This window comes from Scyliorhinus canicula, chromosome 7 (genome assembly GCF_902713615.1).
Source record: "Scyliorhinus canicula chromosome 7, sScyCan1.1, whole genome shotgun sequence".
NCBI lineage: Eukaryota > Metazoa > Chordata > Chondrichthyes > Carcharhiniformes > Scyliorhinidae > Scyliorhinus > Scyliorhinus canicula.
The window spans coordinates 99,020,687-99,305,888 of NC_052152.1; the positions used below are offsets into that span (position 1 = coordinate 99,020,687).

The 285,202-nt window shown below is 47.5% G+C and overlaps 2 protein-coding genes across 3 annotated transcripts; both read left to right on the top strand.

The window, feature by feature from the left end:
* Positions 1–7,368: 7,368 nt before the first annotated feature.
* LOC119969217 (BEN domain-containing protein 2-like) lies at positions 7,369–182,153 on the top strand. Of its 2 annotated transcripts, XM_038802528.1 has the most exons (12): positions 7,369–7,536; positions 37,098–37,259; positions 57,453–57,694; positions 81,710–81,796; positions 86,708–86,782; positions 93,669–93,770; positions 95,298–95,844; positions 107,632–107,835; positions 112,808–112,917; positions 120,845–120,995; positions 171,354–171,557; positions 181,805–182,153. In XM_038802528.1, exons 1-12 carry the CDS (start codon positions 7,383–7,385, stop codon positions 181,987–181,989), a joined length of 2,223 nt encoding a protein of 740 aa, XP_038658456.1. In that variant the 5' UTR covers positions 7,369–7,382; the 3' UTR covers positions 181,990–182,153. The 2 variants fall into 2 exon arrangements, with proteins under 2 accessions (XP_038658456.1, XP_038658457.1); XM_038802529.1 differs by lacking the exons at positions 7,369–7,536; positions 37,098–37,259 and adding an exon at positions 56,714–56,864.
* A 99,729-nt stretch (positions 182,154–281,882) lies between these two features.
* On the top strand, positions 281,883–282,701 carry LOC119969219 (deoxyuridine 5'-triphosphate nucleotidohydrolase-like). The gene has a single exon (XM_038802536.1). The coding sequence runs from the start codon at positions 281,891–281,893 to the stop codon at positions 282,380–282,382; it is 492 nt and encodes a 163-aa protein (XP_038658464.1). The 5' UTR covers positions 281,883–281,890; the 3' UTR covers positions 282,383–282,701.
* Positions 282,702–285,202: the final 2,501 nt, after the last annotated feature.

The window sequence follows — 285,202 nt, forward strand, 5'->3', positions numbered from 1 at the left end:
AGAGAATTCTGAAGATTCACAATTTTTGAGTGAAGAAATTCCTCCTTAACTCAGTGCTAAATGATCACTCGTAATCCTGAGACTGTGCCTCCATGTATTAGGTTGCTTCTGTCTATGCTGCCAATCCCCTTCAGAATCTTGTATCTTGCAGTGGACCTTCTGCCTCCACTGCAAATATATCCTTCCTTATCTAAACTCCACACAATATTCCAGGTGTGGTCTTACCAAAGCCCTGTACAATTCTAGCACAAATTCTTTATTTATGTACTCAAATCCCTTGCAAAAGCTTGCTGTGCCCTTTTGTTAATTTAGCGTGTTCCTTATACAAGTGCACTTAGATCCATCTGAACAAAATGAAAAATGAAATGAAAATCGCTTATTGTCACAAGTAGGCTTCAAATGAAGTTACTGTGAAAAGCCCCTAGTCGCCACATTCCGGCGCCTGTTCGGGGAGGCTGGTACGGGAATTGAACCGTGCGGCTGGCCTGCCTTAGTCTGCTTTAAAAACCAGCTATTTAGCCCAGTGTGCTAAATCAGCCCCGAACAGCAACATTTACAAGATTCATGCTTTTAAAAAAATATTCTACTTTGCTATACTTACTTCTAAAGTGATGTGGAGATGCCGTACAGAAACTCAGCACCCATGGACCAGTTGAACCAGGAACATTCCTCGTCACAATGGATGTCTTGGCACTCTACACCAGCATCCCCCATGACGACGACATTGCTGCAACAGCCTCAGTCCTCAACACCGACAACTGCCAATCTCCAGACGCAATTCTGCAACTCATCCGCTTCATTCTAGATCACAACGTCTTCACCTTTGACAACAAATTCTTCACCCAGATGCATGGAACAGCCACGGGAACCAAATTTGCACCTCAATATGCCAACATCTTCATGCACAAGTTTGAACAAGACTTCCTCACCACACAGGACCTGCAACCGATGTTATACACCAGATACATCGATTACATTTTTTTCCTTTGGACCCACAGCGAAGAATCACTGAAACGACTACACGATGAGATCAATAAATTCCATCCCACCATCAAACTCACCATGGACTATTCGCCAAATTCTGTTGCATTCTTGGACACACTCGTCTCCATCAAGGACGGTCACCTTAGCACTTCGCTTTACCGCAAGCCCACAGACAACCTCACGATGCTCCACTTCTCCAGCTTTCACCCGAAACACATTAAAGAAGCCATCCCCTATGGACAAGCCCTCCGTATACACAGGATCTGCTCAGACGAGGAGGAGCGTAACAGACACCTACAGATGCTGAAAGATGCTCTCGTACGAACGGGATATGGCGCTCGACTCATCGATCGACAGTTCCAACGCGCCACAGCAAAAAAAACGCACCGACCTCCTCAGAAGACACACACGGGACACCACTGACAGAGTACCCTTCGTCGTCCAGTACTTTCCTGGGGCGGAGAAACTACGACAGCTTCTTCGCAGCCTTCAACACATCATCAGTGAAGATGAACATCTTGCCAAGGTCATCCCCACACCCCCACTACTGGCCTTCAAACAACCGTGCAACCTCAAACAAACCATTGTTTGCAGCAAATTACCCAGCCTTCAGAACAGCGACCACGACACCACACAACCCTGCCAGGGCAATCTCTGCAAGACATGCCAGATCATCGACTCGGATACCACCATTACACGTGGTAACACCACCCACCAGGTACGCGGCACATACTCGTGCGACTCAACCAATGTAGTCTACCTCTTACGCTGCAGGAAAGGATGTCCCGAAGCGTGGTACATTGGCGAGACCATGCAGACACTGCGACAACGAATGAACGGGCATCGTGCAACAATCACCAGGCAGGAATGTTCCCTTCCAGTCGGGGAACACTTCAGCAGTCAAGGGCATTCAGCCTCTGATCTCCGGGTAAGCGTTCTCCAAGGCGGCCTTCAGGACACGCGACAACGCAGAATTGCCGAGCAAAAACTTATAGCTAAGTTCCGCATGCATGAGTGCGGCCTCAACAGGGATCTTGGATTCATGTCACATTACATCCACCCCCCACCATCAGGCCTGGACTTGCAAAATCCTACCAACTGTTCGGGCTTGAGACAATTTACACCTCTTTAACCTGTGATTATCCCTCTCCCTGGATCTGTAATGATTTGATTACCTGCTGATGCCTGCATTCCAAGCATTGTCCAGCATCTCTGACTTTGTCTATATAAATGTTTCTGGAACATACCTCGCCATTCACCTGAGGAAGGAGCTGCGCTCCGAAAGCTCGTGTTTGAATCAAACCTGTTGGACTTTAACCTGGTGTTGTAAGGCTTCTTACTGTACTTCTAAAGTGAATAAGATCATGCTTCCTCACATTATGCTGCATCTGTAACCTTGTTGCTCACTCAAAAAACCTTTACCTGTTTGTAGCATCCCTGTGTCCTCCTCACAGCTTATATTCCCACCTAGTTTAGTATCATCAGTAAACGTAGCTTCGTTACTCTCGGTCTCTTTGTGTAAGTTATTGCAATAGATCACCGGGCAGCAGGTGGCACAGAGGTTAGCACTGCTGCCGCACAGCCACAAGGACTCAGGTTCCATACCGGCCTTGCATGACTGTTTGTGTGAGTTTGCCCATTCCTCCTGTATCTGCGTGATTTCCTCTGGGTGCTCCGGTTTCATCCCGCAGTCCAAAGATGTGAAGGTTAGGTGGATTGGCGATGCTAAAATTGCCCCTTAGTGTCCAAAGATGTGCTGGTTAGTTGGGGTTCATAAGTTCATAAGATATGAGAGCAGAATTAGGCCATTTGGCCCATCGAGTCAGCTCTGCCATTCGATCATGGCTGATCTCATCCTGGCCTTAACTTCATCGTCCTGCCCATTCTCTATAACCCTTCAACCCATTACCAATTAAAGATCTGTCTAACTCCTCCTTAAATTTACTCACTGTCCCAGCATCCACCACACTCTAGGGTAGCGAATTCCAGAGATTCACAACCCTTTGGGAGAAGTAGTTTCTCTTCAACTCCGTTTTAAATTTGTTACCTATTATCCTAACGCTATGACCTCTCGTTCTAGAATGCCCCACAAGAGGAAGCATCCCCTCCACGTCCACTTTTTCCATACCATTTATCATTGCCATCTCGTCTAATTTATCCATACCTTTTATCATCTTGTATACCTCAATTTGATCTCCCCTCATTCCTCTAAACTCTAGAGAGTATCGGCCTAAACTGTTCAATCTCTTCTCTTACGACAAACCTCTCATCACTGGAATCAATCTAGTGAGCCTCCTCTGAACTGCCTCCAATGCCACTACATCTTTCTTCAAATAAGGGGACCAAAACTGTGCACATTGCTCCAGGTGTAGCCTTTAATAGTTGCAACAACACTTCCTTACCTTTATACTCTGTTCCTTTAGCTATAAATGTTACGGATAGGGCGGGGGAGGGGCCCAGGTAGGGTGCACTTTCAGACGGTCGGTGCAGAGCTGATGAGCCAAATGGCCCCTTCTGCGCTGTAGGGATTCTATCATAAACAACTGTGGCCCTCGCACTGACCCTTGCAGCACCCTGTAGTATAAGGAGTTCATTCTAACTGTGTGATTTGCAAATGAGAATAAACATCATCACTGGAAATGATATAACATCTCATGAACTTGAAATCCCTTGTATAATCTTGTGGTAAGATGTAGCTTACAGTAAGAGATGTTCCAGTAAAGTTAATGTTTTCCTTAGCTCAGCAGACTCTGTACATTATCTGTATTAACAGGAGACTAAGAATGTTATACACTCCACTAATCATGACCCGCCAACTTGAAAATGCCCTGTTCATCCCTACTCTCTGCTTTCTCTCCATTAACTAATTCTCTTTTAGAATACCCACATCTCTATGAGCCTTATTTTGTCTAATAAGCTTTCGTGTGGCAGCTTATCAAATGCCTTTTGGAAATCAAAATATATTACCTCTATTAGTTCCCCTTTATCTACCCTCCTAATTACATCCTCAAAAAAGTAATATATTTGTCAAACATGATTTTCCATTTGTAAAACCGTATTGACTCTGTACAATCATACTAAGATTTACTAAGTGTATTTTAAAACTTATTTACTAAGAGATTCAAGCATTTTCCCAATAATTGATATCAGTGTCTATTTTTTTGCTTGTTTTCTCCCTCCGTTCTTGAATTGCGCAGTTACAAACTTCCAATCTATTGGGACCATTCTAGAAACTAGGAAATTTTGGAAAATCATAACCAACATCCATCATCTCTGCAGATACCTTTTTTAGAATTCTAGGATGTAGCCGATCAGGTCCTGGAATTTGGCATAGTTTAGACCCTTAAGTTTCCAATACATTTTTTCCACTGATATTGATTACCTTAAGTTCTTCACTCATTTTAGTCCCTTGGTTACCATCTATTTACGGTATGTAATTTGTCTTCTGCTGTGAAGACAGTCACAAAATATTTGTTCAATGTCTCTGCCATTTCCTTATTCCCCAATATAGTTTCTCCTGCCTTCACCCCAAAGCGATCAATGTTTACTTTAGCTACTCTCCTTTGCAAATACTTCTAAAAACCCTTACAATCTGTTTTGATACTCCTGACTACTTTATCAATCTATTTTTTCTCTTTTTATCAATGCTTTAATGGTCCTTTGCTGGTTTGTAAAAAGCTGTCAATCCTCAGGCTTGCAGCTATTCTTTGCTACATTATCAGCCCTTTAACATTTGCTAAAGAGTCATCGGACTCTTTTCTCTCCCTACAGATGCTGCCAGACATGCTGAGATTTTCCAGCATTTTCTCTTTCGTTATCAGCCCTTTTCTTTTAATCTAAGACTAACCTTAACTTCCTTAGTTGCCATGGATGGATCTTTCTTGCAGAGTTTTTGTTTTTCAACATCATAAATATCGTGAATAATTCATTTAAATGTTTCCTAGTGTTCATTTATTGCCAGACCTTTTGATTTATTTACCCAGTCAACCTTAGCCATCTCTCCTCTCACACCTCTGGAAGTGGCTTTCAGTTTAGGGCTATTTTTTGTCATTTTCAAATTTAGTATGGAATTCAATTGTATTATGATCATCTTTATTCCCAGCAGATCTTTTACTATGTGCTAATTTATAAATCCTGTCTCACTGCACAACAGTAGATCGAAAATAGCTTAATCCCCAATTGATCCCAAATGCATATTAATGTATTTGGAGGAACTGATATCTATTGGATACAAATGCATATTTAGAGGGCAGGTGCTTATTTGCAGGTTAGGTGTATATTTGGAGTGTAGGTGTGCATTGGGGTAGTTGTGTGTATTGAGGTAAAATGTGGAATGAGATAGATATGTATTGGGAAGATATGCATGAGGGCATTTGTGTATTGGAGTTGATGTATATTTGGGGGAGGACTGAATGTGTATTGGGGGGTAGCTCATAGATCATAGAATTTACAGTGTAGAAGGAGGCCATTCGACCCATTGAGTCTGCACTGGCTCTTGGAAAGAGCATCTTACTTAAGCCCATGCCTCCACCCTATCCCTACCTAACTATTTTGGACAGAGGGCAATTTATCATGGCCAATCCACCTAACCTGCACTCTTTGGACTTTGGGAGGAAACAAGAGCACCAGGAAGAAACCCAGTAGACACGGGGAGAACATGCAGACTCCGCACAGACAGTGACCCAAGCCAGGAATCGAACCTCGCACCCTGGAGCTGTGAAGCAACTGTGCTAACGAATGTGTACCATGCGTCCCAGCTATTCTGTACCTCCAACCATCAGTTGGCAGTGTTTTAAATCCACCACTTGACCCCGTGTCTAGGGAGTTTTTTTTTATTGCCCAGCAGTGCAGTGGGTCTGGAGTCACATTTAGGCCTGACCGGGGGCGGGACTCTCCCCTACCCGGCGTGACGGGGGGTCCCGGCGTAGGGGAGTGGCGCCAACCACTCCGGGGTCGGGCCTCCCCAAAGGTGGGGAATTCTCCGCACCTTTGGGGGCTAGCCCCGCGCCGGAGCGGTTGGCACCAGAAGCTGGCGCAAAAAACCGGCGCCCCCGGCAGCGGGACTGGCCGAAAGGCTTTCACTGGCTGGCGCATGCGCCGGCGGTGACGTCAGCGGCCAGCTGCCGCTGACGTCACCACCGGTGCATGTGTGATGTGGGTTTCTCTTCCCCTTCCGCCATGGCGGAGGCCGTGGCGGCCGCGGAAGAGAAAGAGTGCATCCAGGGCACTGGCCCGGAGTCTGAGCGGGGGGCCCCGATCGCGGGCCTGGCCACCGTGGGGGCACCCCCCGAGGTCCGATCGCCCCCCCCCCCCCCCCCCCCCCCAGGACCCCGGGGACCCGCTCGCGCCACCGATTCCGCCGCCACCAGAGGTGGTTCAAACCTTGGCGGCGGGAGAGGTCTCCCAGCGGCGGGACTTCGGCCCATCGTGGGCTGGAGAATCGCCGCAGGGGCCTCGCCGATCGGAGTGGCGTGATTCCCGCCGCCGCCACTTCCCGGATGGCGGAGAATCTCTGTCACGGCGGGGGCCGGATTTTCGGCGGCCCCAGGCGATTCTCCAACCCTGCTGGGGTCGGAGAATTTCGCCCCAGGTAAGGATGACAGATTTCCTTCCCTAAAGGACATTAGTGAATCAGATAGGTTTTTACAATCATGGTTCCTTTGGACTTTTTAATTCCAGATTTTTATTGAATTCAAATTTTACCATCTGCCATGGTGGGATTTGTAATCGTGTCCCCAGAGCATTACCCTGGGTCTCTGGATTACTAGTCCAGTGACAATACCACTAAGGCATTGTCTCAGTTGATTTGAGATGGGGTAGAAGTGTAGCTGGGGAGGTAAACGTATACAAAAGCAAAATACTAGACGCTGGAAGTCTGAAAGACAAACAGGAAATGCTAAAAATACTCAGCAGATCTGCCAACATCTGTGGAGCGAGATCTGTTAGTTAAATGTACATTTGAGAATAGATGTATTGGGTGCTGATGTATATTTAGGGCTGAATGTCTATTGGGGTAAATGTATATTTGTGGGCTAGATGCGTACTTGGAGGGGGCAGATCTCTATTTGTAGGGTAGATGCATTTATTTAGTTGTGTATTGAGGAAGAGATGTGTATTTGGGGACAGTTGAGTATTTAGGGAGATATGTGTACTGAGGTTGTTGTATATTTGTGTGAGGATAGTTGCTTATTTGGAGAGAGAAATGTATTGAGGCAGTTGTGTACTAGGGGAATTTGGAGGGAGCTGTGTATTGTTATAATTGTGTATTTGGGGCAGTTTATTTGGAGAGGAGGCTAAGTTGTGTGTTTGGGGGTTCGTAGTTTGGCTGCTCCTTTGCATGTTTCCTTCCGCCTCTGATGTTTGCAGACGGCAATGTCTCCTCGCGAGAAAGCTGATGAATGTGCTCATCTCCCTTCACAGGGATTGGGGCTGAGGAAGCCGGCGCCAGCGCCATCAGCACCAGAGAGAAGCAGCCATCGTTTGGTCGGCAACTTGCCCCCCCTCCCTTCCCCGGGGCTGACGGATGGAGTATGAGCCTCCCACAGACTGTGGGTGAGTGAGTGTGTGAGTGAAGGGTTTTTGGACAGCCGCCGTCGCTAGTTTGTAATGGTTTGTCTTGTCAATGAGATCAGACCGTCGGAAACGCTGATGCTTTTGGCCATTTGTCCAAAAGCGTCTGGATTGGAGCCCAAGGGCTCAAGACTTGAGCTCCCTGCTCTCAAACCCAGAACCGTCGCCAGTGCAGCATTCTATACTTTGCAAAATACAACGTTTCAAATGCAAACTAAAGGAGTAAACAAAAAGAAAATTTACAAGAGGTCGTGGAAAAAAAAAAATGCCTACCTCTCTCTCCCGCCCCCTATTGGAGGAAAGCTGGCTGACTTCAAAACCGTCGGGAAGAAACTTAATTGCAATTTATTATTTATTTCTGATTGACGCCGGGGACTCGGCATATTCAGCTGACGCAATTCGTGTTTCTGTTTTTGTTTACTTTCTCGGCGACCTGACGGCTCCACTTTCTCTCCCTCTGCGGCAAACGTTTACCTGAGGCCTCCTCCTCCTCGCCCACTGCACCTTCCTCCCTTCCCGCTGAACCACCTCCTCCCCACCCTGACTTCCCAATCAGCCTGGTGCTGATATGTTGTACACGGACTGCTGCACTAAAGTTGTAATCAAAGTTTTTTTTTTAAATTGCTGATGTGGGTTTTGATTTGGGAGTGGACATTGGTGAATTTCAGTGTGCTTTCTTAAACGTTGGGTTATTCCAGAAGGCAAACGTCTCAGCTACAAACTCAGTTTACAGAAGGCACTTTTTAAAAAAAGATTAAAAATCGGATTAGGTGGAGAGTTCGACTCTCCTCTGAAAAAAAGTAGCGATTAATAAAATATGGTAAATTATCAGTAGAACGTACTAAAGGACTATTTTAACAGTGGTTAGATTAGGCTAAAATAGCCAAATAGGGTGTTCATAGAACATACAGTGCAGAAGGAGGCCATTCGGCCCATCGAGTCTGCACTGACCCATTTAAGCCCTCACTTCTGTAACCCAATAACCCTTCCTAACCTTTTTGGACACTAAGGGCAATTTAGCATGGCCAATCCACCTAACCTGCACATTTTTGGACTCTGGGAGGAAACCCACACAGACACGGGGAGAACGTGCAGACTCCGCACAGACAGTGACCCAGCGGGGAGTCAAACCTGGGACCCCTGGTACTGTTCTGGTTTGTAAAGATAAATCTGGTATCGACTGTGTTTTATTTGTTTATCGTCTGCTTTCGTTTGCAAATTGAAACAAACAGGAATCCAGTCCCTATATCCCTATATGGAAAGATTTCAGTTTTAAATGCAGACCTCAATGCTTTTATTATGTTCAGACAAATGTCGCATACTCAAAGTAACTTGTTATGATTACGGGCTTTCAACATTGTACAAATAAAGTTCGCTGGGTGGGAAGGCATAGGTGGCAAAATATAGTCAAGAGAGAAAATTATTTTCTCTATTTTTCTCCTATCTCTGCTCAACTTCACTCTCGAACCCCATATTAAATGATATTGTTCACAGTTCCTGCTCATCAGGCACTGGTCCCATCCCCTTCAAATCTGCTATCATCACCTTTCTCCCTCTATCCCAGAAACTACCACATCATCTCCAACCTTCCTTTCTGCTCCAAAATCCTTGAATGGGTTGTTTCCAAATCTGTCCTAATCTTTCCTATAACTCCACATTTGAACTCCTTTAATGGGGTTTACATACAAGCTGTTTCCTTGCCACCCTGATCACCCTGAAGCTTCATCAGATTGTTGTCAACTTTGGTGTCAAACTTGACTTGAGGTAAGCCACCAACCTCATAGTCTCTGTGTCCCTAAAACCACCTACTTCCATCTCTATAGCAACAGCCATCTTCATCATTGCCTCAGCTCGTTTATTGTTGAAATTCTCTTGCATGCTTTTGTTACCTCTGGACTCAACTGATACAATGCTCTCCTCACCTGCATGCCGCCATGTCAGCCTTGGCTCAGTTGGCATAACATTTGCCTCTGAATCAGTAGGTAGGTAGAAGGTTCAAATCCCACTCCAGATAATCGACCACACAAATCTAGGCTGGCACTTCAGTGCAGTACTGAGTGCTATACTGTCAGAGGTGCTGGGCGGGATTCTCCGGTCGCCGACACCAAAATCGTATTCAGTGATCGGCCGGGGAATACCCGTTTTTGACCGAATGCAGGTGGCGGCACTTTGGCGATGCTCTGCCCCTCCAAAGTGGCATACTCTAGGTGATTGCCTGAGGCCCACCCCCCGATACTCCACCACCCCTGACCGGCCGAGTTCCCGATGGCGTCGGTCACGTGTGCTATCATCCGTCGGGAACTCGGCATGGCGGATGCGGACTCAGTCCAACACCGCCACTGTTGGGGTGGGCCGATCCACCGGCAGGGGGAACTTTGACAGGGGCTGGGGTCACTAGTGGGGGTGGAACGGGGCTCGCGAGCCAGCCAAAGGGGGCAAATATTTCGCAGGCCGGGTCCGCGAGCGATCGGCACCATGTGAAATGAAAATTATTGTCACGAGTAGGCTTCAATGAAGTTACTGTGAAAAGCCCCTAGTCGCCACATTCCGGCGCCTGTCTGGGGAGGCTGATAGGGAATCGAACCGTGCTGCTGGCCTGCTTGGTCTGCTTTAAAAGCCAGCGATTTAGCCCAGTGAGCTAAATCAACCATGTTGCACGGCGCGGCCGCTGCAGGCAGCCATGCGAATGCACGCCCACGGATATGGCAAATCTCCGGGCCATATCGGCAGCTAGAGCCAGGTGCTCTATGCTTCTCGACTGCTAGTCCCCAGCCAAACGGAGGATCGGTGGCCTTTTTGCGCAAAGTTTTCAGTCGGAAAACGGCACCGTTCACACACCGGCATGAGGACATAGCTTCAAAGTCAGAGAATCCAGCCCGCTGTCTTTCGAGTAGGATGTTAACAGGACCCTGGGCGGGATCCTCCCAGCCAGGGGCTGGGCCGGAGAATCCCTGCAACTGGCGTAAATCGCGCCACGCCGTCCCGACGGCGCCATTGCCGCCGGTGAGGTTGGCACGGCGCTGGTCGGGGGCCGCTCTATGCGGCAGGCCCGTCAGTTCTCGGCCCGGGATGGGCCGAGTGGCCGACGGGACCACGGCGGCGGGACTGCAGCGTTGAAGGTCCGGGGCCGGCCTGCGGGAGGAGAAGGATGGGTCCGACCCCGGGGGATGGCGGGGGGGGGGGGGCTCCGAGCTCCGATGTGGCCTGGCCCGCGATCGGGTCCCGCCGACTGGCGGGCCGGCCTCTCTGGCTGGTGGCCTCCTTTCCTCCATGCCAGCCCTTGTAGTCCTGCACCATGTTGAGTCGGGGCCGGCACGTTGAAGGAAGCCACTGCACATGTGTGCATTGGCGCCGGTGCCACTGCGCATGCACGGATCCCACAGCGCCCAGTTGATGCCGGGATCAGCAGCTGGCGCGGCGCGAACCGCTCCAGTGCAGTGCTGGAACCTGTAGGGGCCAGAATTGCTGATCCTGAGGCCGTGTTGACGCCGTCGAGAAACGCAACGCCGTTTCGAACGGCGTCAACACTTAGCCTCAGGATCGCAAAATCCAGCCCCCTATCTATTGCTCAGGTTGTCGGAATTCTCTTTTCCCGCCGGCACCACACCCCGACCTGTGGGTTTCCTGGCGGCGTGGGGTGTTTCAATGGGAAATCCCATTGGCAAGCATCGGGAGTAGAGAATCCCGTCCTCGGCCAACGGCATGCAGCTGGGAGATCGGAGAATCCAGCCCATATCCTATTACATTAATTTGAAGAGCAGGGGAATTATCCGCGGTGTCCAATATTTATTCAGAATCAACATCACTTCAATAATGCAATCACCTGGACATTATCACATTGGTGTTGTGGGAGCTGACTGTGTGCAGATTGGCTGTCACATTTCCTACATTGTAACAGGGATTACACTTCACTGACTGTGAAGCACTTTGGGAAGTCGAGAAAAGCTATATAAATGAAAGTTTGTCTTTTCTTTCTTTTCACCCTCCCTTAAAGGTGAAATAATCTAAAACTTTGCGAGCTTTCCAAATTCACACTAAGTTACTATCACTCCTCACCGCTGTGCCTGCTGACCAGTGTTTGCTCCTGGTCCAGCAGTACCTCACTTTTAATAGTCTCATCCTTGTTTTCAAATCCCTCCAGGGTTTCAGACCTTCCTTTCTCTGTAATCTCCTCTAACTCTGCAATATGTCGGTGCCGCTCTAGTTCTGGCCATTTGCACAATCCTTCAGTTGCCTCGGCCCTGAGCCAGTGATGGGCAACCTGCGGCCTGGGGATCACATGTGGCCCACCTGGGTCCTGAGTGCAGCCCACACGACATTTTGTTGACCGTTGTCCATGCTCCGGGTTGCCACATTCTGCTGATTTCTGTCTGCATAATTTCTTTCCAACTGGTATGACTGAAGTGATACGCACGTAAGGCAAGGACAAATGAAGTGAGGTGCATGCTAATTGTTTTTAACATTGACTGTGAGAGCTGTGCCCTCCCTCTGTGTCAAAAATGTAAATATTTATTTTGTTTTTTATCATTTGAAGTTCATGCTAATTCTAATATATAAATGATGAAGCATTTTCTATAACTTGTTATGAAATATTTAATGTGTGTTAAATGTATTCAATATTATTCATGGGGTCAGGGTAAGGGAACCAACCTGATTTCAATCTTGTGGCTCACTGAGATGAAGGAGGGCCACTCATGTATCCCACCCACCAGTCTCGGTTGCCCATCACTGCCCTAAGCTCTGGAGCTCTCCACCACCATACCTCCCTTAACCCCTAACCTCTCTGCCACTCTAATTCACTCTTATAAAATGTTTCACAAAACCTGCCTCTGATCAATATTTTGGTCACCTGTCCAAATATCCTTTTCTGGGGCTCAATGACAGATTTTGTTTAATAATGCTCCTGTGGACTTCCAGTGGCAGTCATGGAGTGAGTGGTCACTGATTTGGTAGCTCCCGCTCGTGGTGGACCTTTGGGTCCTTTCCGCCCGATTTACAGTGGATTTGACCGACACAACAGGACACTGGTGAAGTAGAGGAGAAGGATTCCACACCAGTGAATGGATTTGTGGACCAGAAGTAGTTGAAGACGGGAGTGGAGTCTGCAGCACAGGAAAATATGGCGGAGGGTCAGGGACCGAAACTGCCGGCCCAGTGGTCAATGGAGCAGTTGGTGGCCTTTCTCCAGGAGAGCTTTACTCAGCAAAGAAAGGGATACCTGGATCTCATTAAAACTGGGCTTGACCGTGTGGAGCAGAGATTGGAAGCCCAGGGCCAGGGGATCCAGAAGGTGGAAGAGGCAATTGCTGGGCACGAGGAGCAGCTAACTGCGATGGCGATGGAGGTGGGGTTGACGAAGGACCACCAGAAGAGGCTGCAGGAGAAAGTGGAGGATTTGGAGAACAGGCTGCACAGGCAGAACCTGAGGATTGTTGGCCATCTGGAGGGCAGCAAGGGATCAGACGCAGGGACATACATGGCGCATATGTTCGAGAAGCTGCTGGGGGAAGGTGCGTTTGCTCAACCCTTGGAGGTGGACAGGGCGCATAGAGCGCTTATGAGGAAGCCGCTAAGGAATGAGCCACTGAGGTATGAATGCACCAGTTCCTGGCCAAGTAACAGATCTTGAGGTGAGCCAGGCAGACGAGGAGCTGGATATGGGAAGGCAACAAGCTGCGTATTTACCAGGACTTGGGTGCGGAACTGGCCAAAAGAAGGGCAAGTAAGAAGGGAGTGAAGTTCGGCATGCTGTACACAGCACGTTTGTAAGTCACTTATGAGTACCAGGAACTTTTGATGCATGATCAATTGCACAAAGACGATAGTTGAATACAACTGAGGCTTTATTACACTAAGATGTGTGGCCTCCTCAGCAGCTGGCGAAATGGCTGCTGTACGGGGAGCACACATATTTATAGGCGGAGCCAGCAGGCAGGGACTACCTGTAGACGGGGGGTACCTGTAGTACAGGCCCTACCATACATACCCTAATATATACAGCAGTGGTTACTACCACAACTTTATTTCGGATCGCCTCATTATCAGTACCAGGAACTTTATTTTGGATTGCCAGATGAGGCTATGAACTTTGTAAAGGACAGGGGACTGGCCGATGATGGAGGACGTTGAACTTGGGGGCGAGTAGTTGTGTTCTTGATATGCTGCTAAATTAATTTTTTCTTCTGGTTTTGTATGTATTATTTCCCACTGACTTTGGGCCGTTGCCCCGTTTGATTTGCAGGTTAACGTTGTTCTTAATGGGGGAGGGTGGGTGGAATTTTCTTCTTTGTGTTTGTTGGGGATTGTGATGTTTTGTATATGTATGTTCGAGTGGGGGGGGGAGGGAGATCAGTGGGGGGTAGGATGCTTGGCACCATGGACGGGGACTACCAGGCTAACTGGGTGGGCTAGCTTACGGAAGCGCAGTGGGGGATGAGCAGGTTATCAGTTTGTTAAGGGGGTTGGCATTGTGTTTTTGTTGTGGGGGGAGGGTGATATTGAAGGGGGGAGGGAAGAGATGGGGTTATTGATCTGCTGACAGGGGAGGGACTGGTGCTTGGAGACAGATTGGGGTTCGATGACGGTGCCCACCCGAGGGTGGGCTTGAGGAGGTGTAGGATGTGGGCTGGAGGCTGCCCTAAGAAGGGTTATGGTTGATCGGCCGGGTGAGGTGGCAGGGGTGCCCCCTGACCAGGCTGATCAAATGGAACGTGAGAGGGCTGAATGGGCCGTCAAGAGGGCTCGTGTGTTTGCGCATTTGAAGTGTTTGAAGGTGGACGTGGCAATGTTACAGGAGACACACCTGAGGGTAGTAGTGGATCAGACTAGGCTGAGGAAGGGATGGGTTGGGAAGGTATTTCATTCTGGGCTAGACTCTAAAACCAAGCGGGTAGCGATCTTGACCAATAAGTGGATCTCATTTGAGGGGGTAGGTACGTTATGGTGAGTGGGAAGCTAGAGGGGATGCCGGGGATATTAGTGAATATCTGTGCGTCAAACTGGAATGGCGCGGAGTTTACGAGAAGATTCCGGACCTGGACTCACATAAGCTGATCACGGAGGGAGGGCTTCAATACAGTTATAGATCTGAGTTGGATCGGTTGAGTTCAAGGACAGAGAGGGTACCAGTCGTGGCAAAGGAACTAAAAGGGTTTATGGAACAGATGGGAGGGGTAGATCCGTGGAGTTTCGGATGACCAAGGGGGAAGTAGTTTTCTTTTTTCTCTCATGTGTATAAAGTGTACTCCCGGATGGATTTTTTTTCATTTTGAACAGGGCTTTGCTGGCGGGGGTGGTGGATGCTGCGCGTTCGGCGATTGTTGTGCCGGACCATGCCCCACACTGGGTGGGTTTACGGGTGAGCAAGGAGGGGGGTCAGTGTCTGCAATGGAGATTGGATGTATGACTATTAGCGGATGAAGAGGTGTGCGGGCGGGTGAGGGAGGCCATCCAGAACTATTTAGGGATAAATGTCACAGGGGATGTTTCGGCAGCAACGGTATGGGAGGCGTGGTCATCACGTCTGGTGTCCATTTGAGAAGACTAGCAGTGATTTGCACTGGCTTCATGTTGCGCCGGGAGGTAGGAAAATTGCAGGAGCCGGGAGAATCTGGTTCAAAACCGACCCTGCATATTCAGATCACGATTTAAGTTGGCGTGAACAAGATCATGCCACCTGGAGTGGGCAAGAAGCATCGGAAACTGGCGCCCGGTGCAAATCCCATTTTGGGTCTCCCCCGGGATTCTCCCGACATATTGGGATTTGCGTAGGGTGCAACGCGGATCGAGAATAATAATAATAATCTTCATTATTGTCACATGTAGACTGACATTAACACTGCAATGAAGTTACTGATAAAAGCCCTCAGTCGCCATATTCCACTGCCTGTTCGGGTCCACTGAGGGAGAATTCAGACTGTCCAATTCACCTAACAACACGTCTTTCGGGACTTGTGGGAGAAAACAGGAGCACCCGGAACAAACGCACGCAGACACGGGGAGAATGTGCAGACTCCACACAGACAGTGACTATGCACAGACAGTGACCCAAGCCGGGAATCGAACCTGGGACCCTGGAGCTGTGAAGCAACAGTGCCAACCACTGTGCTACCGTGCCGCCCACTCGTCCCTTTTGTCTTTTTACGGACAGTATCATTAATAACCAAGTTCTTCTGCATTCCATATCTGCAAAATCAGAGCAAACAGTCGAATATTTCATTTCACATCGGACTGTTGAGTTACTGAAAAAGGAAGTTATTGAAATACTATTCACATCAGTGAATAAAGGGAATAGTATACAGGATATTCTGTCTGAGAGGGTGTAGTGACCAATGGATATGTTGCAGTGGAACAGGCGGAGGAGACAAACCAAGAGCAGTGATAACAAAGCAATCATATCCTGGTGTTCAACTGTTATCATCCGGTCCATGGCTGATCAACAGTTGGCAGTTCAGGCAAAGTGGTAAAGCAGTGTTTGGGACAGCTCGGCTCATCAGCAATGCTATGGGCTTGTGCTTATTGGGCCACAAAAACTGGTCCTACAAGTATGATATCCTCAGTTCTTTCAATTCGACTTTCCATGCAAGAACAAAGCCTTTGACCACATTGAGGTGTATTTTCCTGTATACTAATTTTAGTGAAACTGGACACTTGGAGCATTGTGAACAGTTGTCCTCACACTATAAAAAGGACATAGCCTCTGGAAATCTTTTCAATGATACCAGAACTGAGAAGTTAAACCGATCAGTAAAGATTGAACAGACTGGGGCTCTTTTTCTTGAAAAGAGAAGGCTGAGGGGTGACCTGATAAAAGTTTTTAAAGTTTCTGAAAGAGTTTGATAGGGTAAAAAAAAAAGATGTTTGGAGTTGCAGGTGAGACCAGAACTAGGCGCTATATATTATGGTAGTTACTAAGAAACCAAATATGAAATCCAGGAGAAACGTCTTTAGTGACTAGAATGTAGAACTCGCTATTGCAAGGAGTAGTTGAGGCAAATAACAGATGTTTTTCGAAGGAAGCTGGATAGACACATGTGAGATAAAAAAAAAATAGAAAGCTAACATGATGGGGTTCGATGAAGAAGTTCAGGAGGATGTTCACGTGTAGTGCATGGACCAGGGCCGTAAATACGTCACAAAACGGCCACCGATCCTTGGTTGAGGGCTAGCAGTCGAGCAGCGTAGAACATCCAGCTCTAGCTGCCGATACGGCCCGGAACATTGCTGGGTCCGTGGCCGCACATGTGCCCGGCGGCAGCCTGCAGTGGCCGCGCTGTACAACATGCTGCCGGACGCGCTCGGACCTGGTCTGCGAAGTAGTGCCCCCCCCCCCCCCCCCTTGGCCAGCTTGCAAGCCCCGAACTGCCCCCCAACATGGCCCCCAGCCCCTGCCAGGGTACGCCCCCCCCCTGCCTGCGGATCGGCTCTGCCCCGTCTGTGGCGGCACTGGACTGAGTACGCAGCTGCCACTCTGAGCTCCCGACAGGTAAGAGCATGAGAGACCCATGCCAGTGGGAACTCAGCCGGTTGGGGGCGGAGCATCGGGGGATAGGCCTCCGGCAACGTCCTGAGGCCATCAATAGGGCCTGTGGCGTACGCCGCTTTGGAGGCGGCGGGGCATTGCAAAAGCGGCGCCGCCACCTATTTTGTCGGAAACCGGGATTCTCCAGCCGATCGGCGAACACGATTTTGGCGTCGCTGACCGGAGAATCCTGGCCATTGTCTTTCTTGGCTTTCGGGCATCTACCGCTTTGCTTTCAAAAGAATCAAGGAACAGTAATTCAAAGTACATTAACATTCCTTCTATGCTTTTCAGTTCATGGTGTACATATTGATTTTTTTTGCTCCTGTCTTACTTTCTGACATGTTGTCAACTTCACCTTGGTTCCCCTAGGTGAGGGAGTAACATGCGATAGCTGTATAGATAATTGATGAGCTGAATGCAGTACAATAGATCCATTAACTGCATCTGTGACTAATCCCGATGGATCTGGCTCAGTACCAGGCGTCCTCTGTTGAGTTTTCCTGTGTGACCAAAAAATAGTGGGCATCTACGAGCTTCAGAAATCCTTCTCTCATGGTTGCCTGGAACCGTTCACTAAGTGATTGATGCTGGCCAAGATAGTAACTTGCAATTTGAAGTCTAAAAGTCCTCAATTTTACAGAAATAGAGTGGAGCATTGACAAGAGATACTGTAGCCCATATGAACCTATAATGCTATTACTATTTTGCCCTTATGTATGGATATTTTGCTCGAACATACATAAATCACAGATTCAATGATAGATATATCATATTGCAGTCATTTGGCACCCATTTCAATGTCTTCAGTTCCAGTATTTCCAAACTTTTCAGCAATTGTTGCCCAAGGAGTTGATTCATGTCATAGTAATCAGCACTCATTTCAAGCTGTGCCCTCCTATTGGGTGTGAACTTGAGTGCAATGGGAAATGAAGCAAGATGATTTAGCCAATGGGAAATGGCTATCTTCCATACAGTATAATTTTCTACCTTGATATTTACACATGTAATCTTTGCATCTAGAATACTTTATATTAATTGAATATTAATTTTGTTTAATTGTATGCAGGTACGAACTAGAGATTCGCTTCGGCCTTTATAAATGGAGAGAGACTATAACTGTGATTGTTAGTTTAGGAGGCGCATGCTTGTCATGTGTAACTCTGTAAATGCAAAAGTGTCTAAAGATTGGCTCCACTTTTATCATTTGCCAACTGGCTTTCTAGAATAAGACACTCTAAGCATTGTGCTCCAAAGAGTAATTGCAAAGTATGTTACAACCCTGGGCAGGCGTGCAGTCAATTCCAGCCCCACTTGACCCGGAGTCGCAACACAGTTGAAATTAACTCTTAATTTTAAAAATATCCTAAGTCTTTGGCTGTGCAATAACTATAGTCACCAGGTTTGTTAATTTATATACAATTAACTTATTAACAACAATAACTATGATTAAGTGTGCAACAAATGCAACTGGTTAAAACTATTTAATTTCAAAACCCCCTTATCTCGCCTCACCCTCTATATACACAGCAGACAAACAGAGGGGAAAGAGGGATGTACAAAAAATATTAAAAGTAAAATAATAAAAGTCTCTGTTTCAGATGGGCATTTTCCAGTTAGATCTTTCTTCAGTCTAGGCCTCCAGGTGGATGTCTCTGCTTTCAGTCTGTAATGGTTTTCACTATAGATTCATCAGGATCTTGAGACTTCTCTGCAGACTCCAAAGCGGCAGGCAGGAAACATTTGGGAGAAAGAGAGAGCTAGAGAAAGACACGGTGTCCAGGAGCTTGGAAAGTGTCCAGGAGCTTTCTGCTGGGTTTTCTGAAAACACCCCACCTCGCAGGACCCAATCGCTGTCTGTTGCCGGGCAGAATACAGTCCTTGGTCAATCCATTGGCCACCAGCCAAGCAATCAAACCCAATCCCTCCAATCTTTCGGGTGCCATAAAGCCGGAGTTCTTTTGTTCAAAATCTAAATCTCCATAGCACAGTGTACTATTTTGCAACTTTTGAGTTTCTCACTTCCCCTGCTCGACTTAAAGGGATATGTCCATTAAAGATCCTTGGGCCAAAAACGATAATGACAAAGTAAAATAAATAGGAAATAAGGGAATCAACAGGAAGGGGCCTTGCAAATATTACATGCAAGTTAAAATGCAACTAGGAAAGGTAAAAAGCAGCCACTCTCTTAAAGTACCTGAAATTTACAAGCAGCTACGCGTGCTATCTATTTGACCTTGAGTTTAAAGGTAGCTACATTTACCTGGAAATTCCCCGTTAGACTATTTGCTGGCATGGAAGCACATGAATAGTTGCCTTAAAAGAGGAAGTGTCCCTTCAAGTTAATAGCTGAATGCCCCAACTTTTCTGTAAAACCCTCTGAATCCACCAACAACATTTATATAGCACCTATAATTTAGAAAATGTCCCGAGACGCTGATATGACAAAGATTGATGTCTTGCCAAAGAAGGAGATATTAGGACAGGTGACTTAAGCTTTTAAGGAATGTTTTAAAGAAGGAGAGATGGAAAGAGGTGTTTAAGGAGGAAATTCCAAAACTTGGGAGTAAGACGACTGAAGACATGCCTCCTGTGGTTGGGAGAGGAAAGGAGTGAAGAATGCACAAGATGCAAGGATTTAGGAATACCAAGGGGATGAACGAGATGGAGAGGAGTGAGGCCATGGAGGGATTTGAACACTGGGATGGAAATGTAACAATTTGGACGTGGACCAGCTGGGAGCCAATATAGATTAGCAAGCAAAAAAGGTGATGGGCGCAGGTTAGGATACAAGCTGCAGAGTTTTACATGAGGGGCAGGATTCTCCAGTTTCCCAGCCGCGTGTTTCTCGGCAGCGCGCCGTTCGCTGGTGGCGGGATTCTATCTTCATGCCGCTTGTCAATGGCATATCCCACTGAGACCACCCCACACCGCCGGGAACCTCACAGGCTGTGCTGCCGGCGGGAAAAATGAATCCCGACGACCAGAGAATTCCGGCTGAAGTTTATGGAAGGTGGAAAGTCCTGGGCTGCGGGGGGTGGTGGGTGTTTCTGCGCCCACTGATCCGCCATGCCACCTCCCGGATCATGTGTACCCGTAACAGGGACGTGTGTAACGGGGACAACTCCAGCTCCTGCCTACCTGTCCCACAGACTCCCACTGATCATGGCAGTCTTTGACCGTGTGGCTGAAAGCTATTGCTAATAGGGAATTGGCAATCGTAGTAAAGTGCACACTTCACAGCTAAGTGGATTCCCATGGGTAGGCGTGCCATGTCGCGAGTTGGTGCGAGTTATTGCTTAGCATCCCAATCAGAACGTGAGGCCTGAACACTTTGACTGAACACCAGAGCCTGAAGCACCACAGACGCAGCAGCCAACATCCAAACATCCAGGGGCTGGGTCCCAGCACTGGGGATACTCCTGCGACCAGAGGGTGGGTGTGTGTACTGGTGAGGGTACTGGCGCCTGGTCCAGGTAAAGTCAGCAGCGGGTGTCTGGGGTAAGGGTCTGGTGCCCAGGAGCCCCCGCTGCCGTCGGGGGGGGGGGGGGGGGGGGGGGGGGGGGGGCAGGATGGGCTGCATGGAACCCTGAAGAATGGCAGGGGACATGAGGCTGGGGAGCCATGGGGAGGTGGGGGAGGGGGGGGAGAGCCATGGGGGGCTGGAGGGTCCCAGGCTGGGAGCCATGGCTGGTTGTCAGTCTCACCCTCTCCAATTCCTTACAGACATTACCGGGATGGACCCTGCAGAATCGGCCCTCCCGGTGCTGCTGGCACGCTGGGCAGCCAGATGTCGGAGAAGGAACCAGCAGCAGCATCGGCAGAAGCTCGAGGTGGCAGCCCATGCAGAGCCCCACCCCACACCCTGAGGATCCGGCTCCCCATTAGGACAGGGAGGGAATCAGAGGGGGAGGCCAGCAACAGCCCAAGGTGCTGAGGCATCATTAGTCTTTTGAGCAGATGACCGACTGCGTGTTTTTAACAAGGGGACACTGCGACACCTGTGTCATGTCTTTGTGGACGTGGCACCACGTGGAGGAGGAGGATATCCGCTCTCACTGGCCATTGCGGCTGTCATGGAGCGGAGCATCGGACTGCTCAAAATGTGGTCTCGATGTCTCAATCACTCTGGTGGTGCACTGCAGTATTCTCCCCCCCCCCCCCCCCCCCCCCCCCCCCCCTCCCAGAAGGACGCCCGCTTTGTGGTGCTCTGCTATGCCCTCCACAACCGGGCACAGCAGCAGGGTAGCATGCTGGACGTGGAGGAGGGAGGGGCTTGCCGCCACCTATGAGGATGACGAGCCACCGGACCATGAAGGGCTGGAAGACTGGCAACAGCGGCGAGGGTACAGCATGCCCAGAGGGCGGGACGAAGACCCCATCCTCACCCGCTTCACATAGGATGTTGCTTCGTCCGTCACCCTCCCACCCACCGTTCCACCACATCCGTTCCTCCATTCTGGCCCAACCCACCCACCACCCAACCACCCTGTCCCACCCTCTCAGAGTCTGTGTTACATCACTTCAGGGTGATAGGCCTGTGCTGGCACTGTCAACATGTCACTGTCAAGGGCAAGAGGGTGATGATAACCTGCTGTGAGCTGAGCTCTGGTGCTCCTCAATCTATGTCATAGTCTGACTCCTGTCTCCCTGCTGAATGCTCGCTTACACCCATCACTTCCAAGTCTTGGCGGTGGGGGGAGGGAGGGGTAGCAGGCTAGAAGAATCCAAGGCCATCATGCCTGGGGAGCTGGGGCAGGGGCTTGGAGATCGGCCCGCATTGCAAAATAACGTGTCTCGGGTGCAGCATGTTTTAATGATGCACAGTTGTGACACTAACTGATCCTAGCCCCTGATGGTGCCACATTACCCCCTCGGTGCCCTCTCTCTGATCCTCGACCTGCTTAGCATTCCATGCTCTGCCGCTATGTCTAGGCGTGTCCCCAGGATGCACATCACAGATTACCGTGCCCCATGGCCTTTGGTGTCCCTGCTGGGCCTCCTCGGGGGTCCTGGGGTCGGTGGCACATGCCTCCGGGGGGGGGGGGACCTGGTGGCCACCGTTGCTGCCCCATAGGTAGGTTCTGGGTTGGCATCCAGCGCCTCCTCCTCCTGGTCGGTGCCCATAGGGCCCTGGGTGTCACCTCAGGACGGTGGGGCAGCTGAATTGAGCTCCAGGTGCTCTTGTGGATCTGGCTCTGCCAACCCTGGCAGCTCCCCAATGTCTGCACCATGGTGTCGACGCCCTCAGTGATGCTCCTCAGTGATTGGGACATGCTCTGGAGCGCTCCGTCAAAGTCCCGGGACATATCCCCCTGCAACCGGGGACATACTCTAGAGTGCTTCGGCAATGCCCACCTGAGAGTGAGACATGTTCCGCAGCTCCTCGGAAAGTCCACCTGAGGCTTGGACACCTCCCCCAGCGAGTCGGACATGCTGTCAAGGCACTCAACCATGCCGTCACTAACTGACCCATGCTACTGACGCGTGCACCAGGCTCTCCACTGCGGTCGCCACCCTCGCAATGTTGCTCTCAGTGCCAAGCATCGCTTTTAGGATTCCTCCAATTGGCTATGTACCTGCTGGAGTGTCGCTGACAACCCCCTCTGAATCCACAGCCACACCTTATTGACTGAATCAGCTCTAGGTAAACCTGGTCCAGAGGCTCCACACCTGACTGGGGCCCAGTTGAGCCCTGCTGTCTCCCGTGGATGTTACTGCCTCCACCTAATGTGCATCAGCAACTGTGTGGTGCTCACAAAAATGTGCCTCCGGAACCTGACCACTACTATCAGCCACAGAGGTGTGTGACTCTGTGCTGGTGGAGGGTGGGGATAACAGCTGTGACGCATCGATGGTGGTCTCCTTGGACGTCCCCTTCGAGGTGTTCTCAAATGGAGATCCTGCAGGAAAATGAACATTTGGTCAGTGGGAGGGAAGGATCATTCCGTTTGGCATTAACAACTCACGTGTGACAGGACATCTGGGTGGTAGGGGGAGGGGGCAGGCATGGGCACCACTGCTGGACAGTGGGCCCTGGTATGCTATGGTGCGGTGGGGGTGGGAACAGGCGGGGCCGGTGCAAACTCGCCCATGTGGCCCGGTGGAGGTTGTTGATCTTCTTGCAGCACTGGGTGCTGGTCCTCCTGGTGACCCTCCCTGAGCTGACAGCCACTGCCACTTCCTCCCAGGCGATATTGGCTGCCTTGTGGCTGACCTTCTGAACCTCGCGGGGGAACACGGCATCCCATTTGGACCATGTCCAATATTCTGGCTAGGTCAGCATCACCGAATTGTGGAGCTGGTCTGCGCGGTCGCATGGCTGCATGCTGTCTGTGGTTTGCTCTGCGGAATGGGGGTTTAAGTGCTGCTCCCCCTTGTTAGCGGGAATCGGATGGACACAAATCAACTGCCGGGACAATCCTTTGCAGCACGAAGCCCATGTGGCTTTGTTAAATGAGCCAATTAATGTTTGATACTGGTGAAGGCCTCACCTGGCCGACCGTCAGGAAATGCAGCAGTTCCCGCTTGCTACCACACTTAGAAACCCTTCCGTTAAATCGCACTCTAAGTGTAATTTGTGGCGGGTTTTTCTGAGGGTTTCTCCCTCGCTCTGTGACGAGTTCCCCACTGCTGGGCACAATTCTCTGGCTACGTTACGTTTAAGCAAGAGCACAATGCGGCCGATGAATCCCGGGAGTGCCTTCCGCCTGGCAGCTCCGTACTTCGCAGGATTCACTCAAGCCCCACAAAGCGACAGATTCGGAACAACACCTAAAAGCGGTGGGACCAAATGGCGTTCGCGGAAGTAAGTCTTAAACCTACTAAAGACCTACATACCCGGGATAGACTGGCCTCCCTCGATTCTCCGGCCTCCCCAGGGAGGCTGCAGCTGGGCGCCAACCAGTGCTGGCCCACAAGAACGTGGGGGTGTCTCGGGCCATTGGAGACCCCTGGGTGGTCAGGGTCAGTGAAGGGTGGCCACCTGACCCTCCCCCTGGAACATGAGCACCATGGCACTGCCCAGCTGGCGCCTTGGCACTGACACCTTGGCACTTCCAAGCTGACTGGAGCTATGCCTCGGTGCCAATGTAAGGGTGCCCAGGTGCCAGGATAGCATTGCCAAAGGCCAGGGCCTGAGGGGGTCCATGCCCATGAAATGAGGGTGGAGGTGAGCTTTGAAGTGTGGGGGTGTACAAGGCAGGTAAGTAGGGACTTCCGGGAGATTGGGGGTGATGGGTAGGGGTCCTGGAAAGGGGGGGGGGGGGCGGTGAGGTTCCAGAAGGTGGCTTGAGGGTGCCTGAAGAGAGGGGTCCCCATAGGGGGTGTCCTCACTTGGGGAGTTGTGGGGTAATGTCCATGTGTATTGGGGTAAAATTGCCCAAGGATGGTGGGTGTGGGGGCCTGATCTGAGTTCAGCTCCCCAGTGTTCAAAGAAATTCTAAGTGTGGGCAAAACCGGTGAGAAAGTTCCCAGGGCCCAAAAAAGTGACTAAGTGTCATTGAATAGCGGTGGGGAACTCTCTGGCAGAGCCAATGGGAAACTCCCTGAAAAACCCGCCACAAATGAACTTTTTTTGGGAGAATGAGGGGTAAACATGTTTGAGCGCATGGCTATGTCCTGTTTCACCTTCCTGCACTTCCTCAGTTGTCACTGTGCGCTGGATCTTCCACTCCTCATGTGGAGTTAACAGTGGTGGCTTTGCAGCTGTCTGCAGACAACTGTATGCACCATTCTCTTGCATGTTTGCAGAACAGGAACATTTGGTGTTATAAAGAGGGATGATGCGTTTGAACCAAGTATCCAGACCAGTATCCACTCTGCGTGATTGTATGAACATGTAACACGCAGGCATCTGGAGTGGATAGCGTGCTTACCATTTGTTAATGGGTTCATTTAATAGGGTATCTTATCTGACTAGCAATGCAGAGTGGGTTCGGATACCTGTACCTTTTGGGAAGTGCATTGGTAGTATCCCTCTGCGTTGCTCCAATCAAGAGCTGTTTAGATGAGTTGCAAGGTAGCATTTTGAAAGGAAACAAGATGGGAGCAGTGGTTGCCTTGGCAACCTGCCTGAGATAAGCACACTTTCCCCAGACTGCCCCCAGGACAGCCATTATTGCCTTCACCCTGCACCTGAGGAACAGCAGTCCTGGTGGTTTTTCAGTGGGACTGCGGTGAAGTCACAACCTTGCTGCATGAGCAGGGCTGTTTCTATCATAACAAGTCGACAGCTGGGTTTCACGGCTGCTACATTACCTTAATTTGGGGCTATTTACATTTATTTCAGTTGAGCAAGCTTAGCGAATTCTTACCCAGGAGGGTAAATTAATGACTGTCTCGAATTGAAGCATTTCCTTTTGCGGGAGGAAATAAATAGGTAGTGACCATCTGTCAGTTAAATCATTTTCCCTGCTGGGTGACCTCCCTGCTGGAGAAACATTCTTCCTGCTTCAAGTCTTGACGAGAGGAAAATGCAAGCTAATGAATTGATGAAAAGAAGGAAACGTGCCCTGATATTTTTATTTGCGTATTAGTTTCAACATGTTTGAAAACACATTTCCCTACGTGTCAGTTTTAATGCATCATAAATGTATTACAAGTAAAAGTATCATTGCAATTTTTCTAAAATATTCATACCCAGAAAGATCAAAGTCGTGTTTGGAACTCATTGTGACTGCTATCTTTGAGACAAAAAACAAAATGATCACTTACGCTTCACTTGAACATGAAATCTTGGTCTGTGGCATGAATCATTGAACAAAACAAAGGTTCTGAAGTGTAAAAAGCAGGTTCTTTCAGGTACTGTCTTTTGTGAACATTCTGCTTAGCTGCAGTCATCAATCAAAAGACATGCAAAGCATGCTGGAACTCCTCAGAAGTGGTACTTTTGCCTTTTTATTGGAAAGAATTGTTGCTAAAGTAAAATAGTCCAGCTCCAGATATGTGTGATGCTGCAGACCTTTATTCTGAGTGGTAATAACACAGGCAAAAGTATCCAAGGTTGGTGAAGACCCTTGAGTTGAATTTCCAGTCTAGAGGCAGGATTAATCCTGACATAAAGCAAATTTTCAGGTCTGAAATTTCCTGCAATTATGCATGTTTCAAAATGAGTGCAAAATTAAATTCCAAATTTTTGACCTTTCTAAAATAATGTACATTCATCGAGCCCTGTGATGAATAGTCTATTCTTTGAATGCATTTTTCATGGCATCAAAATGAAGCACATTAAAAAGTGAGATGCTTCCAATATTACACGTTCAGGAACTTGTTGTGTGTGATGTGCATGAATGATGATTAAATGACTCAATAATTTAATTTTCATACTGAATAGAAGAAATATATTGTGTGAGTTTGGTGGTTTCTTCAACTCCTGATATTTTCAGCTGACTTCCACTTGTTTATGACCAGCGAATGTTAATGAAATAGGTGGAGGTTTTGGGAATAAATACACTTCGACACAGTGGGTACACAAAAGGATGCACCTTCCCGAATGTGTTTCCCATGGGAAATCCTACCCCTACCTTTTTGATAAATGTCTGTTCCATTGAGAGAGCAGCAATATATTGTCATAGGCCAGGGTTTAGAGAACCCCAAGTGTATCAAGTTCACCTGACCCACAACTTTTAATAGATTGTGGTATGGGGAGCACATGGTCCACTCTACAGATGTGGTACAGCAGAAATGGAAAAGTACTTTTTAAAGCAAAACAATGTTTATTCCATGAACTCAAGTTAACCTTTTTAAAGCACACAGTGAACATCAAATACAACACTAAGTAATCCTTAATAAATTCACAAACAACATCCAGAAGACAAAAGAAACACCTTTTAACAGAGGCACATCAGGTTTAAATTCACTACTGAGAACATTTATAATTCTGAATTCACCAAATGATCTAGAGATAGTATTTTCATGGCAGAGAGATCAACAGTGCACCTGCTTTGTCTGGCTCAGCTCCAACACTGAAACAAAACCAAAAAACCACAGACACACCCAAGCTTTTCTCAAAGTAAAACTAAAAAGCAGAGCCAGAGCTCAGCTCCACCCACACTCTGACATCACTGCAGTAACATGAGCAGACAAACATTTCTTCAAGTGACATTCTCATGACAATATTTAAGGAACTTGGTTGCCCTTTGTGGTATCTCAACGTTGGTGCAATTAAAAATACAACCTTGATAAATATGTTAAATAAAGAAAACAAATATATTTTCTCCCGAAAGGATCCATCTTTGGTCATGTTCTGTAGTAGTCTGCAATAAGTAAAATTCATGAACATTAGGTTAGCTGAATCATTTGCTAATTAATAAATCATTGTATTTTTAAAAAATGAACGATTGTCATTGTCAATCTATGGCTTACAAAGGAAATTAGAAACAGTATCCGATCCGAGGAAGAAGCATACAGATTGGCCAAGAAAAAAAATAGGTCTGAGGATTGGGAGCAGTTTAGAATTCAGCTAATAAGGACAAAGGGATTGATTAAGAAGGGGAAAGTACAGTACGAAAGGAAGCTTGCAGGGAACATAAAGACTGACGCTAAGAGTTTCTATAGATATGTGAAGAGAGATTGGTAAAGATAAATGTAGGCCCCCTACAGACAGAAACAGGGGAATGCATAATAAGGGACAAAGAAATGGCTGAGCAATTGAATACATACTTTTGCTCTGTCTTCACAAAAGAGGACGCAAATCAGATACCAGAAATGTTGGAGAATGAAAGGGAAGAACTGAGGGAGACCAATATTAGTAGAGAAATGGTGCTGGGAAAATTGATGGGCTTGAAGGTGGATAAATCCCCAGGGCCTGAGAATCTGCATCCCAGAGTGCTTAAGGAGGTGGCTCGGAAAATAGTGGATGCATTGGTGGTCATCTTCCGGGATTCTATGGACTCTGGAACTGTCCCTGCAGATTGGAGGGTAGCTCATGTCACTTCAATATTCAAAAAGGGAGGGAGAGAGAAAGCAGGGAATTATAGACCAGCAAGTCTAACATCGGTAGTGGGGAAAATGCTTGAATCCATTTTCAAGGACTTTATAACAGAACATTTAGAAAGCAGTGGCAGGATCAGTCAGGGTCAGCATGGATTTATGAAGGGAAAACCATGCTTGACAAATCTGTTGGAATTCTCTGAAGATGTAACCAGTACAGTTGACAAGGGAGAGCCGGTCGATGTGGTATATTTGGACTTTCAGGAGGCGTTTGACAAAGTCACACATAAGAGATTATTGTGCAAAATTAAAGCGCATGAGATTGGGGGAAATGTATTGAGTGGATAGAAAACTGGTTGGCAGAGAGGAAACAAAGAGTAGGGACTAATGGGTCCTTTTCAAATTGGCAGGCAGTAACTAGAGGGGTACCACAGGGACCTGTGCTGGGACCCCAGCTATTCACAATATATATTAATGATTTGGATGAGGGAACAAAATGTAACATCTCAAAGTTTGCAGATGATGCCAAGTTAGGTGGAAGGGTGAATTGTGACGAGAATGCAGGGATCCTACAGCAAGATCTGGACATGTTGGGTGAGTGGGCAAACCAATGGCAGATGCAGTATAATTTGGATATGTGTGAGGTTATTCACTTTCGATGCAAAAACAGGAAGGCAGATTACTCCTCAATGGTTGTAAATTGGGAGAGGAGAGTGTGCAGCGGGAGCTGGGTGTCCTCGTGCACCATTCGCTGAAGGTAAGCATGCAAGTGCAGCAGCGGTAAAGAAGGCTAATGGTATGTTGGCCTTCATTGCGAGAGGTTTCGAGTATAGAAGCAGGGATGTGTTGCTGCAATTGTACAGGGTCTTGGTGAGGCCACACCTGGAGTATTGTGTGCAGTTTTGGTCTCCTTCTCGGAGGAAGGATGTCCTTGCTCTCGAGGTAATGCAGCAAAGGTTTACCAGACTGATTCCAGGGATGGCGGGACTGTCATATGAGGAGAGATTGGCTAAATTGGGATTGTACTCGCTGGAGTTCAGAAGAATGAGGGGGGATCTCTTCGAGACTTATAAAATTCTAACAGGGCTAGACAGGGTAGATGCAGGGAAGATGAGTGCGTCCAGAACCAGGGGTCACAGTCTGAGGATTCAGGGTAAACCATTTCGGACAGGGATAAGGAGACATTTCTTCACACAAAAAGTGGCGAGCCTGTGGAATTCATTGCCACAGGAAGTAGTTGATGCTCATACTTGTTACATATTCAAGAGGCGGCTGGATATAGCACTTCGGGAGAATGGGATCAAGGGCTATGGGGAGAAAGCAGGATTTGGCTATTGAGTTGGATGATCAGCCATGATCGTGATGAATGGCGAAGCAGGCTCGAAGGGCCAAAAGGCCTCGTCCTGCTCCTATCTTCTATATATCTATGTATCTAGTGTCAAATGTGACAAAATTTAAGTTGTATCAAAACTACAACTTCAAGACAATCCTTGAATGTCATGCAGCCAGCAAACACTTTTGCTTTCCGTGCAAAGAGAAAATGAACTTATGTTCACAGAACTTATATTCGAAGTCCTTATAATGTCCCAAAATACATCAGAGCCAATGAGTTACTTTTGAAGTGCAGTCACGGGATAGAATATTCCGGCTGTTTGCGCTGGTGGAATCTTCCAGTCCCACCGACAGCACACCCCCGCCATGGGTTTCCTGGCGGAGTGGGGTGTAATGAAATCCCATTCATAGAGGCAGGATCAGAAGATCCTGTGGCTGGAAAATGGCAGGCAGGCTGCCTCCCACCACTGAGGTACACGCCAAGGAAAGGCTAGAAAATCTTGGCTACTGCTATTTTATAGGCAAACTACAGTATTGGGTTTGTATATGGTAAAGTCCCACAAACACTGTTTTTAAAAGTGTTTATTGTGGGATAAATAATCACTAGAAGTTTCTGACAATTCCGCTTCTCCTCTTTGATTAGGACCAAGGGAGCTTTTAAGCCCACCTGAGTAGTCATATTCGGATTTAGTTCAACATCTCAAAGATAGCTTATAACACGAAAATACAGAAAAAGAAGGAAAATGAAAGAAAAAGTGAAAGAAAATGAAAGAATTTGCATAAATAAAGGCTTGGATTTTGCGATAGGTATAATGGTGAGACTATAAGTGCTTACATTTATTGAGAAGTAAATTGGACATGGTTTTTGGTCTACATAAGTGTGTAATTCACCGTTTGATTTGTTCTGCTCCTCCACGGATTTCACTACATCAGTGCCACACTGAGAAATGTGGCATTTAAGTACATGAAGATCATGAAGTTCTGACATTTACCCGTTAGACGCTCCTTAAACATGCCACAGGAAACAAAAATAGGGCTTATCTGTTGAAGTGTTAAGGGGATTTTCAATAGGTGAGAAGGCTTAATTACAACCAAGCACCACCCTGCACTGAAAATTAACTTTTACAACTGTGGCGTCTCAGTCCTTTATTGTTGGAGATATTTTTTAAAAATTAAACTAAAAATGTATTTCTCTTTTATCTGTTTCTCACTCAACCCCATCTACCTTTCCCTCTCTTTACTTCACTTTCTGAATTTAAATAGAATTAACTGTTTGAACTTACACTTTCTGGCTTAGCCTCTGCTTGAAACATAAGGGGCGAGATTCTCCGACCCCCCACGCCGGGCCGGAGAATCGCCGGAGGTTGGCGTGAATCCCGCCCCCGCCGGCCGCCGAATTCTCCGGCCCTCCAGAAGTCGGCGAGGCGTGAGTTGTGCCACCCGCCTCGGAGAATGGCGGGGACCGGCGCGACTCAATGGGCCCCGAGGCTGCCCGAATTCTCAGGCCCACAATGGGCCGAGGTCCCGCTGTTTATTTGCCGGTCCCGCCTGCGTGGATCAGACTAGGTCGCTTACCGGCAGGACCTTGCGGTGCGGGCCGGCTCCAGGGTCCTGGGGGGGCGCAGGGCGATCTGGCACCAGGGGGTGCCCCCACGGTGGCCTGGCCCGCAATCGGGGCCCACCGATCCGCGGGCGGGCCTGTGCAGTGGGGGCACTCTTCCTTCCCGTCAACCGTGTCAGCCTCCGCGATGGCCGGCGCGTAGGTGACCCTCCCCCGCGCATGCGCGGGGCTATGTCAACAGCCGCTGACGCTCCCGCGCATGCGCGGACTAGCACCGGCCGGCGGTGTCCCTTTGGCCCCGGCTGGCTTGGCACCAATGGCCTTCCACGCCGGCCGGCGGGGCACAAACCACTCCGGCGCCGGCCTAGCCCCTGAAGGAGCGGAGGATTCCGCACCTTTGGGGCGGGTCAACGCCGGAGTGGTTCACGCCACTCCATCCCGCCGGGACCCCCCGCCCCGCCGGGTACGGGAGAATCCCGCCCAAGGATTTTTCATTCTGTTTAGTTGAAGAAAGAGATGGTTGCTTGCTCTGTTCACTTATGTCCCAGATCCCCTCTGGAATGTGGCGTCCTGCATCAGGCTCAAGATTACAGTAGCTGCTGCACAAAAACCGGTAGATATTATATGGACACCTGTAAATATAATTAAGGTGAAGAGCTGTTTGTTCTCCACTGACCACAAAATCAGTACCATTGTGAGTTTTACAACCTTGGGGAAATAGTTACAGTTAAATTAAGTACTTTGCAGTGTATTCCCTCGTCATCGGATTCATAGAGGTTCCATTGTGCTAAGGGACAGGAAACATTGTCCCAGCTATTCTCTTGGAAGATAAAAGACTCCTCGGCAGAATTTTATCCTTCCTGAAGATGAGACGGGAAGGAGGAGTGTAAAATTGAATGGATGGACTTACCCTGGAAACTTCCCCACCTAAACCTAGCTGCAATTTCACATTTGGGCCGTCAGGGCCTTGGGTGGGAATTCCGCCATTTTACCTAGTAAGGTCCTCATGGATGGGACTTCCTTCCAAGGGCAGGCAGAAGTTTTGCCCACTGCCAATCAACTCTCCAGAGCGTTAAATGACAGTGGGAGTGCAAGAGTCAGCGGTTGTGCGTAATGCATTGACTCTTGGGATGGCGGGTGCTGATCACTCGCCATCCTTAAAATCCTGATCTGGATTCTCCCATTCTGAGGAGTGGGAACGGTGTGGCCGGCGTGGGAACGGTGGAAAAGATGCCTAAAACGGCCACCGATCCACCGTTTGGCTGGGGACTAGCATGCCGGCAGCGTAGATCACCCGGCTCTAGCTGCCGATACGGCCTGGAGAATTGCCAAGTCCGTGGCTGCGCATGCGCACGGTGGCGGCCTGTAGCGGCCGCGCTGTGCTACATGGCGAAGGCCGCTCGCGGTCCTGGCCCACAAAATAGTACACCCCCTTTGGCCGGATCGAGCGCCCCGGATGGACTGAGTCCTCAGCCACCATGCCAAGTTCACAACAGTTGAGACCACACGCGACCGAAGCGGTCAGGAACTCGGCCGGTCAGGGACAGAGCATGGGGTGGGGCAGGCCTCAGCCAATGTCATGAGGCCGTCAATACGTCGCGCTGCATACTCTCCGAGTACGCTCTTTGGAGGGGGCGGAGAATCACGAAAGCGGCACCACCCCAATTTGGTCGGGAAGTATGATTCTCCGGCTGATCGCCGAACCCGATTTCGGCATCGGCGACCGGAGAATCCAGCCCAGTATGCTTGTATTCAAACCTACAGATGTGGCCTTGTTTGCTAGGAAACACTGTGAAGCATAAGACTTAAACATTTGTGCCACAGAAGTGCCTGCCAATGACCATCTCCAACTAGAAAGAATCTAAACATCTCCCCTTGACATTGAATGGCATTGCCATTGCTGAATCGAATCATAGAATCATAGAATTTACAGTGCGGAAGGAGGCCATTCGGCCCATCGGGTCTGCACAGGCCTTTGGAAAGCAAACCTTACTTAAGCCTACGGGACCCTATCCCTGTTACCCAGTAACCCCACCTCACCTTTTTGGACACTAAGGGCAATTTAGCAGGGCCAATCTACCTAACCTGCACATCTTTGGACTGTGGGAGGAAACCGGAGCACCTGGAGGAAACCCATGCCAGACACGGGGACCACGTGCAGACTCCGCACAGTGACCCAAGCCAGAAATCGACCCTGGAGCTGTGAAGCAACTGTGCTAACCACTATGCTACCATGCTGCCCTAGAGTACCCCACTATCAACATCCTTGGGGTTACCATTGAACTGTACCAGTGATATAAATACTTTGGCTACAAGACCAGGTCAGAGGCAGGGAATTTTGTGGTGAATAAATCGCATCCTGACTCCTCAGGAAACTAAGGAGATTCGGCATGTCCACACTGACTCTTACCGACTTTCACCGATGCACCATAGAAAGCATTCTATCTGGCTGCGTAACAGCTTGGTATGACAACTGCTCAGCCCAAGGCCGCAAGAAACTTCAGAGAGTCGTGAACACAGCCCAGTCCATCACACAAATCTGCCTCCCATCCATTGACTCTGTCTGCACCTCCCGCTGCCTGGGGAAAGTGGGCAGCATAATCAAAGACCCCTCCCACCCGGCTTACTCACACTTCCAACTTCTTCCATCGGGCAGGAGACACAAAAATATGAGAACATGCACAAACAGTTTCAAAAATAGCTTCTTCCCTGCTGTTATCAGACTCTTAAACGACCCTTTTATGGACTGACCTGATTAATACTACACTCATGTATGCTTCACCCGATGCCTGTGTCTATGTATTTACATTGTGGACCTTGTGTTGCCCTACTATGTATTTTATTTTTAGTTTATTTTATTTTCATGTCCTAAATGCTCTTTGAGCTGCTCGCAGAAAAATACTTTTCACTATACCTCGTGACAATAAGCAAATCCAAATCCCAATCATTGTCCACCAACTATGAGGCTCAAATCAGGATTGTGATGGAATACTGTCCAATTGCCTGGATGAGTGCAGCTCCAACAACACTTAAGAAGCTTGGCATAATCCAAGACAAAACAGCTCGCTTGATTGGCACCCCATGCACCACCTTAAACATTCACTCCCTCTACCGCACAATGGTAGCTGTGTGCAATCTGCAAGACGCAATGCAGCATCTTAACAAGGCTGCTTCAAAGGCATCTTCCAAACCTGTGACCGTTACCACCTAGAAGGACAAAGGCAGCAGATGCACGGGAACAGCATCACCCATAAGTTCCCCTCCAAGTCGCTCACCCTTCTGACTTGGAACTACATCATGATCCCTTCACTGTTACTGGGTTAAAATCATGGAACTCCCTTCCTAGCTGCATTGCAGGTATACCAACACCAGATGAACTGCAGAGTTCAAAGAAAACAGCTCACCACCACCTTCTCACGAACAACTAGGGATGGGCAATAAATGCTGTCCTGGCAAGCAACATCCATATCTCATGAACAAATTTTTAAAAAGAAAATGAAGTCATAGCCATGATTGAACTTCACAAAGGGTCTAAACTCCTTTGTCCAAGGGTGGAAGTATCTATAGTTTCTGAGGACAGCAGCACTGAAATCAAGACAAAGCTAGAAATTGCCCGCTCGATAACTTGTCAGCTGAATGAAACATGGTGGGCATCCAACATCAGCCTATACTTGATAAAGCAACTTGCAAAATCCCAGGTGTGGAGCACTGCACTTTATAATGTGAGAGCTGGTCCCTAAACAAGGCTGGTGTGAAGAGAATTACAACTTTTGAAATGTGGGCCTGGCAAAAGATCCTTGTAAATAGCTGGACAGAGTGAAGAATCGGTTAGTCTAAAATCCAGAGTCCCGGCACCTCCCGGGCTTTTAACTGGTGAAGAATTGGAAATTGAGAAAGTACAGCCCCTGGAAAAACTGGGGTGCGAGTCTGGCATTGGTGACAAGAGAAGGTGAAACATCCAGGAAAGAACAGGCCAAGTCAGAGAAGGACTGGATAGGTGGACAATTTCAGAAGCTAAATGGAGGGAGGAATGATAGCAGCATGCAGAATTGCAGTGAAGAGAGAGATGCTCATTCCCACGATGGACTATGGCTAATTAGGGAAGGAAAAAGTTTTATTATCTTCCACTCTCGTTACAACTTGACGTAAGTACTCTCTCAAAACCCACAGGGATGACCCAATTTTGGGGCTCGTAGAATACGAGTTTCCTCGCTGAGGGACGGAGACCTAGCAGCTGGGGCCCGTGAATCTAATGCTTAAAAGCTGGCCCGGATTAGGACTGCAGAATTCATAGTCCCGGCTGGTACTTGTGTGCTCTATTCCGCGTAGCGGCTAAGCTTTGTGTAACTTTCTCGGGACTCCAGAAGATTTTATACTTGCATTAATTAAATAGCTCAGTGGGTGAATCTATAATGGTTGCCTTAAAATTTCCCTTAGTTGCTATATCCTAAGTGCCTGTTCGAGCATGACATTTGGTAATGTCATACTTCATCTTTACAGTTTCCTTTATCTGAAAACAATTATATTGCTATAGTGAGAAGAGAGTGAAGAATGGGAGGCTTGCCAGGATGGCATTGAAATAGCGAGGCCAAAGGTGGCAAAATGATTCTATATAAAACTTTTCTCATTTCTCTGAAAGCATAGCATGCTAAATGTGGGCAGTATCCTGCCACATTTCACTCGGAGGTAGCAGCACATTGCGGAGATGTTGGGGAATAAAGTTTTATTTGTGTGCTTGTGTTCAGACTTAATCCCTGAATGAATAAATGGGCTGCTGTGCAGAGTTGTAAGTTGACTATTTTTACCAGCAATTTCTACAAAGGACCAACCAAGTGTATCATTCTTTGTCTAACTGGTTATACTGATCAGGAATTAGCTTTACAGCATTGCAACACTGATGAGTTAGACAAATCAAGCAACATTTTAACAAACAAATGCCTTCCATGATTTATTGTAAGCTGCGTCTTGTGGGCTAAATATTCTCTTACTTGAGAGTCACTGACCCACTAACCACATGGACACTGTTAATCAGACACTGTGCCTTCCCATTGCTCCACCTGCTGTCATCTGCTCAACTATAAAAAAAATTATTTAATGGGATGTGGACATCAGCCACAGCATGACAGCCCATCCCTAATTACCCGCTTGAACTGTGACGCCATTTCAGAGGGCAGTTGAGAGTCAACCACATTGCTGCAGATCTGGAGTCACATGTAAGCCAGACCAGTTAAGGATGGCAGATTTCCTTCCCTTTGGGCTTTGGATAAGCTGATGTGTTTTTACCCATGATAGTTGTCATGCTCACCATTACTGAGACTAGCTTTTATGTTCCTGAGATATTAATTTAATAAAAATTCCAGAATCTGCCATTCTCAGATTTGAACCCAACCCACGTAGTGAGAGAGTTAGCCTGAACCTCTGGATTACTAGTCCAGTGACATTATGCCACCATCTCCCCACAGACGTGTGGTTAGTGTCGCATAAGTGTGAACAGTACCCCACATGCTCATCTCTGCGCTTCTCCATCTGTGATCATTTAGAAGTGCTGAACCAAATCAGATGACTCGGGCACAAATCAAATGTGAAAATTGTTGCTGATAACCTGTCCATTTGGATGCATTCATGCAGCTCTTGGTAGTTGAACCAACTTACATGGGTGGTCATTTTCTGAGATTGAGAAGTGTGATCCTGTCACAAGAGGGTCTAAAGGTCTGAAATTAAAGAAAACTCACCCTTTTTGGGGGGATATCTTTCTTCGGTGGTCATCACTGAGGAACAGCACATACATGTTCCCAGCTTAAATGTGGCATGGGCAGGTGTGTATACAGCTGACTGTATTCTGCCCCATAAATATTTCTCATATGAGCACCTCAAACACACAATGTGATTTTTTTCCCCCCTATGTCTATGCACCTGTGTGAATGTGATTAAAACCCTGAATTTCCCCTTTGCTCCATCACAGGGGCACCCGCCAGTTATTTGTGCCTCGAACCACCTCCTACTTTCAGGAGTCAAAGCTAATATAGATTCACAGAACCTGATGGTATGATTTATATTTTGATAGAAAGGCCCAGCATTAACTGTGAGGATGCGTAACATTTTATGTTTAATCTTGATGTACTTGCGGTTCATTGAACTTGTTCTGATCGATTAACAGACTATACTTGAAGTGATTTTTTTCCAAACCTTTCCTTGCAGTGAAAACAGAAGAGGAAGTAGAAACACTGATTTTTGATGGCGCCGAGGTCGTTGACATTCATAATGTGGGAATTCCACAGGGACCACTTTCACTTAATGACGTTTGCTCAACTTCACAAGTATGTGATGAGCAAAGAAGATGTTTGGCAACTCTAGTATACTGTAAGTAATCTCACAAGCTGGTCTTTACTGCTTTGAATGCCAAATCCGATTCACACATGTCAAGGTCGTTTGATAGTGCAGATTGTAAGTATTGTGGAAAAAAGAGCCATTTTTATTGTCAAAGCATTTCATGAGTCAGCAAATGGCTTTGTGGACAGAAAGAACATGTACACACATTGCGCCTATTTCAGCCAAACAAAATAAGTGATAGCCATTCACTAGCGATGCTTGGGCATTTAACTTTCATTTACCATCAACTGGTGCATTCTCCATGGCAATGCCTCTATCAATCAGAGGCCGCTTGCCAACCAATCAGCCCGATATTCTCTTACAGCATAAATTTGTTGTCACCCTTGAATTTGTATTCTTATGAAATGTCCTGGTGAGTGCAAGACAAAGAACTTTGACAAAAGAATTTCTCTTCTCAGCAATACATTTCAAGGTACAAGAAATATAACATAGTCTCGGCAAAGCTATTGCCTGAATACTTAAAATACTCTCTCACTACTAGCTTTAATTCAATTAAAATAAAAATGACCAACAATAACATCTACCCTACACTTTATGACCCAGTGTTTTCCTAAGCATTTTATATCTGTAAATATTATTGTGTGATTGATGAAAATGCATGAAACATTTTTCAACTCCACACCTTTTAGCGCTTTTCTTTCTGACACTTTAGTCTTCCAAGAATTTGGGGGGCTTTCTGCAAATATCACTCTTTTTTTGGCAGCCATCAAGTTCATGAGAATAGCATGGTGTAACTTGCTCCGTTACCTTGGTTTCAGTACCTTGGTTTCAGTACCTTGAAAACAGGAGAAATTGTAACATTACATCCCAATTCACAGCATTTGCTGAAAACCTATGTTACTTTCCAGCTTTTTCCTTTATTCTCGGATTTCAAATTTGCTAGTTTGAGAATCTTGCTTCGTCATATGGGAGGGTTTGAGTCCACTGCTTTCCATGCCCTTTATCAGAGCTACCAGGAGGGGCAGTTACAATGAGGCAAAGCAAGGAGTGTCCATTTTCCCTTTCCTTCATCGATATTATAGAACAACCTAACAGGGGCTGCAAGGACATTTGAAAGAGGCTTAAATCTACAATGACCAGCAGAAGAATAAACTGAAGGTTGGAGCTAACGAGGAAGCAAGCATAACAACTTTCCCCTTTTAATGCAGATAAATATTATAAGACATACATGGATAACATTAAATCAAGGAAGATATTAGACAGGTGATAAAAGGGTTAGGCCTGGTTTTGTAGTAGTGTTTGACAGGGGAAAGATGAGGTAGAGAGGCAGGAATTTGGGGGCATGGGGCTCCAGGTGGCTGAAGGCACAGGCAGCGGTGATGTAGCAAAGAGATTGGAAATATAGGCAGAAATTAAACCCAGTGAAGTCACAGTTTTTTTTCACTGAACGAGAAGGTAAGGGGAATGTGGGCGCATCAAAGATAGAGGCAGGTGAATCTATCTGCTTTCAGAATGAAAAGTATGAGGGCAAAGTACAAGCAGTACATAAGAAACTAAGAAAAAGTCAGGGGTGGGTGCAATCTAGTGAATTTAATGTAATAAAATAATGGTAATGGAGCAAATGATAAGGATAAGCTGTACAAATCTCCAAGCTCTGTAGTCTAAAAGAAATAGGTGAGCAAATTACTGATGCATGAGTCATAACCTGCCAAAGCTTTCTGTAGTATAAAGAGTTAACAGATGGGATATGCTACTATATGACATAAATGATGATATACTGCTCACGTCAGTCAGTCATATGTTAGATTCTCGAGAAGGAGGTGCAGGAATCCATTGTGAACTTTGATTCCATTATTCAAGCTTTTGACAATTATTTTAGCCTGAAGCAAAATGTAGTCATTGAATGAGCAGGTTTTAATCAACAAAGAACAATACAGCAAAGGAACAGGTCTCTCTAACCCTGCACCGGTCATGATGCCACCCTTGGCCAAAACTCTCAGCACTTTCTTTCTTTCAAAAACCTATTTTATTACCAACATGTATCAAAGCAGGTCACAGCAATTTATCACCCTGGGAAACATAATTCCCAACAATCAACTATACAGTCTGTACAGATTTTTCCCTCGACGAACAGCTCCTCAAACACGGTCACAAACATCCCCCACCTTTTCTCAAACTCCCCTGCTGTGCCCCTTAACTCATACATTATCTTCTTTAGTACAGGAAGTCGTACAGGTCACCCAACCATGCTGCTCCCCCCGATGACGATGCCGACCGTCACTCCAACAAATTTTGCTGCCTTGCAATCAGAGAGGCGAAGGCCACAACACGGCTTTCCTTCTCTCCATGTGCTCCGGCTTCTCTGAAACCCAAGTATCACCACCAAAGGGTCCGGGCCCACCTCCTCCTCCACTATCCTGGCTAAGACCGGGAACACTCCCGCCCAGAATCTTCCCAATTTTTCGCAATCCCAAATCATTCCCCACTCATTCTCGCCCAAGTCATATGCACCCTGTGCCCCATCTTAAACTGTATCCGGCTCATCCTTGCACAAGAGGAGGTCCCGTTTACCCTTCGCAGTGCCTCACTCCATACTCTCCAATTGATCTCCCCTCCCAACTCCACTTCCCATTTCTCCTTGATCTTCACCACCCGCTCACCTCCCTGCCTCCCAGCCACTTATTTATATCCCCAATGTTTTCCTCCACTTTCACATCTGGAAGCAGCAGTCGCTCCAGCAGGGTGTATCCCGGCAACCTAGGGAACCCCCTCCAAATCTTTAGTGCAAAGTCCCTAACCTATAGATACCTGAACTCATTACCCCTCAGCAGCTGTACCCTCTCCCTTAGCTCCTCCAGACTGGCGAATCCTTCCTCCAAATACAGATCCCTCACCTTGACCAGCCCCACTTCCCTCCACATCCAAAATACACTATCCATCCCCCCGGCTCAAACCCATGATTCTCGGACAGCGGCGTTAGCACCGGCATCCCTTCCACCCTAAAATGCCTCCTCAGCTGATTCCATATCTTCACCGTGGACTGCACCACTGGGCTCTCTGAATACCTACTCGGAGCCATTCGCAATGCTGCTGTCACCATAGCCCTCAAGCTGGACCCCTTACAAGATTCCTCCTCCATCCTAAAACTCTCAGCACTTCCTAATGCTATATCCCTCTGTACCCATCCTATCCATATATTTATCGAGATGCCTTTTGAATGCGTTAATGTATCTGCTTCTGCAACCTCCCATGGCAACGAGTTCCAGGCACTCACATAGAACATAACAGCGCAGTACAGGCCCTTCGGCCCTCGATGTTGCGCCGACCTGTGAAACCACTCTAAAGCCTATCTACGCTATTCCCTTAACATCCATATGTTTATCCAATGACCACTTGAATGCCCTTAATGTTGGCGAGTCCACTACTGTTGCAGGCAGGGCATTCTACGCCCTTAGTATTCTCTGAGTAAAGAACCTACCATGACATCTGTCCTATATCTATCTCCCCTCAATTTAAAGCTATGTCCTCTCATGTTAGACATCACCATCCGAGAAAAAAGGCTCTCACTGTCCACCCTATCTAATCCTCTGATCATCTTGTATGCCTCAATTAAGTCACCTCTTAACCTTCTTCTCTCTAACGAAAACAGCCTCAAGTCCCTCAGCCTTCCCTCATATGATCTTCCCTCCATACCAGGCAACATCCTAGTAAACCTCCTCTGCACCCTTTTCAATGCTTCCACATCCTTCCTATAATGCGGCGGCCAGAATTGCACGCAATACTCCAAATGCGGCCCCACCAGAGTTTTGTACAGCTACAACATGACCTCATGGCTCCGAAACTCGATCCCTCTACCAATAAAAGCTAACACACTGTATACCTTCTTAACAACCCTCTCAACTTGGGTGGCAACTTTCAGGGATCTATGTACATGGACACCGAGATCTCTCTGCTCATCCACACTACCAAGAATCTTACCATTAGCCCAGTACTCTGGCTTCCTGTTATTCCTTCCAAAATGAATCACCTCACACTTTTCTGCATTAAACTCCATTTGCCACCTGTCAGCCCAGCTCTGCAGCTTATCTGTGTCCATCTGTAACTTGTACCATCCTTCCGCGCTGTCCACAACTCCACCGACTTCAGTGTCATCTGCAAATGTACTCACCCATCCTTCTACACCCTCCTCCAGGTCATTTATAAAAATGACAAACAGTAGTGGCCCCAAAACAGATCCTTGTGGTACACCACTAGTAACTGGACTCCAGGCTGAAAATTTCCCATCAACCACCACCCTTTGTCTTCTTCCAGCTAGCCAATTTCTGATCCAAACTGCTAAATCACCCTGAATCCCATGCCTCTGTATTCTCTGCAATAGCCTACCGTGGGGAACCTTATCAAACGCTTTACTGAAATCCATATACACCACATCAACTGCTTTACCCTCGTCCACCTGTTTGGTCACCTTCTCAAAGAACTCAATAAGGTTTGTGAGGCACGACCTACCCTTCACAAAACCGTGTTGACTATTTCTAATCAAATTATTCCTTTCCAGATGATTATACACCCTATCTCTTATAAACCTTTCCAAGACTTTGCCCACAACAGAAGTAAGGCTCACTGGTCTATAGTTACCGGGGTTGTCTCTACTCACCTTCTTGAACAAGGGGACAACATTTGCTATCCTCCAGTCTTCTGGCACTATTCCTGTAGACAATGATGACATAAAGATCAAAGCCAAAGGCTCAGCAATCTCCTCCCTAATCTCCCAGAGAATCCTAGGATAAATCCCATCTGGCCCAGGGGACTTAACTATTTCACACTTTCCAGAATTGCTAACACCTTCACCTTATGAACCTCAAGCCCTTCTAGTCTAGTAGCCTGTATCTCAGTATTCTCCTCGACAACATTGTCTTTTTCCTGTGTGAATACTGACGAAAAATATTCATTTAGCACCTCTCTTATCTCCTCGGACTCCACGCATATCTTTCCACTACTGTCCTTGACTGGCCCTATTCTTACCCTAGTCATTCTTTTATTCCTGACGTATCTATAGAAAGCTTTAGGGTTATCCTTGATCCTACCTGCCAAAGACTTCTCATGTCCCCTCCTGGCTCTTCTTAGCTCTCTCTTTAGGTCCTTCCTAGCTAACTTGTAACTCTCGAGCGCCCTAACTGAACCTTCACGTCTCATCTTTACATAAGCCTCCTTCTTCCTCTTGACAAGTATTTCAACTACTTTAGTAAACCACGGTTCCCTCGATCGACCACTTCCTCCCTGCCTGACATATACATACTTATCAAGGACACACAGTAGCTGTTCCTTGAACAAGCTCCACATTTCAATTGTGGCCATCCCCTGCAGTTTCCCTCCCCATCCGATGCATCCTAAGTCATGCCTCATTGCATCATAATTGCCTTTCCCCCAGATATAACTCTTGCCCTGTGGTATATATCTATCCCTTTCCATCACTAAAGTCAACGTAATCGAATTTTGGTCACTATCACCAAAGTGCTCACCTACCTCCAGATCTAACACCTGTCCTGGTTCATTACCCAGTACCAAATCCAATATGGCCTCGCCTCTCGTTGGCCTATCTACATACTGTGTCAGGAAACCCTCCTGCACACATTGGACAAAAACGGGCCCATCTAAAGTACTCAATTCGCATTTCCAGTCAATATTTGGAAAGTTAAAGTCCTCCATAACAAGTATCCTGTTACTTTCGCTCCTATCCAGAACCATCTTTGCAATCCTTTCCTCTACATCTTTGGAACTTTTCGGAGGCCTATAGAAAACCCCTAACAGGGTGACCTCTCCTTTCCTGTTTCTAACCTCAGCCCATACTACCTCAGTAGACGTGTCCCCATGAAACATTCTTTCTGCCACCGTAATACTGTCCTTGACTAACAATGCCACCCCTCCCCCTCTTTTACCACCTTCCCTGAGCTTACTGAAATATCTAAACCCCGGCACCTGCAACAACCATTCCTGTCCCTGCTCTATCCATGTCTCCGAAATGGCCACAAGATTGAAGTCCCAGGTACCAACCATGCCGCACGTTCACCCACCTTATTCCGGATGCTCCTACATTGAAGTAGACACACTTTAAACCACCTTCCTGCCTGCCGGTACACTCCTGCAACTTTGAAACCTTACTCATGACCTCACTACTCTCAACCTCCTGTATACAATTCAGGTTCCCAATCCCCTGCTGAACTAGTTTAAACCCTCCCGAAGAGCATTAGCAAATTTCCCCCCCCCCCCCAGGATATTGGTACCCCTCTGGTCCAGGTGTAGACCATCACGTTTGTAGAGGTCCCACCTACCCCAGAATGAGCCCCAATTATCCAGGAATCTGAAACCTTCCGTCCTGCACCATCTCTGTAGCCACGTGTTCAACTGCACTCTCTCCCTATTCCTCATCTCGCTAGCACGTGGCACGGGTAACAACCCAGAGATAATGGGCGGAATTCTCCGCAACCAGAAAAAATCGGCAAAGCCGTCGTGAACTCGGCCGAGTTTCACGACGGCCTCGGAGGCCGCTCCTCGCCCCCTATTCTCCCCTACCGGCGGGGATAGGAGGGCTGTGCCGGGAAACTCGGCCGCCAGGCCTTGTCCCTGGCGTTAAGGCCCGGCGCGCCAAGAATGACGCCACGGCGGCGCCTAATGACATCAGCCGCGCATGCGCGGGTTGGGCAGCTCAAACCCACGCATGCGCGGTTGCCGTCTTTCCCCTCAGCCGCCCCGCAAGACGTGGCGGCTTGATCTTGCGGGGTGGCGGAGGGGAAAGAGTGCGTCTCTCGGAGACGCCGGCCCGACGATCGGTGGGCATCGATCGCGGGCCAGTCTCCTCCCGAGCACGGTCGTAGTGCTCGATCCCCGATCCACCCCACACTTACCTGGCGCGCCATGTTCACGACGGCAGCGACCAGGTGTGGTTGCCGCCGTCGTGAACGGGTCGGGAATGGCAGGCCGCTCGGCCCATCCGGGCTGGAGAATAGCGGGGGTGCTGGAGAGTCGCCGTTCTGCCTCCGTCGGGCGACTCTCCGTGGATTTCCGCCGATCATGGACATTTGGCCGGTGGGGAGAATAGCGGGAGCGCGTCGGACCGGCGTAGCGGGAAAAAACGGCGCGGCCCGCTATTCTCCCACCCATCGTGGTTGCGGAGAATCGCGCCCAATAACTCTGTTTGTCCTAGATCTAAGTTTCCACCCTCGCTCCCTGAATTCCTGCCTTACATCCCTATCCCATTTCCTACCTATGTCGTTGGTACCTATGTGGACCACGACTTGGGGCTGCTCCCCCTCTCCCTTAAAGATCCCGAAAACACGATCCGAGACATCGCGGACCCTGGCACCTGGGAGGCAACACACCAACCGCGAGTTTCTCTCGTTCCCACAGAATCTCCTATCTATCCCCCTAACTGTGGAGTCTCCAATGACTAATGCTCTACTCCTCTCCCCCCCTTCCCTTCTGAGCAACAGGGACAGACTCTGTGCCAGAGACCTGTACCCCAAAGATGAAATGTTCCTAGAGGAAGTACACAGTGTTTTCCAGAATACTGGTCAATTACAATCCAAGTTCAAGGCTTTCATACTACCTTTAAAATTGAGCTGGAGTGACTGTTAACATAATGAATAGATAGTTTCAGACAATGACCCTTCATCCATCAGACATCAAGTTAAAAGGACCAGGTGTCATCAACTTCGCATTTAAAAGCAGGATTATCACTCCTCCTAGCTACAAGGGGCAACTTATCGTTGATTCTCTTTCTATTCTTTACAATGCATTCTTACTGAGTAGTGATGTTGCCATACTTCCCGGCACCTTAGAAAACCAGATGATGCTCATCATTTGAACGACACTGTCTTTCATGCAACAATCTTCAACTTTTTATTTCAAAGTAGTGTAAATTCAGCTTTCACAAGCTGAGCAAGTTTATACATTCAGCAGTAAGTTCCTTTCTTTCACAGAGACACCATCTATTAGACCCAGGGCTGACATAGAAGTTATGAATCTCTCAATTCTTCCTAAATTAAGGCTAGAGGTGACGGATACAGAAAGCACTGCAGCAGATGGTGACCATCCCCATGAAGACCTGATTTTTCACCTCCTGGAGAATGATGAGGAAGAATCCCTTGCAGTACTGAGTGGAGGTTGATCTTCTAGAGAATGATTAATCTTTCCTGTTGATGGACACCCTTTATTAAGTCCTAGTTGTCTTTTGAGAAGAATCAGCTGTGCTTTTAGTGGCTGAGAAGCATTTGGATCTTAGTTCCACTGAATCAATTATGTGTTGCCTACTTTATCTCCTGTTGTTTATGAAGAGTTTTCGACAGAAAATGTTTTTCCCGAGTCTGGGTCAGAGTCTTTAAAAGATCACACTGCTCAAGAGCTGGTACCTTCCAAGGATGAAAGTCAATGAACTCTTCAGTCCCAGCTGACAGTCATTCCCCCCCACCCCCCCAAGAGATGGAGATCAGCACAGTAGCTGTGACAGAATCTTTAGCACATCTGAAGCCACAGAATCCTGTACAACAATCATCCCCGAATTGATTGTCTACAAGAAATTCATTTCATTACCAAAAATAAGGCTGTCTGGCTCTCCTACTACTGCTTACAGAAGGTTGACGGTCCTCCTGAAGTATCATTGGGAAATCATCTCTTCTTCTTTTCCCAACAGTCTTACAGGAAGTTGTCTATTTTCCCTTTGTGGTCCAAGTTCATTGAAATCTCAGGTCTTCAATCCCTCTTCAGTCTTTATGTAGACGTGGGTGATACGGTTCTGTCTGTCTTCCCTGGAGTTGAATATCACATGTCTCCCAGATGTTTTCCCTAAAGGCCGAGAATACTTAAGGAGATTGAATCCCCAGGTCTGTGACTTGGGGAAGAGAAGAGTAGGAGATGGAGTTGGCTAGAATCTGTAGTTGTAAAAAAGGAGTTGCAAAAATGTAGAAAAGGTTTCTCAGGGACCCCTAGCCCCAGGCTGGAATCGCTATAGCCTGTTGAAAGGGGTTTGAGGTCAAAACCGGGATTCCCACTGGGCCTCAAATCCATTGCGAGTCTCCTAGCCCGCTCCGCCAGCCCCGACAAGGCTCCCACGCAAAGCGGGTGTGAAAATGCAATCCCGATTCATCGGCCTCCTGGGAATCGCACCGGTATCAATTGGTGCAAGTCCTGACAAGTAGGGGCAGGGCACCTTGCCCTCCGAGGAGGACAAGTGGTGTGTACCCTCCCCACACTTGCATCCAGAATGATAAGGTGGGTCCATCAGGGAGGTGAGGGCCGGGTGGGCTTGGCTGGGCTGGAGCGGCTCTGGCGGGGGTCTTTCACAAGATGGGGGTTGTGTGGCAGGCCTTCCCATCTGTAGCCTTGAAAACCATTAAACTGGCTTTCAGCAGGAAAAGTTTTAGTTTAAAGTCTACAGATGGGAAGACCTGCCACACAACCCCCATCTTGTGAAAAAAATTACTGACTGGGAGGGGGTCAAGAGCCGATACTTGAGGGGAGGGGGCGAAGAGTACTGGTAATGAATGTCATGGGATGGGGGCTGTGGAATGGGAGCGAAGATTATCGGGGCTGGAGTAGAGAACCCCCTGTGATGTATGCTGGGGGCCATTAGGCTGCAGTAATGATCTGCTCTTTGAAGACAGCGCCCTGATCGCCATGGAGCCGGTTGTCTGGCTCTGAGGCCCCGCCCTGCAGTGATGGCGTAAACCACAGCCACTCTACTTTTTCTCTAAGTGGCTCAATATTTGGGGAGAAAACATGTCTGCAACTGGAGAGCTACATGCGTGTTTTCAGTCTGAGCCTGACACTTTGCCACATTCTGCTATGCCCATAATATAAGTAGTTAAACAGATAGATTTGTGTTGATGTTAAAAAGTAGGATAGTATTCTGGGGGTAGATGTAGTATAAAGGGTTAACAGATGGAATATGCTTGCATATGATGAAGATATGATGTACAACTGACATCAGTTGGTCATCTGTTGGACTTGAGAGGGAAAGACAGGAACAAAGAACAAAGAAAAATTACAGCATAGGAACAGGCCCTTCGGCCCTCCAAGCCTGCGCCGATCCAGATCCTCTATCTAAAACTGTCGCCTATTTTCTAAGGATCTGTATTCGTCTGCTCCCTGCCCATTCATGTATCAGTGTAGATACATCTTAAATGACCTTATCGTGCCCGCCTCTACCACCTCCGCCGGCAATGCGTTCCAGGCATCCACCACCCTCTGCGTAAAGAACTTTCCACGCATATCTCCCTTAAACTTTTCCCCTCTCACCTTGAACTCGTGACACCTTGTCATTGAGTCCCCCACTCTGAGGAAAAATTTCTTGCTACCCACCCTGTCTATACCTCTCATGATTTTGTAGACCTCAATGAGATCCCCCCTCAACCTCCGTCTTTCTAATGAAAATAATCCTAATCTACTCAACCACTTCATAGCTAGCGCCCTCCATACCAGTCAACATCCTGGTGAACCTCCTCTGCACCTTCTCCAAAGCATCCACATCCTTTTTGGTAATGTGGCGACCAGAACTGTACGATCACTCGGTATCTTCTCCAGCAGCTTCCCTACCACTGATGTCAGGCTCACTGGTCTATAATTATCTGAATTATCCCTGCTACCATTCTTAAACAAAACAAACCTGAATTGAGAACGTTTAGGAACTGTGCAATTGTAAAGGAATTTGGGTGTCATTATTCAGAAGTAATAATGACTTTAATGTATGCACAGAAAATATAATCAAAAAGGTGAATGGACTGTTGACCTTTATCTTAAAGGGTGCTGGAATATGAAGAGGAGGGAGTGATACTTCAATTGTATACAGCCATTATCTGAAATACTGTGTTCAGTTTCAGTTTCATACTTCAACAAGCATATAAGGGCCATGGAGGGGGTACAGTGCAGGTTCATAAGAGTAATACCAAGGCTGCGATTAAATACAGTTTTACATTTTGCATTGAGTAAAACTGTCTCTGGATGGCTCCCTCTCTGGGCTGTGTTTCCACCCAAATCTCTTGGCTTTATTTATTTATTTTGCCTGTCGGTTAAGACATCCCTCAGATTAATTGTTTTAGCTGCTTAATAATTATTACATACTGACTTTTCATTAACAGTTCATCACAGCCCGCCTTATTCCAAATCTTAAAGGAAATGTACGATACAATCCAGCATATATCCGAGTGAACCTAGCAACATTAGAGGCCTTGGGTGCCATTTAGTCAGAGTGGTGTGTGGCACTGAAAATCTGAAAAGAAAGTGAAGAATACAACGGATTTTTTTTGTGTGTGTTTTGTTCCAAGTTAATGGTTGCTATGTAGCGGTATAATTTCTCAGGCCAAGCAGTGACCTGCACCATGAAGTGATTCATGGGTTTAAATTCAAGTTTTTTCTTTGTATGTTATTACTGCTCCCTTTGCCCTTCAGTGCATCAAATTGGAGTGCTCGCTCCTTTTTTTTCCTGTGACATGCATCCCTTGAGTCTGTCATAACAACTCCTTTACTTCCTTCCCAATAGCGGTCACTATCCTTTTGAGAAACTACAGTTGGCCTAATGCCCGGGTTACCCAGAAGCTCCCTAATTGTTTGCATTACTTGTAATATACTGCATTTCATTGCAGACAGATTGTTTGTATAGCCATTGCAGTTAAAGGAGATACACACTCATCAGTTATATAGCACCATGGAGCCTAGACTCTGGTCTTGAGAAATGTCGACTGTCAGCTACAGTTCCAACATTGTTGGATGAATCCCAGGACAGCCACTTAAGGCTCCATATGATTTGCAGAACGGTGCAGTTGTTATGCAGTGCACAGTTCTACGTTCAATTAAACAGGAAAGTAACTTTTATTTTAAAAAAAGACAGCAATCAAAAATCGGTGACAAAAACTGTAGATCCATAAAATCATTGCAGCACACAAGTGGCCCATTTGACCCCTCACGTCAGTGCTATCTCCTCGAAGGAGCAATTCACGTAATGCCACTTCCGAGCCTTTTCCCTATTTCCCTGTATATTTTCATTTTCAGATAATCCAATTCCTTTTTGAAAGTCTCGATTGAATATGCGTCGCCCTGCTCCCAGGCAGTGTTTTCCAGATCCTAACCTATAGCTGCTTGAAGTGTTTTTTCATGTCACCAGTCACCTTGCAATTTATGCTGCCTGGTTCCCAATCCTTCCACCAATGGGAATAGTTTTGCCCTCTCTCCTCTGCCCAATCCCCCATAATTTTGAATATCTTTTGAAAATCTCCTCTCAACCTTCTCTTCTCCAAGGAAAATAGTCCCAAATTCTGAAATCTTTCTACATAATTGAAGTTCCTATTCCTTCATGGATTACAATATAATGGGTAAATTATAACAATTTAAGAGTCTGCAAAGTTGAATGAACCATTATTCAGCTGGTGATTTTCCAAGACCACTGCTCTATCTTCTGGACAAAGAAGAGGATGAGGACATTTTCAATGTCAAATAAAAAAACACTCGGAAGCTATTCTTTACCATTTGGGATGAGAATGTCCTCTTTTTGAAGAGTAATTACTGGGGCTGCAGATTTTCATCAAAAAAGGCAACGGACTAATTGGAATTCCATCCCCAAAGCCACTGGTAAAAATCCATGATTGCATGTTATAAAAACAGAATTCCCACTTATTCAGTCATTGCCGATTAGTGAGGGGAGGAATCCTGGGCAGTGCTGGTTTGAGTTTCAAGATGTCAGCAGTTCACATATTTGCACTGTTAAAGTGGAAATTAGTTGGGCTCTGCTATGAGTAGTGACTGGTATACATTTGGGATAGATCCCCTTTGTAAATTACCACCAGAAAATCAATGTAAGCCATCAAACAAGTTTCAGTTTGGACCTCTAGTTGTGAAACCAACTCTGGTCCATTTCAGCCTCGTGATGCAGCGTGGGCTTTGTGCCTTGCGACATGTAAAATTGCAGATAATTGGCTCATTACCTGCCTCAAGTTGTTTCCCACCACTGTCGGACCTGTTTGCTGTCGAATCTGGATGAGGGCTAGGTAAGGATTCGGGAAAGTCTGAGCGGATCATGGATTTGGGAAAAGAGTTGGAACATTTAGTCCCTCGAGCCTGTTCCTCTCTTCAGTGAGATTACGTATCATCTGTAATCTAACTTCATAGACCCAGCTTTGCCCACACTCTTAACACCTTTGATCAACAAAATCTATCAATCTCACATTTAAAATGAACAATTGCTTTTGCATCAATTCTTGTTTGCCAAATAGAATTCCAAATCGAAATCCAAACTTCTATCACCCTTTGCACATAGAAGTAATTGGTATTCCTGTATGCTTGCTTTTTTATGGTTGTTTTTGATGTATATATAGAAGTGCCTCAATAAAATGTTTTTCAAAGAAAAAGTATTTCCTAACATCAATTCTGAAAGTGACTATGCTCCCTTGTCCTAGTGTCTCCAACTGTGGAAGTCATTTCTCGCTCTACATTCTTAGTTCCGCTTAACATCTTGAAAACTGGAGACTTGTGATGGCGGCATGTAGGTGAAGTACACACGTTGGGTGGCTCCTGTTGGAGCTTTTACTTATTGGCCCTTTTCACTCAGTTTTGGGGGGAATTTTACATGAACAGAAAAGTTGTAATAATTAGGAAAGTTGTGGTAATTAGAAGATGCCAAAAACCTAAATCAAAAATACTGGGCGAAAGGGTACGAGCGTTATTCCACCTGAGAGGTTGAGTTCGGTGCAGAGTTCTGCAGGAGGAAAGATGGCAGGAGCAAGCTCACCGGTTGGTGGGGGGGGTCGGAGGGGGCATTATGGTGGACATGCTGACCGAGGTGAAGTTTGAGCGGCACTTTGCCAAGCATTTTGAGTAGCATGGAAAGGAATTGATTGGAATGCTCAAACAGATGGTGGACAATAAGTTGGCCCCAATAAAGGAGGATTTTGGAAAGACGTCAACAGCGGTGCAGGAGCAAGGAGAGTTGTTGAAGGGGGTGGAAGAGGCATTGTCATGGTACAGATACCAGCACGCCCCGGTGGGATGGGATGGGTGGGTGGAGGAGGGTAATAAAGGGTTGAGAGCCAAAGTGGAGGACCTGAAGAACACGCCGGCAGAATCTGCAAGACATAGGTCTACCTGAGGGGCTGGAGAGCTGGAAGCCGAAGGAGTACTTTTCAGAGATGTTTGCCAAGTTGTTAGGGAAGGAGAACACCTCCATCTTTGAGCTGGATAGGGTTAATCGCTCACTCCGGCCAAAGCCAAAGGCGAATGAGCCACCGAGAGCTGTGACAGTTTGTTTTCACAGCTATCAGCTGAAGGCGAAGGTGCTAAATGGGCCAAGCGGAATCGGGAGATGAGGTGGGAAGGTAGTGGTATTCAAATATACCAAGACATCATGGTGGTGCTGGCAAGAAGGTGGGCTGCCTTAAACAGGTTGAAGGCAGCACTTTACTGGAGTGATGTGCGTTTCAGGGTGGCCTACTTGGTGAAGTTGAGAGTTCAGCTTAACTCCAAGGACTATTACTTTGAGACTTTGGTTTCATATGTTGTGGTTGGGAGGGATGGTTTGGGGACATTAGGGTAATGCGTTGAGGTTCTTTTACCCTTTTGTTTGGGATTTATCATGTTTGGTTGTTTAGAAGGGCAGGGTATGGGGGCTCTCTCTGTTTTTTTTTGTACTAGGTATTGGGGGAGGGAAGGGGCTCTGGTTGGGGCCACCTCGCTAGCAAACCTGAGTTGGCTAGTGAACGGGAGCAAGGTGGGGGAGGGGCCACGACCGGCCAAGCTTGTGTGGACAGCTTTCGATGGGCCTGGAAGGTGTGAATGGAGGGAGGATGGGGAGTATGCAGAGAGAAGTGGTTTTGACAGGAAGTGGTTGGGGGTTTCTAGGAAGGATGGGTTGCTGGTTGACGGTGACTAGGGGAGGCCCTGGTCCTGCTCGCAAGGTGGGCCAAGGGCCGTCGTCCTGACTGATAGGAGGGGTCTGACTGGTAACTTGGAACGTGCAGGGGGATGAGTGGACTGGTGAAGCGGGTGCAAGTTTTCTCGTACTTGAAGAGCTTGAGAGACGCTGTGGTGCTGTTGCAAGAGACCCACTTGAGGGTGCAGGACCAGTATAGGCTTCGGAAGGGCTGGGTGAGTCAGGCGTTCCACCCAACTTTGATAGCAGGATCCGGGCGGTGGCAATACTAGTGGGTAAGAGAGTTGGGTTTCAGATGAAGAAGATGGTGGTGGATCAGGGGGCAGATACTTTATAGTAACAGGTGCGTCGACGTTGGTGTAGGTGTTGGAGTAGTTTATGAAGAAGATGGGGGGAATGGGCCCATGGCAGTTCTTGCATCCAGGGGGTAGTGAGTATTCCTTTTTTTTTGCCAGTGCATAATGTGTACTCCAGGATTTTTATTTTTTAAATTTAGAGTACCCAATTATTTTTTCCAATTAAGGGGCAATTTTAGTGTGGCCAATCCGCCTATCCTGCACCTCTTTGGATTGTGGGGGTGAAACCCACGCAGACACGGGGAGATGTGCAAACTCCACACAGACAGTAATCCAGCGTCGGGATTCGAACCCAGGTCCTCAGCGCCGTAGGCAGCAATGCTAACCACTGTGCCACCGTGCTGCCCCCGTGTACTCCAGGATTAACATCTTCATTATGGGGAGGTCGTTGTTGTTGGGGGGGTGAGGAAAGCGGAGTACTCGGGGATTGTCATTTCGAGATCATTATCCACACTTGGTGGGTGTGGTCCTGAAGAAGGGGCCGGCACAGAGGCCAGCGTGGAGATTGGACGTGGGGCTGCTGGCAGATCTGAGTTTTTGTGTGAAGATGGTAAAGGTGATTGACAATTATGTGGGGTTTAATAAGAATGGGGGTCATTCAGGTCTGGGATGGGGTGACAGTGGTGACGCCAGAGCAGGTGAACAGGGCATTTGAGGGTTTTATAAAGGGCTGTATAAATTGGAGGCACCGGAGGATGAATCAGATATGAATGACTTCTTGGAGGGGCTGGAGTGTCCTAAAGTAGGAGAGGAGGAGAGTTGAAAGAACAAGTGGAAATGGAGGAGGTTCGGACGTCGAGAGGGGAGATGCAAACGGGTAAGGCACCCGAGCCGGTTAGGTTTCTGGTGGAATTCTGTAGGATGTTTTTGGATATGTTGGATAGGCTGCTTTTGGTGGAGATGTTTAAGGATGCAGTGGTTAAGAAGGCGCTCCCGAAGACGATGGGACAGGCAAACATTTTGCTGTTATTGAAAAGAGGATAAGGACAGAGGTGGGGGGAGGGAGCGGGGGAGGAGAGAGTGACTACTCATGACAGGTACTTGTGGCTGCAGGTGGATTGAGACTGGGCCCGGCTCAGTAAATCGAATTTTACAAGCCTGATGGGTAGGGTCAAGGCAGATTTGCTGGGATGGGACAGCCTCCCCCTCTCATTGGCAGGCCGAGTGCAGATGGTAAAGATGAATACCTTGCCTCAGTTTTTATTTTTATTCCATTACTTAGCGTTTTTTTTGCCAAAGACGTTTTTTACGGGGGTGGAACGGATAATTTTGTCGTTTGTATGGGTGGGTACAGTGGTGGGATTTCGGAAGACGGTGCCTCAGAGAGGACGACAGTTGGGGGTTTGGCTGTTCCAGCATTGCTATTGAGCGGCGAAGGCCGAGAAGGTGTGGGGCTGGGGTAAGGGGACAGAGGCTATGTGGGTGAGGATAGAGACAGGCTCTTGCAGGGGGTCAGGGTTGTGGATGCTGGCAACGGCGCCGCTCCCATTTGTCCCAGGGAAATATTCTGGTAGTCTGGTGGTGGTGGCCACGCTGAAGATATGGAGGCAATTTTGGCAGCACTTGCAGCACGGTGGCCCAGTGGGTTAGCCCTGCTGCCTCACGGCGCCGAGGTCCCAGGTTCGATTCTGGCTCTGGGTCACTGTCCGTGTTCTCCCCGTGTTTGCGTGGGTTTCACCCCCACAACCCAAAAAGATGTGCAGGCTAGGTGGATTGGCTATGCTCAATTGCCCCTTAATTGGAAAAAATGAATTGGGTACTCTAAATTTTTTTTTTAAATTTAAGTTGGGGGCGGGGTTGAAGTTCATGGCAGTCCAAGAGAATCAAGTGTTTGAGTTGGTGAGGCTGGATGCTAGGTTTTGGGGGTGGGAAGGGCGATTACTGAGTTTGGAGGAGTTGATGGTGAAGTTTGGGATTCCACGAGGGGAGGCCTTGATGGAAATGCAACTGCGGGACTGCAAAAAAGGGTTTCCCCTACATTTCCGGTGCGCAGCCCTCCTCGTTGTTGAAGGGGATATTGTCGATGATTGGGTTGGGGGGGAGATTTTGGAGGAGGATATGGTATTGCTGAAGGAGGGTTTTAGGCCAAGTGGGAAGAGGAGTTAGGGGTAGCACTGGAGGAGGGATTGTGCTGTGAGGTGTTGCGGAGAGTGAATTTCTCAACCTCTGGTGTGAGGTTGGGGTTAATACAGTTAGAGGTAGTGCACAGGGCGCACCTGATGAGGTCAAGGATGATCCGGTTGTTTGAGGGGGCGGAGGACATGTGGAGGAATGGTGTGGGAGAGGTCTGGCTAGTGCATATATTCTGATCCTGCCCAAAGTTGGAGAAATTTTGGAGGTCATTTTTCAGCACCATGTCAGTGATCTTGCACGTGGATTTGGAGCCCAGTCCCCTGGGGTCTATATTTGGTGTGTCAGATTGTCGGAGTTGCACACTGGAACGGGGGCAGATGTTTTAGCCTTTGCCTCACTGATTGTTCGCAGGCAGGTCCTGTTGGGGTGGAGGGCAGCCTCTCTGCCCAACGCCTCAGTATGGCTTGGGAGGAGTTCCTGAAGGTGAAGATTAAGTTTGCTTTGAGGGGGGCGATGGAGGGGTTCCACAACAGATGAGGCTTGTTTATTCTACAGTTTAAAGAATTGGTTACCATTAACTACTAAGAGGTGGTTTGGATTCATCGGGTCTTCTACTGACTGCTTAAGATTCTCCAGCATTTCCCTCCCATGCCGCTCAAAATACTTGCTGAACTGCTTCTCAAACTCAGCCGCCATCACCTCCGCCAGCGCTTCCATTGTTACCAGAGCGGCCCCATCCGGTGAGCTCTCCTCCGCCACCTTTCCTTCCACCACACTCCTCACTGAACTTGACACTGCCGGCTGACTAGTGCTCGGGCCTTTCTTCGAAGAATTCTTTCTTTGGTTTTTCGACATCCTTTCATAACCAACATTCAATTGGGAAAGGTTTCCAATCAAATTCTCCCCAAATGTAGGTGAAGAAGGTCAAAAACCAAGGACTCTGGCAGATGCTATTCAACGTGCGATCCCTCCGACATGTCGCCACCGGATGTCATCATTTATTTTAATATTGATATATACCCACTGATCTCCAGCTCCTCCACTCATTCTTTACATAAATGTCTTTCTCAGCAATTCGCACATTTTTCTCTGTGGTGGCAGCTACACCGGCATTGGCATCTCCAGCATCCACCTCATTGATGCCCTGCCCTCACTTTCAAAGGAGTAATAATCTTTATTAGTGTCACAAGTGGACCTACATAAACACTGCAGTGAAGTTACTGTGAAAATCCCCAATGCGCACATACTGGCGCCTGTTCGGGTACACTGATGGAGAATTCAGAATGTCCAATCCACCTAGCAAGCACGTCTTTCGGGACTTGTGGGAGGAAACCGGAGCATCCAGAGGAAATTCCCGCAGAATGTGCAGACTCCCTGCAGACAGTGACCCAAGCCGGGAATCAAACCTGGGACCCTGGCGCTGTGAAGCAAAAGTGCTAACCATTGTGCCACCGTGCTGCTGAAGTCATCACCCCCATTACTCTCCCGGCTACAACAATCACCTTTTTTTCATTGCGTCATGAGACTACCAGGATGGCAGAGGTGCCATCTAACTATTCTTGCGTAAAACCTGCTGTGCAGGGCAGAGGTACCCTCTGACTGCCTGACTGTCCACTGCCTGATGGCACATTCACCTCAAGTACATAATTTTTTGGGTTAATCCCTCCTATAACTCGATGGCAAGAACAGCCCCGATGTTCTTTGTGACATCACTGACTACACCTCCAATCTCCCCTTACCAAGCCATGCTGTGCTACCTCGGCTTCTGGATCAGAGAAGCTCATTAATTTCCTTGTCCAAAGATGTGCAGGTTGGGTGGATTGGCCATGAAAAAGTGCCCTTAGTGTCCAAAATTCTATGATTAACCTAGGACAAAAGTTCGGCACAACATCGTGGGCCGAAGGGCCTGTTCTGTGCTGTATTTCTCTATCTATCACCCAGTTATAGCCTCAGTTAATGACGTACAGTATACTAGATGGTCAAGTTAATCACAGATTAACTATAGATTAACTATTAGGATGACCAGCGGCAGAGGCCACGAAAACCCAATTGTGAAACAGAGGGGAGGGCAGGGTGAATTCAGTACGTATGAGATGGCATCACCAAGTAGGAGGATGACATCACGTAAATGGTAACATCATCATGCACACGGTGGTGTTATCATGTTCGGGGATTCCGCTCCTTTAGAGAGACAACAAGGAAGATGGGAGAGTATTAAAACAAACTTGCTTTATGCATGGAAGCTGCTTGCAGACAAGGAAAGGAACGAGCACCGATTCCCGCCAGTGCTTTGCTATGGTAAGTGGACAAAGGGTCAGTGTACCAGATATGAAGCCATCCGTCAGGGACAGTGGCCAAACCAGCTAAAAAACAGGCAGTGGGCAGTCCATACAAATCCCGGTATCTGGCCACTCTATTAACTAAACTGAGTTTGGGTAAGCTGGCAGATGTCTTGTGTGTATTTAGTCACCCTTTAAATGAGGATTTCTCTAAATAGCAAGCAAACGTTTAAATCATTGTGCATTCTGCATCTTTCAATTCTAATTTCTACCAAATTGAATGATTTACTTCCATGGTTATCTTCTTTAATAAGCAGTGTTCATGCTGCAATAAATATTATGATCTAGAACTGCAATATTTTTGACAGGAATTTCTATACCTGTCAATTCAAACACAGTAAAAATATCTCCAGTTGCCTTTACTATAATTACCCTTGATAGAATTCCCAGCTCTTTTGTGTCAGTCGACAATCATATAACTTAATATTTTACTAATTGTGACCAATGATATTTTGCATATCAATGAAGCAGAAAGCTGCATGTGAGCAATGTAAAGTGTTGCAGATTTTTATAATGAAAACATTAACAAAGGCTGTTGTTATTGCAGTGAAAAATACCAGAAGCAATGACCCTGGGGAGTGCAGCACCGCAGAAATCAATCTATCTGATGTGGAAGCTGAAAGCACTGGTTACCAAGAGCAACCTTTCTCTGACAATAGGCATGCTGGGATCATTACTCAACAACTCCAATCAGGCAAAAGGAAAACATTTGCTCCATCAAACAGCCAGCTGGGCAGACCAGTCAACTACAAGGAAGTAAGATTAAAAAAGAGGAGACTGAACACTATGGTAAGTCGTCATGCAAAACCATATGAACCAAAATATGCAGACATTTTTCCTAATCTTTGTACATATTTCACATCTGGTCTTATCATAGAATTTACAGTGCAGAAGGAGGCCATTCGGCCAATCGAGTCTGCACCGGCTCCTGGAAAGAGCACCCTACCCAAGGTTAACACCTCCACCCTACCCCCATAACCCAGTAACCCCACCCAACACTAAGGGCAATTTTGGACACTAAGGGCAATTTATCATGTCCAATCCACCTAACCTGCACATCTTAGGACTGTGGGAGGAAACCGGAGCACCCGGAGGAAACCCACGCACACACGGGGAGGATGTGCAGACTCCGCACAGACAGTGACCCAAACTGGGAATCGAACCTGGGACCCTGGAGCTGTGATGCGATTGTGCTATCCACAATGCTACCGTGCTGCCCTTATAATGTATGAAACAATACGGATGCCGATTGGCTTGCTGAGGCACGACTGATTTTGGACTGCGGATAGTTTCCTGATGGGTGATGTACATGGTTTGATCATTCACTCCAACAGACTCTATTAAAAGATAAATGTGGCAGATTGTGACCTTTGACCGTACACCAGACTGTTTCCTGGTTGGCGCATGATACTGATCTTCACAAATCCAGGTAATTTTGCAACAAGACCTGTCAGATTATGCCAAGATGAAGCATACAACACAAATCGCAATAGCAATCAGCAAATCCAATGACACCACTTCCATCCGTCTTTTTTGTTGACAGAATGTGGGGAAAGGACGATGACTGTGCTGGTCAGAGGAAGGGACCTGGCTTTTCTGAGCCAGATTCAAGAGATGGGAGTGAGAAAAAGGGGGAGCTCAACTATTGTCAGTCGTGCAATTGATATATTTTCCAACAAGTGCACTAGGTGTTACATTTTGTTTATTAATTTTACGGGATGTGGGCATCGCTGGCTGGCCAGCATTTATTACACATCCCAAATTGCTCTTCAGAAGGTGGTGATGAGCTGCTTTTGCTACAGTCCCTGTGGTGTAGGTACACCCAAGATGGTTGGGCCTAGGACACTACCCTGAGGAGCTCCTGCTGTGATGTACTGGTACTGAGATGATTGACCTCCAGCAACCACAGCCATCTTCCTTTGTACTAGACATGACTCCAACCAGCAGAGTGGTAGGGAGGGTGTTCCAGGATATTGACCCAGCAACAGTGAAGGATTGGCAATATATTGGCACGTCAGGATAGCGAGTGGCTTGGAGGGGAACTTTCAGGCACTGTTGGTTCCAGAGATCTGCTCCCCTTGTCTTCGAGATGGCAGTGGTCATAGATTTGGAAGGTGCTGCCTTGGTGATTTCCTAAAGATGGTACACATGGCTGTCTCTGTTCATTGGTGGTTGAAGGAATTAATGTTTCTGGAAGGGATGCCAGTCAAGCAGGCTGCTTTGTTCTTGATGGTGTCAAGCTGATTGAGTGTTGTTCCAGGCAAGTGGAGAGTATTCTATTATACTTCTTGTAGATGGTAGACAGGCTTTGGAGAATCAGGAAGCAAGTTACCCTGGGATTCCTGGCCTCTGACCTGCTCTTGAAGCCACAGTATTAATATGGCCAGTCCAGTTCAATTTCTAGTCGATGGTAACTCGCCAGCATGTTGATTGTGGGGGATTCAGCGATGGTAATGCCATTGAATGTCATGGGGGCAATGGTTAGATTCTCTCTTGTTGGAGATGGTATTGCCTGGAACTTGTGTGGCATGGATGTTACTTGCCATTTGTCAGCCCAAGCCTGGATATTGTCCAGGTCTTGCTGTATTTGTAAATGCACTGCTCCAGTATCTGAAGAGTCACGAATGGTGCTGAATTAAGTGCAATCATAAGCAAACATCCCACCTCTGGCCTTATGATGGATGGAAGGTCATTGATGAAGCATTGATGGTTGAGCCTAGGACACTACCCTGAGGAGCTCCTGCTGTGATGTACTGGAACTGAGATGATTGACCTCCAGCAACCACAGCCATCTTCCTTTGTACTAGACATGACTCCAACCAGCAGAGTGTTTTCCCCTGATTCCCACTGACTCCAATTTTGCGAGGGCTCCATGAATCCACACTTGGTCAAATGCTGCCTTGATGTCAAGGGCAGTTAGGCTCAGGGCATCTGTCGGTCCCAGACTCAAACTCATAAACAGTGGAAGACCAATGGGCGTAGGTCCTTTTTCCTTCCTGTACCTGTAGGTGACGGATGGCACGCTGGGAAATCTTCCCTCAGTCTCCTTGAAGCACACTCAGGACAACTATCTTCCTAGTGGATCATCACTGGAGCAGGAGCCATCAGGTATTTGTTCATGCGTTATTGTTGTATTTCCCATTTTTAAGTTATTTCTTCCTCACATCTTAGATCTTTCCCACATAATGCCAGAATTCGCCTGCAGAACTGTACCTGTCTCTTTAGAAAGTGCACAAATTTGATCTGGATAAGTGGCTCCTCAAGTTTTTCATCAGGATTAGGAATTTGCGACGTGTATTCATGCCAACAGTCACCAGGTGTTAGACATTTCTCAGGCAGTGTCCAAATATACAAGCAAGAATCAGCAGAACTCCCTCAAAGTCTTCCACTTCTTGGGAATTGAGGAGCACTGGGGATGCTTGAGCAAGGCAAGAGAGGTGTAAAGATTGCCATCATGAAGAGGGAATGAAGGGTGTTAGCATGAGGAGGGAGGCGAAGGCTTTCGAAATGGGTATATGAAAGTGCCAACGTGAAGGGACAAAAGGTGATAAATTGATGAAATGAAGGGTGCTAACATGAGAGGATGAAGAGGGATGAAGGACAGCAACATGAAGAAGAAAGAGGAATCAACTTGAGGAATATAAGAGAGAATATTCAGTGCCAACATGCATTATGTCAGGAGAGGGAACTAAGGAGAGTTAAATGGTGGCAGTTTGAACTGAAGAGGAGAAAAAGTGCCAGCTTGAACAAAGGTGGTTTGCAATGATGGAATATGGTTATGAATTGATTGGATTGGGATGAACTCTGTAAACTGTAGAGGTAGAGGTAGACAAGTGGGTCCACAGACACAACGTGGGTATCTGCCCCAATCAAGGAATTACAACGATCGGAGACGATAATGTTCAAACATTCTGAAAATTGAGCATTGCTTGAAAATGGTCTATTTAAAAACAGCCACCATCACAAACAGATCCTGGTTGAATTAGGTCATCCCCTCGAGTAAATTTGTGAGACTGATTTTGGACTTGTGTCAGAGTACTGCTCCTCAGACACCTGAGTCAGGGAGAATGCTCCTCTTCTTGTTGGGCCTTCCATTTCAGCACTATTGGGGCCCCAAGAATCAAATGGGCAGCACGGTATCATAATGGTTAGCACTGTTGCTTCACAGCGCCATGGTCCCAGATTCAATTCCTGACTTGGGTCACTGTCTGTGTGGAGTCTGCATGTTCTCCCCGTGTCTGCGTGGGTTTTCTCCGGGTGCTCCGGTTTCCTCCCACAAGTCCCGAAAGATGTGCTGTTAGGTGAATTGAACATTCTGAATTCTCCCTCAGTGTACCCAAACAGGCGCCAGAATGTGGCGACTAGGGAATTTTCACAGTAACTTCATTGCAGTGTTAATGTAAACCTACTTGTGACAATAAAGATTATTATTTAAGATTATTATTATTTACATTGTGACCCAGAGAGTGACCATGTAGCTTTTGGGGAAACGATGCTGAGTTGAAAACACAAATCCCTGCCTTCCAGCAGTTGTATGGAGTGGGAGCTGTGACGGGTATATATAATTCCAACTGTGTCACCAAAAATGCTGGCGTTCCTTTAGTTACAAAGACCAGAGGTGCAAACCGTTGTGAAAAGATAATTAATTTGAACATTTTTCTCCCAGTAGTCAATTGTCTGCTGCCAGAAAAAAGCTTTAAACAGTATTGACAAGTATATAATTCCCGCTTGACAAATGGGAGAGTTGTTTTCAATAAAATGAAGCAAAAGTCCTCTTTTTACAACAGCTGCATTCATGTAATATTTTTAACTTAACAAAAAAAAATCACACAGCACTTCAGGGGTCAGCCAAGAACAGGGGGATTAGGAGGCCTGACTGACTATTCATTCAGAGTAATGGGTTTTGACAAGGTTCTTTAAAGGTGAGCAAAGTGGAGAGGTTTATGGAAGGAATTCCAATGAGTAGGATTCAGGCAGCTGACGATTCTGCAACTAAATATGTGCTCAAGAAAGGATTGCACCACAGGCCAGGATTCAAAGTGTTTGGGAGTGGTGGTGTGTAAGATAGGGGGAGATTGTGAGATGAGATTGCAGGGTCGGGGTATGGTGTGATTCAAAGATGAGCGGCATGATTTCTGAGAGCGCGACGAGGCCATTACATCATTGAATAGGCCAGAACCGCGCCGAGCGTCGATCTGTTTGCGATCTAACCAGCTCACTCCTGTTGGGAAATTAAGATCCCGCCATAGTATGGTGAGAAACCAATAATCACCACTTAACGCCAATCTCCAAACAATTAATTGTAGGCCCCCCCCTATCTAACAGCCTCCCGCGATCTAATGGCCTCCCCAACAAGTGGTCATGATGGCGTCGATTAGCACTCCTTTTTAAAAATGTGAAGCTGGCAGAAGGGCTGCTGCGGGGACTCGAGGAGGTGAGTACCCATCTGCGCTCACAGACAAAGAGCGCAGATGGCTGACGGTGACCTTGGCTGACGGTAGCTGACCATGTGCTCGGAGGGAGTGGGAGAGCCACCGGGGGAGCCGGCCTCGGTCGGAGTGGGCTGCCATCAGGAGAGAGGGGTTGCGGAGCAAGGTGGGTGGCCGCACATGGCCTGGGCTAGGCTTGGTATGGGGGTGTGGGGGGGTGGTGAAGATGAGTGTCTCAGTGCCCGTGGGTCCACCATGCCAACTCCTGGATCATGTGGTCCCGTTCTGGGGCCAGCCCCAGCCCCTGCCCACCTGTCCCACTGACCACCCATAAGTCTCTTTGACTGCGGAGGCCTCTGGTCGCACGCTGAAGGCTATAGCTAATTGGGAATTGGCAGTCGTAGTTAAATGAGCACGTCACGCATCCCAAATGCATCCCCGTGAGTAGGCATGCCATGTAGCAAGTAGGGGTTATTACCCAGCACCCTATTCAGACAGTGATGCCTGGACACTGCCTGAACACTGTGGAAGGCAACACCTCGGACGCAGCAGCCAGCATCGGAACAACCAGGGGCTGGGCCCCGGTACCAGGGACGTCTCCGCGACCAGCAGGTGGGTGTGTGAACTGGGGAGGGGACCAGTGCCCGGTCCAGACAACATTACGTGTGGATGTATGAGGTACAGGGTCTGAGGTCTGATCAGAGACCCCTGCTGCGGCCAGGGGTGCATGGGCTGAGTATGTCAGATTGGGGGCGGGGAGAAGCAACGGGGGACATGGAGCGTCCCGGGTTGGAAGGCACCGCTGGTTGTTAGTCTTATACCTTTACCAATCCCTTACCGATATTTCTAGAGATGAACGATATCTCGGATCCCGCAGAATGTGCCCACGTGGCCTGCTTGCAGGCCAGGCAGCCAGACGCCGGAGGAGGCAACGGCAGCAGCATCGACAGAGACGCGAGGCGGCGGTCCATGTACAGGGCCCGCCCCACACCCTGAAGACCTGGCTGCTCATCAGGCCAGGGAAGGACCCAGAGGGGGAGTCCTGCGATGGCCCCAGGTGTACAGGAATCATTGGTCTTTAGAATGGATGACGGACAGCGTGTGCAGCAGGAGGCTTCACCTCAACAAGGGAACGGTGTAACACCTGTGCCATGTCCTTTTGGACTTGGCTCCCTGTGGGGGAGGAGGATACCCCTTCCTAGTAGCTGTCAAGGTCACCGCAGTCCTGAACATGTATGCCTCAGGATCATTCCAGGGCTCAAGCTGGGATTTGTGTGACATCTCACAAGCCACAGCCCACATTGCATCTGTGAAGTCACAAATGTCTTGTTTGTCTGGGCAGAAAACTACATAGACTTTGACATGGACCAGGCCCAACCAGCTGCCCAGGCAGCAGGTTCTCCAACATCGACGGGTTGACCCAGGTCCAGGGGATAGCGGATAGCACGCATGTGGCCTGGCAAGCACCCGGCCCTCTGGAATTGCCCTACATCAACAGGAAGAAGGGGTTCCACTCCCTGAATGCCCAACTCGTGTGTGACCATCACCTGAAGATCATGCATGTGTGTGCACACTTCCCAGGGACGGTAGCTACATCCTGGGGCAGTCAGACGCCCTTGGCCTCATCGAGGACCACCCCAGGATAGCCAGTTGGCTCTTAGGGGAGAAGGCGTAGCTGCTGAGGACCTGGCTAATGATGCAAGTATGGAGGCTGGTGACCAATGTGGTGACCCGATACAATGAGGCCTAATTGGCCACCCAGGCAGTCATTGAGCGGTGCATCGGACTCCTCAAAATGCAGTTCCGATACCTCGACAGCTCTGGTGGAACATTGCAATACAGTTCCTGGAGGGCTGCCCGCGTTATGGTGGTCTGCTGTGTTCTCCACAACCTGGCACAGCAGCGGGACGCCGTGCTGGAGGTGAAGGGGGAGGGAATGTGTGGCCACCTCCAAGGAGGAGGTCAAGGAGGCCCTGAACAGGAGGGGCTGGAGGACGAGCCTGGGGAGGACCCACAGGACCAGCCAGAGGATGGAGGACAGATGGCACTGTTGAGGGTGCGGCAAGCCTAGAGGTCCAGGGAGGCCTTCATCCTCGCTCGCTTCACATAAGACATGGCCTCGTCCGTCATTCCCCCTCTCCCAACCCCCCTTCCATCCATCTGCCTCCCCCAACCCCCCAAATTCCCGATGTAGCCATCTGAGATGGCCACCTGCAAAGGACCATGGGAATTATGGCCAACCCAGGACTCAGACAGATACAGAGCTTCTGTGTATTTGCAACCCAGATAGCTAGACTTGATTGAAACCCCCGTTCGTTTGCATTCTAATGGCCCATTTCCCCAGAACAATAGGACTGCACTCAAGAAACCGATACAGCCACAGACTGAGCGGCGCCACTCCCTTTACTCAGAGAGCCCAACTGCCAAAGTCAATGACTGCTAAGGACCCGCCCAGCCACCAAGGCACCCGCCCCTTTATTGGCCAAAATCGAAGGGAGTGATCATAGCCCTGTCAAACTATTGGGTCCAAGGTTAAGGACCGCCCCAAAGAGCGCGAAATCCCAGAGGGATAAAAGAGAACACAGCCATGTGTTCTGTCTCTTTTGGACCCGGCCTGTGCCAGCCCAACTGCAGCATAACGACCAGACAGCCATGTTCAAGACCAACGATCTCTACCTGTCGGATGAGCCCAGCAGAGACAGAGCCACTTCTTCGAACCAGCACGTGATCAAGATAAAGGCCTTATCCACTTGCACAGTACCGGTCGCCTAAAGTCAAGTATAGGTTATTGTAGTTGATGGGTGTAGTTTAACTTGTAGTATATTGTGCTTGCATGTCGAAGTAACCTGTGTGTGTAAATAAACCATCTTTGAACTTGAACTGACTAACTGGTTGTGTGGTCATTTGACTGATAAACGGGAAAGCCTTGTGGTTCAGTGAGAGAAATAGAAACACCTACAGTATTGGCGATGCTGTTGGGACATAACATCATATCATAAAAAGAGCCTCAGTATCATATTGGCGACTCTAAAGAGCAACATTATTATAGTATTCCATTAAATTGGCAACACCACCTCTCAGGGTCTGTGTAACATAACTCCAGGGTGATGGGACTGTGTCGGCACTGTCAGTGGGTCACAGTTGAGTGCAGGGGGGTAATGATTATCCGTAGAGAGCTAATTGCTGGAGCTCCTCATTCACTGCCATAGTCTGACCTCTGCCTGTCTGCTGAGTGCTCGCTCACAACCAATACCTGCACATGGTGTACAGTTTTTTTGTGGGGGGAGGGGTTGGGGGGTGGGAAAGAGAACCAGAGGCATTATATTGGTCAAGGTTAATAGATACTAATGATTTACATCAGTGTTCTCAACTACTCCACTCTCCCCCACCCCCAGTGCCCTCACAGTGATCCTCGATGCGCAGAGACCCCTGCAAGTTAACAGATAATAATGATTTACATTAGTGTTTCCAACGAACCCACTCTCCCGCTAGTACTGCGAGACGTGCCGTTGTCAGGGGGGTGGAACTTGGTGAAGCTGGTGGACAGCTTCGCCACTCCATAGGATGGCTCCAGATTGGCACCTAGTGCCCTCTCCTCCCGGTCAGTGCCCATCGGGCCCTGGGGTTTACCTCGGGGCAGAGTGTCAGCTGAACCGAGCCCCGACTGCCCCTGCGGCATCTGGCTGTGCCAGCCCTGGCAGCTCCCCAATGTCTGCAGCATGGTGTCGAAGCCCTCGACGATGCTCCTCAGTGACTGGGATATGCTCTGGAGGGCCTCGGCAATGCCCAGCTGCGACTGGGACATGCTCCGCAGTGCCTCATCAGGGTCCACCTCTACTAAGTGATGTCCCCGAGTGAATCGGACATCCTGTCGAGGCGCTCAGCCATGGTCGTCACTGACTGGGCCACGCCTTGGATACCTCCACTCACGCTGCCAACGTCATGCACCAAGCTCTCCACTGTCACCCTAGCAGTGTTGGCCTTGGTGCCATACATTGCCGGCAGCATCTCCTGCGCCAGTAGTCTCTGGGACTCCTCCAATCAGCTATGGACCTGCTGGAGGGTCGCTGACATCCCCCTCTGGATCTCACGGCCGCACCCTATCGTCTGCATCAACTCCGGGTAAACCTGTTTCAGAGGCTCAGCATCTGATTGGCACGCAGCTGGATCTTAGGTTTCAAAAGACCTCTGACTGCTGTCTCGCCTGGATCTTCCTGCCTCCCCCTGATAGACATTAGCAACTGTGTGGTGCTCACCAAAATGTGCCCCAGAAGCCGGTCCATTACTTTCGCCCACCGCAGCGTGTGTCTCTGTGCTGGTGGAGGGTGAGGATGACAGCTATGCTGCAACCTTTATGATGGCATCCTGAGAGTGCTACTCCGAGGTGTTCTCTTCGGAGGGGGGGAGGGGGGGGGGGGGGGGGGGGGGGGGGGGGGCGGCACCCCGGATGGGCCGGCGCCATCGGCTGTAGGTCCTGCTGGAGAATGGACATGTGGTCAGTGGGAGAGATGGGTCAAACTCACATTTGCCAGGTCCTCTGGGTGGGGGCCGATGGATCCTCCCCTCTGCGCCGCGCACTAACCTCTGTGGTGCTCACTGCTCGGTCCTCGGCCATCCCTGTGACCTCAAGAGCCCTTTCTTCATAGGGGCGAGGACTCTGTCTGGCACCCTGCCGCCCATCTGGGCCCTCTCCCATCTGTTGTGGGCCAACTTCTCCTGTGGGGCAGTTCCTGCTCGCTCCCACATGTTTTGGTTGAATCCAGCTCGGTATGTTAAATTTAATGATTTGAGGGACACTGAATCAAGGTAGGCCAGGGATGATGATTGAAGTGGGATAGTATGCAGGTGGCGCCATTTTGGACAAGTTAGAGTTGTATTTGAGTTGTTGAGTCTGGAGGGGTTGTCGCACATGTAAAGGCTTTAACACAGTGACGGAGTGGGGCAATGTTGGGCAATGGAAATATTAATTTTGAAATAAGAAAGTACATCTAGAGCATCGCCTTTCGTCAACAATCATAATTCTCTGCAATTGTGTTATGCCTTCTGTAGTTCCTCCCCAAGAAAGTAAGTCTTGTGATTTTAAAACTTGTTCTTCGTCCGTCTTTTATATACTTCCTTATCTTCTTCTACGTGAGGTAACTTTAGCACTTGTCTCACTGCATTTACAGTGTAATTATTTGTTTTCTTAAGCCATAGGCCTATGTTTAAGGTCACTTTTCAGTTATCAGCTTTTTTCTTGCGGTATCAGCTTTTCTAAAGCAGTTGGTTATTTTTTTTGCTAATTTCAAGGTTGTCATAAATCAAAAACTCAGCTGCCAGTCTGTGGCACACTAGTGCATCACTGTTTAAGGTCACTTGATTTTGCTGATGTTTCAATATTTGTTTGTATTATATCATGCCATTGAATAACAAAACGTAGACATATACCTTCAAGATCAGATTGCATTAATAGAGGTATATACATATTGATAAGTGGTTTGTTCAGTCTGGAGACATTGCTAAAGATTAGTAGAGGCATTTTAGACTTCTCCCAAATGGCTATTTGTAAGTAAACTTTGCTACTATAAGGGTTAAGCTCATGCTTGCACTCCATTGAGGGAACCTGAGTAATGGCTTACTTCTGTGAAATTCATTGAAATAGCTCCACTAAATTTTGCAATGTTAGAAGTCATAAATTTGAGTGATTGAGGTTCGTGGAACAGTTGCCTGAATTCTGTATTCCTGTTTCTCAGAGTGGTCACAAAGCCAGGGGTATACAGCCCAGATCACCATGCATGCAAACTTCCAGACACTGAGTGAAAGTAAAACAATAAGCGAGAGGTGAACAATATACCCTGACAGTTCTGTCTTGTAGGAAGCATCCAAAGCAGAGACTTTTAGAACAGTGGTTAGTACTGTTGCTTCAAAGCGCCAGGGACCCGGGTTCGATCCCCGGCTTGGGTCACTGTCTTTGCGGAGGCTGCAGCTTCTCCCCGTGTCTATGTGGGTTTTCTCTGGGTGCTCCGGTTTCCTTCAACAAGTCCCAAAAGATGTGCTGGTTAGGTGAATTGGATGTTCGGAATTCTCCCTCAGTGTACCCAAACAGGCGCTGGAATGTGGCGATGAGATGATTTTTGCAGTAATCTCATTGCAGTGATAATGTAAGCCTATTTGTGACACTAATAAAGATTTTTATTATTATATCTGAGCAAGACAGTCAAAATCCCCGTAGGTAATCTGCACACAGACCCAAAACAACAGTTAATTAATAAGTATAATTGGTGGGACAATCGCTGAAAGTTGGCATGCAGGTACAGCAGGCGGTGAGGAAAGCTAATGGCATGCTGGCCTTCATAGCCAGAGGATTTGAGTATAGGAGTAGGGATGTCTTGCTGCAGTTATACAAGGCCTTGGTGAGGCCACACCTTGAATATTGTGTGCAGTTTTGGTCTCCTAGTTTGAGGAAGAACATTCTTGCTTTCGAGGGTATCCAGCAAAGGTTCATCAAACTAATTCCCGGGATGGCAGGACTGACATGTGAAGAAAGACTGGATCGACTGGGCTTGTACTCATTGAAGTTTGGAAGAATGAGAGGGAAGATGTGGTAAGAATGATCCCGATTTTGGGGAAGTCCAGAACAGGGGGTCACAGCCTAAAAATAAGGGGTAAGCCATTCAGGACTGAGATGAGGAAGACCGTTGTGAACTTGTGGAATTCTCTACCACAGAGAGGTGTTCAGGTCAGTTCGTTGGATATATTCAAGAGGAAGCTGTACGTGGCCCTTGCGGCTAAAGGGATCAAAGGATATTGTCATGGGAGTGTCCCTTTAAGAAAGGTTTTTGTCTTATCACATGGCTTCAGTGATGTCATTTTGTGGGTAGAGCTGAGCTGTGGCTGTGAGGTTTATATTACTTTCACTTTCGGTTTTGACTGCTGTGGACTCGGAGAAAGAAGTGTTTTGTTCCTGTCTTTCACTATTTTCATTTTTGTTCTAGAAAAAAAAGACATTGATTATAGCTACCTGCTTTGATAACTTAAAAGATATAGTTTGCTTTCCGGAAGGTTTTAAACCAGCTGGTGAGACGGGGTCAGAGTCTCAGGCACAGCCAGTCTTATTCAAGTGAGAATGCAGAGTGCTGGGCCACACCCTTGTAAAGGGGTTTTGATTTATGGAATTTTGTTTTTGAATTGGAACAGTTGAGGGGGAATTCATTAAGTGTTATACATAGATAACTGTAGCTGTGTGGTGTCGTTATGTTTGTAATTGATAAAAATTCTTGCTGTGTATTTATATATATATATATATGTGTGTGTTCTTTGAATAAAGCTTATTTTGATTAAAGTGTCCAGGAAGACTGTTGAATCACACCTGAAGGGAAGGCTCTTGTGCTCATCCTAGCCAAATTCAACATAAAGGTTGTAGGTCAGGTGGACTTTATAATATACTTTGGAGTTTCTAAGCCCTGGCCCATACAGTATGCAGAGAAAGCAGGAGTGGGGTACTGAATTTACATGATCAGCCATGATCATATTGAATGGTGGTGCAGGCTTGAAGGGCCGAGTGGCCTATTCCTGCACCTATTTTCTTTGTTTCTATCTGCCCTGTTGTAACACAATTTTGATTTTTTATTGGTTGACTGGTTTGTAAAATGGCGATTTAAAGAACAAACTCTTGAGACTAGCAATTCACCAAAATGGGAAAATAATCAGTAATTTCTTTTTCTTTTCAGAATCCGGGGCATTATTTCTCTTGACAAGAAATTGTCTGGGTATCTGCCCCAACTCAGATATTGCAAAAATCGCAGACAACAATGTTCAAACACTCAGAACACTGAGCATGACTTGAGAAAATGGCTGATTTAAAAACAGCCGCCATTACAAACAGATGGTGGTTGATTAGGTCATTCCCTCCAGTGAGTCTGCCAGATTGATTTCTGGCTGGTGTCAGTGCACTGCTCCTCGGACACCTGTGTCAGCGAGAAAGCAAGTCTTCCTGGCCCTTCCGTTTCAGCATTAACTGGGCTCCAAGAAGCTAACATTGCAACCCAGGGGAGACAGAGACCCAAACCATTATTACCTTAAATGGAAATGATGACTTGGAGATTGTTCAGTTATTGTCTTTATAAATCAGTTGGTTTGAGCGTGTATTTCTTATGCACTTGGCTCTGTCAGCCTATGGCTTCGACCTTCTGATAACCAGAATTCCTCAGGAGTTTCTGTTCACTGGAGTAAACAATGTGGATTAAAAAAAAAATAATCCAGCGACTGATGAGTTGATACCTTTTTCAAAATAAATCTCATTAGAAGTAAGCCAGGTCTGTGTTTTTTTTAATGCTGTGCATGAAAGTACATTGGACCGGGAACACGTTAAGGAGCTCTGAATGTCTGGGGAAAGTGCTCCAGGTTAATGGTTTATTGACAGGCACAGAATCTCTAGAGATGCAGTGACAGAAACTGAATAAGAGAATATGCGGCAGAGAAGGAAGTAGGAGAGACAGGCACAGGCCAATAATTATGTCTTGCACAACATAAACAACACAAAATATTGATGTTTTGAAGCACCTTATAGAAGCATTTCCCACCGTGAGCGAGCTGTGTGGGTGATAAAAATAGTAGGAAAACATATAATTATCACAGTGAATGGAAATATTCAACCTCATCAGTATATCTGAAATGTGTTCAAATGGTTTCTGTCTTAACTTGTGTGTATTTATTTATGTGAGCTATAAGAAAAAACACTGAGCGGTATTGTTTAAATCACATGGTTTGCAAAGGTTTAAAACCTGAGTTATGGAAATCAACATGCAACGTCAGCAGGTAATAGGGAAGTCAAATGGAATGTTGACTTATTTCAATGGGAATGAAGTATACAAATAGGGAAATCTTGCTAAAACTTGTGAACAGTTTTGGTCCTCTTATCTAAGGAAAGATACATTGCATTGGAGGCAGTCAAGAGAAGGTTCAGTGGGTTGATTGAGGGTATGAAGGGATTTTCTTATGAGGAGAGGTTGAGTAGATTGTGCCTGTACTCATTAGAGTTTAGAAGAATGAGAGGTGACCTTATTGAGACATATAGGAATCCCAAGAGGATTGACAAGGTAGATGCTGAGAGGCTGTTTCCCTTGTGGAGAGGTTTAGTACCAGATGGCATAATCTGAGAGTAAGGGGTAGCCCATTTAAAACCGTGGTGAGGAGATATTTCTTCTTCCGGGGGGTAGTGAATCTGTGGAATTCTTTACCACAGAGGGGTGTGGAGGCTGGATCTTTTAGTATGTTGAAGGCTGAGAGAGACTGATCAGTAAGAGAATCAAGGGTTATGGATATGGCTGGAAAGTGGAGTTGAGGATTATTATATCAGATCAGTCATGATCTCATTGAAAGGTGGAACAGACTTGATGGGTTAAATGCCTACTTCTGCTCCTACATCTTATGGTCTTGTGATCTGAAAAAGTAAAATAAATAGATAAATAAAGATGTTTCTGGATTTTGAGACTTTAAAAAAAATAAATTTGGAGTGCCCAATTCATTTTTTCCAATAAAGGGGCAATTTAGCGTGGCCAATCCACCTAGCCTGCACATCTTTGGGTTGTGGGGGTGAAACTCACGCAAACACAGGAAGAATGTGCAAACTCCACACTGACAGTGATCCAGAGCCGGGATCAAACCTTGGACTTCGGCGCTGTGAGACAGCAATGCTAACCACTGTGCCATCATGCTGCCCTTGGAGTTTGAGACATAATGAGAGGAAGGTACAAAATGTCCACATCTGAAAACAAAGGCAAAAGCAGCTAGGCTAATTCTGGATAGAGTTTGTGTCTTAGAAGCTTTGGACAGAAAGAGAGAGAAGCCTCACAGAGACAGAAGGGTGAAAAGAGGAATGTATTGTCATTTTGTGAACTACCAGGCAGAAGGCAGGAAGGTGGATGGTTTCTGGTCAAAGAGGCACATCCTGTGGCAGTCTTGCAACCTCTGGTAGATTTTTCCTGGCAAAGCTGGAAGGAGAAATCGTGAGCATTACTGCTGGTGATCAATTCAGGAATTCTCCAAGAACTCCAGAGAATTTCCAGACGTTCCAGAAGTGCCCGTCAATGGTCATTTGATGGTAATATTCAGCGAAATGGGGTTGTGAACCTGTTGGAAGCTGGGAGTAAATGTAACCTGTGTCGTTTACAGACTGTAATCCTGTGGAGACCATGGTGGAAGCTATATTAATAATAATCTTTATTAGTGTCACAAGTAGGCTTACATTAACACTGCAATGAAGTTACTGTGAAAATATATATATGCGGCATGGTTGATGTTATCAGTTGTAAGAACATAAGAACTAGGAGTGAGGGTAGGCCACCTGGCCCCTCAAGCCTGCCCCCACATTCAATAGGATCATGCTGATCTTTTTGTCGAATCAGCTCTACTTACCAATCCGCTCACCATAACCTTTAATTCCTTTACTGTTCAAAAATCTATCTAGCTTTGCCTTAAAAATATTCAACAAGGTAGCTTCAACTGCTTCACTGGGCAAGGAATTCCACAGATTCACAACCCTTTGGGTGATGAAGTTCCTCCTCAAATCAGTCCTAAATCTGCTCCCCCTTATTTTGAGGCTAGGCCCCCTAGTTTTAGTTTCACCCGCCAGTGGAAACAACCTCCCTGTTTCTATCTTTTCCCTTCATAATTTTATATGTTTCCATAAGAACCGCCCTCATTTTTCTAAATTCCAATGAGTATAGTCCCAGTCTACTCAGTCTCTCCTCATAAGCCAATTCTCTGAACTCCGGAATCAACCTAGTGAATCTCTTCTGCACCCCCTCCAGTGCCAGTACATCCTTTCACAAGTTAGAAGACCAAAACTGTACACAGTACTCCAGGTGTGGCCTCTCCAGCAACCTATACAGCTGCAACATAACCTCCCTGCTTTTAAACTCCATCCCTCTAGCAATGAAGGACACCATTCTATTTCCTTATTAATTGCCTGCTGGACCTGCAAACCAATTTTTTGCATTCATGTCCAAGAATACCCAGGTCCCTCTGCATAGCAGCATGCTGCAATTTTTTACCATTTAAATAATAGTCCATTTTGCTGTTATTCCTACCAAAATGGATGACCTCACATTTACCAACATTGTATTCTGTCTGCCACACCCTTGCCCACTCACTTCAACTATCTATATCCCTCTGCAGACTTTCAGTGTCCTCTGCACACATTGCTCTACCTCTCATCTGAGTGTCATCTGCCAACTTTGACACATTACACTTGGTCCCCAACTCCAATCATCTATGTAAATTGTAAACAATTGTGGTCCCAACACTGATCCCTGAGGCACACCACTGATTGCCAACTAGAAAAACACCCATTTATCCCCACTCTTTGCTTTCTGTTAGTTTTTTTTAATAAATTTAGATTACCCAATTATTTTTTCCAATTAAGGGGCAATTTAGCGTGGCCAATCCACGCTACTCTGCACATTTTTGGGTTGTGGGGGTGAAACCCACGCAGACACGGGGAGAATGTGCAAACTCCACACAGACAGTGACCCAGAGCCGGGATCGAACCTGGGACCTCAGCGCCGTGAGGCGGTTGTGCTAACCACTAGGCCACCGTGCTGCCCTTGCTTTCTGTCAGTTAATCAATCCTCTATCCATACTAATACATTACCCGTAACATTACATTACATTATCTTACGCAGCAGCTTTTTGTGTGGCACTTTGTTGAATGCCTTCTGGAAATCCAAATACATCTCATCCACCGGTTCCTCATTGTCTACCGCGCTCATAATGGCCTCAAAAAATTCCAGTAAGTTAGTTAAACATGACCTGCTTTTCATGAACCCATGCTGTGTCTGCCCAATGGGACAATATCTATCCAGATGTCTCGCTATTTCTTCCTTGATGATGGATTCAGCATTTTACCCAGTACAGAAGTTAAGCTATTGTATGAAGACAACAATAATGATTGCCTTTTCTGCAGTTTATAATGCTAGTTGCATACTAAATAATGTTTAGTGAGTGTTGCTTTTAATTTGTTTGTTATGGCAAAAGTCTAAAAACTTGAAATCTTAATTAATTTAAGTCAGTAACTGGGAATTCAATCTTGTTAAAGGTCTCTACAGGAATCGCAACATTTCCCTCTTTTGTTTCCAACTTTTTGCACTCCATTTTTACCATAATTTCCCAGCCGAGATATCGGTGCAGTACCAAGGGAGTGCTGCACTGCCTTAGTCATTCAGATGAGGCATTCAACTGAAGCCCTGCCCTCCACCTCTGCTGGAAAAGATCCCATGACATGATTGGGAGAAGTACAAGAATGTGGTTTTTCCTATCGTGCCGAACATCAGGTTTTACAAACAAAAAGAGATTATCTGGTCATTATCCCGATTGCTATTTGGGGAACATGCAGTTCAAAAATTGGCTGTCACATTTCCTACATTACAACAATGGCTTTAATTTAAAACTTCAGAGGCTGTAAAACTCTCTGGAACATCCTGTGGTCATGGAAGGCATTAAAATTATTTTTTTTTCAAACTCTTCAATCTGTGGATCATCAGCAACCAAGTTCCTATGGCGAAGATCTGAGAATCCCACTTTAATCAATCTGAGCTGGCCACCAGGATGTGCACGTAATTAATTCTAATCTTTATCAGTGTCATAAGTTTACATTATGGCTTACATTAACACTGCAATGAAGTTACTGTGAAAATCCCCTAGTCGCCACAATCAGGCGCCTGTTCAGGAACACTGAGAGAGAATTCAGAATGTCCAATTCATCTAACAAACTCGTCTTTTGGGACTTGTGGGAGGAAACGAGAGCGCCCGGAGGAAACCCACGCCGACACGGAGAGCGTGCAGACTTCGCAAAGACAGTGACCCAAGCTGGGTATTGAACCCGGGTCCCTGGCGCTGTGAAGCAATGATGTGGAGATGCCGGCGTTGGACTGGGGTGAGCACAGTAAGAAGTCTTACAACACCAGGTTAAAGTCCAACAGGTTTGTTTCAAACACCTGAGGAAGGAGCAGTGCTCCGAAAGCTAGTGTTTGAAACAAACCTGTTGGACTTTAACCTGGTGTTGTAAGACTTCTTGCTGTGAAGCAACAGTGCTAACTACTGTGCTACCGTATCAAAGCCTCTGCTTTGGATGCTTCCTACAAGACAGAACTGTCAGGTACATTGTTGACCTCTGGCCAATTGTTTTGCTTTCACTCAGTGTCTGGAAGCTTGCACGCATGGTGATCTGGGCTGTTTGCCCCTGGCTTTGTGACCACTCTGAGAAACAGGAATACAGAATTCAGGCAACTATTCCACAAACCTCAATCACTCAAATTTATGATTTCTAACATTGCAAAATTTAGTGCGGCCATTTCAATTACTATTCACAGAGGTAAGCCATTACCCGGGTTACCTCAATGGAATCCAAGTCACGCAGACATGGGAAGAACTTAGAAACACCACACAGCCAGTGACCCAAGCCGGGAATCGAACCCGGGTCCCTGGCGCTGTGAAACAACAGTGCTAACCACTGTGCTACCGTGCCGCCCGTGAATGGGCAGGGGATGGTGGGTAGCCTTTCCTCTGAATTTTTCATTCCTTTGTGGGACAAACTTTTCATCTGCTTCACATCTGTCCTTCAGCAGATGGAAAATTAGTCCATATTCCCATCTGTGTCATCAGTATTTTTAAAAAAATTATCCTGTCATGCCTTTCTATCTCCTTTGTTCCACCTTCTATCTCAAAGCCCTTGACTAGGTATGCTGGAATGTCAGTGTTGGTGGCCACCCGAAGCCTCTATACTTACTGAGGAATCCCCCCTGCTACTTGGTTAAAATTGGCTAGCAGAGCAAGGGACAGAAATCAAACCAAGGGCAATTCATTTGCTTATTTGTGGACGTACTCAAGTAAAAACAAATCGTTACTCTAGTTTCTCATGTGTCAGGAATATTCTCACTTTTATTTTTCTGCCAGAAATCGTTAAGTATCAGCTTATCTTTTACAGAATGAGGCACAGATTTGAATTCTCAGGTGCCCTCATTAAAGCCTGTAATTCAGACATGTTGTCTAAAATCAGTTTAAAACCCGGGCCTGTGGTGCAAATTGAGGAAAGGAGAACAATTTGAGATCCATCTGTCTAAATAAACCAGAGCAGTGAAAGCAATTATAACCTGTAGTACTTTGCATAAAGCTTCAGAAATCTCTCGGGTACGGTGGTTGTGGTTTCTGTGGCTTTTACTGTTACAGCAGAGAAGCAAAAATTGCAACAACTTACATTTATATAGTGCCATTAATGTTTTGAAGAGTCCCAAGGTGGAGGCACCACGTAAAAAGTACGATACTGAGCCAAGTGAGGAGGGACTAGGTCAAATGACCAAGCTTGGTCAAAAGTAGGCTTGAAGAAGAATCATAAAGAAGGAAAGGGAGATGGGGAGGAGAAGGGAATTTCAGAGCTTGGGACCTAGGCAATTGAAGGCGGCCACCAATGGTGGAGCATTTAAAATTGGGTAGAATTTGAGAAGCACAGGGCAGCACGATGGTGCAGTGGTTAGCACTGTTGCCTCATGGCGCCAAGGTCCCAGGTTCGATCACTGCTTTGGGTCACTGTCCGTGTGGAGTTTGCACATTCTCTCCATGTCTGCATGGGTTTCGCTCCCACAACCCAAAGATGTGCAGGGTACGTGGATTGGCCACGCTAAATTGCCCCTTAATTAGAAAAAATAATGGGGCACTCTAAATTATTTTAAAAAAAGAATTGGAGAAGCACAGACATCTTGGACGTTTTTGGTGTTGGAAGGAATTGAGTGGTGAGGAGAGATTTAAAAACAAGGATGATAAAAATCAAGACGTTGATCAATGTTGGTCGGCGAGCACGACTTGTTGCGAGCAAAGACACAGGCAGCAGAGATTTGGGTGACCTCACATTTGCAGAGGGTAGAATGTGGAAGATCACCAGGAGCATGGTGGAATAGTCACGTCAAGAGGTAACGAATAAATGAATGGGGGTTTCAGCATCAAATTTGCTCAGATGGACAATTCATGGAGGTAGGAAATGTTAAGGCAGTGGAAATAGGCAGTCTTGGTAATGGCACGAACATGAGATGGGAAGCTCATCTTGGAATCACACCTGACACCAAGGTTGTGAATGGACTGGCTTAGTCTCAGACTGTTTCCAGGAAGAGGATGCTATTGGTACTTTGAGGAATGAAACAAGAGAACCTTCTGGAGAATCCACCCTCCCTATTCCCTCTCTCAACCTTCCCCCACCCTTACAGACACACACAAAACACAAAATGTGTCTGATACCATGTGATCTGGAATGACCCATGGATACATTGATGAAAGTTGGCAAACCTTCACTTTTAAATGTTTTGATCAATCAGATGCATAAAATACGTGGGTCTGCTGTACCGGTGAGTTAGAGAATGGGCAGTTATGTGGCTCCACTTCCGACCTTTCTTGAGTATTTGGGGTCAGTGAAAAGTCATCTGATAAGCATGGGTTTGGCAGCTGCCGACATCACTTTGGCACCTGCTAAGGGACCATGATAATAGCCTTTAGCGTAGCACTGGCACAATTAGGTCCATTTCAGCCTAAATCAAGGGGTAGACAGCACAAACCTATGGGGCTGGATTCTCCGTTTCAGGGACTATGTCCCTGCGCCGTTGTGAAAACTGTGGCCTTTTACTCCAGAAAAGACCACACATTCACAGCCCTGCAGGGGGCTAGGAGGGAACCGTCGTGAAGCTCGCAGTTCCAGCTGCCGAGACGGTCCCCCGTACTTCTGGGTCAGAGTCCGCGCACGGTGGCAGCAGCCTCCAGCGGCCACGCCATGCTTCATGGCGGACTCAGACTGCGGAGCTGGACCGCAGAAATAGTGCCCCTGATCGACCGTGCGCCTGACCTGGACCGCCCGTTCGAAAATACCCCAGTCCTGTATGATGCCCCCCCCCCCCCACCCCGCCCACCGATTGGCCCGCCCCCGACCATGGCGGCCATGGAATGAGTCTGCAGCTGCCTCGTGGTTTTCCTGAACGGCTGGGACCATATTAGATCCGGGTCTTCGAACAACACCCGCACCATACCAATATTCGTCATCAGTAATAGCATAACAGATTGGGTAATGCCAACCCCTGACACCCTATCCCTTTGCAAAAACATCCTACGAACCAAAGGAGTCTTACCAGCCCAAACAGAAAGAGAAATCAATTTGTCAACCTGACTAAAGAAAGCCTTGGGGAGAAAGACTGGGAGACACTGGAACAAAAACAAAAACCTCAGGAGAATATTCATCTTCACCGCCTGTACCCTTCCCCGCTAGAGTCACAGGGAGGGCATCCCATGTTTTCAAATCGACCTACACCCCATCCACCAGACTAGAAAAGTTAAGTTTATTTTTTTTAATTTGAAGTACCCAATTTAGTTAAGGGGCAGTCCACCTGCCCTGCGCATCTTTGGGTTTTTTGGGTGAAATTTATGCAGGCACGGGGAGAATGTGCAAACTCCACACGGAGAGTGACCCGGGACCAGGGTCGAAAACGGGTCCTTGGTGCCAGTAAAAGTTTATGAAGTGTGGCTCAATCATGGGCCACACAAATACCCAGATACCGCAAGCTAGTTTTGGCCGGATGAAATCCCATTTTCAGCGAACGGCACGCCGCTGAGAAACACGCGGTTGAGTGACCGGAGAATCCCGTCCCAGATCTTTACCTGATATTTGCAATGTGACCATTGGTTATCCAAGAATAAGAGTTAGGTAATGCCAATATTCTAGTGAGACACCTTCATAGCCATTCTGATGTCCGCTTTGATAATGCTACCAGAATTTTTCAAATTCCTGCTGTTGCAAAAAAAGATGAAGCTTCCTATTGATGCATGTAGTTCCAGCGGTTGAATTAATCCTGAATTAAAGAGCAACTCGTGTAACGAGGAAGGCACAGCTCTGGTTTATTACTGCAAATATTTACTGTTAATCTGAGTTTTGTACTGAGCTTTTGTTAATGGTTCTAAAAAATCTCATTTGATGTCAATGTGCCAGTACATTTAGTGCTTTTAAGGTGTGGTACAGTGGTTAGCACTGCTGTCTCACAGCCCCAGGGTCCCAGGTTCAAAACCAGCCTTAGGTCACTGTCTGTGTGGAGTTTGCACTTTACCCTGTCTGTTTGGGTTTCCTCCGGCTGTTCCGGTTTCCTTCCACAATCCAAAGATGTGCAGGTTAGATGGATTGGCCATACTAAATTGCCCCTTAGTGTCCAAAAGGTTAGGTTAGGGTTACTAAGTTACGGGGATAGGGTGGAGTCATGGGTTTAAGTAGGATGCTCTTTCCAAGGGCTGGTGCAGATTCGATGGGCCAAATGGCTTCCTTCTGCACTGTAAACTCTATGATTCTTCCTTTCGGCTTTAATTTACTCCAGTTGCGTTATGTCAAAATGCTGAAAAGCCGGGAAAGAAAGTTGCCTTTGATTGGAGTTTTGACTTGGACTATCTCACAACATTTTACCTTATTGTCATGACAAAAAACAGCAGTTTCCATAAGTAGATTAATTCTCCTCTGAATTGAAACTTGCACTCTTTATGTGTGGAATGAGTGTGAAACTGCACCAATAAATTATCCATTAGCCAGAGTAATTTGCACCAGAGATCTCATGGGACGTCCATCATATTTTCCTGCCTACTTGAGTCAGCATTAATTGGCACGCTGTCAGATTATTATGTTCTGGTTAAAATTAATGGATTTATTTGTTTGGATAATTACACAGAAATAGAAATGCACAGGGTACTAAAGTAAAAATACTAAGAAACCAATAAGAGTTGATTCAATCTAAAGGGAATATCTTGCTTCGTGTCTTGCGCAGTCCTGAATTCTGCAAATCATTTGTAGAGTTCTCACTGCAAAGTTGAAATGAAATGAAAGTTAGTACGTAGGCATTGCAATTTCGAATTGCCTGCAGTCCAAGAGGGCTATTTTCAACCTCTACTCAATTGGATGCAATGCTGCCAACTGGTTTTTGGGACCATTTTCAGCTAAAAGCTTAGTTCTGTCCTGAGGAACTTCTAGACCAGGGGTGGGCAAACTTTTCCGTGCAAGGGCCACATTCAGAAATTCACAATTTTAAAGGGCCGCATAGTATATTAAGTAAAATAATTAATATTTTAAATAACCAAAATAAAAGGTCTTTAAAGAAAAAAAAGCACATTTATTTGAAAAACAAAGTAACTCAGTAAGTAACAGAACAATGTCAATGAGAATGATGCATCTGACTGCAGTCATTTACCAGTTTGTTGAAATCAAGTGTCAAATTGCTTGTGCTGATCCTTAACACTGACAGAAGCACAGCCTGGCCGAGTCAACGATAAAAACGCGCGTAGTGGGGTGGATGAGTGGGGCTGCCTTATTGGTCGGTTTAGTTGGGTGTGCGACCAATAGGAGTCCAGGTTACAAACAATAATACGGCTTATTGTTTGTAACCTGGACTCCTATTGGTCGCACACCCAACTAAACCGACCAATGAGACAGCCCCACTCATCCACCCCACTACGCACGTTTTTATGCGGCCTGCCAATGAGTTGCCCGGAATCATAACCGGCATTTTTGAAAAGCCGCCGGTGAAAAGCCGCTGAAGTAAATGCGCTTATTCAATAAGCGCATTTACTTCAGCGGCTTTTCCCCGGCGGCTTTTCAAAAATGCTGGTTATGATTCCGGGCACCTCATTGGCGGGCCGCATAAAAACCTTTGTCGGGCCGCATGCGGCCCGCGGGCCGTAGTTTGCCCACCCCTGTTCTAGACTGTTGGAAGAGGTGTGTTTCAAATGGAATTATAAACTGAGTTTACGCTCTCAGGTGGAAGGAAAAGATGGTATATTACAAAAAGGGAGTTTTGACAATATCTTGATCATCACTTAGACCACAATTAATATCACTAAAAACAGAAAATACTGGACAATCCCAGAAGGTATGACAGCATATGTGGAGAGAGAAGGGAGCTAACGTTTCGAGTCTGGATGACTCTTTGCCAAATGTTTTGTTCAGTATTTTCTGTTTCAGATTCCAGCAACTGTAGGAATTTTATCACGAAAAACAGATTTGCTTGTCATTATCCCATTGGAGTTTGTGTACTGATGTGCAACTTAGCACTTGATTTCGGCTTATGATATGAAACTAATTGTCTGTTTTACTAATATGAAATATTTTGTGTAAAGCAATACAACACAATGTGGAACCTTACAAGAAGAATCAGTAAACATCACCAAGGGCATCACAATATATTACTAGGCAAAAAGGTTCAAGGTATTTAGGTTTGCAGAAGCATTGCAGCTTAGGATTCAAAACTTTCAGTGCAGAGTAACACAAATCTCTGGCACTTCTTTAAGTGCTTGCATTATTGCAACACATTGCTCATGTTTATGTTTCTTTAAGGTAAGACCTGCTGCGGTAAAGGCACTATCTGATGATGAAGATTACGAAGAGTACTATGATGAGGAATCTGATGCAATGCCAGACTATGTAAGCATGTAATCTTGTGTGAAACAGATGCAGCGTTTCTCGTGGGTTTGCTTTAAGTCACCTCCTGACTCTTTTTCCATGGCTCAACTGCTTCTCCTTAAATGAACTGATTCATTATTTTATAGCCTCTCTGTAAAGTGTCTTAAAATATTTTGATTAAACTTTTATCATATTTCACCCCAAAAATACAAAAAGCACACAAATTCCAAATAGTGATCCAAATAGTAAAAGTAAATCCAACTCCCCCCTTACACCCTCCTCCTGTCGTCGTCCCCCCCCCCCCCCCCCCCCCCCCCTCTAACAGCTAACAGTGATCAACTCCTTAAATTTAAAGTGTTGTCATCTCAGGTAGAAGCCTTCAATTGACCTCCTCACGGTACATTTGACCTCCTAGGGTGCAAAAACACCATTACGTCACCTAGCCACAGCCAGGCACAAGGTGTCATCACCATTCTCCCAGCTCAGGAGGATTTGCCTCCAAGCAATCAGTGAGGCGAATGCCATGGTATCTGCCTCCTCACCTGTTAGCAACTCTGGCAGGTCTGATACCCCCGTATATAGCCATCAAAGAATAGGCTCCATATTTAGGATTGCTGACATGGTGCTTAAAAAAAGAGACCTAGAAAGCCACAAGCTTGGGACAGGACCAGAACATGTGCATGTGGTTTGCAGGCCCTCTCAAACAGCGCTCACATCTAATCCTCAACCTCCTCAAAGAAACAACTCATTCTGGCCATGTGAGGTGCGCCATCAGTACTGCCTTGAGTTGGATCAGACTTCGCCTCGCACAGGATGACGAGGCGTTCACTCTGCAACAGGACTAACACCATACCTCCTCCTCCAGTATGGGTCCTAGCTCCGCCACCCATTTGACCTTCACCCCCTCTGCCAAAACGAACTCTTCTCCCAAAATCCGTCCATATACGCCAGTTGAACTACCCCGAGCTGGAAAGAATCCTATCCACTAAAGTTGAAGCCAGCACCACCGGAAACACCGAGAACATCCTTCGAGCAAAATTTCAAACCTAGAGGTACCTCGATGTGTCCGAGCTCACAAGCCCAACTTTCTCATTCAGCTCCTCCAGGCTAACAAACCACCCTTCCAGAAATAGATCACTCACTCTCTCCAGTCCCATCTCCTTCCACCCCCTCAAATGTAACATCCAGCGGCTCAAATAAGTGGTTCATATAAATAGGGGCACACCTTAACGCTGGCCCCAGCTTGAAATGCTGATGGAGTTGCTTCCATATTTTGAAAGTGGAGAGAACCATCGGGTTTGAAGAGTACTTTGCCAAAACAAAAACAGAGACACCGTCACCAGTGCCCCCCAACTGGACCCTCTGCACGAACCAGACTTCCTCACCACCCAGATAGACCCAGGTCTCCACACCACCCCAACACCTTCCCCGTATTGGCAGCCCAGTAATAAAACATCAAATTTGGCAGCTCAAGGCCCCTGACTGTCTATCCCTCTGTAGGACTCCCCTCCGAATCCTCAGGGTTTTCACCACCCAAACGCACGAACAGACTAAAAAACAGCTTCTTCCCCACGGTCACCAGACTCCTAAATGACCCTCTTATTTACTGACCTCATTAACACTACACCCTGTATGCTTCAACCGATGCCAATGCTTATGTAGTTACATTGTATATCTCGTGTTGCCCTATTATGTATTCTCATGTATTTTCTTGAATTTTGTTTAATTCCCTTTTCTAATGATCTGTTGAGCTGCTTGCAGAAAAATACTTTTCACTGTACCTCGGTACACGTGACAATAAACAAATCCAATCCAATCCCAAAGAGAAGCCACTCAATCCCCCTAACGAATGACATTGGTAAAAATATCACTGAAATAAGAACAAGAACCTCGGAAAAATGTTCATTTTGATGGATTGAACCCGGCCTGCCAAGGACAATGGGAGCTTGTCCCACCTTCACAGGTCAGCCTTAACCCTACCCGCAGTATACGTAGTCGCACCAAATCCTGCACCACCTGGACCCCCAAATACTGAAAACTAGTCCCTGTCAGGCGAAAAGGTAGCCCCCCCAGACCGCTCCCCTCCCCGAGGTGCTAACCACAAAGTACCCACTCTTTCCTAAATTTAACTTGTATCCAGAGAACGAGCCAAAGTTCTTCAATATATCAATTATGTCCCCATCACTGGCCCAGGATCCCTCACATACAGCAGGAGGCCATCAGCATGCAAGGACACCATGTTCAACCCCACTTCTAACAATTCTTCTCAACTTATTTGAGGCCCTCGGGGCTCAAGTCCCAGTGGCGCCTCCAACTGTTCCCGCAATTCCTCCCCCACCGTGGGAAACGCCAGACCCTCTAAATACTCTGCCATTCTCCGCTCATCCCCTGATGGCTCTGACCCATACAGCCTCTGATAAATTACTCGAAATGTCCCATTTATCTTGTCTGGGGTAGCGACCAGCCTACCTTCCAAATCCCCAACCTGAATGTTCTCCCTAGCAGCCTCCTGCTGTCTTAGCGGGTGAGCTAAGAGATAATTGGCCTTCTCCCCATATTCATACACCACCCCTTCAAACGCATCAGTTGGCACACTGCCCTGTCTGCAGACAGCAGGTAAAAGTGCATTTGCAGCATTTTCTTGCGTGCCAATAGTTCCACAATTGGGTCACCCGCATACCCACGGTCCACTCCCAGGATCTCATCCGCTATCCTCTGTCGCTGCTTCTTGGCCTCCCCATCCACGTACACCTTATACGGTATGATCTCCCTCTAATCACTGTCTTCAATGCCTCCCACAGAACATAGAACATAGAATAGTACAGCACAGTACAGGCCCTTGTAGAGTCTACATATTCCCTATCGGCCCTATAGATCTTCCCTCAGAACCCAATATCTGATAAGAGTCCAACCTCCATCCGGTGCGCTGCGTCCATCCTGCCTCTAACATCAGATCCACCAGGTGTGGAGCATGGTCAGATATAACCACTGCCGAATATTTCATCTTTTTCTCCCCAGGGAGAAGTATCCTACCCATGACAAAGATGTCTATCCTCGAATACACTTTGTGCACTGTGGAAAAAAATAGAATTCCTTACCCCCCTAGGCTACATAAACCGCCACAGGTCCACACCTCCGATAAATGCAGCTCATACTCTCGCCATCCAGCCACTTTGGCCTGGAGAGATCCAGCTTCGGGTCCAACACGCAGTTGAAATCCCCCCTAAAATCAGTTAGTGCGTCTCTAAATCCGGTATTGTGGCCAATAACCACCTTATAAATGTTACATCTTCCCAATTCAGGGTGTACACGTTCACTAAAACCACCACCTTCCCCTCCAATGTGCCTCCAACCATCACGTACCATTCCTCTGGTCAGCCAAGACCTTCCCCACCTGGAAACGGGAAATGCTATTGTACTTAAATGCTAACTCTTCTTCTTGAGACTTGGGGTTGAAAGGCTCACACCATCTTTGCAAGGTCAGCTAGGGATGGGCAATAAATGCTGGTGAAGCCCCCATCCCAGGAAAAATAAATGATCTATTTATTTTAAATTAATAGAAGGACAGATGAAAACCATATGAATTCTGAAAAATGGACCTAGAAATTCGATGGGCCACGTGTATTCATTTTTTTTACCTATCGCTCTAACGTGACAAGCAGGAAGTACATACTCATTACAAGCCAAGTGATGTATAGCCCTCCATTTTGGTACAGGAAAACAGAATATGAATCTAGGGCTCATGCCTGAAATTGATATTGGGCCTTTGCATTTGTAGACAAAGGATTTTACCTCTGTTTGAGTCCCCTTCTAAAATATTGTTTTGCCCTGCAAGAGACGGTATCAACTGCACTTAGGAAAACCAGACATATGTGCAGCCTAACAGGTGGTCCATAAAGGGATAACAAGATGCTATATTTTAAAACATATTGACCAGAACATGGACCCAGGGGTAGGAATGCTCCTCCCCACCCTACAAAGCAGCCACGTGAACTGCTGTCAGCCACCACCATAAACGACCACCCTACCCACTACCTTTTCCCAGATCCCATACCCTCCGTCTCAATTTTTCACCCTCTTTCTACCCCTGAATCATAGAATTTACAGTGCAGAAGGAGGCCATTCGGCCCATCGAGTCTGCACCGGCTCTTTGAAAGAGCACCCTACCCAAGCCCACACCACCCTATCCCCATAACCCAGTAACCCCACTCAACCAACACTAAGGGCAATTGTGGACGCTAAGGGCAATTTACCATGACCAATCCACCTAACTCGCACATCTTTGGACTGTGGGAGGAAACCGGAGCACCCGGAGGAAACCCACGCACGCACGGGGAGAACGTGCAGTCTCTGCACAGACAGTGACCCAGCCGGGAATCGAACCTGGGACCCTGGAGCTGTGAAGGAATTGTGCTAACCACTATGCTACCATGCTGCCCTCCCCCCTCAAATCCTCCCAGTCACCCAGCCCTTCCGGTTCCCTTTAAGAACTTAACTGCGGGTTGCTGTTGGCAGCATAGCAGTCCAACTGATCTTTGAGGCCTCGTCTCTGGAAAACTATCTGGGGAGATTGCCATTATGTGTCCACAGCTCAGTAACATCTGCTGCAGCCATTTGTCCAGTTTTGCCTTAAAAGCTGAAGGTCCAATAGAGGGACGATGATAATGCGTAAAGATAAATTCACAAATTTCGTACACACATTTAATAGGAAGCTGCACTGCAAAAACAATGCATTGGTTCAAGATTTAGCACTAAATTGTTATTGCGATCTTTTACACACACTCTTCATGCACTATTTCCTATAAAATTGGTGAATTTACCATTTAGTGATAATAAGGAATCTTTTTTCTTTATGATACCCTATTTTCTCAATTTAAATATATGCCATAGCTGTTAGAAGAAAGCTAACTTACATGTCCTTTAATTATTCAGGATAGCGACATAACAGACAGCTCTGGACATGAAGGCCAGCAGTCCTCACTGATGGAAATTCTCAATTACTGTCAGGTAAAAAGGTGATCCTTTAAATCATCTCCAGCCATTGTCGAGTTCCCACCGACCCTAACCAGTGATTGCAGATTGCAGCTTTCAAAATTGACACCCAGCTTCACTTGAGTGACAGCAAATACCGTGTGAAATCGGCAGATACCATGTGAGATCGGCAGATACCGTGCGAGATTGGCATATGCCCCATTGCATATCTAAAAGAGTGAATGTTTACTTCAAACTTGTCCAATAAACCACTGGACCTTAAGTAGTACACAGGGGTTTCAGTTAATGAATGATAACTGGACCTTCTACCGAGGGCTATACGGGAACGCAGGGATGAAACAGTTCTTCGCCAGACTGGAAATACCAGTTATGAGGGAGGACAGAAGGGGGGAATTGGACGCACCACTGGATGTGAAAGAAATCATGGAAAGCATTAGCTCCATGCAGGCAGGGGAGGCACCGGGACCGGATGGGCTCCCAGCGGACTTCCATAACAAATTTGCACCGGCCCTTGCCCCACATCTAAGGGACGTGTTCATAGACTCCTACACTAGCGCAGGCCACAATTTCACTGATACCCCAAAAAAGACAAAAGACCTGACGGAATGTGGATCATGTAGGCCCATTTAGCTGCTAAATGTGGATCCAAAAATACTCAAAGGTCCTGGCTAAAAGGCTGGAGAAATGTGTACCGGGGGTGGCCAAATAGGACCAACGGGCTTTGTCAAGGGTAGGCAACTCACTGCGAACATCAGGCGGCTGTTGAACATTATAATGACCCCTCCCCCCTGCACAGTGGGCTAAACATTTAGCACAGTAGGCTAAACAGCTGGCTTGTAATACAGAACAAGGCCAGCAGCGTGGGTTCAATTCCCATACCGGCCTCCCCGAACAGGGGCTGGAATGTGGCGACTAAGGGCTTTTCACAGTAACTTCATTGAAGCCTACTTGTGGCAATAAACGATTTATTATTATTTATTATTATTAATGGTTTGGGCGAGGAGCAGGATTCACCGCCTGGGTGAGACTCCTGTACAACGCTCCCAAGGCGAGCATTCGAACCAACACCACCAGCTCTGAATACTTCCAGCTACAAAGAGGCACAAGGCAGGGATGCCCACTGTCCCCGCTCCTATTCTCACTAGCGATCAAACCCCTGGCAATAGCCCTGCGGGACCAGCAAAAAGCTGGAAGAGCATCCAGAGAGGAGACAGAGAGTGTTTCACTCTATGCGGATGACCTGCTCCTCTCCGTCTCAAAGCTACCAAAAGCAGGCATGCGGATCCTGAAAGAGTTTGGAACTTTCTCCGGTTACAAACTTAACCTGGGCAAGAGTGAGGCATTCCCAGCAAACCCAAATGGAGGAGGGACAGAGCTGGAGGGGCTCCTGTTTAAAATAGCCCAGAACAGATTCCGATATCTAGGGATCCAAATAGCCAGGGACTGGACACAGATCCACAAGTGGCACCTGCCAAGCAGGTGGAGCAAGACAAAAAGGATCCACAGAGGTGGGGCGCACTCCCACCATACCTGGCAGGGAGATTGCAGACAATCAAAATGAACGTGCTGCCGAGTTTCCTCTTCCTGTTTCGATCCATACCGATCTTCAGCCCTCAGGCCTTCTTCCAAAATGTAGATAGCGTAATTATGGCATTTGTGTGGGGAAGGTAAGAAACCAAGAGTCCACAAATCAACACTGCAAAGGAGGAAAATCAAGGGAGGCCTGGCACTGCCAAACTTACAATACTGCCACTGGGCAGCAACAGTGGAAAGGTTGAGGGGATGGGACCACAAACCCTACTCTGAGTGGGTGCGGTTGGAGGAGGCCTCCTGCAAGGGAATGACCCTTCAGGCCCTGGCCACAGCAGCACTCCCATCCCCCTCGACGAAATACACATCTAACCCAGTGGTGGCGGCCACACTAAATTCGTGGGGCCAACTAAGACAGCACTTCGGGCTCACCAAGGTGCCCCCCATGGCCCCCATCTGCGGTAACCACAGATTCCCTCCAGCTATGCTGGATGCAACCTTTAAAAAATGGAGATAGGATGGGGGAACACTGACAGTTAGGGACTTTTACATAGGGCACAGACTAGCGACACTGAACGAACTGATGGAGTAATGGGAATTGCCGACAAGTTAGTAATGAGATACCTGCAAATAAAACACTTGCTCCGCAAAGAGACAGTAGGGTACCCCGGAGACCACACTATTAGAAGACCTGGGGCAGCACGGTAGCACAAGTGGTTAGCACTGTGGCTTCACAGCACTAGGGTCCCAGGTTCTATTCCCTGCTGGGTCACTGTCTGTGCGGAGTCTGCACGTTCTCCCTGTGTCTGCGTGGGTTTCCTCCGGGTGCTCCGGTTTCCTCCCACAGTCCAAAGACGTGCAGGTTAGATGGATTGGCCATGATAAATTGCCCTTCGTGACCAAAGGGTTAGGAGGGGTTATTGGGTGACGGAGATAGGGTAGATGTGGGGGCTTAAGTGGGTTGGTGCAGACTCGATGGGCCGAATACCTTCCTTCTGCACTGTATGTTTCTATGTTCTGATGAATATGGACAGTAAAGAAGGGGGACTCTGTGGGAAAATATATAGAATAGAATAGAATAGAACAGTACAGCACAGAACAGGCCCTTCGGCCCTCGATGTTGTGCCGAGCAATGATCACCCTACTTAAACCCACGTAACCCGTATACCCGTAACCCAACAATCCCCCCATTAACCTTACACTACGGGCAATTTAGCATGGCCAATCACCTAACCCGCACATCTTTGGACTGTGGGAGGAAACCGGAGCACCCGGAGGAAACCCACGAACACACGGGGAGGACGTGCAGACTCCACACAGACAGTGACCCAGCCGGGAATCGAACCTGGGACCCTGGAGCTGTGAAGCATTGATGCTAACCACCATGCTACCGTGAGGCCCCCTGGACAGCTACTGGACAGAGCCCGAACACCATTGGACGAGACCAGATGGAAAGGGGGGGGGGGGGAGCCAAGCCCAAATGTGGCAATCTTCAGGGTATCAGAGCAGCCAGAGCTACACATGGGGAAGAGGGCTGACGCCCTAGCTTTCGCTTCCCTAATCGCACACCAGAGAATCCTGCTTGACTGGCGATCAGCATCACCACCCATAGCTGCCGGCTGGCTTGCTGACCTTTCAGAATTTCTCCACCTGGTGAATATCAAATATGCTATCTGAGGGTCAGAAGAAGACTTCCTTACTGCATGGGGGCAATTTGTCGGTCTGTTCCAAAACTTGTTCGATGCCAACAACAGCCAATAGAACTGGAAGGATTTGAAAGGGAAAAGGAACAAAGACAAAGATGATCATCAGTAACACACAACGGGGGCGGGGGGGGTGGGGGATTGAACCTGGATCCCTGGTGCTGTGAGGCAGCAGTGCTAACCAATATAGAATTTCACAGCTCAGAAGGAGGCAATTCGACCCATCGTGCCATTGCTATCTCATTGAATGCGCTATCCCAATGAGGCCTTTCCCTTTAGCCCTGCATATGTTTCCCCTTTAAGTACTTATCTAATTCCCATGTGAAAACCATTAATCTGTTTCCCCTGCCTTTTCAGGCAATACTTTTGAGATATGTGTTCTCCTTTTGTCAACGGGATTGAATGGGAGCACAGTAGAGGAAGATTGGGCAGGAACATTTGCAGATCACATAGTGGAGCCATCCAATTTTCTTAGGCGGGCGTAGTACTAGCATGCAGACCTCCCTGCCCATTGTTTCCCTAAGTCCACACTTAGGTGGTCTGTTAATTCCGAGTGCAGTACGAGGAAATCGGACGCAAATAAATCTCCAAATAATTGTCTCGAAATTATAAATTCAGAGGGATGATAGATAATGTTTAAAATCAGTGAATTAAAATTTCTGCTGAAATAGTAGAGAGAGAGGAATATGAGAGAAGTATATAAGTGTTTGTATTGGTTTTCTGATGGGATAATTTCAAGCCCAATCTCCTAACATCTGTTCTACAGATGAAGCCAAACAGCTGAATAATTAATGTCAGCCAGAAAGTAAATCTATTAGTTTTGAGAATAATTTGTCTTGCTAGGCAACTCTAACTGTAAACAGACAGGTTTTATTTTAGTCGCAAGTTGTAGCAACTGTTTATTCAAATGTCTAGAATTTATCAACAAGTGTTGTGATCCAGTTGGACTAAATATGGATTCAGGACCCTAGGGCTTCAAAACACCATCTGATTTGATGATCTGGAGAGGTGTATAATGGGTGGTTAGTCAAGTAGGGCCTGGCTTCCCCAGTAGTATATAATTTGGGAGGTGAATGTGTGTGAAATCAAAGGATTTACTAGTGTATTACTTTTATTTGCAGAGAATTCCGTATTCTAATCACACTGTATAAAGAAGGAGTTTCTCACATTTCTTTGAGCTATTGTCCTAAGTTTATGTACGCTCCTAACTGTCTTTCGCAGCAGTGAAAACAACCAAGGGCGGAATTCTCCGCCAGGCCCGACGCCGTCGTGAAACCCAGAGAGGTTCATGACGGCGTCGGAGGCCGCTCCTGGCCCCCTATTCACCCCCCACCGGGGGGCTAGGAGGGCCGTGCCGTGAATCTCGGCCGCCGGGCCTTGTCGCTGGCGTCAAGGCCCGGCGCGCCGAGAATGACGCGGCCGACGCGCCTAATGACATCAGCCGCGCATGTACGGGTTGGCCGGCTCCAACCCGCGCATGCGCGGCTGACGTCACGACGGCTGACGGCTCAAACCCGCGCATGCGCGGTTCCCGTCTTCCCCTCCGCTGCCCCGCAAGACGTGGCGGCTTGGTCTTGCGGGGCGGCGGAGGGGAAAGAGTGCATCCCATTGAGACGCCGGCCCGACAATCAGTGGGCACCGATCGCGGGCCAGTCCCCTCCCGAGCACGGTCATGGTGCTCACTCCCCTCTCCGCCCCCCACTAGCCACAAAACAGCTGCTGGCGCCATGTTCACGCCGGCAGCGACCAGGTGTGGTTGCCGCCGGCGTGAACCGGTCGGGAACGGCCGGCCGCTCGGCCCATCCGGGTCGGAGAATCGCGGGCTGCCGTGAAAAATGGCGGCCCGCAATTCTCCGAGCGGTGTGTCGCGTTTTGGGGGGGGGGGGGGGGGGGAGAATCGCGGGGGGTGCCAGAGTGGCCCTCCTGCGATTCTCCCACCCGGCGTGGGAGCGGAGAATTGCGCCCCAAGTGTTCCTTATTGACAATTGGAAAAATTCCCCATTCCTTCAGATTTTTCACAACCTTGACATTCGGTTTGGTTCCTGCAGAGCTTCTGACCCATAATCCCCTCAAAATCCTGGAACTGCACCCAGCAAGTTGCTAATGCTGCCTGAATACTTACAATTCAATGGCATTACCATCACTGAATCCCTCACTGTCAACATCCTGGGGGTTTGCCATTTACTAGAAACTGAACCGGACTAGCCATATAAATACTGTGGCTATCAGAGCTGGTCAAAAACTACGAATCCTGTGGCGATTAACTAACCTGACTCCCCAAAGCCATCTTCAAGGCACAATCGGGAGTGTGATGGAATACTCTCCACTTGCCTGGACGAGTGCAGCTCCAACAACACTCAAGAAGCTCAACACCATCCAGGCCAAAGCAGCCCACTTGATTGGTCCTCCTTCCACAAACATTCAATCCCTCCACCGCCGATGAACAGTGGCAGGCGTGTGTACCATCTACAAGATGCACTGCAGAAGCTCACCAAGGTTCCTTAGGCAGCACCTTCAAAACCCACGGCCGCCAACACCTCGAAGGTCAAGAACAGCAGATAGCCGGGAACACCACCATCTGGAAGTTTCTCTCCAAGTCACTCACCATATTGACTTGGAAATATATCGGTGTTTCTTCACTGTCGTTGGGTCATAATCCTGGAACTCCCTCCCTAACAGCATAGTGGGTGTACCCAGACCTCGGGGACTGAAGCAGTCCAAGACTGCAGCCCACCACCACCTTCGCAACGCCACCTAGGGATGGGCAATAAATACTGGCCTAACCAGCGACGCCCACATCCCATACATGAATTTTTTTTAATATAGCAATCAAGAGTAGCATTCAGTCTTCCAAGCCTCTGCTTGGGTGCCAACAACCGTTTCTCTGGAGCCATTGGGACAGTCTTGATGGTTCTGGGAAGAAAAAACCAAAAAATGCTAGTAGATCAGCACCTCGTAAAGAAAAAGAGATTAACATTTTCACTACCAACAGATTTTTAATGAAGTTTGGCATCTAAATATTAATCAAGCTTTCTGTCACAAATGCGGACTGATCTTCTGTGAATTTTCTGCTTGCACATTTCTAATTTGCAACTTTGCTTTTGGTTTCTTCATGCTACTAGTTCTGATTTAATTGAAAAACTGCGTGATCTGATTTTAACCAGTAGCTAAGGCCAGTAGCAAAATATTATCCTTGTTCTGTTGTGCAGGCTTTGCCACATGGATTACTTTTGGCAAAAAAATGCAAACTGTACAAAGAAAGATACATTTAGGAGGGACAGCTCTCGACGTACAAACAGTAAGATGTGGAGTTAAAACTAAGAAGCAACTTTAACTCAAAATGTTGGAAGGGATTTTCCACACTCCCATGCGGAGTGTTTCTTGGTGCTGGGAGGCAGCCTGCCATTGGCCGGCAGCGGGATCTTCTGGTCCCACCACTGCCAATGGGATTTCCCACTAAATCCACTCCCCGCCGCCGGGAAACTGGCTGCGAGGATTTGCCGTTGGCAGGTCTGGAAGATCCCGCTGTTGAGAATGACTGGAAAATCACCCCAGTTATTTTTACCCCGATTTTTAAAAAAGAATGCACTTTACCGTCATTGTAGCTGTAATAGTCTCTGTTTTGTGACATGCATGCTGTTTTTGACCCATTTTTACTATTGGTGTAGGTTATATATTCTACCATCCGAAGACTGGACAAAAAAACGGAAGTGATTCAGAGGCAAGTGTCAGATCTACGGCAAGGGAGAACAAGATTTTTTGCTAAGCAAGTAAGCTTCCCTTTATATTATTAATACTAGCATCCTGCTGTCAGTCTCTGCTGTTGTGAAACTGATCCTGTTGTTTACTTTGTGTTCATTAACTGCATCAAATTTGAGCCTCCATGCACTGCTGCCCCTGCTGACAATGGGCCCGAATTAACCATTAATTTAACTGAATTGGTTACCCGTCAACCAATCTACACACCCGACCCTTCCATTCTCAACCCTTTGTGGGGGTGAAAGATTCTGCCCTTGGAACCAGCCTATGTAATCACGCTAGACTCCATTGTGCAATGCAGAGATCAAAAGCAGACCTTCCTGCGTTTATCAAAACTGCAGGCTGTAGTCTGTGGAAGAATCATGTACAAGCTATTGTGTGTTGATGATGCGGTTGCTTCTTGGAACCTGAAAGGTGGCCCCTTGCTTTCAAAGAGATTTTATTTTAAAACATCTTGTGCTGTTTTGTTAAACAGACTGGCTCCACTTGTTTTGATTCTTTGTACCCTCTGCCCATTCGGCATTCAAAGCAAGCAATGCTACTCAAGATCGACTGCTCCCTGATGCTTCTTGCACAATCGTAGTGCATCATGCAAAATAAGAAGTATTAAGCTATAGCTTAAAAGAGCTGACCTGATATAATAGTCATAGATTGTTGGCTCAGAGTCCACAAAGCAAAATAGGGGTAATTTTGTGAATCCGTGTTTTAGGAGGGGAGCCTCATAGGCCAAGAGGCACATATTCAAAACTCGGATACAGACTCACCCAATTTTACAGACGCCGGATTGCTAATGCATTACACTTCTGAAATGCATTATACTTGTGATACATTGTTACCCTTTATTGTGAACCTGTGATGCTGAAGTCTGTAACCTGGAGTCTTTGGAGCATGCCCAAGGGGCTGAATTGTCAAATCCTATTCCTGTGTGCAGTTGAAGGTGCACAGTTGCATATTTTAGTTCAAATTAGAAGTCTTTTGCACATTGTGCATTCAATGTTACGCTATCTTCGAACCTGGTACAGGTGGCCCAGTAAGAGAAGGAAAAGATTGTTTCAGGCGTCAGATTCTGTCAGATCCCACTGCTGTGCAACGTAGCTGGTCGACTGCACCAGGCACAGATATCTGGGATTCACAGATGAGAAATAGGCAATGGTATTGAACTTTAGCAGGGAGACAGTGACAGAACTGTATCATCCCTTTTAAGAAAACCTCCAGACAACATCTAACATCTGTATGGCATTGGCTGTAGTTATCAATGTCGCCAGTTCAAATCTATTAGATGTTCCACATTCTAACCAAGTTATTCTGAATTCCTGATTGGATTTACTTGTGATTATCATATCTCTAAGACCCCGAGTTTTAGGTTCCCACAGTGGGACTATCTTCTCTACATCTATATACCCTATGAACCCCCTTCAGAATTTTAATTTTAATTATTAATTCACCTCTCAGTCTTTTCCAAACTGTTCAATCTTTCTAGAAAGTTCTAACTCCAGTGACATTTGACGATTGATTTAATGTGTCTATTTTTGCTGCAGAGGCAGGTCTTGGCATCGCTTTCCAATGGCTATAACCAGAAATTGAAAAGAAAAATGGGACTGAAGTCTGCTGAGAAGGCGAGAACGAAGAGAATCGACTGTTCCAGTCTGACTGAACAGAGTGAATCAAGTGACTGTAATGAACCAATAATAATTCAGGTTGAAGATGACATGACCGATGCAATTGTTGATGAGAAACCAAATGTTTCGACGTCCTTTCATTCCGCGGAACATACCCTTGAGAACCTGGTGCCAGCAACTAGCTCAACTGGTCTAGTGCCACAATGCTCAGTCCGAAACCCAGAGTTTCAACATCCTTGTCAGAAGCCACACACCATGCCTGCTACATACAAAATGAGCAAGCCACACGGCAGCTATGGTCAACGGTCAGTGCTCCAGCAGCTAGAAATAAAAGAAACTTCTCAGGCAGAAGAAAATACTTGCCAGAACATCACGTTAGCACTGGATTGTATCAACCACGTGGAGACTTTGAAGCAGGATCCAGCGCCACAACATTCAGTCTTTGACCTTTCAAAGAATAGCTTTGGTAAGTAGGTACTGTTGTTAGATGGCCAGTGACTTGATTTTATACCAAGAATGAAAAGACCTTATCATGGCGAGATTGCCCATGCTACCAGAGCAAATTTGGAATTTCAATTGACTTTACCCAGAGAGACCCCATTACATTTCTTGGCCCTGGTCAGCTGGTAAGGGAAATGGAGGCGGGATGTGATTTAAAAATCGCTGGCTTTGAAAGCAGACAAAGGCAGGCCAGCAGCACGGTTCAATTCCCGTACCAGCCTCCCCGAACAGGCGCCGGAATGTGGCGACCAGGGGCTTTTCACAGTAACTTCATTTGAAGCCTACTTGTGACAATAAGCGATTTTCATTTTCATTTTTCATTTCAGAGGATTTATTGCTATGATGTACTGCACCATTCAGTTGATAAATAGAGTTAGACCCAATAACGCGAAGAACAGTCTTGTTTGTGCAGATCATGTTAGGTTAGTTTAAAACTAACTAAGTAAACTTAGTTTACTTCTTTTTTTTTTAACCCTGACTCAACTATTTTTTTAGCATGCCGGAGACACTTGTTCTTTCTGTATTACTTTCCTGTTGAATGATGTGACGGGGTTGGTGCACTTCCTCCCCCACTGAAGTATCTTGAATCGGTAGTGTATTTCTTTCTTGCAGATACCCTTTGGTTGTTCAGTACAGGAAAAGGATGAGGTGACTTTGGTCATCAGCAGGTACTTCTAAGCTCTAATGCACTATTGCATCAGCAGTTAAGTACTGCTAGAGATCCATGATATGCTTAAAAAAAAGATAAACATAGGGCGAGGATAACAATAGAGAAGATAAAATAGAAAGAAATGAATGGAATGTGTAATAATCCCCAGAGTGACTGATAACTTAAAAAGAAATAAATGTGTTTCCCAGGGGCCGACAGAGAGCATCACACAGCAAAATATTTCACGTTTCAGGACTTTAACACATTGGCCTAGATTTGCATGGAGTGGGTAGAGACTCCCGGGCTTATCCAAAATGGCGCTGGTAACCTGTTTGCCCCCATTTCCAACTGATCCTACTTTTGCTGGTAAGGGAAATGGAGGCGGGATGTGATTCACATATGGATACACCCGAATCCAGCAAGGTCATTTGAACTCTGTGCTGAGTTAAATCCGGCCCCATTCTCTCTGGAGTGAGAACCTCATCCCACAGTATGTGGAATTACAAATTTTTAGAATAGACTAAATGTTCATAAAGGACGGTTAAGGTCTGTGGAACTATCAAGATGTCGAGTTGTTTAAATTCCCTCACCCGTGTGTCCCAAAAATGTGCTCTGTGTGCTTGCAGTTTCAATAGATGTTCGCTGACATAACCTTACATACTGTCAATATAGCATTATTATTATTTGACTGCTTTCACAACCTACAACATGTCATTATTCCAGGTGGTGTGGGTGGGTGGGTGGATTTGCAAGTGTGGAATACAGTCAGGCTTACCAACCCTGGAAGCTGACCGTAGGCGGGGCACCAGGGTGGACACGAACCAAGGCAAACTGGTTGTAATGCCCACATTGATTCTTTAGGAATTTTATCCCAGTTGTTTTAAAAGTTGTTGGTCCCTCTAACCCTTATCCTCACGCCCTCTTGCCTCCACACTGACCCCTCATCGTCAAGAAGGACTTGGACAGGCTAGGAGACTAGGCAGAGAAGTGGCAGAATACGATGTGGAAAAGTGTGAGGCTATGCACTTTGGTAGGAAGAATGGAGGCACAGGCTATTTTCTAAATGGGAAAAGGCTCAGGAAATCAGAAGTACAAAGGGACCTAGGAGTCCTAGTTCAAGATTCTCTTAAGGTTAATGTGCAGGTTCAGTCGGCAGTTAAGAAGGCAAATGCAGTGTTAGCATTCATGTCGAGAGGGCTAGACTACAAAAGCAGGGATGTACCTCTGAGGCTGTGTAAGGCTCTGGTCAGACAGTATTTGGAGTATTGGTCCCCGTATCTAAGGAAGGATGTGCTGGCATTGGAAAGGGTCCTGAGGAGGTTCACGAGAATGATCCCTGGAATGAAGAGCTTGTCATATGAGGAGCGGTTGAGGACTCTGGGTCTGTACTCTGGGTAGGGATGAAAGGGTCGACGTATGAGGAGAATTTAAACAGTTTGGGCTTATACTCGCTGGAGTTTACAAGGATGAGAGGGGACCTAATCGAGGTGTATAAAATACTAAATGGGATTGATGAAGTAAATGTCGACCAAATGTTCCCCCTTATGGGGCAATCTCGGATGAGAGGTCACCGATATAGATTGAAAGTTGATAGATTTAAAACTGAGATGAGGAGGTGCTACTTCCGCAGAGGGTGGTGAATTTGTGGAACTCAATGCCCCATAGTGCAATGGAGTCCGAATCATTAAATGGTTTCAAGAGGGAGATAGATATATTTCTGGTTTTAAAAAAAACAAGTTAAAGGTGTCATAATATACACCAGTATATCATGGTGCAGACACATACTGACGGACATACACTAGGACCAATCAACATGCACAAATACCGCAGCCAATCACCAGTTAGACTACACACACTATAAAGGCAGAGGGCATCACTTTTCCCACTCATTCTGGATGCTGCCTCTCAGAAGCACAAGAGCTCATCAAGTATAGTACACACTCACACCACGTGCTGAGAGATTCAACTGGTTCGGACAGGCACAGGTCTCTAGTTAAACTAGCATCATTTAAACCCACAGTTCTCGTATGTCTATTATTTTATAAGTAGTTAATAAAATAGAGTTGAACCTTCATCAGTGTTGGTGGCATATGTTAGCTTTGCAAGTCTACACTGCCCAACACTTCATGGTACCAGTAGTTGAGGGATGTTAGTACTTCTAAGGCCTACCTACCAGTGATCAGCCTTCCACCAGTCTTCAGCCATCCTGCAGTATGGACACTGTTCGCCTGCCGCCGCCCCTCCGCATTGCTGGGAACCTGGGCTCCAATTGGAAGATTTTTAAACAGCGCTTCCAGCTATACCTCGAGGCCAGGACCTGGAAGCTGCCTCGGAAGATTGCTCTCTTCGTCTCCACAGCCGGGGACCATGCCCTCCACATCTTTAACTCGCTCACCTTCGCTGATGGGGAGGACAAATCAAAGTTCAAGACAGTCCTTTTAAAGTTCGACAGCCACTGTGAGGTCGAGGTCAACGAGAGCTTCGAGCGATATGTATTTCAGCAGCGCCTACCGGGTAAGAACGAACCTTTCCAGTCCTTTATTACCCACCTCCGTGTCCTTGCGCAGTCCTGCAACTATGGGTCCACCTCTGACTCCATGATCCGTGACCAGATATTTTTTGGTGTGCAGTCCGAGCCCCTTCGCCAGCAGCTACTTAAAGTGAAATAGCTCACCCTGTCCACGACAATTGAGACCTGTTTGTTCCATGAAAACGCCTCCACGCGATATTCCCGCATCCAGGCCGCCGAAACGGCGCGGCAAGCTCCCCACGAGGCAGAACGGGTCCAAATTATAAAGTCTCTCCTGGGTCTGGACGATGGCGGCCATTTTGCGTGCTTTTCGCGGGCTCCCGCGCTGACACGCAACGAACGTGGTGACGTCGAGGACCGTTCTGTGCAGGCCGCACCTTGCTGGATCGCCTCGCGCATGCACGGCGGCACAACGAACGTGCCGACGCAATGGCGTGCGGCAATTGTGGCTTCGCCCACTTAAAGCGGCAATGTCCCTCGAAGGCCCGACGCTGTCTGCAGTGTGGCAAAACTGGCCACTATGCTGTTTTCTGAGGTCCACCCAGCCTGCTACTTTCAGGAGATCCAGCCAGCCCCGCAGAGATGTCCGAGCCATTCAGCCCATAATCAACGAACCTGTTCCAGACCTGTCTTCCAACTTTGACAGCGATGACCTGCAAGCCCATTTCCAAGTTGGCATCATAACCAAGAACAGGATGTCTCCTAAGCGCAGCACCAAACCCATCCCAATACACAGCATTGATCCGGATGATGAGTGATGTGCCACCCTTACGGTCAACCGGTCCCCAGTGAGGTTCTGCCTGGACACTGGTGCCTCTGCCAATCTCATTACGTCGTCTGACCTTTGCAACTTCTGTGTCCAGCCTGTCATCCTGCCATCCTGCCATTTGCATGCCAACTGCTTGACTATAACGGGAATGCCATCGCTGCCAGTGGCTCCTGCCAACTCGAGGTGACACACCGTGCTCACACAGCTGTCCTATCCTTCGAGATTGTTGCCGCCTCGAAAGCCTCCTTGCCTGGTGCGCAGGCATGCAAGCTGCTGAACTTGGTGCAGAGGGTTCACTCTCTCCCTCCCAGCGACGTGTCTGCCTCTCCTGACACCGACTTCAGGGCGCAACTCGATGCCATCATCCAGCACTACCACGATGTCTTCAAGGGCATGGGCACACTCCTGTCCGTATACATACAAGATTCTACTCAAGTCCAAGTGGTACTCAAGCAGGGTAGCATGGTGGTTAGCATAAATGCTTCACAGCTCCAGGGTCCCAGGTTCGATTCCCGGCTGGGTCACTGTCTGTGTGGAGTCTGCACGTCCTCCCCCTGTGTGCGTGGGTTTCCTCCGGGTGCTCCGATTTCCTCCCACAGTCCAAAGATGTGCGGGTTAGGTGGATTGGACATGCTAAATTGCCCGTAGTGTCCTAATAAAAGTAAGGTTGGGGGGGTTGTTGGGTTACGGGTATAGGGTGGATACGTGGGTTTGAGTAGGGTGATCATGGCTCGGCACAACATTGAGGTCCGAAGGGCCTGTTCTGTGCTGTACTGTTCTATGTTCTATGTTCTATGGTACATGCACCTCGCAGAGTTCCAGTGCCCTTTAAGGACCACCTCAAGCAACAGCTCCAGGACCAAGGGGTCATATCCAGAGTCACGAAACCGACTGACTGGGTGAGTTCCATGGTCTGCGTGAAGAAACCGTCCGGCGAGCTAAGGATCTGCATAGATCCAAAGGACCTTAATCAGAATATCATGCGGGAGCACTACCGATTCCAAAACATGAGGAACTCACGTGTGAAATGGCCCATGCCAAACTCGACGCCTCAAAAGGCTTCTGGCAAATCCAGCTGGATGAATTGAGCAGAAAGCTGTGTACATTCAACACGCCCTTTGGCAGATACTGCTACAACCGAATGCCATTTGGCATCATCTCAGCGTCCAAAGTATTCCAAAGAATAATGGAACAGATGATGGAGAGAATCGACGGCGTCCGGGTATACGTCGCGACATTATAATCTGGTCCATCACCCCACAGGAACACATCAGCCGTCTCAAGCGCGTCTTCAATCGCATTCTCGAACATGTCCTCCGCCTCAATAGGGCCAAATGCTCCTTCGGCCAGTCGGCCAATAAGTTCCTAGGTGATCACATCTCCCATTTAGGGGTGCGTCCGGATGAGGACAAGATTGGGGCGATCACGTCCATGAAAACGCCCGAGGACAAAAAAGCGGTCCTCCATTTCCTGGGCATGGTGAATTTCCTCGGGAAGTTTATTCCGAATCTCGCCTCGCACACCACAGCCCTCAGAAACCTGGTTCGTAAAACAACAGACTTCCAGTGGCTCCCGGCCCACGAGCTCGAGTGGAGGGAACTGAAGGCCAAGCTTTCCACAGCCCCAGTGCTGGCTTTTTTTCGACCCGAACAAAGAGACTAAATTCTCTACGGATGCCAGTCAGTCTGGGATTGGAGCCGTGCTCGTGCAACATGATGAGGCCTTGTCATTGGCCCCTGTTGCGTATGCGTCATGGGCAATGACCCCCACGGAACAGCACTACGCGCAAATTGAGAAGGAGTGCCTCGGCCTTCTAACCGGTGTCGTGAAGTTCCACGACTATGTATATGGACTTCCGTAGTTCACTGTTGAAACCGACCATCATCCGCTCGTCAACATAATACAAAAGGACTTTTGAATGACATGACGCCTCGCCTCCAACGCATCCTACTCAAACTACTGAGGTATGACTTCCAACTCGTTTATACTCCTGGCAAGGAACTTGTTGGTGCCGACGCCCTCTCTCGGTCGGTCACCACTCCATGCGATCACGAAGGGTTCGTTTGCCAAGTCGATGCTCAAGTTCAGTTCGCAGCCTCCCACTTGCCAGCATTGGAAGCACGCCTGGTACAAATGTGCTGCGAGACAGCGGCTGACCCCCTTCTGCAGCGTGTCATGCCTTTAATGACGGACGGGTGGCTCAAGGGCCAATGCCCACAATTTTACAATGTTCGTGACGATCTGGCAGTTGTTGACGGTTTTCTCCTAAAGTTAGACCGCATCGTGATCCTGCACAGCATGCGCCAGCTGGTCCTAGAGCAACTGCATGAAGGCCATCTAGGAGTTGAAAAATGTTGCCACAGGGCCAGGGAAGCTGTCTATTGGCCGGGCATTAACGATGACATCGCCAATGCGGTACTCAACTGCCCCACCTGCCAGCGTTTTCAACCCGCCCAACCTCGGGAGACCATGATGCCCCATGAGTTGGTCACATCGCCCTGGGCCAAGGTGGGCATTGACCTGTTGCACGCATTGGGCAGGGACTAAGTCCTAATCATTGATTACTTCTCCAACTACCCGGAGGTCACAGGTTACACGACCTCGCCTCTTCTGCTGTCATTCGGGCGTGCAAGGAGACGGTCACCCGGCATGGCATCCCGCTCACAGTGATGTTGGACAATGGCCCCTGTTTCACAAGCCAGGAATGGGCCAGCTTCGCCCGACAATACAACTTTGCACACATCACGTCCAGTCCCCTATACCCTCAGTCCAACGGCAAGGCAGAAAAGGGGGTTCATATAGTCAAGAGGCTGCTCTGCAAGGCTGCCGATGCCGAGTCTGACTTCTATCTCACTCTGCTAGCCTATCGCTCTGCCCCGCTCTCCACTGGGCTGTCACCTGCGCAGTTACTGATGAACCGCACCCTCAGGACGACGGTGCCGTCGATTCACACCCCGAATCTCGATCATGTCCCTGTGCTTCACAGGATGCAGACGTCTCAGGCGAAGCAAAAAGCGACACACAACTCACGTGCTGCTGATCTCCCCAACATCCAGCCAAACGACACGGTTCGCATTCATCTTCTGGATGGTGGCTGGTCTGCACCTGCTGTTGTCCTCAAGCAGGTGGCCTCCCATTCCTTCCTGGTCCGCTTACCGGATGGATCCATTCAGCGCCGCAATCGGCGTGCCCTTCGCCTCGTTCCACAGTCGTCACGGGATCCTCCGAACAGTTCCTCTGCTGACCCTGCCATGGACTGTGCAGAGCTTCCGGTCACTCTGCCTCCCCCTGACGGTGCTGCAGCCCACCCAGCTCCTGACCTGCCGGCTATTGACCCACCCTTGAGACGGTCAACCAGAGTTCGTCGCCCACCTCAGAGACGGAATTTATGAACTTTGCCAATATGTGGACTCTCTGAGATGTTTCCTTCCCTGTTAAAATTGTTTTCTATTGGTTTGTAAATAGCATTGTTCTTGTTCAAGTTGCTGCATATTAATTATCTGCACCAGGCACCTTCCCTTGTATATAGCTTTGTTTCCTGTATATAGATTTGTGCATATGTCTTCGTACCTCACACTTAGTTAGGCACATTCTTCACACACCCACACTATTTATTGTCACACATTCACATCAACATTTTTTTAAAAGGGGAGGATGTCATAATATACACCAGTATATCATGGTGCAGACTCATTTTGAAGGACATACACTAGGACCAATCAACATGCACAAATGCCTCAGCCAATCACCAGTTAGAATACACACACTATCAAGACAGAGGGCATCACTTTTCCCGCTCATTCTGGATGCTGCCTCTCAGAAGCACAAGAGCTCATCAAGTATAGTACAGACTCACACCACGTGCTGAGAGATTCAACTGGTTCGGACAGGCACAGGTCTCTAGTTAAACTAGCATCATTTAAACCCACAGTTCTCGTATGTCTATTATTGTATATGATGTGGAGATGCCGGCGTTGGACTGGGGTGAGCACAGTAAGAAGTCTTACAACACCAGGTTAAAGTCCAACAGGTTTGTTTCAAACACGAGCTTTCGGAGCACAGCTCCTTCTTCAGGTGAATGGAAAGGCTTGTTCCAGAAATGTTTATATAGACACAGTCAGAGATGCCCGGAATGCGAGCACCTGCAGGCAATCAAATCATCAAAGATGCAGAGAGAGAGGTAACTCCAGGTTAAAGAGGTGTGAATTGTCCCAAGCCAGTTCAGTCGGTAGGCCTCTGCAAGTCCAGGCTTGTTGGTGGGGGCCGAATGTAATGCGACATGAATCCCAGATCCCGGTTGAGTCCGCATTCATGCGTGCGGAACTTAGCTATAAGTTTTTGCTCAGCAATTTTGCGTTGTCGCGTCTCCTGAAGCCCTCCTTGTAGAATGCTGACCCGGAGATCAGAGGCTGAATGTCCTTGACTGCTGAAGTGTTCCCCAACTGGAAGGGAACAGTCCTGCCTGTTGATAGTCGCACGATGCCCGTTTATTCGTTGTCGTGGCAACGGCATCGTGCGACTATCAACAGGCAGGACTGTTCCCTTCCAGTTGGGGAACACTTCAGCAGTCAAGGACATTCAGCCTCTGATCTCCGGGTCAGCATTCTACAAGGAGGGCTTCAGGAGACGCGACAACGCAAAATTGCTGAGCAAAAACTTATAGCTAAGTTCCGCACGCATGAATGCGGACTCAACCGGGATCTGGGATTCATGTCGCATTACATTCGGCCCCCACCAACAAGCCTGGACTTGCAGAGGCCTACCGACTGAACTGGCTTGGGACAATTCACACCTCTTTAACCTGGAGTTACCTCTCTCTCTGCATCTTTGATGATTTGATTGCCTGCAGGTGCTCGCATTCCGGGCATCTCTGACTGTGTCTATATAAACATTTCTGGAACAAGCCTTTCCATTCACCTGAAGAAGGAGCCGTGCTCCGAAAGCTCGTGTTTGAAACAAACCTGTTGGACTTTAACCTGGTGTTGTAAGACTTCTTACTATTATTGTATAAGTAGTTAATAAAATAGAGTTGAACCTTCATCAGTGTTGGTGGCATATGTTAGCTTTGCAAGTCTACACTGCCCAACACTTCAAAAGGGATATGGAGAACAGGTGGGGAGGTGGATTTGAGACCAGGAAGAGATCAGCCATGATTTGATTGAATGAGGGAGCAGGCTCGAAGGGCTGAATTGCCTCCCTCTGCTCCTAATTCCTATGTTCCTAAAGGTGAATTTGAGCGCAGTATGGAGCCCATTAAGACATGATGGAAATTATTGCATGTTGCTGTGGATTTAAACATAGTAAACATACCACCCACATATCAATTAAAATGAAAGGAGTAGGATGTTAGGTGTCATTCCACAATCAGCACACTCTTCTCGTACTGTATAAAGTTGTTGTTTCTCCTAACACTGGAATTCTTGCAATTGTCCTGATGAATGCAAGACAAAATACTTTGACAAAATAGCTTTTTTCAGCAGTGCTCAAGTTCTGTACTACCAAAAGGATATAAAAGCTACACTTTCCAGTCAGTGTAGTGCTGCACTGGACACTGCATTGGAGTGTTAGTCTGGGTTCAAGGTGTGCAATATGGCTACATCCCTCAGTCGTCTTACTTGGAAGTTAGATGTACTGAGTCAACTCAGGAAAGTATTTTGAGAACATTGGTGGGGTGGGGAAAGAAGCAAACAAAAAATCTTGAATCTATTTGTCTGAATTAAGCAAGATAACTTGAATTTGAAGTGAAGTCCACTTAAGCCATTTTTGTCTGTTGGAAATAAGTTTATTAATATACACAGAATATTTTAGCTCATTCCTGTGAAGCCAAACCTGCTATGACTATTTCAAATCCTGAAGTAAAATGGAACTGTTGTGCTGATACATTAATAGGTGAGTTCAGATAATATGACGGATTTGGAGGATTTATTACCATCCATGAAAAATTTAAATTTTAATCTTTATTGTCACAAGTAGGCTTACATTAACAATGTAATGAAGTTACAGCGCCACATTCCCCTCACGCCTGTTCGGGTACACGGAGGGAGAATTCAGAAAGTCCAAATTACCTAACAGCACATCTTTTGGGACTTGTGGGAGGAAACCCACGCAGACACGGGGAGAAAATGCCGACTCCACACAGACAGTGACCCTAGCCGGGAATCGAACCTGGGACGCTGGCGCTGTGAAGCAACATTGCTAACCACTGTGCTGCTGTGCCGCCCCCTCTTGTCAAAACAAAATCCTCTTGTCGAAAATAGAACTTGGATAAACTTCACTTGCAATCATTCGAGTAACAGGCCAGAATTTTTATGCGTAGAGTATCTCTGGATCCCGATGACATGAATGAAGAAGATGTGGAGATGCCGGCGTTGGACTGGGGTGAGCACAGTAAGAAGTCTTACAACACCAGGTTAAAGTCCAACAGTGGCGAGGTATTCACCTGAGGAAGGAGCTGCGCTCCGAAAGCTCGTGTTTGAAACAAACCTGTTGGACTTTAACCTGGTGTTGTAAGACTTCTTACTATGAATGAACAACACCAAGCTCAGCTTGTATTCTGTGTTATCACCTGAATCACACTCTCACCTTCATTTTATTAATTGTGGAAAGAAAATGTTTCATATAATTTGATTCGATAAGTTCTTTTTTTTAACCTATTCTTTCACAGGATGTGGGTGTGGCTGGTGAGGCCAGCATTTATTGTCCATCCCTTATTGCTCTTGCGAGGTTGGTAATGTACGTATAGAATATACACACAGGAAACATGCTGGATTTAGTAGTAGTGAGTGGTTATGTCAACTTTCCCCATTGACTTGTTTGGAAGTAAACTAGCTGCATTGGCACAAGCTCAGACAGATCAAGAGAGTCCTGGGTTCAATCACAGGCCTGAATCACAGCAGGAGAAAATGCTATTGACCTCTGCTCCCTCCTCATGTAGGCCCATGATGGGAAATCATGCTCGAGTCTTATCCAGTGACCCCCCTCCCCACCAAAGTGTGCAATGTGCAAACTGATGGAGGCTGTGATATTTTCATGATTGGTGGAAAGGAGGGAGCGGTGATGCAGGGTGGCATCAATTCCTTTCGAGATCCATTCAAGACAGATTGGTGATGGTATAAGGAGGACATCTGGAAAGAGATCATTGCTAAACAGAAAGCTGAATAATCTGTACAAGAAGCGACTTGTAAAGAACTTGATTTGGAATATTTTTTGTGTGGCTAGGAAAAGTGGAGACCAACTTGCGAAGTAGCTTTGAAATGTGGGTTTGAAGGGAAATAGAAAGGACCTGCTTTACTGAAGGAGTAACAAATAATGAAGTGCTGAGGAGAGTGAATAAACAAACAAACTGACTGAATATAAAGCAGAGAGAGTGAGCAGAGCACATCTCAAGAGGAAATGGACTTGTAAGAGATATAATGGGGGAAAGATTTCAAGGAAAAAGACAAAGAGGGGAAGAAGAGAATATCAATGCTGGGTGGCTTGGAAATTGAAGGAGGTTACTGGAAAATGAAAAGAGTGGCACAGGACAGAGAGACATGGAGAAGACTGTGAGCAAACAAACCTGCTTTCGGATAGAGGACACATGATGATGGTAGTGAAGCATAATATCAATGTCAAAGCCTTCTAGGAAAACACCCTGAACAATTCAACTTGTTGCATCAGTTTGAATTTAGCTTGTATGAAATAGTATGTCGTTGATGCATTATAGATGTCACAGTGACTAGGAATAGCCTTGCCTATTGGACAGAAATTGATCCTAAGTGGAATTTCACCCTTTCAGACTTTTGTTTTCTATTTTGTTCTTAAGGGTTTTTGGGGAATCCCAAGCGCAATGTTAAAATACCTGGTGCGTTTATACTAAAGGCCAGTCAGAAGACCCAGCCAAAGCTGGCAGCACGTTACCTGGCCAGGAATCTGTTCACTGATGAGGTTCTAGTGACAAGCAGCGTTGTAGGAAGCAAACAGCAAGGACTGAAATCCCTGGATCCAAATAAACTGGCAGCTGTGAGAGGTGAGTTTACCACACTGGAGTGTTGCTAATAGAGTGGCAAGATCACAATCTCAGATGAGTTATGTGTGAAAAACAGTAAGCCTACTGTAAGCTTTCAGTTACAGGTAGGTTGTGTTCTGTATTAACTAATTGTTCAGAAGTCTCATGTCCAGGCTTTGGTAAGTTAACGAGGAGCTTGGCTGATGCTTCCATCGATTGTTTCTACAGATATCACTGATACTGTCTTGATGGCATAAATGAACACCACAATTTAATCTAATGAACTTGTAGCTTCCGTGTGGGTTTTCTGGAAGGAAAGGTTTGCCGGTTGCAGTTGGGTTTGTCAGATTTGGGTGGGCTTATCTGCCCAATGCATTTCTGTGTGCATTATTGGTTGCTAGGTGTTAACAGGATTAAAGCTGATTGATGAGGCTTTTTTCATAAAGGGTGTTTATTCACTTGTCCAGTCTCACAGCTCTCCTCCCACACCCGCAGTGTTCCCTGTCCATATTATTGAACGTGAGGTTTGAACCCATAAGCCAGGGTATTAGCATGGTCCCCTCGATTATTAGCCCAGTGATATTCCCACCACACCACTGTCTCAAAGGCAATTAATACCCATGACCTGGCTCTCTAAACCTTAAAAATGTAATTGACAAGGTATATTACACCAGGGTGCATTTAGGAATTTTAGAATCTACTTTACCTATTTGCAGTGATGTGTAAATAGACTTTTGCTCCTTCTTCCTTGGCCACCTATGCATATTGCTCCTTCACTCTGTGTATAAGCCAATGTCCTGTGGTGTTTCTCATTTGACTGAATAGGTTTTCGAAGCACTGGGATGTTGCGCCAAGTCACATTATTTGATATGTTCATGTGTGGCATTGTGGTGACCCTGGTGTTCAGAGGCACTGGGAAGTGGGCCAGAATCTGGAAGCATGGAGAGGGGGCTCGAGTCCGGCAATATTTGGAGGGAGAGTCTAGGAATACTGGAAGGGAGATTTCAGAATTCTGAGAATGCTAAAAAGAGAAGCTGTAGAAACATTGGGCTAGGTTCTGGAATTTGGAAAAATTCAGGAGGGAGTTTTCAGTGCCTGAGAGTCTGGGGGCTGTTTGGGTATCTTTTGCATTGGATTTGTTTATTGTCATGTGTACCAAGGTATAGCGAAAAGTATTTTCTGCGAGCGGCTCAACAGACCATTAAGTATATGAAAGGAAAAGGAAATAAAAGAAATACAGTATAGGGCAACACAAGGTACACAATGTAACTAGAGAACACCGGCATCGGGTGAAGCATACAGGGAGTATATCTCAGCTCAACTGTGGTTTAGAATGTAGAATTCGTTCATACCACCAAGACTATCAATGATGTTTCAAGAGATCATCAATATGACGAAAATACTATGAATATTGAGTTGCGATCCCATTATCCAGGAATAAGAGGAGAGCCAAGCAGTTGTTTAGGACGAGAATCAGATTGAGAATCTAGTATTCCAGACATTCTGGAGTATTTGATTCCCAATCTGGTTCTCAAGTTCTGGAGTCTTTGAATACAGGGTCTGATGGTATTGAGGCTGACTGGGACCTGGCAGTAATGGGAGAGGAAGAGGATGGTCTGCCTTGACGTATTTAAATGCCCATTTTCTGCCTCTTAAAATGAGTGGAGGCAAAATCACGAGTTGGCCTGCACAGTTTCCTAATATGTGTATCCCCCACCAACACTCAGAGTGCAGAAATGAAAAATTCATCCTTTAATCTGTTGAGAGTTAGTTGTCTGCAAGTCTTAAATAAACACAATTTTCCACAAACAAAATTGATCTCATAACAAGCTCAGAAGTTCAGAATTTGCCTAGTCCCCAAGTGTGGAGGGAGACTGTGAGTGACGTGGAGGGGTTCCTTCAGGTGGTGATGCTCCCTTGTTGTTCTAGATGGTAGTGGTCGTGGCTTTAGAAGGTGCTGCCTAAGGAGCCTTGGTGAGTTCCTGCAGTGCATCTTGTAGTTGATGCACACTGTTGCTACTGTTCGTTGATGGGGAAGGAGTGAATGTTTATGGAAAGAGGAGCCATCAAGCGGGCTGATTTGTCCTGGATGGTGTGGAGCTTCTTGAGTGTTGTTGGAGCTGCACTCATCCAGGCAAGCGGAGAGTATTCCATTATAATCCTGGCTTGTGCCTGGTAGATGGTGGACAGGCTTTGAGGGGGGTAAGGAGGTGGGTTACTCGCTGCAGAATTCCTAGCTTCTGACCTGCTCTTGTAGTCATAATATTTTTAAAGCTAGTCCAATTCAGTTCAACTCCAGCTGATGCACAGATTGCATGAAGTTCTCAAACTGCTCACAATTCGCAGCTGGTATTGAAAACTCATTCCAACTGCTCATAATTCGCAGCTGGTATTGAAAACTCATTCCAACTGTATGAGGAAATAATATCCAATTAAAGCAGGTTTTGAGACAAGAAATAAATCTTTCAACAAAATATTGAATTAAAAGATTAAATGCTAAATTTAATCACTTTATTGTGAAAAATGTTATTTATATTTTGTTTAATACTATATTTTGGATATTACAATTACTGAGCTTTTTAAAAAAAACATTCCTTTGGTAATGCCCGATTAAGTTAATATTGGAACTGTGTTAAAAATGACCAAAGTAGCCTTGGGTTAAGGAGAACAATTAGACAGGCAATATTTCTCTTCCTGATAAAGGACATCAAGTGATAAAAGCTGACTAGGATGATCCCCACAGTGTTACAACCTTTCAACATTCAGGCTTAATTTAGTGGAGATGACAAACATCTCGCCCGCTGGCTGGGAGCTGCCAAGAATCCTGCATTGCCTCTGTTCAGGGAAGCCCACTGAATTAAGTGGCAATGAGGCAGCTAACTGAGCAGCAGTGGGCCTTCTCCAGGATCAAGGACCCTAGGGGGCGGAGGTCCTGCTTACTGCGAGCTGTTGACCAATCAGAGGCCAGCGGCTCTTCATTCTTCAGCAGCGAGTACTATGGCCGGCTGAGATTCAACCTCGCTGATAGCAAGTGGGGATTCACCCGGGGGGAGGGGCAGGCACGCGCCCCTGAAAGCCCGCAAGGAACCCTGACAGGGTTTACTTTTCAGTCTTCCCATATGGAAAGTCCCCATGCCCACATCCGGCTGAATACAAGCAGATGCAGGATGAGGCATTTAAGTGGGCATTGATTTCCCAAGTAAGAGCCTCAATTGATGGCGGGACAGGAGGCCATTCACAGGTCTTCCTGCCACTGATTTAATTGTCACCTTCCTGCCCAAATTAAATGCCCCCTGCCAGCAAACCTGCCACAGGGAAGGGCATAAATTCTGCCCTCACCGTCCAACCTCTTAAAGGACGGAAAATATTTAAGGACAGCTGCCTCCAGTGTAACAATTGCTGTATTCAAGAGAAGGTAGAGAAATAAGGAATAAAACTAATCCCTGCTGGATTGAAGATTGGGGTGTATTAGACAGTGAAGTTCAGCTACAAAGACGTCAAGCACTTGGAGTACATTCCTCTGTGTGAAATCTTAATGGAGATATTCAGCTTTAACTTAAATTAGTTCACACCTCCCTAAAAATAGCACATGGAAAATTCCAACACCAATTGGAAAACCTACCCCCACATCTCTATTGATATCAGTGCAGGGTGGGTTCGCTTTTGGCTTCAGTACCTTTGGCAGGCCTGTTGCTTTGAAGAAAATCATTCTTGCACTCCAGAAGGTCAGATATGAAGGACAGAACGAGAGCCAATGTCTACATACTTTTATCAGTATTCATTTACATAGATACACAATACAGTACAAGCTCCTCAGACGTTTGTAGGGAGCACAAGTGAATCCCCAGTTGCTCCTGACTGCTGCATACAATTCAATACATTTAATAACCATGCTGAATCTTATTGCATTTTTTAATGTTTTAAATCCCTGACCCCTTCAAATCTTTGTAATCTCCTCCCATCTTACAAACCTCCAGGGCGCCTGTGTTTCTCCAATTCTGAACCCATCATCGCTGATTTCAATCACACATCCATTGGTGGTAGCAGCTTCAGCTGCCAAAACCCCACAATAAGTGTGCAGTGTGGATAGAACCCGTTGCAGTTATTACTAATGTCTGGGCTGTGGGGACTGTCATAATCACAATTAGTGTTACTCTGCAACTAAGATACAAGTAGGGCAAGTCAGTTCATGGATGTTCACTCCCATTCCTTATAAGATAGAATGCATCTTGACTGTGCAATGCCATTTCCTGGAGCCCAGTCACAAACTGATCAAAATCTAAACTGAGCAGTAATCTTGTGTTCCAAAAAAAAATGACCTTGCTGTGTAAGATGTGTGTTTCGCTGCTTTATGGTATTAAGCTGTCACAACATTAGCAGCCATAAACTTCCAGTACATGGGAGGCAATCAACTGAATGAAGAAAATTTGAATGAATTAACAAAATCTACTAAATTATCGCTTACATGTGGAATGGTTAAGGCTACTAGCATAGTTACGCTTAAGGGAAAACTGGGCAAGTACATTAAGGAAGAAAGGAATAGAAATTCTTGTTGATAAGAAGTTGTGGTTACAAAGATGTTCGTGTAGAGCATAAACATCAGTGTCGCTCTGTTGGGTCAAATAGCCTCTTTCTCTGCAGTAAAACTCTATGTAACTCTGTGAGCGACATAGAAGAATAAATGACGCAAATAGCCTCCAGGTCTATAGTCTTTAAGTCTTTACTGAAGTTAAGTAATATTTAGTACAGTACCTTTTACAATGTATTAATTGTCTGTTGGGTTGAGCTATACATTAATTGATTCATTGAGTTTTTAATGGGTGCAGTAGGAATCTGAGCCAACCTAAAATGAGGCTGGAGCATATTGTAGGTTTGAATTGGTTCGCTGAGAAATTATTTTCAGAGTCACAACATAAGTTATGCTTTGGCATTTATTTCCACAATTTTATTCTGCTCATGAACCTATTTGTTATCCACATAATTGTTCTTACAGAGTTCTTGAGCAAACAGTTCCCTCAACATGACCTCACTGAGATCGGTAAAGACTGGAAGGCCTGCATCTCATCAATTAACAGCATGATCAGTGTTACCAGGAGAAGAGCTGTAAGTTTGTTTTTTCCACAGAGTCGATACTGACAGAATGAACTATGAAAGAATGAGCCGCGGTCAGTTTGCTCACCTAGCCTTTCTCTCTATAATTCAGAGCACTCCATCAATGTCAACAGCTACTGTTCTTTATGAATGGAAATAACTTGCTAGCAGAAAAGCCGCCGCACCTCAGGGCAATGTGAAGAAGGCGGGCCTTCATGGATAACCTCAGCCGGTACACGTATTGAACCAGTCGCTCTGCATCATAAACCAGTCGTCACAAAAGCGGAAGAGTTTATTATTTGCCCATTGAAATGGTTTGAAATATTACCCAGTGTGGTACTAAGTCTCACAGATTTCCAGGTCCAATTCCAGGCGTCTTTCACTATGCTGGCTAAGCAATACAGTTGGTGTCCCATGGGCCTTTGTTCCGAGTTCTGATTGCTTTCCACCAAAGCCTGGTAGAATGTGCAGAAGTCTAAACATAAGATTCTGACAATGTTGGGCTTGGCTGTGATCCTCTCATGGTCATTTTTTGTATAATTATATTTGTCTTTCATAGCAGCACAAAGCTCAATCCAGCAAAAGCTTTCCTCCAACTCACTGCATGCTTGTTATCTTCTGCACTCAGGGAACTGAGGAACAGGTGTAGTCCATTCAGCCAATCAAAACCTGTTCTTCCATTTAAGCAGATCATTGCTGATCTGTATCTTACATCTATCGACTCACCTCGTCTCCATAAACCTGAATACCCCTACTTGAAAATAGGTATTGATTTCAGTCTTTAAATTTTCAGTTGGCCTGGCCTTAGGAATCCTTCTGGGGAGAAAGGTCTGGATTTACACTTACTGTGTAAAAATAATTCCTGGCACCACTGCCAAATGGCCTAGCTCTAATTTTAAGATTAAACCTCCCTGCTCTGGACTTCTCTGCCAGAGGAAATATCTTATTTCTATCTACCCTATCAATTCTTAAATGCTCAATCTTCTTTGGGTTGGAATAACATGGTGGTTGTGAAAGAAAAATGAAAGTTACCATACCCCTTACTCTTCCCTTTTTTGAGAGCGAGCTGACTGTGGGTAATTTAACATGAGCGTCACCACACCTTAGGGCGATGTTGAGAAGGTGGGGCCTTCATGGATAATCTCAGCCAGTATGGGAATTGAGCTGACTAGGATGACCATGCTATTGACGTTGCTCCGCATCACAAACCAGTCGTCCAGCCAACTGAGCTAACCGCCCCCAGTACGTCTTATATACCTTCATCGATGTCTCCACTGATCAGCAGTTGTAAGTTGTCTCATGTAACTGAGACAAGGCGGCTGTGTTCTAACAGCTGATGAGACATGTCATACATTAGGTTGCTTTTCTGACTGGTTAATCAAGTTCTTACTTAATTTTGATACATGAGCTAAAAATAACAAATGTGAAAAATCGCAGCTTTAGTTTATCAGATGAGGAGGTGTTATGGTTGTTGATTAAGAACAAAATTTCAGCACCTTGGTTCTGGTTCTGGGATACTGATGTCTCCGGGAAACCTTGGTGTTCTGTTTGGTAAGTGCGCTGCTCGGTATGAAATGAGCCATACTGCAATGAGCCAAGGAGGTCCCCGTTTTATTGTGCTCAGTTAGTCAATCTCAGTCAAGGCAACAAACAGAGAATTACAATCGGCCACAGTCTTCTTGGCAGAGGCATGAAGGAAGCTTCCACTAGACATACTGCAGGGGGCACGGAAAATCCCACCCCTGGTCTCTATTCGTAACTTCAGTTAGAAAGTGTAATTATCCAGATTTTGTGCAATGATAAGATCAGGCCTGGCAGTGGTGTCTCCATAAACAAATAGTCCAGCATTCACTGACTAGGCCTAGATGTGAAGAATTTTTTTTGTTTTTCTTTTTATAAATTTAGAGCACCCAATTCATTTTTTCCAATTAAGGGGCAATTTAGCGTGGCCAATCCAGCTACCCTGCACATCTTGCAGTTGTGGGGGCGAAACCCACGCAAACACGGGGAGAATGTGCAAACTCCACACGGTCAGTGACCCAGAGCTGGGATAGAACCTGGGACCTCGGCGCCATGAGGCAGCAGTGCTAACCACTGCGCCACCGTGCTGCCCTAGGTGTGAAGAATTAATACTTTAGTGAGAAAGTAACTGTTACCAGTTGTTTGTTTTTAAGCATATCTTCACCCACTTTTTTCCCCCTTTGGGGAATATGGTGGAAGGATTCCCAAGCTCATCAGCCTATTGAATTGGGTAAGGAACATGCCTTCTGTGACCAACGAGTCCTGGTATTGGACTTGAATCCAAAGCTCCTGGTCCAGAGGTAAGAACACTATTGCTGTGCCACAAGACCTCCTATGCTGCTACCAGAGGTATTATGTTACAGAATAAGTCATTGCTTTTAGAGAAAATGTTAGGGAAGAAACCCCATTGAAATTCTACATGGTGCTTATAGTTCATATTCATTATTCTGATTTTAAAAATGGCTAGAGATTGTATTATTTAGGGGTAGTATTTTTACTTTGTGTTCCTGATGCAGAGGTGACTGAGAGTGCATATCAGAAAGTTAGGTGCGTGTTGTGTTCAATTTTCTGGCCATTATTTTAAATGCCAAAAATCATTGCATTGAGTTGTCGTCGTGCATTCTGGGCAGGCGACCGCCAGAAACTGAATTTCCCAGAGATCAATTTTGGGATATTTTTCAGTAGCAATGGAGCCTTAACAACCAACAGTCCATATTTGGACATTCTGTTTACCAATGTGAGTTGCCAGTGGGCAAGGTTCGCTTCTCCCTCTTCTCCACCCCACCCCAATGCAACTATTAGCGCTCGCCTTGAAATTACCTCCATTATATAGACAAGAAACATCCCTGCCAAGAAATATCATGTTATAATTAGGAATGAATGGTTTCGTTATTCTAATGTAATAATAATAAATATCGCTTATTGTCACAAGTAGGCTTCAATTAAGTTACTGTGAAAAGCCCCTAGTTGCCACATTCCAGCGCCTGTTCGGGGAGGCTGGTATGGGAATTGAACCGTGCTGCTGGTCTTGTTCTGCATTACAAGCCAGCTGTTTAGCCCACTGTGCTAAACCAGCCCCTACATGTTATATTCAATGAAGAAAGCTTCCAAATCACAGCTGCTAAGGTGTGAAAGTACCCCCTGCGGGATTCTCTGTCGGCGGTATCCTCCGACAGTGCACCCACGCCCATGTGTTTCCCAAAGGTGTGGGGTGGCCCACAATGGGTGGGGGCACGTCGTGTCAGAAAACGGGGCTGGCAGGACGGATAATCGTGCCCAACATGTTTTAACAATGACAATACCATAAAAAAAGGATATATGATTTGGCCATATCTCCTCAGTCAGCTGTATCTGTTAGTAGGATGAGCAGACTCTGTAGTTTCCCCCATTCATTTTAATGTTGCCAGTTGCAAGCTGCACTTTGCAGCAAAATTTAAAATGTTCCTTTCAATCAATATTCGGACATTGTTGAGGTAATACTTATTAATGGAGCTGAAGGTTTTAATCAACTTTAAACACTAAAGGCATGATTCTCCAGAACCACAACTAAGTATCCCTGCCAGCGGGAAAACCAAAGTGATTCCCACTGGCACTAAGAGTGACCCCAATATGTCATGTTATGGCACTAGGAGTTTCTTTTTTTCTTTTAGCTCAAAGAGCTTTTCCATGCCATTCCATGGCACACCAGGGTCCACACTGGAGCTGAGAGGGACGGGACCTCGTCTCTCTGACAGGTCCCGCACCTCTGCAATCTCATCTGTACCCCAACACCATTTAAACAGTCACACAATATCCCTGAAGCACAGATCCCTCATAATAAAGTGCTGGGGCAGCCGGTACAACTGCACTTTCTAGAACCCACTCGAGAACTAAGAGGCAGACACATGATAAAAAACTGCAGTTAGGAAAACACCTGCTACCAGGCAACGTGTCTCAACGACTACCATCCGGTGGCCTTGACATTTATCACTATGAAGTGCTTCGAGAGGTTGGTCATGAGATACATCAACTCCACACTCCCAGAATGCCTTGATCCATTGCAATTCACCTACTGCCACAACCAGTCCACAGCAGATGCCATCTCCCTGGCCCTACACCCATCCTTGGAGCATCTCGACAACAAAGACTCCTACGTCAGACTCCTATTCATTGACTACAGCTCTGCTTTCAACTGTATAATCCCAGGCAAGCTCATATCAAAACTCCAAAACCGAGGATTTGGCTCCTCCCTCTGGAACTAGGTCCTCGACTTCCTGACCCATAGACCACAATCAGTAAGGACCAAACCTTCTCCACGATAGACCTCAATATTAGGGCCCCACAAGGCTGCGTACTTAACCCCCTATTATATTCACTATATACACTCGACTGCGTGGCAAAATTTGACTCTGACTCCATCGACATGTTTGCCGATGATACGACTATAGTGTGTCGGATCTCGAACAACGATGAGTCTGAGTACAGGAGGGAGATAGAGAACCTAGTGGCATGGTGTAACAACAACAATCTCTCCCTCGGGCAGCACGGTGGCACAGTTGTTAGCATTTGCTGCCTCACAGCGCTGAGGTCCCAGGTTCGATCCTGGCTCTGGGTCACTGTCCGTGTGGAGTTTCCACATTCTCCCCGTGTTTGTGTGGGTTTCGCCTCCACAACCCAAAAGATGTGCAGGGTAGGTGGCTTGGTCACGCTAAATTGCCCCTTAATTGGAAAAAATGAATTGGGTACTCTAAATTTACTTTTTAAAAACAAAAAAAAAAGCAATCTCTCCCTCAATGTCAGCAAAACTAAAGAGCCGGTCATTGACTTCAGGAAGCAAAGTCTCGTACACACCCCTATTTGCATCAATGGTGCTGAGGTGGAGATGGTTGACAGCTTCAAATTCCTAGATGTGCACATCACCAACAATCTATCTTGGTCCACCAATGAAAGTGACCAAGTGACCATGACCAAGAAAGCACAACAGCACCTATACTTCCTCAGGAAATTAAGGAAATTCAGCATGTCCACATTGACTCTTACCAATTTTTACAGATGCTTCATAAAATGCATCCTATCTGGCTACATCACAGCATGGTATGGTCACTGCTTGGCCCAAGACCGTAAGAAACTGCAGAGATTCATGAACACAGGCCAGTCCATCATGCAAAACCCGCTTCCCATCCATTTACACTGTCTACACCTCTCACTGCCTTGGGAAAGTGGGCAGCATAATCAAAGACCCCTCCCACCCAGGCTATTCTCTCTTCCAAATTCTTCCATGGGGCAGGAGATACAAAAGCCTGACAACACACACTAACAGGTTCAAAAACAGTTTCTTCCCTGCTGTTACCAGACTCCTGAATAACCCTCTTACGGACTGAACAGATCTCTTCACACATCTTCTCTGCTAAGTAGTACTACACTCCGTTGCTCATCCAATGTATTTATATTGTTTATTTATGCATATCTTATGTATTTTTCATGTATGGAATGATCTATCGGGACTGTATGCAGAACAATACTTTTCACTGTACCTCGATAGATGTGACAATAAATCAAATTTAATTCAATATAATACTTGGAGATAATGGATCCCTGCAGAGCCATAAAACGAAACAATCTAAATCTCCCCTTTCAACCTGACTCGACCTGTCAATCGGCAAGCTTTTAGCAGGCAATTGAGCTTGAAATTGAATGTCGGCATGCACACAGAGTTCTGTACCAGACTGGCAGACTTTTTAAAGGTTTTAGGGTACAGATGAGAACACTTTCAATTTATTATAAGAAAACTTTATTTTTTGCATACTGACTGACTGTTTAATAGGTTTAAAGGCTGCAGATGGGGAGAGCAGACAAATGAGCCCTTCCCAGGGAGGACCCCCGACCTGAGTACCTCCAGCTCAGCTCAAGCTTCCTTGGTCCCCACCTCCCATGAGGACCCCTTTTGGCACCCCGGCAATTGTTGGAAGTGTACTTGTCACATTGCCAGAGGGTCTCTCGGCTGGGGTGGGGACTGGAGCATTTCAGCTGGTGAGTGAATGTTGCATCCTGCCTGTCAATGAGTAAAATAGCTCTCATGTACAGTTTGCATGGTCCCGCCTGATCAGAGCGGGAGGCTCGACAGGGACGCAGGGAAACCTACTATGGCGGTGGGTGGGCACGGAGACTCGCGACAGGTCTGCCACCCAGTGTGAATCCCAATTTCAGCCTGATGCACGCTTTTGAGGGAGCGGAAAAATGACACCGCCCCCGATTCCAGCGTAAAAATGGATTCTCCAGCCGATCGGCGAGCGCGATTTCGGAGTTGGTAATCGGAGAATCCAGACCACTGTCTCCCATCGGAGGTGAATTCAAACTGATTTGCACTGAAGCGGTTCACTATTCCTCGCTATGCAAGTTTATGAATGGGGAAGAATACAAGGGATTCCCGAGGGAATCCCACTATTGCCATTTTGAGTGGGCGGCCTGGTAGCGAGGTCCTGCAGCTGGCCACCCCCTCCCCGCATTGCAAAGCAGCCCCCCACTAAGTGTCGCAATTCAGACCCCCTCCACAGATTTTCTGAGTCCCTCTTTCCTGTGAGCCTGTGAGGGCTCGTTAAGTGGATCAATTGCGTTGCCGGCCTCGCTGGGCTGAGCGCCCGGATGTTCGCGGCAATTCCTGCTCACTACTGCACTTAGAAATATTTTGGGAGAATTGCGCCCATTGTAATGCACAAAACAGACATTCATCTGTCTCAAAAGCTGCTGTTTCCTGGAACAGGTCTCTGGTCTGTCACCAGAGGCTTATAACTTGAGGGCCAAACTCCACACCAAGCATGGCTGACTAGGGGTCTCCCCGCTCTACCTGCCTGCCACTGGCAGGTGTTGGGAGGATTTTAAATATTATGAACGCACCTTCCTTGGTGATCAAGTCCTGAGGTGAGATTCAAACCCAGAACTTGTGGTTCAGAGGCAGGGGCATTGCCCACTGTGCCACAAGAGCTCTGTGAAATAAATAGTCCTTTTTTAAGAGATATCTAATAGTTGGCTGTGAATGTGATGTGTTGAGGATGGTGGGCTGTGAACTAATTCTAGTGAATTATGCATTGCAGCAATGTTACTTGCTATTGTTTTTTTTAAGGGCCACTGCCTAATCACGGGGGGTCTTTCATGGGAGGTGGGCATCAGGGTGACTTGTGTTGGGCTGGAGGGTCACAGGTTGGGGGTCTTCCCTGGGGTCGGGTACATGGGGGGTAATCCCTGCACATTCTAGGAAGCTATTCTATATTCTAGGAAGCACTTGAGAACAAAGGGGCAGACTCAAAAAAACTGCAGTTAGGAAAATGCCTGCTACCCTGAGTTAATGGATCCCTGCAGAGCTATATAAATAAACAATTTGATTCTCCCCATTGTAAGTGCTTCAACCTGTCAATCAAAATGTTTTCAGCAGGCAATGGTTTGTGAAATTGAACATGAACAATCCAGGGTCATACTCAAGGGTCATTGTTGGAAATGTTCACTGCAGGATGAGGACATAGGCCTTTGTCTGCACTTTCACACACACCAAGCTTCTAATTTAATTATGGCTGCGGGAATTGGAGCTCTACTTGAAGAAATGAAAACTTTTAATTCTATATTAATAATGTCCTATCACTGACTGAATGGAAGTAGTGATGACCCTGGCTCTTAACAACACTCCTTTGCCTTGTTTGCTGAAAGGGCATAAAAAGTAGTCTGAATTTTAACTGGATCAACCTCCTAGTTCCGTTCAGGCTATGAAGGTCCAGAGTCGCAGAGCGCAGTATATTGCCTGAGGGCCATATTGAAGTGAAGGCAGATTGCCAGTAGTCCCCGGGCTAGAATATAAATACAATATATTGTGGTTTTATTTTAATTTCTGTGACTTTTAAGCTATATGAGTGTCAGAAATTGAAGTAATTATGTTGTCTTTTGCTATCAGGGAAGAGAATACTTATCGGACGAAAAGGCATCAGCAGCAACCGTCTCTCCATCCACCTCGGACTCTGCCATAAATGGTCAGCTCTGGTGGCTTTATCAGAACTCAGCACCAATATCTTCTACACAGCAGCAAAAACCTTATGAGAAATTGGGTAGGAATAACCTTCACATTTCAACAAAAATGGGTGCATATTTAGCCTGGTATTCACAAATATAAAAGTATTGTCTCATATTCACAAGGACACAGGATAGATCTCGGGTCTTACTGTCAATCAAAAGTGTTTGTCTCTTATGAAAACATTTTAGTTATTCTCAGTTGTGCTACTGGACATTGTGAGGTATTCTTTTTCTGATTTCTGCCTCATTGTTCGATTGAAGTGCACATTTCCTCCCTTTAGCTCTTGACAGAATTGTGTTGGTGGTGGTCTGATAGATGTTTGAGTCACGGTAGACTTCCAAATTGCCATGATGATGGATAAATTTTATTGCCTTTATGATATCTACATCACATCCATACTTGCACACCTCAATATACCAGCTGCGGTGGTAGTTTACAGTGCTTTGTATCTGTATCATAAAGAAAGCCATTCTGTGATGTTCTGAAAGTAGACTTCCAACCCAACTGGCAGAAAATCTGTGTCAACATGAGGGGAAAAAACATCTCAGCAAAGTAGGATCAATATCAATACAATAATAATTACTAATAAATGTAAAAGATAGCCTGCAGTGTATTGGTTAGCATTTGTTCAATTCACAGGTAAGTCTAGTTTACTTATTGTTGACTCTAACCAGCTTCATACACTCAGAGTTGTGAATGTAGCCAAGCCCGAGGAAGCATTCAAGCCTGACCCACTAGTCAGCTGGAATGCTCCAATCCCCCCCTGGGCGAAGAGACCCACTGGTTGAATTGCTGCAAGTATTGAGGAATGCGGATCTGGCAGCATCCAGTCTGAGGGGTGGCATTGTGGTAAGTACCTTCCTAACATTTGCCGCTAGGGTGCTGAGGGATGTCCTTCAAGGGAGGTGGAGGTCAGGGGGCTTGTGCTGGCTTGAGGGTCTCGGGTTGGGGGTCTTCCCTGGGATGGGGCACATGGGGGCAATCCCTGCATTTCCGACGAAGCACTTGAGAACAAAGGGGCAGACTCATAAAAAATCTTTGGTGAGGAAAATACCTGCTAACCTGATTTAATGGAACCCCGCAGAGCTATATAAATAAACAATCTGATTCTCCCCTTTGAAACTGCCTCAACCTGTCAATCAAAGAGCTTTCAGCAGGCAATGGAGTGTGAAATTGAATGTAAACAATCCAGCTCAAGGTGTGCAGCCTTCTAGCCATTCCCACAGCACAGACTTCTATACTCTAGAGGCCATTAAAGTGAATCTGAAAACCACTTCAAAGGTTTCCACAACTTTAAAGGAATGACTTTTACCTTCATCTCATAGACCTTTAAACTAGGCATACTGACAGACCTTTTCAAGGCTTTCGGGGTACAGATGAGAACGCTTTCACTATTGTGAGAAAACTTTAAATTTTACATACTGACTGGCTGGTTAAATGGTTTAAAGGCTGCAGATGGGGAGAGAAACCAAACAAGGCTCTTCCTGATTTGAACCCCTGCTGCCCAGCACAACACCCCCCCCCCCCCCCCCCACCCGTCCCTCCCTACCAAAAGGACCCCCCTCGGCACCCTGGGGCGGGGGGGGGGGGGGGGGGGGTGCAGAAGGGGATTCTGATTTGGTGGGTTTGGTGGGTCCTGCCAGAGATTAGGGTGGGGCTTCCAGCAATCTTGGGATTGGGTGTGCGGCATAAGAATTGGAGAAGGTATTTGAGATCGGGACGTCCTTTTAAAATGGTGTTCCGACCTCCGAGGTGGGGGACCTGTCAGAGAGATTACGCTCTCTCCCTCTCAGTTGCAGTGCAGACCCCGGTGTTTTGGAATGGCATGAAAAACCTTTTTGAGGAAAAATATATTTCCAAATGCCATAGCAGGTCATGTTGGGGCCGCTCCTAGAGCCAACGGGAATCATTCTGGTTTTTCCACTGTCGGGTCGGGAGAATCACGCCCAACACATGTTACTGAGAGGGTAGAAATTACAGTTGGCAATATTATTGTCCAAAGCTTGAACTTGCTTTCTCAAATTTCTTTCTCAAGTTCCGCTCTCCATTATTTTAACACATAAATTAAAGTAAGAGAGACATTTTACCCAAGAAAATTGAGCTTTTAGATGATAACATTGCCAAGAATAATCCCTACCCTTTAAAAATAAAACCTATACTGATGCTGGAGCATTTTGAAGATGAATCTCCATTTGTCCAAACTGCTTCCCACAATCTCCAGTTAACTGGGCCATCAACACCTGTCAACTCCGTTTCTATTTTATTTTATGTTTATTTTCTTTCTGGCTTCACTTGGTGAAATTTTGTAGGCCTGGTGGTTTGGAAAGGGCTGTTCAGCGCTGCTCCCTTTGATTGCAAAGATCTACTAGCAGCTTAGGACATGTGAAAACTGAAAGCAATACCTTCAAATTTAATCTGCAATAATAATAATAATCTTTATTGTCACAGGTAGGCTTGCATTAATACTGCAATGAATTTACTGTGAAAAGCCCCTAGTTGCCACATTCTGGCGCCTGTTCGGGTACACAGAGGGAGAATTCAGAATGCACGTCTGTCAGGAATTGTAGGAGGACCTCCAGAGGAAACCGGAGCACCCAGAGGAAACCCACACAGACACTGGGAGTATGTGCAGACTCCGCACAGACAGTGACCCAAGCTGGGAATCAAACCTGGGACCCTGGTGCTGTGAAGCCATAGTGCAGTAGGGTACAAATGAGGGCCATGAAGAAAGCAAGTTTGGATCTTTGTGTTTTAGAATGTCAGTGAATTCCTGCCTCCTTTGTGCAATCAGAATTGGAGATTCAAACCAGGAAGAGGTCTGCCGAACAAGGACACTCGTTGTCTGCTCCTGAAGCTGTTGTCCAATCTGCCCTGCGGGAAGGATTAAAACATAAGACACGATGGGCAGGATTTTCCACTCTCGCCATGCCTGGGTTTTTTCGGTCCCCACCAAAAGCCAGTGGACTTTTGGCTGTCTCCCCAAATTTTCCGCTCTTGCCCGCGATGGTTCCCACTACGGGTTGGACCAGAAAATCCCAGCCAAAGATTTAATACAATTTTGATCGGTACAGTTTTGTCAACTTGCTGTTATTTAATCCTCCTTGCTTGTCATGATCAAGCAACCATAGATTCTTCAAGTTACAGTGTCGCATAAGAGATTGAACTGTGCTTTTTGCAACTCCCACAGCTTGCCCAGCACCATGGGATGTGACAGGTTTCATTCTGATACATTCCGTAGAAAACACCTTCAAACAGGCTGCGCAAGGGAATCTGGTAATGAACTGTGCTATAAACTAAGTAGATGTATAACACACGATGCTCAAGAGTAATAACCAAGTGAATTGCACAGATTAATGTTAAAATATCCTTTATATATTGTAATTTCACAGGGAAATGAGAGAGGGAGAAACAGGAAGGGTACAAATGGGTTGGAGACAACTCTCTATTGAAGATAGGGAGGATTGAGGTCTCTGACTCGAACATAATTTTCTAGCTAAGTATAAATTGGGACAGGCTTCACAGAGCATAATTTTCCTGATCTGGAGAGAAGAGAGAGGTTCATTCAACCCGGTTCAATATACTGCTTTGGCCAGGGAGTGCTAAACCTGCTTTCCTTCAGTAAGCTGCTGCTCCTAGGAGATCATTTGGTTTTGGGTGCCAAGCGAATATGTAACCAGCAGCACTGTAGTCCAAGCAGTGCCACCAGGAGCATTGGCCACTGCTGGGACTATAGACAGTCCCACTCCACCGAGGAGCCAGAGGGGCCTGGGATCGGGGGTCTTGACGGAAAACGCTGAGTTGGGTGAGAGCGTTGATCCAAAAGGGCCGGGCGGGGGAGGGGGGGGGGGGGGGTGACCTGTTGGTGGAGGGAAAGGGGGTGCGTCCAAAGGAGCTCTCTGCCCCCCCCACCCCCCCCCCCCCCACCCTCCCCCCCACTTACCCCCTGCACGGCACCAGCCCACGTAGAGTTAAAAATGCCAGACTTCCCACATTACATGGACTTTCCTCCGTCATGGGTAAAATACCAGCTGCGGGAGGTCCAGGACCTTAATTGGCCATCAGTTGGTCAGTTTCAGCTTCAGTAGGACCAAGGGTGGGCACATCATCCGCTGTCAGACATTTCAGGGGCAGGCCGATAGGCAGCGCGCTAAGGTTATCTGCTGGATTTTACATACCCCCCAACCACCTTCAGACCCAGGAGCACAGGAGCTGGGGCAAAATCCAGCCCATGAGGTTCCACAGTTTTGTGGAAATGGCTGGATTGACCCTAGGTTCCATACGCATAAGTGCTTCATAAGAGTGCAAATTGTAGTGCCGATCACAAGATCTGAACTTTTGCCTTGGAAAGACCGAGGAGGGAAATCATGGGATAGTGTTTATTTATTTTTTAATGTTTTCATTGAAAATTTTCCATTTTGACAAATAACTCAACAAAACCACAGGAATGGTACAGCATAGAAAAAATGTTTCAACAGTATACATAGATACAGAGGAGGACAGAAAAACAACAATATAGTTGGCCCAGTACAATTAGTAAACTTTACTCAGCGCCTCTCTACACATTACCAGAGAACAAGGGAGAGGAGGATAAGGAGATGTAAATATGGTAAAATGATGCACACCTTCCCACAGGGCAATTGCTCACAAAAACCACAAGAATTCAGGATCATCACGCCACATTTGGGCACATACCAGAACATATCTCCCTCAACTTCAGCCACACCAGAATCATCAATAGCATGTTGTAACATCCTCCTCTCTGATATAAGATCTTGCAGGAGCTAATCATGGGTTCTTTAGCCACACAATAACAGAAATAGAATATTACAGAAAAAATTCACAAGGACACCAGTTCTAAAAGGATATTTTACATATGCCACTAGACGCAACAAAACCCTAAACTCTGGCACAATTCAGAATGATTATCTTTCTACATAGTTATGCAGAGAGGGCCAGCAAATATTCATACAATAGGTTTGGATTATAATCAGTGCAGTCAGCGCCTCCGAACAAACTAACCGAGACAGGATAAAAAAGGGAAACTACCAAGAATAAAGGGTCTCGGGATTAAAAGGACCAGGACACTGTCATAAGGCCATGATGCTCTATTGCACGCTCCTCACCATAAGAGCAAAAGCTGCTCATTCAAACCTCACTCAGCCCCTTGGAACAACCCCACTAAGAAGGAACATCCCATGCATGCATGAGGGGCGGGGCCCCGGGGGGGGGGGGGGGGGGGGGGGGGGCAAAAGGATACCAGTCACCGTACCGGACCTGGGAGTGCCACCAAGTGCCATTCACATGCTAAGATTCAGCAGCCAATCGGCCTCACTCCTTACTAACCGTGCCCAAGGCAGCGCACCAGTGCCACTGACACTAGAGGAGTCACGTTGTCCTCAACGGAGGAGACCCCATCACCGGGGAGAAGAATCATCAAGACACCCATCGATTAGATTAACCAAGTCATGGACCAGCACTGTACGCCATTACAAAAAGAATACTAGGGGACAGAGCAGCGCTACCTCAATAGAGACAAAGCATTGCCTCCCCAAGGAAGACCCAACTACAACGAGAAGGAGACTCAGGAAGCCACCGTATCAGACCACTTGGAGGAGGGTCCTCACCCACTACCCCCTACCCTGCCCCATATAGCCTACCCTCAAATCGAAGGAGGGCTCCAACAATGCAGATCCACAGTATACAGACTCTCACTCCAACAAATCGAGCAAGGACCAGACATGCACCGCCACACATTTCCCCCGAGTTCAACAACACCAGAGACACCAACCACAAAGCAGAGTCACAAGGAACCCAGTCCTCTCTAGGATACATGATCTGTCCAGGCTTATGGAAGCACAGGTTCTCATGACTCAAAGTAACAACAGATGGGGGGAGTAGACCCATGGAGGTTTGCACGGCCAAGGGCGAAGGAGTTTTCCTTTTTCTCACATGTCCACAAGGTATATTCTCGCATCGACTTTTTTGTTCTGAGCAGGGTGCTAATACCGGGGGTGGTGGATACTGAGTACTCGGCAATCACTGTGTCAGATTATGCCCCGCCTTGGGTGGATCGACAGGTTAGTGTAGAGAGAGGGCAACGCCCGCTGTGGAGGCTGGATGTGGGGTTGCTAGCGGACGAAGCGATCTGTGGGCGGGTTAACAAGTCCATCCAGAACTACCTGGAGACAAATGATACGGGGGAGATCTCTGCAGCAACGATTTGGGAAGCTCTGACGGCAGTGGTCAGAGGGGACTTGATCTCGATACGGGCCCACAGAGAAAAGGCAGAACGGGCTGAGAGGGACAGGTTAGTGGAAGTGATACTCCAGATGGACAGGAGATACTCGGAGGCCCCGGACGCGGGGCTACTGAGGGAGCGGCGGAGGTTACAGGTGGCGTTTGGGCTGTTGACCACAGGAAAAATGGTGGAACAGTTGAGGAAGGCAAGTGGAGGGGGGATTTATGAGTACGGGGAAGGGGCAAGCAAAATGTTAGTGTGCCAACTCAGGAAAAGGGAGGCGGCCAGGGAGATAGGTAAAGTAAAGAGTAGAGACGGGAATACTGTCCTGGACCCAGCGGGGGGGGGTAAACGAGGTGTTTAAGGATTCTATAGTAAATTATATGAGTCGGAACCCCCGGCTGGGGTGGAGGGGATGAGGCAGTTTTTGGATCAGTTGAGGTTCCCGAGGGTAGATGAGGATCTGGTGGTACGGCTTGGAGCCCCAATTGAGATTGAGGAAATAATGAAGGGGCTCGAGGGCATGCAGTCGGGCAAGGCCCCAAAGAAGTTTTCAGAGATATTGAGCCCACTGCTGGTGAGGACATTTAATGAAGCAAGAGAGAAGGGAGTGTCGTTCCCCCCCCCCCCCCCCCCCCCCCCCCAAACAATGTCGCAGGCCTCGATTTCATTGATCCTGAAATGGGAGAGGGATCCGGAACAATGCCGGTCATCCAGGCCAATGTTCGAAGGCTTTTAAATGTTATTATGATGCCCTCAGAAGGAGAGGAGATGGAGGTGGTGGTAGCGATGGATGCGGAGAAGGCTTTTGATCGAGTGGAATTACCTGTGGAAGGCGCTGGGAAGGTTTGGTGTGGGCTTTATTGACTGGATGCGGTTGCTCTATCGGGCACCAGTAGCGAGTGTGCGTACGAACCGGCTGAGGTCGGGGTACTTTAAACTACACCGAGGGATGAAGCAAAGGTGCCCCCTCTCCCCGTTACTGTTTGCTCTGGCCATTGGCCATGGCGTTGAGCCTCTAGGAACTGGAAAGGGCTGGTTGGGGGGGGGGAGCACTGGGGCTCGCTGTATGCAGATGACCTGCTCTTGTATATTTCAGACCCGTTGGAGGGGATGGGGGAAGTAATGTGATCCAGGCAAGAGGACAGAAGAAGAGACTGGGAGAGCTGCCGCTTAGAATGGTAGGGAAGAACTTTCGATATCTGGGAATCCAGGTGGCCCAGGAATGGGAGGCACTGCAAAAGTTAAAGCTATCCCGGTTGGTAGAACAAATGGAAGGGGACTTTAAGAGATGCGACATGCTCCCGCTATCACTGGCATGAGGGTTCAGGCCGTGAAAATGACGGTCCTCCCCAGATTTCTGTTGGTCTTTCAGTGCCTCCCCATCTTCATCCCAAAGGCCTTTTTCAAGCGGGTGAATAAGATCATTTCGGGCTTTGTGTCGGTGGGTAAAACCCAGCAAGTGAAGAAAGTGTTGCTGGAGCGCAGTCGGGAGGAGGGTGGGTTTAGCGCTGCCGAACTTCTGCAGTTACTACTGGCCGGCTAATATAGCCATGATCAGGAAGTGGGTAGTGGGGGAGGGGTCGGCATGGGAGTGGATGGAGGCGGCGTCATGCAAAGACACCAGTTTAGGAGCACTGACAACGACACCTTTTCCGTTCTCGCCGCCCCGATACTCCACAAGTCCGGTGGTGGTGGCGGCTCTGAAAATCTGGGGGCAATGGAGGAGATATAAGAGAGTGGAGGGTACATCTTGGCCTTTGCCTCCCTGGTAGCCCGGAGATGGATCTTGTTAATGGGGAGGGACTCAAAGCCCCTGACTATAGAGATCTGGGTTTTTTTAATATAAATTTAGATTACCCAATTATTTTTTCCAATTAAGGGGCAATCTAGCGTGGCCAATCCACCTACTCTGCACATTTTTGGGTTGTGGGGGTGAAACCCACGCAGACACGGGGAGAATGTGCAAACTCCACACGGACAGTGACCCAGAGCCGGGATCGAACCTGGGACCTCAGCACCGTGAGGCAGCAATGCTAGCCACCAGGCCACCGTGCTGCCCTGAGATCTGGGTTAGTGTCATGGCTGGGTTTCTCAGTCTCGAGAAAATAAAGTTCGCCTTAAGAGGGTCAATGGTCGGGTTCACCCGGAGGTGGCAGCCGTTTGTCGACTTTCTCGGGGAAAATTTAAATGTCGGCAGATGCAGTATTCCAAAGGGGCGTTGCGGGGGGGGCGGGTTGTTGTTTTATGGTTGGGGTGTCTGAAGATTGAGATGGGGGGGAAATGTTTGTTATACCATGTTGATGTCATTCTCTACGTTATTTTTATAAACATTTTCAAATACTTTAATAAAAATATATATTTTTAAAAGACACAAAGTAACAAATATACAAAATAAAAACCTGACACACGCATCTCTAACTGGAGGTTTTCTTCAATCCAAGTGAAGACTTATCTAACATTACCATACACCACAACACCAAACATCCACCAATCACCCTGCCATGGCTTTACTCATCTTCTCAAAAATAAAGTGAGGGATGTCTAGAATACACTTGCTTTTTATAAATGCAAGGGTTACAGCACATAAAAAAGGGCAAGTTACTGCACAAACTACATGTCACATTCCCAACTCAGCATGGGTTTTGCCAAAACAGGGTAACAGGTGACCCTCACCTTCGTGCTCATATATCACACACCTCGTCAGGAATAAAGACAATAACATGAAATCAGCAACACGGTAGCATTGTGGTAGCACAATCGCTTCACAGCTCCAGGGCCCCAGGTTTGATTCCGGCTTGAGTCACTGTCTGTGCGGAGTCGGCACATCCTCCCCGTGTGTGCGTGGGTTTCCTCCGGGTGCTCCGGTTTCCTCCCACAGTCCAAAGATGTGCAAGTTAGGTGGATTGGACATGATAAATTGCCCTTAATGTTGGGTGGGGTTACTGGGTTATGGGGATAGGGTGGATGTGTTAACCTTGGGTAGGGTGCTCTTTCCAGGAGCCGGTGCAGACTCGATGGGCCGAATGGCCTCCTTCTGCACTGTAAATTCTATGATAATCACAAGGGAATAAAGTCCAGGATTATTGATGAACTGCAATATTGTGTTCAGTTGCTTCCTTGATCATGAAGGTACACATAGAACACGAAGATATGATTGCTGCAAGTATTTATTCTTGATGGTAACCATGCATTTCTATGTACAAACGATTCTGTCTCCGTACTGTAAAACCATGGTGGGAGATGCCTGTCCTCTTGTCCGTCCTAATACCAAGTCCCTGCCTCCCATCCGTCCCCTGATATACATATATATCTATCTATATGTCTGTGTCACTGTCTGGTTCCACCTGCTGGCAGGAGGTCATAACCCTGTCCCTATATGTATTGGTCAGTGACTATGTACAGTGGTGCTATTATATACAAATATATGCATTGTTACAACTATGTACAATTAATTATACATAGATATGGCTATAGGCATATCACCATATACAGGAATAATAACATCTATGATACTTGGAAAGGCCTAAACCATGACAGGATCGTCGAGTAACCCTCATTGAATGAAGCACCTCCATCTTTGCCACATTGTAGCCCTGACACCCAGGCAGCGAGGAACTTCAGCCGCAGCTAGAGCGGATAACTTGACGCATCCAACCATCTCCAATCACTCACGACGAGCATCGAGGACAGGACAACATAAGACCAGTGGTTGGGGTTTCCAACTGACCCTAGGCCTCAAAAACTGGTTGTAATGTGCTCCTTTGAATCGGGAAATTGCTCTATCAAACAACAGGATTCTCTTCTCTGCTTCCACTATTCTCTCAAAGACATTTCACAGTTCTTCAAATTGAGCACCAAAAACGTGCACCATGGAGCTGAGATCATCATCCAGAACATCATTCACAAACGCAGCCATCATCTTGATGCCGACAGCACTGCGAGGTGAGGCCCACTCACCTGCACAACCCCCACTGCAAGCTGGGCCCCACCCCAACTGCTTCCAGCCACCTCAATCAAACAAGGATTTTTTGACTTAACTCAACTTGTCAGCACTAAAATCTAACCATGCACTTCCATGGACATAGTACAAGACATATATCCCAAAAATAAGTATTGTTGGGCGGCATGGTGGTTCGTACTGCTGCCTCACAGCGCCAGGGACCCGGGTTCGATTCTGACCTCGGGTGACTGTCTGTGGAGTTTGCACTTTCTCCCTGTGTCTATATGGGTTTCCTCCCACAGTCCAAAGATGTGCAGGTTCAGTGGTTTGTTCATGCTAAATTTCCTCTTAGAGTGGAATTGCAGGAATAGGGCAGGGGATTGGGCCCCAGGTAGGGTGGTACTTCGAAAGGTCAGTGCAGACGCGATGGACCAAATGGTCTCTTTTTGCACTGTAGGGATTCTATGATTCTATGGGATGTGCATGAAGATAAAATAAAATATGAAAAGACAAGCCAGAGCTTGGTAAAATGCAGCTAATCCCACGCTCACATCGCGTGACCCCATATTGTGTTTATTTACTGAGATAGGCTCTCAACCCCAACCGTACATCATCACTAAGACCACGTATTTCCACTGCGTAACATTTCCTGACTTCATCCCGTCTCAGCTTATCAGCTGCTAAAATCCTCACACATGCCTTTTGACTTTTCCTTGAACTTGGCTATTCTGTCCCAGCCAGCCTCCCATGTTCTGTTCAAACCTCAGGCCATCAAAGCTCTGCTGCCCATATGCTAACCCACATTGAAACCCATTCACCCTTCACTCCCTTGCTTGTTGATTTCCATTGAATGTTGTTCAGCAACACCTGAACTTTTAAATAATCAGCCTTAATTTCAAATCCCCTCCATGGCCTTGCCCCTGTCTATCTCAGTCATCTCCTACAGCCCCATAACCCAATGCCTATGCTCAATAAATTCTGGCCTGTTAAGCATTCCCTTTTTCTTTAAATTTAGAGTACCCAATTAATTTTTTCCCAATTAAGGGGCAGTTTAGCGTGGCCATTCCACCTACCCTGCACATCGGGTTGTGGGGGCGAAACCCACACAAACACGGGGAGAATGTGCAAACTCCACACGGATCCAGAGCCGGGATCGAACCTGGGACCTCGGCGCCATGAGGCAGCAGTGCTAACCACTGTGCCGCCGTGCTGCTCCCCTGTTAAGCATTCCTAATTTTTAACCGCTCCACTGTTCGTCACTGTGCCTTCAGTTGTCTCGGGCTAGGCCCCAAGCTCTGGAATTCTCACAATGAACTCCTCTCCTCTCTGCATCGTTTTCCTCCTTTAAGATATTCCTTAAAACCTACAACTTTGACCAAAGATTTTGGTCATCTTTCTGTTAGAGGTTTATGTGCCTCGATATATTGCTTCATAATTCCCCTAGGGAGCGTTTTAGGATGTTTTACATTTAAAGGTGCTTTGTAAATCCAAGTATTTGTTGTTGTTTTTAATCATTGCCTTTTTGGTCAGGATGCCAGTGTAGCTCCCATGCCCTGACCAGAGGTGCTGGGTGTACAAGGCTGTTGCAGCAGCACAAGATGACCAGAGTCCAAGGGTTTGATTTTCACTACGGAGGCAAGTAGCTCAAGTCGGCTACCTCAGCGTTCGGTGACAAACAATTTTTACCCCAAGGAGGCAAGGGCAGAATTGAGTCAAGCCGACCAACCTCGGATGCATTTCCGAGGCAGCCATGGGGGCGGGCGAGTGCTGAGTTGTGCTGGTTAGGCCACTTATCTCAGTTATTTAGGGGTTCGTCCTAGATATAATAAAAGCAATTAGATCCTCTAGCCCTCATCTCTTACATTATCTCACTAGCCTCCTCCAGCCACTCCCCAAAGCTCCTCAGACTCTCCATGCAAAATCAATAACAATTAATGCCCCCTAGCCATTCCCTATTGCCTCTCGTATTCTCTGTGAAAACTACATCCAGCCCCAGCCACTTCCCATGAGCTCTTGTGCATTCCATGCCAAATCATGCTCCATCCATGGCCATTTACCGTGTGTGCACTATGTATATAACCTATGAGGCATATAAAATGGCAAGTGTCTTGAGAATGTTCTTTGAAAAAAATCCTGCTGTTCTTACAACCCTGTAAAAATGTCAATTAGACAGACTATTAAAGTAACAATCACAGAAGCTTCAAACACGTCACACGCCTTAACCATGTCAAAATAAACACTGAGACATTGGCAAGAGAGAACACAGAAAGACGCACGGTTGCGTGTCTGTGTGTGTGTGTGTGTGAAGGGGTGTGGTGGGGGGAGGCGGCAATGGACAGTCAGGTGAGGAGCTCAGGCTGCAGACCCATGACCTGCACCCTGATTCTATGCTGGTGAAACTCATTGGTGCTGAGAATGGGGCGGGAATCCCAGAATCGGGTTCCGCCCACCATTTGTAAGTGGCTCTGGAGTCGTCCTGACTCTGCGAAAGTCCGGCCCTGAGGCTGCAACATGTTGTTTCTAATTTCAGATCCTGTTGTTCCAACTCACATTACAATGAGTGGAAATTGGACATTTATTGCATCGTCTACAAAAGTAACTGATTTTACAAGTGGATGTTGACATTCTTACTAGTTTTTTTCCCCCAAGAGTCAGAGCCTGACGCAGGATTTTTCAATGCATTATGGAATGCAGAGCCTGACACAGGATTTATCAATGCATTATGGAATGCAGAGCCTGGCACAGGATTTATCAATGCATTATGGAATAAAAAGTTGCTACTTACTTTGCAATTTTTTATTTCTGACAGATATTTATTATTTTTTCTCCATTTATATTAAATAGGAATGGGGTAGGCCATTCGGCCCTTTGAGCCTGCTCCAAGATTCAGTTACATCACGGCTGATCTGTATCTTAGCCCTATCTCAGTCCCATATCCCTTAATACGCTTATCTTACAAAAACCTAGCAACCTCCATTTTGAACTTTTCCATTGACTGAATCTCAGCAGCTGTATGGGATGTTCCAGATTTCCACTACCTTTATTGCAAGGAAGTGCTTTCTGATATCATCCCATATGGCCAGGGTCTAATTTGAAAATTGTACCCTCTTGTGCTGGGCTCTGCCACCAGAGGAAATATTTCTCTCACTCTAAAACCCTTGATCTTAAACATGCTTGGCTGCCTCATTTTATTGTGCTGAGTTTTGACTGAAACCTCCAGAAATGTTGACTGCGTAGCTGCACCTTTTAAAAAACTATTTTTAATTATAAAGTCTGGCAGGTCCAACCACCCTATGGATGAGTTAAGATGGCAGGAATATTAGTGAGCCGGTTGCTTCTGCCATGGTAACTCAGAGAGGATAACTGCAATTGTACTTCACTTGCCTTTCTGGTAATTCGAAAGGAAGAATTGGTGAAGATGGAGCACCGAGGATTGTGAGAGGGATGTAGGTTTCACTGCAGAGCCACTGATTTCAGCCCAATGCTTATAACGGGGTCCCGTTTGATCAGCAATTGATGGAGAGTTGGATAGACATCCACTTCCCAGACTGTTCTTCATTACCTCAAGAAGGGGCTAGGATTAGATTTTTCACTCTCAAGAGCAAAGAACTGCAGAGAGAAAGAAAATAACCTGAAAGGTAAATCACGTTGAAAATGCCACATTCAAAAGGAAGGAATGGTAAGGTGAACATACAGTGCAGAAGGAGGCCATTCGGTCCATCAAGTCTGCACCGACCCACTTAAGCCCTCACTTCCACCCTATCCCCGTAACTCAATAACGCTTCCTAACTGTTTTGGACACTAAGGGAAATTTATCATGGCCAATCCACCTAATCTGCACGTCTTTGGACTGTGGGAGGAAACTGGAGCACCCGGAGGAAACCCACGCAGACACGGGGAGAACGTGCAGACTCCTCACAGACAGTGTCCCAGCAGGGAATCGAACCTGGGACCCTGGCACTGTGAAGCCACAGTGCTATCCACTTGTGCTACCGTGCTGCCCAAAGGAGCCTTGGATGACTAGAGAAGTGGAGCTTCTAGTCAAGAGGAAGAAGGAAGCTAACGTAAGGTTGAGGAAGCAAGGATCTGGTATGGCTCTGGAGGGTTACAAGTTAGCCAGGAAGGAACTCAAAAATGGACTTCGGAGAGCTAGAAGGGGCCATGAAAAAGCCCTGGCGGGAAGGATTAGGCAAAACCCCAAGGCGTGTTCTACACTTATGTGAGAAATAAGAGGATGATCAGAGTGAGAGCAGGGCCGATCAGGGATAGTGGAGGGAACTTGTGCCTAGAGTGAGGACGTAGGGGAGGTCCTAAATGAATATTTTGCTTCAGTATTCACTAGAGAGAGGGACTTTGTTGCCTGTGAGATCAGCGTGAACCAGGTTAATAGGCTCAAACAGGTTGATATTAAGAAGGAGGATGTGCTGGAAATTTTGAAAAGCATCAGGATAGATAAATTCCCTGGGCCAGACGAGATATGCCCAAGGTTACTACGGGAAGCGAGGGAGGAGATTGCTGCGCCATTGCCAATGATCTTTGTGTCCTCACTCTCCACTGGAGTAGTACCGGATAATTGGAGGGAGGCGAATATTGTTCCTCTGTTCAAGAAAGGGAATAGAGAAATCCCTGGGAATTACAGACCAGTCAGTCTTGCGTCTGCGCTGAGCAAAATACTGGAAAGGATTCTAAGAGATATGATTATTTGGGAAAATATAGTTTAATTAAAGATAGTCAGCATGGCTTTGTGAGGGCAGGTCATGCCTCACAATCCTCATTGAATTCTTTGAGATGTGACGAGACACAGTGATGGAGATCGGGTGGTGGATGTGGTGTATATGAATTTTGATAAGGTTCCCCATGGTAGGCTCATTCAGAAAGTCAGGGGGCATGGGATAGAGGGATATTTGGCTGACTGGATACAGAATTGGCCGGCCGAAAGAAGACAGCGAGTGGTAGTGGATGGAAAGTATTCCTCTTGCAGGTTGGTGACCAGTGGTGCCCGGCAGGGATCTGTTCTGGGATTTCTGCCCTTTTTAGAAATGACTTGGATGAGGAAGTGGAAGGGTGGGTTAGTAAGTTTGCCGATGACACAAAGGTTGATGGAGTTGTAGATAGTGTTGAGGGCTGTTGCAGGTTACAACAGGACATTGACAGGATGCAGAGCTGGGCTGAGACGTGGTAATGGAGTTCAACCTAAATAAATGTGAGTAATTCATTTTGGAAAGTCGAATTTGAATGTTGAATTAAAGGCAGGATTCTTGAAAGTGTGGAGGAACAGAGGGATCTTGTGGTCCAAGTACATAGATCCCTCAAAGTTGCCACCCAGGTTGATAGAGTTGTTAAGAAGGTGTATGGTGCGTTGGCTTTCATTAACAGGGGGATTGAGTTTATGAGTAATGAGGATTTTCTGTAGCTTTATAAAACCCTGGTTAGACCACACTTGGAATATTGTGTCCAGTTCTGGTCGCCTCATTATAGGAAGGATATGGATGCTTTGCAGAGGGTGCAGAGGAGATTTACCAGGATGTTGCCTGGATTGGAGGGCATGTCTTATGAAGAAAGGATGAGGGAGCTAGGGCTTTTCTCACTGGAGTGAAGAAGAAAGGTGTCTTGATAGAGGTGTACAAGGTGATGAGAGGCATGGATAGAGTGGATAGCCAGAGACTTTTCCCCTGGGCGTAAATGGCTGTCACGAGGGGACATAATTTTAAGGTGATTGGAGGAAGGTATAGAGGAGATGTCAGAGGTAGGTTCTTTATACAGAGAGTGTTGGGTGCGTGGAATACAGTCAGCAGAGGTGGTGGAGTCTGAGTCATTAGGGACATTTAAGCGACTCTTGGACAGGCACATGGACAGGGGTGTAGGTTAGGTTGATCTTAGATTAGGATAAATGGTCAGCACAACATCGTGGGCCGAAGGGCCTGTACTGTGCTGTACTGTTCCATGTTCGATGTAATACACCAGGACTATATGTTGCAGAATCTATTCAGGAGTGACTTCAAGACAGCAATGTCACTAAACAGTTCAGACAATGTCATTAATCAAAGGAAAGCAATTATTCATCTGAATTCTGCAATGAAATGTCTGCTTGTACATAAATTATGTAGAAACTCTTGTATTTTACTTTTTCATTGCCAGATTGTTGGTCATAAAGTATTTGCATTTTTTGGATAACAATGTCAATTATTTAATAACGGTTCAATTCTATAGAATATAAAGGACACTTTCTTCTAATATGGTACAGGAAAGCGCAGGTACAAATCAACCAGTTTTTGAGGAGAAATCTTTCTGTTTACCCAGTGCTGCATTCTTCAGTCAGCAGTGAAAGGCTGGATCAGGTGCCGATCTGGAACAGCATCTAATTCTTACTCAAGACTGAGTGACTGAGTCAGACCACTCCCACTTAATGATGTTCCCTTCTTTTCTTCAGTGTCCTCGCCTCCTCTTCCTGAGGTGCTGGGCTTTAGTCAGACATTGATCAACTGACATCATTCACCATCAGTGCCATATCTAAATGGCATTGTTCAGTTGTGAGTCTGGACAGTCGTGCCTTTTCTAAGACTGCCTTTTTCCACCTCTGTAACATCATTTCACTTCGTCCCTGTCTCAGTTCATCTGCTGCTGAAGCCTACATCCAGATTTGAGTATTCCAATGGGTGGTCTCCCTTACTCTACCTTCTGTAAACTTGAGGTCATCCAAAACCCTGCTGCCCAATGTGGTGAATGTACTTCACGGTGGATCTGAAGTCTGCATACCATCAGCTCCCAATCCGCCCGGAGGACCGCCACTACACGGCGTTCGAGGCAGATGGCCACCTCTTCCATTTCCTCCGGCTCCCCTTTGGCGTCCCGAATGGGGTCTCGGTGTTCCAATGAGCAATGTACCGAATGGTGGACCAGTACGAGCTGCGGGCCACATTTCCGTACTTGGACAATGTCACCATCTGCGGCCATGATCAGCAGGACCACGACGCCAACCTCCATCGATTTCTCCAAACCGCCTAGAAACTCAATCTCACGTACAATAAGGAGAAATGCGTTTTCCGCACTACCAGACTAGCCGTCCTCGGCTATGTCGTGGAAAACGGAGTCCTGGGCCCCGACCCGGACCGTATGCACCCCCTCTTACAACTCCCTCTCCCTCATTGTCCCAGGGCCCTCAAGAGATGCCAGGGATTCTTCTCTTATTACGCCCAGTGGGTCCCCCAGTATGCGGACAAAGCCCGCCCACTATTTAAGACCACACTCTTCCCACTGTCAGCAGAGGCCCGCCAGGCCTTCAACTGCATCAAGGAGGACATCGCCAAAGCCGCCATGCGGGCGGTTGATGAATCCGTTCCCTTTCAGGTGGGGAGCGACGCCTCAGAGGTCGCTCTCGCCGTCACTCTGAATCAGGCAGGGAGACCAGTAGCCTTCTTCTCCCGAACCCTCTCCGCTTCGGAACTTCGACACTCCTCGGTCGAAAAAGAAGCTCAAGCCATTGTGGAAGCCGTACGGCACTGGATGCACTACCTCGCAGGTAGGAGGTTTACCCTCATTACCGACCAAAGATCGGTTGCCTTTATGTTCGACAACTCGCAAAGGGGCAAAATAAAAAAACGATAAAATCTTGAGGTGGAGGATCGAACTCTCCACCTATAATTATGACATCATATATCGACCGGGGAAGCTCAACGAGCCCCCAGTTGCCCTGTCCCGCGGCACAAGCACCAGCGTGCAAGACGACCACCTAAAGGCTATCCACAACGACCTCTGCCACCCGGGGGTCACCCGGCTCGCCCACTATGTCAAAGCCCGAAATCTGCCTTTCTCCAGGAGGTAAAAGCCATCACCAGGGATTGCCCGATCTGCGCGGAGTGCAAACCGCACTTCTATAGACCAGACAAGGCCCACCTGTTAAAGGCATCCCGGCCCTTTGAACGCCTGAGCATCGATTTCAAAGGGCCCCTCCCCTCGACCAATCGAAATGTGTACTTCCTCAACGTCATAGACAAATTCTCCCGCTTCCCCTTTACCATCCCGTGCCCCTATATGACCTCCCACACAGTCATCAGAGCCCTGCACAGTGTCTTCACCCTGTTCGGCTTCCCCCAGCTACGTACACAGCAACAGGGGTTCGTTCTTCATTTTAAAAAAAAATAATTTTTATTGAAAAATTTTGTATTTATACAACAACATCGAACCATAATAAAATACCAACAATAACAATAATAATAGCAATCATAAACATTCGCCCCTCCTCAATGAACAACACAACACAACATATTAACAACAACTTAAATTAACACAATGTTAAGTTACATAACCATAGAAAGAAATATAGAAACTTCAATAAGGAACATCCCCCCCCCTCCGTTGCTGTTGCTATTGACCAAGATACCTATCTTTGAGCCAGGAAGTCCAGAAAAGGCTGCCACCATTTATAGAACCCTTGTATTGATCCTCTCAGGCCAAATTTGACCCTCTCCAATTTTATAAATCCCGCCATGTCACTGATCCAGGTCTCCACACTTGGGGGCCTCGCATCCTTCCACTGCAGCAAGATCCTCCGCCGGGCTACTAGGGACGCAAAGGCCAGGACACCGGCCTCTTTCGCCTCCTGCACTCCCGGCTCCACCGCAACTCCAAAAATCGCGAGTCCCCACCCTGGTTTGACCCTGGATCCAACCACCCTCGACACCGTCCCTGCCACCCCCTTCCAGAATTCTTCCCCGAACACCTGGTGCACCTGTCCTCACCCCCAAAGAACCTACTCATCCTAGTCCCGGACATGTGGGCCCGGTGCAGCACCTTGAATTGGATGAGACTAAGCCTCGCACATGAAGAGGAAGAGTTGACTCTCTCCAAGGCATCCGCCCAAGTCCCGTCCTCTATCTGCTCCCCAAGTTCCCCCTCCCATTTAGCCTTCAGCTCCTCCACTGACGACTCCTCCACCTCCTGTATTACCTTATAAATGTCAGACACCTTCCCCTCTCCGACCCACACCCCCGAAAGCACTCTGTCCATCGCCCCCCGCGAGGGCAGCAAAGGGAACTCCTCTACCTGTCGCCTAGCAAACGCCTTTACCTGCAAGTATCTGAACATGTTCCCTTCGGGGAGCCCAAATTTATCTTCCAGTTCCCCTAGGCCCGCAAACCTCCCGCCAATAAACAGGTCCTTCAATTTAGGTGTTCGTCCTTCATGAGCGACGAGCTGCGTCAGTACCTGCTCAACAAAGGCATCGCCTCGAGCAGGACTACCAGCTATAACCCCAGGGGGAATGGGCAGGTGGAGAGGGAGAACGCGACAGTCTGGAAGACCGTCCTACTGACCCTCCGGTCCAGGAATCTCCCGACCTCTCACTGGCAGGAGGTCCTCCCCAACGCGCTCCATGCAATTAGGTCCCTCCTGTGCACTGCCACCAACCAGACGCCTCACGAACGACTATTTGTTTTCCCTAGGGACACTACCACGGGGGCTTCGCTCCCATCTTGGTTGAGGACACCGGGCCTGGTTCTCCTCCGGAAGCACGTCCGGACACACAAAACGGACCCACTAGTAGAGAGGGTACTACTGCTACACTCGAACCCACACTACACCTTTATTGAATACCCTGACGGCCGCCAGGATACCGTTTCCCTCCGGGACCTAGCGCCTGCAGGATCCAGCACTAACACCACCACCGCCGAGGTACCACTCACACTACGCCCCACCCAACCCCCCACGCCTATAGGTTTCCTGCGCCCCCCCCTTCGCCCATCGCACCGGTCAGGAACGGAGCTCGGACCGAAACACTCCCGGAGTCCACCCTTATATCCACACCGACCGTCACCACCCAGTCACCCGCAGAGGCTGCAACCCCGGTGCTCCGCCAATCCCAAAGGACGACTCGGCCACCGGACCGGCTCAACCTGTAGACCCGTCACCCCCGCCAGACTTAATTTTTTTACAGGGGGTGAATGTGGTGAATGTACTTCATGTAATTCACACTGTATAGTATTGTGTCCTTGTGGGCTCTGTCTGTGAGCCGTTGCGTGGCTCTGCCCACAGGGGGAGATGAGGAGCTTGTACAGGGCTCCACACTCGGCTCCGCCCATTGCTCCGCCCCTGGCCCCTCCCACTACCGGAAGTAAAAAGTACTGCAGCCTTGTGAGTCTGCCCTCAGTTCTTCTGGTCGCAGGCAGGCTCAGTTGTAAGTCTATTAAAACCACAGTTTACTTCCTATCGTGTCTCGAGTGAATTGATGGTCACATCACCCAGGTCTTAAGTCACAGCAAGCCCCATTCACCTAATACTTGCTGACTTTCACTGGCTCCCAGCCAAGCAAAATCTTTATTTTAAAATTCTCTTCCTTGTTTTCAACTTCCTCCATGACCTTGGCCCTCCCTATCTCTAATCTCCTCCAACCTCACAACCCTCAAAAATCTCTGTGCTCCGTCAACTGCTTGCTAACCAAGAATTAATTGGTTTTCAACCAGCCACGGTCAACTGCCCGCCTACCACGGATCAACCAACCTCCAAGCTGCAGGGCAGTCATGTGTAGTAACCGGGGATCAGATGGGCTTCAGCAGGTCTGGTAACTTTAATTTTCCATTTGGGCCTCCAGTTCTGGCCTCTTGTGCATTCCCAATTATAATTGCTCCACCAGTTGTGAAACGTCAGTTGCCTAGCACACCCCCCCCCCCCCCCCCCCCCCCCACCCGACTTACACTTTTTCACCTCTCCACCGTGCTCTTTTAAGGCACTTCTTCAGCTCATAAGACCATAAGGGTGGGACGGTGGCACAATGGTTAGCACTGCTGCCTCACAGCGCCAGGGACATTGGTTCAATCAAGCCTCGGATGACTGTCTGCGTGGAGTTTGTACTTTCTCTCCGTGTCTACGTGCCTTTCCTTTGGGTGCTCGGTTTCCACCCACAATCCAAAGCTGTATAGGTTAGGGGGATTGGCCATGCTAAATTGCTCCTTTGTGTACAAAACATCAGGTGGGGTGACAGGGATAGGGTCGTGTCTGGGCCTAGGTAGGGGTGCTCTTTCCAAGGGTTAGTGCAGTGGCCTCCTCCTGCACTGTAGAGATTATATGATTCTATTCTATGATTCTATAAGACATAGGAGTGGAATTAGGCCATTTGGCCCATCGAGTCTGCTCCACCATTCAGTCGTGGCTGATAGGTTTTAAGATCCATATCAGAAACATATCTCTTTGACAATGGTTTTGGTCTTCTGACCTTCTGACTCCTTATTGTGGCACAATGTCACACTGTTTTATAATGCTGCAATGAAGGGCTCCGGATCATTTCAATATGTTAAAGGTGCTATATATAAATAAAGCATTGGTAGACTGTATATCATGGATGCACCATAATTTCCTCTTAGCACTGATTAATTCATATCTGTGCTCTAACAGCCCTTAAACCATTAAAAATATTGGGGACATCTGCATTAAAATAATACTCACAGGAATTACATGCAAATATGTTAATTACCACACTGCTAGAGGAAATTAAACTCACTTCCAATGTTGTACGCTTACAACAGGAGCCACTCTGGAAGCCGGAAACCCAAATCCAGATGGACATTTTTTTCCTTCTGCCCCTTGAACATAAATCAGTTAGCTTGATCCTAATCAGGGTCCAAATCTAGGATCTGATCGTATTTCTCCGCACCACACCATGAAGTGCATTTATTCACAGAAATAGGACCAGTCTATTCTTAAAACAATGCCCGAATAGGCAGGCAATGCCATCAGAAGGACACTTCTGTTGGGAGCGATCAAACACAGCTGCTTCTTGTTTAAACAAAAAAGGTCTGTGTATCACAGAGATAATAACCGCCCTTATCTTTATTTTCCTTGGTTCGGTTTTTCATTCTCATTCAACAAGATCTTTAGTCTGTTTGAAGAACTTGTTCCGGTATACTGTACCTGTGCAGCAATGCCACAGTCTTCGGATACAGTTTACCCTCCCCCAGTTTTCCCAGGGGTGTCTCTGATAAAGAACAACAGCCAGTTCCAGCTGTTTAGACATTTAGCTTTGTTAAACTCCTGTAAGGAAATCAGTATTTTTCTAAATCTACGTGAGAAAATGAAGATTTGATGATACATCAAGGCCATTTTACAAGGTTAACAATGAACAAACAACTGTTCAGAATGTTTTTGTCCTTAAGCCAGTTCTGACCCGAGAACTAGAGTAAGAATGTCAGTGAAAAATTACATGGTTACCATTAGCTATACCTCTGTTGCTAAGCCATTCTTCACTGCTGTCAGCAAAGGCCTTGTGACGGAAACCAATCAAAATAAAAAAGAGATAACGTGTTACACTGGTGGTGCTAGCAGCAATATTTTGGATAGCTTTAAGCAAAAGCAGGCAATTGATCGGTGAACTTGCCAGTCCTTTGACACTGGCCTAGAGCTTATTCAATCCCACTGACTAATAACGATTCAGCCTGGCCTATCCTTTGGCTCAATTGATAGGTGCACTGCCCAATGTGAAACTGAGCAACACAATACTGAAGGTTCCCAGTTTTGAATCCCGATATGTGCAGAGTTTACTGATCTCACCGAGAGTAGTGATAGGGACTATTGCAATTGACCTCTGCTCCCTGAGCTACAGAGGGAAGCTAACCCTGCTGGAAATCCAATGAATCTTGCCTAGAGAGCTTGCATTTGTTGATGTTACCTAAAAAAAAAGGATTTCACTTGACTGCAATGTGCCGGTAATCAGTTCCCTGAAAAAGGTGATGAAGGGCTGCCACCTCGAGCAGACCCCTTCCACCGACCCCGTCATGGTATACTTGACCTTTTCAAGGTGCAAAATTCCAACAGGTCTCCAAGCAAGCCGAGTACTTAGGCAGTGCCAGGGACCTCCACCCAAGCAGAACTCGCCCTTGAGCTGTTAGTGAGGTGAAGGCTGGGACACCTGCCTTTGCCCCTGTTTGCAGCACCGGCGAGTCTGATACTCAAAAAATAGCCACCAATGGGCACGGCTCCAGCTGAACGCCTGACATTGTATCAAAAAAGGAGATCCAGAAACGATCAAGCTTGGGGCAAGACCAAAATAAGTGTGTGTGATTCGCTGGCCCCCTAGAGCACCGCTTATACCTATACTCCACCCCCGAGAAGAACCCACTCATACCCTCCCTCTCCCATTCCTTAAACAGTGAATGTAAGCCAGATAGTACAAACCAATGGTTCCTGCAAATCGGAGCCAACAGTGACATGGAACCCAGTTTAAAATGCTGCTTAAACGGATTCCAAATTCTCAAAGTGGCTATCACCACCGGGCTTGAAGAGAATCTAGCAGCGGAAAATGGGAGTGGTACAGTAACCAGGGCCCTCAGATCTGACACTATGGAGGAAACCTCCTCCATCCACCCCTATATAGAGTGCGGTTCCTTCAACCACCCCTGCACCTTATCCGCCCAGCAGTAACATAACACATTAGCTAGTGCTAACCCCTCCGACTGTCTATCCATTTGCAAAAACATCTTATGACCCGAGGAGACCTACCAGCCCAAATAACCATTCACCTGAGGAAGGAGCAGTGCTCCGAAAGCTAGTGTTTGAAACAAACATGTTGGACTTTAACCTGGTGATATAAGACTTCTTACTGAGCTCAAATAAAAGTAGATATCAATTTGTTAACTCTGCAAAAGAAAGCCTTGGGAAGAAAGACTGGGAGTCAGTGGAACAAAACCAAAACCTCAGGAAAATATTCATCTTCACCGTCTGTACCCTTCCTGCTAAGCTCAGAGAGAGGGCATCAGCCATTCAAATCAGCCTTCACCCATCCACTGGACCAGAAAAGTTAAGTTTATGGAGTGAGGCTCAATCATGGACCAGCTGGATTCCCAGATACTGGAAGCTAGTCCTGGTTGGATGAAATGGCAACCTCACCAGATCAGCTCCCCTCCCCAGGGGGTTCACCGGAAAATATTCACTCTTGCCCAGATTCAGGGCAAGGAAGAGGAACCAAACTTCCTGAGCATCTCCATTATCTCCCCCATTGGAGAATGGGTCCGCGATATATAGCAACAAATTGTCCGCATGCTACCTATGCTACCTCCCTCTCCCCCCCCCTCCACCACCACCCCCATCCTCCCCAATGCTCTTCCCTCCTCCATCTGTTAGACAACCTAAACGCAATAACCAGGGGCTCGATTGCTAAGGCAACCAAAAGCAGAGGCAATAGACAGCCCAAGCCTTGTACCCTTGTTCAGTTGGAAATAACCTGAGCTCAGGACATGAGTAGGTACGCTCGAGGCTGGGGCCCAGTACAAAGCTCTAATCCATGAAATAAATTTTGGCCCAAAACTAAACCGTCCCAGAATCTCAAAGACGTGCCCTCACTCATCCCTATTGAACGCCTTCTCAGTGTCCATTGAAATAACCACACTGGCTCAGTCCTTAAGGAGGGCGACAACACAACATTTAACAATCTCCTAATATTGGCCGACAACTACTGGCTCTTCACAAATCCAATCGGCTCCTCCAATATCACCCACCCACCCAAACTAAGCAGGGCTCCACCCTCGTTGCCAACACATTAACCAACAACGTAGCGTCACATTTAACAATGAAATAGGCAGTTACAACCCACATTCCATGGGATCCTTGTCCTTCAGGATCAAGGAAATCGATGCCTGTGCCAGCGTGGCCAGCAACACCCCCAGGACACAGAATAATTAAACATATCTAGCACAAGTGGGGCCAACTGACTAGCAAACTGTTTGTAAAATTCAATGGGGAATCCATCAGGACCAGGTGCTTTGCCCGTCTGCATTAACTGAATACAGCTCATGATCTCCTCCGGCCCTATCAGCATCTCCAACTTCTGTCTTCTTGAAAGAGGGTCCAGCGGTGAGACCTCTTAAAACTGAATAGCTAGGATGCCACTAGAGTAGTTTTATATAAGTTTGTTTATTAAGGATTGAGATTAATTATAGAAAGTGTACTGAGCAATTATTATTAACCATTAAACATGACCGCTTCAGGGATTGGATCGAGTCAAACTGGGGTGGGGTATTGATTTTTGGAAATTGTATAATTGATGTGTGTTTATCAATGTTTGGTCGATAGATTTTGGCATTATCCAGATCTGATCTCCGTGTACACGTAACCAAGCTTGGATGAATAAATAAGCCATTTTATCCAGATTGCTGATCTGTCTTTTGCTCTCTGTACTGAGTTGAGCCACAGGGAAGAATCCCACGTGGAAGCTGACTCAATACACAGGTCTTCAAACCGCTCCTGCACTTCTATCCTACTCCATTTCCCGAAAGATCAACTCATCGAAAAATGTTCTTCATTGATGAACCCTTGTCTGAGAATCTGGTCCATTCAACCTCTGGTAGAAGGCCTCAAACACCTTATTAATCTGCTCTAGGGCTGAAACTACCCCACCTCCCGAGTCCCTAACCTGCACTAACTGAGAGGCAGCCTACTGTCTCAGCAACAAACGGCTGGCCTTCTACCCATACTTATTAAAAAGTCCCCATCGAGCATCGCAGCTAGCTCACTGCCTTACCCGTTGACAACAACACACAATCCATTTGCAATTTCTTTCTTTCCGCCAGTAACTCCACTGTTGGAGCGATCGAGTACAGATGTTCCACCTCAAGAATGGAGTCCACCAGCCTCTGCCTCTCCACCTTCCCAGATTTATTCCTACGCGCCTTATAAGAGATCATCTCCCCTAATAACCGCCTTCAGGGCTTCCCAGAATGTGGAAGATGAGACTGCCTCATTCCTGTTAAACTCAATGCACTCCCCAATGGCAGTGGATACACACTCACACAAACTCTCATTCGCGAGCAATGCCGTGCCTAGTGGGTCCACGGGGCCGCTGAGAGCGGCCTGGCTCCAACACCAGGTCAACAAAATGCGGAGCATGATCCGAAATAACAATCACCAAGTACCCCGTCCCCCTCACCCCTGGAAGAAGAGAACTACCCACCACAAAGAAGTCAATCTGGGATGTGGGAAAAATAAATAAACCTCCTTATACCTTGGCAAATCTCCAAGGGTCTGCCCCCCCCATCTGTTCCATGAACATCAATAACTCCTTTGCCACCCCTGATGGATTAAGAGGCTTGGAACTCGACCTATCCAACCTATTTCAAAGCACAATTGAAGTCCCCCCCCCCCCCTCCATAATTAGCTGATGTGAGTCAAGATCTGGGATAAAAGACAGCACCTTATTAATGAATGCCGTGTCATCCCAGTTCAGTACATACACCTTTACCAAAGCCACCGGCGTACCTGGTGATGATTACATACCTCCCACCTGGGTCTACTAATATATTACCCACAGAAAAAGCCACCCTCTTTTTAATCAAAGCTGTGGCCCCCTGCGCCCTACAATCAGAACCCGAGTGATATACCTGCTCCACCCATCCATTCTGCAACCTTGTTTGATTGTTGATTCTCAAATGTGACTTCTGTAGAAAAATCACACCTGCCTTCAAATTTCTCAAGTGAGCAAACACCCAGAACCTTTTAGTGGGCCATTTAACTCACTCACATTTAAAGCTATGAACCGGACAGGGGCGCCTCTGATCAGCACATTCTCCCCCCTTCTCCATCCCAAGATTAGTCATATCCAGATTGTGAGGCAATCCAACAGTGCCCCAACCTGCACCAGCTCCGTGTCCACCCAAGATGACCGCCACTTCCCCCATCAAGCCAGTCCTAAAACAAAGGAACTGCGCTGTCAGAAGTTTGCCGTCCTTCCAGCTCCTCTTCACCCTGAAAACCGAACACCCAACAAAAGAAGAAAGCCCGTCCCACTCGTCCCCAAACCCAAGCAGAACAGAAACAAAAGCCGAAGCTCATTCCTTACAAATAAATCTACCCCAATAGTAACAAGCTGTAGACACCTCCCCTTCTCCACTCCTGTTAACTAGCTATACTGCTGGCAGGGTGCCTCCGCACAGGGTACAAATCAATGTTAACAAAACAGTATATTAACAATCAGCCCCTCGGGCCCAGACCAAACGTTAATACAGAACAATAATACAGAACATGTGCCTAGTTTACACCCCGCTATGGCGGTAGAATAGCGTGAGGACCCCTAAAAGGTGTTTGCGGCGGGCACCAAACAGAGTGTGAAATTCCCAGCCCACTGCATTTTCTCCAGATTCTCGCAGCTCCCGGTGTTCTCCCCCCCCCCCGCCCCCCCCCCCCCCCCCCCCCACCCCCCCCGGCCCCAACCAGCGCAGTGTGGAGTTGGCAGGAATCACTTCTGCCGCGGGATTCTCCGCTCCCACAGCCAACCAATGGGGTTTCCCATTGTGGCCACCCCACACCATCGGGAAACCCGCAGGCGTGGGTGCGCTGCCGGCGAAGCAGAGGATCCTGCCGATGGAGAATCCCGCAGCAGATCTTCAGGACTGGAGATCAGACATAATGACCACGCCTCTGGGCCTGGAGTTCATTGCAGCCCCCCCGAGTAGTCGGGGACATGACAGTGCACTGTCTCAGGCACCCTGGTAGTTCTAACCAGACACTCTGGTGGGGGTGGTGGGGGGGGGGGGGGGGGGGGGGGGGGAGCGGCACTGGTACCAGTGATTGGGTTGGGAAGGCCCTGATGCCGACTAGAAGGGGTGGGAGGGGGTCTTTGCCTGTAACCAGGGGGCATGGCCAAAAGGATGACCCTTTGGGTGGACCCTGATGCCAGCAATCCTTGGAGAGTAGGGGAGCGAGGGGGTTGATGCCGGAGAGGTTGGTGGGGGGGAAGGGGGGGGGGGGGCTGAAACCCAGATGTCTGCAATGTTGCTGGTGGATGGCTGCACTGTCGCTTTGAGATTGAGGCACCCTTGTGAAGCCAGGCTCGCTGGCACCTTCGGGATCTACACGTCACATTTTCAATGCGTTAAAACATGTCTCCTAACAAATGACTGTGGGGGAGATTGTGACGGAACAGCCAGTACGATTCGTACCAGTTTTCTCACCCGAAATGGCACTGAATTATTTTTTGGGAGAATTCTGCCTTTAATTTAATACAGGGAAAATATGGAGGATGGCTGGTTTGTGGGGAATGCTCCACACGTGATGAAGAGAGATTTGGAGAGCAAGAAAACTAAGTAGAAGCAAATCATTTCTTATCACTGTTCCACTTACACAACATGATTGATATGAGGTGATCCACTATTATAAATTTATCTTGCAGTTTAAGATCAGTTTTCCATAAAAGCACATGGCAACAGGAATACAATCACAGCATAGACATTTTCAGTGAACTCTCTGTCCGATATAAAGCACAAAGAACAGAAAATTACAACTAGAGAGCTATAATTAATAAACTGCTAATGGATTGGCTTTTTTTGGGCAGTATAATTATTCCTGAGGGTTTTATTGCCTTTTTTTACAGGTCAGTAATGCAGTCCAAAATGATGAAGCAATCCTGTCAGCAGTAAAATCAAGCAGTCAGTAGCACAAATTTATCTTTTTATGTGAACATACACTTCTATAACTAGAATATGAAACGAATGTTATAAACCCCTGGATTTATTTTTTTAAATTGATGGAGCATCAGCACCCTTTAATCATCTTTTCTGTGTCAGTAAATCAGAGTCATGATTTCTGATAGGTAGAATTTTAGGAGAGGTGGGGAAGGGAGTAACCTTTTGTTCATGTAAATTAGTATTTTTCTGGCTAATGCTTCTCATTTCTCACTTTCATTGGTCACCGTTAATGGCAGCCACTCTCTGTAACTCCAAATGTTATTTTCCCTGCTGACGTGCATCTCATTTATGGATTCACTTTTTTTATATTAGCGTTACTTGGGAATTAGTGCCAGCAGCCAATCTTCAGACAGGACGATGGCTTCCATTACATAGGTATGCGTGATCAAGCTAGGAATTCCCCCAAAGTTCAGTCTAGATTTCCCAGACATTTTTTTCCCACTAAGTAAGCATTTGTTGGGCGAAACTATCATTTAAATAAATAATTAATTTACAGGATGTGGAGTCATGGGCCAGGCCAGCATTTATTGCCTATCCCTAGTTGCCCTTCAGAAGGTAGTGATGAACTGCCTTTTTGAACCGCTGCAGTCGCTGAGGTGTAGGTACACCCACAGCACAGTGCCAGTGATAATATGTGCGTACAACACGATGCCAACAGAAAACTAGGGCAGCACGGTAGCATTGTGGATAGCACAATCGCTTCACAGCTCCAGGGTCCCAGGTTCGATTCCCGGCTAGGGTCACTGTCTGTGCGGAGTCTGTACATCCTCCCCGTGTGTGCGTGGGTTTCCTCCGGGTGCTCCGGTTTCCTCCCACAGTCCAAAGATGTGCAGGTTAGGTGGATTGGCCATGATAAATTGCCCTTAGTGTCCAAAATTGCCCTTAGTGTTGGGTGGGGTTACTGGGTTATGGGGACAGGGTGGAGGTGTTAACCTTGGGTGGGGTGCTCTTTCCGGGAGCCGGTGCGGACTCGATGGGCCGAGTGGCCTCCTTCTGCACTGTAAATTCTATGTAAAAAAAAACTGAAGGTTATATTCAAAAGAGGCAAAATTGAATGGACTCCCACGCTGACAGGCAAAATTCCGGCTACCCAAGCAAAGTACACCACTGATCAAGATGCAAACATTGCAGCCCCTCATCAGTGTGGTTGACTGGTAACTTCTTTCTGAAGTGGTTGAGCAAGCCAATTAGTTGTAACAATTAAAAAGGGCAGTTAGGAATGGGCAATATATGAGATCCACATCCTGTAAATGAGTCAGAGGCATGGCACAGAATGAGGCTATTCAACACGAGTCCACGCCGGCCCTCCGTAGACCAATTCAGTCAGCACCTTCTCTCTGCTCTATCCCCAATGGCTCCGCAATTTTATTTCCCGCAAATGTCCTTCCAATTTCCTGTTGAAACCAACGATCGTCTCCACTTCCTCCATCCGGTAGACAGTGAGTTCCAGGTCATTACCACTCACTGCATAACAAATGAACAAAGAAAGTAAGAATATTTATTGTTTATATAACCAAATAAGAGAATAATTGTATTTATATAAGATCTTTTGTGACCTCAGGACATCCCATAGTTTGTTATAGCCATTGACATGTAGTCACTGTAGCGATATAAGAAACGTGGCAACTAATTTTCACATAGCGAGTTCCTCCAAGCAGCAATTGATAGTGGCGAGATAATGGGCGGGGTTGTTCTGCCAGTGGCAGGTGGGAAAAGCGACGTTGAAGCCACCGACAGTGATAGTGGTTTTCTCCGTCATGCAACGCAGCATTTTGAAGAAAAGACGTCCAGGATCGGGTCTCCCGCTCCGCCTGCAACTTAAAAACACAAGGATCGGGTGTGCAGCTACCGAACCAGTAAACCCGGGAACCCCCCTTGGCAGTACCCACCGCTCCCCAACACACTAGGAAACCTCCTGACAGTGCCAGGGTGGTACGAAGGCAATGCTCTAACAGTACCAAGGGGTGTTTGGGTAGTCCCAGGGCCATACCCGAGCATGACCCCCCCCGCTCCACCCAAGAGGTACACTCACCTGAGCTCCTCAGGAGAACTGCTCGGAGGGTTTTATTTGATTGGGTGGGTGGGGGGGTGGGGGATGAGTCTGTTATATGGGCCTGATAATGATTTGGTAATTTATTATAACGATGTTCCCAAATTTGAACGTCAGGAAACAAACCCTTCACCGGTCTGGGAGTGCACACAATCATATCTTGCGTTTCCGGCGACATAAAACATGACCTTGAACATCCTGTAATATTTTCCACTCCTGTCGCCAAATCCACCCGACGAACAGAAGCGGAAAATCCCAGCCAGTGTGTTTTTGTAATGTTGAGTGGAGGATAAATATTGACCAGGACACCAGGGATAATTCTTCAAAATAGTGCCATGAGATGTTTCATGCTCACCTTAGAGAGCTGAAGAGCTTCGATTTAATGTCTCCCCTGAAACGCAGCACTTCCTAATGGCAGAACCCCCTCAATATGGCCTAGATTTCTGGGCTGAAGTGTCTGAAGTGGGACTTCAGCCCACAACCTTCTTACTCAGAAGCAAGAGTCATGGCCAAGTGATCCATGGCTGACACCCTAAATAAATGACCTGGCCCATCAAGCAATGTGCAAAAGTACAAAATTAAGTGAATCAGAACAACCTTTCTAATTGTTGTGTATTCATGTTTGGTCCCAGTTGGAACCAGATCACTTTAAAAGTCCAATCACGCATTATATTGATGATTTAATTTGCCCGAACAGCCAGTAAACACCTTTCTAATAAAACTCTTATTTGTTTGTCCCTTCATGGCCTGCAAGTCTATCCTTTAAAAAATATACCACACTATTGATGGCAGGTATATTAGAACGACCGGCACGGTAGTTATCACTGTTGCTTCACAGCGCCAGGGTCCCGAGTTCGATTCCCGCTTGGGTCACTGTCTGTGTGCCGTCCTCACATTCTCCCATTGTCTGCGTGGGTTTCCTCCCACAAGTCCCAAAAGATGTGCTGTTAGGTGAATTGGACATTCTGAATTCTCCCTCTGTGTACCTGAACAGGCGGCGGAATGTGGCGACTAGGGGCTTTTCACAGCAACTTCATTAATGTAATGTTAATGTAAGCCTACTTGTGACACTAATAAAGATTATTATTATTGTTAAAACTGCACATAATTGTTGCAGTATTTTGTTCATGGCACATTCTACAAGGCTGCATTTTGGACTACAAATATTTGTACTACATAGTTGATGCACCATCAATTGGACTCGAGTCGTAGAGAAGTTCCAAACAACAGGCTTTAATACGCTAGATGTGTGCCCGGCAGTGGTCGTACAGAGAAAGGCCGACTGCCAGCCAGTACGAGTTCTTATACCCCGCCTCGTAGGCAGAGCTACCAATCTCTCAGCCAATTGGCGGGGAGTCACATGACTAGCCACAGCCAATTGGCAGAGAGGCACATGACTTGCCTGGGCCAATGGGCAGCGAGTCTGCTGTACGAATGGCAGCTTGGTTCTAAGGTAATATGACCTCCCTAGTCATACTACCACATTCACCCCTTTCTGAGAAAGAAGCGGGGGGGGGGGGGGGTGTGTACGTGTGTGTCCCATAAGATTGGTAGTATGACTAGAGACCTTCTCAAGTAGCACCGAGGTAACTAAGGCTACCCACTGGCCCGCGACGAACATATAAGAAAACCAATGTACTGTATACAGTGTACAGGAAAAAAAACAACAATAACAATAATAATAATACAAAAACAGGCAAGGAACATATGCAGAACATGAAAATCCATAAGGTTCATCAAATTGACTCGATCAGCCGGATGGGTGTCTTCGGTGTCCTGCCGGACCAGCGCAGCGGCGCCGGTGATGTTGGAGCGGTGGTCGTCCGTGACTCCGGGAGCGGCGGTCGTGGTCCTGTGCCCGTACCACTGGTCGGAGCTAGCGGTAGTCGGGCCGGGGGAGGGGGTTCCTGTGCGCTGGGTTGCGGGGGCGCTGGGGGCGGGTTCGGGACTTGGGGGAGGGTGTTGGTGCTGGGGGGTGTGGCAGCACTCCGGTGGGTGCCAGGTCCCGAAGGGAGACCGTGTCCTGTCGTCCGTCGGGATACTCCACGTACGCGTACTGCGGGTTCGCGTGGAGTAGCTGGACTCTGTCATGAAAGTCCATAAGGTCCATCAAATTGACTCGCACATGCTTCCGGAGCAGGATGGGTCAGCCAGGTCGGGGAGTGGGGTCCCAGAGGAAGACTTCCTGGGGAAAACAAGAAGACGTTCGTGAGGTGTTTGATTCGTGGCAGTATAGAGGAGAGACCGAATAGAGTGGAGGGCGTCTGGGAGGACCTCTTGCCAGTGGGAGACTGGGAGACACCTGGACTGCAGGGCCAGCAGGACGGTCTTCCAAACCGTACCGTTCTCCCTCTCGACCTGACCGTTACCCCGGGGGTTATAACTGGTCGTCCTGCTGGAGGCGATGCCCCTGCTGAGCAGGAATTGACGCAATTCGTTGCTCATAAAGGAGGAGCCCCGGTCGCTGTGGATGTACGCAGGGTAACCGAACAGGGACAAGATGGTATGCAGGGCTTTGATGATGGTTGTCGTGGTCATGTCGGGGCAGGGGATGGCGAACGGGAAGCGGGAGTGCTCGTCAATCACATTTAAGAAATATGTGTTGCGGTTGTTGGAGGGGAGGGGACCTTTGAAGTCCATGCTAAGGCGTTCGAAGGGGCGGGAAGCCTTTATCAGATGCGCCTGCTCGGGGCGGTAGAAGTGCGGCTTGCACTCTGCGCAAATGTGGCATTCCCTGATTACAGTCCTGGCCTCCTCGATGGAGTAGGGCAGGTTGCGGGTCTTGATAAAATGAAAAAAGCGGGTGACCCCTGGATGGCAGAGGTCCACGTGGAGGGTGCGGAGGCGGTCCACCTGTGCATTGGCGCAGATACCGCGGGACAGGGCATCAGGAGGCTCGTTGAGCTTCCCAGGACGATACAAGATATCGTAGTTGTACATGGACAACTCGATCCGCCACCGCAAGATCTTGTCGTTCTTGATCATGCCCCTCTGTGCATTATTGAACATGAAGGCTACTGACCGTTGGTCTGTGAGGAGGGTGAACCTCATGCCGGCCAGATAGTGCCTCCAATGTCGCACAGCTTAGACTATGGCCTGTGCCTCCTTTTCCACCGAGGAATGGCGGAGTTCGGAAGCGTGCAGGGTCCGGGAGAAAAAGGCCACGGGTCTGCCCGCTTGGTTGAGGGTGGCCGCCAGAGCTACATCAGACGCGTCGGTCTCGACCTGAAATGGGAAGGATTCGTCGATAGAACGCATCGTGGCCTTTGCAATGTCTGCTTTGATGCGGCTAAAGGCCTGGCGGGCCTCCATCGACAGGGGAAACGTGTTGAACTGGATGAGGGGGCGGGCTTTGTCGGCGTAGTTAGGGACCCACTAGGCATAATAAGAAAAGACGCCCAGACAGCGTTTGAGGGCTTTGAGGGAGTTGGGAAGGGGGAGTTCCATTAGGGGGCGCATGCGTTCGGGGTTGGGGCCTATCACTCCATCACGCACTACGTAGCCGAGGATGGCTGACGGTCGGTGCTGAACATGCACTTATCCTTATTATATGTGAGGTTAAGGAGTTTTGCGGTACGGAGGAATTTTCGTAGGTTGGTGTCGTGGTCTTGTTGGTCATGACCGCAGATGGTGACATTGTCGAGATACGGGAAGGTGGCTCGTAAATCGTATTGGTCAACCTTTCGGTCCATCTCCCTTTGGAAGACCGAGACCCCATTTGTGACACCGAATGGAACCCTTAAAAAGTGGTAGAGTCGCCCATCCGCTTCCAACGCAGTGTACTTTTGGTCACTCGTGCGGATGGGTAGCTGGTGGTAGGCGGAACTAAGGTCCACCGTGGAAAAGACTTTGTACTGCGCGATCCTGTTAACCAGGTCGGAGATATGGGGAGAGGATACGTGTCCAGCTGCGTAAACCTGTTGATGGTCTGAATGTAATCGATGACCATTTGGTTTTTCTCCCCAGTCCTAACCACCAGCACTTGTGCTCGCCAGGGACTGTTGCTGGCCTTTATGGCCCCTTCCTTCAGAAGCCTTTGGACCGCGACCTGATGAAGGTCCGGTCCTGAGCACTGTACCATCTGCTCCTGGTGGTGACGGGTTTGCAATCCGGGGTGAGGTTTGCAAACAGTGAAGGGGGATCGACCTTGAGGGACGCGAGGCTGCAGACAGTAAGGGGGGGAATAGGGCCGCCGAATTTAAAAGTTAAGCTCTGCAGGTTGCACTGAAAGTCCAGTCCAAGAAGTGCTGGTGCGCAGAGGTGGGGAAGGATGAGGAATTTATAGTTTTTAAAAATCCTCCCATGGACCGTGAGGTCCGCCATGCAGCACCCGGTGATTTGGACTGAGTGCGAACCAGATGCCAGAGCGATTTTGTGCTTTACTGGATGAACGGGGAGCGTGCAGCGTCTTACCGTGTTGGGGTGGATGAAGCTCTCTGTGCTTCCGGAGTCCAGTAGGCAGCTCGTCTCGCGACCGTTGAGGTGGATCTGTGTGGTCGCCGTGGAATGCGTGCGGGGCCGTGGCTGATCCAGTGTCACCGAGGCGAGTCGTGGCAGGAACTCGGAGTCGTCATCCACTACGGAGTAATCGCTTGCAGGGTCCTCCGTGCCGATCCAAGATGGCGGTGCCCGTCGGCCGCACGTGGAGGGGGATTAACAAGGTGGCGGCGCCCGGGCGTCGCACGTGGAGTCAGGGGCCCAAAATGGCGGCGCCCGCGGGCCGCACGTGGCATCCGTGAATCACTTGTGGCGGTGGGGGTGGAGGCAGCGAGGTCCGCGGGCCGCATGGGGCCCTAGAGGAGTGCAGGGGGGAGGGGCCGCAGTCGCTGTCCGGGATGGCAGCGACCGTCTTTGAGAGACAGACGGCCGTAAAGTGGCCCTTTTTGCCGCAGCTTTTGCAGACTGCGGTGCGGGCCGGGCAGCGCGGGCGGGGGTGCTTGGCCTGACCGCAAAAATAGCAACGGGGGCCCGTGGGCTTATCGGGGCGTCCTGCAGCGCAGGTCTGGGGGTCCGAGTCGGCGGGGGTGAGGGGGGTCGTGTGCCACGCTGCCCAAGGGGCTGCCGCACGGCCGGGGGCATACGCGGGGCATACACGCGCGCACGTTGCGGTCAGCGACCTCCAAAGAGGATGCGAGGGTCCATGCCTCAGTGAGGCTTAGAGTGTCCTTTTCTAAAAGCCTCTTGAGTATTTGGGGTGACTGCATGCCTGCCACAAAGGCGTCCCTGATCAAGAGTTCGGTGTGTTCAGCTGCAGTGACTTGCGGGCTGGTGCAATTTCTCCCCAGGACAATGAGGGCCCGATAGAATTCGTCAAGGGACTCACTGGGGAATTGTTGCCTTGTTGCCAGGAGGTGCCGCGCATAGACCTGATTCACTGACCTGATGAAGTGTCCTTTTAGTAGATCCATAGCGACATCATAGTCCAGTTCGTCCTCTATCATAGAGTAAACGGCGGTGTCCACGCACGAGTGGAGGATGTGGAGTTTCTGCTCCTTTGTTGGGCGGTTTTCTGCAGTATTGAGGTAACTGTTGAAACACACCAGCCAATGTTTAAAGGTTGCTGACGCGTTTACAGCATGCGGGCTGACTCGGAGGCATTCTGGCTTGATCCGTAGTTCCATTTTCAAAGTCTAGCGTATTAAATTGATGCACCATCAATTGGACTCGAGTCGTAGAGAAGTTCCAAACAACAGGCTTTAATACGCTAGATGTGTGCCCGGCAATGGTCGTACAGAGAAAGGCCGACTGCCAGCCGGTACGAGTTCTTATACCCCGCCTCGTAGGCAGAGCTACCAACCTCTAAGCCAATCGGCGGGGAGACACATGACTAGCCTGGGCCAATGGGCAGTGAGTCTGCTGTACCAATGGCAGCTTGGTTCTAAGGTAATATGATCTCCCTAGTCATACTACCACAATAGTTATGTGGGAAGACCCTGTAATATACAAATATACTTTTCCAGTTCACAGTCTACTCACAATTAATATAAATGTATTTTACTGCTGAAAGGGGGCAGCATGGTAGCATGGTGGTTAGCATAAATGCTTCACAGCTCCAGGGTCCCAGGTTCGATTCCCGGCTGGGTCACTGTCTGTGTGGAGTCTGCACGTCCCCCCTGTGTGTGCGTGGGTTTCCTCCGGGTGCTCCGGTTTCCTCCCACAGTCCACAGATGTGCGGGTTAGGTGGATTGGCCATGCTAAATTGCCCGTAGTGTAAGGTTAATGGGGGGGGGGGGGGGGATTGTTGGGTTGCGGGTATAGGGTGGATACGTGGGTTTGAGTGGGGTGATCATTGCTCGGCACAGCGTCGAGGGCTGAAGGGCCTGTTCTGTGCTGTACTGTTCTATGTTCTAAACAGGCAATATTTTGTGATTTTGGAAATTTATGTTGGAATCTACTTTCATACTGCACCTATGTATTGTTCAAAATCAAAACTTATTTTTTATTTTTTGTTAAATAAAACTAAAGAACACCCAAAACATCTAAATCAACAATCAAACTGGACTTGACTTACAAATGTAGAATTCCAGGAACATCTGATTATACTCAATAGACTGCTCATATCTGCTTTATAACCACAAGGAATGGGACAAGTCCAGGCATGACTGCTTCAGCAAGTAATCGGTAACCGAGATATTCTGCCTGCTGCCAGTACACCTGCCGATGTACCTCCACCACATAGATTGCACTGTTAGTGGCATTCAAAAACCCCTCTTGATCCATTCCTGGCCATCACAGGGGACAACACAATTGTAAGCCAATTTGTAGCAAACAGATGCTTAGAGCAGGTGACTCATGAATTACTCTGCGGAAAACACTTAATCACTTTTCCCACTGGAAAGCAATCAAAGGATGGCAGGACCTTGCAGTTTTATTATATTGCTGGATTCCTAAAGTATAGGGGGTCACTGTTGGCACCGAGTAGGTACTTGGAACAATGCCGTGGTTTATGCCAGCACTTTGCTTCTACTTTGTTAGTGTACAAATGGACGGTAACCAGGAACACTAGATCATGCCGAACAATACTCAGGTCCCAAACAACAAACAGAGTAGGATAAATATTCCGGTCCCGCCACCCTGGGAAACGGCGTAGGTGGGTTGGGCAATTTGATGGACCTTTTAAAGGTCCATTGACCTTGGATGGAAATTTCCAGACTCTGGATGGGCACAACTTAAAATTCCACCCAATATTTCTATTTTAAGACCTTCATCTCTGTCAAGCTTTTTCTAAGGCATAGTTTAGCTTTTCAAAACCAAAGATACCCTTTTTACTTATAACTAATGATATCCTTGCATGAGCTCAGACAGAAGCGGAATGCAGTAATAATGATGCCAATAACTGTCATCCTGATGGAGCTACGGGTTTTCAATCGGTGCGCCACAAGCCTATATAACTCAGAGGCATCTCAAACTATTGTTCTGCCACCGTCTTCCCCAAGATAATTGTGATCCACATTATTCGATATATCTTTTCAAGAGAAAGAGGCCTAACTGTGATGGAGGTGAAAACTCACCTGCAGTCAGGACCTAAGCATGACTTACATCGGGACATGAAATGTTATGTCACAAAATAGCTTTGCAGCCAGAAAGATTACTGCAAAATACATTCAGCTAAGTTTAGACTGTTAGGTGACCTAAATCAAGGTCTCCTGCAGAACCCCAATTACCAAAATTGCTGCCTTATTCTGCAGGATAAAGGATTGAGGCCAAGTAAAGTAGCTGTGACTTTGATCTGTGAAATGATGTGTTCTACAACCATACCCCTACAACATAGCACTCAGTCAACATGATCACTGACCTCCAAGTGAAAGGTTTGAGACAAAGGTTGACGTCCATGAAATACTCTTCCATAAGCCCTCTCCATTCAAACCCTCAGTATGACTTTGGCTGATGAGCATAAATCCGAGCCCACGGTCTTTGCAGTGGCAATCTCAGAATTGAGAGGAGAGATTCCAATTGTACTTCACATTTCTGCCAATGGACTTTCATCGCAGGAGGTCCTGGAGCAGTTTTTTTACTGCGTGGTAAAGTGCAATGAGGCTTTTCTTGCATAATCGCACAACTGTAGCTAGTATATTGTGCACAGTACATACTGCACATACTGCACTTTGACTCAACTCCAAGCCTTTCGTAGATTCCAAAAGGTGATTATTCACGAAGAGTAATTTTTTGTAATCAATCCTTGTAAGGTCCAAATCCCCAGATTTGGAGGAGAGGAAGAACGCAACCTCGACCTCTCTCCAGTGGGTTCCTGTTGCTCCACTGTTACCATCATTTGCTTCTCCCCACTCATTCAATGCGATTCACATTGCCCTGAGTGCTTGTGGCTGTGCTGATCCTGTGACAGCTGCTATGATGCACGGTTACCATAAGAAATAGGAGCAAGAGTAGGTCATTTGTCCCATTGAGCTTGTTCCTCCATTCAATAAGATCATGGTTGAGCTGATTGTGGCCTTAACTCTGCTTTCCTGTTGCCCCCCACAACTCTTAAATCTCTTGTCAATCAAAAATCTCCTAAACTCAGAATATATTCAATGACTCAGCCTCCACTGCTCTCTGTGGAAGAGAATTGCAAAGACCAATGATCCTCTGAGAGACAAAATTGGAGCCGCGATTGGTTGCCCCCCACCCCAGCTTCCTATGACGGCCCACTCCTGCAAAGGGTGTCCCCTCCAGCCCCGGTTCCCCCACACCCTCAGGCAAGCCCAGCGCCCCCCGGGCTCTTTTCCTGTGAGCAACGATGGCTACTTACTTCCTCGGCTCTCTGCAGAAGCCCTTCCGCCAGGTTCATGTTTTTCAAAAGGAGTACTAATCGACACCAGCCAACATGACCACTTTATGTAGAATTCGGCCCATTGAGTCTACACCGGGCCTTGAAAGAACACCCTACTTAAGCCGAGTAACCCCACCTAACCTTTGTACACTAAGGGGCAATTTAGCATGGCCAATCCACATGTTTTAACTGTAGGAGGAAACCCACGCAGAAACCTGGAGAAAGTGCAAATTCCACACAGATAGTCACCCGAGGCCGGAAATGAACCTGGGTCTCTGGAGCTGTGAGGTAGCAGTGCTAACCACTGTGTCACCGTGCCACCCACTTGCTGGTGTGGCCGATGAATCACGGGAGACTGTTGGATATGGGGTTGCTCCTATTAATTGTGTGGAAATAAGGCTTAAGTGGTGATAAGTGGTTTCTCGCCACGCTACAGCGGGATCCCGATTTTGCCTGTGGGAGGGGGACGGTTGCATTGCAAACTTTTTGGCGCCTGGCGCGGTTCCCGTTTTCGTCCTCTCCCGCTATTCACTGGCTCGTTTCGCTCGAGCGAGAGCACAAGGCCAGAGAATCTCGCCCAATGTGTTGTTCCTCCACTGGGATATAATGGAATGGATATCCAGTTCTAAATCACGCAAAACAGACAACATATGGAGAATCGAGATATAACACAGAGAACAGAAATAGGCTTGTTCTAATATTGATCATGGGAAATCAGATCATTTTATAGAGCCAGGAAATGTACAGAATCACAAGATATGATTAATTCAGGCACTTTTATGATGGAAACCGATTGCGTCTCCTGTCCTGCCTCCATAACTACTGCTGATTTTTCAGCAATGCATTTTGAAAAACATGGTAACTCGCAAACAGAGATTTTGGATTTTATTTATCCTGTAATTAAAATTCAGAAAGATTAATTTGTGTGTTTCTGTGTATGTCATTAACATTAACCAGAATGTACATTTTGTGAATTCAAATAATGCTGACAGTCATCCGGCATCTCACTCCAAGTGACCATAAGGAGAGTTAATGAGAACAGAAGTTGAGGGGGGAGGGGGTTTCCTCTCGAGCCTGTCAAAAACCTTTACTCTTGGCCATGCATATACACAGTACAATGCAGCATCCTATCTTCCAGGATTTTTCATTCAAAAAGGGCTTTCTCAACCCTTACATCAACTCAGTGGGTGTTCTGGCTTGTGCATGCATTTGGAGGAAGTGAAAAAGGGTCCGCTCCAGTGACAGTCATCTCTGTCTTTGTCCAAATGCTTCATATATCCTCATTACAAATACCATTTATATAAATTTCTCCCACTCGACAAAGTTTCCAAACTGTGCACTGGGTTGTTTATAAGCACTATATACATAGGAAAATAGAGAGGCCCCACAGGGAGGGACGGGATGGAGGGAAGTGTTATCACTGAGCTGCTCTTGTACATTTTCCAACACTTGCGTCAGAGTTGGTTTGGTGGAGATCTCAGAATGATCAACCACTTGAGGACTGTGGTCGTAGAGGTGAAAATGAAAGTGATGTAAACATGCAGAAGTAATAGAGAGTAACATATTCCTTTAAACACACCCAAACTAGGTCTGTTCTGATTAATCAAATATAACGGAGAAAGTACAGTTGTTACTAAGTGAAACAATAAGCTTATATTTACAACTGAAGTCTGCAGCTATGGGGATGCTGAACATCTTAGTTGCTGTTTGCATCCTGTTCTGTACTAAGACAGTTCAAACGATTTTGCGAACAATGCAACCATGATCGGTTTTTAGAATTAATTCTATTAACATGTCTATGCATTAATTGTGTTATTTTGCAGATACTTCTTTCAGAAAATTACAAGTATGAGATTAAGTTAAACTTTAGCTAACTGTTCAGCTCACTGTGAACTTCCAGTGTTGATTACCAGCATCATTTTAAAATCAGGAGCAACTTGCTCAAACCAATCCTTTGGCCAGACTTTCTACCTCTGATGATGAACACCATTGTTTTATAATGACCGAATAATAGAAATTCCCCATTTGCTACATGGGATTCCAGGATTTCATTGCACTGGTTTTGCCATGGCACCTTCAATCTTTGGTGATTCCTTGTACAGCCAGTTAGAAGATCTCGAACAAAGACTTCTAATGAGACTGGTGCTGTGTTCTGAAGTTGCTGCTGTATCTCAGTAATGGAAAATGGCTTGCACTCTCAGAGGGTAAATCAGATAAAAAAAACAGCCAAGGTATTCCACAGGGGCATTAAGAAAACAGACAGACAGCAAGTAGGAGGAGTAGTTAAAGCTGACGGCAGAGGTGTATATTTATTAGGATTTTACATTTTAGAAAAAGACACAACAAAGTTACAAAATAATACCATAACATGAAAAGAAATGGAAAAACATCTTACTATACATGAACGACATCATGACTGGCTCTGTATGAACACTAGACAAGACTGGATGCTCTTATGACCCCACCAAGGACCATGGGGAAAAAGTAGATAGTCATAAAGACATGCTAAAACTGTGCCACGCTCCCACGCTGCACAGGGCTACAACCATTATAAGAAGTTGGGAGCAAGATCAGGCATATGCCACTTGGCCCCAGCTGCCCCACAGGCAGCAACGATACATCACAGCCATCCGTTTCTGACATCAGACCTAACTGCATCCATGCAGAAGCCAAGAGCGGATTCATCATGCCCAACCCGACAAAAAAAACCCAAAAGAAAATACATGAAAACCCCAATTCAATCGGGAAATTACATACATACCCACAGCGCGACCTAATCCCAATCCAGGCCCAGAGAGAACCATCAACATTCATATAATTGTAAAGAGAGGACTGGCAGCAATAAACCCAACTTATTCTCAAACCCAAGGTCTCCCATAGATGAAGAAGGAAAAGACTAGAACTACCAAAACTACCCACCTGATAGCAAGTGCTCAGGACCCAGTCCAGGCTCCGAGTCACCGCTGTGCACGTGAAGTATCCATCAACAAAAAGGAAATGAGCCGACTCTCACCTCCCCGGTACCATCAGGAAATCTACCACACCAACCGGGCCCACCCAGGAAAAAGCCAGTACCATGCCCATCCGAAAGAGACAAGACCCCCCCCAGGGAAGAACGCACAACCAACACAAGGCGACCACTGCCGCTGAAGGAATACCCAGAGCAGACTCACTCCCCAGCAGCCAGGACCCCATTACCAATCCAACTTACCGTACGCCAGCACTAAACTCATATTCATGTAGCTCAAGGAAGAAAGAAAAGGAGAAAAAGAAGGAATGAAGAACAAGAACCGTCAGAACTAATCCTCCGGACATCGAGGGATCAGGATCGAGCCCAAACATCAAACGTTTCAGGCAACCACCTGACACACATCAATGAGGAGAAGAGCCAGACACTCAGTCAACAGAAGAAAAAGGATATCTATGAAATACTGTGCTCAGCCCCACCCCTGGTGATCAAAGCCATCCTCTCCTGACACCCCCCACAGGCACTCCCAGAAAGTAACAACCCTGATCCTCATGGACAACAGGATGCCAGCTAAGGCACCATCCAAAACACAGGAACCTATATCCCCAAGACTTTGTACATAACCCCAAAGCTACACCCCGCCGATGCTGCACATCCCAGTCCCAGCCAGAGGAATGTATCACTCCCACTTATAAAGGATAATTGTTGCAGTTGCAGCCAAGGAGGACCCCAGCCCGGGAGAGGAAAAGCCGTCAAGACACCCATCAACTGGGTATCCTGAGAGGTGGGACTGGCTCCTTCGTACCCGACACACAGAGACCCCCACCCGCTCCATCGGGGCAGACCAGGATAAGAACTAGCCCAATGCTCACCCAGATGAAGGAAGAAAAAATAAACCCACAAGGAGGGGACACCCAAACCAACTCACGGCAACCACCAATGTACAAAGGATACCCAAGGCCGCCCTCTTCCCCAATAATCAGTCACAAATAGAGAACCCACCAGCCTGCCCCAACAGTAAACATGACATTTTAATAGTCCCAGAGATGCTAAAGAGAGAGACCCAAACAAAGAGAAAATACAAACTAAGCCTAAAGGAAGAGTCAGAAGGAATCTAGTCCTCCCCAGGATAATAAGAAGTCTGCCTGGGCCATCGAAGGGTAAAAATACGGATTCCTAAATTCAATTCGAAAGCAAAACCCTCTCGGTCGCACAAAAGCAAAGGATAAAGCAGGATCAACGAGCACTCCTCAGGATTTCTGATGGATTTCAACAATCGAAGCACGAGACACCCTTACTTCCATCATCAGCAGGTCTGACAGCATCTGTGGAGAGAGAACGGAGCTAACGTTTCGAGCCCGGATGACTCCATTCTCTGTCCACAGATGCTGTCAGACCTGCTGAAATTGTCCAGCATTTTCTGTTTTTGTTTCAGATTCCAGAATCTGCAGTAATCTGCTTTTATGTTTCTTCCATCATGCCATCTCACCAACAACCAGGCGGTCCGCAGCCTAGGCCCTCGTTGGGGGGTATGACTCGACAGGCTCGGTCACCCCCACTTCTCGTGACAAGCATCAAGGTTGGGACAATACAGAAGCAGTGATCGGTGGGCCAGACTAACCCCTGGCCTCGAAGACAAGGTATGTTGTGCTCCATCAAGTTTCATGCACCCAGTCTCCAGATCAAAATTACCGAAACATGGCAGGGACCAGGCCCAGGGCTACACCCTGCCCGGTCCGCCTCCCCAAATATGTCAGGATGGACGACAAGTCATATAGCAAGATCTCGACAACATGGAGGCCAGCCCTCACCAGAGAAAGTGCTCTCAAGTATGAGAACCTCTGCGTGCACCTCCATCACGTCCATAAAAGCACTCCGCAACTCTTTGAACAGAGCCGAGATTTTCAGACCAAACATCTCCGTTGGCGGCCATCATCTGATGCACACAGCACCGTCAAGTCAAAAGCCCGCTCAACAGTAACTGAGCCAGTGCAAGCAGGGTCACCCAAGCCCACCCGACCAAACACTTCCTGGGACATAGCACAAGCCATGTAACTCAAGAAAAGACAATTATGAAATGTGCACCAGGCTGCAAAGACGGATTGAAGATGAGCAGAGTGGAGCTCGTAAAAACGCAGCTGCTCCTGCGCTCACATTATGTGACCTTCCAGAGGTGAATTTTAAGGAGGATCTGAAGGGAGATGATGGACATGATGAGGCAGAAGAACAGGGGGAAGGATGTTTCAGATTGCAGAGCTTTGAGCCCTGCAACCTGAAAAATCATCATGGATTACATCCCCACCGATCACAGCGGCACCACAATCATTTAGCACTCCGAGGAGGATTACTTGGCTGGAGTCAGGATGGCTGCCCCTCACTCAGGTGAAAGTCCCACCTCCGAGCACTGGCCAAACTGAGTGGCCGGCAGCTCAGTAGTCCCAGAAGCACCAGTGGCAGCATTGACGAGGACTGGGACTACAAGCAGTCCCCAGATTCTGAGTCCCAAAGTCCAGGACCATCAAGCGTGGGGCCTCACAGTGGGAGGTGAGGCCTGAGGAGAGTGAGATCTTGATAGAACGATCAGAGGGAAGCGCCTGGGGGAGGGAGCATCCGCTGTAGAAGGAGGATGCTTATCTCAAGCAAGGTAATCTGCCGGACTACCTCCCCCCAACCCCCCCCCCCCCCCCCCAACACAAACACATACCCCTGGACACCTCCCATCAGCCTCAAAATTGAGGCCAATAATTGGCCATGTAAGGGCCTAAATGTGAGTTAGAGTTGTCACGTGGGCAGATGGCCATAGGCCTCATGTGCCCAACATAAATCTCAGATAGTTTAGGAGTGGGCAAGAGGCCGACAGAAAAGCATCTGGAGAGTTTTACGTTTCCATCCCCCAACCTGCAAATCTGCCAGCTGGGACTGTAAGGATCTGCCCAGCGAGTTTGAAAATGGGAATGGGTGGTTACTGGACTGGGAGGAGATTACAGATAGGGAAGGGTTAAAGCAAGGCAGGATATATAACCATTAAATCCAGCCTCCCTCAGAACAACTGAATTCTTCCTTCACATTGAATTGCCTTAGTCTATCAGTGAATAGTTTTGTAAATTTATTATAATCCTCTCTTGTAAGGAAGTTCTTAGACTGCCTCTATAGTTAGGAACACTTGTACCTTCTGCAGAATGTTATGCAGCGATGTTATCAGTTGTTAGCTCTGTCTCTATCAGTGTGTTCTAGTTCAGCTTGTGCTGCGCTAGCCACATGATTAAAAAGATTGCATTGTCAGCAAGTTTCATTTGAGTTTCTGTCAAAATCAAAAACTTGTTCTTTAAAAATTCTGCCAGTTTCTCACCTATGAGTTGCATAAATTCTTCTGCCACAATGCAGCTAAAGGTAAAAAGTGCACACACTTCAAAGGCTTGGGCAACTCAAAAAATCCTGGATCAGCAATGGAAGTAGCCAATAGATCCAAGGCCAAAAATCACTTGAAGTTTGTAAACCTGCCTTCTTCCCATAAAGCGAAAGTTGCTGGACATGTATCAGAGGATATGCAGTCATGTGTGACATCTTTATGCTTTCCACATTTCTCAGCATAGGCCTGCATTCAATTCACTATTTGAAGACTGAGCCAGGTAAATACACTAAACAGTAAGTGCTTTGGAGCAAATCCATGGTATGAACTCAATTGAGTTCATGCAAGGGGTCAATAGCGGGGTGGGAGCTTAGGCAATTAGTTCTGATGCCAGCTTCTGACAGTACATCTGTGTATTGGGAGAAGGAATCTCAGGATTAATCGTTTCTGACCGCGATACAAATGTTTCTTGGTAGCTAGCTGATCCTTCAGCTTGATGTTATTTAGATTCATTTCCTTATGTTGGAATAAGCTTTGGGCGGGATACTCCATAGCCTGCCGCCGAAATTGATAACGGTGATCGGGCGGAGAATGGCTCCCGACGGCGAAATCAGGGCAGGGGCCGGTTTGCGATTCTCCGCCCCCTCCAAATCGGCATCATTGGGATATGCGCCGTGTGCAGTTGCAACCTCGTCAGAGTGCCATCAGCCGGGTCACCCGCAATGCTCCGCATCCGATGGGCCGAGTTCCTGAAGCCTGCGGACCGTGTCCAGCGCTGCCACACTTGGCCGAGATCCGGGTCACTGGCCAAAGCCAGTACTGTTCTGGAGAAGGCAGGGCACTTGAACTGTAAATGGGCGGTTGAAGCCGGCAATGTTTTGGGACTGGCTGCTTCAAGGTCTGGAAGGCCAGTGGGCCAGCGGATGTGATGATGGTCTGCAGTTGCAACACCAAGTAGCCTCTGCCTCACATGCCTCGCAGGCTTCCAATCGATATCAGCAAGGAGCCAATGGAGCTGGCCATCTGACTAATCACTGCGCTGGAGGAGCACAGACTCCAGCAGCAATGTGCGGCAGCACCGAGGGAAAACCCTGCAGAACGAGGCATGGGGGCCGCAAAGCAGGGTCAGCGGCCGGAGATCGCACCAGCCGTGCAGGGGGCACAATGGCTCAGAAGGAGACCAAGGGTCTACAGGACTTGTATGACCTTCATGGAGCTGTCCGGCAACATGTGCCGTTGAAGACCACACCTCACATGGGAGACAAATCCTTGCAGACTCGGTGCCAAGTGGCAGTAGAGAACATTTGTGGTGGTAAAGACCATGGCAGCCCTGAACCTTAATGCAATACGGTCCTTCCAGTGCTCCACGGGGACTTCTGTGGAATATCACAGGCATCCACCCACACATCCATGATGCACTTTGTGCTAGGGCTCTGGATACATACATTTTAACCTCAAACAGGCTCAGCAGGATAGGAGGGCTATGGGCTTTCTGGACACAGCTGTTCTGCCACAGGGGCAGGGAATGATCAACTGCACCCATGTTGCTCTCCGTGCCCCGTGGCATCATGGAGTCCTTCAGCAACGGGAAGGGGTTCCACTCCCTCAATATGCAGATAGTGTGTGGCCACCAGATGAGCTTCATGCACATGGGTGCATGTTTTCCAGGGAGTGTGCATGACAGCTACATCCTCGGCCAGTCGCAGATCCCTAGAACCTCCGAGGGACACTCCAGGTTACAGTGATAGATCCTTGGGGACAAAGGGTATCCCCTCAGGTCATGGCTGATAACACCAATGCAGACGCCATAGACCACAGCAGAGGCCAAATACAATGAGGCTCACAATGCAACACGAGCTGTCAGCGAGTGGTGCCTTAGCCAGTTGAAGATGAGATGTATTGCCTTGACAGGTCGGGTCCCCCACATTGTCATGCTCTGCTGTGCCCTCCCCAACCTAGCTCTATAACGAGGTGAGGGGCTTACTGAGGTCAAACTTTTAAAAAAAATTTGGAGTACCCAATTCATTTTTCCAATTAAGGGCCAATTTGGCGTGACCAGTCCACCTACCCTGCACATCTTTGGGTTGTGGGGCCGAAACCCACGCAAAACGGGGAGAATGTGCAAATTCACACAGACAGTGACCAGGGGCCGGATTGAAACTGGGACCTCGGCGCCGTGAGGCAGCAGTGTTAACCACTGCGCCACCATGCTGCCCGGCTTTCCTGCTTCCTATTGATAATGAGTCGTCTATTATGTTACCTTCTCTGATAAACCAGACCTCATGGTGGCCACAGTTCCTCACCAGACTCCCTTCTCATTTCATAACTTCTACTTTCCTATTAAATAAATTCCCTTTCATTTATTGCTGCCTTGCACACCCATCATTCATTTTGATTGACAGCTTCCCATAACCTCTTCCTTGTGGATTCTCCGATGAAATTTGCTCCGCTGAATACATGCTATAGTGCAAGGTTATCTCGATCAAAGCACCAAGGCAGGGACTGCCAAGCAAAAAAGGTTCTTCTTACCCAAGAATTAATATTACACAATTGCTTTGTCAGAACTACTAATAGTTACTATCTGTTCATCCAGTGGCATTTACATCAAATAATTTGCTTTGTTTTGCTATGTTTTGATAAATGTAGATTTTTGTTACCAAGGCAGGTGGCTCGGGTCAGGAAATATCTGGACTGAGAAGATCACGGCAAATGTAGATCTTCCAGCTCTGAAACCACACTGGGATACAGATTAGATGCATTCAGCCAGTATCTGCAGTCTGGCAAGGCCAACGTGAGCATATAGTTTTCCAAAATTCTGGTTTGTTAAAATGTTATAATGTCCCCCAGCCTTGAGGTGGAGGGAAGACTCTTGGGTTCCCTGGGCACTAATTATTGGGGAGAGGAAAGAGACTTCCTCTCCCTACAGTCTCCAATGGTCTACTGCTTTTAGAAAGAATTGCTGAAAAAATAAATTTCCCAATGTTTAATTAGACCAGTTTTAAATGGCAGACTTACATTTATTTAGCAGCTTCAGTGTATAAGATCATTCCAAGACATTTCACAGGGTCATAATTAAACAAAGTTTGACACTCAACTACATCGGGAGATATTAGGACAGATGATCATAACTTGGTCTGAGGTAGGTTTTAAGAGGTTGTTCAGGAGGAAAAAGAGGGGTAGAGAGCCAGAGAGATTTAGGAAAGGAATTCCAGGACTAGGCAACTGAAAGACTGGCCTCAATGGTGAAGCAACTGGCTGTGCAGTGTTAGCTAAAAACAACTGTTCAGTAAACTGCTTGCATTTTCTTTTCTAAATGTCCATCAACAGTGTGATTTATTTAACAGCTGGACTTATGCTGAACTCACTTCAAGTCATGTTGCTTTCACGTACAAGAGATTTTGTAAGCTATTGCAACACAGTTTTATTATTTTTCAGTGAAAATGTAAGAAATGTTTTTGGTTTATGTTGAATCCTAAAGTTAATTTTTGTATAAGACAATTCCTATTGCTGAGAGTCATGATTTGGTGCCTGATATTCAATTATATGAATTCTGTATTTTTATGATGGCAGGAAAATTTCTAATTTAAAATGTGATGTCCACCCTGCCTCAACCTGGAATATTGAGCCATTTCACTCATTCTTTTCTAATTCTTGCCATCAATCCCATTGGGGAGAATGATCTGCATTACTCCTCGTCTTATGGAAGTTTTGCTTTAAATACAGTTCCTCTTCACATCATCATGAACAAGCAGGACCTCCCTCATCTCATTTCGGACAAATCAGCCAGATGCTGCAGCAGTGACTGTGGACAGTAACGTTTCATCAACTTCTATCCTGTATTTCATGCGTCAGTGAACATTCATTAAAACACCACACCATGTTGTGGAGCACTAAGCTACTGAAGCGTACACCAGCGAAACTCCAGGGAAATGGAGGATGGGCTGATTTGGACTACTGGCCATCAATTAACCACACCACACACACACACACACACACACACTGACATACAGACGCTCACACACAGACATGCACACACTGACAGACATGCACACACTGACAGACATGCACACACTGACAGATGCATACTGACCGACCCATATATACACACACACACATATACTGGCTGACTCACACACACACACCCAAACACAGTTTTCCTGGAAGATTACTTCAGTAATTACATTGCCCATCACTGTTAAAGAACATTACAGCACAGTGAAGTTTTTTTTTAAACCTGACAACTGACTGCTCTTGATATATTGTGGGACAGTTTGGAACACGTAATAATGGAGCTGCTGGGAAAGTTTCATTTATGTGCGGGTATCACACTTACACGTTTTTATCATCAGTTTTTTATTGTTGGTCCTCATCAGGAGTAGTCTGAGTTGCTGCAAACCTATAAGTTTTTATCTGAAACTTCTAGCTGAGTTGGCTGGAACATAAAGCATTTAATTAAATTTTAGAATGGCAGCAAATGGGAAGCCTTGAATAGTCTATATAAAGCGATGTAGGCCGATTCAGATCTTTCTCCGTTATTGTGTGAGGAGAATTTTACTGAGCAGTCTTTCATAGTTTGGCAATGTGCTCTTCATTTTCACATTTTGACTGTCTATAATCTACCTTTTTTGTATCAGAGTGCCTTGGTAGAACTGACCGAAAAGTGGAATTACCAGCGTCTGTGATCCACCTTGCCAAGCAGAGAACACGACCTGAATTGGCAGCCCGTTTCCTCATCAGACACCTCTTCCCAGACAGCATTCTTCTCAGGAGTAATGTGTACGGAGCAATTCGGAAAGGAAAAGCTCCCCTTGACTGTAATAAGATAAATGCGGTTAGAGGTGAGCTATAATCAACTTAGCCTGCTGTCCAGCACTCAATCTAGCTTTCAAATTGGTGGCTTAAATTGGATCTTATTAAATAAAATGAATGTTTGCAACACATTTTTTTCCATTCGCAGGATGTGGGCATTGCTGACAAGGTCAGCATTTACTGTCCATCCCTAATTAACCTTCAGAAAGTAATGATTAAATGTAACTTCTTCATTGTGCCATGCACTTTCCTATGAATCATGTGAAATAAAACTAGAAAATATACTAAAGATCCCCACAATGTCAAATGGCTAAATGTCTTGTCCTTAGCTATGCATATCCCATGTAGTGGACGTATAAAGTGGCAGATGGGCTGCCAATCAAGCAAACCGTTTTCTCCTGGATAGTGTTGAGTTTCTTAAGTATTGTCGCAGCTCCAACCATTCACAAATGGAGTGTGTCCCATCACTCTCCTAACTTTTGCCTCTGGGAAGTCAGGAGGTGAGACATTCACCAGGGAGTACCCAGCCTTTGACCTGCACTAGTAGGCACAATGTTTATGGAGCTCGTCTAGTTTATTTTCTAGTCAATGTTGACACTGCGATGGTGGCAGATTCAGCGATGCTATCATATAAGGTTATGGAAGGGTTGGGTGGAGCAAGTGTTCCATTCAGGATTTGGCATTAGGGCCCGGGGGGAAATGAGTTTGATTAATAAGAAGGTAGCTTTTTGGCGGCTAAGATTTTGATGCATCCGAATGGGAGGTATGTAATGGTTAATGGGTTGTTGGTCAGTAACCCGGTGATGTTGGTTAATGTGTATGTCCCAAAATGGAATAACACAGCTTTTATTTAAAAATTGCAGTCTTGGATCACCGATTTGGACTCGCACCAGCTAATGCTGGAAGGGGATTTTAACTGTGCATTAGATCTTTGACTGAATAAGTTGAGGCCGAAGGCTGTACGGCAAAGGTACTTTTGGCAAAAAAAAAAGATACTTTTGGTCTTTATGAAACAGACCCATGGAGATTTTTATACCTGGATGAGAAGGATTTTACTTTCTTCAGGTACATCAGGTATATTCTAGAATCAATGTCTTTGTGGTGGGTGGGTCCTTGCTGCCGGGGCTGGTGGGGTGGGGTATTCAGCAATAGTGATCTCTGATCACGCTCTGCATTTTGTGGATTCCATGGTGCGGTCATTGCCCGCTCAGTGCTCCCCGAGGATTTTGGAGACGTCGTTGTTGGCAAATAAGTGATTCTGTGAGAGGATTACCTCTGCAGTCCAGAGGAGGTTCACAAGAATGATCCCAAGAATGAAGAGCTTGTCGTATGAGGAATGGTTGTGGACTCTGGATCTGTACTCATTGAAGTTTAGAAGGATGAGGGGGGACCTTATTGAAACTTAAAGGGTACTGTGAGATCTGGATAGAGCGGACGTGGAGAGGATGTTTCCACTTGTAGGAAAAACTAGAACCAGAGGACACCATCTCAGATTGAAGGGACGATCCTTTAAAACAGAGATGGGGAGGCATTTCTTCAGTCAGAGGATGGTGAATCTGTGGAACTCTTTGTCACAGAAGGCTGTGGAGGCCAAATCATAGAGTGTCTTTACGACAGAGATAGATAGCTGGAGGGGGTGCAGGGGGTACTCATGAACATATATGCTCCGAATTGGGATGATGAGGAATTTATTAGGTAGGTGTTAGGTAGGGCAGCACGGTGGCCTAGTGGTTAGCACAACTGCCTCACGGCGCTGAGATCCCAGGTTCAATCCCGGCTCTGGGTCACTGTCCGTGTGGAGTTTGCACATTCTCCCCGTGTCTGCGTGGGTTTCATCCCCACAACCCAAAAATGTGCAGAGTAGGTGGATTGGCCACGCTAAATTGCCCCTTAATTGGAAAAAATAATTGGGTAATCTAAATTTATTTTAAAAAAGGTAGGTGTTAGGTAAGATCCCAGACTTAAAGTCACATAACCTGATCATGGGAGGGGACTTCAACACAGTCATTGATCCGGAATTGAATTGGTCAAAATCCAGGACAGGGAGGAGGCCGGCTGTGGCAAAGGAATTGAAGGGATTTATGGAACAGATGGGGAGAGTAGACCCATTGAGGTTTGCATGGCCGAGGGCGAGGGAGTTTTCTTTTTTCTCACATGTCCAAAAGTATACTCTCGCATTGACTTTTTTGTTGTGAGCAGGGTGCTAATACCGAAGGTGGTGGATACTGAGTACTCAGCAATCGCAGTGTCGGATCATGCCCCATATTGGGCGGATCTATGGGTTAGTGTGGAGAGAGGGCAACGCCTGCTGTGGAGACTGGATGTGGGGTTGCTAGCGGACAAAGCGATCTGTGGGCGGGTGAACAAGTCCATGCAGAACTACCTGGAAACAAATGATACGGGGGAGATCTCTGCAGCGACGGTTTGGGAAGCTTTGAAGGCAGTGGTCAGAGGGGAATTGATCTCGATACGGGCCCACAGAGAAAAGGCGGAACGGGCTGAGAGGGATAGATTAGTGGAGGAGATACTCTAGACTCGGAGGCCCCAGACGCAGGGCTACTGAGGGAGCAGCGGAGTTTGGGCTGTTGACCACAGGGAAAACAGTGGAACAGTTGAGGAAGGCAAGGGGGGCGATTTATGAGTACGGGGAAAAGGCAAGCAAAATGTTAGCGCACCAGCTCAGAAAAGGGAGGCGGCCATGGAGCACTGGGTCTCGCTTTGCGCAGATGACCTGCTCTTGTATATTTCAGACCCGTTGAAGGGGATGGGGGAAGTTATGCGAATCCTGGGGGAATTTGGTAATTTTTCAGGGTATAAATTGAACATTGTGAAAAGCAAGATGTTCGCGATAAAGGCAAGAGGACAGAAGAAGAGACTGGGAGAGCTGCCGCTTAGAATGGTAGGGAAGAGCTTTCGATATCTGGGAATCCAGATGGCCCGGGAATGGGAGGCACTGCACAAGTTAAACCTATCCCGGCTGGTAGAACAAATGGAAGGGGACTTTAAGAGATGGGACATGTTCCCGCTATCACTGGTGGGGAGGGTTCAGAGTGTGAAAATTATGGTCCTCCCCAGATTTCTGTTTGTCTTTCAGTGCCTCCCCACCTTCATCCCAAGGGCCTTTTTCAAGTGGGTGAATAAGGTTATTTTGGGCTTTGTGTGGGTGGGTAAAACCCCGTGAGTGAAGAAAGTGTTGTTGGAGCGCAGTTGAGGGGAGGGTAGGTTGGCGCTGCCGAACTTCTGCAATTACTACTGGCCGGCTAATATAGCCATGATTAGGAAGTGGGTAGTGGGGGAGGGGTCGTTATGGGAGCGGATGGAGGCAGCGTCATGTAAAGACACCAGTTTGGGAGCACTGATAACGGCACCTGTTCCGTTCTCGCCGGCCCAATACTCCACAAGCCCAATGGTGCTGGCGGCTCTGAGAATCTGGGGACAATGGAGGAGATATACGAGAGTGGAGGGAGCATCGGTTTTACCCCGATTTATTATAATCATCGGCTTGTACCGGGTAGGCTGGATGGTGGGTTCCGGAGATGGCAAAGGGCAGGAATTAGGAGGATGGGGGATCTAGTTATAGACAGGAGCTTCCCCAGCTTGAAAGCCTTGGAGGATAAATTTGAATTGCCAGCAGGGAATGGGTTTAGGTATTTGCAGGTGCGAGACTTCTTGAGAAGGCAGGTGCCGGCCTTTCCGCTGCTGCTGCCACGGGGGATACAGGATAGAGTGGTCTCCAGTACCTGGGTGGGAGAGGGGAAGGTATCATATTTACCAGGTACGTTTGGGATGCGGAGGAAACTCCGGTGGAGGGGCTTAAGAGCAAGTGGGAGGACGAGCTAGGAGAGATAGAGGCGGGTCTGTGGGCGGATGCCCTAAGCAGGGTTAATACCTCCTCATCATGCACCAGGCTTAGCCTGATACAATTTAAGGTAGTCCACTGGGCACACATGACAGTGGCCCGGATGAGCAGGTTTTTCGGGGTAGAGGACATGTGTGCGAGGTGCGCGGGAAGCCCAGCAAACCATGTCCACATGTTCTGGGCATGCCGAAGCTTCGAGGTTTTGCTAAGGCAATGTCCACGGTGCTAAAAACACGGGTGGTGCCGAGTCCGGAGGTAGCGATCTTTGGAGTGTCGGAAGAGCCGGGAGTTCAGGGAGCGAAAGAGGCCGACGTCTTGGCCTTTGCCTCCCTGGTAGCCCAGAGACGGATCTTATTAATGTGGAGGGACTCGAAGCCCCTGAGTGTAGAGACCTGGGTTAGTGACATGGCTGGGTTTCTCAGTCTCGAGAAAATAAAGTTTGCCTTAAGAGGATCAATGTTAGGGTTCTCCCGGAGGTGGCAGCCGTTCGTCGACTTTCTCGGGGAAAATTAAACTGTCAGCAGAAGCAGAATTCCAAATGGGTGGGGGGGGGGGGGGCAGATCGTTGTTTCAAGGTTGGGGTGTGTGAAGATTGGGATGGGGGGGGCGAATGCTTATTGTACCATGTTCATGGCATTGTTATTGTTATTATTATAAAAACTTGCAAATAACCGAATAAAAATATTTTTTTTAAAAGACAGAGTTAGATAGGTTCTTGATTAATAAGGGGATCAGGGGTTATGGGGAGAAAGCAGGAGAATGGGGATGAGAAAAATATCAGCCATGATTGAATGCCGGAGCAGACTCGATGGGCCAAGTGGCCTAAATCTGCGCCTATGACTTGTGGTCTTATGGCCAATTAGGAGTATCTGTGGTTTAATCGAAGTGATTCTTAGGTCCATACAATTCTGTATGGGTCCTGTGCCTGAATACTATTGCTTTCCAGTTCCGCGCTCAAAAGCGCAAAAAAGTCAGGGGAGAAGGTCCAAAAATCCGACCGAAACGGGAGCCACCAAATGTGCGACATACTCCCTCATAGCCGCCACTGGAAGTTGTTGGCAAAGGTCTTGACTATGCGCCTGGAGCCCTACCTCCCTGGAGTTATATCGGAGGAGCAAACAGGGTTTGTTAAGCGCGGCCAGTGTTCGAAGACTGCTTAATGATGTTTTGCGCCCATATCCAGACCCTGAATCGGAAGTGATTATTTAATTGCATGCAGAAAAGGCGTTTGATAGGGTGGAGTGGAGTTATTTGTTTGAGAACCATGGGCAGTTTGGCTTTGGGCCTAGGTTTATTTACATAGAATTTACAGTGCAGAAGGAGGCCATTCGGCCCATCGAGTCTGCACCGGCTCCTGGAAAGAGCACCCTACCCAAGGTTAACACCTCCACCCTATCCCGATAACACAGTAACGCCACCCAACACGAAGGGCAATTTTGGACACTAAGCGCAATTTATCACGGCCAATCCACCTAACCTGCACATCTTTGGACTGTGGGAGGAAACCGGAGCACCCGGAGGAAACCCACGCACACACGGGGAGGATGTGCAGACTCCGCACAGACAGTGACCCAAGCTGGAATCGAACCTGGGACCCTGGAGCTGTGAAGCGATTGTGCTATCCACAATGCTACCGTGCTGCCCATACAGCTTTATAGCTTGAGCTTGAATCCAGCTCTTATACGCTCCCCACTGTGAACGTTCATATGAATACTTTGAGTTTAAAGTATTTGCACCTGATGAGGCAGGGGTGTCCACTGTCCCTGCAATTGTTTGCCTCAGCAATTGAGCTTCTGGCCATAGCATTGAGGTCATCCATGAAGTGGAAGGGGTTAGAGAGAGGGGGTAGGGAGCACAGGGTGTCATTGTATGCGGATGATTTGTTGTTGTATGGACAGACCCTCTCACCAGTGCAGAGGAGATAATGAAGCTGCTTTGGGATGTTTGTCTCATTCTCGTGGTGTAAATGGAACTTGGGCAAAAGCGGATGCTTTCTGGTGAACTTTCTACGGAGGGGAGCCGATCTGGGGAGATTGCCCTTTTGCCTGGCCAGGTCCAGCTTCCGTTATCTGGGAATCTGAGTGGCCCATAATTTGGCCTCGCTTCATAAACTAAATTTCGGGGATCTGGTCAACGCGGTGAAGGCTGATCTGAAGAAGTGGGAAAACATCCCTCTGAACTTGACGTGTCGGGTTCAGTTGGTAAAGATGAATATCCTCCCACGGTTTTTATTTTTGTTTCAGTGTCTTGTTTTTCTTCCTAAATCGTTCTTTGTGAAGGTTGATGAATTATATCTTATTTTCTTTTGGCAGGCAAGACCCCACGGATTTTCAGGGTGTTTTTGCAAAGGTATAGGCAGGCGAGGGGACTGGCTTTGCCCAATCTGTTATTTTAACATTGGGTGGTGAATATTGAGACAGTTCAGGGGTAGTATAGGGAGACAGAGTTTGTGTGGGAGCAGATGGAGAGGTGTGCCTGTAGAGGTTCCAGTTTGAGGGCCTTGGTTATGACTCCCCTTCTGTGCTCCCCAGCAAAATAGACTTCCAGTCTGGTGATGGTGGCAACCATGAGAATGTGGAGACAGTTTAGACAGCATTTTAAGATGGGTTCTATGTCATTGTTGGCCCCAATCTGTGAAAATCATCGTTTTGTACCGGCAGCCCTGGATTCATCGTTTGGGACAGGGAGGAAGGAGGGGCTGGAGCGATTCAGGGATTTGTTTATAGATGGGAAGTTAGCTGGTTTTGGGGAGAGGTTGGGCAGTATCAGCTTCCTGTTCCAATATTATCAGGTATGCGACTTTGTACGCAAGGGGATTTCTTCCTTCCCCTTGGCTCTCTCGCCCTCGATGGAAAGGATTATTTCGATGGTTGATGTCGGGGAAAGGAAGACATTGGATATTTATAGTCGGCTGGTGTCAAGGGAACAGGTTCCACTCGATGGAGGTCAAGAGGCGGAATTGGGAGAGGGAATTGGCCAGGTGTTTGGACAGGGGGTACAGAGTCAACTCCACCTCTTTGTGCACTAGGCTCAGTCTGATTCACTTCAAAGTGGCTCGTAGTGCACCTGGCCAGAGCACGGATGAGTGGGTTCTTTTCGGAAGTAGAGGATAGGTGCGAGCAGTGTTCTAGGCCCGTCATACGCACATGTTCCGATCTTGTTCTAAGCTTATGAGCTTTTCGGTCTTCTTCTTCAGCACCATGTCACAAATTCTTGGGGTTGAGTTCGACTCTTGCTCTTTGGTGGCTATCTTTGAGGCTTCAGATTTACCAGAGTTGCAGACGAGGGCGAAGGCAGATGCCCTTGCTTTCGCATCACTTGTAGCCCAAAGGTGATTCCTGCTGGGAAGGAAGTCTTCGGCCCCGCCCAGTGCCGTGGCACGGTTAAGTGAACCGAAGAAGTCCAGTATACCTTGAGGGGGTTGACCGAAGGGTTCTACCTGAGATGGCAGCCATTTATTTCCTACTTCAGGGCACTGGTCATGGTCAGATGTTGGGCGGGGGGGGGGGGGGGGGGGGGGGGGGGGAAGAGAGATGCTGATTGAGGGAATTGCTTTTTGTTCTCTTTGGATTGGGTTTTGGGGTGGGGGATGTAGGGAGGTTGAAATATTGTCTTGTTGGATGAAGATAGTTGTGAAGGTGTTATATTGGGAAAAAATTCTTACTAAAAGTTTTTTTCAAAGCGATGGGGGAGTAAAGGACTATCATATAGTCATCCAAGTTTTCTTGTTTAATAAATATGTTTTTCTTGTTGTCAAAACTATTAGCAGACCTGTGACTCTGCCTCCTCCATGCTTTATTTTTTTAAAGGTTATGGTCTTTCGAGCCAGTGTTCCATTCTGGGATCTTCCTGTCCAGTTATAACATGCATAGAAACATACATGGAAGATAGGAGCAGGAGGAGCCTTTTGTCCCTTCGAGCCTACTCCGCCATTTATCACGAGCATGGCTGATCATCCAACTCAATAGCCTAATCCTGCTTTCTCCCCATAGCCTTTGATTCCATTCTCCCCAAGTGCTATATCTAGTCCAAGGTTGCTGGGACCTGCTGTGAGAGCCTGAGCCTACCAAGGCACTGCTGCTCGAGCGTATTGAGAGAGCTGAATCTCTGCTTGTAGACCCTGTGGGTTTCACCTCCATGGGAGTAGATCTATGTGTCCGTTCACTCTGCCCTGTGGAGCAACTTGTGGCTGAGGAGAAGGCAACTGGTGTTGCAGTTGGTACTGTCGGTGTTGCTGCTCCTCTTCGTATTTTTCAGAGTACAAGGTTGCACAGTATAAGCCGTTCCCATGCCGTTGTGAAGACTGGCAGCAGGTAAGTGCACTGAAGGTGATTGAAGTGCAAGACAGGTGAATTGATTTTCAAGAAGTTGCAATGACCTATTAGGCACTGAAAGCACTCTCTGAGAGGGAATGCTGTGAGTGGCAGCCTTTCACCTGGCCATGGCTGCAGCTCCTCACTTTCACTGATAAAAGGCTTCTCAGCCTAATAGTTTCATCAAAGAAATACTTCCCACTATGTACTGGTCACAATGACACTGGTGAGTTGCTGACGGCCAGGGAAATAGGTCCGCTTGGTTAGAACAGCAGTTAATTATCTACTTGAATACTTTCATTCATTATCCAGTAGATCCAAAGGAATCCAATGCTCACCTGCAAACCCGCCTGGGTAAAACTGGGACGCAGACAGGCTAATGTCAGGATCCCAACCCCATGTCTCTTAAAGAGATTAAACTCCTTGTACGTACCCAAAACCCCTTCGCCTTGCTCTTTAAAATTCCCTGCTGGCTAATTTGTAGCAATTGACTCACTTCCTGCCTGTCCACCATCTGCAAAGAGCAAGGCAGTGCAATGTAATACTGTCCACTTGTCTGGACAAATACAGCTTCAGCAACATTCAAGGAGGTTTACATCCTCCACACGAAACAGCCCAGCAGATTTGCATCTCACACATCACTTTAAATATTCACATGCTGTAGTGTGTGCCATCCACAAGATGCACTGCAGTAACTTGCCAAGGCTTCTTCAACAATGCTTTAAACACACAACCTTTACCACCTAGAAGATAACAGGCTCATGGTTAAGTTACCATCTACAAATTCCCCTCAAACTGACACACCATCCTGGGCAGCACAGTGGTGCAGTGTTAGCACTGCTGCCTCACTGCAGCGAGGGCCTGGGTTTGATCCCACCCTGGGTCACTGTCCGTCTAGAGTTTATATATTCTCCCCATGTCTGAGTAGGTATCACCCCCATAACCCAAAAAGATGTGCAGGGTAAGTGGATTGACCACGCTAAATTGCCCCTTAATCGGTAAAAAAAGAATTGGGTACTCTAAATTTAAAAAAATGTCACACACCATCCTGATTTGAAATCATGGGCGGGATTCTCTGTTTCCCGACACCGATATCGGAATTGGCTATCAGGCAGAGACTCCCTTCCGACTCCTAAATTGGGGGCGGCGCAGGTTTTCAAGTTAACACCCCCTCTGAAATGGCATCATCGCATTGAGTGCCGTACGCTGTTGGAAAGGCATTGGCACGTCATCGGAAGCCCCTCTCCTGATGCTCCGTCCCCGACAGTCTGAGTTACCGACGGCGCGGAATACTTACGCCATTTTTTTTAAAAATCGACCCCATGTAGCGGCTGCAGACTGTGTCCAGCGACACCACAGTCGGGTGGGTGTGCCATGCCACTGGCCAAGGGGGCTTGGGCAAGGGCTGGGGGGACTGGTGGGGGTTGGCAAGGGGGGGTTACTGGGGGTCATTATTTGGCAGGCCAGGTCCGCGTGCGGCTGGCGCCATGCTGCATGGCCCAGCCGCCACCATTCTCGGGCACGGAATCGGCCATTCTCCAGCGGTTTTTGGCGTGGGAGCCGGGAGCTTTACCCGTGCAGCTGCTCCCCCCAACGGTCCTGGAATCGGTGCGGCTGTTTCTGGTGTGAAACGCCACTGTTCCCGGTGTTAGCACTTAGTCTGGAAATCGGAGAATCGAGTCCATAATCTCCTTTCCTTCACAATCACAAAGTCAAAATGCTGGAAGTACATCCCTAACAACACATGGGCTCCATCAAACCACACATAGCCATTTTCACTTTCATGTGCAGCGAGGTAAGTGACTGCTCAACAATGTACTTTGACTGTCTCAATCTCCATTCCAAATTCGATGCATTATTCTGCACCTGAATGTAACAGCTCACCACCACCTTCTCAAGGGCAGTCAGGGATGAGCAACAAAATTAGTTTTTGTCAGTGGCACCCACAATCCAAGAACAAATGAATGAAAACACCTTTCACAAAATAATTTAAATGTTCCTTTAATCTCTTTAAGATGTCTGTAAAAGTCAGTCTCAGAAATTTTTTAACCAGTTGTTCTGTTGTATTAAAATGTCATTCTGACTGGTTTCCATTATTCCACAGAATTCCTGGCGGATTGCTTCCCAGGTTTTGACCTGACTGAGGATGGTAAAGACTGGAAAGTGTGCGTTGATGCAATTAATGGTGTCATCCGTTGTCTCCGATATGAACTTAAGAAGACACCGCAAGGAAGGTCATTCCTTAAACATTATTCATCGCCATACAAGACCCAATCAGAATTGGAATGATGTGTAAGGTCGATATATGCTGGCTCTAGTGTTGTGGTCTTATATGCATCTCAAGCATTTATATGCATCTGAAGCATCTCAAGTATGCCATTTTGTGATGGAAGGAAAATATGGAAGAGTTTAATGTGAAGAGGATTAAAGGGAGCATCCCAATATTATCAAAAGGGTGGTTTCATTTACTGTTTACAGGTTGTGTTATACACAGGAAGTAACAACATTTCCACTCCAGATTCAGTCAGCAGCATTAATGGACGATGCAATGGTGAAATTTTCATCCCATGTTTTCTTCAATTGTGGAAACATCCATGTACATGATGACAGGCCTTATTTGGAATGGAGATTGATGCAGTAGAAGCAGAGTGTTGAGCAGTCACTTGCCTCTTTGCAGATGAAAGTGTTTGTGATTTGACGGAGTCCAATACCAAATGTTTCCATATCAATAATATGGAAGACTGGCTCTCTGCAAAATGACCCCATGGTATCATTAATGGGTTCACAGGTTCCTGGCTATAGGCACAATAATGTTCCCACGACTGGAGTTTGGACTCCAGAATTTCCACAGAACAAATTTAACCTTACCTGCCCAACCACACAGCTGACCAGTTACATTTGTACAGGTTACTTATGCATTAGAAAGCTATATGGTTCTTGATATCTGTGACTTTAACCTGCTCTACTAAACAGGTAACTAATTGTTGACAGCTCCATCTGTGCATGTGCCTGTTGGCTCCCAATAACATAACTGATAGTCATCTGCTATATTAACTCAGGAGTGAGCAGAGGAGTCATTGTGATTTCCCCACCAGGCTGAGGCAAATCAGAAAAGGAGCGGCTCAGAAGAGGCTAGTGAGAGTAGGATTTATTTTTCTCGAGCAAAATTTAGGTTTCCTCTATTGCAGACACCCCACACTTCCCAGGCACGAGACTTCTCCAAAGTTCCCTGATCCTGATCCCATCGCCGACTATGTGGGCAGCAATTAAATGTACTAAGCCTCAATGCTGCAGCACCAGACGAGTTTCCAACTCACCTCCCAGCACCCACCTGCAGTTAATATCGGACCTCTGCCATTGGGGTGGCATGGCGGTGCAGTGGCTAGCACTGCTGCCTCACAGCATCAGAGACCTAGGTTCAATTCCGGTCTTGGGTGACTGTCTGTGTGGAGTTTGCACTTTCTCCCAGGGTGCTCTGGTTTCCTCCCACAGTCCAAAGATGTGCAGGTTAGGGGAATTGGTCATGATAGAATTTCCCCTTAGTGTCCAGAGATGTGCTGATTAGGTGGGGTTCCGATGTTACAGGGATAGGGTGGGGGAGTGGGGTAGGGTGCTCTTTCAGAGGGTCGGGGTGGACTCAATGGGCTGAATAGCCTCCTGCACTGTAGGGATTCTGTGCACAGGCAGACAGGAGAATGTGATGAAGAGACGGTATTGTATTTATCCAATGAATCCTATTCCCCTGCTCTTTCCCCATGGTCCTGCAAACCTCTCTTTGTCAAGTACATATCCAATACCTTCTTTAAAGTTATAATTAAATCTGCTGCAATTGCCTTTTCAGGCAGTATATCCAGATCACAACAAATATAAATGAAGAATAGTCGTATTAGACTTGAAGCCTTGGGCTTGACTTTCCCACCGCGTTGAGCCTGGCTTCGGATTGGATGAATCTCGGGAGAGGCCCAAATCGGGCCTGGTGCGATCTGGGCGTGACCCAGATAATTACGTTTAATATCCCAACGCCGTACTCACCCAGTGCCTGGGAGTCAACGATTTCACAATCATGGATCAAACGTGATTGCACTTTGGGGAGTCGTGGAGGCCAGTAGAGCCCCCCGGGGTGGCCGGGTACAGGGTAGGGTAGTACCTGCCATGCCCTCTGGCACCTCGGCATTGGCATCCTGGCAGTGCCAATGTGCCAGGCTATCAGCGCCAAAATGCCTAGGTGCCATACCCATAATGAGAGGGTGAAGAGGAGTTTGATGTGTCCGCAGAAAGGTTGATGGGGTGAAGTAGGGGGTCTTGAAAGTTGAAAAGGGGAGCGTAAAAGGAGGTTGTAAAGATCAGGACAGCCTTCCAAAATAGTGCCCCGATCTGTCAGGAGCCGATCCTGCTGGTGAGCTCAGCTCCCCAGTGCCGGAAAACCATTAAAGTGTGGCGTCAATGGGCAGAAGCTCTGAGGCCCAAAAAAGCGGCTCCGTGCCATTGAATGCCGGTCTCAATCTCAGCATTGGAGCCATCGTGAAACACCCCGCCAAATGTGCCGAAAAAATCTTTCTGGTGAATCGCACCCATTAGGCAGGATTCTCCGTTGACCAGCACCAAAATTGTAATTGCCGATCGGGCGGAGAATCCCTTCTGAAACCCAAATTGGGGGCGGTGCCATTTGATACTGGTTTTCAAGTCTCTGCCCCCTCCGAAATGGCGTCATCATGCCTCATGCCGGTGAAACGGCATTGGCACATCATCAGAAGGCCCTCCCCAATGCTCCGCCCGCGATGGGCCGGGTTGGCATGTGGTCTGAGTGATTGAGAACCCAGCTACGGACTGTGTCCAGCGCCGCCACACTCAGCCGGGATCTGTGCCACTGGCCGGAGGGACTTCCGCGATGGCTGGGGGGAATGGTGGGGGTGGCCAGAGGGTTGCCTGTGGGATCACATTTGGCAGGTCGGGTCAATGCACGGCCAGCACCATGTTGTACGGCACGACTGCTGCGGGTCGTCGCTGTGCACATACACAGCCAGGGACCTGGCCATTCTCCAGCCATTTTTGGCACAGGAGCCGGGAATTACACCTGGCAACGCTGCTCGCCTCTCACCAGTCCCGGAATCGGTGAGGGATCTGTGCTAATTTTAGCGTCGCAAAACACCCGCAAATTCTCCTTTTCAGCCAGCACTTAGCCACTGAAATGGAGAATCCAGCCCAGACACTCTGTTTCTCACTCCACATATACTGCTTGACTTGCTGAGTTTATCCAGAACTTTTTGTTTATATTATAGCATAAATACAACTTTTGCCCCCTTTCTCATCAGGTTGGGTTGGTCTTTTGTTTTATTACAATTCATTAATTGGCCATGCTGCCAGTTATCAGTCGCTCTCAAAGAGGGACTTCCCCAATTGCCCGAAAGATTTTCTGCACAAAATCTACTCAGCAAAATCTACCTTTTAGATTTACTTTTTTCAACTTTCATTTTGCCTGCATTTTCTTACATGCATGTTATTTATTTATAAAGCACACTCCTCTTTCAAATTTTAATGGCAAAACTCTAGGCCAGGATTTTCCACTACCTTTTCCTCTCCCCGATGGCAGGCTTTCCCCGCTATGGAGATGGCTCACCATTGGTCGCAGGTGGGATATTCTGGTCCTGCCAAAGTCATTGGCCATTTGCGGTACTCTCCGCCAGGGAACACGCTGCGGAAGGTAACCTTCAGCAGAACCAGAAGAATCTGCCAGTGGGAAGGGCTGAAAAATCCCACCCTTGCTTTGTTTGCACTTTTACTTGTAATGGTTTTTGTTCCTGCTCCCATGGCGTTACCTTTGGTGTCCCCCAAGAATCAATCCTTGGCCCCTTCTTACTTCTCATTCTGCCCCTTGGTGACATTATCTGAAGGCACAGTGCTAGTTTGCACTTCCATACAGATGACACCCAGCTCTACCTCACCATCATCTCTCTCAATTCCTCCACTGTGCTAAATTATTATATTGTTTATCCAACATTCGGTATTGGATGGGCAGAAATTTCATTCCATTAAATATTGGAAAGTCTGAAACCAATATTTTCACTTCCCATTCTAAACTTAATTTCCTAGCGACCAAAATCATCCCTCTCTCTGGCACCTTGGGGAGGGTTAAAACTAAATGGCAGGGGGATGGGAAACTATGTAAGGATTCAGAACAGGGGGAAATCAAGAACAAGAGAAAAAGACAGCAAGGTAAATAATAAATGTGATAGACAGAGAAATCAGATAATGACACTGTAAAACACAGTAGGGACGGGACAAGGAACGTTAAAAGGACTAGCCTTAAGATTTTGTACCTGAACACGGGGAGCATTTGAAATGAAATGGATGAACTTGTTGCGCAGTAGATGTATGGGATATGATATAGTTGGGCCTCCATAGTCATGGTTCCAAGGTGACCAAGGATGGGAATTAAACATTGAGGGCTATTCAGTTTTTAGGAAGGACAGACAGAAACAAAAGGTGGTGGAGTTGCATTGTTGATTAAAGAAGATATTGATACAATATTAAGGAAAGATATTAGTACAGATGATGTGGAATCTGTTTGGGTGGAGTTAAGAAACATCAAAGGGCAAAAAATATTTGTAGGGATGGTATACAGACCGCCAAACCGCAGTGGTAATGTTGGGAAAAGCATTAGGCAGGAAGTCAGAGATGCATGTGATAAAGGAACATCTGTGATTATGGGTGACATTAATCTGCATATAGATTGAGTGAGTCAAATTAGTCACAATACAATAGACAAGGAATTCCTGACGTGTATACGGGATGGTTTCTGGACCAATATGTTGAGGAACCAACAAGGGAAGAGGTCATCTTGGACTTGGTATTATGTAATGAGAAAGGATTAGTTGACAATCTAGTTGTGAGCGAACCCTCGGGAATGAGTGACTACAATATGGTAGAGTTCTTTATTAAGGTGGATAGTGATTTAGTTGATTCTGAGACCAGGGTCCTGAACCTCAGTAGAGGTAACTATAATGGTATGAGGCATGAGCTGGCAATGACGGATTGGGAAACGTTACTCAAAGGAAGGACAGTGGACAGGCAATGGCAGGCATTCAAAGAATTAATAGGTGAACTCCAAAAGTTGTTTATTCCTATTTGGCGCAATAGTAGAAAGGGAACTGTGGCCAAACCATGTCTTACAAGGGAAATTAGTGATAGTATTAGAGAGGCAGTCAAATTGGCAAGAAAAAGCAATAGACCTGAGGATTGGGAACAGGTTAAAATTCAGGAAAGGTGTACCAAAGGATTGATTAAGAAGGGGAAATACAATTTGAAAGTAAGCTAGCGGGGAACATAAAAACTGACTGTAAAAGTTTCTATATGTATGGAAAGATAAAAAGTAAGATAAAACCTAATGTAGGCCCCTTACAGTCAGAAATGGGGGAGTTCATAACAGGGAACAAAAAAATGGCTGAGGAACTAAATTCGTACTTTGTTTCTGTCTTCACAAAGGAAGACATGAATAATGTACCGGAAGTTCTGAGAAACACAAGTTTTATAGAGGAACTGAAGGAAATTAGTATTAGTTAAGAAATGGTTTGGGGGAAATTAATGGAATTGAAGGTGGATAAATCTCCAGGGTGTGTTGATCTTCATCCCAGAGTACTTAAGGAAGTGGTCCTAGAAATAGTAGATCCGGGCATTTGCGAGCGGGTTGGCCGCATTGAGAGGAGCTCCCGCCGGTGGCCACTATTTGCAGCGCTTTCGGGGGTTTCCCCGATTCTTCGCTCTCCCCCCTTATTATTGTCGGCCTTTGGGGCAGTCCCAGGCATCCAGCAGGACCGGTTCGAAAACCGGCGAGGAATCCCGCGCGTGTGTCGGGCGGTGGTGCTGTGGAGAAGATGACCGAGGTGATGGCCTTTTTGCTGGAAAAGCTGTTTGCGAGGCACATGGAGGCCTTGAGGAAGGAGATGGCGGTCACATTGAAGTCATTGGTGGAGGAGGCAATCGCCCCAGTGTGGGTAGCTGTGGCAAAGCCGCCAAGAGCAGTAATTATCTGCTTCCATAAGTACTGCATGAAGGAGAAGGTGTTAAGCTGGGCAAAGCAAAAGCGCGAGGTGCAGTGAGATGGTACTGCGGTTCGGATCTACCAGGACTTGACGGTGGAGTTGGCAAAAAGACGAGTGGCGTTCGGGCAAGTGAAGGCGGCACTGTACAAAAAGGGGGTGCGATTTGGTATGGTATACCCGGCGAAGCTAAGGGTGACGTATGATGCCAAAGACTTTTATTTCAACACAGCGGAGGTGGCTGAGGCGTTCGTGAGGGCAGAAGGCTTGGACAGATGTGAGGAGCGGAGCTGGAAGAGAGACTGAGGACTCTGATTGGGGAGCTGGAAAATGTAAAAATGCTATAACTTCCTTTTTACTGACGTGTGTTGTAATTTACTTCTCTTCACATTTTTACAGAGTTCAAGTTGTTGGCTGGGTTGTTTGGCATTCTGTGTTGTGACGGTTATATCTTAGTTTAGTGAATTGGCTGGGTTGGATTGTTGTTTTTTCTTTCTCTGAGACTGGATGGCAGGGGACGGTATACCTTGGCAAGGGGAGCCACCCGCGCTAGCTAACTAAAGTCGGCTGGTGAACGGAGGTGAGGTCAGAGGAGGACTGCGGACATTGGAGCCTGGTTAGCAGGTTTCGATGGGCCTACGCGACGAGCGAGAGGGAGGGGGAAGGGAGATACTTTTTCGAGAGGAAATGCAGAGGGGGGGGATTTGGGAGGGGGGGAAGGGGTTCAATGTTAATAATGGATAGGGGCGGGTCAGGCTCATGGGGCAGGGTCCGGTGGTATGATGATGGTGGATAAGAAGGTTTGGGTGGGGGTGAGAGACCCCCAGTTAGGGTGGTCATGAAAGTGAGGGGGTTAGGAGATCCAGGCAAGAGGTCAAGGGTTCTTGCGCACCTTAAAAGTTTGAAAGCTGATATCGCAATGCTGCAGGAGACTCGCGTGAGGGTGAAGGACCAGGTGAGACTTAAAAAGGGCTGGGTTAGTCAGGTGTTTCACTCTGGACTTGACAGAAGGGCTCGAAGGGTAGCAGTAATGGTCAGCAAAAAAGTACGCTTCCAGATAGAGAAGGTGGTGGCAGATCAGGGGGGTAGATATGTGATTGTGACAGGGGCGCTGGAGGGGAGGTTAGTGGCGCTGTTAAGTGTACATGGCCCCAATTGGGACGATGTGGGGTTCGCAAGGAAGGTGTTTGGGGCCATCCTGACTTGGACACACACAAACTGATAGTGGAGGGGGCTCTGGAACTTGGTGCAGGAGCCAAGGTTTGACAGGTCACGGCTGCGCTCGCTGGTCCCATCGTGGGGGGGGAGGCGTTTGCTGGGCTGTTTAAGAAGGGTAGCAAGGATAATCCAGGGAACTACAGGCCGGTGAGCCTTACGTCAGTGGTAGGGAGATTACTGGAGAGAATTTTTCGAGACAGGATCTACTCCCATTTGGAAGCAAATGGATGTATTAGTGAGAGGCTGCATGGTTTTGTGAAGGGGAGGTCATATCTCACTAACTTGATAGAGTTTTTCGAAGAGTTCACAAGGATGATTGATGCAGGTAGGGCAGTGGATGTTGTCTATATGGACTTCAGTAAGGCCTTTGACAAGGTCCCTCATGGCAGACTGGTACAAAAGGTGAAGTCACACGGGATCAGGGGTGTGCTGGCAAGGTGGATACAGAACTGGCTAGGTCATAGAAGGCAGAGAGTAGCAATGGAAGGGTGCTTTTCTAATTGGAGGGCTGTGACTAGTGGTGTTCCGCAGGGATCAGTGCTGGGACCTTTGCTGTTCGTAGTATATATAAATGATTTGGAGGAAAATGTAACTGGTCTGATTAGTAAGTTTGCAGATGACACAAAGGTTGGTGGAATTGCGGATGGCGATGAGGACTGTCAGAGGATGCAGCAGGATTTAGATCGTTTGGAGACTTGGGTGGAAAGATGGCAGATGGAGTTTAATCCGGACAAATGTGAGGTAATGCATTTTGGAAGGTCTAATGCAGGTAGGGAATATACAGTGAATGGTAGAACCCTCAAGAGTATTGAAAGTCAGAGAGATCTAGGTGTACAGGTCCACAGGTCACTGAAAGAGGCAACACAGGTGGAGAAGGAAGTCAAGAAGGCATACGGCATGCTTACCTTCATTGGCCGGGGATTTGAGTATAAGAATTGGCAAGTCATATTGCAGCTGTATAGAACCTTAGTTAGACCACACTTGGAGTATAATGTTTAATTCTGGTCACCACACTACCAGAAGGATATGGAGGCTTTAGAGAGGGTGCAGAAGAGATTTACCAGGATGTTGCCTGGTATGGAGGGCATTAGCTATGAGGAGCGGTTGAATAAACTCGCTTTGTTCTCACTGGAATGACAGAGGTTGAGGGGCGACCTGATAGAGGTCTACAAAATTATGAGGGGCATAGACAGAGTGGATAGTCAGAGGCTTTTCCCCAGGGAAGAGGGGTCAATTACTAGGGGGCATAGGTTTAAGGTGCGAGGGGCAAGGTTTAGAGGAGATGTACGAGGCAAGTTTTTTACACAGAGGGTAGTGGGTGCCTGGAATCCGCTGCCGGGGGAGGTGGTGGAAGCAGGGACGATAGTGACATTTAAGGGGCATTTTCACAAATACATGAATAGGATGGGAATAGAGGGATACGGACCCAGGATGTGTAGAAGATTTTAGTTTAGACGGGCAGCATGGTTGGCACGGGCTTGGAGGGCCGAAGGGCCTGTTCCTGTGCTGTTCCAAGCATGCCGTATGCCTTCTTGACTGCCTTCTCCACCTGTGTTGCCTCTTTCAGTGACCTGTGGACCTGTACACCTAGATCTCTCTGACTTTCAATACTCTTGAGGGTTCTTTTCTTTGTTCTTTGTTCTAATGGTGGAAATGGGAGAGGTGGACCCTTGGAGGTTTCTGCACACGAGGGAACGGGAGTACTCGTTTTTCTCAGCACTCCGTAAGGTATATTCGCGGATCAACTTTTTCGTGGTGGGGAAGGCTTTGCTGGCTGGGTTTAAGGGGTCAGAATACTCGGCAATTGCAGTGTCAGATCACGCTCCGCATTGGGTGGATATGGTGCTGGAGAAGGGGGTAGCGCAGAGGCCGGGGTGGAAATTAGATGTGGGACATTTGGGGGACCAAGGGTTTTGTGACAAAATTGAAAAGGTAATTGAGGAATATGTAGGTTTCAACTGTACAGGTGAGGTGTCGAAGGCAGTTGTCTGAGAGGCTCTAAAGGCGGTGGTGAGGGGTGTGGTGATTTTGTTTAAGGCCAGGATGAAATGAAAATGAAAAATGAAAATGAAATGAAAATGAAAATCGCTTATTGTCACGAGTAGGCTTCAATGAAGTTACTGTGAAAAGCCCCTAGTCGCCACATTCCGGCGCCTGTCCGGGGAGGCTGGTACGGGAACAAAGGATGGACAAAGAGGAGAGGTTGGAGTGGCAAAGAGTAATAGATGAGATGTTGGACGTAGATCGGAGTTTGCAGAAGATGGGGACCCAGTGAAGCTGGAAAAGATGAAGGAACTACAGGCGAGCTTTGACCGACTATCTACCAGGAAGGCGGTGCGCCAACTGAGACAAGCAAGGGTGCAGTTTATGATCATGGAGATAAGGCATGCAGGTCAGCTCCAGAGGGAGGCAGCGGTAAGGGAAATTGTTCAGGTGAGGGATTGGGCAGTGAAGTTGGTGGTGGCTCCGGGTCTGATTAACAAATTTTTTGTGGAATTTTATGAGAGGTTGTACAGGTCAGAGCCACCTGGGGGAGATCGTGAGATGCAGGAATTTCTAGATGGGCTGGAGTATCCAAGGTTAGGGGAGGGGACAGGGCTACATTAGAAGGAGTGACAGTGGAGCAGGAGATAAAGGATGTGATTGGGTGGATGCAAAGGGGGAAGGTGACAGGGCCGGATGGATTTCCGGTGGAATATTATTTAAAAATTCAAGGATAAGCTGGCACCTCTGATGGTGGGGATGTTTGAAGTGGCGATAGGGAAGCGGGTGTTGCCACAAACTTTGGGGCAGGCATCGATTTCCCTGTTGCTAAAAAAAGACAAATATCCGATGGAGTATGGGTCCTGTAGGTCCATATCACTTCTGAATGTGGACGCAAAAGTATTGGCGAAAGTACTGGCGGGTAGGCTGGAGGACTGCCTCCCGAAGGTGATAGGTGAAGATCAGATGGGGTTCGTGAGAGGGAGGCAGCTCTTTTCAAAAGTTAGAAGGGTATTGAATGTCGTTACGGCACCGGCAGAGGGGAAGGAAACAGAGGTGGTTGTGGAATTGGACGCGTTTGATAAAGTTTCCCATGGCAGGTTGATGGAAAAAGTGAAGTTGCATGGGGTTCAGGGTGTACTAGCTAGATGGATAAAAAACTGGCTGGGCAACAGGAGACAGAGAGTAGTGGTGGAAGGGAGTGTCTCTGTGGTGGTATGAATGGGAGCACTGCCATTGGTGCAGAGCATTGGTTTCCCATTGGCTCTGGCTGGTCATGTGCCTCTCATCTGATTGGCTGGGACTAGTCATGTGACTGCTCGCCAATTGGTCGAGAGGCAAGTAGACCCCGCCTCCGAGGCGGGGTATAAGCACCCAGAGTTCCCGGCGGTCGGCCTTTCTCTGTAGTCGACCACCGGGCTAACAAATAGCTGATTAAAGCCACAGTATGGATCTTCATCGTGCCTCGCGTCCAATTGATGGTACATCAATTTAATCAACTAGAATTTTGGAATGGAGCTTCGCATCAAGCCTGACTGCCTCCGCACCAGCCCGCATGCTGAAAATGCGCCTGCAATCTTTAAACATTAGCAGGCGTGTTTCAACAGTTACCTGAGTTCATGTGTTCCTCTGCCGTAACATCTCGATAGCTGCAGTTCCTCGCGAGTAGGGTCAGGCTTTCGAGATACTTGTCCAGCGATTCTCCGGCGCTTTGACAGCGAGTAGTGAGGAGGTGTCTGGCGAACATCTCATTTACGGGCTTCACGAAGTGTGCCTTGAGAGTTGCGACCACCGCCTCGTACGTGGCCGGTTCTCGATCATTACTGAGATTCGATGGCTCACCCAGGAGGAGTCACTGCTTGAAAGTCTCTGAGGGAGGTGTTGTGGAGGAGTCGAGGTAGGCCTCGAAGCATCGGAGCCAATGTTCGAATATTTCCTTGGCTTCGGACGTGCGGGTGTCAAGTTCGAGCCTGTCTGGCTTTAGAGCGGCTTCCATAGTGCTGTCTATAACTAATAAATCGATAAAATCTTGAGGTGGAGGATCGAACTCCCCACCTACAACTACGATATTAAGTATTGTCCTGGGAAGCTCAACGAGCCCCCAGATGCCCTGTCCTGGAGCACATGCGCCAGCGCACAAGATGACCGACTTCGGGGTATCCACAATGACCTCTGCTACCCGGGGGTCACCCGGCTTACCCACTTCATTAAGACCCGCAATCTGCCCTTTTCCACCGAGGAGGTCAAGGCCATGACCAGGGGCTGCCAAGTCTGCACGGAGTGCACCAGCCAGACAAGGCCCACCTGGTAAAGGCCTCCCAGCCCTTTGAGTGCCTAAGCATTGACTTCAAAGGGCCCTTCCCCTCCACCAACCGGAATATATACTTTCTCACTATCATCGATGAGTACTCCCGCTTCCCCTTCGCCGTCCCCTGCCCCGACATGACCTCAGCCACCGTAATAAAGGCACTGCACAGCATCTTCACACTGTTCGGTTTCCCTGCCTACGTCCACAGCGAACGGGGCACATCGTTCATGAGCGATGAGCTACGTCAGTACCTGCTCAACAAAGGCATAGCCTCGAGCAGGACTACGAGCTATAACCCGTAGGGAAACGGGCAGGTGGAGAGGGAGAACGTGACGGTCTGGAAGGCCTTTCTTCTGGCCCTTAGATCTAGAAGTCTCCCAATTCCCCGCTTGCAGGAGGTCCTCCCTGACACCCTCCACTCCATCAGATCGCTCCTCTGCACGGCCACGAACGAAACCCCTCACGAGCGTTTCTTTGTCTTCGCCAGGAAGTCCATCTCCGGGGTCTCGCTTCCATCTTGGCTGAAAACTCTGGGACCAGTCCTTCTACGGAGGCACAGGAGGAGCCATAAGACCGACCCCTTGATCGAGGGGGTCCAGCTGCTCCACGCTAACCCCCGTACGCTTACATCGCGCACCAAGACGGACGGCAAGATACGGGAGTCACCCTTGACCTGTCGCAGCCAAAACAGCGGACTATACGGTCAATGGAAGAGTCCTTGGGAAAATTGATGTACAGAGAGATCTGGAAGTTCAGGTCATTGTACCCTGAAGGTGGCAACGCAGGTCGATAGAGTGGTCAAGAAGGCATACAGCATGCTTGCCTTCACCGGACGGGGTATTGGCAGGTCATGTTACAGTTGTATAGGACTGTGGTTCGGCCACATTTGGAATACTGCGTGCAGTTTTGGTCACCACATTACCAGATGGATGTGGATGCTTTAGAGAGGGTGCAGAGGAGGTTCACCAGGATGTTGCCTGGTATGGAGGGTGCTAGCTATGAAGAAAGGTTGAGTAGATTAGGATTGTTTTTGTTGGAAAGATGGAGGTTGAAGGGGGGGACCTGATTAAGGTCAACAAAATTATGAGAGGTATGGACAGGGTGGATAGCAACAAGCTTTTTCCAAGAGTGGGGGTGTCAATTACAAGGGGTCACGATTTCAAGGTGAGAGGGGGAAAGTTTAAGGGAGATGTGCGTGGAAAGTTTTTTACGCAGTGGGTGGTGGGTGCCTGGAACGCTTTGCCAGCAGAGGTGGTAGAGGTGGGCACGATTGCATCATTTAAGATGCATCTGGACAGATATATGAACGGGCGGGGAACAGAGGGAAGTAGATCCTTGGAAAATAGGCGATAGGTTTAGATAAAGGATCTGGATTAGCGCAGGCTGGGAGGGCCGAAGGGCCTGTTCCTGTGCTGTAACTTTTTTTGTTCTTTGTTCTTCTTTGAGAAGGCGTTTGACTGGGTAGAATGGGGGTACTTGATGGCAGTTCTGGAGCGGTTTGGCATTGGACCAAGATTTGTGAACTGAGTAAAGCTACCACATAAGGAGCCGAGGGCGAGTGTCCGCACAAACAACATCAGCTCTAGATACTTTTCTCTCCACTGTGGGACTAGGCAAGGATGTCCCATGTCCCCCCTGCTGTTTGCACTCGCGATTGAGCCGTTGGCCATTCCATAAGAAGTTTTGGGGTATGGAAAGGAATAGTGTGGGGGGAGTTAGAGCATAGGGTGTCCTTATATGCCGATGAGTTGCTGTTATACGTGTCGGAACCGAGTGTGTCGATAGGGGGAATATTGGAGCTGCTTCGAGTGTTTGGGTTTTTCTCGGGGTACAAACTAAATCGAGACGAGAGTGAGTATTTTGTGGTGTCTCAGCGGGGAATGGGGGCAGGGGTGGGGGGGCTGCCATTCCATAGGGCAGGGAATCACTTTTTAGGTATCTGGGGGTGCAGGTTGCCCGGGAGTGGGGGGGGTGCAGGGTTGGGGGGGGCTTCGCAGATACAACATCACTAATTTGGTGGGAAGAGTGAAAGCCGATCTGGCAAGGTGGAATGGTCTCCCTCTGTCACTGGCGGGTCGGGTACAAGTGGTTAAAATGAATGTGTTGCCGCGATTTCTGTTTATTTTTCAATACCTACCGATTTTCCTGCCAAAGGCTTTTTTCAGGGAGATTGAGGGAAGGATTACGTCGTTCATATGGGGAGGGAAGTGGCCAGAGTGAGAAAGGTGCTGCTACAGAGGGGAAGTCAGGCAGGGGGTTTGGGTCTTCTGAACCTGATGTATTACTACTGGGCGGCGAATGTGGAGAAGGTGCGGAACTGGGTCAGAGGGGTTGATTCCCAGGGGGTCGGGGCTGAAGGCACTAGCAATGACCCCGCTCCTGATAGCTCCGGGGAAATACTCAGGGAGTCCGGTAATAATAGCTTCATTGAAAATCTGGAGGCAATTTCGCCAACACTTCGGGTTGGGGGCAGGGTCAAGGGAAATGCCGATTCAGGGGAACCATGATTTGAGCCAGGAAAGTGGGATGGAAATTTTCAGAAATGGGAGGAGAAGGTGGAGATTAAGACACAAAGATTTGTTTCTTAGGGGTCAGTTTGCAGGATCGAAGGAGCTGGAAGCGAAGTATGGGCTGGAGCAGAGAGAAATGTTTAGATACATGCAGGTTCGAGACTTGGCCAGAAAGGAGATACAGAGCTTCCCGGTGGAGCCGGCCTCCACATTGCTGGAGGAGGTGCTGACGACAGGGGGACTGCAGAAGGGGGTAGTGTCAGCGGTTTACGGAGCTATTTAAGAAGAGGAGAAGGCACCACTGGAAGGGATCAAAGCAAAGTGGGAGGAAGAGTTGGGAAAGAGTATGGTGGTGGGGTTCTGGTGTGAGGTGTCCCGGAGAGTGAATGCTTCCATCTCGTGCGCGAGGTTGGGGCTGATACAGCTGAAGGTGGTATACAGAGCACACCTCAGGAGGGCAAGGATGAGCCAATTCTTTGAGGGAGTAGAAGATGTGTGTGAACGTTGCGGGGGGCGGCGCTAATCGCGTTCATATGTTTTGGTCCTGTCCAAAGCTAGAGGATTACTGGAAGGAGGTTTTTGGGGTAAATTCTAAAGTGGTGCACGTGAAACTGGACCCAGGCCCCCGGGAGGCCATATTTGGGGTGTCGGACCAGCCAGGGTTGGAAACGGGTGCGGAGGCAGATGTTGTAGCCTTTGTCTTGTTGATCGCCCGAAGGCGGATCCTGATAGGTTGGAGAGCAACCTCTCCACCCTGTGCCCTGGCATGACGGGGGGACCTGTTGGAATTCTTGACTTTTGAGCAGGTTAAGTTTGAACTGAGGGGAAGGATGGGAGGAGTTCTACAATTCATGGGCATTATTCATTATGCACTTTCAAGAACTGGATAACATCGAACATTAGTTGGGGCAGGTAGGGTTGGGGGAGGGGGGCTGTGTGTGTTAATGGCTACTGTGGGCTATCCCTAATTCCTTTTTGTCATTTGTTTGTGTGAACATGCGGGCCAATGTTTGGGGTTTGGTGGGAGGATGGGATCGTTGTTATTGATATGGGGATTGACATATTTGTTGCTGATTATTGTTTATTGTTGGTGGGTGTAAATTTGAGAGAAAATGTGAAAAAGGAGAATTAAAAAATATTTAAAAAAAAAGAAATAGTAGTTGGTGGTCATTTTCCAAAATTCTTTGGATTCTGGAATGATTCCTACAGATTGGATGGTAGCTCGCTATTCAAAAAGGGAGGTAGAAAAACACCTATTTGTATAATAATCTGCTGTAGACCAGTGCGCCTAGCATCGGTAGTAGGGAAGTTGTTAGAGCCCATTATCAAGGATTTCATATTTGGAAAGCAGTGGTGTAATCAGACAAAATCAGCATGGATTTACGAAAGGAAAATCATGCTTGACAAATCTACTAGAATTCTTTGAACATGTAACTAGTAGAGTTGAGCAGGGAGAACTGGTGGATGTAGTTTATTTAGACTTTCAGAAGGCTTTTGACAAGGTCTCACATAACAGATTACTGTGTAAAGTTAAGGTGCATGGAATTACGGGTAGTGTCTTGAGATGGATAGAAAGCTGGTTAGCAAATAGGAAGCAAAAAGTTGAAATAAATGGGTCTTTTTCTGATTGGCAGGCAGTGACTAGTGGGGTACCGCAGGGGTTTATGCTAGGATCCCAACTGTTCACATTATATATTAATGATTTGCTCACGGGAACTAAATGTATTATCTCCAAATTTGCAGATGATACAAAGTTGGGTGGGAGGGTGTTCTGTGAGGAGGATGCAGAGATGCTTCAGCGGGATTTGTATAGGCTGAGTGAGTGAGCATTTGCATGGCAGATGCAGTATAATGTGGATAGATGTGAAGTTATCCACTTCAACAAAAATAGGAAGGCGGATTATTATATGAATAGGTGCAAATTGAGAGAGGTAGATACTCAGCGAGATCTTGGTGTCCTCATGCGTCAGTCACTGAAAGTAAGCACGCAGGTACAGCAGGCAGTAAAGAAGGCAAATGGTATGTTGGCCTTCATAGCGCGAAGATTTGAGTATAGGAATAGAGATGTTTTACTGCAATTGTATAAGGCATTGGTGAGGCCACACCTGGAGTGTTGTGTGCAGTTGTAGTGTTCTTATCTGGAAGGATGCTTTTGCTATGGAGGGAGTGCAGCAAAGGTTTACCAGGCTGATCCCTGGGATGGTGGGACTATCATATGAAGAGAGAATGTTTCCGATGGTGGGGGTAGTCCAGAACTAGGGGTCATAGTTTGAGGATAAAGGGTAATCCTTTTTAGGACTGAGTTGAGGAGAAATTTCTTCACCAGAGAGTGGTGAATCTGTGGAATTCACTATCGCAGGAAGTAATTGAGGCCAAAATGTTGTGTGATTTCAAGAAGGAATTTGACATAGCTCTTGGGGCTAAAGGGATATGGGGGAAGGCGGGATCAGGGTATTGAACTTGATGATCATAATTAATGGTGGAGCAAGCTTGAAGGCTGGACAACCTCCTTCTGCTTCTATTTTCTATGTAACAATCAAAATTAAGCCAGTTTGTTTGCAACCGTGGTGTCACATTTGACACAAAGATAAGCTTCCAACCTCATATTTGTTCCATCTCTAAGACCGCCTATGACAGTCAAGATCACTTGACTTCACTCCCATCTCAGTTCATTGGCTGCTGAAAACCTTATCCACACCTGTGTTACCTCTAGACTCGACTGTTCCAAGGCACGCCTGGCTAGTTTCCCACATTCTACCCTCCGTAAACGTGAGGCCACCCAAATCTCTGCTCCTCGTGTCTTAACTCATAGCAAGTCCCGTTCCCTTATCATCCCTGTGCCCGCTGAGCTGCATTGACTCTTGGTCAAAGAGTGACTTGATTTTAACATTTTCATCCTTGTTTTCAAAATCCTCCAACGCCTCCCTCCTCCCTATCTCTGTAATCTCCTCCAACCCCATACCTTCTGAGGTATCTGAGCTCCTCTAATTCTAGCCTCTTGTGCATCCCATATTTCAATCACTCGCCATTGGTGACTTGTATCTTCAGTCTATACCCAAGCTCTGGAATTTCTTCCTCATACCTCCTTATGTGACTTTGTGTCATAGTGTGCTCCTGTGAAGCGCCTTTGGATGTTTTATTCGGCACGATGTAAATAAAAGTTGTTATTTTGTGGCACTTCCCACAGTTTTAATTATATACTTAACTGCTCATTCGTGTTCTCAGCCCGCTCGAATATGTCCCGATTCTCAATTATTTTGTTAAATGTATGAGGTTGAAAAGAAAATCTTGTGTATAATCTACAGAATCTGCAGGTGGTCAAAAGACTGGATTGGTAAGGTATAAGGTCTCTCGGTGTTTATGGGCCTATCTGTTGAGATTACAGCTAAAAAATCAAACCTTGCAGTCAGTCTTTTTTATATCTTATTTGCAGTGTCAAAATACAACAATATCAAGAATTTCAGTTTACTGGGAACTGACTGATTAACCTTCACTTGAAGTGTCAGCCAGACATTGAATTACAAGCAGACAAAGAAAGCAGAGCTGGATAAACATTTACAGAGTAAGGTAACTTTTAACTCGAGGCAGCTGAAGAGAAAGGCAAAGTTGATGAAATATGTGTTGCAGTAAGTTTAACAAATGAGTTGTCTTAGAAACGTGCTGCAGCGACAAAAGAAAGGCCGGTTGAAAAATAACTTTAGGGAAAGAAAGATACAACAGCTCCTGAATGTAATCCAAACTCTGAACCTGTTCAGAGAGAGATTGATGTGAAGGTCTGACTTTGACTGAGCTGTTGGTGAACACGGGATTTCATTATATTGCCAGTTTTCATTCTATTTAGTAACAGAGTAAATGATTTGGTTTAACTTACATGTTAGAGTTCGAGCATCAACCAATTCTGCACCGATGCATATATCTAGAACTTTGTCTAGAACTTTTCACAATCGAAGCATTTTAAACTTTTAAATTGTAGTCACTGTTTCAATGCAGTAAACGCAGCAGCCAATCTGCGCATAGCAAGCCCCCACACACAGCAAAGTGATACAACCAGAAAATCCTTGTAATGTTGAGACTCAAAGGTAATTGAGGTGTTGAATTTGCCTCAAAGACAAAATACTGCAGATAAAACCAGAAAACGGCTGAAATACTCACCAGGCCTGGTAGAAAAACACTTAACAGGCGGAATTTAATCCAGGCTACGGGAGTCTTGCCTGATGGCTCGAGAGCCGTGTTGGGGAAAGCCTGTCATACTATTTGCCCATCAGGCCGATAATTGGCCAGAATTTAGGATCCCTGGAGTATAAATCCCAACGCTTGTGAGTTGCTGGTCAGACAAAGGCAAGCAGCTGTACACGACAAACAGCGCCACTGGGTGTGTCCCCACCAGGGGCCTAGGATCGCTGAGGGAACCAGGTCAGAGGTGAGTGAAGGTGGGACGAGGGTTACAGGGAGGCGGGGAAGGGGGAAGCATTGCGTCGGGGGTGGGCAAGGGATCAGAAGAAAGAGAAGTGGGTTACTCACAGCCGTCACTCCCTTCCTGATGCCAGGTCCCTCGGTCAGGCTCTGAGTCTCTTTGAACATGGGATTTCCCCAACATACCTCGCCTCAGGAGCCCACAAGCAAGCCTGAAACTTTTCCCAATCACCCCTATTTTTGCTTTTGGGAATTTCTATCTCAATTAAACAGACAAATCCATTGTTAACCTTTTTTTGTTCAGAAGCAGGGATGCGTTGCTGCAATTGTACAGGGCCTTGGTGAGGCCACACCTGGAGTACTGTGTGCAGTTTTGGCCTCCTTCTCTGAGGAAGGATGTTCTTTCTCTCGAGGGAGTACAGCGAAAGTTTACCAGACTGATTCCAGGGATGGCGGGACTGTCATATGAGGAGAGATTGACTAGGTTGGGATTGTTCTCGCTGGAGTTCAGAAGAATGAGGGGGGATCTCATAGAGACTTATAAAATTCTAACAGGACTAGACAGGGTAGATGCAGGGAAGATGTTACCAATGATGGGTGTGTCCAGAACCAAGTGTCACAGCCTGAGTATTCAGGGTAAACCATTTCGGACAGAGATGAGGAGACATTTCTTCACACAAAGAGTGGTGAGCCTGTGGAATTCATTACCACAGGAAGTAGTTGATGCGAAAACTTTAAATATATTCAAGAGATGGCTGGAAAGCACTTGGGGAGAATGGGATCAAAGGCTATGGGGAGAAAGCAGGATTAGGCTATTGAGTTGGATGATCAGCCATGATCGTGATGAATGGCGGAGCAGGCTCAAAGGGCCAAAAGGTCTCCTCCTGCTCCTATTTTCTATGTATCTATGAACAATTAACATGAAATGCACAGATTTATTCGGAATGTACTCAATACCTACATTGTGTTAATGTCTGGCACTGAAACAATAAAAGAAATCTGTGGAGGTGTGGCGGTATGGAGAGCCTAAACAATTAGTCTCCCAGTGAACTCTACAGTGTGGGTGTTGCCCTCAGGTCTATCAAAGCTAAGTACATGTGGGAAAGAGGAGCAACAACAGATGGAGATGAGCATGTTTGAGCTCGTAGAAGGCAAACATTTAGAACTGATTATTACTGAACACAACAAAAGTACTACCAATGTGTCAATATCTAGGAGGGAGGGTGTGCTTCCGAATGTTAGGAACAGTGGGAGGAAGGTGCTTGAGGAATAATTTGTTCTATCAGCCGACTAGATTAATCCAAATTGGACGTCAAGAAATAAAACAATTTGTCGATTTTGTTATTATTGACATAAAGTACAAACAAATCACATTTGTCTATTAGTGTTGCCAACCTTCCAGGATTGGCCTGGAGTCTCCAGGAATTGAAGGTCAATCTCAAGGATACTGCTGTGTGGAATCCTTTTTAAAAAAAGTATTTTATTACAAACATATATCAAAACAGGTTACAACACATAAACACCCCGGGAAACATACTTCCCAGCAATCAACTATACAGTCTGTACAAATTTGTTCCCTTTTTCACCCCCCACCCCATCCCCCCGCGATGAACAGCTCCTCAAGCACGGTCACAAACACCCCCATCTTTTCTCAAACCCCCCTGCAGAGCCCCTTTACTCATACTTTATCTTCTCCAAACGCAGAAAGTCGTACAGGTCACCCAACCAAACCGCTACCCTTGGTGGCGATGCCCTCCACAACTCCAGTAAGATTTGCCGCCATGCAATCAGAGAGGCAAAGGCCTTCCTTCTCTCCATAAGCTCCGGCTTCTCTGAAACCCCAAATATTGCCACCAAAGGGTCCGGGTCCACCTCCTCCTCCACTATCCTGGCTAAGACCGTGAACAATCCCGACCAGAATCTTCCCAATTTTTTGCAACCCCAAAACATGTGCAACTGATTCGCTGGCCCACGCCCACACCTCTCACACTCATCTGCTACCCCCTGAAAGAACCCACTCATTCTCGCCAGAGTCATATGCACCCTGTGCACCACCTTAAACTCGATCAGGCACATCCTTGCACAAGAGGAGGCCAGTTTTCCCTTCGCAGTGCCTCACTCCATACTCACCAATTGATCTCCCCTCCCAACTCCGCTTCCCATTTTTCCTTGGTCTTCACCACCTGCTCGCCTCCCTGCTCCCCCAGCCACTTGTATATATTCCCAATTCTTCCCTCCCCTTCCATATCCAGGAGCAGCAGTCGCTCCAGCTGGGGTATCCCGGCAACCTAGGAAACCCCCTCCAGACCTTTCGCGCAAAGTCCCTAACCTGCAGATTCCTGAACTCACTCCCCCTCGGCAGCTCTACCCTCTCCCTTAGCTCCTCCAGACTGGCGAACCCTTCCTCTAAATACAGATCCCTCACCTTGACCAGCCCCACTTCCTGTACGTTATGAGAATTATCATAGGAAAACATTTTGAAATTTATTTTCTTCATTTTTTTTCTCTTCACCAGATATAAAAATATTTAAATAGGAATAAAGACTGTTTAGCTGACAATCATCCAAAGGGTAATGAGTATTTTTGGTTTCCAATTGTGGTCGGAATACAGTGCGTCACAAGGATTAACGGCTGGAGTGTGGGGGCACGTCATGTGACAAAACCTCCAGTAATACATTTAATCACTGTCATGCAACCCTAATGTCTTTATTTACTACTAAGATAATCACTAGAGTCAGCAAACTAAAATAACATAAGGGATGGGATTTGCCAACCTCCCAGCTGCATGTTTCTCGGGATTTCCCATTGAAATCACCCCACACTGCCAGGAAAACCACGAGCGGGGCTGCACTGCTGGTGGGAGCAAAGAATCCCACCACCAGCGAATGGTCAGAGAATTCCAACCAAGAAATAGGAGCAAAGGTTGGCCATATCACCAACCCCTCGAGCCTGTTCTGACTTTCTGTAAGCTTATGGCTGACCTGCCTTATCTCCATTTTCCTGGCCTATCCCCATAGCCCCTGATCCCTCAGTGTCCAAACATCTACTGACTTCACTCTTGAATGTACTCAAGACTGAGCACCCACAGCCCAATGGAATGTTTCCAAACAAATGAAACAGCCTCTGCACTTACTCTGTTAAACCCAATTACAATTTTATATGATTTAATGAGATGTGGGCAACACGGTGGCACAGTGGTTAGCACTTCTGCCTCACAGAGCCAGGGATCCGGGTTCAATTCCAACCTTGCGTTACTGATGTCTGCAGTTTGCACATTCTCCCTGTGTGGGTCTCCTCCAGGTGCACCTATTCCCTCCCACAGTCCACAGATGTGCAAGTTTGGTGGATTAGCCATGCAAAATTGTCCCTTAGGTTAAGTTAGGTGGGGTTATTGGCTAAAGCTAACCCCAATATGGGGATGGGGTGGGGACATAGACCTGGGTAGGGTGCTCTTTCAGAGGGCCGGTGCAGAGTTGATGGACCAAATGGTGTCCTTCTATACTGTAATGATTCTACGACCTTTCATTGTTCTAAACTCCAAAGAATATAGCCCCATTCTATTCAACCTCACCTCATTGGACAACCCTCTCATCCCAGTGAATCTTTGTTGCAGCCCCCTTAAGGCACATTCATCTGCATCTTTAGGTAAAGAGACCAAAACTGTGCAAAGTACTCCAGAGGTGGTCTGACAAAGCCCTATATAATTGCAGCAAACACTTATGCTCCAATCCCCTTAATACGGGCTAACCAAGTGAGTTCTCACACAGAATTACTAAAAGCCTCCTTATACACCCAGAAGGATCATGTCAGATGACTTGTTTTAAACTTTTCAGTTCTGAGATTATCATGTGACCTATGTCATGCGCTACCACACCAATAAATAGAAATGCCACAGCATAAATAGTCCATTCTCACTCGAATGTGGGTGTCCATTATGTTGAAAATAACATAATTTTGCATGGTTATAAATATTGCACCTTAGTAGAAAAATAACATTTGAAACCTAAACATGTTAGCTTCAGACGAGCTATAATTCTTACATAAACTATTGCACACATTCTTAAATTGCCTCCACCTGACACCTCCTGCTTACTTAGCATTTCCCTGTGGAATACTAACAACCTAATCTAAACCATGTGTTAGCCTCATCACACATTCTCATAATACAGAAATATTAATACTACTCTGCATCATGAGCTGTTTTTCCTGTTAAAACACTACCCCCCACCGTCAAGAAGAGTGCTACATCTTGGGAGCCGCCACATTCTTCAAAACTCTGCACTTCACTATTCAAGTAAAGAAACAGAAAGTACTAAAAAAAATTAAAGTCAGTCCCGAGTCACAATTGAGAATGCGGTAGCCAGGTATTTATTTTTGCTGGAGCTGGATTAGGCAGCAGGTATGTGGGAACAGCAATGCCCACAAGATGCCCTTCAAACCACACAGCATCAACAGTTCCTTCACTGTTATTGTATCCTGAAAAATCCTGAAACTCCTTTCCTAACAGGACTGTGGAGATGGACTGCATCAGTTCAAGAAGGCGGCTCACAGCCACCACCACTGCCTTCTCATTTGGGATGGGCTTTCCTCACATCACAAGACCCAATAAGAAAAAAAGCGGGTTGGAAAAGGCAAAGGACTCGGAAAGCGAATTAGTGGCAGGCATTAGTGGTGAATGGGGTATATGAAAATGGCAAGAGTCATGAGGGAGTAGTGAAGGAAGGAAAGACTTGGGCAGCTGAGGCTGAGGGCTGGTGCAGCAGAGAGTGTCAGCAGGGAGTGAAGTCGCAGGCTCCTGGTGTTGGAGAAACCTTTAGGCAATCCTACCTCGTAGGTGAAAAATCCCATTCCCAACCTTGACTCCAGCCTTCACCTGAAGATGTTCCCACTAACCAAGAACCCCTTCTCCTTGCTCACACAGCAGTGCTCCCATCAATCATCCTCTGACATTTACCATAGACTGTGGAGCCAGAGTTAGCAGCAAATCATTCGGGAGCAATATAAGGGTGTGTTTAAGGGCAGGAACAAAAATAGAGGAAATTACACAGGAAATTTTTTTTGCACTAGAGTGCTGAGCTTGTGGCATTTGAGTGCTACAGTGAGAGTTTGGTGACTGAGGGAGTATAAGGGTTCATTTTTATTTAAAGTCTAGTATTTCTTTTATTTAGTTAATTAACTTAAAAGTTGCTGTTTGGTCTATAAGAAGGTGAATTTTGAATCAGCTTTAAACAAGGTTCTACTTGGACTTACTTGCAGCTGGAGCTTGTTAATTAGTTAATTGCATTAGGCCAGTTTTCAGAAGCTAGAGTCACAGTATAAATAGGAGCTAGTTACAGTGCAGACTTTGTTTGCACTGGAGTGCTGAGCTTGTGGCATTTGAGTGCTACAGTGAGAGTTTGGTGACTGAGGGAGTATAAGGGTTCATTTTTATTTAAAGTCTAGTATTTCTTTTATTTAGTTAATTAACTTAAAAGTTGCTGTTTGGTCTATAAGAAGGTGAATTTTGAATCAGCTTTAAACAAGGTTCTACTTGGACTTACTTGCAGCTGGAGCTTGTTAATTAGTTAATTGCATTAGGCCAGTTTTCAGAAACTAGAGTCACAGTATAAATAGGAGCTAGTTACAGTGCAGACTTTGTTTGCACTGGAGTGCTGAGCTTGTGGCATTTGAGTGCTACAGTGAGAGTTTGGTGACTGAGGGAGTTAGGTGAGGAGGGAGTAAGGTGCTCCTTACATTTCATTTCCTATATTTATCAAAGAGCGTGAAGGGAGCCAGGAGTTTAGAGTACAGCTGACTGGAAGTAGAGTCGGAGAGCGGAGGTCCAGTTGGTCCAAGGGGCAGTTAATTCTGTAAAGTAAGAGGGGATGGAGGCTAGGGCAGTTGCATGCTCCTCCTGTAGGATGTGGGTGGTGAGGGATACCACTGGTGTCCCCGCTGACTATACCTGCGGGAAGTGCACCCAACTCCAGCTCCTCAGAGACCGTGTTAAGGTACTGGAGCTGGAGCTGGATGAACTTCGGATCATCCGGGAGGCAGAGGGGGTCATAGAGAAGAGTTACAGGGAGGTAGCCACACCAAAGGTACTGGACAAGAGTAGCTGGGTTACAGTCAGGGGAAAGAAAACTAACAGGCAGACAGTGCAGGGATCCCTCGTGGCCGTTCCCCTTCAAAACAAGTATACCGTTTTGGATGCTGTTGGGGGGGATGACCTACCGGGGGAAGGCCCCAGCGGCCAGGTCATTGGCACTGAGTCTGGCTCTGGGGATCAGAAGGGAAGGGGGGAGCATAGAAAAGCAATAGTAATAGGAGATTCAATGGTTAGGGGAATAGATAGGAGATTCTGTGGTCGCGAGCGAGACTCCCGAAAGGTATGTTGCCTCCCGGGTGCCAGGGCCAGGGATGTCTCTGATCGTGTCTTCAGGATCCTGAAGGGGGAGGGTGAGCAGCCAGAAGTCGTGGTGCACATTGGTACCAACGATGTAGGTAGGAAAAAGGGTGTGGAGGTAATAAACAAGTTTAGGGAGTTAGGCTGGAAGTTAAAGGCCAGGACAGACAGAGTTGTCATCTCTGGTTTGTTGCCGGTGCCACGTGATAGCGAGGCTAGGAATAGGGAGAGAGTGCAGTTGAACACGTGGCTGCAGGAATGGTGTAGGAGGGAGGGCTTCAGGTATTTGGATAATTGGAGCGCATTCTGGGGAAGGTGGGACCTGTACAAGCAGGACGGGTTGCATCTGAACCAGAGGGGCACCAGTATCCTGGGAGGGAGGTTTTCTAGTACTCTTCGGGAGGGTTTAAACTAATTTGGCAGGGGAATGGGAACCGGATCTGTAGTCCAGCAACTAAGGTAGACGATAGTCAGGACGCCAAAGCACGTAGTGATGCAGTGGGGAAGGTAACAATGACAAAGGAGAGTACTTGCAGGCAAGGAGATGGGTTGAAGTGTGTATACTTTAATGCAAGAAGCATCAGGAATAAGGTGGGTGAACTTAAGGCATGGATCGGTACTTGGGACTACGATGTGGTGGCCATCACGGAAACTTGGATAGAAGAGGGGCAGAAATGGTTGTTGGAGGTCCCTGGTTATAGATGTTTCAACAAGATTAGGGAGGATGGTAAAAGAGGTGGGGGGGTGGCATTGTTAATTAGAGATAGTATAACAGCTGCAGAAAGGCAGTTCGAGGGGGATCTGCCTACTGAGGTAATATGGGTTGAAGTTAGAAATAGGAAAGGAGCAGTCACCTTGTTGGGAGTTTTCTATAGGCCCCCCAATAGCAGCAGAGATGTGGAGGAACAGATTGGGAAACAGATTTTGGAAAGGTGCAGAAGTCACAGGGTAGTAGTCATGGGCGACTTCAACTTCCCAAACATTGAGTGGAAACTCTTTAGATCAAATAGTTTGGATGGGTTAGTGTTTGTGCAGTGTGTCCAGGAAGCTTTTCTAACACAGTATGTAGATTGTCCGACCAGAGGGGAGGCCATATTGGATTTAGTACTTGGTAATGAACCAGGGCAGGTGATAGATTTGTTAGTGGGGGAGCATTTTGGAGGTAGTGACCACAATTCTGTGACTTTCACTTTAGTAATGGAGAGGGATAGGTGCGAGCAACAGGGCAAGGTTTATAATTGGGGGAAGGGTAAATACAATGCTGTCAGACAAGAATTGAAGTGCAGAAGTTGGGAACATAGGCTGTCAGGGAAGGACACAAGTGAAATGTGGAACTTGTTCAAGGAACAGGTACTGCGTGTCTTTGATATGTATGTCCCTGTCAGGCAGGGAATTGATGGTCGAGTGAGGGAACCATGGTTGACAAGAGAGGTTGAATGTCTTGTTAAGAGGAAGAAGGAGACTTATGTAAGGCTGAAGAAACAAGGTTCAGACAGGGCGCTGGAGGGATACAAGATAGCCAGGAGGGAACTGAAGAAAGGGATTAGGAGAGCTAAGAGAGGGCATGAAAAATCTTTGGCGGGTAGGATCAAGGAAAACCCCAAGGCCTTTTACACATATGTGAGAAATATGAGAATGACTAGAGCGAGGGTAGGTCCGATTAAGGACAGTAGCGGGAGATTGTGTATTGAGTCTGAAGAGATAGGAGAGGTCTTGAACAAGTATTTTTCTTCAGTATTTACAAACTAGAGGGGCCATATTGTTGGAGAGGACAGCGTGAAGCAGACTGATAAGCTTGAGGAGATACTTGTCAGGAAGGAAGATGTGTTGCGCGTTTTAAAAAACTTGAGGATAGACAAGTCCCCCGGGCCTGACGGGATATATCCAAGGATTCTATGGGAAGCAAGAAATGAAATTGCAGAGCCGTTGGCAATGATCTTTTCGTCCTCGCTGTCAACAGGGGTGGTACCAGAGGATTGGAGAGTGGCGAATGTCGTGCCCCTGTTCAAAAAAGGGAATAGGGATAACCCTGGGAATTACAGGCCAGTTAGTCTTACTTCGGTGGTAGGCAAAGTAATGGAAAGGGTACTGAGGGATAGGATTTCTGAGCATCTGGAAAGGCATTGCTTGATTAGGGATAGTCAGCACGGATTTGTGAGGGGTAGGTCTTGCCTTACAAGTCTTATTGAATTCTTTGAGGAGGTGACCAAGCATGTGGATGAAGGTAAAGCAGTGGATGTAGTGTACATGGATTTTAGTAAGGCATTTGATAAGGTTCCCCATGGTAGGCTTATGCAGAAAGTAAGGAGGCATGGGATAGTGGGAAATTTGGCCAGTTGGATAACAAACTGGCTAACCGATAGAAAACAGAGAGTGGTGGTGGATGGCAAATATTCAGCCTGGAGCCCAGTTATCAGTGGCGTACCGCAGGGATCAGTTCTGGGTCCTCTGCTGTTTGTGATTTTCATTAACGACTTGGATGAGGGAGTTGAAGGGTGGGTCAGTAAATTTGCAGATGATACGAAGATTGGTGGAGTTGTGGATAGTGAGGAGGGCTGTTGTCGGCTTCAAAGAGACATAGATAGAATGCAGAGCTGGGCTGAGAACTGGCAGATGGAGTTTAACCCTGACAAGTGTGAGGTTGTCCATTTTGGAAGGACAAATCTGAATGCGGAATACAGGGTTAATGGTAGGGTTCTTGGCAATGTGGAGGAGCAGAGAGATCTTGGGGTCTATGTTCATAGTTCTTTGAAAGTTGCCACTCAAGTGGATAGAGCTGTGAAGAAGGCCTATGGTGTGCTAGCGTTCATTAGCAGAGGGATTGAATTTAAGAGCCGTGAGGTGATGATGCAGCTGTACAAAACCTTGGTCAGGCCACATTTGGAGTACTGTGTGCAGTTCTGGTCACCTCATTTTAGGAAGGATGTGGAAGCTTTGGAAAAGGTGCAAAGGAGATTTACCAGGATGTTGCCTGGAATGGAGAGTAGGTCATACGAGGAAAGGTTGAGGGTGCTAGGCCTTTTCTCATTAGAACGGAGAAGGATGAGGGGCGACTTGATAGAGGTTTATAAGATGATCAGGGGAATAGATAGAGTAGACAGTCAGAGACTTTTTCCCCGGGTGGAACACACCATTACAAGGGGACATAAATTTAAGATAAATGGTGGAAGATATAGAGGGGATGTCAGAGGTAGGTTCTTTACCCAGAGAGTAGTGGGGGCATGGAATGCACTGCCTGTGGTAGTAGTTGAGTCGGAAAAGTTAGGGACCTTCAAGCGGCTATTGGATAGGTACTTGGATTAGGGTAGAATAATGGAGTGTAGGTTAACTTCTTAAGGGCAGCACGGTAGCATTGTGGATAGCACAATTGCTTCACAGCTCCAGGGTCCCAAGTTCAATTTCGACTTGGGTCACTGTCTGTGTGGAGTCTGCACATCCTCCCCGTGACTGCGTGGGTTTCCTCCGGGTACTCCGGTTTCCTCCCACAGTCCAAAGATGTGCAGGTTGGGTGGATTGGCCATGATAAATTGCCCTTAATGTCCAAAATTCTATGATTAACCTAGGACAGAAGTTCGGCGCAACATCGTGGGCCGAAGGGCCTGTTCTGTGCTGTATTTCTCTATCTCTATCTCTATCTAAATGCCTAATTTGGAGGTGGCTCATTGTCATGTGAGAGTACCTTTAAGAGATGGGTGTTTCAAATGGGTGTGTGTATAAATATCTGTAGTGAGAGTACCTTGAAGAAATGGGTGTTTACTACTGCAGTGATGTCAGAGTGTGGGTGGAGCTGGGCTGTCTGTCAGCTTTTTACTTTCGTTTTTGAGGAGGCTGCGATAGAGTGAGTTTTTGGTTACGTTTTCAGTGTTGGAGCTGAAGCCAGACAGAGCAGGTGTACTGTTGATCTCTCTGCCATGAAAAGACTATCTCTTGATCATTGGGTGAATTCAGAATTATAAATATTCTCAGTAGTGAATGTAAACCTAATGTGCTTCTGTTAAAAGGTGTTTCTTTTGTCGTCTGGATGTTGTTTGGGAAGTTATTAAGGATTACTTAGTGTTGTATTCTTTGGGGGTTGTACTTGAATTGATGGTTGCTAAGATGCTCACTATGTTTTAAAAAGGTTAACTTGAGTTCATGGAATAAACATTGTTTTGCTTTTAAAAATACTTTTCCATTTCTGCTGTACCACACCTGTACAGTGGGCTGTGTGCTCCCGAGACCACAATCTATTAAAAGTTGTGGGTCAGGTGAACTCCATGATACACTTTGGGGTTCTCTAAACCCTGGCACATAACATCATTCTATTCAAAGACTTGTACTCTTTTACAGCTCAAATAAAATATGGAGATGGTGGAATATATTAACTCACAGAGGTACGTGCACCAGATCAAAGATCATAGACTGGAATAAGCTGATCCAGCACACAAGGTACGCAGTTGCCACATCAAGGCTCTTTGAAAGAGTTTTCCAATAAGAGATATGGGTGAAAGGTCACAGATCAGCCATGACCTCATTGAATGGTAGGACAGGCTGGAGGAGCTGAATGGCCTACTCCTGTTCCTATGTTCTAATTCATTCCACTACCCTTCTCTTTCCTCTTTAGCCATACATTTTTTAAAAATTCCTTTTCAAGTATATATCCAATTTCCTTTTTAAAGTGACTATTGAATCTACTTCCACCATCCTTATTGCAGCATTTTCCAGATTACATCGCCTTGCTGTGTGAGAAAGCTTCTTATCCTGTCTTTTCTTTGCAAATTACATTAAAAACATAAGAAATAGGATCAGGAGTAGACTAGCCAGTTGGGCCTGCTCTTCCTTTCAAAATGATCCTGGCAGATCTTCAACCTCAACTGCACGTTCCCATTCGATCCCCATATCTCTTGCTTCTCCAAGAGACCAAAAATCTAACTCAGCCTTAAATATCTGCCGTGCGGGTGGCGCAGTGGTTAGCACTGCTGCCTCACGGTGCCGAGGTCCCAGGTTCAATCCCGGCCCTGGGTCACTGTCCGTGTGGAGTTTGCACAGTCTCCTCGTGTTTGCGTGGGTTTCGCCCCCACAACCCAAAGATGTACAGGGTAGGTGCATTGGCCACGCTAAAATGGCCCTTAATTAGGAAAAATAATTAAGTACTCTCAATGTATTAAAAATAAATAAATATCTGCAATGATGAAGCATCCACAACCCTTTGGGTTAGAGGATTCCAAAGATTCAAAACCCAATGAGTTAAAAAATTTCCTCTCCTCTCCATCTTGAATGATCGCCCCCTTATCCTGAAATTGTGACAGGGCCGTAATTTTCCGGCCGTTCGCTGGTGGAAGGATTCTCTGGTCTCGCAGCCAGCACACCCTGACCAGTGGATTCCCAGGAGGCATAGGGTGGCTTCAATGGGACTTCCCATTGACAGGCGGGAGCAGAGAATGACACACCGCCAAGAAACACACAACTGAGACCCCCCCCCCCCCCTCCCCCGTGTTCTCAATCCCCCAGCCAAGGGATACAATCTGCAGTATCAGTGTCTACCCAGTTAAGCACCTTCAGAATCTTGTATCATTCGGTGAGATGACCTCTCATTCTTCTAAACTCCAGAACATATAGACTCAAATTACTCAGCCTCTTCATAAGGCAACTTTCTCATCCAAGGGACCAATCCAGTGAACTTTTGCTGCACTGCTGCTAATGTAAGCATGTCCTTCTTTAAATGTGGAAACAAAAACTGTGTACAATATTTCACGTGTGGTATGTTTTTAATATAATCGTCAGAGAAAGACTAAAAAATACAGAATCCTGCTTCCAAAATGCTGTCCATATTAAATATTTGGTATACTTCCATTAAAACATACTTAGTATGTTAAACTGTGACTCCTAGTATGCAATGATTAGGACATTCATATACATTTTTGCTCTGTGTCCATCTCTGAAAATATGCCAAATGTTGCTTTGAAAATGTCCATGCTGGGCATGGATTAAATCTTTACAAACTTCCAGAACTTTTTTTTGTACGAGGTGTTTTTTTTTCAGATAAAATATTTCTTTCTGTGAGGCTCCCTCTGGGAGTCATCCAAAAAAACATATGGTGCATGTTATAAAAGGGCTGTTTTGTATATTGCCTTGATTTTCAGGTTGTCATTAACAATGTGTTTTTTTTAAATCAGGGGCTGCTTTAGTGGAGAATGAAAGGTTACCGCAGAAGGTCAACCAGTGACACATAAAATGAAAGCTGAGCATTTAACAGTACAGAATGTTTTTTCAATTTGTTTCAACCAGAGATTAGACATGCCTTGAGATTACACTTAGAAGTCATTTTGACCTCCAATATTATTCCTAGTAACTGAAATTGCCGTCATTTTAAAGAATGTTTGGATTTGGGAGATCTGCTGACCTCACGCTTCATATTAATTACCTGTTCTTTATTTCATGTCCGTTATATGGGCCGTCCAAAATGGTGTTTCTATAAAATTGAAAGCTACTGCACTAAATTAAGTTTATATTTGAACAATTTCTTCAATTATCCGGGGACATTTATTTGAGAGAAGCTGTGAAATCCCTGGCATCGATCATTAAAGTAAATCCCAATATTACTTTTGGCCAGATCATTAGAACGTTAAGTCATCGGACTCCTTGATCTTGTTCCCGTTAAATCGTGGCTGGTCCTCACCCTCAACTCCACTTTCCTGCCCGATCCCATTCCTTGATTCCCAAAAATCTATCAATCTCAGACTCAAATATACTCAACGTTGAGTACCCACAATCCTCCAAGTGAAAAACTCCTCCTCACTTGAGTCCAAAGTAGCCATCCCCTTAACCGACTATATGTCCCTTAGCTTCAGACTCGCCAGATCGGGTAAACAGCATTTACCTTGTCAGACCATCTCACAACCTGATATGGTTCAATCAAATATTACCGCAATTGGAACTTGCGGTCTGGTATCTTTAAAACACTGCTGGGAAAACCACCACAGAAAACAGAAACCCAACGAAGAGGGGACCAATTATGATATTTTTTGATATTATGCCGAGTAAAACACTCTGGATTGTGAAAGCATCAACACAAATTAGGACTGAGTTGACATTGTTGAACCGCATAAGCTTTTCTCTCAAAAATTATGACATGGTCTCAATCCCTTGTGTTACTGCCCCCTAAAGCTTTGAACGGAGACAGTAACCAATCATAAGAATGTAATCACGAAAATCAGAGCCAATCAGATCCCTGAAATAAATCCTTTCAAGTCCTTTGATTGGCCATATTGCTTTGACAACATCCATAGCAATATTTGGCCTGTAGAATGACTGTCTATAACATAATAAACACCAAAAGATGCTACCGATCGAAAATATCATGAACCAACTAATGAGCGTTTCCATCCTCGCAACAACTGAGACAGCTTTTGCTCTCGGTGACGTTACTTCACTTCAGAGCTTTGGCTTTCCTTCTGTTCCTTTTGTAAACTTTCATTCTTCAACTGAAATGTGGGTCTCAAAATTATTACGAGGCCTCATAATGTGCAGGCAAAGCTGCCTCTCGGTGACCTGCCTGTCCTTCAGTTTCCTGCAGGCATGTAACTTTGTTGAGCTCTGTATGCTTTAAATCTGTGTGCTGGCTAAATATGTATTAGCTTGCATCCTACCCACTGAGCCAAGCTGTGGAGCCTAGTCCCATTCCAAGGCTTGAGCACATAATCCAGGCTGATAGTAAAGCGCTGTGCTGAGGGAGCGCTGCACCGGTGGAATGTTGTGTTTTGGATAAACTGAGACCCTGTCTGCCTGTACAGTTGGATGGGGAGGATGCCACGACACTTTTCAAGTAAAAAAGAAGCAACCCCCCCCCCCCCCCCCCCCCGGTGCCCTGGCCTCACCCAGTTTCACCAAAACAGTTAACTGGCATTCTTTTTATTACTATTGGGGCACCTTGTCTTTTTTTTAATAAATATTTTATTGAGTTATTTTTGGCATATAACAATGACATTGTATAGTACTGTACAAAAAGAAAAGCAAATAACACATAGTACAAACCACTTCTCCATTCTCACAGGGACCTGCCTAAACCCACCCCCTACTCTACTCTACCCTAGCCCCCACCCCCTGCTGACGATTAATTCTCAATGAAGAAGTCAATGAATGACTGCCACCTCCGGGTGAACCCCGATAGTGAACCTCTCAAGGCGAACTTAACTTTCTCTAGACCGAGAAAACTCGCCATGTCTGATAGCCATACTTCGGTCTTCGGGGGCCTTGAGTCCCTCCATGCCAACAGTATTCGTCGCCGGGTTACCAGGGAAGCAAAGGCCAAAACGTCGGCCTCCTTCTCCTCCTGGACTCCCAGGTCCTCTGACACCCCATAGATTGCCACCTCAGGACTCAGTACCACCCCCAGTTTCCAAAACGGGACATGATGTCTGCGAATCCCTGCCAGTACCCCCTGAGTTTAGGGCACGACCAGAACATGTGCACGTGATTAGCCGGCCCACAGGCACATCTGACGCACTTGTCCTCCAGCCCGAAGAATTTACTCATCTGGGCCACCGTCATGTGGACCCGGTGCACGACCTTAAACTGGATCAGGCTGAGCCTGGCGCATGTTGCGGTCATGTTTACTCTGCTCAGAGCTTCTGCCCAGATACCGTCCTACATCTCTCTCCCCCTGAGCTCCTCTTCCCACTTAAGCTTCAGGTCCTCAGTCTGTGCATCCTCTGCTCCCATTAGTTCTTTGTAAATATCTGAGACTCTACACTCACCTACCTCTCCCCTCGATACCACGTTGTCCTGCCTCCCCTTTGGCACCAGGCTGTGCACGAAATCCCGCACCTGTATCTAAAGTCATTCCCTCCCGCCAGCCCAAACTTCTCTTCCAACGCCCTCACGCTCGGGCAGCTCCCTTCCAAGAACAGATCACCCACCCTCGCAATCCCCGCCCTCCGCCATAGTCGATACCCACCGTCCATGTTCCCCGGCGCAAATTGGTGGTTGCCGCAGATTGGGGTCCACGCCGATGCTCTCACTTCCCCTATATGCCTCCTCCACTGGCCCCAGATCCGAAGAGCCGTCACCACTATCCGGCTGGTGGAGTACCGTGCCGGCGGAAGCGGCAGAGGCGCCGTGACCAGGGCTGCTAAGCTAGTGCCCTGGCACGAAGCAGCCTCCATCTTCTCCCAAACCGACCCCGCACCCACTATCAATTTCCTTATCATCGCTATGTTGGCCGTCCAGTAATAGTTGCTGAAGTTCAGCAACGCCAGCCCCCCTTCCCCTCTGTTCCTTTCCAGCATCAGCTTCCTCACCCACAGGGACTTCCCCGCCCAGAAAAATCCCAGGATAATTTTATTCAACCTCTTAAAGAAGGACCTCAAGATGAAAATGGGGAGACACTGAAATATGAACAGGAATCTCGGAAGAATCCTCATCTTAACGGTGCACCCTCCCCGCAAGTGACAGCGGGAGCGCATCCCAACTCCGAACCTCCTCCCTCACTCGTTCCACCAGTCGGGACTGGTTGAGCTTATGCAACTTGCCCCAGTCCCGTGCCACCTGTATCCCCAAGTATCTGAAGCTTTCTCCTACCAGCCTGAACGGCAACCCCTTCAGCCTACTCTCCTGTCCCCTCGCCTGAATTATGAACAACGCGCTCTTAGCCATGTTCAATTTATATCCTGAAAACCGGCAATTCCCTCAGGATTTCCATGATACCGTCCAACCCCGTCATTGAGTCTGATACGTGTAACAGCAGATCATCTGCGTATAACGAGACTTTATGTTCCACTCCCCCCCGGACCAGCCCTTTCCAGTCCTTTGAAGCTCTCAGAGCAATTGCCAGGGACTCTCTGGCCAGTGCGAACAGCAGTGGGGAGAGAGGGCAGCCCTGTCTTGTCCCGCGGTGCAGTCTGAAGTAATCTGATGTCGTCCTGTTCATCCTTACACTAACCTCTGGGGCCTGATATAACAGCCTAATCCAGTCAATGAACCCCTCCCTGGACCCAAACCGTCCCAGCACCTCCCACAGATAGTCCCACTCGACCCGGTCAAAAGCCTTTTCCGCATCCACTATCTCTGCCTCCCTGCTCTCCAGGAGCATCATAATCACATTAAGCAGCCTTCTTATGTTGGCCACCAGTTGCCTAACCTTTATGAACCCGTTTGGTCCTCCACAATTATGTCCGGTACACAGTCCTCAATTCTAGTCGCCAAGATCTTGGCCAGTGACTTAGCATCTACGTTGATCAAAGAGATCGGCCTGGAAGACCCACAAGCCTCCGGGTCTTCATCCCATTTCAGAATAAGCGAAATAGTGGCCTGCGACATCATCGAGGGTAAAACCCCTTTGTCTCTTGCCTCGTTAAAAACCCTGACCAGCACCCGCCCCACTATCTCAGCAAACTTTTTATAAAACTCCAGCGGATACCCAGCCGGCCCCGGAGCTTTACCTGACTGCATGACCACCAGGCCCCCCAATACCTCTTCAATCCTGACCAGGGCCCCCAGTCCATCTAACAACCCCCTACCCACTCTTGGGAATGTCAGTCCGTCCAGGAATTGCCTCACCCCCTCCGGTCCCCTGGGGATTTCCGAAGTGTACAGCTTACTATAAAAGTCCCTGAACATCTTGTTCAGCCCTACCAGGTCCCCCACCAGATTTCCCTCCCAATCCGCTATCCTTCCTATCTCTTTGGCCGCTTCTCTCTTCCTTAGTTGTTGCGCGAGCATTCTGCTGGCCTTCTCTCCATGCTCATATATTGCGCCTTTTGACTTTCTAAGCTGCTCTATAGCCTTACCTGTAGTCAGCACCCCGAACTCAGCCTGCAGCAGCCTCTTTCGTTTCCTGAAAAACTCTGGCCTCGGGGACCCCGCGTAGCTCTTGTCCGTCCGTAGAATTTCCTGAACCAATCGGTCCGTCTCTGCCCTATCCGTCCTGTCCCCGTGAGCCCAGATTGAGATCAGCTCCCCTCTCTCCACTGCCTTCAGTGCCTCCCAGAGCACCGCTGCCGAGACTTCTCCAGTATCGTTCACCTGCAGGTAATTCTGCATGCATTTCCTCAGCCTCTCACACACTGCCTCGTCCGCGAGTATCCAACTTCCAGCCTCCATGGTGGGCGCTGAAAGCTATACTTACAAATCTGTAGGTCTACCCAGTGTGGAGCATGGTCCGATATGGCAATTGCCGAGTATTCTGCCCCCACCACTCCGGCCAGCAAGTCCCTACTCATGACAAAGAAATCAATTCGGGAATATACCTTGTGGACGTGGGAGTAGTACGAAAACTCCCTCGCCGACGACCAGCTAAATCTCCACGGGTCAGCTCCCCCCGTTTGCTCCATGAACCCTCTCAGTTCCTTTGCCATCGCTGGCAACCTGCCCGTTCTCGAACATGACTGGTCCAGGCTCAGGTCCAGGACCGTGTTAAAGTCCCCGCCCATGATCAGCTTACACGAGTCCAAGTCGGGGATCTTCCCTGGCAACCTCCTGATAAAATCCACATTGTCCCAATTAGGGGCATACACACTAACCAAGACTACACTCACCCCTTCGAGTTTACCCCTCACCTTAACAAATCTGCCGTCCCCATCTGCAACTGTACCCTCCGCCTCCAATTGAACCCTTTTATTAATCAGGATCCCAACCCCCCCCTAGTGTCGAGCCCCAAATGAAAGACGTAAGGTAACCCAGCCCTTCCTTAACCTAACCTGGTCTGCCACTTTCAGGTGCGTCTCCTGCAGCATGACTACGTCCACCTTCAGAACCTGAACCTGCAAATGCACGAACACATGCGCCCTCTTCACTGGCCCGTTTAACCCTCTAACATTCCAGGTGATCAGCCTGGTTGGGGGGGGGAGGGCACTTCGCCCCCCCTTGGCCGATTAGCCATTCCCTTTTCTTGGCCAGCCCCCCAGCCATGTGTCGCGCATCCTCTGGCCCAACTTCTGGCCGGCAACTACAGATACAGGCAACTAGACTAGAAGGGCTTGAGGTTCATAAGGAGGAGGTGTTAGCAATTCTGGAAAGTGTGAAAATAGATAAGTCCCCTGGGCCGGATGGGATTTATCCTAGGATTCTCTGGGAAGCTAGGGAGGACATTGCTGAGCCTTTGGCTTTGATTTTTATGCCATCATTGTCTGCAGGAATAGTGCCAGAAGACTGGAGGTTAGCAAATGTTGTCCCCTTGTTCAAGAAGGGGAGTAGAGACAACCCTGGTAACTATAGACCAGTGAGCCTTACTTCTGTTGTGGGCAAAGTCTTGGAAAGGTTTATAAGAGATAGGATTTATAATCATCTAGAAAGGAATAATTTGATGAGGGATAGTCAACATGGTTTTGTGAAGGGTAGGTCGTGCCTCACAAACCTTATTGAGTTCTTTGAGAAGGTGACCAAACAGTTGAACGAGGGTAAAGCAGTTGATGTGGTGTATATGGATTTCAGTAAAGCGTTTGATAAGGTTCTCCACGGTAGGCTATTGCAGAAAATACGGAGGCATGGGATTCAGGGTGATTTAGCAGTTTGGATCAGAAATTGGCTAGCTGTACGAAGACAGAGGGTGGTGGTTGATGGGAAATATTCAGCCTGGAGTTCGGTTACTAGTGGTGAACCACAAGGATCTGTTTTGGGGCCACTGCTGTTTGTTACTTTTATAAATGACTGGAGGAGAGCGTATAAGGATGGATGAGTAAATTTGCAGATGACACTAAAGTCGGTGGAGTTGTGGACAGTGCGGAAGGATGTTGCAGGTTACAGAGGAACATAGATAAGCTGCAGAGCTGGGCTGAGAGGTGGCAAATGGAGTTTAATGCAGAAAAGTGTGAGGTGATTCATTTTGGAAGGAGTAACGGGAATGCAGAGTACTGGGCTAATGGTAACATTCTTGGTAGTGTGGACGAGCAGAGAGATCTCAGTGTCCATGTACATAGATCCCTGAAATTTGCCACCAGGTTGATAGGGTTGTTTTTTGTTTTTTTTTTCAAATTTAGAGTACCCAATTTTTTATTCCAATTAAGGGGCAATTTAGCGTGGCCAATCCACCTAACCAGCACATCTTGAAATGAAATGAAAATGAAAATCGCTTATTGTCACGAGTAGGCTTCAATGAAGTTACTGTGAAAAGGCCCTAGTCGCCACATTCCAGCGCCTGTTCGGGGAGGCTGGTACGGGAATCGAACCGTGCTGCTGGCCTGCTTGGTCTGCTTTAAAAGCCAGCGATTTAGCTCAGTGAGCTAAACCAGCCCCTTTTGGGGTGTGGGGGTGAAACCCACGCAGACACGGGGAGAATGTGCAAACTCCACACGGACAGTGACCCAGAGCCGGGATACAAACCCGGGTCCTCAGCGCCATAGGCAGCAATGCTAACCACTGTGCCACCGTGCTGCCCCGTTGATAGGGTTGTTAAGAAGGTGTACGGTGTGTTAGCTTTTATTGGTAGAGGGATTGAGTTTTGGAGCCATGAGGTCATATTGCAGCTGTACAAAACTCTGGTGCGGCTGCATTTGGAGTATTGCGTGCAGTTCTGGTCGCCGCATTATAGGAAGGATGTGGAAGCATTGGAAAGGGTGCAGAGGAGATTTACCAGGATGTTGCCTGGTATGGAGGGAAGATCTTATGAGGAAAGGCTGAAGGACTTGAGGCTGTTTTTGTTAGAGAGAAGAAGGTTAAGAGGTGACTTAATTGAGGCATACAAGATGATCAGAGGATTAGATAGGGTGGACAGGGAGAGCCTTTTTCCTCTGATGGTGATGTCTAGCATGAGGGGCATAGCTTTAAATTGACGGGATATAGATATAGGACAGATGTCAGAGGTAGGTTCTTTACTCAGAGAGTAGTAAGCGCGTGGAATGCCCTGCCTGCAACAGTAGTGGACTCGCCAACACTAAACGCATTCAAATGGTCATTGGATAAACATATGGATGATAAGGGAATAGTGTAGATGGGCTTTAGAGTGGTTTCACAGGTCGGCGCAAAATAGAGGGCCGAAGGCCCTGTACTGCGCTGTAATGTTCTATGTTCTTTCTAATCCACAGTCGCGCCGGAAAAAGCAGCCCGAATTTCACCCTGTTCTTGTACAAAATCTCCTTCACCTGCCTGTAGCCTCCCCTCCTCCTGGCCACCTCACTACTCAGATCTTGGTGAACATGCAGGGTGCTATTGTCCCAAGTACAGCTTCGTGTGCTCTTGGTCCATTGCAGAACCCGTTCCTTGTCCAGGTACCTGTGGAACCGGACCACCATTTCTCGTGTGGGACCCCCTTGGCACGGCTGCCTCACCTGCACTCGGTGTTACCTGTCCACCACCAGCGGGCGAGGGAACACCTCATTCCCCAGCAGCTTCTGAAACATACCCTCCACATACGCAGCAGCATCCAGCCCCTCAGCCCCCTCTGGGAGGCCAACGATTCATACATTCTGCTGGCGAGATCTGTTGTCCAGGTCCTCCAGCCTTTCCAGGAGCAAATTTTGTGCTGATCCCTCAATCTGGAGCTTCTCAGCCTGATCATCCAGCCGTTTTTCCAATCGGTCAATCAACTCTGGAGTGGCTCCATATTATCGCGCTTCAGAGCTAAAAAGCCCTCCCACATGGCCAGTAGCAGCTGCTCCATTATAGGCTGGGCTGTCAGAGCCTTGCTCTGGACATCGGCCATTTTGGTCTCTCTCACAGCCTCCACCGTGCCCTTGCTTGACCACTTCTTCTGCTGTTTACTGTCCCTCTGGCTTCTTAGATCCATACAACTCTGTATGGGTCCTGTGCCTGAGTACTATTGCTTTCCAGTTCCGCGCTCAAAAGGGCTAAAAAGTCGGGGGAAAAGGTCCAAAAGTCGACCGAAACTGGAGCCACCAAATGTGCGACCTATTCCCTCATAGCCGCCACCGGAAGTCTGGGGCACCTTGTTGTCTACATTTATGACATGCCGTCATTATCCACAAAATAACTGTGACTGTGCTTGGGACAAACTTCCTTGGTTTTAAAGTATGATTGGAAGTGTTAGGAATTACGAAAGTCACAATATAAATACAGGTTTTTTTAATCGCTCTCCGATGGAAGTTCTATTATTGATAAACGTGTGCGCCTTTCTCTCCCATAGATGAAGCAGTGATTCAATTCATGAAAAGGCTTTTATTTACGTATTAGTCCCATTGCTGTCTCCTACTCATGGCTTAGTGACCACAATTTGTCCCTTAAGGTAGATAACCAGTTGTTGCTCATATATAAAAAAACACTTAAACAGTATAACACTATGTTTGAAGGCAATAGCACATAGTTGGACTGAGATGACATTGATAAACTCCTTGAACTTTGCTCTTGCTGTTTATGACACAATCTCACTACTTGCATTACTTTCCAGGAGCAGCTTTGAAGAGATATGAGAAGCAAATGCCCCCAATTCCACCCCGCGCCCCCCCCCCCCCCCCCCCCCCCCCCCCGCCACTACTCCCACACCCAAATCGGCCAACGTAATTGTACACCGGAACTTACTGTACGTTAGGGAACCAAAATACAACATTGCCTTCTACAGGAGACCTTCGACCTGTGTGAACAGGGTAGGCAACTGTGGATCTCCTTAACCAATGGGATCCAAAAATTGTTGGCAAGCAGCAGAGTCTGAACCAGGAAGTATCAGCCAGAAGTTTTTGTTCAATGTCAAATCAGAAAGTGAAATAAAGAGAGGGAAAGAAAGATGGAATTACGCAGGAGAGAGATAGAAAAAGACCGAAAGAAAAATACTTTTGTGTGTTTTTTAATGTTTTTTTAGAGCTCCAATGGCAAGTGAAATCTGAAGGAATGAGGCTCTGTGCTTGGAAAAGTTCATTTTAGGTGCCAGCATAGTTCTTCGGCTGTTGCTAAGATTTATCATGCCATGTTTAAAAATTTGCTAACACTGAAATGGGCGGACTCTAATATTTTCTGGTGAGCTAAGTGGTTATATATAGCAAGGGAACTCAAACAGCAACTTCCTCATTTAAACATTTGACTGCACATGGGTGGTCACCAGAGGTTGCTATCTGATTTATATTTTAATAATGCCAAGTGCTTTTAGCCTGACCATTATTTCTACAGCAATCTCTGGCGCATTATAAAAATCTATTCAATTATGCACAGTATGCATTCATAGAACTTCACCGCATTTTACGACAGCATCATTCTGACTGGTGTAAAGAATTGTCGTCTGTTCAATTACACACAGTAATTTGCTCAAATATTTGACTTTCGCTAAATAGGCAGGAAAAGCTACCAGGACCAATCAGGAACGATCAACTTGTACAATGCCAACAATTGGGCCTTTTTTTCTTGCTGATACCAGTAACAAATCAGCAACTAAAGGAAAGCAAATTGAATTTAGCACTCAATGTAACAACCATGGCCGGGATTCTCCCCTACCCGGCTGGGCGGGCGGGGTCCCGGCGTGTCGGAGTGGCATGAACCACTCCGGTGTCGGGCCGCCCCTTTAGGGGCCAAGCCCTCACATTGAGGGGATAGGCCCGCGCTGGAGTGGTTCCCACTCCGCCAACTGGCATGAACGGCCTTTGGCGCCACACCAGCCGGGGCCGAAAGGACTTCACCGGCCGGCGTAAGTCCGCGCATGTGCCGGAGTGTCAGCGGCTGCTGACGTCATACCGTCGTAAGCGCAGGGCGTTTGGTCTCTCCGATATAGAGGAGACCACATTGGGAGCAGCGAATGCAGTAGACCAAATTGGAAGAGGTGCAAGTGAAGCGCTGCTTAACCTGGAATTTGTGTTTCGGGCCTGGGATGTTAAGCATGGAAGAGGTAAAGGGGCAGGTGTGACACCTGCGACTGCATGGGAAGATCCCATGGGTGATGGGTTGAACAGTGTTTCACTGGCGTTTCTTGGCCCTTCTTAAACAAAGGCACAACATTTGCTACCCTCCAATCTTCAGTCACCTCACCCTGTGGCTGTCGACAATTCAAATATCTTTGCTGGGGGACCCGCAATTTCCTCCCTCGCCTCCCCACACCGTCCTGGGATACATTTCATCAGGCCCCGGGGATTTATCTATCTTGATGCGCTTGAAGACTTCCAGCACCTCCTTCTCTGTAATATGTACACTCCTCAAGACATCACTATTTATTTCCCTAAGTTCCCTGTTTGAGGTGTTGTGGCGGGTGATATTGGGCAGGGGTTTGCGGATTGGGTCAGCTGCTGTGGAAGGGCCTAAGGCGAGTGTTCGGATGAACAAAGTCAGCTGGGATTATTTTGGGTTACACCAGGGGACAACGCAGGGCGGCTGCTCTCTCTGCTGCTCTTTGCCCTGGCGATTATGCCGCTAACAATGGCACTTAGGGGTTTGAGGGGGTGGCAGGATATTGAGCGGGGTGGGGGGATCAAGCACTGAATTTCTTTGTACGCAGGTGATGTCCTTCTGTATATTTCGGACCCGGTCGGGAGCGTTGACAGGATGATGGGGATTTTGGGGGAGTTTGGCTGCTTTTCGGGGTTCAAGCCAAATATGGGGAAAAGCGAGGTATTCCCAATTAAGCATGGGGGCAGAAGAGGAGGTTGGGAGAAATGCCACTTCAGTGGGTAAGGCGGGTTTTCGCTACCTTGGGATATGGGTGGCGTGGAGTTGGGCCCAGCTGCATAAGTTGAACTTGGCGTGGTTGGTGGAGGGAATGATAAGACAATAAGACCATAAGACATAGGAGCAGAAGTGGCCACTCAGCCCATCGAGTCTGCTCCACCATTCAATCATGGCTAATATTTTTCTCATCCCCATTCTCCTGCCTTCTCCCCATAACCCCTTATTAATCAAGAACCTATCTGTCTCTGTCTTAAAGACACTCAGTGATTTGGCCTCCTCAGCCTTCTGCAGCAAAGAGTTCCACAGATTCACTACCCTCTGGCTGAAGAAATTCCTCCTCATCTCTGTTTTAAAGGATTGTCCTTTAGTCTGAGATGGTGTCCTCTGGTTCTAGTTTTCCCTACAAGTGGAAACATCCTCTCCACATCCACTCTATCCAGGCCCCACAGTATGCTGTAAGTTTCAATAAAATCCGCCCTCATCCTTCTAAACTCCAACGGATAGAGACCCAGAGTCCGCAACCGTTCCTCATACAACAAGCTGTTCATTCCACGGATTATTCTTGTGAACCTCCTCTTGACCCTCTCCAAGGCCAACACATCCTTCCTTAGATACAGGGCCCAAAACTGCTCTCAATATTCCAAATGGGGTCTGACCAGAGCCTTTACAGCCTCAGCAGTACATCCCTGCTCTTGTATTCTAGCCCTCTTTACATGAATGCTAACATTGCATTTGCCTTCTTATTGCCGACTGAACCTGCACGTTAACCTTGAGTGTATCGTGAACAAGGACCCCCAAGTCCCTTTGTGCTTCTGATTTCCTAAGCATTTCCCCATTTAGAAAATGGTCGATGTCTAAATTCCTCCTTCCAAAGTGCATAACCTCACATTTTTTCACATTGTATTTCATTTGCCACTTCATTGCCCACTCTCCTAGCCTGTACAAATCCTTCTGCAGCTCCCTTCCTTCCTAAATACTACCTGACCCTCTACAGATCTTTGTATTATCTGCAAATGTAGCAACAGTGCCTTCAGTTCCTTCTTCCAGATCATTAATGTATATTGTGAAAAGTTGTGGTCCAAGCACCGACCCCTGAGGTACACCACCAGTCACCAGCTGCCGTCCTGAAAAAGACCCCTTTATCCCCACTCTCTGCCTTCAATCCTCTATCCATGCCAGGATCTTACCCTGAACACCATGGGCTCTTCACTTATTTAACAGTCTGCTATGCGGCACTTTGCCAAAGGCCTTCTGAAAATCTAAATAAATCCCATCCACTGGTTCTCCTTTGTCTAACTTCCTTGTTACCTCCTCAAAGAACTTTAACAGATTTGTCAGACATAACCTCCCTTTGACAAAGCCGTGCTGACTCAGTCCTATTTTATCATGCACTTCCAAGTGCTTCACGATCTCATCTTTAACAAGACTCTAAAATCTTACCAATGACCGAAGTCAGACTAACCAGCCTATAATTCCCCGTCTTCTGCCTCCCTCCCTTCTTAAACAGTGGTGTTACATTAGCCACCTTCCAGTCCTCTGGGACTCTTCCTGCCTCCGGTGATTCCTGTACGATCACCACCAATGCCTCCACAATTTCCTCAGCCATCTCTTTTAGAACCCCTGGGGCGTAGTCCATCCGGTCCAGGTGACTTATCCACCTTCAGACATCTCAGTTTCCCCAGAACCTTCTCCTTAATGATGGCCACTGCACTCACCTCTGCCCCCTGATAGGGGCTGGTTTAGCACAGGGCTAAATCGCTAGCTTTTAAAGCAGTCCAAGGCAGGCCAGCAGCACGGTTCAATTCCCGTACCAGCCTCCCCGAACAGGCGGCGGAATGTTGCAACTAGGGGCTTTTCACAGTAACTTCATTTGAAGCCTACTTGTGACAATAAGCAATTTTCATTCATTTCATTCATTCTGATTATCCTGGAGCTCTGGCATCACATTGGTGTCTTCCACCATTAACTATTCAGTTTGTCTGCCATTTCTTTGTTTCCTATTATTACTTCTCCAGCCAAGTTTTCCAGTGGTCCAATGTCTATTTTTACCTCTCTCTTACCTTTTATATATTGAAACTCTTCCTATCTTCTTTTATATTACGAACTAACTTGCACTCATATTTCATCTTCTCTCCCCTTATTGCTTTTTTCGTTGTCCTCTGCTCACTTTTAGAGGATTCCCAATCCTCTGGCTTCCCACTAATCCTCGCCATTTTGTATACTTTCTCTTTTTTTAAATAAATTTAGAGTATCCAATTTATTTTTTCCAATTAAGGGGCAATTTACCTTGGCCAATCCACCTACACGGCACATCTTTTGGGTTGTGGGGAGAATGTGCAAACTCCACACAGCCAGTGACCCAGAACCGGGATCGAACCTGGAACACATGTCCTTGGATATTTAGATCCCAGTCCTGATCCCCTTGCAGCCATGTCTCTGTGATGCCCACAACACCGTACCGGTCAATTTCAATGTGTGCAACAAGCTCATTTACCTTGTTCCGTATACTGCGTGCATTAAGGTACAACACCCTCAGTCCTGTGTTGACCACCTCCCTTCTCACACTTGTCACCTTTTTTGCTCTGCCTGAGGGTGATGTTCTATTATTTTTGTTCTCTATGTCCCTTTTAGTTATGACACCTTCTAAGCTAATGCTCTGGTTCCCACCCACCTGCCATATTAGTTTAAATCCTCCCGAGTGACACTATTAATACGACCATCAATTCCCACAAAACAAGAAGTAGAAGTAAACTATGTCTTTAATCGACTAGAACAGTGCCTGCCTGCGACTGCTCTGCTACTGAGAGCCGCCTACAGGGCAGCTGCTCTTCATACCTCCCCTCAAGAGGGCAGAGCCAGGGGCGGAGCCCACAAAGGCACCAACATGATGCATTACAGGTAATACCTTACAATGGTCCATAGGTGGAGCCCTCATGGGCAACAGCGTGGTACAGTTACATACATGGTGAATGGTTGCAATACATAGAGAAATACAGCACAGAACAGGCCCTTCGGCCCACGATGTTGTGCCGAACTTTTGTCCTCGGTTAATCATAGATCATAGAATTTTGTACATTAAGGGCAATTTATCATGGCCAATCCACCCAACCTGCACATCTTTGGACTGTGGGAGGAAACCGGAGCACCCGGAGGAAACCCACGCACACACGGGGAGGATGTGCAGACTCCACACAGACAGTGACCCAAGCCGAAATCGAACCTGGGACCCTGGAGCTGTGAAGCAATTGTGCTATCCACAATGCTACCGTGCTGCCCTTAAGAACAAATTAATCTACACTCCATTATTCTAACAATATCCATGTACCTATCCAATAGCCGCTTGAAGGTCCCTAATTTTTCTGACTCAACTACTTCTACAGGCAGTGCATTCCATGCCCCCACTACTCTCTGGGTAAAGAACCTACATCTGACTTCCCCCCTATATCTTCCACCATTTACCTTAAATTCATGTCCCCTTGTAATGGTTTGTTCCACCCGGGGAAAAAGTCTCTGACTGTCTACTCTATCTATTCCCCTGATCATCTTATAAACCTCTATCAAGTCACCCCTCATCCTTCTCCGTTCTAATGAGAACAGGCCTAGCACCCTCAACCTTTCCTCGTAAGACCTACTCTCCATTCCAGGCAACATCCTGGTAAATCTCCTTTGCACCTTTTCCAAAGCTTCCACATCCTTCCTAAAATGAGGTGACCAGAACTGCACACAGCACTCCAAATGTGGCCTTACCAAGGTTTTGTACAGCTGCATTATCACCTCACGGCTCTTAAATTCAATCCTTCTGCTAATGAACGCTAGCACACCATTGGCCTTCTTCACAGCTCAATCCACTTGAGTGGCAACTTTCAAAGATCTATGAACATAGACCCCAAGATCTCTCTGCTCCTCTACATTGACAAGAACCCTACCGTTAACCCTGTATTCCGCATTCATATTTGTCCTTCCAAAATGGACAACCTCACACTTGTCAAGGTTAAACTACATCTGCCACTTCCCAGCCCAGCTCTGCATCCTATCAATGTCTCTTTGCAGCCGACAACAGCCCTCCTCACTATCCACAACTCCACCAATCTTCGTATCATCTGCAAGTTTACTGACCTACCCTTCAACTCCCTCATCCAAGTCATTAATGAAAATCACAAACAGCAGAGGACCCAGAACTGATCCCTGCGGTACGCCACTAGTAACTGGGCTCCAGGCTGAATATTTGCCATCCACCACCACTCTCTGACTTCTATCGGTTAGCCAGTTCGTTATCCAACTGGCCAAATTTCCCACTATCCCATTCCTCCTTACTTTCTGTATAAGCCTACCATGGGGAACCTTATCAAATGCCTTACTAAAATCCATGTACACTACATCCACTGCTTTACCTTCATCCACATGCTTGGTCACCTCCTCAAAGAAGTCAATAAGACTTGTAAGGCAAGACCTACCCTTCACAAATCCGTGCTGACTATCCCTAATCAAGCAGTGTCTTTCCAAATGCTCAGAAATCCTATCCCTCAGTACCCTTTCTATTACTTTGCCTACCACCGAAGTAAGACTAACTGGCCTGCAATTCCCAGGGTTATCCCTATTCCCTTTTTTGAACAGGGGCACGACATTCGCCACTCTCCAATCCCCTGGTACCACCCCTGTTGACAGTTAGGACGAAAAGATCATTGCCAACGGCTCTGCAATTTCATTTCTTGCTTCACATAGAATCCTTGGATATATCCCGTCAGGCCCGGGGGATTTGTCTATCCTCAAGTTTTTCAAAACACGCAACACATCTTCCTTCCTAACAAGTATCTCCTCGAGCTTACCAGTCTGTTTCACACTGTCCTCTCCAACAGTATGGCCCCTCTCGTTTGTAAATACCGAAGAAAAGTACTCGTTTAAGACCTCTCCTATCTCTTCAGACTCAATACACAATCTCCCGCTACTGTCCTTGATCGGACCTACCCTCGCCCCTGGGATGCCTTTACCAGGTGGGCCTTATCCGGTCGATAGAAGTGCGGCTTCCATTCCGCGCAGATTGGGCAGTCCCTGGTCATGGCCCTGACCTTCTCAGTGGAGTAGGGCAGGTTGCAGGCCTTGATGTAGTGGAGAAGCCGGGTGACCCCCGGGTGGCAGAGGTCATCGTGGATAGCCCGGAGTCGGTCATCTTGCGTGCTGGCGCATATGCCGCGGGACAGGGCATCTGGGGGCTCGTTACACTCCCGAAGACGATATACTATATCGTAATTATAGGTGGAGAGTTCGATCCTCCACCTCAAGATTTTATCATTCCTGATCTTGCCCCGCTGTATATTATCGAACGTGAAGGCTACCAATCGTTGTCGTGACGAGGATAAACCTTCTACCAGCGAGGTAGTGCCTCCAGTTCCACACGGCTTCCACGATGGCTTGGGCTGCTTTTTCGACCGAGGAATGTCGAATTTCAGAGGTGGTGAGGGTGCGTGAAAAAACTGCTCCTGTCCTGCCTGCCTGATTGAGGATAGCGGCAAGGGAGACCTCTGATGCATCGCTCTCCACCTGGAAGGGAACGGACTCGTCCAACGTGCGCATCGCGGCTTTGGCGATGTCCGCTTGATGCAGCTGAAGGCCTGGTGGGCCTTGGCCGCCAGTGGGAAGGTGGTGGCCTTGATTAGTGGGCGGGGTTTGTCCGCATAGTTGGGGACCCACTGAGAGTAATAGGTAAAGAGGAACCTTTTCAGGGCCTTGGGGCAGTGAGGAAGGGGGAGTTGCAGGAGAGGGCGCATACGATCCTAGAACCCCGTTTTCCAAGACATAGCCGAGGATGGCTAGCCAGGTTGTGCGGAAAACGCATTTCTCTTTGTTGTCAGTGAGGTTAAGGGTTTGGGCAGACTGGAGAAATTTCTGGAGGTTGGCATCGTGGCCCTGCTGATCATGGCCGCAGATGGTGACATTGCCCAAGTACGGAAACGTGGCCCGCAGCCCGTACTGGTCCACCATTCGGTCCATGGTTCTTTCGAAGACTGACACCCCATTTGTGGCGCCGAAGGGAACCCAGAGGAAGTGGAAGAGGCGGCCGTCTGCCTTAAAGGCCCTGTAGTGGCGGTCCCCCGGGTGGATTGGGAGCTGGTGGTACGCAGACTTCAGATCCACCGTGGAGAACACCCGGTAGTGTGCGATCTGGTTTACCATGTCTGCGATCCGGGGGAGGGGGTTCGCATCGAGTTGCGTGTACCGGTTTATGGTTTGGCTGTAATCTACAACCATCCGGTTCTTTTCCCCGGTCCTGACGACCCCCACCTGAGCTCTCCAGGGCTATTGTTGGCCTCGATTACTCCCTCCCGCAAGAGTCGCTGGACCTCGGACCTGATAAAAGTCCTGTCCTGAATGCTATACCGCATGGGTTTGTTTCCTGTTGCCCCGGTTGTTTTTGTATTTTTTGGTTATGTATATATTGAAAATGCCTTCAATAAAATGTTCTACCAAAAAAATACCGTGTGCAACCACCTTGAATTGAATCACGCTAAGCATAGCGCATGATGAGGTAAAGTTGACTCAAGAAAGAGCCTCGCTCCACACTCCTCCCTCACACTACAGGCCCAACTCCTCCTCCCATTACCTTTTAATCTCATCCAATGGGACCTACTCCATCGACACCAGCTGACCATAGATCTCTGACACCCTCCCCTCCCCTACATCAACTACCAAGAGGACTCTATCCAACAAAGAGGATGGGGGGGGGGGGGGTGGTGGGGGGGTGGGGGGGGGGGGGGGGGGGGGGGGGGGGCGGAGCAGTGCCAAAGGGCAGGAAGCGACCTTTTTGCGCACAAAATCTCGCACCTGGTAGTACCAAAACTGGTTATCTCTTGGGAGCTTATAAGTCTCCAGCCACTCCTCAAAACCAGTGAAATTTTCACCAACAAACAAGTCACCAAACCGCTTTAACCCCTCCTCCCTCCAAATGACGAATGCAAAACTGCCGGCGCAAAACGATCATTTCCACAAATCGGAGCCAGTTTAAAGTGGCATCAAACTGTCCCCATATTTTCATGGTAGCTACGACCACCGGGTTGGCAGTCCATTTCATCGGAGAAAACTGAAAGGGAGCCATGGCCATTGCTCTCACACTAATGCCTTTACAGCCATTCCTTTCCATTCACCCCCATATGGACACCCTCCCTCTATACCACTCCCACACCTTTTCAATGTTGGCCGCCCAATAGTAGTATAACTGGCCCCCTGACTGCCTATCCCTTTGTAAGAAACCCTTTTGAACCAGTGGGGTCCTGCCCGTCCAAATAAAAGGTGCGATCGCCCTACTGACTCCCACAAAGAAAGATTTTGAAAGGAAAACTGGAAGGCACTGAATCAAAAATAGAAATCTTGGGAGGATATTAATTTTGACCGAATGAACTCTCCCTGCCAAGTCAGTGGGGGGTTATCCCATCTGTTTAGGTGCTTTAACCAGGTCCCCAAAATTTAACTTCTGTAGCAAGGCCCGGTCATGGGCCACCCAGACTCCCAGACAACGAAAACTGGACCTGGCTAAGTGAAAAGACAACTTCACCAGGTCAGCTCCCCTCCCTGGGAGATTCACCAGAAAGCATTCACTTTTATCCAGGTTCAATTTGTACCCCAAAAAGGAGCCAAACCTCTCAAACAGCTTTGTTATCTCCCCTGCACTAGGGAGAGGATCCGTCACATATAGCAACAGGTCGTCCACATCTAATGATTCCATATGCTCCTTTCCCCCCCTCTCTCTATCCCTCTCCACTTCATGGATGACCTCAATTCTATGGCTAGAGGCTCAATTATCAAGGCAAACAATAGCGGGGATAGTGGGCACCCCTGCCTCGTGCCTCCCCTCAGTTGGAAGTTTTTTGAATTTAAAGTGTTCTGTGGATGCTCGTAGTGGAGGCCACTTAACATCCTTACATTCCATGTGACCAGCCAGATGGGGGGGAGGGAGTCATCTATTCGCCCCTCCCCTTACCAGAATCAGCCATTCCAGCCACATGAGGCAGTCCAGCAACCCACCGAGAAGGGCTAAAAACAGGCCCACCCAAGGTAGCCGCCAGATACCCCAACACAACAGGACAAAGAAACATTCCCAGCCACCATTAGGAAACTAACCCCCGCTCCTCACCACCACCCGGCAGTGCACCCAAACAACCAAATAAAGCCCCCCGCTCACCAAACCCCAACCACCCAATAACGCTAACCCCTAAGCTCATATTTAATAAACCCCCATCATACGAGCCACAGATAACCCGAAACCCTTCACCTCCGTTGACTATCCGAATGTATTAATTTTAAAAGAGAATAACATAAGCAGTAAACAATACCTGTCCCAACAACCCCCACAGAACAATTCTACATGTAAAGTTACATACAACCCCATCTACACATTTTCAACCATTGATAAGAAAAGACAGACAAATAGAAAACTTGAACAATCCCTATCCACCTCCAAACATCCCTCAACCGTACAAAATACAACTATTTTGACCCCAATCCAGATCTTTGGATGAACGCCTCAGCTTCCTCTGGAGTCTTGAAGTAGTGGTCCTTATTCTCATAGATCATCTAAAGACATGAAGGGTAAATCACACCAAACCAAACTTTATTTCGGTGCAGTGCAGCCTTGGCCTTGTTAAAAGCTGCACACCTCCTGGCCAGCTCCATGCCAACATCTTGGTATATTCTCAGCTCGTAGCCTTCCCATCTGCTACCCTGATGCTCCATTGCCCACATAAAATCCTCTCTGTGTCCTGATAGCTGTGGAACCGCACAATAAATGCATGAGGTGGCTTCCCAGCACGAGGCCTCTGCCTCAATGACATGGGGGCTCGATCCAGCTTGGGGGTGGTGCCATTCCCTCTCACCCATCATCTTCCAGAGCAACTGCGCCATAAACTTTGTCGGATTCAGGTCCTCCAGCACCTCCAGCAATCCGCCCACCCTCAGATTCTGCCTTGTCAACCGATTTTCAAGGCCGTCCACCTTAGCCCTCAAGCTCTTATTGTCAGCTATCACCGTTGCCATTTCCTCACAGCAATCACTACCTCCTGCAGCTCCACACCCTGCTGCTTCACCACTTCATCAACCTTAGCCAGGGCCCCTCAGATCGAGGAAATCACCACCTCGATCGCCTTTTCATGGTCTCCTGAGACTTCTTGATGCAGTTTCTGCAACTCCACAGCTAGAATTTCTACTGTTACGGGATGGTCCCTGCACTGTACTCGCCTCCGCCATTTTCTTTTCTACCAAGACACTTGAAGCCGCCACTTTTGAAGCTGTTTCTCTCTTCTTTTGTTGCCTTGCTAAATCTTTTTCTCCTCTGCAGCTCCTAGTCTCTCACTATTAGGTCAACAACTCAGATGCCCTTGGGGAGGTCAAGGATCCTTGTCATTGCGCATAAAGGACAATATTGGTTTGGGAGAAATTTAAGCCTAAAGTACTGGCTGGAGTACACAGGGAAAAACAAACTGGTAACCAAATTTCTAACCAAAGATGCTCCTGTTCTTCCATTTGTTTGTTTGCAGTTACAGCTGTTCCTTCCCATGTCTTTAATCTATAGCCTGGGTCTGTTCCTTCTCTATTATTTAATTAATTTTCAAGCTACACTGTTCTATCAGATGTATTTTATTGCTCTAATGCAGTAATTCACTTGTTTACAGCTGCAGCTGTTCCTGTTCATTTATTTATTTACCTCTTTGCAGTGTATCCTGTTCTCATTCCTCTAATTCGTTCTCCCGGTTTTGCATTCACACTCCTTTCTTTCCTTCAGCGCCATATCAGCATTTCCAATGTCTTCATTTCATCCATCCCCCTGCTGCAGGCCCTCTTATTGACTTCTTATTATTGCATACTGAAGGCAGCAGACAGCTGAATAACCATGGGACTATAGTGCGTGGCTCATGACCAATGTCACGAGGTTATTGTGAAAATAAATAGGATTTGGGAGTGCATTGCTACGATAGTATAAAACTAGAAGTATAATTGTTCGCGGTTTTGCTCTGGCCTTATCTACAATGCAGTGTACTGTTTGATCCCTTCATAGAGTAAGGATATTCAGATCCTTGGAATAGATTGCATAGAATCCACTACATCGCAGGAGGAGGCCATTTGACCCATCAAGTTTATAATCTTAAAACGTGCTCCACCTAGGCCCAATTCCCATAACCCCGCACATTGATCATGGCCAATCCACCTAACCTGCACATCTTTGGACTGTGGGAGGAAACCAGAGCACCTGGAGGAAACCCACGCACACACGGGAGAGCGTGCAGACTCCAGTCAGTGACCAAAGCCGGGAATCGAACTTGGGACCCTGGAGCCGTGAAGCAACTATGCTAACCACTGTGCTTCCGTGCTACCCTTATCTTCAAAAAGATTCAGAAGAGGAACAGAAAATGAGCACCTGGTTGAAGATACCCCAGTTATCAGAAGATGTTGGAAAGCTGGATCTTCTTGCTGTTATTAGTAGTTGTAGAAAATGTTTCCCTTGTGGCAGAAACTAAAACCATGGGTCATAAATATAAGATTGTCACAAATAAACAAAATGAAGGAGAAACTTTACCTCGAGAGTTGTGAGGTGAAGACCACTACCATAAGGTCAAAATGAATTGAATAGATGCACTGAAGGGAAGCTGAATCTGTCTATGAAAGGAATAGAACCTGTAGCTCCCCGAACATAGGTTTATAAAGCATGGATTGATCAAGAAAGGAGAGAGGAGAAACCAAAGAACTACAGGCCAGTTTGCCTAACATAAGTTGCTGAGAAAATGTTGGAATCTATTATTAAGGAAGTCTGAACAATGTACTTAGAAAAGCATAGTATGATTAGAACAAGTCAACATGGTTCTACTAAAGGGAAATCCCATTTGATGGATTTCTTAGTGTTTTGGGGATATAACTCGGAGGGTAGTTAAAGGGAAACCAGTAGATATAGTGGGCAGGATTCTCTCAGCCCAGGGCTAGGTGGAGAAACGCCGCGACCAGCGCGAATCATGCCACGTCGCCCCGACGCCGGGACGCGATTCTCCACAGAGCGGAGAATCACTGCCATTGGCACCAGCGTGGTCACCACGCACTGGTCAGCGGCCACTCTACAGAGCCCCCCCCCCCCCATCGATTCTCGCCTGTACAAAAAACCCAAGTCCCGCCGGCGCCGTTCTAACCCGGTCTTACCCGGCAGGACGTCGATGTGGAAGGGTCCGGGGAGCGGCCTGTGGGGGGGCGTCCGACCCCGGGGGGCTCTGCTGTGGCCTGGCCCGCAATTGGGGCCCACCAATCGGTGGGCCAGCCTCTCGAGCTGGGGGCCCCCTTTCCTCCGTGCTGGCCCCTGTAGCCCTACGTCATGTTGCGTCGGGGCCGGCGTGGATGACGCACGATCAATTGCACAAAGACGAGTGTTGGATACAACTGAGGCTTTATTGCTCTAAGATGTGTGGACTCCCACAGCAGCTGGTGAAATGGCTTCAGCATGGAGGACACACACATTTATACTCTGCCTACTGGGCGGAGCCAGCAGGCAGGGACTACCGACGTACCTGTAGTACAGGTCCTACCATACATCACCTAACATAGGTACAACAGTGGTTTAACACATTCCCCCCCCCCCCCGTTAAGATTGAGTCTGGCGGGGGTGGTGGAGAACTACATACAACAAATGAGTTATACATTTACAATATTGGAGAGAAAAAAAATGTCTTTTGAAGTCCAGTGGACCAGTTAGAGGTTTAACTGGTCCGGGGCCTTGATGTGCCGCAGGGAGCGACGCAGTGGTGGCGGCGATGCCGATGCTGGTCTGATCTTCAGTGACTCCGGGAGCATGCCGAAATCCTCTTCAGCCTCGGGCGTGGGCAGCGGGTGGGACGGAGGGTCCTGGGGGGGGGGGGGGGGGGGGGGGGGGTTGCTGCTGGGAGCGCCGGGGGAGGGGAGGGTGGCGCTGGGCCGGAGGGGTGCGTGTGTGTGTGGAACCTGCTGGTGCCAGGTCCCTGAGGGAGACAGTATCCTGGCGGCCGTCGTGGTACGCCATGTAGGCATACTGGGGGTTTGCATGGAGCAATTGCACCCTCTCCACCAATGAGTCCGCCTTGTGGAGTCGGACGTGCCTACGGTGCAGGACGTGTCCTGGAGGTGTGAGCCAAGTCAGGAGCGACACCCCGGATGTGGACTTCCTGGGGAAGGCAAAAAAGACGTTCATGGGGTGTGTTGTTAGTGGCGTTGCACAGTAGTGACCGAATGGAGTGTAGTGCATCAGGGAGGACCTCCTGCCAGCGGGAGGCCGGGAGGTTCCTGGACGTAGGGCTAGTTGGACGGTCCTCCATACCGTCCCATTCTCCCTCTCTACCTGTCGGTTTCCCCGGGGGGTTATAGCTTATCGTCCTGCTGGAGGATGATACCCCTGCTGAGCAGGAACTGACGTAGCTCATCGCTCATGAATGAGGATCCCCTGTCACTGTGGATGTAGGCGGGGAAGCCGAACAGAGTGAAGATTGTGTTGAGGACTTTGATGATGGTGGCCGACGTCATGTCGGGGCATGGGATGGCGAATGGGAATCTGGAGTACTCATCGACCGCTCTGAGAAAATACGTGTTACGGTGGGTGGAGGGGAGGGGCTCTTTGCAATCCACGCTGAGACGCTCAAAGGGGCGGGAGGTCTTCACCAGGCGCACACGGTCCGACCGGTAGAAGTGCGGCTTGCACTCCGCACAGACCTGGCAGTCCCTGGTGACCGCCCGTACTTCCTTGACGGAGTAGGGCAGATTGCAGGCCTTTATAAAATGGTACAACCGAGTGACTCCTGGGTGATAAAGGCTGTCGTGCAGGGCCCGGAGTCGGTCTACTTGTGCGCTGGCACATGTACCTCAGGAGAGGGCGTCTGGGGGCTCGTTGCGCTTGCCGGGGCGATACAAAATCTCGTAATTGTAGGTGGGGAGCTCGATCCTCCACCTCAAGATCTTATCATTCTTGATCTTGCCCCACTGTGTGTTATTGAACATGAAGGCTACCGACCGTTGGTCAGTGAGGAGAGTGAATCTCCTGCCGGCCAGGTAATGCCTCCAATGCCGCACAGCTTCAACGATACCTTGGGCTTCTTTTTCGACAGATGAGTGCCAAATTTCTGAGGCATGAAGGGTGCGGGAAAAGAACGCGGGTCTGCCTGCCTGGTTGAGGGTGACGGCTAGGCCGACGTCTGATGCGTCGCTCTCTACTTGAAAGGGCAGTGTCTCGTCTACTGCGTGCATCCCCACCTTGGCGATATCGGCTCTGATACGGGTGAAGGCCTGTTGTGCCTTGGCCTTCAGTGGAAAATGGGTGGACTGTATGAGTAGGCGGGCCTTGACCGCATAGTTTGGTACCCACTGGGCGTAGTATGAAAAGAACCCCAGGCAGCGTTTGAGGGCCTTGGGGCAGAGGGGGAGGGGGAGCTCCATGAGGGAGCGCATGCGGTCGGGATCGGGCCCCAGAACTCCGTTCTGGACCACATAACCGAGGATGGCGAAGCGGGTCATGCTAAACACGCATTTCTCCTTGTTGTAGGTGAGGTTTAGGAGAGTGGCGATGTGGAGAAATTTGGCATGGTTGGCATCATGGTCCTGCTGATCATGGCCGCAGATGGTGGCGTTGTCTAGGTACGGAAAGGTGGCCCGCAAACCGTACTGGTCGACCATTCGGTCCATCTCCCTTTGGAAGACCGAGACCCCGTCGGTGACGCCGAAAGGAACCCTGAGGAAGTGATAGAGGCGACCGTCTGCCTCGAAGGCAGTGTATGGACGGTCCGAGTTACGAATGGGGAACTGGTGGTAGGCGGATTTGAGGTCTACCGTTGAGAAGACCTGGTACTGTGCAATCTGATTGACCATATCAGATATGCGTGGGAGGGGGTACGCGTTGAGCTGCGTGTACCGATTGATGGTCTGACTGTAGTCCACGACCATCCTGTGTTTCTCCCCAGTTTTAACTACTACCACTTGGGCTCTCCAGGGGCTGTTGCTGGCCTCGATGATACCTTCCCGAAGCAGCCACTGGACCTCGGACCTGATGAAGGTCCTGTCCTGGGTGCTGTACTGTCTGCTCCTGGTGGTGACGGGTTTGCAATCCGGGGTTAGATTTGCAAAGAGGGAAGGCGGATCGAACTTTAGGGTCGCGAGGCCGCACACAGTAAGGGGTGGTAGGGGCCCATTGAATTTCAGGGTTAGGCTCTGGAGGTTGCACTGGAAGTCCAGGCCTAGGAGTAGGGCAGCGCAGAGGTTAGGGGGGACGTAGAGGTGGAAGCCGCTGAATTCTAGGCCCTGGACCGTGAGTGTGACTATACATTACCCCCGGATCACCACGGAATGGAATCCGGAGGCCAGGGAGATTCTTTGGTTGGTGGGGTGTACCGCAAGGGAGCAGCACCTTACCGTATCCGGGGGGATGAAGCTTTCAGTGCTCCCGGAGTCCAGCAGGCAAGAGGTCACGTGTCCGTTGATTTTCATGCTGGTCGATGCGGTGGCCAGGTTGTGCGGACGAGACTGGTTGATGGTCACTGAGGCGAGTCGTGATCGGTCGTCGCTGGTGTCGGATGATGGGGAGCCCGGGGGGCACAGGTCCTGGAACACTGGCGGTGCCCATGTGCCATGGGGGAGACAAGATGGAGGCGCCTGAAGATCTTGAGAAAAACAAAATGGCGGCACCCTTGGACCGCACGTGGCCGGGTTGAACAAGATGGCGGCGCCCATGGGCCACACGTGTTGCGCAGAGGACAAGACGGCAGCGCCACTTGGTCTGAGGGGGAGAAGATGGCGGCGCGCACTGGCCGCACGTGGTGCGGGGAGGTGATGATGGCGGCGCCCATTGTCCACAAACGAGGGGGGTGGGGCGATAGCGGCGACTGCACGGGCCTGGCACACCATAGCGAAGTGCCCCTTCTTACCGCAAGCCTTACAAAGGGCAGCGCGGGCCGGGCAGCGTTGGCGGGGGTGTTTCTGCTGGCCGCAAAAGTAACATTGGGGACCCCCGAGGTTCACTGGCTGGCGCGTAGCACAGGCATATTGGCTGGGTAAGGCCCCCACTGGGGCGGCCGTCTGTGGGGTCCACGATGCGTAGGAGGGGTGGACTGCACGGCTGGGGGTGTAGGCCTGAATGTTGCGCGAGGCAACCTCATTGAGAGCGCTAGCTTCTTTGTCTCTGCGTGATCGAGCGTGGCCCCTTCTAACAGTCGCTGGCGTATGAGGTCCGACCCAATCCCCGTAACAAAAGCATCCCACATAAGGAGGTTTGAATGTTCCGTGCCCGTGACGGCCTGACAGTCACAGTCCCGGACGAGTGGGATTAGGGCCCGCCAGAAGTCTTCTATGGACTCACCAGTGAGTTGAGAGTGAGTGGCGAGTTCGTGCCTGGTGAAAAGTGTGTTCGTCTTCTGAGTGTAATTTTTTTTGATAAGCGTAACGGCTTCGGCGTAGTTTGCCGTGTCCTGGATCAGCGGAAAGACGTTCGAGCTCAACCTCGAGTACAGTATCTGTATTTTCTGAGCCTCCGAGACAGGGCTTGGCACCGAGTTGATGTACGCCTCGAAACAAGCTAGCCAGTGCTGAAAGTCCCTTTTGGCTTCGCTTGATTGCGGATCCAGCGGCAGGCGATCCGGCTTGATACGGAGGTCCATCTTTTGAAAATCTTAGAGCAATAAATTGATGCACAATCAATTGCACAAAGACGAGAGTTGGATACAACTGAGGCTTTATTGCTCTATGATGTGTGGCCTTCCACAGCAGCTGGCAAAATGACTGCAGCATGGAGGACACACACATTTATACTCCACCTACTGGGCAGAGCCAGCAGGTAGGGACTACCGACGTACCTGTAGTACAGGTCCTACCATACATCACCTAATATAGGTGCAACATTGGTTTACCACAGTGGAGAAGGGAGCCACTGCGCATGCACGCATTGGCGCCAGTGCCACTGTGCATGCGCGGACTCCACAGTGCCCGGTTTACGCTGGGATCGGCAACTGGAGGGGCCTGGGTTGCTCCAGTGCTGCGCTGGCCCCCTGTAGGGACCAGAATTGCTGATCCTGAGGCTATGTTGACGCCGTCGGGAAATGCACCGGCGTTTACGACGGCGTCAACACTTAGCCTCAGGATCGCAGAATCCGGTCCAGGATATCTTCATTTCCAAAAGAAATTCAATAAGGTGCCACACAAAAGGCCCATCAGATTGGAAGTTGGCAAATGTTACACCAGGCAAGAGAAGTTCCCATGAGGTTGGGCGTAATATTTTAACATGGATGGAGGGTTGGTGAATGGATGGAAAGCAGAGAGTGGGTATAGAAGTTCATTAAATTGTTCCCTGGGTTATCCTAAGAACAAAGAACAATACAGCACAGAAAAAGGCCCTTCGGCCCTCCAAGCCTGTACCGGTCATGATACCACCCTTGACCAAAACCCTCAGCATTTCCCAGTGCCGTATCCCTCTATACCCGTCCTATCCATGTATTAAAAGCAAATTACTGCGGATGCTGGAATGCAAAACGAAAGAGAAAATGCTGGAAAATCTCAGCAGGTCTGGCAGCATCTGTAAGGAGAGAAAAGAGCTAACATTTCGAGTCCAGATGACTCTTTGTCAAAGCTATCCATGTATTTGTCATTATGCCTTTTGAACTCCGTTACAGTATCTGCTTCCACAACCTCCCCTGGCAACGCATTCCAAGCACTCACCATCCTCTGTGTAAAAACCTTGCCTCGCACATCTCCTCTAAACATTGCCCCATGGACCTTAAATCTATGCTCCCTGGTGACTGACCCTGTCTGCCTGGGAAAGAGTGCCTGCCCATCCACTCTATGCATGCCCCTCATAATCTTGCACACGTCTAGCAGGTCTCCCCTCAACCTCCGTTGTTCTAATGAAAACAGTCCAAGTCTATTCAGCCTCTCCACATAGCTAACACCCTCCAGACCAGGCAACACACTGGTAAACCTCCTCTGCACCTTCTCCAAAGTCTCCACATCCTTCCGGTAGTGTGACGACCAGAATTGTGCACAATATTCCAAGTGCGCCTTACCAAGCATCTATACGATGTAACATGACTTGCCAGTTTTTATACTCGATGCCCCGCCCAATGAAGGCAAGCATTCCATATGCTTTCTTGACTGCCTTGTCTACTTATGTTGCCACTTTCAACGATCTGTAGACCTGCGCACCTAGATCTCTCTGAATTTTTATATTCCTAAGAATTTTGCCATTTACTGTATATTTCCCCTCCATGTTAGACCTACCAAAATGCATTACCTCACATTTGTCTGGATTAAACTCCATATGCTATTTCCCTGCCCAAGTCTCCAACCTATCTATGTCCTGCTGTATCCTGTGACAATCCTCAACACTATCTGCCACCAACATTGGTGTTATCCGCAAATTTACTCATCAGACCAGCTACATTGTCCTCCAAATCGTTTATGTGTACTGAAAACAACAGAGGCCCCAGCACAGATCCCTGTGGAACACCATTAGTCACAACCTTCCATTCAGAAAAACACCCTTCTACTGCTACCCTTTGCCTCTGTGACCGAGCTAGTTCTACATCTTGCCAACTCACCTCTGATCCCATGTGACTTCACATTTTGTACCAGTCTGCCATTAGGCACCTTGTCAAAGGCTTTACTGAAGTCCATGTAAACAATATCCACTGCCCTCCCCTCATCAATCATCTTTGTCACTTCCTCAAAAAACTCGATCAAATCGCTTCTTGGCCTTTTGGCTAAGATGAGCGTGAGATCAGGTGTAATGCCTGGATATGGTATGTCTCTCTTGTGGGATCATGAATTGGATTCAATTTGAATTGGTTCTTGGAGCAGGCAAGGGGCTCGATTAGGGATTTGTTCCTGTCCACACTCTGAGCTCTGGCTTTGTAACTCTGCAAAAGTAATTTAAAAAACCTCAATCAAGTTAGTGAGGCACGACCTCTCCTTCACAAGACCATGCTATCTATCGCTAATGGGCCCAGTTGTTTCTAAATGGGTATAAATCCTGTCCCTGAGAAATCTCTCCAATAATTTACCCACTACTGACATGGGGCTCACTGGCCTATAGTTTCTAGGATTATCCCTACTACCTTTCTTAAACAGCGATACCATATTAGCTATTCTCCAGTTTTTTGGGATCTCACCTGCAGTCAATGAGGATGCAATGATGTCAGTTAAGGCCCCAGCAATTTCCTGCCTTGCTTCCCTCAGTATTCGGGGGTAAATTCCATCTGGCCCAGGAGACTTATCTACCTTAATGCCTTTTAAAACACCCAATATCTCCTCCTTTTTGATGTCAACTCCTAGAATGAAAGGCTAAGTAAACTTGGCTTATATTGTCTGGAGTTTGGAAGAATGAGAGGAGATCACATTTAAACCTAAAATATTGTGAAGAGAATTGTTAGGGTGGATGCTAAAAGACTGTTTCTGCTGGTTGGAGAATCTAAACTACTGGGGCACAGTCCCAGAATAAGGGATCATAGGAACATAGGAATTAGGAGCAGATATAGGCAATTCAGCCCTTCAAGCCTGCTTCGCCATTCAATCAGATCATGGTTGATCTTTTCCTGGTCTCAGATCCACCTCCCTACCTGTTCCCCATATCCCTTTAACCCATTTTTAAAATCAGAAGTATATCTGTCTCCTTCTTGAAAACATTTAATGAATCAGACTCCACTGCGCTATGGGGCAGCGAGTTCCACAAATTCATCATGCTCTGCGAGAAGTAGTTCCTCCTCAACTCAGTTTTACATTGACTGCTTCTCAACCTATATCTTGACCTCTCAATCTAGATTGTCCCACAATGGGGAACATTTGGTCAACATTTACTTTATCAATCCCGTTTAGTATTTTATAGACCGCGATCAGATCCCTTTTGTCCTTCTAAATCCTAGCGAGTATAAGCCCAAACTGTTTAATCTCTCCTCGTACGGCTACCCTTTCATTCCAGCATTCTGGTGAACCTAACTATTTCCAATGCCTTCTCCTCCCTCAAATCAGGGGCCAAATCTGGGTACAATACTCCAGATGTGGTCTCACCAACACCCTGGCCGGGATTCTCCGAAATCCCGGCCAACTGTTGCTGCCGGCGTCAAAACCAGCACGAGCGACACCGGCGTCAATGGGCCTCCAGGCCCAGGCATTCACCCCTTCCTTGGGGGCCAGAACAGCGGCGGAGTGCTGTGCGCTGCTCCGGCACTGAAAGCCGAGGTGCACATCTCTTGGATGGTGAATGGTGCAGGTGATAGCTATGACGCATGCTCCATGTCCTCCTCGGAGATCTCCTCCAAGGTGCTGTCAAGGATGGCGGGGGAGGGGCACTGCTTGTTGATGGGTCAGGCTCTTTGGTTGATGTTCGTGCCAGGCAAGGGACATGGTTTTACTCTATGGCCTGGTCAAGGACACCTCAGGCCCAACACCCTGATGAAATGTTTTTGATGTGGACCTCCACCCTTGCTCATGGAGGAGCTCACAACGGTCTTGGGGGAGTTCGGAAGGGTGAAGGGGGTTCTAGAGCTGCCAGACAACATGATAGCCATACTGTGCGAACCGGAAAGCAATGTATTTTCTGATGTGATTCCACCATTGAAATTCTGACTGGGATTATCCGGTTCCACCTGCCGTCGGGATCTTCGGGGACTGACGAAAATCAATCGACTTCTAGCTGACCTACCACATCCTCTGCTGTGGATCCTGCCACAGTGGGCCCGAAAAATCCCTGCATATTTTTTTTTTCTATGCCAATATCGAATTGCTTGATAAAATACATGAATGAATAATATTGAGGCGAGCAACATATGAATAACAGGTCCAAGACATAAATACCGCTTTACATACAGATCAGCAGAATGCAACAAAATTAAATCTCCACTTGTAACAAAGTACTTAATGTTCAACAAACATTTGCGTCAAGGTTTTATATAGTACGCAGCTTTGGGTTCCTCTTTCTAAGAGAAATATGATTGCCCTGTGGAAAGTACAATGCAAATTTATTACAATGATGCCTGGGATGATGGATTTTAAACCAGAGAAACCAGGATTGTATTCAGTCAAAATGAGAAAATCGACGAACATTTGTCAGAGATATGGAAAATTATTTTAAAAATAGTCTTCCTTGATGCACCTAGCACTTACCATGAAATTATCACCTTATATCTTCATTATCTTCATTTTACCTATCAATAGAAATGATCTATTTGTCTTCACAATAAAAAAAGAAATGATTTTTCCATATCTCTGTCAAATGTACGTTGATTTTTTAATTTTGACTGAATGCAATCCTGGTTGCTTAGGCCTAATCCCTTATCCTTGGCATCATTGTAATAAATTTGCATTGTACTTTCCACAGGGCAATCATATTTCTCTTTCAAAGAGGAACCCAAAGCTGTGCAGTGTATGCCAGATGAGGCCTTGCCATTGTTCTGTGTAGAGTCATCATGGCCATGCTATTTAATCTCTCTTGATATAGATCCATTCACCGCCTTAATGGCCTTTTGCTGCCTGTTCACGTGTTTATAATGATCTATATATTTGCATTGGATCCATTTCTTCCTCTATTGCATTGAGAAATCTATCATTTAAGGTTCATTACCATTCCTTATTTTTATGTATTAATTCACATCTGCTACTTAGTCCTGCTACTTAGTAGCTAACTGGCTACTTTAGAGGTACAAAGAAGAGTCATTTTGCACGTGAAACATTAACTCTGCTTATCTCTACACTGATATAGCAAGACCTGCTGAATTTTTAATCACTTTCTGTTTTTATTTGGATCTCAAGCATCCACAGTTTTATTATTCACTTTTATTATTTTGCTACTTTGTCCACTTGTTCACCAGCCTGCTTACACCTTTCTGCATCATTCTGCATTCTTTCAATTAGCTACATAGTTAATTTGTATGAATTGATATTCTAAGATCATCAGAAATAGGAGGAGGAGGCCATTCGGCCCCTCATGGCTTTTCTACCATTCAGTAAGGTCATGGCTGATCTGACTGATCTGACTATGGCCTCAATTCCACTTTCTTGCCTGTTCCCATGAGCCTTGACTCCCTTGTTGAATATATTCAATTACTCAACTTCCACTGCCCTCTGTGGAAGAGAATTCTTTTGAGAGAAGAAATTAACAGGAGATGCCTTTATTTTTAAACTGTGGCCCCTAGTTCTAGAGTCCCGTACAAGAGAAAACATCCTCTCAGCATCTACCCTGTCAAGTCCCCTCAGAATCTTATATCTTGGGTAGTCCCTCAGGGTCGAGGATGATTTGCTTCAACTCTGGGGAGGTGGGTTGCGCCGTGGCCAAATAGTCCAATCCTGTATCCGCAGACTTTGCCACAGATTTGACAGGTGGTGTTTGATCAGGTGGGTGGATGGGATGCTCTGGATTCTGTGTTTTTCTTCCGCTGATTAAGCTTGGCCTCCGCGTGTTCCATCATGCAAAGCTCAAGGAGATTGGCGCCTTCTCCAGTTTGCGTGTTCTAAGGCAAGTGATTCCCACATGTCTGTGGGGATGTTATATTTATTTAGGAAGGCTTTCTGAGTGCCCTTGTAGCATTTCCTCTGCCCTCCTCGTGATCGCTTGCCGTTGCGGAGCTTGGAGTAGAGGACTTACTTTGGGAGCCTTGTGTCGGGCATGCGGGCAATGTGGCCGGCACATCGCAGCTGGTCGAGCGTGACCAGTGCCTCAATATTGGAGATATTGGGAGAGGATGTTCACGTTGGTACGCCTATCCTGTCAGGATTTTGTAGAGGCAATGTTGATGATATCTCTCCAAGCATTTGAGGTGTCTGATGTACATTGTCCATGTTTCTGATGCGTACAGGGGGACAGGGACCATGGTTGCTCTGTTAACTATGAACTTGGTGCTGGATTTAAGGTCTCAGTCCTCAGTCTTCAAACACTCTGTTCTTCAGGCGTCCATAGACTGCGCTGGTACATTGGAGTTAATGAGGATTTCGTCCTCAATGTCTGTTCGCACCAAGAGGAGGCTCCCGAGGTATGGCAAATGATCCAAATTATCCACAGGCTCTCTGTGGATCTTGATGGTCAGGGGGTAGTTTTCTGTGGCAGGAGTGGACTGGTAGAGAATCTTTTTTTTCCGGATGTTTAGTTTGAGGCCTATTCTCTCATATGCCTCAGTGAATGTGTCGCGATGGTTTGTAGCTTGGCCTCTGAATGTGCGCACACAGAGTAATCTGTGTACTGCAGCTCAATGACAGAGGTTGTGGTTGTCTTGGATCTAGTCTGGAGGTGCCCGAGGTTGAACAGTTTCCCGCTTGTCCGGTAGGTTAGCTCCACTCCAGCAGGGAGTTTCAAGGTGATGGGGTGGAGTGTTGCTGCGAGGAAGATGGAGAAGAATGTTGGTGTAAGGACGCAGCCCTGTTTGATCCCAGTTTACAAGTGTTTTGTCGTATCTGTCGTGGTTCTGTCTTGGTTCTGTTGGTGAGGACCTCAGCTTGCATGTCACCTGGAGCAGGTGGAGAATGGTGATGAACTTCTGTGGGCAGCCAAATTTGAGGAGGATGCTCCACAATTCTTCATGGATGATAGCGTCGAAGGTCTTTGCGAATATCGAAGACGGCCATGTACAGAGGTTGATGTTGCTCCCTGCACTTTTCCTGGCTTTGCCGTGCACTGAAAATCATGTCCATTGAGCCTCTTGATATCATATCATAGAATTTGCAGTGCAGAAGGAGGCCATTCGGCCCATCGACTCTGCACCAGCTCTTGGAAAGAGCACCCTACCCAAGGTCAACACCTCCACCTTATCCCCATAACCCAGTAACCCCACCCAACACTAAGGGCAATTTTGGACACTAAGGGCAATTTGTCATGGCCAATCCACCTAACCTGCACATCTTTGGACTGTGGGAGGAATCCGGAGCACCCGGAGGAAACCCACGCACAAACGGGGAGGATGTGCAGACTCCACACAGACAGTGACCCAAGCTGGAATCGAACCTGGGACCCTGGAGCTGTGACGCAATTGTGCTATCAACAAGGCTACCCTGCTGGGTGGAAGCCGCACTGAGACTCGGGGAGGAGCTCTTCAGCCACTGCGAGGAGGTGATTGAGGAGGATTCTCGTGAAGACCTTTTCCGTGGTAGAGAGTAGGTAAATCTCTCTGCATTTTCCAAAGTCGGACCTGACTTCTTTCTTGAAGGTGATCACAATTAAGGCTCTGAGGTCTCTGAGATCACCCGGCATGCTCTCTTCCTTCCAGACAAGGGTGATGAGGTTGTGGATTCTTGTCAGGAGTGCCTCTCTGCCGCATTTTAATATTTCTGCGGGGATTCCATCTGCGCCAAAGGCCTTGTTGTTTTTCAGCTGTCGGATGGCTTTTTTGACTTCATGGTGAACTGGGGTTGCGCTGAGATGGTGGGTAGCATGTTATGGGATGGTGTCGAGGGATTGGCTTCGAAGGCTGTATCGTGGTTGAGGTGGTCCTCAAAGTGTTCTCTCCAGCGCGCATTGACTGTCTCTCTGTCTTCGATGAGCACCTCTCTGTTTTTGGCTCTCAGTGGGGTGGGTCCTTGGGTAGTCGGGCTGCAGATGGTTTTAATTGTGCTGAAGAAGCCATGCACATTGTGGTTGTCGGCGAGTTGCTGAGTCTCCTGCGCTCTTTCCACCCCCAACTTTTCTTTAGGTCGTAGATTCTTTGTTGAACCTCGGCCTTCAGTTGCCTGTAAGCCTGTTTCCTCTCACTCAAGTTTTGGTGGAGCTGCCAGTTCAGGAACGTCTTGTATTTGCGATCAAGGAGATCCTGGATCTCCTGATCGTTCTCGTCGAACCAACTTAGTGTTTCCTGGTCAAGTCCCCTTAGAATCTTATACATTTCAGTGAGGTAACCCCTTCTGAACGCCAATGAATATAGGCCCAACCTGCTCAACCTTTCCTTCATCCCAGGAATCTGCCCAGTGAATTTTCACTGAACTCCTTAAACTGTAAAGATATCATTCCCAAATCAACTGCATGTCTAAGTTCAAATTGTTTTTCTAAAACAGAAAACAATGTACCAACACCAAACCCTGTGGCAATCTGCTAGTCTGCCAGTCTGAGAACTATCAGTGTCTCACAACTCTTTGCTGTTTTCCTTTAACCAATTTTCTATCCATACCACCTCCCCTTGTAAGTGATAGAGCCTTAATTTTCTCAGTCAATTTATTATGCAGCACTTTATGAAATGCATTCCATGTGAACTGCACCTACTGCATCCCCCTGACTATACTTTGTGTTAGTCTCTGGAAATATCGTTTGTCAAACACAATCCACTCTCCCAAAATCTACGTTGGGCTCTTCGATGCCTCTTTAAATTTTCATTTGTGTTGTCTAGGGTGGATACAATCTGGTCCTATGCATACTAGTTGTTCACAATCTGAGCACCAAAGTTACTTTTATTTGACTGGTGTTAATCATTAAGCCAGCGGTTCCCAAACAGGTGGTCGTGGCCCCAAAGACAACGGATGGGGTCTTGAGCTCCCCCACCTCCGTGACTGGGCTTGCAAGTCCAAGGACCAGTTAGTTTTAACGGCCTGCCTTTGCCCTGCTTGTCTCTTACTCTCTCTCTCTCTCAGTTGGTGAAGAGTCCAACACTATGGACAACGAGTCCAATGTGTGAGTCATTGATTTTCTCGATGTGGAGATGCCGGCGTTGGACTGGGGTGAGCACAGTCAGAAGCCTTACAATAACAGGTTAAAGTCCAACATGTTTATTTCAAACACTAGCTTTCGAGGCACTGCTCCTTCCTCAGGTGAATGAAGAGGTATGTTCCAGAAACATATATATAGACAAATTCAAAGATGCCAGACAATGCTTAAAATGCGAGCATTTGCAGGTAATTAAATCTTTGCAGATCCAAAGATAGGGGTAACCCCAGGTTAAAGAGGTGTGAATTATCTCAAGCCAGGACAGTTGGTACAATTTCGCAAGCCCAGATGGTGCACGATGGTGCACGATGAATGTAATGTGACATGAATCCCAGGTCCCGGTTGAGGCCGCACTCATGTGTGCGGAACGTAGCTATAAGTTTCTGCTCGGCGATTCTGCGTTGTCGCCTTAAGGCCGCCTTGGAGAACGCTTACCCGGAGATCAGAGGCTGAATGCCCTTGATTGCCGAAGTGTTCCCCGACTGGAAGGGAACATTCCTGCCTGGTGATTGTCGCATGATGTCCGTTCATTCGTTGTTGCAGTGTCTGCATGGTCTCGCCAATGTACCAAGCTTCGGGACACCCTTTCCTGCAGCGTATGAGGTAGACAACGTTGGCCGAGTAGCACGAGTATGTACCACGTACCTGATGGGTGGTGTTCTCATGTGTAATGGTGATATCCATGTCAATGATCTGGCACGTCTTGCAGAGATTGCCACGTCAGGGTTGTGTGGTGTTGTGGTCGCGGTTCTGAAGGCTGGGTGGTTTGCTGCAAACAATGGTCTGTTTGAGGTTGCGCGGTTGTTTGACGGCTGTTTGATTTTCTCCTCCTCCCTCTCACTCACTCGAGAGTTGGGTTTCTTGGCCCATATTGGTATTCATGTGCACTGAATAGCAGGAAGGCGAATTAACAAACTAATTGATCTGAAAAATAGCAACTAGAGCCCAAGGATGAGCCAGTTCTTATATTGTAGGTAATAACCAAGGATGCAGGGCAGGGTGGGAGGGTATTGGTGGGAGTGTAACTTTCCAAATTATGACATAAACCAACCTCAAAAGGGACAGCATCAATTACGTAGCTTTTTTCCGAGTACCAGTTTGCTTCAGTGGATTGTAGAGGAGAGAACTTTACAAGAATAGCAAGTTTTAATTAAAAATATGTTTTAAAAAATTAAATTGTTTTTTTAAGAAAATATTTTATTGAGACATTTATAATTTTCACATTTTAAACAGAGAGATCTAGCAGACGCAAAACCACCACAATAACACACCCAACACTCCCCAGCCCTAAACCCTAACTACCCATACATTAGATACCCTGCCCTTAATCGGCACTTCTGTGCCTCCCCTTTCCCTCCCATCCCCCCCATGCCCCCCCCCCCTCACTGCTGACGGTCAATTTTCCATGAAGAAGTCGATGAACGGCTGCCACCTCCGAGCGAACCCCTGTATTGAACCCCTTAAGGCCAACTTAATTTTCTCTAGCCTGAGAAACCCTGCTATGTCAATGATCCACACCCTCAAATTTGGAGGCTCCAAGTCCCTCTATCCCAGCAAAATCCGTATCCGGGCCACCAGGAAGGAAAAGGCTGAGACGTCGGCCTTTCTCCCCCCATTGGCTCCCAGATCTTCCTTCACTCCAAATATTGCCATCTCTGGACTCGGAGTCACCCTCCAGGACCTCTGACTTGACATCTGAGAATCCCGGCCAAAATCCCCTCAGCTTCGGACACGTCCAAAACATATGAAAATGATTTGCAGGACTTCCCTCACACCTCCCACACCTGTCCTCCGCCTCTTCAAAAAACCTACACATCCAGGCCACAGTCAAAAGAGCCCTGTCGACCACCTTGAACTGGATCAGGCTAAGCCTGGCGCACGACGAGGATGCATTGACTCTCCTCAGGGCCTTTTCCCATAACCCGGCCTTCAACTCTCCTCCCAGCTCTTCCTCCCACTTCCTCTTCACCTCCCCAATTGGGATCCCTTTCCACTCCATCAGTTCCTTGTATATTTCCGAGACCCGACCCTCCCCAACCCCTGTTTTTGGCATCACTTTGTCCTGTAGTCCCCTTAGTGGGAGGCGAGGAAAGCTCGGGACCTGCCTCTGAACAAAATCCCGTACCTGCAGGTACCGGTACCCATTCCCACCCGGCAACTCAAACCCCTCCTCTAGCGCCGCCAGGCTTGGGAAACCCTCCTCAATGAAGAGATGTCCAAATCTCTCTATCCCTGCTCGCTGCCACCTCCTCAAGCCCCCGTCCAGCGCCCCGGAGTGAACCGGTGATTGTCACGGTTCAGTGACCACACTGATGCCCTCTCCAGGCTCAAGTGCTGCCTCCTTTGCTCCCTCACTGTCAGGGCTGCCACTACTACTGGGCTTGTGGAGTACTGAGCCGGCGAGAACTGCAGAGGTGCCTTTAAAAAAGCCTTGAGACTTGTACCCTTGCAAGATGTCACCTCCACTCGCTCCCACACCGGCCCCTCCCCCACTACCCATTTAATAACCATCGATATATTAGCCGCCCAGTAGTAATGAATAAAGTTCAGAAAGGCTAAGCCCTCCTCCCTGCGACCCGCTCAAGAAGGACCTTCTTCACCCTCGAGGCTTTCCCGGCCCATGTAAAACCCGAGATCGCCGCATTCATCTTCCTAAAAAATGCCTTGGGGATGAAGATTGGGAGACACTGAAACACAGACAGCAATCTCGGGAGGACTGTCATTTTCACAGTCTGTACGCTTCCCGCCAATGACAGTGGGAGCATGTCCAACCTGCGAAAGTCCCCTTTCATTTGCTCAATGACCCTGCCCAAATTTTGTTTATGGAGCTGACCCCAGTCCCTTGCCACTTGAATCCCCAGGTACCTAAAACTCCATCCCATCACTTTGAACGGCATCTCCCTCAGTCTCCTCTCCTGACCCCTTTGCCTGGATCGCAAAAACTCACTCTTGCCCATATTCAGTTTATAACCTGAGAACCAACCAAATTCCACAGGTATCCCCATTCCTCCTGCAAACCCCCCCCCCCCCATGGGTCTGTTTTATAAAGGAGCTAATCGTTCGCATAGAGCGAGACCCTATGTTCCACCCCCCACCACTCACTATCCCCCGCCAAATGTTCGATGCTCTCAGCGCCATTGCCAAAGGCTCTATGGCCAGAGCAAACAGTAGTACGGATAGTGGACACCCCTGTCTCATCTCCCTGCACAGACTAAAATATTCTGATCGAACCCGGGTTTGTCCTTACATTCGCCACCGGTGCCTGACACAGCAACCGGACGGAATCAACAAATCACTATCCAAACCCAAACCTTCCCAGAACATCCCACAAGTACTTCCACTCCACCTGATCAAAGGCCTTTTCTGCATCCATGGCCACCACCACCTCAACCTCGTGCCCCTCCACGGGCATCATTATTACATTGAGGAGCTGCCTAATGTTGGACGTCAGATGTCGTCCTTTAACAAATCCCATCTGGTCCTCCCCTATTACCCCTGGAACACATTCCTCTATGCGTGTGGCCAGGATCTTTGCCAGCAATTTTGTCTCCACATTTAACAGGGAGATTGGCCAATACGAGCCACAGCTCTCAGGATCCTTATCCTGCTCCAAAATAAGGGAAATCGATGTCTGCGATAAAGTTGGGGGGAGCACTCCCAGCTTGTTTGACTCATTAAAAGCCTTTACCAGAGCGGCCCCAAAGCCCGGAAAACTTATTATAAAACTTAACCGGGTATCGTCTGGTCCCGGGCCTTTACCCGATTGCATCGTCCCCAACCAGTCTGTAACCTCTTCGAGCCCAATTGGGGCTCCCAAATCCTCCACCAACTCCTCATTTATCCTCAGGAACTTCAGCCCTCCCAGAAATCGCTTCGTACCCTCCTCCCCATCTGGGGGTTCCGATTTATACAATTTACTATCAAACTCTGAAAACACATCATTCACCCATGCCGGATGCAGAATCACCTTACCCCCTGTAACGCTCACTTGCCCAATCTCTCTCGCCGCCTCCTGTTTCCTCAGCTGGTGCGCTAACATCCTGCTGGCTTTTTCCCCCCTATTCATACACCTTGCCCTCCTCAGCTGTCCTTCCGCCTTACCTGTGGACAGGAGCCCAAATTCCAGTTGCAGTCTCTGACGATCCTTTAAAAACCCGTTATCCGGAGACTCCGCGTACCTCCTGTCAACCTGTAAAATTTTGCATACCAGTCTGTCCAACTCCGCCCACTCAGCCCTCTCCTTATGGGCCCAAATTGAGAAGAATTTCCCCCTAATAACCGCCTTCAGTGCCTCCCAAACCACCCCCCACCAAAACCTCACCCGTGTCATTGATCCCTATATATCCCCGAATGGCCTCTCTTACCCGCTCGAATACCTCCTCCTCCACTAACAGCCCCAGATCCAACCTCCATTGCGGGCGCTGGGCCTTTCCCTTGCTAACTTGCAAGTCCACCCAGTGCGGGGCGTGATCTGACACCACTATTGATGAATATTCAGCATCTACCACCTCAGTCATCAACGTTTTGTCCATCACAAAGAAGTCTATCCGGAAATGCACGTTTTTAAAAAAATAATTTTTATTCAAATTTTTAACAAATTTTAACCAACAAAAACAGAAGAAAAAGAGAGCCCCCCAATACAGAAGCAATAAATTAACAAAAATAATTAACATGGGAACAAATACACATACCCAATAAAGGAAAAAGAACAAGCCCGCCCATCCCCCCCCAATCCCGCCCCCCCCCCCATCTCCCCCCCTCCCCCCCCCCCCCCCCATCCCCCCCCCCCCCCATCCCCCCCCCCCATGTGGGTGTGGTTTGCTGGGCTCCACGAACACCTGCCACACCTGTCCTCTCCCCCAAAGAACCGGCTCAGCCTAGTCCCAGTCATGTGCGCCCTATGCAGCACCTTTAATTGAATTAAACTAAGCCTCGCACAGGAGGAGGAGGAATCACCCTCCCCAGAGCATCCGCCCACGTCCCCTCATCGATCTCCTCTCCCAGCTCCTCCTCCCACTTATCTTTCAGCTCCTCGACCGAGGCCTCCTCCCCCTACTGCATCACTTGATAGGTTGCCGAAATCCTCCCCTCACCGACCCACGTCCCTGAGAGCACCCTGTCCTGCACCCCCCTAGGCGGCAACAGTGGAAACTCCACCACCTGCCACCTAACAAACGCCCTTACCTGCATGTATCTGAAGGTGTTCCCTGGGGGAAGGCCCAACCTTCCCTCCAACTCCTGTAGGGTCGCAAACTTCCCATCGGGAAAGAGGTCTGCCATCCGCCTGATACCTGCCCTGTGCCAGCTCAGAAACCCTCCGTCCATCCTCCCTGGTACAAACCAGTAGTTCCCCCATATCGGGGAGCAGACTGAAGCCTTCACCTCCCTCCTATGCCGCCTCCACTGCCCCCAAATTTTGAGGGTAGCCGCCACCACTGGACTCGTAGTGTATCTTGTTGGGGGGAGAGGTAACGGCGCCGTCACCAGCGCCTCCATGCTTGTGCCCACACAGGACACCACCTCCATCCACTTCCATGCCGCCCCTCCCCCTCCATCACCCACCTACGTTTCATCGCCACGTTGGCGACCCAGTAGCACCCACATAGGTTGGGCAGCGCCAACCTCCCCACATCCAGGAAAACCCTCCTCACCCTCGGAGTCTTCTGCGTCCACACAAACCCCATAATACTCCTATTGACCCTCCTGAAGAAAGCCTTCGGAATCATGATAGGGGGGCACTGGGAGAGGAACAAAAACCACGGGAGCACCGTCATTTTGACAGACTGGACCCTGCCCGCTAGGTAGAGTGGCAACACATCCCACCTCCTCAACTCCTCCATCTGCTCCACCAGCTTCGTAAAGTTGAGCCTGTGCAGGGTCCCCCAGCTCCTGGCTATCTGGACCCCCAGGTACCTGAAACTCCTCTCCGCCCTTATCAGCGAGAGCTCCCCAATCCCTCTCTCCTGGTCGCCCGGATGCACTACGAACAGCTCACTCTTCCCCACGTTGAGCTTATACCCGGAGAAGTCCCCGAACTCCCCAAGAATCCTCATCACCTCCGGCATCCCCCCCACATGGTCTGCCACGTACAACAATAGATCATCCGCGTATAACGACAGCCGATGCCCCCCCCGCACTATCCCCCTCCAGTTCCTCGACTCCCTCAGCACCATGGCTAGGGGTTTGAGCGCCAGCGCGAACAGCAGGGGAGACAGGGGGCACCCCTGCCTCGTCCCCCGGGCGGCAATGCACCTTATGTGCATGGGAGTAGAATGAAAACTCCTTACACCTCGGCCTCCCACATCTCCATGGATCGTCCCGCCCCCATGCGCTCCATGAACCCCCAAATCCCATTTGCCACAGCTGATACCTTCCCAGACCTAAAACTTGACCAGTCCAACCCTGGATCCAGGACCGTATTGAAATCTCCCCCCATAATCAGGCGATGTGAATCTAGGTCTGGGATCTTCCCCAGTACCTATCTAACAAACTCAAACTCATCCCAGTTTGGGACATATATGTTTACCAATACCACGGCCATTCCCTCCAGCTTCCCACTAACCATAACATATCTACCCACCGGGTCCGCCTCTATATTCCCCACCTAGAATGCCACCCGCTTATGAAACAAGATTGCTACCCCCCTCGTTTTAAAGTCTCACCCCAAATGGAACACCTGTCCAACCCATCCTTTCCTTAATCTAATCTGATCCCCCACCTTCAGATGTGTCTCCTGCAACATGGTCACGTCCGCCTTCAGTTGCCTCAAGTGCGCGAATTCACAGGCACTTTTGACCGGCCCATTCAGTCCTCGAACATTCCACGTGACCAGCATCCCACCCTCCTCCCCCGCCGATCAACCATAATTTCTCCTAGGCCAGTCTGCGGCCCATATCCCACACCTCGCTTGGCCCGCTCTCGGGCAACTACCATCACCAACCCTCCTCCTCCTCCGCTTTGAAAGTCCTCTCCTGTCAGCAGTATACTCCCCCCCCCCCCCCACCCCCCACTCCCGCTCAACCCCCCCATTTTCACCCCCTTTATTGGACCTCCTAATCTCCTCACAATCCATGTGACTATCCTTACTGGAGGTCTCTCACCCCACCTGCCCCCTTCTCATCCATCATCATGAGCCTGGCTAACCCTTTTTAAGCCTTACTTCACCAAATACTTAGAATTCACTATATTTAAAATCCTACATTCATCACAGTAATTTAGATTAATAAGATTACCCTGGAAGGAACGGTGGTCCAATGGTTCAGCTAGCCATTGCACGCTGTTATTATGCAGCAGCAACACAAGTGGTATTTGCCATGAACAGGATTCTGCCATCATGCCAAAAGGTCATTCTGCCTATCACACAAATGAGTAATGTGGCTGATGAATTTCATTGCCTTGACCAATCAGGGTTGACCAGTCTAGTTAATAGTTGTGATGAATGTAGGAATTTCAGATATATTGTATTCTAAGTATTTGGTGAAGTAATGTTTAAAAGGTTGGGTTAGAGTGTGTTAGACTGCTGAAGTCATGTTTTAAAAGAGTCTTGGTTTGAAAGGAAACAAAGCTTTTAGGAGCCAGAGATACAATTAACCATCATAAAATACTTCGGCTAATGCAATTTAGCTTTGATTAAGGGGACTCCTTGGAGAGTTAATTAACTTTCAGCTTTGTGAGATCATATCATTGTTGAGTGGAGCTATGGCACAGGCCTTTTGAGAAAGCATTTTCAATGAGTTCTGTTCTGGATGAAGCTGGGACTGCGAGTCAGGTTTTCGTCTCTGCAGTTCAATTAAAAAGAGATTGGCAGTCTATAGAGCAGTGCAGACTTGTCTGAGGACAGGGAAGAGCTGAAACAAGCCAGTTGAAACAGCTTTTGAAGTCATACAGCCAGCATTTCTGACAGGAGTCAGATCTTTTCTGTAAAGCAGTGTCAACAGATCTTGTTCTCAAAGAATAACTCTGTAAAGCAAGTATTCATCTGTGTCATTGGTATTTAAAGTGGATTGAGAGCTGAGGTGGTTTATTTTCTTGTTTAAGTGGGAATAAAGTTAGTAATTAAGGGTATTGTATTCACTGTATTGAGTGGTATTGTTTAAGGGGTAATTGTAAGCTATTTTCTGGTGTGATGTTAAAGATTTTAACAGTTAGTCATAAAATTTGTTTCAATATATCATATCCCTATTTCTTCATGCAATCACTCCTGGAGCAAAGTACCCCTTCCTCAGTCTTACAAAATTAAAATAAAATATTGGGGTATCTGTCCAGTATCCTAATCACTGTTGGTGGCTGGTCTGAGAGCATAACACTGTTCTCTGCTGCGTTCACCATGGCAATGTCTCTACCAATCAGAGTCTACTTGCCAACCAACCAGCACTCTCTTCACATGCAGTATAAATTGTTGTTCCATTTACAGTTGGTTAATCTTGTGTAGCTGTGCTGATGAGTGCAGGATGAAAAGCTTTGATGGCATGGCTCTTTATTCAGCAATGAAAGTCACCATTGTACCAGAGGACCATAGGCTGCTCTCCTCTTTGAGAGGGAGATCTGAGTGGTGATAATTTAACCTGAGGGTCACCACACCCAGGCAAGGGACAAGGTTGAGAAGACGGGATAACCTCATGATAACCTTCATGATAACCTCAGCCATTACATGAATTGCAACCGCGCTGTTGGCATCACTCTTCATCACAAGCCAGCTGTCCAGCCAACTGAGCTAAACCAAGCTAATTCAGCAATATTCAAATTCTGAACTGCCAAATGGGTTTTTAGATTTATATGATGTATTACATCTTGATTTAGAATCCACAAACTTTAATAACTGATATACTGAATGTTATTATGTTCCTTTATTGTTTTGTTTTTCCTGGCATCTGGGGTCACATTTTTAAGTGTTAGAAATGGGGTCAGGGTCGCAATGGGAAATAGTCTGGAAAGCATTAAGTTAATCATTCTCCAGCATCCAGTTTCTTTCAAACGTTTCTCCCAATTCACCTCCACTTGAGCTGGGGCTAGACTTCACCATGCAGTCTCATTCCTCTTTAGTATGATATCTCTTTCTGTTTTTGTTGATATCTTTTCCGTAGTGGCCCTGTTGATTTTTAAAATAATTTCTTGGCATGTGGGTGTCTATGGCTTTGACCATCCCTAATTCGTAATCCGAACGATTCCGGCCTTGGGTTACTGTGTAGAGTTTGCACGTCCTCCCTGGGTTTTCTCTGTTAGGTACTCTGTTGGTTGTGTCCCGTGTTTGTTTTCTGAAGAGGTCAGTGCGTATTTTTGCTGTGGTGCGTTGGAAGTGTCGATCGATGAGCCGAGCGACATATCCTGTGTAAGGTATAACTTCAGCAGTCAAGGGCATTCAGCCTCTGATCTTCGGGTAAGTGTTCTCGAAGGCAGCCTTCAGGACTTGCAACAACGCAGAATCGCCGAGCAGAAACTGATAGCTTAGTTCCACACACAGGAGTATGGCCTCAACTGGGACCTTGGATACATGTCGCATTACATTCACCTACCCACCATCTGGCCTGGGCTTGTGAAATCCTACCAACTGTCCTGGCTTGAGACAATTCACACCTCTTTAATCTGTGATTATCCCTCTCTCCAGTTGTCCGTCGGGACGTGTAAATGAAATTAAATGAAATGAAAATCGCTTATTGTCACAAGTAGGCTTCAATGAAGTTACTGTGAAAAGCCCCTAGTCGCCACATTCCGGCGCCTGTTCGGGGAGGCTGGTACGGGAATTGATCCCGCGCTGCTGGCATTGATCTGCATTACAAGCCAGCTATTTAGCCCACTGTGCTAAACCAGCCCCTAGGTCTATGTATATGTTTCTGGAACCCACCTCTTCATTCACCTGAGGAAGAGGCTGAGCTCCGAAAGCTCGTGATTCGAAACAAACCTGTTGGACTTTAACCTGGTGTTTTAAGACTTCTTACTGTGCCCACCCCTGTCCAATGCCGGCATCGCCACATCTCAGATTAACAAGACCTTGTTATTGAAAATAGATTGAGACTTGCATGACTGAAATTCTCCACCTATCTCTTAAGTGGCCTTATCCTGCCTGTTACGTGCAGTGTGTGTTTGGGGCCATTGGAAGTATGTGGGAAGGCCAGGACCACACCCTGCAGCCATTCCAGCGTCTGCCCTCGGGTAGGCCATGGGCGGGGCCGGCTAATTGACAGCGTGCTCCGGGAGGGCAAGAGGACAAGTGTGAGACCGCAGTGGAGGAGGGGGTCCGGTGAGGTGATGTGCAATTAGACTATAGCTAACTTGGCCACCCAGGAAGCAGCTCATTTCTAATAATCAAACCTGCATTTCCGCTTGATCACTCTCACTGCTCTGGTATCTGGGTGTGAGGCGCTGGTAGCAAACGCACGTGTTGGCATTTTGCAAACTCGCTTGGGCGCGTGCACAAAATAGCGCCAATTCCCCTGGTGTGACAGTGACAGATCGGATCATCTCCCTGCCACTGCGGATGTCGGTGGGGGCGGCTGTGCAGGGCTTGCAGCTTTCACTCACAGGCAGCAGATCTGCTCTCTCTGCAAGCCAACACGTTTAATATCTTCAGATCATGTCCAACTGTCGGCAAATGAAGAGCCATCGCGTTTGACGGCAGGTTGGCTTCTTAAACACTCTATCCCACAAGCTTCGTCATGTTGGTGTGCTTTACGTTTCAATGAAAAGGCAAAGATGATTCAAACGAATTGAAATGAAAGAGTCGGATTTTGCGTTTGTCTCACAATCCCACAGGGGTCTTTTTTTTTTTAAATTACTTTATCTTAGTTACACAGCCAGGGCTCAGAGTGTGGACAGAGGTGAACCCCTATTCCAGCTCCTTGCCTGCTCCAAAACACAATTCAAATTTAATCCAATTCATGGTCCCCATAAAGGAGACATACCCGATCAGAGCCAAAAGGCTCAATCTACGCTTGATCTTAGCCAAAAGGCCGAGAAGCGATCCACAGGGGTCTTTTAACATTGCTTTTCTTTTGCATTATTTCTCACATATGAATGCCTTTTTTTCATTATGACCACATTTCCAAACATACAGATTGCGAAGTAAAACAATTAATTCCCTGATAAAATCACTCCCAAAACGTACAAAGAAACAAGACTTTTAGCAGCGATTCGATTTAATAAGAATAAGTTTGTGATACGGCCATGGTTCCTCTAAACTAGCTGAAACTAATTGCTAAGGCCCTCACAACTTTTATTTTTGTGTGAATTACATTTCTGCCAACTGATTTGTTTTTCTTAACAATTAAAAACTGCACACTTTAACACGGAAAATCTTGATTTTTAAGATCTCTTTTTACTTAATAGTACTGAGAGCTTATATTTGGGATATATTTCATTAGAAATCTTTAGAGGTATAATGCCTCGATTTGTAATAGTCAATCATTCTGCATTTGTCATTTCAAATTACTTTAAACATGACAATTTCTTATTCTAAATTTGAATACAGTCCATGCCTGCTAGTTCAACCCAAATCTATTTGAATTAGTCTAATTAAATTCCATTAACAACTGCTTATTACCATTAAGCCCACCAGAACTCGCTCCGCTGGTCCCTCACCATCTGCCTTCCCTGTGGGCAGTGTTTTATGGGATTTAAAGGAATTGCAAAATGCACAAGCTCAACTATAGAGAAATTAATAGTTTTAATGAAGGTTACCTTTTAATGCCTCTATCTTGCAGAAATGTGAATTATTCACAGAAGTGTGCATATGGAATTAATATTGGTTTATAGACCAGAATATTATGGTTTCTATAAAAGGAAATACCACCAATTTACTGTGTCTCATATAGTTTAATACTTAGAATTTTACATACATCTCAACTATTGTTTCCAATTTTCTTTGCAATTTAGAAATTGCTTTCTTATTTAGTTTTCCAATTGCCTTTTGGCCTTGAACAAATAAATTCAAAATGCCACCAATTAATGTTGCCGCATATTTAGTACCTTATTAATAGCTTTTCATACTTGACAAATATTCAATTTATTTAAAATATTTACAACCCGTATAAAGCCTGTTGAGGAAGCCATCTAGTTGATCAGTTCAATATTCTCTTTGAGACCCAGAATAATTTCAATTGAATGAGTCTCTGATAGCTTGATATCATGGGCAGAGGTTTACCAGAGCGATTGGATGGCATGGACAGAAGTGAAAGTGATTGTATCATCCACTCCCACCCAGTCCTGTCGAACAGCAATTTAACATCCGTTGGGACGTCATTTACCGAGTGGCGAGAATTCTACCCCAATCTGGGGAGGAAGTCTTACCTCCAAGCTACCAGCCAATCTAGCTTGGGTTACTGTCTGTGTGGAGTCTGTAAGTTCTCCCTGTGTCTGTGTGGATTTCTTCCCAGTGCTCCGGTTTCCTCCCACAAGTCCCGAAAGACGTGCTGTTGGTGAATTGGACATTCTGAATTCTCCCTCTGTGTACCCGCACAGGCGCCGGAGTGTGGTGACTAGGGGCTTTTCACAGTAACTACATTGCAGTGTCAATGTAAACCTACTTGTGACAATAATAAATATTATTATTATTATGACGCAGTTGTACTGTTTTACTCTATACATCATTGCAATGTAACAATGACCATAACCACAATTATCAGATTAACTCAATGAATTTAACCGGGTGCTTTGTCAAATAATTAGTTGCAAATTGCCTTGATGTAGACTGCATATTGCTTCATTTTACTGCTTTTTAAAATACAAACAGACAGTTAACCTCAACAAAAGATGATAGTGGCTTTAAATTTAATTCGCACTATCCGAGATCTATTTTTTTAAAATATTTTTATTCCAAAAAAGTTCAAATAACAAAACAATCCAATAGAATCCATAAACTATTTTTCATAAACTAATACTAATAGGAACCTAGGAATTAGGAGCAGAAGTAGGCAATTTGGCCCTTCGAGCCTGCTCCACCATTCAATCAGATGAGGGCTAATCTCTTCCTCATCTCAAATCCACCTCCCCACTTGCTGCCCATATCCCTTTAATCAGTTTTTTAAAATCAAAAATATATTTATCTCTTTCTTGAAAACATTTAATGACTCAAATTCCACCGCACTTTGGGGCGGCAAGTTCCTCAAATTCACCACCTTCTGCGACTAGCAGTTCCTCCTCATCTCAGTTCTAAATTTACTGCCTCTCAACCTGTATCCATGACCTCTTGTTCTAGATTGCACCACAAGGGGTACATATGGCCTACGTTTAGTTTATCAATCCCATTTAGTATTTTGTACACCTCAATTTGATCCCATCTCATCCTTTTAAACTCCAGTGAGTATGAACCCAAACTGTTTAATCTCTCCTCACATGTCAACCCTTACATCTCCAGAATCAATCTGGTGAACCTCCAGGGAACTGCCTCCAATGCCACCACACCCTTCCTCAAATAAGGAGACCAAAACTGGACATAATACTCCAGATGTGGTCTCACCAACACCCTATACAATTGCAACATTTCTCTACTTTTATACCCCAGTCCTTTTGCAATAAACGCTAACATTCCATTTGTCTTTTTTTTCACTTTTCTTTTAATGAACAATTTTAATGAGGTATTTTTAGCATTACAAACAGCAACAGTATGAAAACAATGTACAAAGAACAATAGACATAGTGAAATCACCGACTCCCATCCCGCCAAGACCCGCCTAATTGACCCCCTACTCTATGCTACCCTAACACCCCCCCCTCCCACACCCCTCCCTTCCCCCCTTTCTGACGATTAGTTCTCCGAAGAAGTCGATGAATGGTTGCCACCTCCGGGCGAATCCTAACAGTGACCCTGTCAAGGCGAACTTAATCTTCTCTAGGCCGAGAAAGCTTGCCCTGTCAGTTAGCCAGGTCTCCGTCTTTGGAGGCTTTGAGTCCCTCCAAGCTAGCAGTATCCATCTCCAGGCTACCAGGGAAGCAAAGGCCAGAACATCTGCCTCTTTCTCCTCCTGGATTCCCGGGACTTCCGACAGCCCGAAAATCGCCACCTCTGGACTCATTGCCACCCTTGTTTTCACTACTCTGGACATGACGTCCGCAAACCCCTGCCAATATCCCCTAAGTTTTGGACACACCCAGAACATGTGGACATGGTTTGCTAGTCCTCCCACACATTTTACACACCTGTCCTCCACCCCAAAGAATCTACTCATCCGGGCCACTGTCATGTGGGCCCGGTGGGCCACCTTGAATTGGATCAAGCTGAGTCTGGCGCATGTTGCCGTCGCGTTGACTCTGCTCAACGCGTCCGCCCATAAGCCATCCTCCATCTCACCACCAAGCTCCTCCTCCCACTTACGCTTCAGCTCCTCGGTCTGCGTCTCCTCCACCCCCATGAGTTCTTTATAGATGTCTGAGACACTCCCCTCTCCCATCCCCTAGACACTACCCTATCCTGGATCCCCCTTAGTGGCAGGAGTGGGAAGGATGATACGTGCCTGCGCAGAAAGTCCCGCACCTATAAATATCTAAATTTGTTCCCCCTTGCCAAACTTCTCCTCCAGCGCCCTGAAGCTAGGGAAGCTCCCCTCTAAAAACATCTTCTCAATTCCTGCCCTTCGCCATACTCGGAACCCCCCCCCCCCCCCCCATCCAAGCTCCCCGGGGCAAACCGGTGATTGTCACATATTGGGGACCAGACCGATGCTCCCACTGCTCCAGCGTACCTCCTCCACTGACCCCAGATTCTCAGGGCCGCCACCACCACAGGGCTGGTGGAGTACGTCACCGGCGGGAAGGCAGAGTTGCCATTAACAACGCCCCCAGCCTGGTGCCCCGACACAAAGCTGCTTCCATCTGCTTCCAAACTGACCCTGCCCCCACCACCCACTTCCTTATCATGGCTATGTTAGCCGCCCAGTAATAATTACTCAAATTCGGCAGTGCAAACCCCCCCTTCCCCCGATTCTGCTCGAGCTTCTTCACTCGCAGTGACTTACCCGCCCACACAAAGCCCAGGATAATTTTATTAACCCTCTTAAAAAAGGACCGCGGGATGAAAATTGGGAGACACTGAAATACAAACAGAAATCTCGGTAGGACCATCGTTTTGATCGTCTGCACCCTCCCAACTAACGACAGCGGGAGCGCATCCCATCTCCAAAACTCGCCCCTCATCTGTTCAACCAACCAGGACAAGTTCAACTTGTGTAACTTGGTTAGGTGGATTGGCCATGCTAAATTGCCCGTAGTGTAAGGTTAATGGGGGGATTGTTGGGTTACGGGTATACGGGTTACGTGGGTTTAAGTAGGGTGATCATTGCTCGGCACAACATCGAGGGCCGAAGGGCCTGTTCTGTGCTGTACTGTTCTATGTTCTCTGTAACTGGCCCTAGTCGCACGCCACTTGTATCCATAAGTACCTGAAACTGTCCCCTACTAACCTAAACGGCAGCTCCCTCAGCCATTTATCTTTTTAATTACATGCTGTACGTACTGTCATGTGAGAGTACCTTTAAGAAATGGGTGTTTATAAATGGGTGTGTATATAAATATCTGTAGTGAGAGTACCTTTAAGAAATGGGTGTTTACTACTGCAGCAATGTCAGAGAGTGAGTGGAGCTGGGCTGTCTGTCAGCTTTTTACTTTTGTTTTAAGCTGTTTGCTGCAGGATGTGTTTTAGTTTCGTTTTCAGAGCTGGAATCTGCAGTCACAGCCGGAAGATGTATGAATCTCTCTCTGTAATCTAAAGACTGTAAATCGATCCTGGTGTGGTGATTTGAAACTAATAACAGTAGTGACTTTAACCTGATGTGCTTCTGGTAAAAGGTGTTTTAAGTCGTATGGATGTTAAAAGGAAAACTTAAAGGATTACTTATTGGTGTATTCTTTGGGGGTTGTATTTGAATTGATGGATTGCTAAGATGTTTACTGTATGTTTTAAAAAAGTTAACTTGAGTTCATAGAATACACATTGTTTTGTTTTAAAAAAATACTTTTCCATTTCTGCTGTACCACACCTGTAGAGTGGGCCGTGTGCTCCCCATACCACAATCTATTAAAAGTTGTGGGTCAGGTGAACTCCATGATACACTTTGGGGTTCTCTAAACCCTGGCCCATAACAGTACATACCGACTTTCTGCGATTCACGAACAAAGAAAAAAAAACCCTGAACTCCACCCCCCCCCCCCCCTCCAGTTGCTAGCCATGAACAAATCCTTAAAGAAGGTGATGAACGGCTTCCACCTGGAATAGAACCCTTCATCTAGTGGCAAACTTAATCTTTTTCAGCCTCAGAAACTCTGATAAGTCCCCCAAACATGCAGAGGCCTTAGACAATCTCCAACCAATTAGGCGAAGGTCAGGACATTAACCTTCCTCACCTCCAAGAGCGCCGATGAGTCTGACACCCCAGAGATTGACACCAATGGACACGGCTCCAGCCTGACCCCAGAATCTCCGAAATAGTCTCAAAAAAGGAGATCTAAAACTTGGGGCTGGACCAGGACATGTGTGAATGGGTCGCTGGATCCCTCAGACAATACTCTCTATTCCGGGACCATCTATTTCACTCATGCCTCTCTAGTCAAGTACACTCTGTGAACTACTTTAAGCTGTATCAAGCTCAACCTGGCACACAACGAGGTGGAATTCACCCGATACAAGATCTCGTTCCACACCCCTCTATTCAGCCCCAGCTCCTCCTCCCATTTCCCCAATGGTGTTCTCCCAGTCTCCAGCAACCTTCCATATATATCAGATATTTTCCCTCCTCCTATCTCATCTTAAGATAGCATCCTGTCAATAAGTGTAGTTCCCGATAACTGAGGGAACAAAGACAGTTCCTTATGAACAAAGGTTTGCACCTGCATATACCTGAACAAACTCCCCCTCAGGAGTTGAAATTTCTGCACTATCTCTCCAGTCCCCCAAACCTATTCTCCACAAACAAATCTCTGAACCTCTCGATCCTCTCCCTCTTCCAAATCTTATACATTGCATCCATCCTAGATGGCACAAACCTATGGTTCTCACAGATTGGTGACGTTAATGGCATTGCTCCCAATTTAAAATGCCACCTAAATTGGTTCCAGATTCTTAGAGATGCCACTAACACCAGGCTCGTGGAGAACTTGGCTGGAGAGAACAGAAGGAGGGCCGTAACCAATGCTCTTAGACACAAACCTACACAGAGAGCCTCCTCCATCCACCCCACCTCGGCACAAGCTCCTTCATCCACCTCGCATTTCATTGATGTTTGCCGCCCAGTAATACAACATCAGGGGCTGGATTCTCCGTTTCTGAGACTACATGTTCAAGCCGGGGCAGAATTCGTGGACTTTCACGACAGAAAAACTGGCACCGAACCTGGACCAATTCAGCAATTGTAGAGGGGCTAGCACTGGCACCACGTGGAACACAATCGATTCCGATGAAAAACGGTGCGGGATTCGCTGGGTCGATGATTGACACTCGGGAGGCTGACAAGCTGCAGCCGCATATACACGTTACAATCCCCACACATACCATTCCAGCCAACAAGATGGCACTGGTTGTGCTGGAGCGCACCCACACAGCTGATGAGTCAACTGGGGCCTGAGGACACCTAGGGCGGGTAGTTTTGGGGACATCTATGCAACCCGTGGCCCTAAGTTCACAGTGGACTGTCAGCGGCGTGCGCAGCTACATGGTTGACATGCCGGCTGCGGCAATGGTGCTCTGTGCCCATCCACCCCGATCCCACAGCCCACCTCCTGGCCTACCCCCCTCACCCGCTACTCTCCCCCGGCCCTGGCAGAAGCACCCGGCCAACAGCACAACTGTCAGCAAACTATGGCAATGTTGAACACTTTCCATACCCTCTCTCACTCCCTCAGCAGCCACGACGCTGGTTTCACGAGTTTGAAAAGCACAATTGCTTCACAGCTCCAGAGTCCCAGGTTCGATTCCCAGCTTGGGTCACTGTCTGTGCGGAATCTGCACGTCCTCCCCGTGTGTGCGTGGGTTTCCTCCGGGTGCTCCGGTTTCCTCCCACAGTCCAAAGATGTGCAGGTTAGGTGGATTGGCCGTGATAAATTGCCCTTAGTGACCTTGGGTAGGGTGCTCTTTCCAAGAGCTGGTGCATACTCGATGGGCCGAATGGCCTCCTTCTGCACTGTAATTTCTATGAAAGTGAACCATGACGTCGGGAACTCGGCCCATCGGAGGCGGAGAATCGCGGAGGCCCCGGAGAATACCACGTCAGGCCCGCTAATGACATGCAACGCCGTTTACTGGAGGTGTATTCCGGACAGCATTGACGCCGCTGTCGAGATGACGGAGAAATGCAATTTGGCATCAGAACCTGCTCCCCGCGTCAGCCAACAGAGAATCCCACCCCAGATTCGGTAGTGTTCGCCCACCAGATTGCCATTCCCTTTGCAGGAAGGCTCTTCAAATCCTGGGAGTCTTACCTGCCCAGACAAAGGCCGAGATTAACTTATCAATCCTAACAAAAAAAGATTTAGGGAAGAAGATCGGGAGACACTGGAACACAAATAAGAACCTCTCCTGGTGGGGGTGAATGGGGTGTTTGGGGATTTTTATGGGAGGCTGTAGGAGTCGGAGCCTCCGGTCGGGATGGAGGGAATGAGGCGATTGTTGGAGGGGTTGAAGTTTCCGAGGGTAGAGGAGGACCTGGTGGAGGGGCTAGGGGCCCCCATTAGGCTGGTAAAGGTGGTGGAGGGGCTTGAGGCGATGTAGACGGGCAAGGCCCCGGGCACGGATGGGTTCCCAGTGGAGTTTAACAAAATGTTTTTGGGGGTCCTGGGGCCCTTGTTGGTGAGGGTGTTTAATGAGGCGAGGGAGCGGGGGGGCAGTGGCGTGCAGAGGTCTGGTGATGCCCGGGGCAAATCTTGATTGTATGCCCCAAAGACTCAAGTATAAGGCCTAATATACTGAGAAATATTATGAGAAAGGAAAACATTTTGAATATATAAACACAGATGAAACATGAAATAAACGCTTTATTCGATTTTAATATAAATCAATCAAATTTATTAAGTTCTTTTCCCCAAATGATACCTCCTGTCACAAAACACCTGAACTACTTCACTTTTTACATCAGCTGTGAGAAATTCTTTTTCAATGCTTATTAAAGCCAGGTTGGTCAGTCGCACCTGTGACATAGAAGACCTCAGATATATTTTTATTAATTTCAGTTTTGAAAATGACCTTTCACAGCTTGCGACTGAAAATGCGATTGTAAGCAGTAATCTGTATGAAACACACAGCGTCGGAAAGACATCCCTCCCATACTGCAGTAAAGACTCCAGAGCATCTTTAGGATCAGGGGGAACTCTATTCCCTCCAGCTCGAAGGAGCATCACAAAATCAATAATTTTGTCATATAACTGAATTGCAACCACATCATTGTCATAATAATTTGCAAAGTCTGAACATTCCTTTTTTAATTTCTCTCTTTCTTGTTCATCTTCAATCACTCCTGAATTCAAGTTCAGAAGAAAAGAAAATCGGTCACTGAGTCTTTGAAGACGGACACTGCGGTATTCAATTTCAGTTTTTAATCTGTTCACAATCTCTACCATTACTCTATTCATTTCTTCTTGTGCCGTCAGTCCACTATCTCTTGCTGACTCTCCAGGCATTATTCTTCTTCTCCTTGTTCGTGCAATTGGTATTCCCCAATTTTGACAATATTCATTGGCTAAATCTATTGCATTGTGGATAATTTCATCATTCTTCAAATTCAAGATATGAATAAGTCCGCTCAGATCACAAGAAGCTTCATGGAACCCCATTTTCGGATCCTGCAAACGTTTTGAGACTTTATCCACTGATGATAAAACTGAGTACCAAAAATTTAATAAAGCTATAAACGAGAACTGTTGAATAGAGTTCAGTAGCGATCCTGCATCAGATTTAGTTTCCCTTGAAAATTCTCCTTCCAGCAGGTGTTGAAGGCTTGCAATAACGTTGTCACACTCTTCGTGGATTACTTGCACAGCATCATGGCTGGAACTCCATCTTGTGTCACACTGTCTTTTCACAGTCCGAGTGACAAATGATTTTAACACTTCCCAACGAGAAGTAGATGAAGAAAAAAAAGTAGAGTTTTTCTAGAATGCCAAAAAATGTAACAACAACAGGTTGCACCTCACTTGCATGGACACAGGACAAATTGAGGTTGTGGTTCTCGCAGTTCACAAACACAGCTTTTGGGTTAACTTCAAGAATTTTTTGTTGAACACCTCCTCTCACTCCAGCCATAACTGCTGTGTTATCATATGCTTGACCACGACAGTCATTCATGGAAATTTTGTCTTCTTCCAATTTTTCCTGAATTTTATTTACCAGGCTGACTGCATCTTTCTTGTTGACTTGAAAAAATCCCAGAAATGTCTCCTTTATTTCTACTTTTCTGTTTTCATCAATATGAACGTAACGCAGAATTTCAGAAACCTGATCTTCATGGGCAATATCTGGAGTTGAATCCAGCATTATGCTAAAATATTTTGCGTCCTTAATTTCGGAAATTATATTTTTCTTGACAGTTTCACCAAGAAGATTGATTATTTCGTTTTGAATTCTGTTGGACAAGTAGGTGACACTTTTTGGTTTCTCTTTCCCTCTCTGCAAGTGTTTTGCTAAGATGTCATCATATTTGGCCAAAAGTCTGATTGTTGCTAGAAAGTTTCCTGTATTTTCACTGACTGTCTCCCCTGGCTCTGATAACCCAGATATTCCTTCTCCTCGATGTCCACCATAGGCCAGATTCTGTTTTGCCAGAAAGGATATAACCTCGACAATCCGTTCAGTTATAGCTTTCCATCTTTTCTTTTCAGCAGACATTTGCTGTTGAAGTTCAGCATCTATCGTAGTTGAATGATGGAGTCGAACTACAAGGTTCAGGTATTCCCTCATGTGAGCTCTATGAGAAGGGCTTTTCTCATGGTCAGGTATTGTTGGATTTAATTTTCTCCAAGTGGAGAAACCGTCTTCCTTTCCAAAGTTTGACACAGACGACAAATGCTCCTTTGAAAACAAAAAGCAAACAAAACAGTAGCATGCTTTCCGATATGGAGAGTATAACAACCATTTTCTCTCCACAATTTCTCCGTTTGTGGAAACTTTATCAAACCACTGTTTGGAAAATGATCTCCCATCCTTCTCAGCAAATGGACCACTTTTATTATGATATCTTTCAGGGCCATGTTGTAATATTGTCATCTTCAAATGATCTGGAATCGGTTTCTTCAAACAGCCAAAATCGCTTCTTTGCAAAAATATGCAAATATCTTCTTTATTTTCTTCACATGGATCATCATCCTGACAACGAGACTGAGGAGAGAGAGTATTATGTTCTGACCGAGCTGAATCCGTATCAGAAAAATCCTTCTCTGCACCCACATCATCTTTTACTTCTCCAGCTCCTCCTACTTCTTCTTTACTTCTTTTTATCCATGCATCTAATGCCCCTCTTTGATGGGACTCTTCTTCGACTCTGGCCCTCTTTTTTTTCCTGTTCTGTGCTCCACTCGGTTGTACACGAAATACTCGTAACATTTCATTTTCTATCTCAAAAACCGTAAGACGCATGAGAAAATGGGAAGAAAATGGTAAACAATCGGTCAGTTGCAGACGGATAAACCATATTTCATTTCTTTGTTCCTTCGTATCAAATTATTTCACACTGATTCTCCACTGATAATTTTGTGCAATTTATATCATAGACTTGCAAATTAGTGGTATCTGTATTCGAATATTAGCATGTTAAGGAATAAATGTCTCCTATTCCGAGATTAAATGCCATAGCAGTCCTCTGATCATCCAGGCTTCACTCTTACTACATCCCACGTAAATATTTCATTAAATATCGCCAAAAAACCTATAAAAACCGTAGTTGCACCTGTTCTAGAGCTATTCACTGACCTGAGTAGGTAAAAGAACTAATCTAGATGCACAAAAAGCTGAAGAAAAGACGAGTTATGACTCGAGGAAACGCAGGAACGAACAGCCACGTCTGCTTGTTGCTTTTGATGGTTGGACCACGTACATCATGCACATGCGTGTGGGGGGGATGGGGAGAAGGACCATTTTCTCTAGACAGAAAGGGTACACCATGTTAAAGGAATAAAGGGCTAACAACTGCCTCTGCAGTGTGGTGAGCTTCCAAAAATTGATTTATCACCGCTGAAATTTTAAAATTACTATCTTATTTCCTTCTCTGGGGCAGCACGGTGGCCTAGTGGTTAGCACAACCGCCTCACGGAACTGAGGTCCCAGGTTCGATCCCGGCTCTGGGTCAATGTCCGTGTGGAGTTTGCACATTCTCCCCGTGTCTGCGTTGGTTTCGCCCCCACAACCCAAAAAATGTGCAGAGTAGGTGGATTGGCCACGCTAAATTGCCCCTTAATTGAAAAACATAATTGGGTAATCTAAATTTTTTTAAAAATTTAAAAAAAAAAAAAAAATTTTTTTTTTTTTTTTTCCTTCTCTGATTGGATGCCCCCATCAAATGGATGCCCGGGGCCAACGCACCGTCGCCCCCCCCCCCCTCTGCACGCCACTGCGGGGGGGTGTTCCCCCCCAATGTTATCGTAGACCTCGATCGCCTTGATTTTAAAAAGGGACAAGGACCCGGAGCAGTGTGGGTCCTGGAGGCCGATCTCACTATTAAATGTGGGCGCCAAGTTATTGGCCAAGATCATGGCCTCAAGGATCGAGGTCTGTGTGTCAGGGATGGGAGCTTTCGGTACTTGGGTATTCAGGTAGCGCGGGGGTGGGAACAGCTGCACAAGTTGAATTTGGCTCGATTGGTCGAGCAGATGTGGGGGATCTTTGGGAGGTGGGATGCGTTCCCGTTGTCACTGGCGGGAATGGTTCAAACGGTGAAGTTGACGGTCCTCCCGAGGTTCTTGTTCGTGTTCCAGAGCCTCCCGACTTTTATTCCCAAGGTGTTTTTAGGAGGGTGAACGCGGTGATTTCAGGATTTGTGTGGGTGGGTAAAACTCCGCGGGTGAAGAAGGTGCTGCTGGAGCAGGGCCGAGGGGAGGCTGGGGGTGGAAGGTTGGCTCCCCCGAACTTTTATGAATTACTACTGGGCGGCAAACATAGTGATGGTCAGGAAATGGGTAGTGGGTGAGGGGTCGGTATGAGAGCGGATGGAGGTGGCCTCATGTAGGGACACATGTTTAGGGGGTACTGTTAACGGTGCCTCTGCCATTCTCGCCGGCCAGGTACTCCACAAGCTCGGTGGTAGTGCGGCCCTCAGGGTGTGGGGACAGTGGCGGCAGCACCCGAGTCTGGAAGGGGCCTCGGTTTGGGCACTGATATGTGGCAATCGCCAGTTTGGATTTGAGGTTTTGGGGGTGGCACTGGACGGGGATCGAGCGGTTTTTGGATTTGTTCATCTACAGCAGCTTTCCGTGCTTGGAAGAGTTGGAGGAGGAATTTGAGCTGCGCGTCGGGAATGGGTTCCGATATTTGCAGGTGACAGACTTTGTTCAGAGGCAGGTATCGTCCTTTCCTCACCTCCCGCCCCAGGGGTTACAGGATAAGGTGGTGTCAAGAGCAGGGGTTGGGGAGGGGAAGGTGTCAGACATTTATAAGGAACTGATGGATTGGGAGGAGTCCTAATAGGGAAGGTGAAGCGTAAATGGGAGGAAAAGTTGGGTAGGGTGCTGGAGGTTGGGTTGTGGGAGGATGCCCTAAGGAGAGTGAATGCATCTTCGTTCTGCATTAGGCTTGCCTTATTCAGTTTAAGGTGGTTCACACGGCACATATGACTGTGACTAGGATGAACAGGTTTTTTTGAAGGGGTGGAGGCTAGGAGTGGGCGATGTGCGGGTGGGCCCGCGAATCATGTCCACATATTCTGGGCGTGCCCAAAGCTTGGGGGATTCTGCTGGGGGGTTGCTGACGTTATGTTGGAGGTCCTGAAGGTGAAGGTGGTCCCAAGTCCAGAGGTGGCGATCTTTGGAGTGTGAGAAGACCCGTGAGTCCAGGGGGCGATAGAGGCAGATGTCTTGGCCTTTGCCTCCTTGGTAACCCGAAGACGGATATTGTTAAAATGGAGGAACCCGGGCCCCCCGAAATCGGTGTTGTTGGTGAGTGACCTGGCAGAGTTTCTCAGTCTAGAGAAAATAAAGTTAGCCTTGAGGGGCTCTGTGGAAGGGTATGCCCGGAGGAGGGAGCCGGGACTTCTTCGGGAAAAGTTAAGCTGTCAGAAGTAGGGGGGAGGGTGGGGTGTTAAAAAGGGGAGGGACGGGGAGTTGGGCAAGGTAGGGGCTTGTCGGTGGGGTATTTTTGTTGAGCTGATTATGTACAGCCATGTTGGCTGGTTTGGGGTTGTGATTCTGCCCATTGTGTTAATATATAAATACTTCAATAAAATATTTTTAAGAAACCAAATAAGAACCTCTGCATAATATTAGTTTTAACCATCTGCACTCACCCCACCAAGGACAACATCTCTTCAGATCTCCCTTGATCCCCTCCGCCAGACTGGCCAAGTTCAGTTTATACAGCAAGGCCCATCATGAGCCACCTGAATCCCTAAATACCTAAATCGCATCCTGGCCAGTCTAAAGGGCACTTCCCCAATTCCCCTTGTTTCCCAGGGGATTCACCACGAAGATCTCGCTCTTACTCACATTCAACTTGCATCCTGAGAAGGACCAAAATTTCCTTAACAGCCCCCTTATCCTCCCCACTCTAGAGAGAGGATCTGAAACTTATAGCAACAGATCGTCCGTGTAAAGGACACCCTGTGCTCCGTGCCCCCCTCTCTATATCCCTCCATCTGCCTGACCATCTAAGCACGATAGCCAGTGGCTCAAACGCCAGTGAAAACAGTGATGTGGACAGCGGGCATCCACCTTGTACCTCTGTACAACCGGAAGTACCTTGAAGTCACCATGTTGGTCTGCACATTAACCATGGGGGCACTGTCCAGCAGTCTCACCCAGGAGATAAACGTTGGCCCAAACCCAAATCACCCCAAAGTCTTGAAGAGATACCTCCACTCCACCCCATCAAATGCCTTCTCTGCATCCATTAAGATGATTACCTCCGGAACATTCCCAAAGGAAGGTGATACGACCACATTAAAAAGTCTCCTGATGTTGGCTGATGTCAGCCTTTGACAAACCCTGCCTGGTCCTCAGAGATCACCCTGGCAAGTACCCCTCCAGGCACATCGCCAGCACCTCAACTAACACCTTTGCATCGGCATTCAACAGTGAAATTGGCCTGTAAGACCCACACTCTTCGGGATCTTTGTCCTTTTTCAAGATCAAAGAGATTGATGCCTGTGCCAAGGTGGCGACAGCACATCCGGGTTAGAGAGTCACTAAACATCCGCATAAGTGAGGTGACAACAAAGTCGTCAGCTGTTTATATAATTCCACCGAGAATGCGCCTTCCCTGACTGCATGGAACCAATACAGTCAAAAGTCTCCTCCAGCCGCAGCAGTACCTCCACCCCCTGCCTCTTCTCCCACTCCACTACTGGGAACTCCAACCCATCCAAGAAGTGCTCCATCCCTACATTATCCTCCAGAGGCTCAGATTTATACAGTCCCAGAAGAAAGCCTCAAATGCCCCATTAATCTTATCTGGAACAGTAACCAGCCCTCCACCCTCATCTTTAACCTGGGCTATCTCCGTGCGGCCACCTGCTGCCTCAACTGGTGAGCCAATAGCCGGCTGGCCTTCTCACCATATTCATAAAATGCCCTTCGCGAGCAACAAAGTTGGTTCACCGCCTTCCCCGTTGTTTCAAATTCAAACTCCATCTGTAGCTTCTTCCTCTCAGCTAATAACCCTTTCTTTTTTAAATTTAATGTACCCAATTCCTTTTTTCCAATTAAGGGGCAATTTAGCGTGGCCAATCCACCTACCCTGCACATCTTTTGGGTTGTGGGTGCGAAACCCATGCAAACACGGAGGGAATGTACAAACTCCACACGGACAGTGAACCAGAGCTGGGATCGAACCTGGGACCTCGGCGCCGTGAGGTAGCAATGCTAACCACTGCGCTACCGTGCTGCCCTCTCAGCTAACAACCCTGCCATCGGGGCTGTGGACTATTGCCGGTGCACCTCCAGAATGGAGTCAACCAACCTCTGCCTTTCCACCCTTCCAACCTTATCCCTGTGGGCCTTATACAAAATTATCTCTCTCCTAACCATCGCCCCCCCCAGATGGTTCCCGATGGCCGAAGCTACCTTTTCACAAAACCCCTTAATTCGAGGAGCGTTGTGTCTGTCGTGTTATGTACTCAGGGGTAACACAGGCTGCAACTGGATGCAGCTTTAACCAAAAGGTACTCCAGACCTTGAAGTTAGTTCAATCTGATTTAGTGAACCAGTAGCATAGTTAGCACAGTTCTCTATGAGTTCGACTCTCTGCTAACCTAAGTGTGGTTACTCTGTCTGACTGAACCAGAATAGCTCTTAGCCACGTGCTGGAGGTGTGATACTGTAAATACACCCTGACTCATCTGTAAATGTTCATCAGTGGAAAGAGGCAGAGTGTGAGTGGCTTGTGCCTTTTATAGTGAAATACCACCCCTGCGTGTCCTGCCTGCTCATTGGTCATGTCCTGTTCTCTTTGTTCATTAGCTACCTATCTGTGCCTGTCTGTATATCATTATCTGCATGTTTCCATATCATGACAGTGTCTATCCCCACGGGGAGGGGTGCTGGGCTTGGCTGGTCTCGAACCGCAAATCAATATAATGTGGTGGGTGGTCCGATATCACAACTGACAAGTATCAAGCCTCCGCCACACCCGGGAGTAACAATTTCCTTCGCCTCGTCTGATCCCTAATCCTAAATGTGTCTCCTGCAAAAAGACCACATCTACCTTCAAACTCACCAAATTGGCAACCTCCTGGAACCATTTAGCCCCCTCATTTCCCACGTAACCATCCTAACCGGGGCTTCTGGATCCTCCTCTGCTAGAATCACCTATCCCCCACCCGTGGGGAAGTCCAACTGGGCCCAAATCTACCCCAATTCCTGGCCCGCCCCAAATGGCTGCCGTCACCACCCTCACACAAACCCATAAACAAAGAAACCTTAATCACAACCACTCTACCCCCCAACCACCCCTCCGTCCCTCCTTTGAACTTCAGCTAACCAATCCACCCAGCTCCAAAAAGCGCCCTCATCACCCCACCCTAAACAAAGAATACCCAGCTAACCCGTACCCACAAACAAAATAGAACCCCCCCTCCCTGGCCAGGTAACCAGCCACAGCCACCTCCCCCACTTTTCTCCCGTTAACTAGCACACATGCTGGCAGGGTAACCCCACTTGGGGAACAAGAACAGAACCAAACAAGAAAAAAACAAACACCCCCTTTTCCCAATCCCTCATCAAAAATTGCAAATAGTGGGAAGAAAGAACCCGTACCCCTTTGATGAAACTAACAACCCCAGACCACCATGGGGGAAAAAAAATTGAAAAACATAATAACAAAAATGCAGAAAGAGGCAAAAAACATGAACATGCAAAATTCAGAATTCCACACCATCCAATGACCACACTCAGATCTCTTCCAGTCCATTTTTACTCACAAGTCCTTTGCCTACTCCGGCATTTGAAAATAATGGTCTCTGTCCTTGAACGTGATCCGTAATCGAGCCGGGTACTTCAAACTGCAACTTGTAAAGTGCCACCTTGTCCTTGTTGAACCCAGCTCATCGTTTTGCCAGTTCTACCCCGATATATAGATAAATTCGGATGGGATGGCCCTGCAATCTACTCCCTCAGGTGGCCTTTGCCCATTTTAAAATCCACTCCTTGTCCAGATACCTATGGAAACGGACTGTGACTACCCACAGTGAATGCCTGGAGCTAGGCTTCTGTCGCAATGACTGGTGGGACCAGTCCACTTTGGGAGGATTCACAAAGGCCCCTTCCCCCACCAACTTCCCGAACATCTTCACCATATACTCCGTGGTGTTCGGAACTTCAATGCTATCCGGTAGCCCAACAATCCTCAGGTTCTGGCACCAGGACCAGTTCTCCTGGTCAACCACCTTCAATACCTTTTGACCCTCCACCAACAACGCCACTTCTGCCTCCAAAGAGGAAATCCAGTCACTGTGGTCTGAGTCTGCCTCCTCCACCTCCCGAATTGTTGTGCCCTGTGATTCCAACCACTGCTCCACCCTAGTCACGTGAATGGCCACCTCAATCGCTTTGGACAGGTCCCGCAACATTTCCAGTCTTTGCTTCTGGAATTCCTCCCGAAAGGAACTACTAACTTCTCTGTTGTCCATTGGGAGGGCATCGGCGACACGGAGGGCTCCGCCATTTTCTCTTCCATCTCACCACGAGGACCTTCTGAGTCTGTGTCCCTAACTATGGAAACCACTTAGGGACCCCCTTAAAAGGGGGAACCCCCGGAACCCCATGAATATGGAGACTCCACGGTGTCCCCTAACAGAAGAGATCCTCCACTTGACCCCCCACCTCCCCACAGGGACTAGAGGGACTGCCCACATAGACCTGCTTTATGGTCGCTTAAGCCAGACGGTCTTGGCAGATCTCCCTATTCATGGGGTCTCTGGGGGAGGGGGGTGGTTGCCCTATTCATGGGATCCCCGGGGGTCTCCCTATTAAGGGGTCTGGTAGAGGAGGAGTGGGCAGGTAGTGCATTGTGGGAGGGGGTGGAGAGGGTAGCCCTCGGATGGACTTCTGGGGAAACTCCCCTAAGAGGTCCACCATGTCCGGGCCACGCTGGTAACCACAAGTAATCCGCGTCCATGTGATTCCCGGCCCAGGGAACTAGCAAATCACGGAGGACAGGAGACTTTGGTGCCAGGCCCGCTAAATGGATGCAAATGGATCACTAAGACCTATTTGCAGGGCGGCACGGTGGTGCAGTGGTTAGCACTACTGCCTCACAGCGGCGAGGACCCGGGTTCGATCCTGGCCCCGGTTCACTGTCTGTGTGGAGTTTGCATGTTTTTCCCGTATCTGCGTGGGTCTCACCCCCACAACCTAAAGATGTGCAGGGTAGCTGGTTTGGCCACCTTAAATTGCCCCTTAATTGGGAACAAAAGAATTGAGTACTTTAAATTTATTTCAAAAAAAGACCCGTTTGCATTCATTTACATCCTCTCGCTGGTGGGCAGTCGTGAACTTTGATCCCGGCGCCAGCAGGGCGTCGGAGCACCTTGTCCCGATTTTCCCCCGATGCCCTATTCTCCATCCCATTGGCAAATACGCTTCAGGTGTTGCGGGACAGAGAATACAGCCCTCTGTGTTTAAGAGCATACCAGCTCACTTTCAACTGGATTTGGGGGTGGGGTGGGGGGGGGGGGGGGGGGGGGAGTGGTTGGCAGGGAGCGTGATGCTGCTTTAGCAAAGCACTACCAAAGTAATCCTACCATTGGTGTTACTGGACATCGAACAGCTGGCTGGGTAAACATCACTGTTGGGAGAAATGTATAATACTAGCAGGGGCACCTGCCTCTTTGAATTGTCTGTAAACATTTTGCACCCCCCCCCCCTCCCCCCTCCCGTTATAACCCTCCAGGAGACCCAGGGGTCTGCAACATCAGAGTCCCTGTGGCCTCACCTGGATACGATCTAACCAGATGAGGGGGCATGGCTAACCCCCACCCCCACTTTTCCTGGGACTACAGGGATATAAATACCCCAGAGCCAGGTGTGGGTGCAGGAGACGCTTTGAGGAGTAGGAGGAATGTATTGTAGAAACAAAATCTTTCTGCAGACATCCCTTCTGAGAGGTCACTTGCCTGAGACTTTGCACCTCACCTCCCTTCCCCACCTGCAAACGCTTCTGCTGGGGAGTGTGAACGTCTGCCCATAAATTGATCAGTTCACAGGCAGTTTTGATCATCCATGTAAAAAATAATTAATTTGTTTGGAGGATTTGGAAAAAAGTCCATTTGCAAACTGCACTGCTACCCTGGGGTTGAAGTACTGAAATTCGTTTTTTGCCAATCCAGAAGTTATACAATGGGCCCTTCATCAGGATTAAAATGTGCATTGTAGCCTTATTAGTCTCAACAGTTAATGAAAGTGCAATTTAAACCCCATTGCATAAAACCATTCTTGAATGTATTTGTTATAAATTGTTTAAAATGTATTATGTGCTAACAAAACACTTCCTTTAGTAGGTAGAAAAAAACCAAAAACGAAGTGAGTTGTATAAACCTGTAATCTAATCAGAGGATTTACATGATATTGTAATGCACAAGACTGACACTCAAGCAGACCACAACTATCATTTGAGCTTGAAGATCAGATTGCAAGCTTGATCGTGGTCTCTGATATCTATCAAGTTTAATAATGCACACCAGTTCATTTCTGTGGCCGTGGGCAGTATTCAATTTTAAGCAATGTGAGGTCATATGACTTGAAGCTACTAAAATGATATCTGCAGGCAATTACAGGGAAATTCTAGCTTTGCAAATGTAAAATAAAGTGAGTAACAAGGCAATAACACCAATGTTGGGTTTACCTGATGAAGTAATCTACAGGAGTGGAAATTGACCAATTTGTGACTGCCACATAAACCAAGAGTGGTGTGAATCAGTAGATCAATTCACAGGATTTCTTATGATGCATAATAATAACTGACAAAGTTGCCATGCACCAACTTCTCTGTGGAAATGGAGTTGTGTTGGCTGCCACTCCAGGAATTACTAACTGAAGACATTGAAAAGATAAATGTTATATGCGCATACTGTAGGGTTAAGAATCGAACAGCTGTAGATACTGAAGAAGAGGATGTACATTTGGTCATTTTCCCCAAAAAACTGTCAGATGCTTAGTCATGAGATCAAAGAACATTGGCTGGATTCTTCATTTGGGAGACTAAGTCCCCACGCCAGCATGAAAATGGTGGTGTTTTACGGCAGAAAAACTCGCAAAATGACCACTGGTTTCCTGTTTGGGGGGGGGGGGGTGGGGGGCTAGCAGGGAGGCAGTGTAGAGCTCCCAGCTCTAGCTGCCAATACTGCCCAGAGCATGGCCGGGTCTGTGGCCACGCATGCACACGGCGGTGGCCTACAGAGGTCGCGCCATGCTTCATGGCGGACTCAGCCAACGGACCTGGACTGCAAAAATAGTACCCCCCTTCGGCTGCTCACGTGCTCCGGACTGCCCCCACAATGCTCCCAGCCCTGAATGAAGCCCTTCTTCCCATGGCTCGGCCCTCCTCTGACTGTAACGGCACGGGACTGAGTCCGCAGCCGCCACGTTATGTTCACGACAGGTGAGACCACACGTGTCCCATGCCATCGGGAACTCAGCCGGTCGGGGATGGAGCATCGCGGGGCAGGCCTTAGGCAATGGCCTGAGGCCGTGGATAAAGCGTGCGGCGCACTCTACACTACTGTTCAGGGTGTGGAGCATTGCGAAAGCGGCGCCGCACCGGTTTTGTCGTCATCGGGAATTCTCCGCCCCCTCGTCGAATACGATTTTGGCATCGGGGAGCGGAGAATCCAGCCCCATGTATATTCTGCAGGCCTCGCTGACTTGGTTTGTTTCCCTAAATTACCCAGCTGCTTCCTACATTGTGTTTATTGTGCACAGACACATTTGCTTTTGCTGAGGGGATTTGCCTGTCACAGAAGACAACTTTGTACTTTATTAACTGGTTTCTGCACGAGCAAATGGTCAGATTGCAATTGGTCAGAGGTGGGACACTTTGGTTAAAAAAGCTATGGGAAAAGTTCCCATCAATGTTTCCAATTAGAATAGAAATTGCAGCAATAACAAAATAATTAAAAACACTAGACCAGTGATGGGAAACCTCGGGTAGTGGGTGAGCTGCATGCGTGGCCCCCCTTCATCTCAGTGAGCCACAAGATTGAAATTGGGCTTGTTCACTAATCCTGACCCCATGATTAAGATTAAATTTGGATTGGATTGGATTGGATTTGTTTATTGTCACGTGTAGTGAGGTACAGTGAAAGGTATTTTTCTGCAAGCAGCTCAACAAATCATTCAGTACATGGAAGAAAAGGGAATTAAACAAAACTCAAGAAAATACATGAGAATACATAATAGGGCAACACAAGATATACAATGTAACTACATAAGCATTGACATCGGATGAAGCAGACATGGGTGTAGTGTTAATGAGGTCAGTCAATAAGAAGGTCATTTAGGAGTCTGGTGACAGTGGGGAAGAAGCTGTTTTTGAGTCTGTTCGTGCGTGTTCTCAGACTTCTGTATCTCCTGCCCGATGGAAGAAGTTGGAAAAGTGAGTAAGCCGGGTGGGAGGGATCCTTGATTATGCTGCCCGCTTTCCCCCGGCAGCGGGAGGTGTAGATGGAGTCCATGGATGGAGGCAGGTTCGTGTGATGGACTGGGCGGTATTCACGACTCTCTGAAGTTCCTTGCGGTCCTGGGCCGAGCAGTTGCCATACCAGGCTGTGATGCAGTCCGATAGGATGCTTTCTATAGTGCATCTGTAAAAGTTGGTAAGGGTTAATGTGGACATGCCGAATTTCCTTAGTTTCCTGAGGAAGTATAGGCGCTGTTGTGCATTCTTGGTGATAGCGTCGACGTGAGTGGACCAGGACAGATTTTTGGTGATGTGCACCCCTAGGAATTTGAAACTGCTAACCATCTCCACCTCGGCCCCGTTGATGCTGACAGGGGTGTGTACAGTACTTTGCGTCCTGAAGTCGATGACCAGCTCTTTGGATGCAGAGGGAGTGCACAGCTCTCGCAGTCAGTGTTCTGCGCAATCAGCTTACACCTCGGGCACGATTCTCTGGAAAAATTTCAAGTGTGGTAGCGAGCGGGAATTGCCACGAGCTTCCCGGCCCTCGGCCCAGCGAAACCGACAATGGAATTCAACGTTAATTGGTCCACTTAACGAGGCCTCATGGGCATCTCGCCACAAATAACACCTCGCAGCTGATTTGCCAGGAACGTGCTCGCCAACACCCCGCTAACACGGTCGAGCAGCACTTAAACTGCACTTTCTCAGCCAACCCCAGCCAGCTCGCCACAATGGTGTGGAGGAGACCAGCCCCAAGGTTCGGGGATGCTGACCTGGGGAGACTCCTGGAAGCCAGGAGGGATGTCCTGTTCCCCCGGGGTCCTGGAGGGTGTGCCACAAGGCAGCCAGTGCTGCCTGAGATGAGGTGGCGGCAGCCGTTAGTTCCAACAATGTGATCAAGAGGACTGGCCAGCAGTGCAGGAAGAAGGTCAACGACCTACACCAGAATTCCCGGGACCATGCCATGTTCTGAAGCCTCCAGCCCCGCCGCGTCTCCGGCCAAGCGGCCCCGAGCCGAGGAGAATCCGCGGCTCCGCTTCGCCCGGCTGAGTGAAAACACGCGAACACCGACCCGGGGCTCGGAGCGGGCGGCCGGCTTCGACCTTTACAGCGCCTACAACTATGTGGTCCCTGCACAGGATAAAGTTGTTGTGAAGACCGACATTCAGATTGCAGTTCCCTCTGGATTCTACGGCCGAGTGGCGCCAAGATCTGGATTGGCAGCAAAATACTTCATTGATGTCGGAGCTGGTGTTATTGATGAAGATTACAGAGGAAATGTTGGTGTGATTCTCTTTAACTTTGGCAAGGAATCATTTGAAGTTAAAAAGGGTGATCGAATAGCGCAACTGATCTGTGAACGTATCTGCTACCCAGAACTTGAGGAGTTGAAGACCCTGGATGAAACTGAACGAGGTGCAGGTGGTTTTGGCTCCACTGGTACAAACTGAACAGGTTGTTCTGCCAAACCATGTCAAACATTGCTTAATTCTCTTGACATGTTACAAGCTGTGGATTCTTCATGAAATAGCAACTTGCCTCGTCTATGGTGCGTTTGTTTATACTTAGTGGGGAAAACACAATCTATCCACATATAAAACTGCTTCCTTGGGGTGCTTATGAAGTAGTGATCTCAATATTGACTTGAGTTAGTTGTTCCCTTGTTCCAGTTAAGAATCCTGGCAATAGGTCAACTGTTAGAATCATCAGGTGTATTTCATTGTTTTCTTTTCTAATAAAAATAAAGCTTTTTTTTTACATTAAAAAAAACGACCTACACCAGGTAGCAGGAATGAGTAGACACCAACACCCCCCTCACTCCACTTCCACCCCTCAAGGGTGCATCCAGCCCCCAACTCTCCAAGTGATACCCCCTAGCCCTCTGCCCCCCCCCCCCCCCACCTTCACACCCCCTCTCCCACCACTGAACCAAGTGTGTGGCGAATGACACCCTCTCTGTGTCTCCTCAAGAAAAGCTGTCCTACAATCGGCGGGAAAGGGCCAAGACTGGCGGAGGGGTGCCAGGCATAGGAATCCTCACCACCTTCGAGGAGCGGGCCCTGGAGGTGACTGGGTGGCAGAGGACAGAGCGGTCACCCATACGGAGGCTTGTGGATGCCGCAGATGTGAGGAACCACTGGGCTCAACCTGGGGACCTGTTAAATGTGAGTAGTGATTGCCTTACTGTCTGACCCATCCCTCTCACTGACCACATGTCCATTCTCCCGCAGGTCCTCCAGCTGACGGCACCGGCCCATTCTGGGTGGCCACCTCTCCTGACTCCTTGGAGAGTATCTCGAAGGAGAACTCCGAGGATGCCACTGTGGTCGCAGCACAGCTGTCATCCCCACCCTCCACCAGTGCAGATACACACACCTTGGTGGAAAATGTTAGTGGTCAGGCTTCTGGAGCACAATCTGGTGAGAACCACACTGCTGCTGATGTAAGTCAGGTGGAGGCTGGAACCCCCAGGCAAGACAGGAGATGTCGCATTAAACATCTTTTTGCACAACCATTATGATGCCTCTGTCACTTGCTTCCGTGTTGCGAGCTGACCCTGGATCCTTTGCCCATCTCTCGAGGTATCTCCCCCTCCTCGTGGTACCCACCCACCCTCTGGCTGTGGGCATGTCCCTGGAGCTATATCCCATCCCCTGGGTGTTCAGATGTTGTATGTATGGTAATGCCTCCCACAGTGTTCAGACACAGTATCCAGGCATCAGGGTGTGATTGGGATGCTAGGCAATGACTCCCACATATTACATGGCCCGCTCACTCACAGGAATCCACTTGGCATATGTTAAGTGCTCACTTAACCATGATTGCCAGTTCCCTATTCGCGATAGCCTTCAGCCATATGGCCAGAGGCCACAGCAGTCGGTGGGGGTTATAGTTGGTCAGTGGGGCAGATGGGCAGCGTCAAGGGTTGTCCCCGGAATCGGGTTTGGATCCAGGGGTTGGCACGGTGATTCCACTAGTGATTGCCTGCCCCACCCCCCCACCCCCAGTGCCTCAGTGCTTCCCCCCACCCCACCATGGCACCCCCACCCCTGCGGAGGGTCCCCCACCCACTGCCGAGCACTGATGTGGCAAAGATTGCTCTTTGCCTGTGAGCAAAGATGGCCACTCACCTCCTTGTCTCACCACAGAAGCCCTTCCACCACCTTCATGTTTTTAAAAAGGAGTACTAATCTGCGCCAGCGTGAACACTTGCTCGTGAGGCGCTGAATGGCGAGAGGCCATTGGATATGGGATGGTTCTCGTTAATTGGGGCTTGAGTGGTGATAATTGGTTTCTCGCCACGCTACGGCAAGATCCCGATTCTGCCTATAGGATCGTAAACAGTTTGGTGCCCGACGCGGATGTTGTTTTTGGCCTCTCCCACTATTCACCGGCCTTGTTACAGTGAGCTAGGGCGCAATGAGGCCGGACAATCGCGCCCCTCACTTCACTTGCTCTTGCTTTACGAGTGTATCACATCAGTCACACTGGAAGGAAAACAATTATGTGGACGGAAATCAGTGGAATGTGGCACCCCTGCACATGAGCAATGGTCAATAAAATGTCTCGTGGGCCATACTTAGAACCCAGATGGGCAAAGAAGCTCAGCGAGCCAATTCCAGAGTTTAGGGCCGGCAATACAACCTCCAATGGTAAGGCAAAGGAAACTGTGAATGTGCAGGAGGCCTGAATTGGAACTACGTGGAGCTCTCAGATGTTTGTGGAGTTGTAGGAGTAACAGAGATAGGGAGGAGTGCGTCCATGGAGGGATTTCTGCACAAGGATGAGAATTTTTAATTTGAAGCAGTGCCAGACTAGTAGCCAATGTAGGTCAGCAAGCATAAGGGTAATGGATGAATGGGATGGTGAGAGTTTGGATACAGGCAACACAGCTTTGTATGACCTGAAGTTTGCACGGAGTTAAAGCTGGGGACATCAGAATGGTTGAGTTTGGAAGTAGCATAGGAATAGGTGAGGATTGCAGGTGGGGGAGTATCGGAAACGTGCGATATTACTCGGGTGCAAGTAGACTGCTTTGGTGATGGAGGAGATATATGGTCAGAAGCTGAGCTCAAGGGCAACTAAGATTCCAAAAATGTGAACAGTCTGGTTCGGGATGAGACAGTGCCAAGGAGGGAGATTGGACTGGGGGCTTAGGCATGGAGTTTGTGTTGGGGGTCAAAGATGTTGGAATTTTGGTACTCTCAGTATTTTACTGGAAGAAAAATCAGGGCAGTGGACGAATCAGAGTAGATGCTGGTAAGGTAGAG

Excerpts from the sequence above, each read along its gene's own strand:
- LOC119969217 (XM_038802528.1), top strand. The coding sequence starts at position 7,383 with ATGTGCTCATCTCCCTTCACAGGGATTGGGGCTGAGGAAGCCGGCGCC. Across the intron at positions 107,836-112,807 it reads TAAACTGGCAGCTGTGAGAG|AGTTCTTGAGCAAACAGTTC; the intron begins GTGAGTTTACCA and ends TTGTTCTTACAG. Across the intron at positions 120,996-171,353 it reads AAAACCTTATGAGAAATTGG|AGTGCCTTGGTAGAACTGAC; the intron begins GTAGGAATAACC and ends TTTTTGTATCAG.
- LOC119969219 (XM_038802536.1), top strand. The coding sequence starts at position 281,891 with ATGCCATGTTCTGAAGCCTCCAGCCCCGCCGCGTCTCCGGCCAAGCGG.